Here is a 287,276-nt window from a genome sequence, read left to right on the forward strand (position 1 = left end):
GTTGTGCCCATTCTTACAATAAAACCGACAAACTCCCTTTTTTGAGAAAGACACCACTGCGAAACTTACGACTGAACAAAAGTAAACATCACTTTTGACATAATTTAGAACTGAACATAAAAAACGTGTTTTTAAAAGATCAAAATTTGTCTCCCAAATAATAATTCCTGAACTAATTGCTTTCAGGCCCAGCATGGATCTCAGTATGCTTTCTCTGTGCTACAATTAAATTCAAATAAGACGTTAACAAGCTATGCCTGGAAAGGAAATGTGCAAATGATAAGCAATTCTGATAGATTAGGTACATTACACAAGTGATTGTTAAAGTTTTTGAACAATCTTTTTGTTATTAATTTGTCAATTCAGATATATTAAAATATATTTAAACAAACTTGCATTTCTCTTGAGGATTTGAGTGAATAAGTGCTAGTCATTGGTCAAACACTAGGACGAAGGTGGAGACCTCGTCGACGGCCCGATCCCCGGATGCTTAGGCTGGCTCTAGGGACGTGGAATGTCACCTCGCTGGGGGGGAAGGAGCCTGAGCTGGTGCGGGAGGTCGAGAGATATCGACTAGAAATAGTCGGGCTCGCCTCCACGCACAGCATGGGCTCTGGAACCCATCTCCTCGAGAGGGGCTGGACTCTCTTCTACTCTGGAGTGAAGAGAGGGGCTGAGCTGTCCACTGATCACCACCTGGTGGTGAGTTGGATCCGCTGGAGGAGGAGAAAGCCGGACAGACTTGGCAGGCCCAAGCGCATAGTGAGGGTCTGCAAGGAGCGTCTGGCAGACCCCTTGGCCAGGGATGTATTCAACTCTCACCTCCGGGAGAGATTTGACCAGATTCCGAGGGATGTTGGAGAAATAGAGTCCAAATGGACCATGTTCTCCACATCTATTGTTGATGCTGCTGCCCGTAGCTGCGGCCGTAAGGTCTACGGTGCCTGTCGCGGCGGCAATCCTCGAACCCGGTGGTGGACACCGGCAGTAAGGGACGCTGTCAAGCTGAAGAAGGAGTTCTATCGGCTGTGGTTGGCTAATGGGACTCCAGAGGCGGCTGACGGGTACCGTGGGGCCAAGCGTGCCGCGGCCCGGGCGGTGGCAGAGGCAAAAACTCTGACCTGGGAGGAGTTCGGTGAGGCCATGGAGAAGGACTACCGGTTGGCCCCGAAGCGATTCTGGCAAACCGTCCGGCGCCTCAGGAGGGGGAAGCAGTGCTTCGCCAACACTGTTTATAGTGGGGGTGGGAGGCTGCTGACCTTGACTGGGGACATTATCGGCCGGTGGAAGGAGTACTTCGAGGATCTCCTCAATCCTGCCATCGCGCATTCCCTGGTGGAAACAGAGGATGGGGACTCGGGGTTGGACTCTTTCATCACCCAGGCTGAAGTCACCGAGGTGGTTAAAAAGCTCCGCGGTGGCAAGGCTCCGGGGTTGGATGAGATCCGCCCTGAGTACCTCAAGTCTTTGGATGTTGTGGGGCTGTCATGGTTGACACGCCTCTTCAACATTGCGTGGCAGAGGGGGACAGTGCCTTTGGATTGGCAGACTGGGGTGGTAGTCCCCCTACATAAGAAGGGTGACTGGAGGGTGTGTTCCAACTACAGGGGGATCACACTCCTCAGCCTCCCTGGTAAAGCCTATGCCAGGGTATTGGTGAGGACAGTCCGGCCGATAGTCGAACCCCGGCTTCAGGAGGAGCAGTGTGGTTTTCGTACCGGCCGTGGGACACTGGACCAGCTCTATACCCTCTACAGGGTACTCGAGGGTTTATGTGTTTTGTGGACCTGGAGAAAACATTCAACTGTGTCCCTCGTGATGCCCTGTGGGGGGTGCTCCAGGAGTATGGAATCGGTGGCTCTTTACTAGGGGCCATCCGGTCTCTGTACAAGCGGAGCAGGAGTTTGGTCCGCATTGCCGGCACTAAGTCGGACCTGTTCCCGGTGCATGTTGGACTCCGTCCGGCAGGGCTGCCCTTTGTCACCGATCCTGGTTTTCGGACCAGAGGATTTTGTCTCTTCTTTTTGCAGATGACGTGGTCCTGCTGGCCCCATCTAGCCAATACCTACAGCATGCACTGGGGCGGTTCGCAGCCGAGTGTGAAACGGCTGGGATGAAGATCAGCTCCTCCAAGTCCGAGGCCATGGTTCTCGACCGGGAAAGGTTGGCTTGTCCTCTTCAGGTTGGAGGGGAGTTCCTGCCTCAAGTGGAGGAGTTTAAGTATCTCGGGGTCTTGTTCAGGACTGAGGGAAGAATGGAGCGGGAGATCGACAGACGGATCGGTGCGGCTGCCACAGTAATGGGGGCGCTGTGCCGGTCCGTTGTGGTGAAGAGAGAGCTGAGCCGAAAAGTGAAGCTCTCGATTTACCGGTCGGTCTACGTTCCTACCCTCACCTATGGCCACGAACTTTGGGTCATGACCGAAAGAACGAGATCCCGGATACAAGCAGCTGAGATGAGCTTCCTCCGTAGGGTGGCCGGGCACTCCCTTAGAGATAGGGTGAGGAGCTCGGCCATCCGGGAGGGGCTCGGAGTAGAGCCGCTACTCCTCCACATCAAGAGGAGCCAGTTGAGGTGGCTCGGGCATCTATACCGGATGCCTCCTGGACGCCTTCCGCGGGAGGTGTTCCAGGCACGTCCCACCGGGAGGAGGCCCAGGGGACGACCCAGGACACGCTGGAGGGACTATGTCTCTCGGCTGGCCTGGGAATGCCTTGGGCTCCCCCCGGAGGAGCTGGAAGAGGTGTCTGGGGAGAGGGACGTCTGGGCGTCTCTGCTGAGTCTGCTGCCCCTGCGACCCAGTCCCGGATAAAGCGGAAGACGACGAGTACGAGTACGTTGGTGATGTCTGTCCACCAACCAACTTTCAGTCACCATGGTAACCATATACTGTACTGACCAATAGCTAGATTACACACAGCTTTGTTCTTAGCCCTTGCGCACTGTTCAGTCCTGCTGTTTGGGGAAAGCAGACACTACAGTTTGAATGGGAGTCAGCACAACCTCTGGGTTGTTTCGTATAATAAATAAGCATAAAATAAGAAAACCAATTTGTTCTGTGAGTTCCAGGTGCTTAATCACCATGGTAGACAAGACATCATAACCAATTGGAGCCAAAAACATGCTTAGTTTTTATCAAATGAGGCTGCTGAGAACATCCGTCCATCATTCTCGCAGCCATGTTATGCGTGCTTGTTGAATGTATTTTGGAATGGAAATTTTTTTTTTTTCATTCAAGAAATGGTGCTGTTTTTATGATTGCTGCAGAGCTTTCCTGACTCAACCGTCATCTATGACAATCACAACAGTTTATCAGAACTCTGTGTATTTATAAATTTCCTCCATAGAAAATATTTAATCACCATATGCATTATAAATATTTTAATGTATATTTAGGAAACTTATAAATGAAATATTATCACCAATAAATATTACTTTCTAACCTGTATTAAATTAGAGCAATATTCTGGGATAGTAGATCAGATAACGTCTGGGTTTGATTTTTAACGAGGCCTCCTTGACCTCAGTGGGTGAAAATTAAGGATGCTGGTGATATTCTGAAGTGTCCCAATGTGACACAATTACAAAGCTAAATCCTAAAAAAAAAAAAAAGGCCCAGCAGGTCAAACTACAGAAGAAAAAGATGACTGCATATCACTTCCAACTGATTTAAACTTTCCTGGATCCACATATCCAGATTGATAAAAACCTAAACGTTTGTCACTAACAAGATGTACAATTTCTAGGACATTTTAAAGCGAATCTGTTCATATTTCTGAAGATTTCTCCAAAGAAGTACAAAAAGCATGATTTCTTTTTTCACTTACAGATGTTGACTTAAACAGCCTTCACTTATGAAAGCCTAAAGTTCTTTTTTATCTTCGACACACAAAACTGAATCGTCATTTCTTCCATCAGAGAACACGAAAGAACAGTGTCTTTCAGGTTGCTGTCTCAAGGTTCAAAAGTTACATCGATCCAACTGTGCTTTCTAGTCTTTTTTATTTAATATCTAAAAATCAGTTGCCTCTTCCTCAGACAGCTACATTCGTTGTTCTGCAATATTTTAAATGTAAAAGCTTTTAAAAAGCATACATTGCCTTGCAAATGGATTCATACCGCTTGAACTTTTTTTTGTCATTTTGTTACTTTAGAACCGCAAACCTCAGTATATTTAATGTAACCAACCAACAAAAATAATGCATAATTGTGAAGTGGGAGGAAATTGATTGTTGGTTTAAAAAATTCGTTTCGTAGCTAAAAAATTAAAACGGCTGGCATGCATTTGTATATAAAATCCAGTGCAATCAGTTCCTTTCAAAAGTCACCTAATTACTTAAAATAACCCACCTTGTCCATTAATTTCACTATAAGAAGACCCTAGAGGTTTGTTAGAGAATAGTAGCAAACTAGCAACATCGTGAAGATTAAGGAACACAATGTCATGTGATGAAGATGTGCAGAAGTTTAAAGATAAGTTTAGTAATAAAACAATGCATTGAACATCTGACTGAGCTCTGTCCATCACCCAAAAATAGAAAGAGCATGGCACAACTGGAAAGGGGGGGGAGTACATGATCAATCTGAGATAATTACAACATTACCTAAAACCCCAAATCAATGATATATCAGAAATGTTATCTTATAAGGAAGACTGCTCGAAGCATGCTGTGGGGATACTTTTCTTCAGCAGGGACAAAAAATAGTCAAAATGAGTTGATGGTTGGTGCATGGAACAAAACACAGGACAATTCTGGTAGAAAAACAGTCAGAGGTTGAGAAAGACTTTATACTTGTGCATCCTTGGCAAGACACTGTATTTTGCCTTCTTTTTTTCAACTGATCAATGGCACAAAACAATGAGAAAAGACACATCGTTCTGTGAAAATACAAAGCAGTTTGTTTGTACTGAAATGATTACGTTCTTGCAAACTTTCTGGATGTTACTTTCCTTGAAAACAAGCAGATTGACACATCTGTGCTCAGTGTGTATACTGTATAATAAACATGAAATTATGAGGCTTTTCTCTACGTAATGAAGAAATTTGACTGAGTCACAGCCCAAGGTCTTGCAGTTAGAGAATAATGACAGACAGAAGGAGCAAAACGTCAAATACAGCTGGGTCAGTTTACAATTCATAACTCAGACATGTAATTGTTATCTACATTACTGACTGATCTGTCAGAAAATTTATTTATTAAACAAAAACAAATCACGTTTTTATCTCAGTCAAAGAATAAGGTTTGACGGTTAAAAACATGTTCAAAATGCCATATTAATAAAATGTGAATATTTATGATAGTCTTAGAGTAATTATCAGGCTTTATTGTGGCATAAGAGCACACAGACACACACACACACACATACAGTTTTTTTTACATTATGTCAGAGTAAACAGATGCTGCCTATTCTTTTGAGCAAAATCAATGAACGGACCACAGCCCATGCTATTCAAGAGAATGTCCTTTTTATGCCCATTGAAGAGGGTGAGTGAATGCGTATCCACTCTCACAGAAGATATCACAATCAGCCTGCTTTGTGGCTGCTATGACTCAACATCATGCACTTCCTTTATGGGTAGTGGTTAAATGTGAAAAATGCTTAAAAAGACAATTGTACCTTTTCTCATCCTCTGGTGTCACCTGTTTGTAAGCTGGGATGCAAATATTCTCAGGATCTTCTTGAATTCTTCTATTTAGGTCAATAAATGTAGATCTTTTTTTTTTGTGGTTATTTTATCTTCAGATTTTCCTAAGATCAAGGTTCTCAAATTGAGGTAAGACTGTGCTTGTACTTCAGCTGCTTTTAGTGATACTTTTGGAAATTTTGAAAACAATTATTTGTGAGGTAAAATTGAATAAATGAATGAATTCTGGTGACATACAGTAGGGAGAACAAGTATTTGATACAATGCCAATCTAGAAGTATTTAATTTTTATCATAGGTTCTCTTCAAATGTGAGTGATGGAATCTAAAACAAAAATCCAGAAAATCACAATGTGTGATTTTTAAGTAATTAATTTGCATTTTATTGCATGTCATAAGTATTTGATCACCTAACAACCAGTAAGAATCTCGGCTCTCACAGGCCTGTTAGTTCTTCTTTAAGAAGCCCTCCTGTTCTCCACTCATTACCTGTATTAAATGCACCTGTTTGAACTCGTTATCTGTATAACAGACACCTGTCTACACACTCAATCAAACACACTCCAACCTCTCCACAATGGCCAGGACCAGAGAGTTGTGTAAGGACATCAGGGATAAAACAGTAGACCTGCACAAGGCTGGGATGGACTACAAGAAAATACCCAAGCAGCTTGGTGAGAAGGTAACAACTGTTGGTGAAATTATAAGAAAATGGAAGAAGTTCAAGATGATGGTCAATCTCCTTTGGTCTGGGGCTCCATGCAAGACCTCACCTCGTGGGGCATCAATGATCATGAGGAAGGTGAGGGATCAGCCCAGAACTACACGGCAGTACCTAGTCAATGACCTGTAGAGAGCTGGGACCACTGTCTCAAAGAAGACCATTGGTACCACTATGCCTCAATGGATTAAAATCCTGCAGCGCACACAAGGTACCCTTGTTCAAGCCAGCGCATGTCCAGGCCCATCTGAATTTTACCAACGACCATCTTGATGATCCAGAGGAGGAATGGGAGAAGGTCATGTGGTCTGACAAAACAGAGCTTTCTGGTCTAAACTCCACTCGCAGTGTTTGGAGGAAGAAGGATGAGTACCACCCCAAGAACACCATCCCTACCGTGAAGCATGGAGGTGGAAACATCATTCTTTGGGGATGCTTTTCTGCAAAGGTGACCGAACGACTGCATTGTATTGAGGGGAGGATGGATGGGGCCATGTATCTGGAGATCTTTGCTAACAACCTCTTTCCCTCAGTAAAGGCATTGAAGATGGGTCGTGGCTGGATCTTCCATCATGACAACGACCTGAAGCACACAGCCAGGGCAACTAGGGAGTGGCTCCGTAAGAAGCATCTCAATTCAATTCAAAAATACTTTATTAATTCCAAAGGGAAATTAAATGTTGTTATAGCTCATATTATGAAGGTTTCCACAAAGAGCCGTTGTAGATGCTGATGGCTGTGGGCAGGAAGGATCTCCTGTAGCGCTCCGTCTTACAGCAGATCTGAAGAAGCCTCTGACTGAAGACACTCTGTTGTTGTAGGACAGTCTCATGAAGAGGATGTTCAAGGTTCTCCATAATGTTCTTCATTTTATGAAGAATCTGTTTATGAAGGTCCTGGAGTGGCCCAGCAGGACTCCAGACCTGAACCCAATCGAAAATCTTTGGAGGGAGGTGAAAGTCCAGCGACAGCCCCGAAACTTGAAGGATCTGAAGATTTGTATGGAGCAGTGGTCCAAAATCCCTGCTGCAGTGTGTGTGCAAACCTCATCAATAACTACAGGAAACGTCTATCAGTAATTACAAAGGTTTATGTACCAAATATTTAGGTTTGTTTTTCTTATGTATCAAATATTTCTAAAATGCAAATTAATTATTTAAAAATCACACAATGTGTTTTTTCTAGATTTTTGTTTTAGATTCTGTCACTCAGTTAAAGAGAACCTATGATAAAAATTAAAGACTTCTGCATGGTTTGCAAATGGGAAAACCTGAAAAATTGACAGTGCATCAAATACTTGTTCTCCCCACTGTACAACCAGGAGAAAAAAAGGAAATAGTTTACATCAAAGCATTTTTACTAGACAGAATGATCCAGTCAAGATCTTGATCCAATGTAGAAACGACGAGACTTCAAATGATGTTTACAGAGCTATCAGTACAATCTGACTGATGTTGCGTTATCATGTGTCTCTTTCATTCCCATTCTTAATTGTACACCATGTTATACTGATGTATCACATAAAATGCACTGACGTTTGTGGTTGTACCATGACTAAACATGAAGTTTAAGGGTTATGATTATTTTAGCAAGGCACTGAATTACTGAATGAGTAACTAACTTTGTATATATGGTCACATAGAAATATAACCACACTAATGGTTTTAAAAATATATTTGTACTGACTAAAATGTTTACTTTGAATTGTTTTTTTTTTTTTTATAGCATCAATTCACAGGAACTGATATTTTAGGAAACGCGTCAGGTTTATATAGAATCCACTTCCCTCGATATAATTTATTTATAACAATATAATGAGTCAATGCAATGGTTCAGATTCAAATACATTTGATTCAAATCAGTCCACTCCAGCCCAGTTGTTTACTTTTGAGTCTTCTAAAATTCCCTCTAGACATATTCGTTTATGCTGAAACTTTTGTGTGTTGTAATCTATTTGCAAAATTTATTCACTTTAGACCTGGAAAAAAAGCGTCAAATATTGAACCGGCTCACTGGAGGGCGCTAACACAAAGCTGCAGGTAATTGGCAATAACTTGGGAAAGGAGGAGGCCATTCAATAGCCTGTTTTAGCTACTGTTAGCTAGCCCGGCGGCTAACGAGCAGGCTAAAACATCAGTTTTGGTTTAATGTCGCCTGTCCAGAAGAGTGATGGCAAAAGAAAAGTGTTCACACATCGAGGCGGGTGAGTGCTGAGCGTCCTTTTAATTCACCACGTATAATTTTGAATTTCCACAGTTTGGAGTTGTGCATCAGCTGGTGAGCTTGGCAACCGAGCGAAGCCAGACGCTAGTTAGCTTTAGCACGGCTAGCTAAAAGCTAACATAAATTTATTTCTTTTCAGAACTGTATTACCTCATTGCCAGATTTCTGCAATCAGGGCCTTGTAAAAAGGCAGCACAGGTAACGTGTTACATTAATTTTGTGGTAAGATTGGTTTTAACGAACCGCAGCGCTAGCCTGTCGGGTTAACTGTGTATGTCTGTTGTTAGATTCTGATCGAGGAGCTGGAGGAGTATGAGGTAAGTTCAGCTGCAGCTTTCTGTTTTTCTCCTGTGGGGTCTCCCCAATGTTGCCTATCTAAACGTTCTGTCTCTAAGAAACTAAGTGAATTTTTAGGTCGGTGTTTGATAACGAGCTCGTCCTTTACCGTGTAGAAATTGGTAGCTCCGTGTTGCCTCTAATGGGTTGTTTTTAACTTTAGTTGATTCCGCAACGATGGAGTTGGGACGAGAAGATATTCAAAAGGAGCTTCCAAGATTGGGTGAGTTGCAGTTTTATAGATAATTTTAATTGAAAGTGTAACGTTTTATATATTTTTATTTAATCGACTGGTTTTTGTTTAGCGGATGTCAGTTTTTTTTAAAACAAACTAAACCAGTCAGAATATTCGATGGAAATATGCGTTTATTGTAAAGATAATGTATTAAACGTTGATTTTAATATAGGCCTGTTGATAAATAACTAAATACTGGCTTCGCTATTGTGTGGGCTGGTGGGTTGGTTGTGTCGAGGCAGGCAGATCGTGATAGGCTTAATTAGATACAGAGACCTTCAGCAGCCAATCAAATTGCTGCCGCGTTTTCAAGCCTCGCCCTCATCGTTCCACCCCTATTACCTTTCGGAGAATTTAGTTTGTTTCTATGTTTTTATATATATATATATATATAATCACACACAACCGTGTTTGTGTTTTATTTACATCTGTATTTATACACTGCTCAAAAAATAACGGGAACACTTAAACAACACAATATAACTCCAAGTAAATCAAACTTCTGTGAAATCAAACTGTCCACTTAGGAAGCAACACTGATTGACAATCAATTTCACAGCTGTTGTGTAAATGGAAAAGACAACAGGGGGAAATCTTTAGCGATTAGAAAGACGCACTCAATAAAGGAGTGGTTCTGTAGGTGGGGACCCCAGACCACTTCTCAGTACCTATGATTTCTGGCTGATGTTTTGGTCACTTTGAATGTTGGTGGTGCTTTCACACTCGTGGTAGCATGAGACGGACTCTACAACCCACACAAGTGGCTCAGGTAGTGCAGCTCATCCAGGATCAATGTGAGCTGTGGCAAGAAGGTTTGCTGTGTCTGTCAGCGTAGTGTCCAGAGCCTGGAGGCGCTACCAGGAGACAGGCCTTTACACCAGGAGACGTGGAGGAGGCCGTAGGAGGGCAACAACCCAGCGGCAGGACCGCTACCTCTGCCTTTGTGCAAGGAGGAACAGGAGCAGCACTGCCAGAGCCCTGCAAAATGACCTCCAGCAGACCACAAATGTGCATGTGTCTGCACAAATGGTTAGAAACTGACTCCGTGAGGATGGTATGAGGGCCCGACGTCCACAAATGGGGGTTGTGGTCACAGCCCAACACCTTGCAGGACGCTTGGCATTTGCCAGAGAACACCAGGATTGGCAAATTCGCCACTGGCGCCCTGTGGTCTTCACAGATGAAAGCAGGTTCACACTGAGCACATGTGACAGACGTGACAGAATCTGGAGACACCGTGGAGAGTGATCTGCTTCCTGTAACATCCTTCAGCATGACCGGTTTGGCAGTGGGTCAGTAATGGTGTGGGGTGGCATTTCTTTGGAGGGCAGCATGGCCCGCCATGTGCTCGCCAGAGGTAGCCTGACTGCCATTAGGTACCGAGATGAGATCCTCAGACCCCTTGTGAGACCATATGCTGGTACGGTTGGCCCTGGGTTCCTCCTAATGCAGGACAATGCTAGACCTCATGTGGCTGGAGTGTGTCAGCAGTTCCTGCAAGATGAAGACATTGAAGCTATGGACTGGCCCGCCCGTTCCCCAGACCTGACTCTGATTGAGCACATCTGGGACATCATGTCTCGCTCCATCCACCAACGTCACGTTGCACCACAGACTGTCCAGGAGTTGGTGGATGCTTTAGTCCAGGTCTGGGAGGAGATCCCTCAGGAGACCATCCACCGTCTCATCAGGAGCATGTCCAGGCGTTGTAGGGAGGTCATACAGGCAGGTGGAGGCCACACACAATACTGAGCCTCATTTTGACTTGTTTTAAGGACATTACATCAAAGTTGGATCAGCCTGTAGTGTGTTTTTCCACTTTAATTTTGTGTGTGACTCCAAATCCAGGCCTCTATTGGTTAATAAATTTGATTTCCATTGATTGTTGTGTGATTTTGTTGTCAGCACATTCAACTTTGTACAGAACAAAGTATTCATGAGAATATTTCATTCATTCAGATCTAGGATGTTTTATTTGAGTGTTCCCTTTATTTTTTTTTGAGCAGTGTATATGATTACAAACTGAAATGGCAAAAAAAAAAAAAAAAACGATGTATTACGGATAGGGAAACTGTATGCCAAATAACATTTTTAAGCAATTAATTTTTTTAATGCAAATATTTTAGAAATAATTTAAGTTAAAAATTGCAGAAAATCAAAATTCTATTGCCCTATTTGTTTACCTTGGTTCAGAAATTGGTATTTTATGAACCCATGAAGCAAATCAAACTATGCTCCTTACACCTTTTGTACTTCCTCTGACTTCGTTTTTAAATCATCACCAACTTTGAAATTCATTAACAGCATCTTCTTCCCTCGGTAGCAATTTCCAAACCAAAGAGCGTTGTTTCATGTGCAACATGTTGGCGCTTAGATATGGTGCATTTGCTGAATAGCAAAAAGATAGGCTTTTCAGAATCAGCTCTGTTGCCAAGTTTGTACACACAAACAAGGAATTTGAGTCCGGTACACTTTGCTCTCTCTGAGGATTTTTTATTTATTTTTATTTTATTTTAGTAATAAATGGAAATAAAACTGTTTAGGTTCCAACCTGCTGACAAGGGTCCGTCAAGCATAAAATTAGAGAAACAAAACCATACTTACCACTGCTCAGTCGTGCACAAAGTTAATGCCTTAATTGTCTTTTGAGATAGTTCTTGTAGTACGGAGGGCAACTAATTTCAGTGTTGTATATGTCTTCCAGGTGGCTTTGAACCAGCACATTCCTGCAGACTATTTGCTCCAAGTCTGTCAGCAGATAGGTCCTCTGATAGAAAAGGAGATCCCACCTAGTGTTCCTGGAGTCCAAACACTCCTGGGGCTGGGAAGGCAGTCTCTGCTTCGCACCACCAAAAGTAGGCATGCAGTATAATTTCTTTTATCATCTGTCTTTTTTTGTACTGGGCCTTTGCTATTATTATTGTAGGTTTCTATCATTAAACATCTTGTTTGGAAATATTTGTATCAATTGTTGGTTACACCTAGGTTGTACCCACAAAGTATGCTGTGGCTCAGCCGTTGCTGCACTACACAGAGGACGCCCACCTGAACCTCCAGTAGTTTTTGGGAATGTTCCTAATGTTGGTAAGTAAAACCGTTGCGTTACTTTGCACCTGGGCAGTTGTGGGTTAAAAAACAAAGACAGAATGAATGTTTTATGCATGAATGCATTACAAAAAGTTGTTTCGTCCTCACCATGTCTTCAGTTTAATCCAAAACCTTAGATGAGTATCATCACCTAATGTACATTATTATTACAATTAAGAAGCAGCATGTGAAGAACTAATTCCTCTTCTTCTGCTCACACAGGAATGTATATGTTTATCAACATTATAGCAGTTTTCCTGAAATATGTTTCAAATTGGCACAAAGGTTTATCACATGCTGTGGTTATTACAATAAGGGGGGTGCCAGGAGCAATAAGCAGTCTGTGCCACATAATTTTTCAACATCATTATTATAAAAAGCTATGTTTTCTGTATTTCCTTATATATGTTTTTACCCTAAAGTTTTGTCTTGAGAATGATGCCCTGCATCTAAATGAGAATACCTGTATTATGGAAATATAGAAACTTCAAAATAGAATAACTTCTAGATTTGCAAACCTAATTTATACATTTTTAAGGCAGAGATTGTTGGAAATACTTATAGGATTCTGCTATGTTTTATGAACAAATTTGTAACTGCATATCTTGAGCATTGCTCATAGTGCACCCAGGCTTATGATCATTTTCTGGTGTTTTTAAATGCAGCGATTAATAAAACTAATACATTTGACAACTGCCATTTTATTAAATGAATTCATGGACAAGTCACAGTCTGCAGCACAGTCACTCAAAACACCTAGAATTAAAATGTTTTATGAGTTCAGAGCAGTTGAAACCAGATATAGTTAGGATTACTATAATTATATTTGCTAAATGCCAGAATAGTACCAGATTTTTTTTTTTACTTCACATTCAGAAGTTTACTTACATTCCATAGTCAGTCAGTCATTTTCTACCGCTTATTCCATAGTGGGTCGCGGGGGAGCTGGTGTCTATCTCCAGCAGTCTATGGGCGAGAGGCAGGGTACACCCTGGACAGATTGCCAGTCCATCACAGGGCAACACACAGACAACCAAGCAACTCATTCATACACCTAAGGGCAATTTAGAGTTACCAATTAACCTAACAGGCATGTCTTTGGACTGTGGGAGGAAGCTGGAGTACCCGGTGAGAACCCATGCATGCACGGGGAGAACATGCAAACTCCATGCAGAAAGCCCCCCGGTCGGGAATCGAACCCAGGACCTTCTTGCTGCAAGGCAACAGTGCTACCAACTGCGCCATCATGCAGCTGATACATTCCATAGTATTTAGCCAAATTTTCTTTTAAACTGTATGACTTGGGGTGAATATTTCGGGTATCCTTCAACAAGCTTCTCGCAATTGTTTGCCGTAATTTTTGCCAATTCCTTCTGACAGAACTGATGTTGGTGAGTCAGGTTTGTTGGCGATGTTTGTTATAAAAGTATGTGTTTCATACATTTCTGGTTCGATGTCATAATGATTCTCCTCTGTCTTTGACCCAAAGCGTCCATCATTGGTGCTCGCCAGGCCACGGGTACAGCTCGTTTCAGCCAGGTCCTGCCGTCTTCCTCCTACCAACACATGAAGATACACAAACGGATTCTTGGCCACCTTTCTTCAGTGTACTGTGTGGCGTTTGACCGCACCGGTCGGCGGATATTTACGGTGACTGATATTTTCAGCGACGCAAAGGTTATTGCAACGTTGTTTCATGCATATCCAGTTGGAAATATTGTTTTCGCCTTGCTTTAGGGTTCAGATGACTGCCTGGTGAAAATCTGGGCCACAGACGATGGCCGGCTCCTGTCTACACTCCGCGGCCACTCGGCAGAGATCTGTGACATGGCTGTGAACTATGAAAATAGTCTCATTGCCTCTGCAAGCTGTGACAAGGTCATCAGAGTGTGGTGCCTGCGTACCTGTGCACCCATCGCCATTCTGCTGGCCCACGCTGCTTCTATCACGTCCATACAGGTGATTCCACTGTTGCATTAATCTTTAGGGGTGGGACGCTTCCATATAGAGTTATAAGCTGCACATATTTAAGTTTTGAGTCTTACACCATCTCACTTTTGGTGTTTGTCTCTGGTTTTAGTTTTGTCCTGCAGCCAAAGGGATGAAGCGGTACCTCGCATCAACAGGTGCAGATGGTATGGTGTGTTTCTGGAAGTGGCACTCTCACAGTATGAAGTTTGAGTAAGTATTCATGGATCTCTTCAAACATTTTAACTTTGTTTTTTTATTTATTGAATCATAAAAATCTCTATTGTATTTTTACTCAGTGATCAGCCAGTGAAGTTTGTTGAGCGGTCACGACCAGGAGTCCAAGTCTCCACTTCGTCTTTCAGTAGCGGTGAGTTCATGTACATGCCTCTTAGTTTAAGCACACCTGGACAATGAAATGCTAACTGATCAAAATGAACTGACTGAAACCAGAACAGTGGGTATGCACATCTGATCCAATAAACTGTATTCTAACTGTACTTTCTAGTTCTGAGGGGGTATACTAATGGCAAACAACATGGATACAACCTCCTTTTAGGCCTCCTTTGCAATGACCCCACCACAACACTGGTCCCTGCAGGGTCTTGGTGCTCAACTTTACCTGTAATGAAGTGTGGGATTCCCCTGACTGTTTTGAGTGCCTAAAGAAACATCTGTGAAGAGGTCATAATGCCAGCATATTTGGGTGCTTCATAAAGGAGTATGATGGGTGTGGTTGCCTATCTATGACATGTGGTCTGTGGGAACCTGCAGAAGTTGTTCATTAGATAATTTGAAGGAGGAGTGCAGAAGATGACCCTATGGCAAAGTAGAACCTAACTCCGCTCACACAAGACTGGCAGAGTCCAAGAAGCCTGAGTTATCGTTAACTTTTGGCCCCATGGCTAGTAGGTACCTGTGGTCCTGCAAAAAGAGTCCCATCAACCAGCTGAAACAAACCATCCACACTCTTTGTAACAAAAAAAGAGAAATCTGTGCCAGCTAGTCTATGTGGCACATAGATTATTCCTATTCAGGCTTCCAGATGGGGAGAAGCACACAGCTCCAAATTGCACATGTAGGCTGGTGTCTGAGAGAACAAGGAAACTTTCAAGTTCTTCAGACAGCAGTTTAAATGCCAATGTAATTGTCATGTTGTCAAGGGGCCTTGGGATCACATGTAGCAATACGGAGATGGGAGGAGAAAAAAACACAAGCATCGGCTCATACTTTAGTCGCGGTGAAAATAATAAAAAACGACTCCTGGCTTCAGAGCCTCTTTGTTATCAGTTAAAAAATCAAAGGTTTTAGGTGATTTCTTCTGCATGCACTTACCCAGATTTGCTTTTACAGTGCTTCACCAATTTAAAGTTCTTGCAGAGCTCGGTGATGCACTGAGTTCTGTACAGAAAACCCATCAGTATTCAGTCTAATGGAGATAAGCTATGGAAAATCATGATGGTATTTTTATCTTCTCTTATTAGATATCAAACTAGTCACAAAATTGTTAAATATCAATGAACATTTGCTTTTTTTTATGCAATTGTCTGATGGTTATTTTTTACAAACCATCACCAACCAGCTACAGATTGGGTAACCCTGCGTTCTGCAAACCATAAACTCTTTAATGTAACATTTTAGAAAAAAAAGATGAGGTATGTTTGTAAAATGGATTTAGATGTATTGATTTATATGTTCAGTGTGTTTTTGTCTCTTAAATTTATTGTGTTTCCTGTTACTAGGCGGTATGTTTATGGCCACTGGTGGCACGGATCACATGATCAGAGTCTACTACCTCGGCGCGGAAACTCCGATGAAGGTTTCTGAGCTGGATGCTCACACGGTAAGAACTAAACATGGTTTTCTCATCATTTTTGCTCTCTTCTGTCTCTCAAATTTGATTAATCTTAGTTCTTTTCCTTCCTGTCATTTTAGGATAAAGTCGTGGTTGTCCAGTTTAGCAATAACAGTGACAGGTAAGAACTAAAAAGGTTTTGAGATGGTTTTTATTTGTATTTATGTAGTTTATGAGGATCTGATCGGATCTGATGTGTTTCCAGCCTCAGGTTTGTTAGTGGCAGTCGTGATGGCACTGCAAAGATCTGGCATTACCAGCAACAAGGGTGGAAAAGCATTACTTTAGACATAGCTGCAAGGCTTCCTGGGTGAGAGAGCAGTCTAAAATGTATTAAATGTAACAGATGGTTTGAGCAACAACATTTTTATTCATTTAAGGTTTTGTGTTTCCTTTAGGACTGCTGTTGCTAATGGGGATGATAAAACCAAGCTGGTGGTGACCATGGTTGCCTGGGATCGCACTGACACCACCGTCATCACAGCAGTTTCAAATTATCTGCTCAAAGTGTGGAGCGCCACTGCTGGCCAGCTTCTGCATGTCTTGTCTGTAAGTAGACGCAACATTTTAATGCGTTGAACTCAAGCAAGCAAGTTTTTGTTATATGTGTTCACTGCCTTCTTTAGGGACATGATGATGAAGTATATGTGCTGGAGGCGCACCCCTTCGACCCCCGCATTATGCTGTCTGCAGGCCATGATGGCAACATTTACATCTGGGACCTGAGCAAAGGAGTCAAGATCCGAAATTTCTTTAACATGGTAACTGATCACCCTAGAGATTTGCAGAGCCAGCAGTTATTTGTTTATTAGCATTGGGTTGATGTTGAAATCCTGTTTTCAGATTGAAGGCCAGGGCCATGGAGCCATTTTTGACTGCAAGTTCTCAGCTGATGGACAACACTTTTCCTGCACAGACTCGCATGGACATCTGCTGATTTTTGGCTTCGGCTGCAGCAGACCATATGAAAAGGTATTAGCCTGGCATCTATTGACTCATAATCTGTGACCTCCTCTTCCATAAATAGAAGTACAGGAAAGTTAGGATGCTGGGTTTTCTGTTGATGCTTATTTGGATGATAATCGAGATCTCACCATATGCACATCTGTCAAACTTACAATTCTGACTCTTGTTGAACAATTAATGCACTTTTTAATAAACAAAGAAAATTGATACAGAGATTGCCGCATAGATCAGAAGACTGACTGTATTATTTTATACTCTTCAATATATATATAAATTAAACTGAATTGAACTGAAAAGTATAAAATAATACTTTGAATGGCAGATTTTCTTCCTCTTTGCCCGCAGACAGCTAGAAGCAGACTTTGATCTTTAAAGTTTAGTGGAGTTACCAGAAATCATGAGCTCCAGATGTGCTGCTGAAATGGCATGTAAATAATCTGTTAGCAATCATTCTAGTGTGTAACCTCATACATTTTAGCTCTGATCACCGTGGAGATAATTATTTATGTATTGCCATGCATTCAGGCTCCCTATGCCTGTAATATATTTAGTGGCGAGCTATTTCATGCAGAATTAAAATGTTTTAGAAAGTAAAAAGGTGGAAAGATGGTCAAGTAATGAAGAAACTACAGTTAAGTTGTAGATGAAGATTCTGAATATATTTGTAACGATTATTTATTTATTTAGGGTTCATATTTACTAAAAACACAAGGCAGAAATGCATTTTTATTGGTTTTACCCCTTTTTTAGTCGCACGTCATTTAATTATCAGGTCATTCACCATGATTATCGCATAACGGTTGTTTTTTCCTGATATAGTGCAGCCCCATCATGTCTTCTCTTACTTCCTTAAAGATTCCTGACCAGATGTTCTTCCACACGGACTACCGACCTCTCATTCGGGATTCAAATAACTACGTTCTGGATGAGCAGACGCAGCAGGCCCCCCACCTCATGCCGCCACCCTTCCTGGTGGACGTTGATGGCAATCCTCATCCTTCTCATCACCAGCGGCTGGTCCCTGGAAGGGAAAACTGCAAGGAGGAACAGCTAATACCTCAGCTCGGATACATGGCTAACGGTAAAAAAAATTCATGAATCACTGAAACATTTCCTGATGCATTAACACAGGGTAAATGTAGGAGATCTCCCTTGTTCTTGATTAGGTGACGGAGAGTTGGTTGAGCAGGTGCTTGGACAGCAAACAACAGAAAATGGCGAAAGCCTTTTGGACAATCTCATCAGACGGCTACAGAATGAGCAGGATGAACGGCAGAATGCAGAACAGGCCAATGGAGAAATGGGTTGGTTCTTTATGCACTTATATCCCGTTTGTATGTGTTCAGTGATGCACAAGATGGCAAAAGTCCAGATATCATGTTTTATTGTCAAATATTGTAATGTTTAATTTCCCCTTCTAAGAATTACCTTTTTTTGAAAATACCTCTCCAAATGAATGAATGCTTCAACAGCTGCTGACGCGGAGGTGGTGGCCTCCTCTCCTGGGGTTGAACCTCGCAGAAGCGGCCAGGTGGATGGAGTGTGGCAGATGCAGTATAATTCCCTTCGTAGTCAAGTTGCCACAGAGCGGGACCTGCTAGCCTGGAGCCACAGAGTGGTGGTTAATGAGGTGCCTCATGGTACATTCAGGTGAGCAGAAAAAATGATTTTTTTCACACACGTTGACTCCTAAAAGTATCACACCTCTTAAATTCATTCACAAATTGGCCTTGATGAAACCACAAACTTGGAAGTATTTTAAGGGAATTTTGTGTGACAGACTATCACTAAGGAGCTAATAATGAAGTAAATTTTGAAAATCTTGTATCCCTTACCTTCCTCCTCATAATCCTGCTGCTCTATTGTATAAAATCCTAATTGGAAGTTTTGTGGTTTTAACTTGACATATTTTTGCAGAGTATTATATTTTAAGTAAATCTGTTCATTATGAAGACAATGTTTCCCCTTGTTTTGGTAAAGAGTTCTGGAGCAAAGCAGACAAGCCAAAGGTGACATGGAATGTTCTCTGTACAACGCAGAGAGGAGAAAAAAACCAGCAACCTGCAACCTCAAGGTACGCTTTACTCCAGGCCCATTTTGTTCACAACTCAGAATGAGTATCTATGCAAATCCTTTTATTAACACATTGTTATCCATACTCTAAATTATCTAGAGTGATACCCTAAGTTCTCGTCTGCGTTCCCTGCGGCCGACAAAGAAGAAGCAGCAGCGTCACTCCTATCAGACCCGATCAGCTCAAGTCCGCCGACCAGGAACCAGAAGTCAAAATCCTAGCAACAGACGTAACCCGGAGAGCCAGATGGACTCAGACAGTGGAGAGGTACGCTTCATTATGTCTGAATTGGACATATAGAATTTCTAGTAGCAATGCTATTGAAAATTGAAGCAGAACAAGATGAGTTAATTATGCTAATGTTTATCTTTGCATTTGCAGGAAGCAGAACAGCCTGAGCATTCTGACGCCTCCTCTGAGGATGAAGCCAAGTGGCAGAGTGACAGCAGCTCCAGGTAAATATGCTTAACTGAGCTGTGTTTTCCCTGGTGGCGTTTCTAATCATCCAACTAACATCTTCCATCTTTGATTTGAAGCGACTCGTCTAGTGAATATTCAGATTGGACCGCTGACGCCGGGATCAACCTCCAGCCACCAAAGAGGCCGACCAGGAGGCCCGTGCGGCCCGCGGGTTACAGCAGCTCTGAAGAGGAAGAGGGCGGTGACGAGACCACCAAGGAGGCAAAGAAGAGGGAAAATGAGCAGAAGAAAAAACCCAAAGAGCCCAAACAGGTTAGAGCTAGAGGGATCTGTTCCGATCGCATTTACAGTAAAACCATGCCATTTTATTTTTGAAAAACACATGTGCTTTTCTCTGTCTCCCGCACCCTCCCACATCTGCCCTGCTTCAGCTCTGTCTTGTCTTTCTTTTTGGAGCCTCTTTTTGCATATCTTCCAAAATTCTGAGTTATGGATTTGGTCAGCTGGTCTCTCAATGCAATTAATCAAATTTTATCGACTAGAGGACAGGGTGAAGGGGAACCCTCTTGTCCATACGAGACATTTTTCTCTGGATACACAATGGACTCCTGGCAGAAGTGGAGGATTGTATGTTTGTCAATAATGTCAGTCGAGGATATCGAAGATATGGACACAATTGGGTGTTTGATATCAGGATTTCTGCTTTTTGGAGTTGGCGGTTACCTGGCATATCGAGAAATTCGAAAAACGTCGGCAGCTGTTCTGGCCATTGGAAGGGTGCCTGACATGCATGATGGGATCTTCAGAGCGATCAACACTCAGACTGAGATGTTACGTGAGCTGAATCGCAGACTGGATGTGATCCTTAGGATCGCAGGCAGGTTGCGGTTCCTGGACTCAGGGGTGAAATGGGATAAATCTTGGAGAAAGTTATTCGCTCGGATCTGGCAGAAAGACCAGGAATTTGGCTGTTTGGATTCGCCTTTGAGAAGCACCAGCGAGACTCTGACGGAAAATTAAGAGTCAGCCTAACCCAAATAATTATTGTTTTTCTGAATCTGGCTCCCCTGCACGGCCTTGATGGCTGGCTATCTTCAACTTCTCCTGGAAGTTATATAAACATGACGCTCTGCCCCCTCCCTTCCCTGAGGACATCTGTGGACCTGCCCAGAACTGTGTAGCCAGTTGATGAACATCAAGGACAATGGCCTCTGTGACAATGCTTCACCGGCTTACTTTGCACACACGCACATGCACACACGCACATGCACACACGCACATGCTCAAGATAAACATATGCACCCCTTCACACCGCCTTCACTGGATCCCCCCTGCATGATGTTTTGTAAACTTGTTGCTTCTTTGTGCTGAGGTTTTTTTGACATCTCAAACTGTATCCTGCTAAGGATAAAGTGTGAAATATGATTTTTTTTTTCCCTCTTCTTACCTAATGTGGGCTCTTTTCTCATCTTCCTAAATGTGTGATTTCATTCATTTTCATAGATTTTCAGATTTCTCAGAAGGATTACCAACAAAAGCCAAATATTATTAGTATTTGAAAATTTGGACTAAAGCTGTTTTTACACCAATGACCAGAGAATTTTAGATTTCTTAAAAGGATTGCATTACAACTATATCATATCAGTGACAGCCAAACATTATTAGTATTTAAAAAGTTTGGAATAAAACTGTTTTATACCAGCGACCCAGCTTATTTGAATGATGGGACCACAGCTGCCTCATACCAGCGAGTTCAAGGATTAATATTATCATTTTTCTTCTAGCACCGGATGAATTCCTTACCACAGAGGACTTAATGAGCTAATAGAAAGATTGGATTAGAGCCAGCTCTTACCAGTAAACTCCCAAGGATTATTAGTGTCATTTGTTTTGTTTTTCTGTGTTTGATTTTCTGTGTCATTGTAATGTTTTTCCTCGTGTACAGAGTGCCTTGTTGCTGAAAAGCGCTATATAAATAAACTTGACTTGTTTCTGTGTTTTACCCAGAAACCCACATCTTCGCTGGCCGAACTTAATGAGGAGGAGTGGCTGCCGCCCTCATGGATAATGGAGACCATCCCACGGCGCTCTCCTTTTGTCCCACAAATGGGAGATGAAGTGAGATCCTTTCCCCTGACGTTGAACAAAGCAGCATATTGCACTGTATGCATGTTTAATGATGGTTCACCTTTCCCCACCCAGCTCATCTACTTCAAGCAGGGCCACCAAGCGTACGTGCGGGCCGTACGCAGAGCCAAAGCCTACAGCATCAACATTCAGAAGCAGCCGTGGAACAGGTTCAACCTCAGGGTGAGGAAAGCCAGCTTTATGTCCTCTATTAGAGGGCAAGCTTTTTGGAGACAGCAGATACTTTTTTTTTTTGAAGACTTCTGACCCTAATACACCAGCCTCCTTTGAAATGTGTCCTCTCTGCTTTGTGTTTTTTTTTTTTTTCTTCTGTATTACCTCAAAAAACATGTTGATGATTGGAGTTTTGAATCCAAATTCAAAATGCAGAACATCTAATGATCCGTTTACTGCCAATAACTGGACTTGCTTTCAAGTGAGCAATTAAAATAGATTCACAAATGTTTTTATTTCACTTGTTTAGGACCAGGAATCTGTGAAAGTAGTTGGAATCAAGTACGAAGTTGGACCACCCACCCTCTGTTGCCTGAAGCTGGCGTTTTTGGACACAGTCTCAGGGAAGATGACCAACGAGTCCTTCTCCTTAAAGTGAGCAATGATAGGCAGTATATACAGCACCTTGCAAAAATAGTCATACCCCTTCATGCATTATTGGGAAATAGAAGTAAAATAATAGTGTTCAAAATGTTTTACGAATACAATCTTACATGCATTGTAAATTTTGCCCTCTTTACGCTGACGCCCCTAAATAAAATCCAGAGGGGATATGAATACTAGGCACCGTGCAGCATTAACAACTGATTAAAAGTCACAGTAAATGTAAGAACATGTATTTTACCACATCCCTCCTCCCCATATTTCCAAGGTATCATGATATGCCAGACGTCATAGATTTTCTGGTGCTGCTGCAGTTCTACAACGAGGCTAAAGAGCGCAGTTGGCTGCCAGGTTTGTTTCTCCCCAGCTGCCTTTCCAAAGGATATGTTTACATTTCATTTGTGTGAATCCTCTTTTAAACACACATGTGATCCTCTCTGCAGGGACGAGGTTTCGTAGCATTATTGATGACGCCTGGTGGTTCGGATCTGTGGAGGACCAGGAGCCCCTGCAGCCAGAGTATCCGGATAGCCTGTTTCAGTGCTATGCAGTGAAGTAGGTCGACGTGCACAGCTGCCCGAAGAGTGCTCCACTCTACAGCCATGTTGGTCTTTGCGCAGATAATTTCAACAATTAATACGGAGCTGTGTTTTATTTCATTTAATCAGGTGGGATAATGGTGAGCAGGAGAAAATGAGTCCGTGGGACATGGAGCCCATTCCAGAAGAAGGTCAGAAATTATTTGTGTTTGCAGTTGAAACCAGATATTTATTTATAAAAAAATACATACAACTTATTTTTTGGTCAGTTAGGATTCCCAAAATGATTTCTGTTTGCCTAATGCCAAAATAAGGAAAGTGGATTTTTTTTTTTTTTTTTTTGTATCTTCAAATGCAGGAGTCTACATACACCAGGGTTACTCTTTCTTTAAACAAACCCAGATGGTAATATCATGCCTTTGTAATCTTCTAATAGGTTGATTCAGAACATCTGAGTTAACTGGGGCACACCTTTGGATATATTTTAAGGCAACACCTGAAAAACTGTTTCCTTTTGTGACATTCATCCAAACTGCCTAATAGGGAAGAATATCGTGGACCTCCACAAATCTGGTTGGTCTTCAAGGTGCCACGTTCGTCTGTTCAGACAGATGTATTAAAAACACCACGGGAATGACCAGCCGTTCTGTTCAGAAAAGAGATGGGTTCTGTGTTTCAGAGATGAACGTGTTTTGGTGCAAAATCTGCACATCGACCTCGGAGATTCAGCCAACATCTTTGGTATTTTGTTTTTCTTCTAAGGAGAGTGTAATTATCCAATGTGAAACAAGTCCCATAGGACTGAAAGGCCACTCTGAGAGAGAAAGCTTTTTCTCTGAAAGGAACATAAAAAGCTAGATTGGTTTCAAATGCACTCAGGGATAAAGACCTTAGGTTTTGGAGACATGTCCTGTGGTCTGATGAAACTACAATTGAAGTGTTTGGCTATAATGACGAAGTACTGAGGTGGCAGCATCATGTTGTAGGAGTGTTTTGCTGCAGGGGGACTGGTGCATTTCACAATATAGCATCAAAATGTTTAAATATTGAAACAACATCTCAATAAATCAGACCATTAAAGCTCGGACACTTATTGTTCTTCCAAATGGCCAATGACCCTGAGAATACCACCAAAGTGGCCTAAGGACAACAGAGTAAATTTTTTGGACTATTCATCACAAAGCCCTGATCTCAGCCCCACAGAAGATGTTTGGCCAGAGCTGAAAAGGTGTGTGTGAGTAAGGTGGCTTATAAACCTGACTCGGTTACATCGGTTCTGTCTGGAGGAATGGGTCAAAATCCCAGGAAACCTCTGTCAGAAAGTTGTAGGAGGCAACCACAGTATTTGACCCAATTCATAGAGTTTAAAAGGCAAATCCCATTGCGAATCCTATCTGATCTAACATGGAAAATGTGAAAAATGTTCTTTTTATAAAGTTTATGGAAATATCTGGTTTCAGTTATCTGCACATCTCTCTATCTCTCCTTCCCTAACACTTGTTTTTTTATTATTTAAGTTAGTTACCTTTTAATATTATGTTGAGCTTAATTTGGAAGCAACTTACTACATTTTGTTGATTCTTATTAAGTAAATGTTTTCATTGGTTCCAAATGATGTAAAATTAGTATTAGAAAAACTCTTGACTTTTCTTTCTTTCTTTTCCTAGACATAAAAATGTGTATTTGTTTTCCAGAAGTTGTTTTTTTTTTTTTAAATCTTTTTGTGTGATTTTCTTCAGCTGCTTTGCCAGAAGAAGTTGGGGATGGCGTAGAGGTGTTGGAAGAGGAGCTGCAAGCTCTACTCTACAGGCCTCAGGAAGGAGAATGGGGAGCACACACTCGAGATGAAGACTGTGAGAGGGTCATCGTCGGCATCGATCAGCTACTTCAGCTCGGTAGCCTTCAAGCACTTCGGATTTTGTTATGAAAAATGGTCTGTGCTTGTTTTACATGTAGCTTAATCTGATCTTACACTCGTTTGCCCACAGATGTGGCGAAGGCGTTTGCCTCACCCGTAAACCTCCAGGAGTACCCGCTTTACTGCACCGCGGTGGCTTACCCCACTGACCTCAGCACGATCCGCAAACGGCTGGACAATCGCTTTTACAGGTGAAAAAAAAAACAGAAGTTCACGTGTTTCTTTCCGCTATTCACACAAAGTCCCTCCAAGTCTTTCACTGACGTATTTTTCTGCTGCAGGCGTATCTCGGCATTAATGTGGGAGGTGCGTTATATTGAGCACAATGCTCGCACTTTTAATGAACCCCAAAGCCCAATTGTAGCAGCTGCCAAGGTGGTTACTGATGTTCTTCTCCACTACATTGGGTAAGATGGCACTAAAATAAATATTGTACCTCTCGCATTAATATAGCCTCTTCACTGATGCTGTAACAATGGAATATCTACTTTTCACAAAGATAATCACACCTTGAACAATTTAACATTTTGTCACATGACACAGGGTTTCTGCAGGGTCTAAAAAAGTTCTACACCTAGTAATCTAAATGTCTTAAATTACATCTACTTTGAACAAGCTTAAATATAAATAAGAAAACGAATTAAAACCAGTCTTTTTTTTTTTTTTTTTTTTTTTTTTGCATTCAGTCGTTCCCATGTGATGTAGTTCTCACTGCAGCAATACAGGTCCTTCTCAAAAAATTAGCATATTGTGATAAAGTTCATTATTTTCCATAATGTCATGATGAAAATTTAACATTCATATATTTTAGATTCATTGCACACTAACTGAAATATTTCAGATCTTTTATTGTCTTAATACGGATGATTGTGGCATACAGCTCATGAAAACCCAAAATTCCTATCTCACAAAATTAGCATATTTCATTCGACCAATAAAAGAAAAGTGTTTTTAATACAAACAACGTCAACCTTCAAATAATCATGTACAGTTATGCACTCAATACTTGGTCGGGAATCCTTTTGCAGAAATGACTGCTTCAATGCGGCGTGGCATGGAGGCAATCAGCCTGTGGCACTGCTGAGGTCTTATGGAGGCCCAGGATGCTTCGATAGCGGCCTTTAGCTCATCCAGAGTGTTGGGTCTTGAGTCTCTCAACGTTCTCTTCACAATATCCCACAGATTCTCTATGGGGTTCAGGTCAGGAGAGTTGGCAGGCCAATTGAGCACAGTGATACCATGGTCAGTAAACCATTTACCAGTGGTTTTGGCACTGTGAGCAGGTGCCAGGTCGTGCTGAAAAATGAAATCTTCATCTCCATAAAGCTTTTCAGCAGATGGAAGCATGAAGTGCTCCAAAATCTCCTGATAGCTAGCTGCATTGACCCTGCCCTTGATAAAACACAGTGGACCAACACCAGCAGCTGACACGGCACCCCAGACCATCACTGACTGTGGGTACTTGACACTGGACTTCTGGCATTTTGGCATTTCCTTCTCCCCAGTCTTCCTCCAGACTCTGGCACCTTGATTTCCGAATGACATGCAGAATTTGCTTTCATCCGAAAAAAGTACTTTGGACCACTGAGCAACAGTCCAGTGCTGCTTCTCTGTAGCCCAGGTCAGGCGCTTCTGCCGCTGTTTCTGGTTCAAAAGTGGCTTGACCTGGGGAATGCGGCACCTGTAGCCCATTTCCTGCACACGCCTGTGCACGGTGGCTCTGGATGTTTCTACTCCAGACTCAGTCCACTGCTTCCACAGGTCCCCCAAGGTCTGGAATCGGCCCTTCTCCACAATCTTCCTCAGGGTCCGGTCACCTCTTCTCGTTGTGCAGCGTTTTCTGCCACACTTTTTCCTTCCCACAGACTTCCCACTGAGGTGCCTTGATACAGCACTCTGGGAACAGCCTATTCGTTCTGAAATTTCTTTCTGTGTCTTACCCTCTTGCTTGAGGGTGTCAATAGTGGCCTTCTGGACAGCAGTCAGGTCGGCAGTCTTACCCATGATTGGGGTTTTGAGTGATGAACCAGGCTGGGAGTTTTAAAGGCCTCAGGAATCTTTTGCAGGTGTTTAGAGTTAACTTGTTGATTCAGATGATTAGGTTCATAGCTCGTTTAGAGACCCTTTTAATAATATGCTTATTTTGTGAGATAGGAATTTTGGGTTTTCATGAGCTGTATGCCAAAATCATCCGTATTAAGACAATAAAAGACCTGAAATATTTCAGTTAGTGTGCAATGAATCTAAAATATATGAATGTTAAATTTTCATCATTACGTTATGGAAAATAATGAACTTTATCACAATATGCTAATATTTTGAGAAGGACCTGTATGTGTTATTTTACACTGGGATCAAACTACAAGACCTATAAAGCAAGGCAGCAGAAAGTGCCTTTGGGGCTTCCTGGTGCACCTGAAACAGGTTTGTTTTTGATTGTTTGAGGCTCCAGAATGCATTTCGTGCTAGCTGCTCAGCGGTCTCAGCCCAAAGCTGAAGCCACATTTAATCGATGCGCTGAACAGAACAGAGCTTCTGAAACACACGTTGGCGTTTCTACTGCTGTTTATATTTAACATCTGAACTTCAGCAACTTGTTGCCAAGTTTCCACAGTGAAGCTAGGAGCAAAAATGAAAGTTTGAATGTTTCAGTAATCTCGCTGATGCTGCGCTGGAATGATATGATTAAAATCCTAAACGGACTTTGTAACTTTGTTTGCTGCTCAATTTGTTTCATCTCTAACTGCTCACGAGATGCTAATTTGATCTCTGAGCTTAGGAGCATATATGTGGATATAGATATATTTTATACTTGGTTATTAAAATTTTGTTAGGAATTCTGGAGATGCTCTTTGTTAATATTTCCTCTACCAGCTCTTTCATTATGAGAAAGATTAGATGTATTGAGGTTTGCCAATAAATCAAGGAAGCCTGTTGTTTAATGGGCAATAGGCTGGTTCAGGGTATTTATTTGTAATTTATGTTGGTCTTAAATTTAAACTTTAAAGCCTTAAATTCAACTCTTTTAACCTTGCGGGAACCCCGATTACGGCCACTTTCATTATTAGAACTTCAATGCATTTTGTTGAGATTGTATGTGACCATAAAAAGGTAGTGTACAGCTGTGATGGGGAATGAAGTACATGGTTATAATTTAGGTTGTTTTGTTTTTTGTTTTTATTTTTGTGAAAAAAAAATCTTAAAAGTGTGGCAAGCATATGGCATTTATGCTCCTAAATAAAATCCATTGAAATAAACTGCCTTGACAGAATTTCCATTAGTCTTGCCCTCCGCAAATCTGGCCTTTATTGAACCTTTTGAACTAGCTGTAAAGCCAACACAACACATTACCTTAAACATCAGTCCTACTGCAAGTCCCAGGATTAGATCGTAGGATGTTCATGTGTTTGAACGGCTTAATCAAAGTCCAGATCTAAATCCAGTTAAGAATCTATGGCAAGATGGGAAAACTGATATTGACAGACTCTCCTATAGGAGCTGGTAGAGAGACATACCCCCAAAAAGACTTGCGGCTGCTTCTGCAAAGAACTCACTAAAGTTGGTTGAATACAAACGCGTTCTCCACTGTTCACATTTTTATTCTGTACTTTTTCTTCCACCTAACAATTATGCACTTCTTTGTGTTGGTCTTTTACATACAATTTATATGAAACGCATTGAAGTGGGTTTTTAATGTGACAAAATGTGCAAAAAGTTCAAAGGGTGTAAATACTTTGGAAACACTTATCTGATTCCTTGACCTGCTGTCATCAGAGACCAGAGCTGCACAGACATCTTGGACCTGTATCACAGAATGAGGTCTGAGGTCAGCAGTGGGGGGGAAGCTGAGGTGAGACTCTTGAGATGTTCCAAGCAGCGCACGTTTCCTTTATGTAATAAGTGCTGCTTTTATTTTAGATTATTTTTGTTACTTTGAGTTTGTTCATCTTCCTTCACAGATCGACTTAGACGTGGACTCTGACACCCCAGGGACTTCTACAGGACAGCGGGTAAAAACAAGAGTCTGCTGTTGTTCTTCTAAGTAGATGTTTGGACATTTGAAGCAGAAAAAACAAACGGTAGCTCCAGTATCTCAGTAAACTTCATTTTGTTTCTTCTAGGGAGCCCAGCCAAATTCTAAGAAGCGGGGTTTGGATTTTGATGTAAAAGCATGGCGAGGTCAGTGCAGAGAGCTGCTACGTCGGATGTTGGCCTCCCCCGATTCAGGGCCGTTCAGGCGGCCTGTTGATCTCTTTGAATATCCGGTAAAACCATCTCGAACGACCAGCATTTGAAATTAAACTGTAAGGCTTTTCATGAAAAAAAGCAAACGCTGAAACAAGTTTTGTTTTCTTTTTTCTCAGGACTATCGGGACATCATTGACACCCCTATGGATCTAGGCACAGTGTCAGAGACACTGGTGGCTGGAAACTACGAAAATCCCATGGAGTTCGCCAAAGATGTCCGCCTGATTTTCAGCAACTCTAAAGCTTACACACCTAACAAGAAATCACAGGTAAAGTGAGCCAGCCTGAGGTAAAATTAGCAAGTAAAAGTTAACACATGAAGATCTAAAGTCTAATGCAGTACTAACTAAGTTTGATGATCTTTTCTGTCTAGATCTATGCGATGACTCTCAACTTGTCAGCCTTCTTTGAAAAACACATCATCTCCATCATCTCTGATCACAAGTCTGCCATTCAGAACGAACGGCGCACTCTTCAGAGACTCAGTTATAGGAGCAGGTTGCACAATGGAGGCAACTCCCCACGAAACCGTCTATCCCCCAGGTACTGAGTGTCATTTAATAAAAACTTACAGTCTGACAAATTAGATATTTTATTCCAATGTGGTGACTGGAATAAACTTCAACTTTCTTGCTCTGTAAGCAAAGAAAGTATGAAGTTTTCTTAAAAGTAATTTCTAAGCTAGTGCCAAAACAAATCGGTTTAAGCTTGTGTTTTATTATAATGATTCCTAAATGCTGTGTTTTTACTCTGGTTTTATATTTGCAGCCCTAAAGGGAAGCACAAATCCGGGACGTTGTCAAAGTCCAAAAAATCTTCGTCCTCTACGAAGAGGAGTTCTCAGAGAACCGATCAAGGTATGATGGTGCTGCTGTGCTTTGCTGGGTTCTCTTCCTCTGCTGCTCCTTCATCCTGTGTTTATATTTGCAGTTTTTTGGTTAATGATTAAACACAATAAGGTTTAATCTTCCACAACTTAAGGTGATCATGACATCTCTAACACTAAAATCCAAGGCCACATTTTGCTTGTTTATCAGCTGGTATAAGTTGGGAGAGGAAGATGAAGATGATGTTGGTCTGAGTGAAATGCAGAATAGAGAGTGTGTTGTACTGCGCCTTGCAGAAGTATTTACACCCCATGACTGTTTCTTTTCTCACATTTTGTCATATTAAAATTACAAGCTTCAATCAATTTAATTGGGATTTTATGTGACAGACCAACAAACACAAAATGGTGTATAAAATAAAATAAAAGGAAAGTGATGCATGATTTTCAGAATACAAATATAGATTTAAAAGAGCTACATATTGCTGCAATTACAGAGGCAGGGTTTTTGAGGGTATGACTCTGCTTTGTACATTTTGAGGCTGAAATATTTTCCCATTGCTTCCTGCAAAGTAGCTCAAGCTCAGTCAGCTCAAGCCTCTTGCAGGTTTTTTATTTTATTTTATTTTTTATTGATTTTCATAACTTTATATAAACATCAACAAGAGTAAACAAAAACAACTCATACTCGTCGTCGTACTCGTCGTCTTCCGCTTTATCCGGGACCGGGTCGCGGGGGCAGCACACTCAGCAGAGACGCCCAGACGTCTCTCTCTCCAGACACCACCTCCAGCTCCTCCGGGGGGAGCCCAAGGCGTTCCCAGGCCAGGTGAGAGACATAGTCCCTCCAGCGTGTCCTGGGCCGTGTCCTGGGCCTCCTCCCGGTGGGACGTGCCTGGAACACCTCCCGAGGAAGGCGTCCAGGAGGCATCCGGTATAGATGCCCGAGCCACCTCAACTGGCTCCTCTCAATGTGGAGGAGCAGCGGCTCTACTCCGAGCCCCTCCCAGATGGCCGAGCTCCTCACCCTATCTCTAAGGGAGTGCCCGGCCACCCTACGGAGGAAGCTCATTTCAGCCGCTTGTATCCGGGATCTCGTTCTTTCGGTCATGACCCAAAGTTCATGGCCATAGGTGAGGGTAGGAACGTAGACTGACCGGTAAATCAAGAGCTTTGCTTTTCGGCTCAGCTCTCTCTTCACCACAACGGACCGGCACAGTTCCCCCATTACTGCAGCAGCCGCACCGATCCGTCTGTCGATCTCCTGCTCCATTCTTCCCTCACTCGTGAACAAGACCCTGAGATACTTAAACTCCTCCACTTGAGGCCGGAACTCCCCTCCAACCTGAAGAGGACAAGCCACCCTTTTCCGATCGAGAACCATGGCCTCGGACCTGGAGGAGCTGATCTTCATCCCAGCTGCTTCACACTCGGCTGCGAACCGCCACAGCGCATGCTGTAGGTCTTGGCTAGAAGGGGCCAGCAGGACCACGTCATCTGCAAAAAGAAGAGACGAAATCCACTGGTTCCCAAACCAGACCCCCTCCGGCCCTTGGCTGCGTCTAGAAATCCTGTCCATGAAAGTTATGAACAGGACCGGCGACAAAGGGCAGCCCTGCTGGAGTCCAACGTGCACCGGGAACAGGTCCGACTTAGTGACGGCAATGCGGACCAAACTCCTGCTCCGCTTGTACAGAGACCGGATCGCCCCTAGTAAAGGGCCCCCGATTCCATACTCCTGGAGCACCCCCCACAGGGCATCACGAGGGACACAGTCAAATGCCTTCTCCAGGTCCACAAAACACATGTGAACCGGTTGGGCAAACTCCCATGAACCCTCGAGCACCCTGTAGAGGGTATAGAGCTGGTCCAGTGTTCCACGGCCGGGACGAAAACCACACTGCTCCTCCTGAAGCCGAGGTTCGACTATTGGCCACACTGTCCTCTCCAATACCCTGGCGTAGGCCTTACCAGGGAGGCTGAGGTGTGATCCCCCTGTAGTTGGAACACACCCTCCGGTCCCCCTTCTTATGAAGGGGGACCACCACCCCAGTCTGCCAGTCCAGAGGCACTGTCCCCGACCGCCACGCAATGTTGAAGAGACGTGTCAACCATGACAGCCCTACAACATCCAGAGACTTGAGGTACTCAGGGCGGATCTCATTCACCCCCGAAGCCTTGCCACCGCGGAGCTTTTTAACCACCTCGGTGACTTCAGCCTGGGTGATGAAAGAGTCCAACCCCGAGTCCCCAGCCTCTGTTTCCACCAGGGAATGCGTGATGGCAGGATTGAGGAGATCCTCGAAATACTCCTTCCACCGCCCGATAATGTCCTCAGTTGAGGTCAGCAGCCTCCCACCCCCACTATAAACAGTGTTGGCAAAGCACTGCTTCCCCCTCCTGAGGCGCCGGACGGTCTGCCAGAATCGCTTCGAGGCCAACCGGTAGTCCTTCTCCATGGCCTCACCGAACTCCTCCCAGGCCCGAGTTTTTGCCTGTGCCACAGCCCGGGCCGCAGCACGCTTGGCCTCACGGTACCCGTCAGCCGCCCAAACAAAACAAAAACAACTCGCCCCAAATCGACAAGGAGCATTACAGTGTCCACCTAAACAAAAAAAAACAAAAAAACATACATACAGCCCACGCACACAAAATACAGATATACATTCCCAGGCATGGTTCAAAGTAGTCAGATATTAATCAGTCTCTAAGAAAGATAGCAATGGGTCCCAGATCCTCTGGAATCTGTCCGACTTCTGATGAAGATCACGAGTCAGTTTTTTGACTGGGACAATAGCAGAAATTTGTGATGTCCACATATCAACTGTAGGGGCCTATGGTGCTGACCATCTCAATAGTATACATTTCTTGGCCAGGAATAAGAGAATTACAAGCAAATGTTTAGTATCTGCATTAAGTAGAGTGTCTGAAGCATGATTAAAAAGACAGAAGGATGGAGTTAGTGAGAACCGTTTACCAATGATCTCTTCTATCATCAGATGAACTGCTTTCCAGAAAATCTGAATACAATTGCAAGACCAAAACAAATGAATAAATGTGCCCCTATGTATTTTGCATTTATGACAAAGATCCGAAGCATCAGGAAACATCCTCCGAAGGCGAACAGGTGTATAATAAGTTTGGTAGAAAAATTTAAAGTTCTGCTCATGTATAAAGACCGAGGTGCAGTTGGGGAAGACGCCATTACAGATTTCCTCCCAATCTGCTAGATCAAACGTCATCCCCAGGTCATGCTCCCAAACCAGCTTCACAGCATCAGAACCTGAGGAGTCAGAGCCAGATAATAAACTATATGTACCTTAGATAATTCCTTTAGGAGATTTGGTCATGACAATTACATTCTCTAACTCTGACAATTTTGTGTGCAATTGTCCTGTCCTCCAGAGAGAGCTCACAAAATGACGGATCTGTGGGTATTTATAAAAATCTCTATTAGAAATATTGAAAATGGCTTTAATTTGTTCATAGGATTTAACAGAGTCAGAGTCCAGTATGTCCATAATATTTGACAGTCCCTTTGATGACCACTCAGACAAATCATTGCTTCTAATCTCTGCCGGTAAATCTGGTTTCAAAGTTAGCGATGACCAAGAAGGGAGGGTGGGGGAGATGCTAAGATATTTCCTCACATCTCGCCAGGCCAGCAAAGTATTATAAACGAAGTTGTTTCTGAGATGGGCTATTTGATCTATGCCACTTATAAAGAAAAGAGAATTAAGTTTGCTGGAGAGACGAGATTGGGATTCCAGATCCAACCATACAGAGCTCTCTTGCAAGTGTTTTCATCAAGGATTGTTCTTTGTGGATTCTCAAACCTGAGCTTTCTTCCTTCTGTGCAGCTCCTCCAGAGTAACAGGGGCCACTTCTCTTGATGCTCTGTTGTGGTAGGTTGGTAGGTTTGCAGTTGTCGAATACTTTCCAGTTTTTGATGAAGAGTTGCACTTGTGGTGCTCATATTATTGATGTTCAAAGCTCGGGATGTTATTGTTTAACCTAGCACTGCTTTAAACTGCACCACGACTCCTTGGTCTTCACTGATGTTATCTAACATCTGAGGCCTTCACAGAACAGCTGCGTTTATACTAGCTACGTTTACATGGACATAAGTAATCGGAATAAACGGCCCATTGGACAATTTTCCGCTTCGAATGGCTAGTTGCTCTGGCTGGATGCTAACAAAATATTCTGATCGGCAAGTTTACATGACACATTTTTAGTCTGATCGGCTGTTACTTATGTCCATATAAACGGTACAATCCGATTATTTTTTAGTTTTGTTTTTTATCCGAATACATTTTAATCTGATCGGGAAGTTTTGTGCATGTAAACATAGCTACTTAGATTAAATTACACACAGACGGAGCCTTGATTTGGTTTAGGGATATCAAGAGTAAAGGGTGTTAAATACAAATATTCATCTTCCTTTCACTTCATAACTATGCACTACTTTATGGTCTGTCACATCAAACCTCAGAATACATTAGTTTGTGGTTGTCCTGTGAGAAATCTTTAGCAAGGCATTGTGTTAAGTGCTTTCATGTGTATTCTAATCTAATTAGTTCTGCTTGGTTATCAGTTTGTTTAGCTCAGCACAGCAGCGGTGTAGCAGAAGAAGAGGAATCTTCGCCTTCTTCTCCGAGTTCAGAAGAAAGCTTGGAAAGAATAAATCAGGGGCCCCAACGTTTGACCCGCAGCCAAGCAACTCCTATGAAGAAATCAGGTATCATGTGCAGTACTCTGAGAGCTGTCATTCTTTTCGGTTGCATGTTAAATAGAAATTGCAGCACAGGATTAACCTGTCGCCTTGTGGCTGTGGCTGTAGGGTACCGGCGTAAGCTGCATCTGAGTAACGGCTCCAGACAGCAGCTGCAACACGGTCAGGAAGCACTGCAGTCTGACAATGATGAGGAAGGTTCTGGGTCCAGCAGCTCCTCCTCAGAGTCCTCCCCAACTTCGTCGTCGTCCTCTTCCTCCTCCTCGTCCGACAGTGAGAACAGCTCTGAGTCTGAGGCAGAGAAGTACGTGGAGGGGGGAGATCACGACTACAGCAAAGCCCCCTGCCTGTCTGTGCGCCTCTCTGCAAAGGGAAAGATAGTGGCCTCAGGGAAAAGGAAACTCGTGGAAGGGCAGGACACAGCACAGAGCACTAAACGAGCACGGGTGCAGCTTCCTGAGGAGGATGATGAGGAAGGTGAGGAGGAGGAAGAGCAGCCACAGCAACAGGAGAATGTAAGACATGTAGAGGAAGACGAAGAGGATCCTGAGGAGGAAGAAGAGCCTGAGGAGGAAGAGCCTGAGGAGGAGGAGGAGGAGGAGGAGGAAGGAGAAGAGGAGGAGGAGGAGGAAGGAGAGGAGGAGGAAGAAGGTGAAGTCTCTGAGGTGCAGAGAGTAGCAGCAGCTAGGAGTTCCAGAGGTAGCATGTGTAAACCAGGGCGGGTCAGCACACGTAATCAGGGCCGCAGGACAGTCGTGTACAAGGACGAGTCGGACGATGATGGCCACGGGTCCAAGGACGACCCGCTCAACCTGGGCATGTCCCGCTCAGGACGGGTACGCCGAATGACTGAGAAAGCCCGGGTCAGCCATCTAATGGGCTGGAGTCACTGACACATCACACCTCTTCAGACCTCATTAAAGAAAAACTCTTAAACACAAGGAAAATGTCAGGGAATTTCTTTCTTTTCTTTTTTGTACAGGTGTGTATATAATATATAAATATCTATGATTCTGTTTATCTGAGATTGCTGGTGCTCATTAACTGTTGCCATGGATTTTTGCTCCCTGGACAACAGAGCTACTGTTCAACAGACCCTCCCTCCAGCTGGACTTAACTCACCTTCAGCCTTACTGCTCTCCTCCTCCTCCTCCTCCCCACATTCAGAGCTAAAACACTAGATGAACTCTTCATCCCTCACACCACTTCACCTACTGTTCACCAAAGAACGATGTGAAGATGCCAAAAACATGGTGCTCATGTTGTTGACTTCTGATGTTTGATAAAGAGTAATTCAGCAAGACTCAGCGGTCACTTGTTTGTCCACCAAAGTCGTAAATCACGTAAATAATCCAGGGTTCCTACACATCCGGAAAGGTCTGGGATCTGATTTATGTATTTTTGGAATAGAATGAAAAAACAAAATGGAGGAAGACATGTTTTTTTATTCTATTCCTCAAATGTTGTCCTTGCTTCCCTTGTTTCCTTCTTTCCTTCCTTTCTTCCAGTCAGTGATTTCTGTAGGTTTTTTTAAATCCTCCACAGTGTTGAAATATCAATACCATAAATTCAGTAAGTATTATTTTTATTATATTTATTTTTTAAAAGAGGAATTGAAAAAGTGTGGTATATTTCTTAGGAACCTTGATAATCTCTCCCATTAACTTTTTTTGGTACCTGGTCTACAGTTTTTGGGGCTCAGATAACAGTTTAGATCTGGGCACTAGTAACACCTGGAAAGTAATCGGTAGGAAAAACTTCTTTACATCCCTCATTGAAAAATGGAGATTTTTTTTTTTTTTTTTTTTTTCTTGCTCCCTTTTTACTGAGCACATTTATAGTCTGTTATTAGTGTGAAATAGGGCAAGTTTCAAACTTTTTTTATTTTCTGTTTTGGGTGGATAAACTCCAACTCCATCCTTACCACAGGTTTGCTCTGATGGAGTAAATCTGCATATAGTCAATGCTCCTCCTGTCAAAGCAGATGGGTCCTTGGACAACTCTCCACATAATTTTTTTTTTTTTCCATTTTAGTTTTCTTGTTTAACTCTTATGTTCTTAGTGATAAGGAACAGATATTTGCACATTTATCTACTCCATGTGGCAGCTGAGTAATAGAGTAATTTGACATGAAACCTCATATGTGTTAAACTTCAAACTGTGCCAGCAAACTTTTATTTTTGATTTAAGTTAAATTTAGTAAGACATTAGTAAAATAGTTTTGTAATCTAGGGATGATTGGGGTTGAATTCTGATTTATTTTGAATTTTTGTTTGAGCCAATTGCTGTGGTTTAGATTTCTTTTATAATCTGAAATCACCTCTCTGTTGTTCTTCTTTATTTCTATTTTTTGGTTTATTTTTGCTTTTGATGTTTACATAAAATTGTGCAGTGTCATGCTAACAGCATTTCAAGTCCATTCACAAGAGATGACTGGTTCTTTTTCCAGCACCGGGTGCTTTTAAATCCAGACACACTTCCTCGACCCTCGCCGTGTGGTCGTGAGTGGGAGGGTTTTTGTTCTCGTCAGGTTCTTACAAATAAAACACAAATTGACAATAGGGTGTCTCGCAGCAGCATTAACTCATGTTTTGAGATTATTTTGGTGGGTTCTGAGATCGATTCAGATTTTTGAACCTTATTTTAATGGATGGAGCTTAGTGTTGCCTCTGAGCATCTGATTACAGGATGATGAATACAATATTCTGCTGTAGGTCGGGAAAAGGCTCTCATGACTGTTTTATGTGAACGTTATAAATTGTATGTACTGTTTTGTTTTTTTTAAATAAAATTGTTGAATTTCTTTAAATCGATTTCCGGTGATACTTAATATTCCAGGATTTTATTGTATGGAGCCATAATGTCTGTGTAAACCCAGCTGAAGCTTGAAGGAGCTGTTCAGCACTGACTCATCTGTTCCCTCTACAACTGAACATCCACTGGAGGTTGGGAGAAAAGTCAAAAATACTGGGTGTGTCAGTTTGCGTTGATGAGCACTGATAAACATGAATGTACTCTTTTTGCGGCGGCATAAATGCTCCGAAAGCAGGGGGGTGAGTCAGACGATGAATAAACACGGTTAAGCTATGACGCACTTTGCTCCGCTACACCTCCAAGTAACCGAGCTGGGAGATGATTGGAATCAGCGTGGATTCATAGGTAAAGAAAGGTCGCTTTTGGAGGATAAAGGCCAAAGTCGGTGTAGGCGGCATTTAGGAGGGCAAATGAATAGAAAGGCTGGCCTTTACTGTCAAAAAGAGGGTTTTGTAAATGTTATTTTGTTCAGAAGCGATAAGGGTGATCGTGTGTAATGAAGTGTCCATTTATGGGATTCATTTTTTTTGACAGCTGCAGCAGATGTTGAACATCTGGAAAACAGTTAAGATTACACTCAATTTATTTGGTTTGATCTGAGCAAAGAAGTTTCTGCCGATGTTGACATAGGATTCTTATGCAAAGCTCCAAAGGACAGCAAACACTTTTTTTACTATATTTCTGGTTTTTGTGTGTGTGACTTTAGGTGCAGACAATCCTAATACATTATGACCAGTTGCAGAGCATTGCTGTTACAGTGCAACGTTCTGCTTGGGAAATCCTTTTCCTGGCCCTGTATACACCTGTCATCCAAACTCCACAGATCTGGAGTTCATATCTTGCGTAAAGAAACCGAACAAGTCTGATGCAGTAGGTTTACATTGACTAATTACAGCTACAGACGTGTTACTGAAGTAGGGGTTTGTAGATTTTTATCTGATCCACAGGGCTAAAATGATATATATAGGTTCCCCAATCTAATATGTTTTTTGGGGGCCACCGAGCAGCTGCTGTCATTATTTCGACTGGATTTATGACAGTCGGTTTTGATGTCCGTCTGGGATCATTGTCCTGCTAAGTTTCAACCATCTCACTCAAACTGTCCGTCTCACACTAAAGAAAGTTGGTAATACTGATCATAAACCACCAGGGTTCATGCCAGTCACAAATGTGAAGATGCTAGAACACCAGTGTTGCTATCCACTGGAAAAAAAAAAAAAAAAACACCTGCTCCAAAATCTACACTCTCCACATGGAGAAAATGTTTGCAATGAGATCCGACAAACACTGAGGAGCCAGTGGGAAATGTTTAAACCCAAAAACACTAGCAACTGTCAGGCATGGTGGTGGGAGCATCATGCTAAGGGTCTGTTTTGCTGCCGATGGTAATTGGATGTTGAATGTAGTATTGAAGATGGAACTTTACCTCAGACCAACAGTCAGATTGTTAAAACTTGGACACAATTGGTTGTTCGACAGGACAGTGATCCCAAACACACTGAATCAGGTCCTGGAATGGATAAAGTGGGCTAATATGCTGCTTCCTGAATGGTCCCTGAATGCAACAGATTTCCATGGCTGGAAGCCAACTAATTAAAATGAACTCTACCATTTCTGCCAAGAAGAGTAAGAGCTAGAATTATATCAGAAGCTTGTTGACACAATTCAAACACCCAGTTCTATTTTTTTTTTTTTATCATTGTATAATCATTCCTCCCTGAAAAAAGAACAGTTGAAAGGCATAGATAAAATGCCAAACCTAGTGACTGGAAATGTGTTGGATTTCACATCTCTAACATTTCCTGCATTTCACCAGAACGTTCTGTGAAGTAAGACCTGAGCTTCTCTAAAGCAGACCTATGGGCTGAATGATAAAATTAAGACAATCACCCAAACAACTAACCGGTCAGATTAAGGAAATAAAACAGTCAGCCAAACGCGGAGCGCTGAGGAAAGACACCAGACACAAAACAGCAGTGTTACATTTATTAACACAATAACATAACAATCTGAGATTTCATAACAGGAATATTTAAGTGTCTTTACTGCCAAAACACGACCTTAACGATACACAACAAACCTTGAAGATAAATACAACCATTTTGAAGCTACAAAGGGAACCATCTACACACAGTATCATCATTATCAATAGTTAGCTAGAGGATCACAGGCATGTCAAACACTATCATTACTCAACAATAACTAAGTGCATGTACATTGTGCTTCGGTGTCAGTGTGGGTACCCTATCTGTTCTAATCTGTTAATCTTTTATTGTTCACACATACTAAACATGAGTACTTTCCATATGCAGTGAACACACACATTGAGACATAGTCCAGGAACCACTGGCTGCAAATTTCAGCTTAAATAATCAAAACAATTAGTACTATTTTTGCACAGGACAGCAGGCAGACACCCCAAACAATGTACTGCACATTCACAACTGCTGCGATGTCTCACACCAGGTCGATTCAGTCTGTGGATGACGGAGAAAAGGATTCAGCATGCTCTTTGCAGCTGCAGGAAAGAATTGGCATGATATTTCCTTCCAAACATTATAATGAAAACATGCATTCATACTTTCATAAAGCGCCAAATCCCTGTGATGCATCCCTAAAGTAGGAATGAGATCCAACAGTTTAGAATTTGGCAATGCTGCTCAAAGAAAATGCAACAAAAACGACCAATTAAACCTGGTTTATACCATTATATCTGACTAATTAGGTACGACCAGGAAAAGTTGGTTGTTATGACAATATTACCTCATTTGATATGTAAATAAAACATTTAAGGCCTTAAAACATATTCTATCTGCATTTTCCCAGGCTGGAACTGCTGTTTGTAAATAGAGTAAATGAAATTGATAAACCTGTCTGGTTAAATATCTTTTAGAGAAACAAACAGAAAAATGCTAAATTCTCTATCTCCTCTTTTTGTTGTTTGAATTATAAACAGGTTTTTTCTCCATCTGAGTTTGAATCTTTATTGTTAAATATCAAAAAAGATAAAAGTACTTTTTATGCATCACTCTGAAGTTAGTCCTGTTCATCTTGAATAAGATTTATAAGAAATATATCAGAATTTAACCTAATTTTGTCAGATTTTAAGTACTTTTTTGTCAACCCTCATTCAAACCGGGTCAAACCCAGCTCACAATGAGGCAGACCACAGAAGTTTGAATATAAGACTGTCAGAGTTTGTGTAGCGGAGGACCCCGGAATGCAGAAAAGCAGGGAGCATGACGGTCAGTAAAAGATTTAATTTTAGAAAAACAAAACTCTCTCACTAGAGGAGGCAGGAACAAAACAATGAACAAGCAGGCAAGACAGGCATGGCATAATCCTTAATGTTTCCGCCAGGAATGAACAGAACAGAGATGTATATATGGAGCAAGAACCAGGTGAAACGAGGAGACTGAATGCTAGGTGCAGGTGAACCGAATAAAGTTAATTGACAGACAGGAGAGAACAAAACGTGGCTGGAGCAAAACAGAGACTCTTGAATACAAACTAATAGAAACACAAGTAGTAAACCACAAAACTAAAGCATAACCAGATCCAAAAAACCTAACCTGACAAAACATGAACTGGAAGACAAAAATTAAAGCATGACCAGGAAAACAAACAGAAGCATGATTCAAAACCTATCAAGAATAATAAGAAGAACCCAAAAACACCCACAAATCAATGGAGTTTTGTGTCATTGCCATATCTTAGTCAATGCACATGAAACATGGTGTGTGTTTATCTTGGTAAACTTCTGGTCTCATCTTTTATAAATTGTGTGAAATATTTCAGAAGAAACTGATGTACGTAACAAAATAAATTTACCAGTGACATTCCTGAAACAGGATAAATTACCACTCAACGGATTCCAAATTGAGGACAGATGAGTTTCTTGCCTTCTCTCCACATGTCTTGACTATCTTGGTAGTAAATAGTATTACATTTTATTGAAAAATGTTCTGCAGTTCTGTAACATCGAGCTTTGACATTTTCTTATTTTTGAAGATAAACCATTTATCTATCAGTGTAATAGCATTTTTTCTTGTCTTTCCCATTTTGAAGAGAGGCTTATAAAAATGGGCCTTTCACATTGTTTTAACAGCCCAGAGAAACAAGACATCATGGCAACTCATTTAAAGTTCATCTACACTCTATAACATTAGAAAGTAGAAAAAGCTTCAGGGACATTTTTTTCTTGGGATTGTTAATGATGCAGCAAATTCTGGCTCTGGTGATTTTAGGAAAAATAATTATTCCTTGTCAACATTGTTCCCATATACTTAATACATAAGCTCAAATGAAAATAAGTTTCTCAATTTATTAATTTCTCCAATAAATGATCAAAGTATTTTAAGTCTTTTCATGCATCTTAACTAAGAGTGTCATGAATGTTAAAATGTGCATGAGGGCTCTTTTTGATCAAAATTACCCACAATTGTCAGATAGGTTATATAAAACAAATCTGACAGATGCACTTTTTGATTGGATAATTTGGTCCAAATAAGATCAATTATTAGTTTATAACTTCCATTTTTTTCTTACTGCAGAAACTGTTGTGAATGTTGATGTTTGAGAGCACAAGACATTTACTCAGTTAAGATACCAAGAGGCCTTTTCCAAGTTTAATCAATCAGCTGTTGAGCTTTACTCTGACAATAATAAAGTAACACTCCAGAGGGAAGTACTTTATTATCAGTTTAGAAAAGGAAGCGGCCGTGCTAACAGCTGGAGCGACGAGTCCTGCATAATAACTTTGTGCTGTGATTGTCAGCAAAGGTAACTGACACTAAGACCACATATGGGCTCCCATAATAGGATTCTCCATTGTAAAAATCTGTCCAACACTGACAGCTGCAGACACCACATTTTTTTAAAACACTTTTTTCTTTTGTTTCACAGGACTGTGAATTCAACCATTTTCACAGTTGCTTAATTTGTGAGCAATGTTTCACATGTAGAGAGGTTCACTTACATTTAAAGGATATCTATTGAAATAAATATTTGAAATGAATCACAAATACATATTGTTTTTCATTTCTGAGTTGTTTAAAAATACAAATTGGAGGGCTATTATCACTCTAACAGCAGCAATTTATTCAAATGTATTTATTCTCTAACTGCATTCAGCTATCCTTATTAAATGAGGAGTTCACAATTCACATCCACTAATACATAAATTACCACATTAAGGAAGCACCAATGTCTACTCTATCCCAACAGTGAATGGCATCCTATCTAATGAAAACACAGGTATGTAATCGCCACACGTAGTTCAGATGAATGATTCACAAAACAGTTATAGTGTTTGAACCCCACAGGATTAATCGTCCCTCAGACGTTATCCAAACCAAGATTTCAAGATCCTTGTAGCCAATAAGTGACAGATTATATATAAGAAGTTAAAGAATTGCATCATTTAGGCATAGAGACATATTATGCTGCCTTCAACGCAGGATGGAAATCAGTCCTCCAAAAATGAACCGGGACAGCCAAACAGCAGGTCCCCTCAGCTTTAAAATCCTCTCAACAAGCTCTCTTGTTTCTTTTCTTGGGCTCATCTTAAAAAGGATCCACATTTACCTCCAGGTCCGCTTCAGCTCTGACCACTCAATATCAGTTATAAGCAGGAAGAATTTTAAAACTTCAAAACAACATTGCAACCATTGTTGCCTGTTGTTGCTAAAACTTCCATTTGTGCTTCTGATTGCAGAGCACCATGCTAAAAGCACGCCTTCATGCCAGTGTGCCATCTTGGCTACACAAGACCAGACTGCATGTGGACATGCAGAGGGTAAGGGTGGTAGATGAGTGGGGGCTGGGCCTGAGGGATGTAGTAACTGTTGTAAATTGGCTCAGTAACGTAAGGAGCCGGCTGGTAGAAGCATGTGACGTTTGCCGTGTTGGGAATGGCATTCTGCTCACCCAGAACTCTCAAAGCAAGGACAGTGATCATATTGAGGGTCTGTCTCCTCTCATGTCCCATCAAACACACCGTGCTTTCATCTATCACGCGCCGCAGGGTCATCAGATAGTCATACTTATTCGCTTCCTCGCTGCCAACGAAATGGCACTGCAAGTGGGCCTCGATCTTACGCTGTTGCTCACTTACGTCCGGGAAGTCGATGAAGAAGCGGGAGCACATGTAACGTTCCAAGGACTTGATCTCAGTCTCACTGGCTGGCCTGAAGTTCCTCACCAGCAGATCGCTGTACTTCAGCAGGCCCCCTCCACGAATCTCCTCTGGGTTGTGGGTGGCAATGAGGCGGTGGCGGAGGTGATCCATTGCCTGCTCAAAGTCTCCATACATGCACTCGGCTTCGACAGCAATAACAGGTTCACCTTCTGCACTGACACACGGGCTATTTGGAACATTGTCAACAAGTTCAGGTCCTTGATCATTAATCTGAGGGTTTAGAGCAGTGTTCCTTTGAGTCTTTAAATCAGGAGGCTTCTTGGAGTGTTTTGGCTTTACAGTTTGTTCTGCAGGATCACAAGAACCTGCATCTTCCTGAAGTATACGTTCTGGACTGTATGAGGGAACAGTAGGGGCGTCTTTACCTTTAAAGTGTTCTGACTCAGGACATAAAACATTTGAGCCACACTTTTCTACACTATCCAGTACGGGTGGTTTTGGCTGAAGAGGTTTTACTATCTCTATGGACGGAAAGAGCTGGGCTGTAAGGTCTGACATATCCGTCAGTAAAGACCACTTTTCAGGCTGGCTAATATGCTTCCGCGACATTTTCCTTTGTAGTTTTGGAGAAGGACAGTAGTCTGGTACAATGTCCTTTGATGTGCTGCAAGTTTTCTTAGCAGGGGGAGGAAAGGAGTCTTCACAATGTGAATCTTGTAGAGTTGGGGTGTTTTCAGTCTTGCAGTGTTTGATGTTTACTTCTAATTTTGTACTTGTTTCAAAATTGGCTGTTTCTTGTGAAGTTGACTGTTCAGTGTTTGTTGTAGACACTTCTTCAGTAGTCTGTAGTGTTAAACATGAACCAGCCATCAATGGATCCTTTGCATCAGGGAATAAAGTTTGTGCCAATGCTGCTGAGGGATAATCACCATCGAACAGTCCTTTTTGTTCTGCGCTTTCTTCACAAAGCTCAAACACCTCTGACATGTCTTCCTCTTGATGGATGCCTTCTCTGCCCCCAACATCTTCCTGTTGTAAGCTGTTTCCCTCAGGTCCTTTTGCCTCATGCTTTCCATCTGCACGCTCAGTTTCTTTATCTGGAAGCTCAAATGCAGAAACGGCTTCATCCTGGCTTGGGGGATCTGCATTTGTTGCCATCGCTCCATCTTTTTCAGCATCCTCTTCAACATCTTGAGGACTGTCTGATTGTTCTCGTATCTTGTTATAGTCTTTACTGTCGTCTCCCTTAGAGGAATTCCTGGCATTCAGTGCCAGTTTTCCTTCTTCTCTCCTGTCGTTCTCCCAGTAAGACTCCAGCATACGATCTAGTATTATTTGGAAGGAGTCCACGCTGAATTCAAACTGCCTCCGGAGGGAGCTGACAAATCTGAGCCCCACTGTTTTGGATCTGTTGTTGGAAAGCAAGATCAGGCTCCATCTGTCATGCTCGTTGAAAACTTTCACCATTTTCTGCACATATGCTTCCTTCATGGTGAGGCAGGTGATCTTCCGCCTGTTAACCCCACAGGGGAGGAGGTCACGCAGGCTGCCCAGAACCACCTCCTTTATCACCTGGAAGTCCTCCTGCCTGGGCAGCTCCACCCCAAATATGATGTCCAAGTCTCTGTAGCCCAGGCCGTTATCTCTCACCAGGACGTGACTGGCAGTTGCTCCGTTCAGGCGTATATCTTTAACCTGAATGTCCCTCTCCACCAGTCGATCCTTCACCACACGAATGATGTCTCTGGCTCTCACCTGCAGTGTGGGGAAATTTCCTCGCCCGTGGATCGGGATCACCTCAGTCAGCACTCTGTCGAGAGCCCGGACTTGCTCATGGGTCAGGTTGTGGAACCTCTTTTCAGTTTTTTGCTCCATAGTCCTCACCTGTACAAAGAGAGGTCTATAATTTGTATCACTTTGTCTAATTGATTAAATTTTATGAAGCAAAATTAGATTAGAAAACTAAAATCTTTGCCTTTTGTGGCACCATTTTCAGTTTACACAGAAAGAGATTTTATTTTTCTTTGCATGTCTGTATTATTAGGATGCAATATCGTCTTCACATGCTTATCCTTAGTAATACTGATTTCTCTTTTCTTAATTTTTAGCAATTTAAAATATACAGTGCTGGCCTCATTTATTAGCACCCCTGGTAAAGATATGTAATTGCCCTAAAAGAGGTTATCTTTTATTACAGTAGCATATTGTCACACTAAAAATTGCTGAAAAAAACAGTTTTTAAATTGAGTATACTTAAAGTGTAGTAAAAAAAGTACCCCACTCACAGATTTCTTTAGGTTTCGCTTTTCTTTGTCGCACTTAAATGTTTCTGATCACAAATTTCTTCATCAGACAACGATAATCAAAATGATAATTTGATTTATTATGGAAAAATGCTATCCAAACCAACCTGGCCCAATGTGAAAAGGTAATTGTCCTCTAAACCACAACTGTCTGGACCTGGCATTTGGGGCTAAAGATGAGAAGACAAACTGAAGAGCCAATGAAAATGGCCTAGCAACATAAATCAATTAAACACCTAACTGCATTATCTACCTGTCCCATAAGTCAGACTGTCTTGCAATATTTTAATGTGAAGGTCTTTCACAGACACGTGACGTTGCCCGGTACGGCGGAGCTGGGGTCCCACCCTGGAGCCAGGCCTGGGGTCGGGACTCGTCGGAGAGCGCCTGGTGGCTGGGTTGCTCCTCGCGGGACCCGGCCGGGCCAAGCCCGAACGAGAGACGTGAGACCATCCCCCAGTGGGCCCACCACCTGCAGGGGGAACCATGAGGGACCGGTGTAAAGAGGATTGGGCGGCAGACGAAGGTGGAGACCTTGGCGGCCCGATCCCCGGATGCTTAGGCTGGCTCTAGGGACATGGAATGTCACCTCACTGGGGGGGAAGGAGCTTGAGCTTGTGCGGGAAGTCGAGAGATATCGACTAGAAATAGTCGATATCGTGGGCTCTGGAACCCATCACCTTGAGAAGGGCTGGACTCTCTTCTACTCTGGAGTGGCCCACGGGGAGAGGCGGCGGGCTGGGGTAATAGACCACTCTAAAACCTTCATTTTGTAATTTCTCCTGTAACATTTTTTAAGGTTGGAGCCCCTATGCAAACACACTGGCCCCACCCTGGCCCCCCTGGTAAACTTGGTCTAGAACCACCACTGATCAGTCCTCTTTGCATAGTCTCTCTAGATCCTGGTTGGGCAATCCAAGAGCTTGAGGGCTGGTGTCCTCCATGTTTTAGATGTTTCCCTGCTCTAGTCATATGCGTCATATGAGCTGCTCATGAGCAGGCTTCTTCAGAATTGGTGACGGCGGAGGAGAAGTGTTCAGCCGTTTGATTTACATCTGTTGGGTCAGGGACTCATCTAAAGCAGGACGACTATCAAGGACCAGGGCTGCCCACCTCCAGACAGGGCTTTAGATCATCCAGAGTCCTCTAACTTCTGTTCTGCTATATTTTCTTCTGTGAATGCTACAGTTTTCAATATATTTTTATCATTCTCCTGCTAAAAGATCCAATGACATCCTATTTTCACTTTCCTGGTGGTGTTCATGTTTTATTTAAAATGTTCCGACACCTGCAGTCTAGCAAATCTGGGGTCCTTGCAACAGGCCCACTGTAACAGATCCTCCACCATATTTAACAGTGGCCATGAAGTGCTTTCCACATATTCATCAAATGTTTCACCCCAAATACTGGAGTATTTTTTCCCGAAAAACTATGTCTTGATCTCAACTGATCCAAACACATAGTTCATGAAAAAACCCAATAGTTTAGAAAAAAATCATATTTACATTTGTGATGGTAGGACAGGAAATGCTATTTTCTGGCATCACTTCCAAGCAACTGGTTGGCATCTAGTTAGTGCCTAATATTTCTTATGGAGGTTTGGTGAAACCAAAATGCCAATTTTTCCAGAATTCTTTAACAGTGGACTTTGGAGATGATTTGTTTTACCTTCCTTATAGTCCTGCTGAATGTGGTGCTAGCAAGATAAATATGGATCCTCCTCATTCAACTAGCTGCAAAAATAAAAGCTTTTCTGTGTCATGTCATATTCATAACCCAGGAAAACAGAAAGTTATATATTACTAATCAGAAATAATATTTCTAAAAATGTTTTAGTTACATTTCTTTGAAAGGGATTGTTAAAATACACAAATTGTGAGTCTGGATGGATTCTTCAGTGTGAAAAGAAAGAGGACGACTATATATATTCAGCCCTTCCACACATCTTTACCAGGGGTAGATTTTATTTTAAAAGATCCAACATATCAAATAGCTGCATTAAAAAATAACTGAGCCCTTTCTGCCCAGTCAGTCAGTGTGAGGTCAGTGTCGGTATTTGGTTATCCCACCCGTGCAAACACGGTCAGTGGCAGGTTGCCACCCGGGGCAAACTGACTCGTGGCCCACAGCAGCCTCTAGTGAATCTCGGGGGTTACATCAGCTCGGTCCTGCAGCAGGACTGCTCCTCTGCCACTTGGCTTCTTCATAGTTAAGACTATATGAGTCATACAGCCGCCGAACAAAGCATCACTCATTGGCTCTCCTGGATTCTTTCCCAAAAACAACCCGAAATGCACCACTTGACGTGGCATCAAGCCATAAAATCATCAGCCAGTGAACTTGACATGATAGTTGCTTTTGATCAAATTTTCTTAAAAGCACGTTCTGATGGACGCTGATTTACACATTTTGCACAGCCCACTTTATTTAATGTGTGTGTATGTTGCACCGTTTTTATTCTCTGAATGAAAATTTTTGATATTCTAGTTCAAAATGTCAGCAAAATCTATATTTCTTAATTCATTTATAGTTGCAACACCTAGTAAAATGCCAGGCCATTATTTTTACTCAAACTAGACAAGACACTTAAAGAAAAAAGCGCTAACTGCGTTTGCCACTATGACAGTAACAAATTCAAGAACTCACCTGGTTGGTTGTCAAATTACAGTAAAAAAAAAAGTAATGCCAGGACAAAAGAATATATAGGAAAAAAAATAAATATTAAGGTATCCAACAGGTTTATTCGACCCTGTTGGAAAGGTTGAAGCTGAAGTTAATACGGACAGTTCCCTCTCAGCGCAGCCACACTGTTTCCATGGCAATTAGCCGTCACGAAATTCACGGTGAATCACGACTCCGCGGGTCACTCTAACTACCAAGTGACGAAACACTCAAGTTTCAAACAAAGCCAGTGCCCGTAAGGCGTCGGAAAACGGGGCAGCTTGATACTTTGATAAAGTTTGCCTTGATTTGCTGGAGCACAGCGGACATGTCAGACTGAACCGCCGGCGTGCCACCGCACTGCCGAGCTGTTGCGGGGTGAACCTCACATCAGACGGAGTGAGTCATCCTCCCTCTCCGCCGTGATCCACACAGTAAATCTAATCATCAGACGAGCGCTTTCACCGCCCACCGCAGAGGTCCGTCCACTTTTACCACTTTTATCTGCTCTATGTGTCCAGCCTGTGTTTTCACAAATAAACGGTAAAGGTGTTCTTCTAACGTGTCTTTCATTGTTGTTTTTGTTACATTTATTTATTTATTTTTTTTCATTCACATTTGTGCAAAAGAGGCGGAGGCATCTCGCTCGTGACGTTTGAATGGAATACCGACACCACGTGACGATGACGTAGCTGATATTTTGGTAAGACATCAGGAAGTGCGGAAGAGGGCGAAGCAACTGAAACAAGAGGGGCCCAACTTTCGGCAACTTTTTTGTTTTATTCGACGAGTTTTTTGTGGGGTTTTCAGCCAGAACTTTGTTGTTGGGCCTCCGAAGAACAAATTAAAGATGCCGAGCCTGGAAAGTATCCTTTAACAGCGGTGGAAATTTAAGAGGAGTGTGGTGTAAAGAGAGGGAAGGCAGTGGCTAAAACGGCGAACCAGCACGGTAGATTCTTTATATCATGAGATTCATTTGCTACAGAGATTTGAGACGTCACTGTGTGTTTGTCAAATATTACTAAAAGTTAATAAAACGATTTGTTTAAGTTGGACATTACTGAATTTCTTCAGGCGTCAGTAATCTGACAGAACTGCGTTAAAGGCCTCTTAGCTAATGTCGAAAAACATAGTTGACAGCGTCAATTACAGCTGAATCGTGTGGTTTCTATGATACTTTATTCTGCAACAGTTCCGGTTATAAGGTGATTTACATATAGTATCCTTATATTTTTATATGGGCCGTCATCTTTTCTGGGGAACCAAGTAAAAGTATTTAAATTAGTCGTAAGCTAGCTTTATGACCCTGTGTTTACCAGAACCACGCTATAAGTCAGTACTACAGTTTAAAAAAAAATTAAGTTTTAGGTTTTTGGCACATAATTTAGATATGAACCATATTACCGACCACCCAGGTATTATCCAGTTATTCAGATATTTTTACCCTGGAATATCAGTTTCTGGGGAGAGTTCTAGATTTGTTGGTTTATTCTAATTTGGACATGATCTTAATTTTGATTCCTTTTATTTAATAAGTAGTTCAGCCATAATGTTAAACTAGATATTTTTCCACAGCTGGGAAATCACCTAATCGGTGCTCTCTTGTGGACAAACTACGTAATGGTTGAACAGTATGCAGAGCTGGGAGATGTCATAATAGATGCTATGAAAACATGCAAGGATGTTCTGGTAGAGATTTTTAATCTGAAGCTTATTTTCTAGATTCATTGAAATGTGTATTGTTTAAACAATAATATGGATAGATTAGATTAAAACACATATTTCAACATTGAACATTGATTTTTATTTTTAAAGTAATGAAGCAGTCACTATCTGCATCACTGGGACAATTCATACACATAAAAATGGGCCCTTTTACAAGACTGATGATACCTCAATATCTTTTCTTTGCACATCTCAGAATTTATGAGTGGCATATCACAACATATCATGGTTGCAAAATCAGACTGAAACATGCAGTATGCAATTATATTTATAAGTGTGTTGATATGACTTAAAATAAATAAATATTTTAAAAGTGTTCATGTCTTTCTGCTTTGAGATCATAGCAAACATAGATCTTAGATCAGGAATAGTATGTTTGGCTACTTGGAAAAAGTAAATTATTTCCATCTCTATAAGGTTTTTATTTAAACAAAATTGCTTCTGGCTTTAGTGTGATGTTTAACATGATGACTTTATCAACTTACACCTCTTTTCCTTCTGATAATATTTATGCAGCATTATATGAGTGTCAGTAAATATATGGCAGGCTTAGAAGGCCTAAATGCATTGTACTTAAATAATTAGCTAACATTTATTGCTCTCCGGGCAGATCCTTATATCACTTTTGCGTACAGTTATATTGGACTGACGAAAAGTTTGCAAAATATTTTCTTTTTTTTCCCTTGTTTTTTCTTTATTGAAAACAATAACTCTTCTGTACTGCATAATTAAGAGAAAAAGCTCTAATTTGCTGTTCTGTGTTAGATTGCTACATTATTCATGCGTTTATTGTAACAATGCAGGAGTCTGAAGAAGCCCTTCAGTTGTGATTGACCATTTGTTTACATCATGACAAGAAGGGGAGTGAGTCCTAAGTTACGAATCTGTCTCGATCTGCATCACTGAAAATCCACAAATACAGTAACATCCTGTGTGAGTAAGGAGTATGTTACATAGCTCTGCAGTTTAAACAGGTTTTCAACACTAATTCAAAACAGTGATTAGCGGACTGACTTTTCAAACTGTTTTTAAGCGTCTCTTCTGAAGTCTCCCTCCCTGTAGCAGCTGCCTAAACAAACACCCGACATGCCTCACCAATAAAAGTACAGCTTTCGCAAAATAGGAGATTTTTATATTGCAAAGGCGGATCAGCGCGAGGGGACATGGGGGGATTTTTTTCTTTTGTGTTCTCTCGCAATACTTTGTGGGATAGTTTCCAAACCAGATAATTGCAAAAATGGAACAATCACTACACCCGTTTTTGAGATTTGAGTTTTATTTTGAAATTGGCCTTAAATAAAATGATATTCAATCAGACTTAAACACAGTTATTATCCACACAAGCTGTCAAACTACTGAACTCTGGACAATAATACTGCATGAAACCACATCTGTGACACTTTATTCGCTTATTACTGCTGCATGATGTGTACTTTTTTTGCCCGCCACTTTTGTTTTTATAGTGATTTGAACGGTTCGTCTTATCCTAAGCATTTAATCGCATTGTTGACTGCGTGTTAACCTGAATATGACAAATAAACCATATCAATGACATATCAGTGCTGTTTGTTTTGTGAGCAGTTTGTCAAATGTGCTGCTGTTCCAAAATGCACAGCTTTCTCAAGGCGATTAACAACTTTTGCGAGCGAACGCAAAAGTGTTGGGTTGGGACCCAAAAGAAAGAAAAAAAAATCCCCATGTCCCCTCAGGGGCTCCGTAGTGATCAGAGCCAGACAAGTGTTAAATCGGACAACTATGGTTACCAGCAATTTCTCTATTCGTGTCTAGAACGATGTTTTTGAGCTTTTTTTTTGTTGATAATTTTCTATTTGCCAATTAAATGGCAGGGCACTGCACACAAAGCATAAATAGAAAGGTGTGTTTGTATATTGCTCCATGATATCTCACATAAAACAGGGTAGTAAGTAAAGCTCCGATGTTAGTATTGTGTAAATATCTATTTTAGTCACTCCGACATATTTTCATGCAAGGATGGAGGTCATGTACTAGTGAGTGGCCTGACGTGTTGATATGCGACTGAAAGGTTGAAACAAAGATTTATGTCTACAATAATGGGGGATAATATGCCCTTTTTCTCATATTTATAGATAATTAAAACATCCATAAAAGACAGAAATTTACTGCTGGTGTTTTGTGTTATTCTTTAACTTCATGTCTTAGAAAATCTTTTCAATCTAAAGTTTGCTGCCAAAGAGCTCCAAAGAAATGCAAAGAAATGTGACAAAGAGGAAAAAGTAGAAAAGGCAAAAGTCAAGAAGGTAAGTTGTGTTTCACTCATCATGCCGGCCGTTCATCTCGGCTGTTGAGAATTTCATCGACACTTTTTGTTGACTCCAGGCCATCCAGAAGGGGAACACGGAAGTGGCGAGGATCCACGCTGAGAACGCCATCAGACAGAAAAACCAGTCTGTGAACTTCTTGAGGATGAGCGCTCGAGTCGACGCAGTGGCAGCCAGAGTCCAGACGGCAGTTACAATGAACCAGGTGCGCCATACGCTGCTTCAGTTAGAGGTAAACAACCATGACAGCAGCTTTCTGACTGTTTTTTTTTATCTCACAGGTCACAAAATCTATGGCTGGAGTGGTGAAAGGCATGGATGCCACTTTGAAGAGTATGAATCTCGAAAAGGTACGTCCCCGAGTTGTTGAATATTTATTCATTTTTGTAATAATTATGGGATTTAAACAAACATGCTGGTTTTTGTTTTTTTAGATTTCTGCTCTCATGGACAAATTTGAGCATCAGTTTGAAACTCTGGATGTTCAGACAGCCCAGATGGAAGACACCATGAGCAGCACAACAACTCTCACAACACCACAGGTGACTTTCTCTGCTTAGCTTTTTCTCGTTGTCAGTTTAAGAACTGTTTGCATCAATCTAATAAAATAATGTGTGTTACAGAATCAAGTGGACTCATTGCTGCATGAAATGGCCGATGAAGCAGGGTAACCTTTCTCATTTCAGTCCTAATATTCTTTACAGGGCAAATGAAATCACATGGACCACTGTGCATTCTTTCTATGAAGGCGTATAGATTGAGTTAGATGTCTTGACTCTAACCATGTTTGCTTATGCATATTTAGGGCAGTTTTATGAATGTAATAGTAAACTTTTACTCTCTGTTCAGTTTGGACCTGAACATGGAGCTCCCTCAAGGACAGACAGGATCAGTGGGTACCAGTGTAGCCTCTGCAGAACAGGTATTCTTACATGATTGTTAAATCTAAATAATTGTTTATTTCATGAGAAAAAATAAATGAAAATATGTTGGTCACTTATTAATCTAAAGCTGAATAAAACTGATTCCTGTATTTTTATTTTCTTTTAATCTCTTGCTTGTTCAAAGGATGAACTGTCTCAAAGGCTTGCCAAACTCAGAGATCAGATGTGAAGAACAGCTGCTGTGGAGTAGCACCAGAACGCAGAGTTCTACAACACTGATACACACTACCTGAATATAACTCCTTCTAATTGATGCCATGTCTGGGTTTCCCTCGTTTTTTCATATTCTGTCTGTTGAAAAGCAACTAGAGAATAATTCTTCCCTAAGGTTAATGGTGCCTGTTGGTTTTTGACATCCAATTTCATGTTAACAAAAAACTTTAATTGGAAAGATTCTAATGAAAATAAAAGACATGATGTGTGTGGAAAATATTTATATACACTTACAATATTTACAATAAGAAAATCAATTAGAATTATTACCTTTTATTTATCACTTATTTCAAGAAATACCCTCCAGGTTTTGTATATTAGTTTTGTTTTTTGTTTGTTTGTTTTTCTTTCGGTTTGCATATTTGGGGCAAAATATGCATATTTCATTTCTGGGACTGTTGAAATATATTTCTTCCCCTTGGTGAACTGTCTTTTTGTGTTGATTTATTCAATTTTCTTTGTGATCAATATTTTAAGAAGGTGGAAGGTTACGTTGTCTGCTTCTCTGGTCACCTTAATTTTCACTCATTTTTTGGGAAGCTTTAAAATTAAGAGAATGACCAATAAAGTTGTATAATACCCATATAAAGTATTTTTGCTTTTTATTTTTTAACCAGACCCAATTTGAAAATTAACTGCTTGACAAAATCACCTATAATATTTCTTATAAAGAAAATGCTTTTTTTATTCTTCACACCATAACATGTTAAAGCATTTTTGCCAGACTTTTCTATGAAATCCGTCAAACTCACTTCAGATGTAGAAAGATTTCAGTCACAGGTTTTTCTGACGACATCACAAAATGGGGCTGATCCGACTGCTTTGTAGTACAGCCATTTTATTTATTTTTCCTCTATTCACATGTTTCTAATCAAAGTCCACCTTTAACTGTGTTAAGCGGTGCTTTGGCTCCAGGCAAACATTTGAGCCCTAGATGAGAATCCATTTCACTGAAAATGTTCAGGTAGGCACATAAATACCTCCATTTAGTCCAAACATGGAAGCACCTGCACAGAAACTTGTCTGTTGGAAAAAAAAAAAAAAAATCAAACAGGAATAAAAACTGTTTTGTTCCAGTTGAAGTTCTGAAGACCGCAGTTGTCACAATTCTCTTGAATCAATCTCTGGCTCAAGCACTTAAAACTGAACCACCTGTATTTCAAATGCTTCAGAATGAATCTATGTCGAAACTAAAAAACAAGAGTCCCTCTTTTTTATGTTTACTAATTAGCCCATTCTAGTGCCTCTTGTGATGTCAGACCCAGATACACACAAACAGAATTAGCCCTTTTTTTCTTTAGACTCCTTTTTAAAAACATTGTGCTTAGTAAAATCCTGCAGTTACTGTCCACACTTCATTACCCAGCTGTGTTTTTAGAGTCAATGTACCTTCATTTGTGAAATAAAATACAGCTCTGGATTTTATCTTTAAAAGTCCCACTTGAGGTCATTACTGGAGATACCAACTTCTTCCTGGGATTTAAATTTCAGGTGTCTGAATTTATTTATTTATTTATATCTTTGTATGTTTTCAGATGTAGTTAATAATTGCAATTTTTTGTTTTTTTGGATATTGGGGCCATTTATTAATTGCTGTGGTCTTTTTCTCCAGATTGGTCAAACAACATATTGCTAAGTAGAAGAGGCCATGTCTCTAATTATCATACAGAGGACATTTACAAAGTGCAAAGTCCAAAAGTTTGAGCTTTGGTATATACATTATTTATTTGAAGTCTGATTGTCTCAGTATGTTTCAAATCTTGCTTGTGCTAAACTCATTTAACCTGTTTCCACACTGAAACCCATCTAATTTATTACACATCTGGCACATTGTCTGCCAGATGTGTAATAAATTATTGAATTCAGTGTCAAAATTAAAAATCTTTGTGGATGTTTAAGTCATTAAAGAATCCCTCAAAAAAAAAAGCTTTATTTGGAAGATTCTACCACAGGGGCCAGCCTTTATCATCCAAAGACCCACTTCTGCCTTGTGTTTTACCAAATTAAATTTGTTGGACACACCAATATTTGAATAACCACAAAGTATATGTTCTAAATACATACCATTGTTAATTTATTTTCATTTTTAGATTTTAGAACAAAGAAGAAAAATCACTTTACCAAAATAGAGTAAATGCAGTTTCTTCAATTTTATATTGATGGAAAATAGGAAAAGCTCAGTTTGTGACTTAATAAAAAATTTTAAGTGCACCACCAGATTAGTTCTTTGGTAGAAATACAATGCAGAAATTGCCTAAAACACATAAAAGGCGGTAAAGTTATTTTCATATGTTTTATATTTAAAAACATTTTTCAGTTTGTTATAATTTTGGCCAAAGTGGCCTTTTTAAGAACCACATGCGGCTCCGGAGCCTCAGGTTGCAGACCCTGGCTCTACCCAGAGGTTTAACTGCTTAATCCCTTCACTGCCCTCTAGTGGCACCTCAGCGAAACTCTTTTTCGCAAAGTTTTTTTTCAGTCAGCATTATGATAAATTGTAGACTTAGTATTACGCCTGCCGTACATAATTGAGACTAATAAATTAGAGGAAAAATAAAGAATTCAACAGCAGCTTTGACATTTGTTTCCCCAAACCATATCGATTATATTAACCAGCGTCCCTCCCTGTGGGTCTTATTAGGCGTTCACTCTCAGTCCTCCTCCAGCCCTGAGAATTATTACTCTTAACAGTATTAACATTTGGCTTGAACATTATTTACTTAAACGGATCTATAAAATTAATTAAATCCTTTTGGTAAATGAATCACTGTTTAGAGTAAGAACTGCCTTCAAGACAAAACTCGGGGCATTCACCCAATTGTATAATCATGTGACTTTCGCGTAAACAGGAAGCAGCTGATTTTTTTTACTGAACTCTGCTCTGTAATGTGTAAAGCTGTGTCCTCTAAGACAAAAATAACTCGTTCTCTGAAGCTATCTGGACACCAGTAACTGCTCAGCCCTTTCGGAGTAAGTATAAAATACGACTTAAAACTTTAACTAGGACAGCTTCGCCGCTCAGTTTTGGTAGGCTAACATTGTTAGCGTATTTAGCATTAGCTCAAGTGATTATTCGGAGCAGGACAAATACATTAAACTGCACTTACTAGATGAATTGTATTAATTACTGTGTCGGATAGAATGTGGACTGTCTATATGTGAGTTTGTCCTAATTTTAACAGTGTGACTTTAATAGAGCTCAAATAACAGCTGGGTGAAACTGTTCCGCAGGAGAAGTGCTGCAGAAACAGACCGAAGTCATCTGACCCACATCTCAGAGAAATCCTCACCACCGTGTCTCCTCAAGGGGATGTCAAGCTCAGCGATGAAGAAAAAGGTGATGCGGATCATGTGGTTTTAGGATCTCTACCTAGTTTTTTTTTTTTTACTCATCTTGCAGATGAACATGATTATGATTTAACCTTTTGTTATTAGGTGTTGCTGATGGGGAAGAGTGGGTCTGGAAAGACCAGCATGAGATCAATCATCTTTGCTAACTACATAGCTCGGGACACACGTCGCCTCGGAGCTACAAGTAAGACCAAACAGAACCTTTTTAAAAGTAATTCATTTTTAAAAGATGTTTTTGCAAATTGCAATTTAAAAAAAAATCTACATTTTCTGTTAACTCTAGTTGATGTGGAGCACTCTCATGTTCGGTTTCTGGGTAATCTGGTTCTAAACCTGTGGGACTGCGGAGGGTAAAGCCTATTTTATTACTCTTTGCACCTTTAGACCTATTTTTCTCATGCTATGACTGTAACAGGGATGTTGATATTTTCTTTTTATCCACTAGACAAGACACATTCATGGAGAATTATTTCACGAGCCAGAGGGATAACATTTTCAGAAATGTCGAGGTCCTTATTTATGTGTTTGACGTCGAGAGCCGTGAGCTCGAGAAAGACATGCACTACTACCAGTCATGTCTGGAGGCCATTCTGCAGAACTCCCCAGATGCCAAAGTGTTCTGTCTCGTGCACAAAATGGACCTGGTTCAGGAAGACCAGAGAGATTTGGTGAGCATTAACCACTGCCTACAAGCTTTTGTCATATCATCAGAACTTTCTGTCATACTACAACTGGAGTAAAAGTGATAATATGACCGATATGTCACTTAACACCAAAGTTCTGATATATTTTGTCACGTCAAAACCAGTTTTTTAAATAAAGTCGGGCATTTACACTTTACTGATTGTGCACATTTTATACAGTCAAGTGTAACAGAAAGAGCTCTACAGAGTTTAAAAACAGAAAGACAATGAAATGATCAATTCAATTTAACAGGTTGATAAAACTGTTAATTACTGGATATAAAATGAGCAATTAAAGTGAAAGAAATCAATTAATTTTAGAGAATGAGGAACTGTGGAAATACAATCATGTAGATTAGATTAACAAGGAAACTCTGGAGAGTTACACAACCAGTTGAAAGTTTGTCATTCAATGGCTTTTCTTTATTTTTATGAATTTCTACATTGTAGATACATAGTGATTACATCACATCTATGAAGCAAAGGTAAGAAGAATTATGTAGCACCAAAAAATTGATTTATTGGTCGGTCTACATTCCTACCCTCACCTATGGCCATGAACTTTGGGTCATGACCGAAAGAACGAGATCCCGGATACAAGCGGCTGAAATGAGCTTCCTCCATAGGGTGGCCGGGCACTCCCTTAGAAATAGGGTGATGAGCTCGACCATCCAGGAGGAGCTCGGAGTAGAGCCGCTGCTCCTCCACATCGAGAGGAGCCAGTTGAGGTGGCTCGGGCATCTATACTGGATGCCTCCTGGACGCCTTCCTCAGGAGGTGTTCCAAGCACGTCCCACCGGGAGGAGGCCCAGGGGATGGCGCAGGACACGCTGGAGGGACTATGTCTCTCGCCTGGCCTGGGAACGCCTTGAGCTCCCCCCGGAGGAGCTGGAGGAGGTGTCTGGGGAGAGAGACGTCTGAGCGTCTCTGCTGAGTCTGCTGCCCCCGCGACCCGGTCCCAGATAAAGCGGAAGACGACGAGTACGAGTACAAAAAAATAGTGAAACAAGCCGGGCAAACCTGCAAGATAATTTTTATGTTTAAAATCTACAATGATTTACAGATTCCTTTTCTTCAGAAATCACTACAACTACTTTGCTTGTTTCATTAAAATAAAATGGCTTTTGCCCCCCCCCCAGTACTTTCAACTTGACCTTTATGCCCCCATCAGTGATCTGAACTAATCAGTTTGCAGCTCTGGCTGTATGTTTATGCTGGAAGGAGAACTTCCACCCCTGTCTCAAATCTTTTGCAGCCTCAACAGGTTCTCTTGCAGGATTTACCTGTATTTGACTCCATCAATGTTCCCATCCACTCTGTTTTGCTGTGTAAGCTAAAGAAAACAATTCCCACAGTTTGATGCAGCCACTGCCATGTGTCACCAAGGGGCTGATGTCTTCAGTGTCATGTTCAGTCTCTATCTTTACCCTTGACCTGCCTGCTGTGTTCCTTGTTTTTTTTTTTTTTAAAGATGTAGCTTATTTGCTAATGTTTTCTCACCTTCACAGAAAAGCCGGAGTCATATCAACTTGATGTTGAGCTCACATTAAGCTTCTTTAATAATTCAGTGGCTTCTGTAGGCAATGCAACTTTTTTGCTTTTACAGATCTTTAAGGAGCGTGAAGAAGATCTGAAGAGGCTGTCTAGACCTTTGGCTTGCACATGTTTCAGGACATCAATCTGGGACGAAACCTTGTACAAGGTGAGTAAACCTGATTTTGCTGCTTGTTTAATCAATAGCTGATATAGTTGCCTTTGTAAGAAACTTGTTAAAATGTCTTTGCAGGCCTGGTCCAGCATAGTTTATCAGCTCATCCCAAACGTCCAGCAGCTAGAGACAAACCTGAGAAATTTTGCACAGATCATAGAAGCAGATGAAGTTCTTCTGTTTGAGAGAGCCACCTTCCTGGTGAGAGCTACTTCCTCTGCCTACAGTACTGCCCTAGATTTGGTTCTGGGAATTTAAAAGCATTTTAATGTATGTGTTTGGTTTGCACATGTAGGTGATCTCCCATTATCAGTGCAAAGAGCAGCGTGACGCTCACAGGTTTGAGAAGATCAGTAACATTATCAAACAGTTCAAGCTCAGTTGTAGGTAAGTTCACTTCACACGTGATCTGCTAAATGTTCTCTGATTCTGTTGGTCTTTCTTATATTTAGTTGTTTATGTATCCTGTTATTTCAGTAAACTTGCAGCTTCTTTCCAAAGCATGGAAGTTAGAAACTCCAACTTTGCGGCCTTTATTGACGTCTTCACCTCCAACACTTACGTCATGGTGATCATGTCGGACCCCTCTATTCGTAAGTAGTGCAGATAATAACCTTGTGCCTCCGAGACATACCATACAACCAGAAGCTTTGATATATTTCAAAATTGTGAAGTGAAAGGAAAATGATGTCTGGTTTTAAAAAAACAGAAAGACCAGCATTAATTACAGAAAGAGCCAAGAGGTACATGGTAACATTGGAGGAGTTGCAGCAATCCACAGCTCAGGTGGAAGAATCTGTGAACTGGACAAATAGGTTCACCTTCCAACAGGACAGTAACCGAACCATAGATCAAAGCATATTCATCTTTTAGAATGGCCTAGTTAAAGTCCAAACCTAAATAAAATTAAGAAGCTGTTGGGAGACTTGAAAACTGATGTTCACAGAGCCTCTTCATCCAGTCTGGCCGAACTTGAGCGGTTTGTAATTATTCCACAACTTCCAGATTTAAAGAAAGATTTGATCCCAAATTCAAATAAAGCACATTGAAGTTTGTGGTTGCAACATGGCAAGATGTGATAACTTTTGCAGTTTTCATAATACTTGAAGACACTGTAAAAATGTGATATTTAATAACATTTTTTTTTGTTATTCAGCATCTGCGGCCACTCTCATCAATATCCGTAACGCGAGGAAACACTTTGAGAAGCTGGAGCGTGTGGACGGACCCAAGCACAGCCTGCACATGCGAATGCGTTAGCCCAAACTTATGTTCCAGAGGGATACTCTCAGCCAATCAATGCACAGAGCGCAGATAGCATGCTGCAGCCTCGAAGCTCTGATAGATATAAACAGCCCTGCGTCATTTCTGCTCTGTCTTTACATTCAATCAACAGTCCTTCTGGGAAAATCTTAATTTTTTTGGTCTAATTTCTACAGGGATCAGAAGTATCTTGAACAGTGATACATTCTGATGGAATATTTATGTTTAGTTGACACATTAAGCAGTTAAAATATGTTCACCATGAAGGCTGCCTTTCTTTTCACAATGTGTTGTATCCATTGGATTTATAGGGCAGTGTATCCCAGTGGCACTGTTAGATTTTCAACTGTGGTTTTTAAGCTGTCACAAACAATATAGTTATATTTAGAAACCTATTTTTTGTGTATGTGTTTTTTTTTAAACTCTGTCTTTAAAAACTGGAATATGTGTATTTGTTACTTTATTTACTGTGGTATCCATTCACTAGAGTTCACTAGGCACTCACCACCAGTTGTCGTGTGCATGTGATATATGGTGCACTTGTTGGTTGATAGCAGTGTTTGGGTAGATGCCCTTTAAAGGCACAGAATGCTAAATAAACATTTAATTTAATAAAATTTGTAAAAAAAAAAATATATGCAGACGTTTTGCCCAGGATAACCTTGAAAACACTAGATGAACTTGTTTTTATAACGTATAACTGCCTAAGATATAGATAGATAGATAGATAGATAGATAGATAGATAGATAAGCAGTATTTTAATTAGCCTGTAGCTTTACCATGTTTGAAAAGACTAATAAAAAAAACTAATGTCTTGTGGGTCTATCTGAGCAGCTGCCTGGCTCTCAGAAGTAAACTGATACCCATGCAGGAGAGAACTGTTTGGAGAGCTACGTCTTTTTAGGAAGCTGTTTTTGTGTGTGTGCATGTTAATCATCAACTCACCGTTATCTAGAGCAGTCTGGATGAGACTTTTATGGTACATTGCTTGTAAAAGATGCAATATAATCAGGGTGCATGTGTAAGTTAGAAAGGATCTTACTGGAGGTTCAAAAGCTCTGAAAGGGATATGCTCAATTGCTCCTCCCTTGCTGATGGTAAATCATGTACACAGATTTACCATCAATTCCCTCAGTTTGGTTAAGCAGTGGTTCCTAAACTGGGGTGTAAGTACCGCTGCTGGTACTTTGGCTCCATTTAGGCTTACAAAAAATTTAGGTATAATGATGTGTCGATAAAGCTTCCCTAGGCCTTTGAAGCGTTCTTGGACTGGGCCGACATGCGTCTCAAGTCCTTTTAAACTTAAGCGGCACCTAGTGGTTGTAGGAAATATTGCAACATTCACACCAAGAGCTTTAAACCGTCCCTCTATGCTACAATCCATCCAATTCAGTTTATTTATAGAGCGCCAATTCACAACACATGTCGTCTCAAGGCACTTCAAAAAGGGTTTGGAATGGTGCAGGGTTGTTGGGGAGGTAAGAATAAACTACTGAGTGTAAGAGTGGCCATTTTAGAATGAGCTATGTGTTCATCGCCACCAGTAGAGCCCACTGGTGGCCATTGTTATACTAAAAACCACAAGGATTGGGGGTACCTCTCTCTGTCACTGATTATAACCATTGAAAAAGAGAAGGGGTCGCACAGGTAGCAGAAATGGAGGGTGTGTTTTCACCTCGACCATAACAGCCGGTTTAGGCTGAACCTGACACCTATTTATTCCAATTGGTTAAAACGTTTTTCTATCTAAGGAAACCCAGCAGATTCAGATCCAGTCAGTGACTTGCAGCATTCACTCCTCCTGGATGAGCATGTAGAGACAGTGGACAGTCACTGGCGTTGACTTTGCAGCAATCCCTCATACTGAGCATGCATGTAGTGACAGTGGAGAGGAAAAACTCCCTTTTAACAGGAAGAAACCTCCAGCAGAACCAGGCTCAGTGTGAGCGGCCATCTGCCACGACCGACTGGGGCTTTGAGAGAACAGAGCAGAGACACAAAGAGAACAAAGAAGCACTGATCCAGGAGTACTTTCTATGGGAAGGAAAAGTAAATGTTAATGGATGTAGCTCCTTTAGCCATGTCATCTAGAAAGAAAGAACAGATAAACTCTGAGCCAGTTATCAAGGTTAGAGTCTGAAAGAGAGCACATAGAGTTAGTCACAGTAGAAGCTCAGTCAGTAGCTATGTCTAGGAGAGAGAAAGGGTTAAACACTGAAAGACAGGGTCATGTGGATCATCGGTAGAGGGTGAGCATTAAATTGTTGCCAGCAGAAGCTTGGATGATGCCCCTCTCCAGAAAGGTGTCACAGGTAGACAGAGTCAGGCCAGGTGTAGCTTCTAGGAAGAGAAAAGAGAGAACAAGGTTAAAAGCTGAAATAGCAAAATAATGCAAAATTGGAGAGTAGTGTGAGAATGTAGCAGAGGGGTGAAAGTGGTCATTATGTCCTCCAGCAACCTAAGCCTATAGCAGCATAACTACAGAGATGGCTCAGGATAACCTAAGCCACTCTAACTATAAGCTTTACCAAAAAGGAAAGTTTTAAGCCTAGCCTTAAAAGTAGACAGGGTGTCTGCCTCACGGACCAAAACTGGGAGCTGGTTCCACAGGAGAGGAGCCTGATAACTAAAGGATCTGCCTCCCATTCTACTTTTAGAGACTCTAGGAACCACCAGTAAACCTGCAGTCTGAGAACGAAGTGCTCTGTTAGGAACATATGAAACAATCAGATCTCTGATGTATGATGGAGCTAGATCATTAAGGGCTTTATATGTGAGGAGGATAATTTTAAATTTTATTCTGGATTTAACAGGGAGCCAATGAAGGGAAGCTAAAATAGGAGAAATATGATCTCTCTTTTTAATTTTCATCAGAACTCTTGCTGCAGCATTTTGAATCAGCTGAAGGCTTTTAACTGTATTTTGTGGACATCCTGATAGTAAAGAATTACAATAGTCCAGCCTTGAAGTAACAAATGCATGGACTAGTTTTTCAGCGTCACTCCTAGATAGGATATTTCTAATTTTGGCAATGTTCTGGAGGTGAAAGAAGGAAATCCTAGAAACCTGTTTAATATGGGATTTAAATGACATGTCCTGGTCAAATATAACACCAAGGTTTTTTACTTTATTATCAGAGGTCAATTTAGTGCCATCCAGGTTAAGTGATTGACTAAGCAGTTTCTTTTTTAAAGACTCCGGTCCAAAGACAACAACTTCTGTCTTGTCTGAATTTAGAAGCAAAAAATTTAAAGTCATCCAAGTTTTTATATCTTCAAGGCATGCTTGTAGTCTATCTCAAAGGAGAAGTTAAATTCTCTCAAAAAACCAAAAAAATTAAGTTCTGTGAAACGACCTTGACACAGGAAATGCAGCTGCCTGAAAACAAAGATAAAACGTCTGCACACAGCAGACGCCTGTCTCTGCTGAAGAGGTCTGATGAAGATTGCAACTCTACCCTGCATGTGTCAAAGTCAAGGTCCGCGGGCCAAAACCGGCCCCCAGAGGTTTATGCGATTCTCTAGAATAGAGCCTTTGACATGGTGATTGTGTGCTTGAATGTTATTTTGTTAATCAATAAGCGGTTTTGTCTACATTCTGCCACAATCTGCCTTTTGAAAATGTTTTGAATCTTGCTCTTTATGCATACAAAAAGAAAAATTGGCTAAAGTCTGCAGACACAACATTAACCTGGATTAAAGCTCTAAATAGGCTTATTTAATCTGAGATCCTCTCCAAATGCAACAGTATATGTCAGTCTACATGATATACTAACAACTTCACCTACTGGTATAATAAAATCTGAGTGAGGATCTGAGTGAATATGTGAAACAAACAATGATGAAAGTTTTTCAACAGGTGATGCTCATCCAGGAGGAAGACAGTGTTCCTAGGAAATGCAGCTCATTCATTAACAATCAATTTTTCTCCTATAGGTGGAAGTTTTGCTGACTAATCATAGGCTGGATCTATGAAACATTATGAGCACAGACCAAATGACCAAGGTTCTGACTGACTTATGAACCTCACTAACCTGACAATGATAACATGACACCCAACAGTTTACACCTTTAAGGTGGACCCCACTAAGACCACTTTATTGATTCTTGGTGAATAAAAAAGAATTGAAGCGTTCAAAACAGACCTAGTGGAAACCAGAAGGTATATGAGAAAAGAAAAGTGCATTTTAAGAATAATAAAAGTAAAATTATGCTCAAATTTTTGCAAATGAACTTGCTCTGACAGAGAAATAAGTAAGTAGTGTGTGAATGGGAATGAATGATTTCATTGTAATGCATCTTTGAGGGACCTTAAAAGCGCTAATAAAGGTCTGATGTTCTGACGGTCATTGCCAAACTTATATCTCAATAAGGTTTCCAGAATCTTTTCCAAAATCACATAAAGATACCAAAGGTTTACCTGTATTGAAAATACTGATAAACATAAGAAAGCTCATAGACCTGTCTTCAAATTTTCACAGTTTTTTTACAAATAGGGTATTCAAACTTTTATGTGGCCAATGTCTGTCCATTTTGTCTGTCTGTTTTTGTGAAATAAATGTCTGTTTCATGTTATGTAAAAATTAGGGTATATGTGCACGATAATTAAAGACTACAAGGGCAAGTCTAATCCTCAACAGTACCACAATAATATTAGGTCAGTTCTTTATGGTAAATTAAAAGGATTTTAACAGATGTTTGGACTTTTAGACTCAAATTTAACAGAAGATGAAATGTTCCTTGACAGAATTACTGGACTGGACTGAAATGGAGAACACTTAAGTTTACTGAAACAAACTTTACTTACTTGAAATAAATAAAAAGTGTAATTAAAAGGAAGAACTATAACTGTACGGTGTTTTTATAAAAGTGGGTGAGACAAACTAAGATTATAAGACATAATATGCCTTTCATTTTTGTGTTCATCAATGAGGAGTGAGTTTTTTTAATTCGAATTAATGAAACCTAAATTAAACCAAGCATTATTAAAATAATAGCGACTAAAAAAAATGGTGACCTCATTCTTAAATATAATAAGGACTTACTGCATAAAAAATAAATAAATAAAATATAATAAAAAAGAATAATAATAATAATAGATACATCTACACAAAGCTAGATTAGAATAGAACATTCAGAGCCGTTATAATCTTACTGATGAATACCACAAAAAAATGTTATGGAACTAGATGATTAAAAGAGAGCAGCTTTATCATAGCAAAACAGAAACGTTTGTAGGAAAGATCTAATTTTGTTTTATTTAACATTATCTATCATGACACCATACAGGTCTTATTAACATCTTGAACTCCCATACTATGTATGGAAAGAAATAAAAAGTATAATTGGCAGCACAATAGAAAAATGCAAAGTTATTACTGAAATTATTAGATGCTGTACTGTTACCCGCTAAAATAGCTGAGTGTAAATCTGAAGTGATTACAAATGTGAGCAATGGGCAAAGCCATGTCTCATCAGGAGGGAGTATAAATATTAATATTGCTCAGTGATAATAGATGTTTGAGTAGAAATCTTTCCCTGCAGATCACCTGACCAATAACAGTAGAAAAGCTTTGTGCAAAAATATAATACCAACTTTTGAAATCACAAGAAGAATCTATAGTGATAATGGAACGTGTTTTTGTAAATAAAATAATACAGGCATTAGGAAAATGTTTTAACGTTGATCTGAAAACACATTGCAGTTGTCATGCTCAGAGTGCAGGACTAATGGCACAGTTAAAAATAAATTAAGAAAAACAATGGAAGAAACAAAGAGAAACTGGGTTGAATGCTTGGATATAGTAAAACTTAGTATGAGAATAACTCCATCAGCTCAAGGAGGTTGAAATAATACATGGCAGACCCTATTACATTCCTGATTTGGAGAAGGAATTAAAAGACCCACAACCAGATAGAACGTTGGCAGATTATATGAGAAAAACATTAAAATACAAAGTGCAAATAATCTACTAAATGTTTTTGACACCCCACAGACGACCTCAGATGTGAAGGAAGGAGACTAGTGGTTCTCACAACTCCCACTGCTACTTGGATACATTAAGGTGGGTCAGTCAACACTTTCTCCCGACACTAGGAGGTGACTTTAAGTCTGATTACAAAAGGGTTGTAGCCGTTTAGAGGTGCTTCGTCTCAACGTCAGTGAAGAAACCAACGGTCCCTCCTAGCACTTAGGGGAGGTAAGTGATTGACTGATAACACCTGAATTAAAAAAAAGGTGGTGTGAAAGATGTAATTGAAGCAATTAATCATAACTGTTTTTTCCTACCTTAGCATTATTAATTTTGTTTAGTGAACAAAGCCCCATCAAAAAGGTTAAAAGGTGGATCGATGAAGGATTCCATGACATTTTTTATCAAGATATAGCACATGTATAAGAAACAAATATATGGTATCAATATGTGAAAGTCATTGCTAAATAAAAAAAAAAAGAAATGTTTTGTGTAGTCCTGACTTCCTATTTCTTCCAGCCAACCATAGACTAACCAGTGCCGACACCAGAGGACATGTGTTTTATAAGGCAGAGCCTTGAAGGAAACAGTGAGAATTTTCATTTGGTACTGAGAGTAAACTTTACTAAATTTCACACCTGTAATTTCACCATTTTTACATTTAAGTTAAATGTCACTGCTCCTGTCTCTAACTATGTCGAACTACTAGCAGGTTCTCGGTTCCCTCATTGTGTAGGAGGAAGGGGTTCTGTCCCAGTAGGTGCCCCTCCCTGTCTGTGTATGTAACTTACCATACTTTTATTATCAGCCGAGAATTTTCCACTCCTGATAGAATTAAGAGACAACTCGTTCAAGTCAAACCACATGATAGTATATGGGGAACAGATGTCCCTGACGAGTTTTAACATAGATCAACAGGAAACCATAGATTATAGGTTTGGGTTATTTGTTAAATAATGCCTCTGATAAAGTTTTTACAGGAACGTCTAAGGAAATAACAGCACTCCGCACAGTGGTACTGCAAAACAGGATGGTGTTGGATTTGGTAACGGCCCCGTCTGGGGGAGTTTGCGCTCTTCTGAATTAGACCTGTTGCACCTGCATCCCTGATGAAACCGGAGATGGTCACACTGTGAGTGAAGTGCTAGATAAGCTCAAAGAGATAAGGAAAGGTATGCAGCAGGATGCACACCCGGGACAGGGAGGCCTGTTCTTATGGCTTACTTCTGGACCCTGGTGGCAACTGCTATTGAAAATCATGATTCCTTTTCTCAAATTATTAGTGCTGTTTTTGCCTTTTCACTATGTGTCATTCCTTGCATCAGAGTAATGATTTCCAAGATGGTTGCAGGCATAGTTGGAATACCAGGATTACCAGCTGTTGGAAAGAGATGACCCAGATCCTGATGACGACATGGAAAAAGTTTAGTACTAAATGAAGTGTGTGCATAAAGCCGAAAGGAAGCGTAGACATGGATGACTTTTTTTAAACTGATCAATAATAAACAGGAGGGAATTGTTGGAAGGTTTGTGTATGAATTATCATTGCTTAGTTTAAAAAGGTTCTTTATCCTTATGATTTACCATTAAAAGACATTTTCATTTATTTAGTTGGGTGAACTTTAATAGAAGTGGTTTGAATACTTTTTACAATTATTTTCGAAGTACTTTAATGTACTATTAACAGAATTGTCATCTTGCCTTAGAGTTGCATTTGGGTGGTTGCTATGTAGACTGAGCAGGAATTTGTGTGTGTGCGGAGGAGTTTGGGAAGCAGTCTGTTTGCACCCCATCCAATTTACGTGTCCTTGAATGCCAGATGTGGACAAGTGCTGGGTTAGAATGTAAAACATACGGTAGAATACAAAGCTTTACAAATAATCGTCATGCAGAGTTTACCTAAAAATAAATAAATAATGTAAAAAAGACAGATTTTCAGAAAAACCGTTTTTCATGGCACAAACTTTGTAAATGCAACAGTAAACAGCCAAAACATTTGTTAATCAGCACTGATACAGATTTACATTGCCTTGCAAAAGAAGTCAGAAACCTTTTTTTACAAGTTACATCACAACCACAAACTTAAATGAGTTTGATTTGAATTCTGTGTGATAGACCAGTGGTGCATATCTGTCAAGTGGAAATAAAAAATGTTTTTTAATTTATATGACATATATTCGAATTCAGTGACCCTGAGTTAATATGTTGTAGAACCAGCTTTCTCTACAAGTACAACTGCTTTCCCAGTACAAGAATCTGCTTGGATTTAAACCGTTTCATTGTAGATCCGACTGTACGTTTAGAGTTGTTGTTCTCTGAAACGTGAATCTCCCACCAGTCCAAAGTCTTTTGGTACATACAAGACAGTTTTTCAACCAGTATTCCCATTTCATTTGCTTCATCCACTTTCCAATCTACTGTGACCAATCTCCCTGTTCCTGCTAAAGATGGGCATCCCTACAGCATGATCCTTTTCCTACTATGTTTCACCATGGAAAGGGTTAGTCCACACAACTGGACTCTATTCACTGGTTAGGTGACTTCTGACGGCACTAGATTTTATTTAGGGGTATCAGAGTAAAGGGGGGCTAAATACAAATGCACAATGCTTTTTAGATTTTTCTTTGCAAATATTTTCCTTCCTCTTCACAACCTTTGTTTTGGTCTGTCGAAAAATAAAATCCCTTTAAAAATACATTTTGTGATTGTAACTTGACAAAATGTGTTGAAGGCTGTGAAGTCTTACTTTACCTTAGAAAATGAGAGCACTGGAAACAAATTGTTTGTGTGTGACAACGAGTTACCATGCACAAAATCTCCTTAGACCTTTAGTTCCCTTGAGTAGCAGCAGGAGTTCATTTGAACAGTACTCTCCAGAGCATAATTGATGGGAACTGAGTGTCTCTGTTGATGCAAACAAACACAACATTCCCAGGTGATCCGAAGACGGATCCCAGAGCACCTTGTAATCTAACGTTAGTCTCTTTATTTAAGCCAAGTCCAAACCTTATTTGTGGGTTTTTTGGTTATTGTAGTGTGTTCTTTTCTCTGCATTGATGAAATATATTCTGTAACAATTATTGAGCTTGATCATGGTTGAAACGTAACATCCAGCGTTGCACATTCAGCATGTGGCTGCTGATTTGTATAGTAACTCAAAGTTATCTGTATTTTGTTTCCATGTCTATTGAAATGCACCTTTTCCTTTACACTATAAATTGAAAAAAAACAAAAAAAAAACTGTGACAGTGTAAAGATTTTCCGGCAACTTGGATGTGACATTAACCGGCCACTCTAAATCGCTCTTACGTGTTTACATGCATGGTTGTTTGTCAGATATGTCTCTATGCTGCCCTGTGATGGACAGGTGATCTGCCATTGACCTCTGTAGACTGGTACCAGCCCCCACCTGCGACTCTGTAAAGATTAAGCAGGTACAGTAAATGGATGATCGAATGGCTGAAGCGTGATGTTGAAACTGTCAACATTGTAATGTTCTTCTGTTACTGTCTGGGGTTTGAACATCGCTTTGATGTGGTGACCCAATAGTACCACCATAACGTCTGCTGGCAGTTTGTATGCTGGCATTCGAGTGACCGTTTGCTTCGGCACCGCAGTCAGTTTGGTTGAGCTGCCTTTCCAGCAGAGTGATACGCTGCTTTAGCCGCTGCTGAGTGTCTATGTATTCAGTCAGCAGACGGGAAAAGCGAGTCTGTAGGGTGTCCAGGGAGGACTCCAGTCTCTCCACCTTCTCTTCTGTGTCCTCCTTCTGTAGCCCACCACTCTCTGCATTCTCATCAAGAAGCCCCTCCTTCTTAAGGATCTCCCTACCCCTGTCTACTAGCACTGTCTTAGCATCCGGATACTCGGTCACTGCCTCCATTAAGTCATCCTTAGAAAGGCAGAAGAGGTCAGAGTATCCCAAGCTTCGGATGTTGGCTGTCCGGCGATTCCCCATTTTACTACCTCTTATGTTCAAAATGCTGATCTCACCAAAGCAGCTTCCAGCAGTGAGGAGAGCATACTGTGTGACCCCATCATCAGCCACTACTGCCAGTTTCCCCTCCTTGATGATATACATCTCCTTACCAATGTCTCCTTTCCTGCAGATGTAGTCACCTGGACTAAAAACCTGCGGGCGTAGTTTGAGCACAAGCTCCACAAGCAGTCCGGCCTCACAGTCTTGAAAAATGCGTACTTTCTTCAGGGTCTCAAGGTGTACATTGATAGCAATCTCAGCCCGGAGTTTGTTGGGCAGGTTCTTCAGCACTTCTTGCTCATCTACAGCTTTTTTGTTGGTCCACAGGTAGTCAAACCATTTGATGACGCGCGTCTCCAGTTCTCTGCTGACCTTGCGGAAGTGCATGTAGTGTTTGATAGCATCGATTCGAGCCTGAAACTCGGCCCGGGTGGCATTCATGTTGGCTATCATAGAGCCCACGTTACCCACAATTGTTGCAAAAATCAGCACTCCTACAAGGGAGTTAAAGACCACAAACACATACTCCTCATCTTTCACAGGTGAAGGCATATCTCCAATGGTGGTAAGAGTGAGGGTTGACCAATAGAAACAATAGACATAACGTTCTGTTAAGGAGGAGAACTCAGGAATGGAGATGTTTGGTAACACCCACGTGTCTGAGCCAAACCCCAAAGATTTTGATATAGCGTAGTAGATGCAGGCGTTCCAGTGAATGATGACCAGGATGTAGAGCACCAGGTTGCAGATCCGGAAGATGTTGGGGTAGTTGGAACGTGTTTCTGTCCGGTCAAAGAATTCAAACATGCGGGGAAAGCGCAGCAGGCGATTGAACCGGAGCTGTGGAGTGTGTATGCCAGTATAAATGTACACCAGGTCAGTGGGCAGGATTGACACCACATCCAACTTGAACTGTAATGTTCGGATGTAGCTGTCTCTTAGCCTGGTGTGGTCCTTCATCAGGAGGCCTTCTTCCAGAAAACCTGAAACAACATAAATGGAGAGGAAACTTAGCTAGGCCATTGTCTCAATCTGAACATTAGTTCCAGCTAAGAAATAAGTGGGATCTGTGGTTTGATTGTTTTGTTGATAGGTGTAACAACAAACCCTTGGAGAAACATGTTTACTGCATAAAGCAGCTAGAATCTGTTATCTTTACATTCTCCACCAAGTTCTATTTTAATGCATTTGCTTAGGGATCAGGTCAAATTGACTAATTGAATACTTGGTTTCAGATAAGCCAGTAGCATCAATTATGACAACGTTAGGGACAAGAAAACAACAAAAGAGTTTTTTCTCCACTCAAACAACAGTTTTTAATTCATCAACTATTGAAATGTACTTGTGATGTGATAGTTGTTGATCGCTGTTCACTTCACCCCTTCTCTATTTTGTACGTTTGCACTTTTGTACCAAGATTTTTGTTTACAAAACTGAATTGTCTGCCGTGGGATATTTTGTAGCCGCTTTCTCAATCTATATTTAAAGTTATTTTTTATAATCTAGCCATAGTCATCCGTAAGGAAACGTTTTAAGGAATATTTATTGCCATAATTCATTAACATACTTAACTAAGAATAGGAATGAGCTGATCCACAATTGTTTAGTAGATGGTTGGGAAACAGTTTGGTACCAAATGAAAGTAGGTTGGGACAAAATGGCAACACATGGAAATATAACCGTGGTATAAATTGGCAGACTGGAAACTGACTGGCAGCCAGCATCAACCTACAACAAATTATTTAACCAATATTTAACTACTGTAATTGTATAAAGTGCTTTGCAACTTCTGCCACTTTTTTAGATGATGTCAGAGGACACCTCGCATATAAATTCAGTTAATCTGTTTTAGCATATTTAACTTTGTTTTTCTCTAAAAGCTTGTTTAAAAAAAAACTTTTAAGATGAAAAAAATCAATCAGTGTACAAATTCACTAAATTAGAATATGCAATCCGATGAGGCTTGTTTGTATGATTAAAAGTACCTTTTAAAGAAAGCAATCTTTAAGTGGGTCATAAACCTTTCATTAAGCTCACATTTCTATATTAAAAACGTATTTTTAATGGTCTGATGTAATAGTTTAATCTTAAATGCTGTGTTTTTATTAGCTGTAAGCGGAAAATCATCATAATTAACAAAAATACATGTTTGAAAATATCAGTCTGTGTGTAATTTTTCTATATCATGTGTTTCACTTAGTAAAAATAACATTTTAACAATATTTAGATTTACTGAAAATGAATGTACCTTATTATTTCCTTATGAAATTCTAACCAGCTTTTTATGCAGATGTAAAAAAAAATACAGATTGTTTTGTTTTGAATAGGTTGCTACAAAACTCATTGCATTCAGTTAGAAAGGTAACCAAACAAATAACAGGTATGGCAGACTTTTATTCGCATATATTAACCAGGTTTCTGCATACATCTAAATGTTTGTAGTAGATACAACCACAAATATATTTACCCAAAACGCAGACTTGGGTGCACTCCACCTCCCCCAATGACCATTACAGCAAGCACCTTAGAAAAAAAGAGTGACCCATGTACTGTTCTTGTTGCTGAGCTTAGACTAAAGAATTATTCTAGCCCCCAAAAAAGCAACCAACCCAAAAATTTTGGAAACTGTAATTCTGTCTTATTCCAGTCCTTTTTATGTTTTGGAGTTACAATGATTCACAGGTCCATTATCTGTAAAAATCTGACTATTTGGATCATTCCAGTCAATTCTTGCATGTTTAATTTATTACTAAGATACACATAAAAAGGGCACAAAAAATTTATTTTAAAATGTTTATTTAAAAAAATTGACGCCCAATCACTTTCAACTTGAGGATCTTGTAATATTCATGTAGTAATTGTAAAGTGAGACGTTCTGCAGTTAATGAGTGTGTTTGTGTCTGCATTTCTTTAGTTGTATTTGGTTTGGAAATAAAAAGCTGAGATGGAAGTGGGGAGGAAAGCGCCCAAAACATGCAGTTAAATGTGCATGCTGTTGGTAGTTTTTATTCTGGTTTAAACTCTAAACCAGAATAAAAAGTAAGAAATTTGTAACATTTTTTATACTGTGAGAAGGTGTGTATTTTCATAGGTTACCTGTCCGCAGACGCACAAAACTGTCTAGTATGTAGATAGTATCAGAGAAGTAGTCCAGCACCAGCCACCAGATGTAATAGCTCTCCTGCAGTTGGTCAAAGCATGCCCTGGGAATAGAAAATGGTATGAATAATTTAGTGCTTTAGTCAAAGGGGTGGATTGTACAGATCACTGCATTTTATTATCTAGCTGCAGGGTCACAGATAACCGACTGTGGGAATAAAAATACCTTGCAACAACAAGGAACCAATTGTAGAGCACTGCAATAGCAATAACAAACAGCCAGCGGTAGTACGCATCATCAGATGGCGACACAACGATCAATTCCCACCTCTTCCTGGAAGTATGAGGGGATTGCAAACAGACAAAATAATATTTTAGATAAATTCTGGCTGGTATTTCTAAGGAAATCTTTCATAAAGCTTGCTATATTTAGTCATTTGTTTTTATAATGTAGCTCTGACACAATACCTCAGGTTAAAACCTTACAACAATAGTATAGATAGAACAGGTTGTCATCTGACCTAATTAGACATTTCAGCCCTAACCCAGTCAGGAATACCTTAGGATTCCCTTGGCATTGTTGCCATTGGCATCTTGCTGGGTTGTGCTGTTGCGACTGGGGGCTGTTATCAGCTCAGGGCCACGAAAGCGCTCCAGGAACGAGTCTGGCCGCTCCTCCTCCTCCAGCAGACTCCGGTGTGCCCATTCCCTCAGCCTCACCACCAGTTTCACCAGTCTAAGACGTGCAAAACATAAAACCCCTGTTTAACTTATATCAACTACAAAACGTAAAAATATTACAGAAATTGTCATTTGTGTGTATCCCCATCCCGGAGGAGCACGCACAGAAACAAAAGGCATTTGCAGTGAAGTAATGGATGATCTCTATAGAGGAATGTACAAACTCTTGTGGTTGTTCAGGCTTCATAATCCAGATTATAATAATTTCGCTCATTTGTTTGATGTATGGAAGTAAGTGACTAACAATGCTGTAGATTTTCACATCTGACAGTTCAGAAACTCTGTAAAGGATGCTAACATGTCATGGCTGGAATGTTAATTTCATATTAGTTTCACCTTGAAATGGCCCCATTCCTTTGGAAAGAATTCCTTGAATTGCGTCCATCAGGTTCGAGAGTAGCAACTCTTTGTAGCTCTGAAGATGTGTCATCCCAGACAGATGGCACCCTAGGATAAAAACAACAAATAAAAAATAAAAAACTATATCATTTCTTTCGTGCTTTGCCTTTATAAAACGTGTACCTGAGAAGTTATTTAAAGAAAATTCTCCTTACCTGCTAAGTTTACTTTCAGCCCTCTCAATCTCTTCCTCCAAGGTGGTGTTCACTGACAGGATGTGGGGGGACCGGTCTCTCTCCGGCACCTGGGCTGTCATTCTTGGGTCCTGTCAGTGAGGACAAACAGTAATACAGAGGTCCCATTTGTTGCCATTTAACTCATGCTATCATTGGGAGTGTGCCCTGTGTTTCTCTACAGTGTTGTTCCATGACAGGAAAGTGTTTATGGTACATTGTCAGTTTATAGTTAGGGGATGAGGGCCGACTGGGACTGTCTACAGTCCCTAACCAGCATCCATCAGGTTATGGCTCGGTTGCCGCAGTGAGTGAAGCATATACAAAACAGACACAGCAATTCACAGCCCAATTCTATGTTCAATGTTCTATGTGTAAGAAAAAATACCCCAGCTCAGATATTTTGTTTTAGATTTTTTGCTCTGTATTCTTTTCTTTCTAAACTTCCTGAAAACAGGACACTAGCTCCTTAAAAACATGACTAAAAAGCTTATTTTTGCTGTAGAGCACTTTGAAATACCTCGTATGATGCTGTACACACAAAGCTTACCTCACCTTACCTAGTTTTATACATAAATTGTACTATAAGGTAATACAGTATTACTTAATATTTATTTATTTATATTTATTTAATTAGTTATTAAGTCACTAACTGACTTAGTTTGACATAATTTGACTTTTGCAATATCTGCCTTTTTGTTTTTCCAAACTCGTGGTGATTTTACACAATAATGTCTTATTTGCATACTTAAAGATCAAGAATAAGAAGCTAGAAAACCTTAAAATTACTAGTACTAGTACTAATACTACTACTAATAATAATTATTCATGTTATATTTTAATTGCTTTAGGTTGGATTTAATACAACAATTCTACTGTTAATACTAATAATGATGATGATAACATTTATTTATTTAGTATCTCTTACTTGTTAAAAATAAAAATATGTTTGAAATATTTATTTGCTTCTTTCTTTTAGATGTGTTACCATTTATTTCATTTAACAGTTTCATATTTTCTTTGGAAATGTAAGTTTTATTTATTCCATTAATTAAATTAAATTCATAAATTCTTTCCTTTTGATAGAAACATTTGGCATGTAAAGCAAGGTATGCAAAATGTACTGGTTCACCTACAGGTTTGATGAACAACAGTAGTTGACATAAGTTATAAGAATAAAGCATTTGTGAACTGAAACTTTTGAGGAGTTTAGGCGAAGTTTTCCGAACCTCTGCCAACCATTAACTGACCCCCCCCACCCCCCCACCAGTTACGTGCGTCGCCTGTATCACAGTTCCACCCTGCAGCAAAGACAGATGAGGAGGCGTTTAGACAACTGTTACCACTGTGTGACTAATTGGTGGATCATTAATGAAAACACACACGTGGTCAGCCTGAACCTCTCCAGCTCAACAGCTTTCCCTCAGGGCCTTCATCACTTAGGAGACCAACATGCTGAGTAGGAGCAAACTATGGCACACATGTGTCATTACATCACAGGGGCAGCCAGGTTCAAACAACCAAAATAATAACTCAGCCTTACTCAGCTTAAAAGAACTAATCGTAGTTGTTGTGAAAAAAAAAAATTTCAAAATGGCAATCTTTTTTTCTTTTGTGAAGGTAGACGTGAATATAATTTTAAATTCATTTATTTATTATGTAACACCTTTTTTTTTTTTTTTTTTTACTGGTGACAGAGCTTAATCTTCAAGAAATATAGCTAAGATCATCATACACTGTAAAGTATGGAGAGAAAATCCCTTTACACACATAGTGTCTCTTACCAAGATGTTTTCTTTAGCAGGAGAATCCTAATGGCTCCATCACCCAGAGCAGGGCTCCTCTGACAGATCCATCCTCAATGCTGTCCCCGAATGAAATCAGACTCCTAAAACATGGGCAGAAGTGTTGTTTCGAAGTGTTTTTTGTAAAGGCTTGAAAGGTGTTCCCCTCAGCGGTGTGAGCACATGGCTGCACTCGCCCTCTGATGAGAGTACGCAAGTGGTAGGTAGGTTAGGAGGTAAAGGAGGGGTGGGGCTTTCTTTAATTCAAGGTGGTAACAGAGCCCAGACGTCAGCTCTGGATTTGAGGAGTCTTCAGGGAAATAATCCGGCAGTGTCTTAACTCTGCAGATCTTAACAGAACCTTCAGACCACTTGGCAGGGTATTCAACCTTCTTCACCAATATTCTTTCAATAAATCTGTGTCTGTATCTTTCAAGTTAGTGGAAAAACAAAGAAGAAAGGTAAAGAAAATCAAAGAAATGCTAATATTCCTTTTTTCTTGACCTTACAGAATAATTTGCTTAAGTTCTTTAAATGACATATGCATAAACAATCTTGTGCATGGATAGATTAAAAAGACACAATCTGTCAATTCTGTTGGCAGCATCGTGTTGTGAGGATATTTTTCTTCAGCAGGTACAGGGAAGCTGGTCAGAGTTGGATAGAGCTAAATACTCTAAACATACAGCCAGACCTACAATGGAATGGTTCAGATCAAAGTATCATCATGTGCTACAATGGTCTAGTTCAAGTTCAGAGTTAAACAAAACTGAGAATCAGTGGCAAGACTTGAAAACTGAAATCCAAAAACATTCTCTATCCAAACTGGCGAAGCTCTACCTATTTTGCAAAGAATGGTGGGCAAAGTCTCTGGATAAGGAAAGCTGGTAGACATTCTACAAAAGATGTGCTTTGATAGGTGATTCTACAAAATATTGACATTGTGGCACTGAATACACATGCACAAAAAATTATGCATATATACAACTTTCCTTTCTCTTATTCGCCAGTTTTCATTGGTCTATTACATGAAAGCCTAATAAAATACCCTGAGGTTTGTGGCTGTAACGTGGCAACATGCAAAATTCAGTTGGGATGAATACTTTTGTAAAGTACTGTAAAAACATATTTCTCCTGCATGTAACGGCTATCTTTGAAGAAATATGGACACTCTTTCACCATGAAAATATTAACCTATTTAACCTATGTATGAACTACGGTGATGGCAGTGTCATAGTATGGGCCAATTTTAAGGAATGTTAATTGATTTCACATCATTCAAAAATTTTTGAATTACATCAGTGATTTCTTTGTAACTATAGGTGCATCTTTATGAACTGGGTCAAAATAAATTGTGTAAAGAAACATGATAGTAATTTTACAAACTGTTCCAACAAGTCCAAAGTAAATAAAACCAATCTATAGTTATTGTTTTAAAAGGTGAAAGCATGAGTCCAAAGTCAATACAATAGAAAGCTAATCATTTGGGGAAATGTCAATTTAAGGTTAAGTGGTTTTGAACCAATCATCTAGTGGGCTGTTAGAAGAAATGTTTAAAGGCTGCTCATGATAATGATGTAGGTTTGATTGGGTTTTTCCACATAAAACTTACTGAATACGTTTCCTAAACAAGAAATAAGAATGTAAAAAGCTTTTCTTCAGCAGACAAAAAAAATATAACTTTTACTTCAAATGTTCTTATCTAACGAAAATGAAACATGAAAGCACAGATGATGAAGGCCATTTGAGACAGCCTCCTCATCAAGCAGCCTTGGCAGTAATCAAAGCCTCAAAAGAGTTTACAAGAAGAGAAGCCCAGAGAACTTAACGTATATCTGAGATCCAAGCCAGTGAACAGTGACCTACAGTCTGCCTCATCTATTCCCTTTTGTACTGGGAATGTCAGGAAACCATAAAGAAAACAACATCTGTTTGAAGGCGAGACAAGACAACAGATCAAATACACTATTACTCTTCCTTGCAGTTTGTTTTGTCAGACAGATGACAGGTTTTACAAAAAAAAGTAGGAAGAAGAGCAACATAAACTGAGATAAGAGGAAGGAGAAGTAGTAAAAATCAGGTAAACAGTCTTATCATAAGTTACACTGAAATAGTTCCTGCTGCAATTCCCTAGTATGTTTGATCTGTTTGAGTATCTAAGTTTATTCATTTTCTCCCCAGTCACCAGCCATGACAACATAATCTTAAGGCCCAAGGTTGAATGAGGCCTTGAGCAGCATTTAGCATCAGACCATCAACAAGGTTTGATGATATTTATCTTCATATTCTCCAAAAGAAAAGTCCAGCACCCAAAAATAACACTGCATATTACCAAATAACACCATATTTACAGAAAATATGGCGGCCGCATCATCATGCTGCCTTCTAGGCCAATGACGTGAAGATGATAAGTGACAGGCCCTGCCTGCGCTATATACCCGTCTGTCATCATCGTCATTACTCAGTACTTGCGCTCTTCACCTCGCTGGGAACGCCTCTTGGAGTCAGGCTAGCTAGCTGCTGCTGGTTAGCTCTGTGTTGTGAAAGAATACGTGGAGTTAGCTAAACTTCTTTTTGTTGGAGTTAGCCACTGCTGCCTGCTGGTAAGTGTGCCTGATTACAAGGCGCTAACTTCAAGTATTCCGGTCTGGCAGAAGTCTTCAGTTTATTCCTGTCCTTAGGGGTGCGGCTTCTCACTTTATGACAAGGACCAGCACGAATGTTGCCCTGTCTGTCTGGAGATCATTTATGCTTGGAGAGTGTTGACAGAGCCCGAAGCGTGTGCACTCTGTCGCCAGCTTCGTTGCCCGATCCTGGAGAGGCGGGTTAGGTTCTTAGAGAAAGCGTTGAAAGAGGCGGCTGTCTCTTATGGCAAGGCTCACTACTCTTTGAAGCGGGAAACCTTCAAGTACATGTGAAACTAAAAGGGTTGCTAAATAAGCTATATTCCTTTGTTAGCTAAAACAGCTAACTGGTAATTCTAGTGTCGGAATGGTGTAATATTTATATCCCACTCGTCATCTTGTGAAAGTCCATCTACATTCTGCCATTTCGGTAGTCCATTACACCATGTGATGGCTAGTTAACAACATTAAGATAAATTGTCCAAAAGATTATTAATTTCTAATTTGGCAAATACTGTTTCCTTAAATATTATTTTACTGCAATAATGTAGTGTCAATTGTCCATAAAGGTTATTGATTTCTAATTCGGCAAATCATTCTTTAAAATATTATTTTGATCAAAATAACGTTTTATTTTACCCTCATGAGGACGAAAATATCGAGGCACATGACATCGCCCGGTATGGCGGAGCCAGGGTCCCACCCTGGAGCCAGGCCCGGGGTCGGGACTCGCCGGAGAGCGCCTGGTGGCCGGGTTGCTCCTCGCGGGACCCGGCCAGGCCAAGCCCGAACGAGAGACGCGAGGCCATCCCCCAGTGCGCCCACCACCTGCAGGGGGAACCGTGAGGAACCGGTGCAAAGAGGATTGGTTGGCAGACGAAGGTGGAGACCTCAGCGGCCCGATCCTTGGGGGAGTTCCCAGGAAAGCTCTCAATATACCGGTTGGTCTACCGGTATATTGAGAGCACCTCACCTATGGCCATGAACTTTGGGTCATGACCAAAAGAACGAGATCCCGGATACAAGTGGCTGAAATGAGCTTCCTCCGTAGGGTGGCCGGGCACTCCCTTAGAGATAGGGTGAGGAGCTCGGCCATCCGGGAGGGGCTCGGAGTAGAGCCGCTGCTTCTCCACATCGAGAGGAACTAGTTGAGGTGGCTCGGGCATCTATACCGGATGCCTCCAGGACGCCTTCCTCGGGAGGTGTTCCAGGCACGTCCCACCGGGAGGAGGCCCAGGGGACGGCCCAGGACACGCTGGAGGGACTATGTCTCTCGGCTGGCCTGGGAACGCCTTGGGCTCCACCCGGAGGAGCTGGAGGAGGTGTCTGGGGAGAGGGACGTCTGGGTGTCTCTGCTGAGTGTGCTGCCCCCGCGACCCGGTCCCGGATAAGCGGAAGATGAACGAACGTTTTATTTTGAGCTGAGGAAGAAGCAGACTGGAGCGCTGCGCTGCATTATTCCAAGACGCGACCTGAGACCCAAATCCAGCTCAGGCACTCGTAAACCAGCCGTACTGCCACCTCCACCAAAGAAAGTGCCGTGGAGTTCCCAGCCAGCACAGTCACAGAGCCACAGTGAAGCTCCCCGCCAGATGATTTGGAGCAAAGGCCCCCCGTCCAGGACTTTGGAGGGACTCAACATCCCAGGAGGAAGAAGACACCATCCTCCAGGCTGTGGGACTAAAAACTTAGGGGCCTAAGGAGCAGGGAGACCGGATCATAATTTTTGGTGCCCACCCAATAGGTGTTTTGTTGGTGTTGTTTGGGATCCCCGTCCCAAGAGGCACTGTTCCAAATGTTTAAGTAATTATTCCAAACATTTTAACAAAGTCAAAATCAAAAGTCTACAGGTGACCATTAAATGAGGCTGCACCTCTCGCACACTGAGAGGGGGCAGCACCTTCCGGCCAACAGTCCTGCAGGCTGGTGACCTAGTAACACATCTCCCCCTCTGGCGCGCATGCGCACTTCAACCTTGGGTGGGGAGAACCGTTGCTATGGATTATCGCTTAGAGTTTCGCCGGAGACCACCCCGTTTTATTGGTGTGGTAAACACGGCAGCCATGGCCAAAGTAGGAGAGGTTCTGAATTAGGAAATAAATCAGCTGTTAGCAAAAGTAGCTATAAGTGCGGATGAACAAAAGTTGGTACAACCGTTATTTCAATGTTTTGAAGAAAGGGAGGAGGCTTCGAACGTACACTCAAACATCTTCTGATTGCTATCAGCCCCGGTGATTGGTTCGCTACAATCAACCTGAAAATGCTTACTTTCACGTAGCAATACACACGGAACACAGTTTCTGAGATTCACTTTTGAGGGCATAGTCTACAGGTAACTCATACTGCCTTTGGGTCTGTCTTTAGTGCACCTTTACAAAATGTGCGAGGACAGTGCTAGCACCCCTCAGAGTAACAGGTGTCTGCATTTTAACTTATCTGGGCCTCTGGATTTTAATAGCCAGCTTCCGACAGCAGGCAACAGAACAACTTTCTCAGGTTTTGTCACACATTCCAGGTCTGGGGTTTTCGGTGAACTTCCAGAAAAGTTTGCTGACCCCTTGTAAGCAGTTTTAATTTCTCAGGCTGGAAAAAAAACTCAATTTCCAGGCTATCTTACAAATGATGGGAATGATGGCATCTATGATCACAGTGGTACCACTTGGCCTGCTGAAAATACACACATTTCAGCACTGGACCTAGTCCATACCAGCTGTATACTTCACGTTGCCACCACAGAAAGCTAACGATAACCGCTTCTTGTACGTTGGCTCTACACCTACCAAAGCTTTTAGCAGCATACACATTCGATCAGGGTCTCCAGGGACACGAGTGGGTGGCCCTGAAACTGAGTGCAGATTTGCTCTCCAGAGGCAGACCTCTGGTGAGAGGATGGAGGATTCAACCCCTTTTCTAACCCTGGGGGGTCAGATATGGTCTGTTTGGAAGAGACGACTTTTAAGTAGAAGCATGCAATGGTGATTTCCTCATCTCAAACAATGTATTGAAACAACAGTGGTGGGTAAACTACAACAAGAAAGGTCCTTGTCTTAATTACGTCTCATGTGCCCTTAAGCACCATATACAGCTTGACAATGTCTCGTTCTGTTCAAAAGTAAACAATTTGTCTGCTGAGGAATGGCATCCCACTCTTCTTGAAGGGTGGACCTCAGGTCATTGAGGTTCTGGGATACAGAGTCATGAGCCTCTAGATAGCGACTCAGCTAATCCCATACGTTTTCAGATCTGGAGAAACCAGGCCACCCCATTCAAGGTACCCCAGTCTCCAGCGGCAGTTACCTAATGATGTGACCTCAATGAGCCAGAGCATTGTTGCCTGTAAAGATAACATTAGGCCTGTGTAGTTCATGCAGGGGCACAATGACTGGATTAATGATGTTATTCAGGTAGTATGGGCTTGTCACGGTACCATTCAAGTGCAGGACAATTCTGTATTGACTAGACAAACCTGCCCACACTGTTACACCACCATCACCAAAGCCTTGTCTGGCTGATACATGGAGCTCTCCTTGACATCTCTAACATTGTTGGCGGCCATCATTTCTGCTCAACTTGAATCAACTTTCATCAGAAAACAGCACTGAGGCCCACGGGTCCCTTGTCCAGAGTAAATGCTCCCTGATCCATGCAAGACGTTAATGGCTGTGTCTGGTGGTGTGGTCAGGTACCCTTGCAGGTCGTCGAGCACGCAGACCACGACGATGTAAACGGTTGCGAATGGTCTGACGTGACTCTTAGGTGCCTCTCACCTCCCTTAAGTCTGCCTGGAGTTGAGTGGCATCTACAAGTCCTGCAGGGCACTGTTCACAATGAAACAGTCATCAGAGTGGGATGTGGCCAAAGGGGGTCAATTTCTATGACTCTTTCTGTCTCTCTGCATCTCTGCTGCAACCTGCTGAGGATACTCTGTGACAGTCTAAGCTCAATGGTCACTTCTATCTGAGAACATTTTGTTTTGAAGGTGAATGGTGAGTTGTTAGGTGTCGTCTTGGTCTCATGATGTCAAAATCTCAACAGCATGATGAGGAGGACTGTTTAAATATCAATTCTGATTAAACCAGGAAGGTTATTGGTCAATTCATGGATCAAACACCTGTTGTGAATTTTGCTGTTAAGCTCCTTGTTAGACAGCAAGTTGTGCAAAAAATCCTGAACCAGTGGACATGTGCATTTGAAAATTTTGAGAAAGTCACATTAAGTTCACTTGTAAAAGTTTTAGTGAATTTTAAGTTCATCCTGATATTTCCTCCTGAAAGCCCTAACTTTTATGAGTAGCAGGTGCATCATTAGACCTGGGCTTCCTGGGCTGAAGTACAGGTCTATTAATTTCATGACGGAAGACAATATGTCCATTAAAAACATGCATTAAGCCCCAAAATGCCCTTGGATTTCACATTTTTATCTAAAAACAATCAGATTTGGGTTTTCTTTTGTATTCCATATTCACTGCCTGCTCCATCTAACCTGACAATGAGTTAAAAGAAAAAGACAGAAAATGGTTCTTTGTGCACATGCGGCAACTGCGCAACTATTCAAACAAGCAGAGGTGGACTGGCAATTTGTCCATTTTGGAGAAGTCCATAACGGCTGTTCAGTCCCAGGCTGTTGGCCTGCCTCATTCCTTACCCGAAACATTATACTGAACGCCTCATTTCAGAGCAGCTGCTGAGCCAACCATAGAGTGGGAGCCTGCTGTACGTGTGTGCACAGGAACAGGTGTAAGCAGAGGGGCATAACTCGGGGAGCAATAAAACCTTAATGCTAATGAGCATATTCTGGGTCATGATGAGGGTCAGAGAGCAGGGGGACTTTCACCTGAGCTACAGTTAAAGTTAAATGGCCTGGCCATCATGGAAAACAGTAATAACCCTCCCTGTGAGCTTCTAGCTGGATTTACATCATAATATGAAAATACCTGGTCCATTAGTTCAATCAAAAATAAAGCATTTAATCCTAACATAGCTAAACACATTAAAAGACCCTTGAAATCATCACATTGCACCTTATTGTTGTAGCCAGTCCTATAGTCCAATTCTACATGTAAAGTAGGGAGAACAAGTATTTGATAGACTGCCGGTTTTGCAGGTTTTTCCACTTGAAAAGCATGTAGAAATCTTTAATTTTTATCATAGGTTCTCTTCAAATGTGAGTGACAGAATCTAAAACAAAAGTCCAGAAAATTATAATGTGTGATTTTTAAGTAATTAATTTGCATTTTATTGCATGTCATAAGTATTTGATCACCTAACAACCAGTAAGAATCTCGGCTCTCACAGGCCTGTTAGTTCTTCTTTAAGAAGCCCTCCTGTTCTCCACTCATTACCTGTATTAAATGCACCTGTTTGAACTCGTTATCTGTATAACAGACACCTGTCTACACACTCAATCAAACACACTCCAACCTCTCCACAATGGCCAGGACCAGAGAGTTGTGTAAGGACATCAGGGATAAAACAGTAGACCTGCACAAGGCTGAGATGGGCATGTGGTCTGATGAGACAAAAACAGAGCTTTCTGGTCTAAACTCCACTCGCAGTGTTTGGAGGAAGAAGGATGAGTACCACCCCAAGAACACCATCCCTACCGTGAAGCATGGAGGTGGAAACATCATTCTTTGGGGATGCTTTTCTGCAAAGGAGACAGTACAACTGCACTGTATCAAAGGGAGGATGGATGGGGCCATGTATCTGGAGATCTGAGCCAACAACCTCCTTCTGTCAGTAAGGGCATTGAAGATGGGTCATTATCATGCTGGAAGACCCAGCAATGACCCGAAGCACACAGCCAGGGCAACTAGGTAGTGGCTCCGTCAGAAGCACCTCAAGGTCCTGGAGTGGCCCACCAGGTCTCCAGATCTGAACACAATCGCAAACCTTTGTAGGGAGTGAAACTCCATATTGCCCAGTGACAGCCCAGAAACCTGAAGGATCTGGAGAAGATCTGTATAGAGGAGTGGTCCAAAATCCCTGCTGCAGTGTATGCAAACCTTGTCAAGAACTACAGGAACCATCTGATATCTGTAATTGTAAACAAAGGTTTCTGTATTAAATATTAAGTTTTTTTTTTCTGATGTATCAAATGCATATGCAATAAAATGCAAATTAATTACTTAAAAATCACACAATTTGATTTTCTGGATTTTTGTTTTAGATTCTGTCACTCACAGTTGAAGAGAACCTATGATAAAAATTAAAGACTTCTGCATGGTTTGCAAATGGGAAAACCTGCAAAAACAGCAGTGTATCAAATACTTGTTCTCCCCACTGGAGACAGAAAAAATGGTTGCTCAATAAACTGGGAAAATATAATGTATCTTCTCGTGCCAGTAAGACATAGCAGAAGCCTCCCTCTACTCTTTCCTACCTTCTGTGCTGATTCTGAATGTACAACCCTGGGGAGTTTAACGGAGCAGTATTAATAAGAAATAAATCATATTAGTTATTCACAGGTGTACCATTAACTAATCCAGTTTAATTCTTCTCAATACTATATGTAATATTATAGAAACTATAACTATACATCTAATTAAACAAGGATGCAGTTTTACATACAAGCCAATACATACATACCCTATGTATGCAGTTATTAATAACTGAAATATTAAATGTGATTACAGGACAAAGGATGAAGCTTAATGCTATTTTAGACACCACAAGTTAACACTCTTTTCTCTCAGAAAGTGTTTAATAGTAAAGACTGCAGTAATGGCTTACATTCTCAGTGGAGAACAACAGACTGTGTTGTAAAATGTTTTATTTATTATTTATGGCAGGTCAAATGAAAGAGGTTTCTTCAGAAGTGGAATGAAGGGCTGGAAAGATGGCTGTAAAACAGAACAGGTTAATGAAAGATGGAACAATTTTAAGGAAATGTTTGAAAAGCTCTCAATTAAAATAAAAGTGTGTTTCGGATCTTACCATTTGACTTAAGACTGAATAAAATCAACCATATCCCAGTTTCCTTTTTTAAAATGTAAGAAATTAAGACCATGGAACCTCAGGAGTGAAACACTTAGCGTACATTTTTCACTCTAACAGATTTGTTTCGGTTGAATAACAAAATATCTCACATGAAAGTGTAAAGTTGAAAGAAAATAATTTGGGGCTTAGCTGTATTTAAAGAATTAGAATAGGTTGCCTTTTATTTTTTCCATAAATGCATACACGAGAATACATAAAACTGTCCTTGACAATCTATTAATTGTGCCCAAAGCGGTCTTATTATTCATCCGTTAAATGAATTGACTTGTTGGAGGCCTCAGCATATTGAAAAACTCACCAAACTTTACCCACAATTGTCCCCGTGTGAAATGTTAGTATTCTAACAGAATCAAAAATGGGCATGGCCAAATAGCTCTACAGCGCCCTCTAAAATGAGATAGGCCAACTGGTAAGTCGAATAGATTTAAAACTTGCTAAATGTGTAGATCCTTCCAAATTGTGAAAGAAAATCTCTTGGAGGTATGCCCTAAAGCCAACAGGAAGTCAGCCATTTTGGGTCAAAGGGTCATTTTTGACTTTTCATACATGAACTTTAACAAACTGCTCCTAGGGATTTGGTCAGTATGCACTAAAGGTATGGAGGATTAAAAGTTAAAATTGTGAGTTTTTGAGCATGCTGAAGGGGTCCAAACCCCACAGGAATCGGCCATTTTCTCTCGTTTACAAACTTCGTATCTGAGCAAACTCCTCCTATAGCTTCTGACTTACAGACTTCAAAATGACTCAGTATAGTCTTAAGGCAGCTGGGATTGGCTGTTGCTGCATGAAAGCATATGGGCGCGGCCAAGCCTCAAAACATGGCTGCTCGCCATAAAAAACGAATGTCTAATAACTTCCACACACAAGGTGAGAGCTGCACCAAACTTTCTGTCCTCACAGACCAGCACTCAACACAGTGCTGGTATTATTGGACCTTAGTGCAGCATTTGACACTGCGGATCACTCCATTTTATTAGAGCGCCTGGAAAACTGGGTCGGCCTTTCTGGTACAGCACTCAACTGGTTTAAATTCTACTTGAAGGACAGGGACTTTTTTGTGTCAGTAGGTAACTTTACATCAGAGAGCACAAAAATCACATGTGGCGTCCCCCAAGGGTCCATCTTAGGGCCCCTCCTATTCAATATCTACATGCTCCCCCTAACTCAGATTTTAAGAAACAACAACGTCAGTTATCATAACTATGCCGACGACACACAGCTATACGTTACGATGTCACCAGGTGACCATGAACCCTGGGTAAATACTTAGAAGAAATCAATGCATGGATGGGCCTAAATTTTCTTCAGCTGAATCAAAACAAAACTGAAGTAATAATCTTTGGACCAAAGGAAGAGCGTTTTAAAGTTATCACACAGCTTCAGTTAATACAGCTAGAAACCACCAGTCAGGCTCAAAACCTGGATGTAGTGATGGACTCAGACCTGAACCTTCAGAAGCACATAAAGGTAGTAACTAGGTCGGCCTTCTATCACCTAAAGAACATCTCCAGGATTAAAGGACTAATGTCTCAGCAGGACCTTGAAAAACTAATTCATGCGTTCATCTTTAGTAGAATTGATTACTGCAATGGTGTCTTCACAGGTCTGCCTAAAAAGTCGATCAGACAGCTGCAGTTGATCCAGAACGCTGCTGCCCGCATCCTCACTAAAACTAAGAAAGTGGAGCACATCACCCCGGTTCTAAAGTCCCTACACTGGCTCCCTGTAGCTCAGAGAATAGAGTTTAAAATACTTCTGTTAGTCTATAAATCACTGAATGGCTTAGCACCAAAATACATTACAGACTTGTTGTCAGTGTATCAACCATCCAGACCTCTCAGGTCATCTGGCTCAAATCTACTCTGCATACCCAGAACCAGAACCAAACATGGAGAAGCAGCTTTAAGTTCTTATGCTTCACTAATCTGGAATACACTGCCAGAAAACTGTAAAAGTGCCAAAACCCTAAATTGCTTTAAATCAAGATTAACAACTTATTTGTTTAGAGTGGCCTTTGACTGTGCCATTTAGGCATGATTAGTTGTGTTTTCAGTCCAATTTTCCTTTCATTTTCTTGTCCATCATTCTATTCTATTCTCTTTATTTTACTTTTTTAAATTACCTCTGTTTGATTTTATCATTTGTTTTTATGTGTCTGCATCTGTGTTTATTTGCTTTGTGATTGTATTGTAATTGTATGTACAGCGCTTTGAGTGTCTCATTGCTGAAAAGCGCTATATAAACTTACCTTACCTAACATGGACATTTGCTTACATCACCTCAGCCCCACCCACTTGCAACAGGAAGTCACATGTTTTATTAGTGGAAACCTCCTTCCACACTGACTCATGACTAGCAGTGTTTAGTGACACAAAACAAGGTGATGTTGAATCATACTCTGAATAGCCATTGTTGGCTGGACCCCATGGCACAGCAGCAAATCTCGCCCTTTGCATACATACGGCTCTAAATCACATGCAGGACCTGATTTGCTCCAAGCTGGATTTGAATTAAACAGCTCACGTGGATTATATTGGAATTTGACTCAACTGCATCCCCTAAAATATTTCAAACAGCTATATTTCCCCAACGCATCATCGAATCCGCACAAAATTTTGTGCGCTTCATCGTGGATGACTGGCCAGAAAAATGGTGTAGTAATTTTATAGCATCACTTTAGCAACACCCACTGAGAACAAAGGCACAGGTTTCTGTGTGGAATGGCACCTCAATGAGAATCTAGAATTTTCAGGCATTGTCTACTAATACAATAATTTCAAACGACACTTTCAAAACACTACATGAAGTCTTCATTAATCCTTTGCCACCAAACAGGAAATGACCATAGCTTCCATTAGGAAGGTCAGAATTTGACCTAATTTTAGAACAAAACTCAGCATGATCAAAGGCATTGGGAAGATTTGCTCAAGTTACCACCTAGACTCAAGGTCCTAGAGGCAAAGTGTGGAATTGATTGGTGGGCTCGCAGGTGGCATGAAGCGGGTGATGCGAGGCTCCCGTGGTTGCGACACAGGCCAGGTGGAGCGAAGCTGCGATGGCCACCCAATGCTGCTTGCAGCTTTAATTTGTATTGCAACTTTCACGAGATGTATGACACATGCTTGAGCTTTGCAAATGTTATTTTAACAAGCTGTTTCAGACAACTAAAAAGAGTAAAAATCATTAATACATTTGTTCTGCAAGAAATTAGAAATGACCTTCATGATTTAAGTTTCACTTTTAGAGGAAATGTAAAGGTCTGCCACGAATATGATTTTATCATTACATATTACAACATTTCTTTAAAATGTGTTTGTTTCCCCAGAAATAGCAAAGACCAAAAATGTCAGCTGTTTTTTAAATTTATATTTATTGTTACATGTAAAGCACTTACTTGAGAGAATAGACATGAACACAAGGCCAAATTTAATTTGGCCATTGTCATAGCATAACATTGAACTACCTGGAATGGAGTAACTGTTTGTATTTGGTAATGTTGAATATGAGCAGAAAACAAAAACAGACAACCTCAAGGCACAAATACACATCATCTTTGATAGTTACAGGCACAGCATAAAGCCAGGAGAATCAAGTCAGCCTGCTCATCATCTAACGGGCAAACAGTAATAATAAAAATAAAAAAATCCCAATACAACACAAACCAGACACCCTTAAAGACAGCATTTACAGCATGTTGCATGATAATCCCAAGAAACAAACAGGAATATAAATATCACATCCCACAGGTCATCACCAAAAATTGACCTGATGGCTTCTGTTTTCTGATATGTAGGCATCCGCGAAGCCACCTACCAAGAAATACGCGCACTTCATTGAGCAAGAGGACACGTTTGGGTATGTTTGTTAAAGTGGGCTCCACCCAAACTTTAAACCTCTCTAACTTCCGTTCTTACTTTTGGCCTTCTGACGCATTTATTCAAAGCTATGGTAATCAGGAATGTCTGTTGCTTGGCTGAGGAGATTATTTACTTATTGGTCAGGGTAAAAATATGTAAACAACCTTGCAGCTGTATATTCTGCATACTTGTATTGGAAAACAAAAAGCTCAAAAAAAAAGAGCATTCTTATAAATGAGCGTAACAGGTTGATAAGCGCTGCCTCTGCAGATTTTGCTACTGGAGCTTCACCTTCAATAAACGATCCTTCAGGGAACACCTCTGTTTATGAGGAGAGGCAACGGAAACATGTAATTGTATGACTCAACAAAACCAATAACAAATCTTCATTTCTTCGGTTGAGGGAGCTCTTTCGAAATGCTAATTGTTTTTGGGGAAGTGTAAGTGTCACTGTGATCCAAGCAGCTTGCTTAGGCGCGATTCATCCCTCGTCCCATCAAACAGGCAAAGACCGTCATCACCATTTTGGGCTTGACCTCTACCAGGTCCTCAGGCAGGGCATAGACGCGAGCGCCGATCTTCCTTGCCATCGAGACGGCGTATCTGCGGAGGACACAGGTTTAACTTTGTTAAACTGTTCATATACTTTCAGCAACATAGCTAGGCTGGTATGAGACATTTATGGTATGATTACCTTGAGGAAAATCACCATAATTTCATAATTTAGACAAAAAAGGTAAAAAAAAAAGGCGTAACATGATCTAATTGCTTTAGTCTGTAAAATGTGAGACTTTTTAAGAACCATTTATAGGCATTATAATTTAAATTTAGGCTATGAAAACATGTTTGCCCCCCATACATGTTTCTATTTGCTTTTTTGTCACTTAATGTTTCAGATCAAGATCAACACATTTCAAAATCCGATAAAGATAACCTGCGGAAGCACAAAGTGCAGTTTCCCTATGATAATTTGATTTATTACAATAAAAAAAAAGCCATCCAAATCAACCTGGCTCCAAACAAAAAGTAATTGACACTAAACCTAATAACTGCCATCAACCATTTGTGAGAATTGGCAATCAGTCTTTTAAATCATTGTGGAGGAACTTTGACCTGCTTCCCTTTGCAGAATTGTTTTAATTCATCCACTTGTGTCTCATCAGCCCACAGAATACAGGTCCTTCTCAAAATATTAGCATATTGTGATAAAGTTCATTATTTTCCATAATGTCATGATGAAAATTTAACGTTCATATATTTTAGATTCATTGCACACTAACTGAAATATTTCAGGTCTTTTATTGTCTTAATACGGATGATTTTGGCATACAGCTCATGAAAACCCAAAATTCCTATCTCACAAAATTAGCATATTTCATCCGACCAATAAAAGAAAAGTGTTTTTAATACAAAAAACGTCAACCTTCAAATAATCATGTACAGTTATGCACTCAATACTTGGTCGGGAATCCTTTGGCAGAAATGACTGCTTCAATGCGGCGTGGCATGGAGGCAATCAGCCTGTGGCACTGAGGTCTTATGGAGGCCCAGGATGCTTCGATAGCGGCCTTTAGCTCATCCAGAATGTTGGGTCTTGAGTCTCTCAACGTTCTCTTCACAATATCCCACAGATTCTCTATGGGGTTCAGGTCAGGAGAGTTGGCAGGCCAATTGAGCACAGTGATACCATGGTCAGTAAACCATTTACCAGTGGTTTTGGCACTGTGAGCAGGTGCCAGGTCATGCTGAAAAATGAAATCTTCATCTCCATAAAGCTTTTCAGCAGATGGAAGCATGAAGTGCTCCAAAATCTCCTGATAGCTAGCTGCATTGACCCTGCCCTTGATAAAACACAGTGGACCAACACCAGCAGCTGACACGGCACCCCAGACCATCACTGACTGTGGGTACTTGACACTGGACTTCTGGCATTTTGGCATTTCCTTCTCCCCAGTATTCCTCCAGACTCTGGCACCTTGATTTCCGAATGACATGCAGAATTTGCTTTCATCCGAAAAAAGTACTTTGGACCACTGAGCAACAGTCCAATGCTGCTTCTCTGTAGCCCAGGTCAGGCACTTCTGCCGCTGTTTCTGGTTCAAAAGTGGCTTGACTTGGGGAATGCGGCACCTGTAGCCCATTTACTGCACACACCTGTGCACGGTGGCTCTGGATGTTTCTACTCCAGACTCAGTCCACTGCTTCCGCAGGTCCCCCAAGGTCTGGAATCAGCCCTTCTCCACAATCTTCCTCAGGGTCCGGTCACCTCTTCTCGTTGTGCAGCGTTTTCTGCCACACTTTTTCCTTCCCACAGACTTCCCACTGAGGTGCCTTGATACAGCACTCTGGGAACAGCCTATTCATTCAGAAATTTCTTTCTGTGTCTTACCCTCTTGCTTGAGGGTGTCAATAGTGGCCTTCTGGACAGCAGTCAGGTCGGCAGTCTTACCCATGATTGGGGTTTTGAGTGATGAACCAGGCTGGGAGTTTTAAAGGCCTCAGGAATCTTTTGCAGGTGTTTAGAGTTAACTCGTTGATTCAGATGATTAGGTTCATAGCTCGTTTAGAGACCCTTTTAATGATATGCTAATTTTGTGAGATAGGAATTTTGGGTTTTCATGAGCTGTATGCCAAAATCATCCGTATTAAGACAATAAAAGACCTGAAATATTTCAGTTAGTGTGCAATGAATCTAAAATATATGAATGTTAAATTTTCATCATTACATTATGGAAAACAATTAACTTTATCACAATATGCTAATATTTTGAGAAGGACCTGTATGTTCCCAAAAGTCTTATGGATCATTAAAATGTGTTGAAAAACCTTCCATGTGCTTTTTAGTCAACTTTTGTTTTCATCTTGAAACCTTCCAATAGATGCCTTTTTTGTCCAGTGTCTTTCTTTTTGAATCATAAACATTGACTTTAATTGAGACCTGCAAAAATGTAGCTGTTGTTCTGGGTTATTTTACAACCTCCTGGATCAATCGCTCTTGGAGTAATTTTGGTAGGCTGACTTCTCCTGGGATTGTCTACCACTGCTCCACGTTTTCACCAGGGAGAATTATCTTTTAGCCTACTTCATGTAGTCAGACAGGTTCTGCTTAATTGACTTCTTGAATTAACAGGTCAGGGAGTAATCCAAAGAAAAGACAGTTTACTGGCAAGCCACGAGATTGCCCATTGCCGTTTTCCAGCATGTCTACAAAAAAAAGCACTGCATGGTAGTGGGAGGACTGTGATGTGTGCCTGTGTTTGCTGCCAGACTGGACCTGTCACTGGCAGTACCACCAGGACAAGAAATGTCAAGGGACTGAGTCTACACTTAAAGAGGAGAAAATTGCAGAAAAACGCCTGCACATAATTTTTAATATTGCCCTGTTTTTGCATGCTGAAAGACATATACTCCATTATTTTTCTGTAAATATGTTCCATACTGTTCAAACTTTATATTCAAAATCCAAAATCAATTGTTCATGCATATCTGCAGTGTTTATCTTTCACTAAACTCCTAAAATCAAATTGCATTTGTTTTGTGTTCCACTTAAAAACTGTTAATGCACTCACCATACAGAAAATTGTAAATAACTGCCAAATATTGAAAGTTCCACGTCTTCTAGAAAAAATGGGTGAAACCAATAACTCACGGGACATTTTCTGTCCTTTTTACAGTAAAAAGAGGCAAAAAAGACCAGGTGGGTATTTTAAAGCTTAGGTTTTAAAGGGTTAAACTCAGGTGGAAAAAAACAAGGTTAATCAACCTTAATTCATGATTTAACAAAGCTGGGAAATTGCTTTCTTACATGGGGTCAAGTTAGTTAGGATAGCTTTTTTCTCCTAATATAATGAGATAATTTGAAAGCTGCATTTAATACTTACTCAGGTTATCTTTGATATTTGTTTGATAATCTGAAATTTAGGGAGGCCAAACAAAGTAAAAGCAAAACAAATCTTTAAGGGGTCAAATAGTTTTTCACAGCACTGTAATAATCTTGAATAAGAGTTATGGTATCTCAGTTTTTTAAGCGATTTGAAACAGACTTTTCCAAACCTTGGTGCATCCTGATACGGGTAATCAGCCATACCCTAAACATAACCAAATTCTTACTTGGCATTGTTTAGTTTGTCTTCTTCAGAGAGGCTGCGGGTTTTAACCAGCTCGAAGTTGACGCTCCCAGGCCGAATGGCATCGATCAGCTCCAACACTGCCAGACTGCTGCTTATCTCCTTGTCCTGAACACCACAACAGCACGCAAAGATTGCAACAGACTGACCAACAGTTTTTTCAGATTGCTGAAGTACAAAATTCCAAAAAAGCTAACAAACGAACTTCTTAGCTCATACTATTTAATGAAGAATGGCATAATTGTTTTAGTTAAAAAAAGGCGTAGTCTTAGTTTATACAATTATTTCCACAATAATACAAGAAAACCAGGGCAATTTACCTTAAAACTTGAGATCTTTGTAGATTTTCCAGCCTTTGCCAATGTTTTGTTCACCCAGTTTACAATGATGTCATCATTTACTTTCTCTCCATCACCCAGTTCCTCCAGTACGTTCAATGTGTATCTAAAACCATGAAGCAGCAGCGTATTGGTTATGGCCATGACCAGAAAATTTCAGTCCAAAGGCCAAGATATCACTTAAACAACAAAGCTATAGGGTCTGCTTTAGCTAATAAAAAGAACCCTGAAAATTATGCATTAGTGTTGTCTGATGAATCCCCCCCCCTTTTAAAAAAACAAACAAACATGGATTTGTGAATTTTGGTTGGGAAAGACTAGTTGGTTCATTAATGTGGACACTATTTTGATTTGTACAAATAATTCAAGCTTTGTTATCGATCAGGAGGCAATCTTCTTGATGATATCGGCCTCTTTCTACATGCTTATGTTCACTGGCTTGGACTCAAACTTCCCCGGAGCTTTCGGGATCGAAAATGTTCCACTTCTAACGTTGCTGTGCCTGTGTTTATCCAGGGAATTTTAAATTCAAGGGAGTTTATCTCCAGACAACATTTAGGCTGCTCTACTGGGATTTAGGCAGAGCAGTGTGAACAATTTTCAAAAATGAATGCAAAGGGGTGGATTTGATGTTGAGTATAGTTTGTCAAAAAAAATTGCACACATACAATGTTTTGCAAAAATATTCATACTCCCGAGTTTTCCATATTTACAGAGGGCAAAAATCAGGATGTATCTGTATGTTACTAGAAATTAATTTTTGCCGTAGATCATTTTTGGTCGCGAGAAAGTTAAACTGGTGGTTGCTGCGTCCGTCTTCCTGGTAAAGCTCAGAACCAAAGATTTTCCTGCTGAAAAATGTTGTGCAAGACAGACTGCAGTGTGAACCCATATTTATTTAAGGGTGGATCTGCACCATGTAGTGAATCGCAATAATCATCTTAATATCAGTTTGTGCAATATTGAAATTGCAAAAAGGACTATTTAGCTGCAATGTTCGGTTTGGATTTTATGTTTCACGTGCCAGGAATTCAGGTTCAGCATAAGGATAATTTATTTGATGAGTTGAATGGACTCCAGTGTCCATATCTCACATCAGCTAAAAATGTTAGAATTCTCAGAGAGAGAGAAAATTGAAAACCATGCCTCTACCTCTATGTGTTTTGTGGAAGTCTGTTGCAACATTTCATGAAGATAAGCCTACATTTGTGGTTGCAACTAGGGGCATTGACCATTTCAAATCTATACACAGATGTGAAAGATGCAAGTGCTTTGCTGTAATTAAAGATGAATTATTGGTAATAAAATCTAGATCCATCAGTTTTCAAGGGCTTGCATCGATAAAATTCAATTCACTTATTATTTAAAAGAAATGACGGCAACTAGCTCCACTAAGTACAGCCATAACGAACAAGTTAAAGCTGGTGGAGGGGAGACAAATACACACCCAGGATACTATAAATTGGCCCTACTAACCTTTGTACACACTTTAAAACAGCGATATAGTTTTTTTCCGTCCATTTATCTAAAATGAATTGAGTCACTGGGGATATAATATATATGAATCCCATCAGCAACAGACTAGAGATGCACAACCCTTGTTGTAAAGAGAAAATGTTCTGGGAGTATGAACACATTTGAAACACACTGCTTGAACTTTATTCAGGTCTAAAAGGTGATAATGTCATTGTGATGCATCACCTCCTCATGAGCTGCCACACCAGTGCCAGAGTCAGGGTGGCATTGCCATCATTTAGGTCCTGCCCGCCAATACCAACCAGAGAAAACTTGGCTGATTTACCCAGCTCCACTGCGTAGTTACAATTCTCCAACTGAGGGGGGAGAGAATAAGAGTCAACACAAACGGCAAAAATCAGAAAAAAAAAAAACAACCTGAAAGGACTCCACAAAACTACCTTTTTCATATTGGTTCCCAGTTTTGGATAAGGAGGCTTGTTGACCTTGTTGTTCCAGTCGACCGCCACTTTGATTCTCTCGTAGAGCTGAAGGATGACCATGGCATCCTGCAAATCTCTTCAACATATAGTAGGAGAACGTGCTTGGTGATCATCAAAATTACGAGTAGAGGAGGAGCATCAAACCCACCACTATTTCAGACCATCCTCAGAGGTGGTCTAGGTTATTTTCTGGTGATACTTACACATACAGATGGTTCACAGTAGGGTTCACTCCAAGGGAGTTCATCCAGTTTCTAAATGTCCTCTCTTCTCTCGTCTCACCTGATCAGGTAAGGATTTAGAGGACTTCACAGTGAATGCTGGTCACATATTGGTAATAGTTATGCGTTACATACAATAAAAATTAACAAAGCCAGTGAGGAAATGTTATTTTCTTTGATTCTAGGATTCGGCATCTGGTTTTCTGTGGCAGAAACCTAAAAACTGTTTTCAGATGCCCTTATAAATTCATTCTGAGAGCCTCTTTTCATACACACCTTCCAAGAGCCCCCAGTCGATGTCCTCGCTCTCCGGTTTGGTCAGCGCTGGATATTTGTTGAACAGATTGGCCACAAAGGCGAGGTTGAGTTTGGGGTTTCCACTGACGACATCACCTGGGGTGACAAATTGTCGACAGCCGAGCCTGTTGGCCTGCTGCAGCATAGCTTCTGCCCTCTTCAAGTCATCTCTCTCCTGCACAACACACACACACACACACACACACATGTTCAAGTCAGAAACACGACACAGCTGCTAACCTTGTGGAGGAGAGACTCAGTTGTGAGAGCTCGAAGCGCTTACATTGAAGCCTGCCATGTTGATGTCGATGCAAGGTTGATCCTCCTCTGTGCCTTTAGGGGAGATCTGATTCAGAAGGTGGAAATAGGCCCTTGAGTCCTGGAACAAAAAAAATATAATTTTTACGGTTCTTTATGAAGAATAAAATAAATAGAAAATACTGCAACTATAAGCATAAATTGAATCAAAACAATTGCAAAGTAAAATTTATCTTCTGACCTCTCTTAACCCATACCAAAACAATAAAACCTTACTTTACAAAAGTATTTATACCCTTTGAACATTTTGTTGCATTGCAACACAACTTTCAGAGTATTTTAGTGAGATTTTAAACATCCACAGTTTATAAAAACCTTTTGCGAATAAAAATCTAGAAAGTGTTTGAAACATTTGTATGAAGTCCCTTTAGTCTGAAGCCTATAAATAAATAAAGTCCTTGCCCATCTAAATAAATAAACTCTCCAGTGTGTAATTTAATATCAGTATAAATCCAGCTGTTCTGTGAAGGCCTCTGAGGTTTGTTAGAGAACATTTGTGTACAAACAGCATCATGAAGACCAAGGAACCCACCATTTATTTTATAGGGGGTCATATGCAAAACAAGATGCTGTGGAGACCAAAAGTTTACCTTCTGGCTTACATGCAAAACTATTTGGCAGATAAATACACTGCTCATCACAATGAACACACCATTTCCACTTAGAACCAAGGCAGTGGCAACATTATGCTGTGGGGATGCTTTTCTTCAGCAGGGACAAGAAAGCGGGTTAGAGCTGATATTAAAGCTGGATGGCCCTAAATATGCGCCAATCCTGGAGGAAAACCTGATAGAGGCTACAAAAGACTTGAGTCTGAGTTGGAGCTTCAGCTTCCAGAAGAACAACCACACTAAACATACAGCCAGAGTTACAATGTAATAGGTCAGATCAAAGCATATTACTGTGTCAGAACGGCCCAGTTAAAGTCCAAACTTAAATCCTGTTGAGAATCTTAGGAAAGATTTGAAAGTTGTCGTTTGTTGAAATTAATGTTCCGATCTGATTGAATTTCAACTGATTCGCAAAGAATGAACAATAATTTCAAGTTTAAGGGGTCTAAGGGAATACTTATACGAGCCACTGTATACCAGGATAAAGAGTGTTGCATCAGTTATTGCATGCTTGATTTATAATCTGTAAGAAATACAGCACATAAGATATGGTTAGTAACAAAATGTGTTCAGTGAAAACATGTTGCTAAAGAAACTTATTTTAGAAGCAGCTGAGGTGGATATGGGGGTGAGGCTGGGTAAACAAACATGAGCCATCTTTGCTGGTGTCTGCTGTGTTGGTGGACTTAGTTACAGGTCGTGTGCAGTTTTAATGATGGGTTTAAAAATCCCACATCCTCTCCCACAGAAACTATATTTTTTTGTAATTGTGTTTTTTTTTTTTTACTTATCTTATTTTGACATTGAAACAATCTCACCTTGATGTCCGAGCTAAAGTTGTTGATCTTCTGCCAGCCAGCGTTTTCCAGGTGAAAGTTTGCCCAGCGCAGCAGCAGCTCCTCCGGTGACAGCTTCATCAGGTCCTCCAGGGTTTCGCCATCTCTCAGCAAGGCCGCCAGCGCTATCCAGGAGAGATAATCATCCGTTAAACTACTTGACAACACACCCGTGACAGGGCTCAAAGCATGTGTTGTGCAATTGTAACCTCTCCCAGTACCTTCATTTCTGCTGAGCTCAATGTCAGCAAAGAGGCCAATCTTGATGATCTGCCACAGGAGGCCCAGCACCAGATGGGGCTTCCCTTCTTTTAGGTCAAGAGCACCGATGTTCACCACGTGGCAGCCAATGGCAGACGCAGAGTTAAGAGCAAGATTCAGGTTCTCCTGGAAAGCACGAGTCATCAGATGTTTTAGTGCCTCCAGGAAACTTCAAGGGTCGGAAACACAAAGCCTCCAATAACTAATGCAACTGACCTGTGTTGTAAATGGTGTCAGCTTCTTCTTATTGATGGTTCTCTCATCAATGGTGTCTGGCACTGACATGTTGATCATTTTGCTGTTTGTAAATAAAATTCAGCTTTAATAAATTTGCTGGAATATCCATTTGATAAAACAATCACTGTTTACAAAATACATGGCAATGCAAAGCAATATAAACAAGATTTTTAGGGCTCAACCAAACCCTTATTTTCTTCTGGTTTCTTCATGGTTGTGAACTTGGTGACAACTCAAATTGTAATAACCAACTGTTGTTGTGTCCGTTTGGAACATAGTCAAATTAGTTAGGATTCAGCTTTTTGTGTATACCCGATAGTTTTGATTATATTACCACTGCAGGTAAGAAGCTGACAATTTAGCCTTTTTAGAGCTCCGTACATAAAGCCCAAAAATCGTAAAGTTACGCATATAACTACTGTTCCCTGAAGGAGAGTAACGAAGTACAACACATGAGTATGGGATATCACGCTCCACGTGTCCTGCCTGAAGCCACCTCTAATCACGCCTCCTAGGCAAATGATGTGATGATGACAGGTGACAGGCCCCGCCTGCACTATATACCTGTCCATCATCGGCGTCATTATTCAGTTCGATAGCCGCTATTCACCGAGCCCAGCTGATCAGCGGGGCAGCCATGTGTTGTACTTTATTACTCTCCTTCAGGGAACAGTAGTTATATGCATAACTTTACGTTCCTTTTCAGTTGATTCACTCAGAACAACACGTTTATGGGACATATATAAACTCCTCGGAGAACAGCCATCAAACCTGGATCATGCACTGGATACTAGTGCAGCACTTCAGACCCAGCAGAAAGAACAGAGAGAGCCACAGAAGGTGTTGTCACATCTAGACGATAAAGCTTCACAAATGTGTGCGGCGAAGAGCAGCTGGCTGCAGCACAAATGTCACTCATGGGCACCCCTCTAAATAGTGCCCAGGAGGTCGCTATGCCCCTGGTGGAGTGAGCCCTCATACCACGTGGCATTGGGAGACCCCTGTTGCTGTAAGCCAGAGAAATAGCCTCCACAATCCAGTGGGAGAGTCTTTGTCTGGACTGAGCTTTCCCCCTTGCTGGATTAGCAATACACACAAACAGTTGATCACACAACCTCACAGTCTGAGTATGGTCAATGTAACTGCACAGTGCACGTAAAGGGCACAGGAAGTGTAACCTCCTTTGTTCCTCAGATGCAAAAGGAGGTGGACAAAAACTAGAAAGCTCCATAGTCATGGAGCTGTAGTCCGAAGGTATAACCTTAGGAAGATAAGCTGCATTAGGTCACAAGGTGACCTTGGAACCATCAGGTGAAAAGTGTATGCAGGTAGGATTTACAGACAAAGCATGGAGGTCTCCAACCCGCTTTGCAGTTGTCAGAACAAGAAGCAGAGCAAGCTTATATGAAAGGAACTTCACATCTACTGACTCCAAAGGTTCAAATGGAGGATCATAAAGAGTTTCTAGTACCAATGTGAGAACCCAGGAAGGACAACTGGGTTTAATCACAGGTCTGAGTCTACGAACCCCCTTTAAGAAGCGTACAGCCAGAGGATGAGCACCTGGTGTAACTCCATTAAAACCAATATGGCGGGCGGAAATGTCAGCAAAGTAGACCTTAATTGTGGAAAAGGAAAGACCTTTATCCATCAGTTCCTGCAAAAACGTTAAACCTTCTACCATTGAGCACTGAAATGGAACAACGTGCTTGTCCTCACACCACTGCTCAAAAGCCCGGCATTTATAAGCATATAAGCCTCTAGTGGAGGATGCTCTTGCATTCTGGACTGTTGCCACCACATCAGGGGGGAGGCCTTTGGCTAATAAGCTGGACCTCTCAGCAGGTAGGCATGCAGCTTCCACAGCTCTGGGTGCGGATGAGATATCTCCCCCCCTGCCTGAGTTAGGAGATCCCGGCGAACTAGGAGTTGTCACGGCTCTGCTGCCAGCAGGCTGCTTATCTCAGAATAACATGACTTTGCAGGCCAATGGGGTGCTACCACAATTAGGGACAGACCCTGTTTGCGCACCCTCTCTAGTACAGGTAGTATCAATTCCACTGGAGGGAATGTATACAGGACTACATTGGGCCATGGATGGGCCAGGGCATCCACTCCCAGTGGAGCATCCTGATCTGTTATGGAAAAGAACAGAGGACAGTGGGTGTTGGCTCTGGTGACAAAAAGATCTAGTGCTGCTGTCCCAAACAGACACCATATCTGTGTCACCACGGAAGGGTGAAGCCTCCACTCTCTCACCCGAGGTCCGCCTCTGGAGAGCAAATCTACACCCAGATTCAGTCGTCCCGGGACATGAGTAGCTCTGATAGACAGAAAGCGTATGTTGCACCACTGTAAGAGGGTGTGTGATAGCTTCAGGAGAGGAAGTGAACGAGTCCCTCCCTGTCTGTTTATGTATGAAATCACAGTGGTGTTGTCTGTCCTGACCAGAACATGTTGGTTTAACAGAACCTGGCAGAAATGTTGCAGAGCCAGCAGAACCGCTAAGAGCTCCAGGTAGTTCATGTGGAGTTTGGATTGTACTTGTGTCCAAACCTTCATCATCGCCACGCCATCGCACAAAGCCCCCCACCTCCTCAGGGAGGCATCCGTGGATACCACCTTGCGAAAGGTTACTCTCCTTATTGGCGAACCTCAGCACAACAGTCCTGGTTCCCGCCAAGGGCTGAGAGCCAACATACAGGCAGTGGTTATCGTTGGCTTTCTGCTGCGGTGACGCCATGCACACAACCGGTGAGAGCAGATCCACCGCTGGAATGGCGCATCTTCAGTAGACCAAGTGGTACTACTGCAATCATAGATGCCATATTACCCATCAGTTGTAAGAGTCTGGAAACGCAGTTTGTGTCCCAACTGAAACTGAGCGAGGCAGCGGTAAAACGCGGCCACTCTGTGGTCGGAAAGATGTGCCTTGCTTGTAAGGGAGCATATTTCCAGACCGAGAAATGAAAACGTGCTGACTTGGGATCAGCGAGCTTTTCTGAGAGTTTACCAAAAATCCTGGGGCCTGAATGTGTGACAGAACCCGAGACAGCTGCACTGTCGCCTGCTCTCTGAAACTAGCTATTAAAGCTCAGTCGTCCAGATAAGTTAAAATGTGGACGCCTGTTTCTCTGAGAGGTGCTAGTGCTGCCTCTACACATTTTTTAAAGGTGCGAGGCGCTAGAGACAGACCGAAAGACAGTGGGAGGTACTCGTAAGCCTTGCCCTCGAAGGCGAATCTCAGAAACTGTCTGTGGTCCGGGTGTATCGCTACGTGAAAGTAAGCGTCTGTCAGAAGCGGCTTGAGTGTTAACATTTTGAACTTGTATGTTCGGGGGTATTTGTTCAGAACTCTCAAGTCCAGGATTGGACAAAGCCCGCCCCCTTTTTTCGGAACAACAAAATAACGGCTGTACCAACCTCTGTTCATCTCCGACTTAGGAACCGCATGGATAGCTCCTTTTGCCAACAGCGTATTTATTTCCTCTCTCAGAACCTCTGCTGCTTGGGCCATTACCGCCGTGTTTACCACACCAAGAAACACGTGGTCTCCGGCGAAACTGTAAACGGTAACCCATAGCAACGGTCCTCTCCACCCAAGGTTGGAGTGCGCATGTGCGCCACATATGGAGATGCGCAGCTAGGCGACTGGCCTGCGGCACTGTTGGCAGAACGGTGCTTCCCTCTCCCGACGTGCGAGAGATGTGCAGCCTCATTTGGCTGTCGCCTGCAGCCCTTTTATTTTGACTTTTTTCCATAGAAAAGCTGTCTTTATTGAAACATTTGGAGCATACATACAAACATTTGGAACAACCGTAGTGCTCAGAAACACATTCAACACAGCCAAACTGGGGGCTTTTAGTGCAAATGCATTTGTGGGGAAATTGTGCTTGGAAGACTGTGTGGGGGAAACGCAGCGCCTCTTGGGACTGAGATCCTGAACAACACCAGCAAAACATCTTTTGGGTGGCAGCCGCCAAAAACTGGAAAACATGTCTCCCTGCTCCTGAAACCCCTGGATCTCGAGTCCCACAGCTAGGAGGACTGTGTTTTCTTCTTCCGAGACGTCGAGTCCTTCTGGAGCCCCGGAGGAGGACCCCTGCTCCAGGCCGTCTTTCGGGGAGGTTGGCCGTAGTTCTGTGGCGGATGTAGTCAGTGGTGATTCTCACCTCATTGAAGAGCGGCATAAAAGGGCTCTCCGGCAGTGTTCCGGCTCCAAGCTCCGCTAAGCGCATAGCTTGGCATGTTTGCAGCATGGTAATAGAGCTCAGGGCACGAGCGGTGGTCGCTTGAGCCCTGTAGATTTTTTCCAATTGAGCAGCGGAGAACCTACAGTGCTTAGACGGAAGCGATGTTGGACCACCCACAACATGATTTTGGGACGGGGCCAGATATGCTGCCAAAGATGGTTCCATAGGCAGAATATTCACCAGTCCGGGTTTTTCGGCGCCTTCCAGGTCCAGATACTGTCCATAACTCGGCACCATGACGCGGACATGACGTGGACAGTGGCTTTTTCCACGTAGACGTCAACTCAGAAACAAAGTCCGGGAACATGGGTAGATGGTGCTTAACTGCGGCCGGCTCCGAGGGGAGATAAAACCCGCGAATCGCGATGGGTTTTCCACAGGAGGTGTGGATGGCCATTCCACGTCCAGGATATCAGCTGCACAACGGCAAAGAGAGAAAAAAGACATCCGGGTCTGCTGGCGCAGCAGTGGCAGCCTTATTCAGCAGAGACTCATCCTCATCATTGGACAGACCATGAACATCCAAACCGATGTCCAGTACGTCCTCTTCTCCCTGAAGGGGTTCTAGCTGAAGCTGAGACCGAGCACCTTCATTATCGGCTAACCCATCAACATATGGTCCGCCCAGCTGGAAGCGGGGACTTCGACCGAAAAGCGGTCCTCATCAGAATCGGACGAAACTGGGTTTACCGCCTTGGAGAGCAGTGGGTCTCGCTGTGAGACAGCAGCCCCTCCCAGCATCTTCTCAAGGAATTTAATCCGCCTCTCCAGGATCAAGCGACGAAGCTGGCGACAGAACGCACATGCTTCGGGCTCCGCAAATGCTCTGCGAGTGTGAACGATCCCGAGACAGACGCGATAAGCCTCATGCTGGTCCTTCTCATGAAGCAAGAAGCCGCACCCCTGAGGACGGGGACGAATAGACAACTTCTGCTTCACTTGCGTTAGCTTTGTGCTCATCCCGAACCACGAAAGCAAGACCGAACTGCTTGAAATTAGCACTTCGCAGGCAGACATGCTCACCAGCAGGCAGCAGTGACCAACTCCAACAAAAGCAGTTGAACTAATTCCAAGTAGCCTTTCGAAAAGAGACACAGAACTAACCAGCAGCAACTAGCTAGCTAGCCTGACTCAAAGAGGTGTTCTTAGCGAGGTGAAGAGCGTAAGAACTGAGTAATGACAATGATGACGGACAGGTATATAGTGCAGGCGGGGCCTGTCACCTGTCGTCATCGCATCATTTGCCTAGGAGGCATGATTAGAGGTGGCTTCAGCCAGGACACGCGGGGCGTGATATCCCATACCCATGTGTTGTACTGAGTGAATCGACTGAAAGGGAACAGTACACTTTTATATCTGTGTTCTCAGTTTGGTCTAAATGTTTTAGGCGTTTAAGCCATTCTAAAGTTGGACAAAAAGGTTCAAAATATTTAAAGATATTGATCTCATTATAATAATTCATTGAAATTTCTTGAAAATTCATGCAGCACTACTATAGTTATACCATGGTCTTTTTTTACATATTCATCTACCCAGAATGCAACCATAACGTTAGGTTGCAGCAGGGTGCAGGTGACCTTATGCTGTTATGAGAGAGGCGAGGGGGACTCACCAGAGCACAATGCCGTCTCCCACAGTCATGAACAGGGAGTCTGTGTTGGGATTCATAGGCAGCACATGTTGACAGTCAGGATCCTTTTCCAGAGTGGTGTTGATCCAGTTAACAAAAGCGTATCTCTCCTCCTCTGTAAGAGTGAATTTGGGTAAGATATTTGTTAAACTCAGAATACTTTTCACTCATTCTGTTCTTTTACATCTCAATTTATGCATCATTTGGAATTATTGCTTCCATTAACTTAGTTTTTCCTCTGTTTAACATTCCCATAGAAGGTATGCCTAGAGTAGTGCATCTCTCACATAGAAAGTGCCAAGATGGAGCTTTTGCTGCCATAGAAGGCAATCCAGGCCCAGTAATTCAGTATTTAGTTGCGTGTCTGTCCGGACAGAGTCATTGACAGATCCAGTTCTGTGTTATTCGTTTTTCTTTCCTACAGAAAGTACTTCTCGATTTTGTGCTTAGTTGCACGCACCTCTCCCGAAACCGAGTCGCAGATAAAGCTAATGCTACCATCAACTCAGGGTTCCATCCATGTTTTTGTTCCCATAGAAAGTACTCCAGGCCCAGTTCTTCTGTGTTTAGCTGTGTCTCTTACCTGGAAAGTGCCACTGAAAGTCATTTCTGATATCAACTTGGTGTTCTCTCTGTTTTACATATTTTAGTGCTAACTCCCACCAGCAACACAAGCCGATAATTTCTTTCCACTTTATGCATTCTTAGACAAAAGAAGCATGTGACGTGGAAATTTGACTGCACTGTTTGTGCGCCACTGGTTTAATGAGATATACACTCCCAGAAATGCTAATAAGTTGTTTAAATGGGAACGTCTCTTAATTGTTTGGGTAAATTTATGCAGTCCTAATGTAAACCTGTTCAAAGAAGTAATTCCTTTACGCTGTCGCCACATGTTTGCTAAGAATGAGGGGTTGCTGCAAAAAGTCAACAAATCCTTGCAATCTGCTGGGCTTTGTTACATAATGTTTTATTAACCTACATAAATAAACTAAAGTAAATTCCATTTAATTGCACTTTCACAACATCCCATTGCAGAGGGTAACTTTAGCCATTATAGGTTTGTTCCTCTGGAACTGAAAAGCAGTGGGTTCAAAGTCAACAGCTCACAACAAACATTAGCAGAGTCACACACCAGAGAAGGAGTGTTGGGTGCCTTCGCTTGACAACTCCGACGTCCCTCCAATAGCCAGGATTCCCTCTTTTCTGTTGATGGCCCTGCGAAAGGTTTTTGCAACTTCACTGCCCTTCAGCTCCTTAACAATCTGAAACAATAAGAAGGAATAATCAGAACGAATGCCTCCAAAATTGCACATAAAACAGACATTTTCCCTCTTAATTTGAATGTACAAAAGATAAGTTCCATTCCATTTAAATTTGTATTGGAAGATGGCTGATTATCTGATTAATTTTACAAGGAACAATCAGTGTTCAATCAAAAAACAATGAAACATTAAATTTTAATATTACACACTAAATCAACTGGTTGTTTTAAGTATAGTTAGGTTATTTGATATTAATTACGCAATGAAAACTTAGTACAAAGCCTCACCTTTTCTTTTTACAATTTGGTGCTAATTGACCAATTCCAGAAGATTAATCCATTTTGGACTATGTTCTGTTCATAGCTACTTTGTTGCTGAGCTGAACATACCAACAGTACCAAATGAGAGTCTCTACACACTTGCTCGTTCACCATTTGTACACAACTGTGTCCAAGGTTTATTTGGTGCTGTTTATATTTCTAAAAACTCTTATGAAAAGGTCATTCTGAGTCAACTATATTTTATAATGCTCAAACTGTGCACATCAGGTAGTGAATGGGCTTTCACTACCTGACATATATTAAAATTAATCTGCTGCTTCAACAAATTGTAACATTATATAAATCTAACCTCAGATATAAAGACACAGGTTCCACCATCAATATTCATTCAATAAATGTAGCCAATGTTCTAAATGATAATCTTGATTAATTCATCAGCAAGTGTGATCGCCTCTATAAAAGCAGGAGATTTTGGCCCCTTTTAAAATGATGCTTGCCCCCAGATTTTGGGTGTATAAAATTAAATAAAAAATAAAAATAAAAAGATTTTGGTATTACAAGCAGCTTGCACTAGACATTTACAATAGTAGATTTATAGTGCAAACTATCCAGGGGTACATGCTTCCCTTCACATTACAGTTTCACTAATTAACTGCAGTTAAAGAGTACTGATGTGAAACACAAAATCAGCATTAGATCAATATTATTTAATACCAGTTGGCCTGGATCCTGTTCAAGGTTTAGCTTCTCCCCAGTTTTGAAAAAAAAAAAAACATTACAGACAAACAGACTTTACCTCTGACTCAGCTGAATGCTGAGTGGGTCAGACTTTAACTCTGACCCATTGGGCATTTAGCCACCTCTCAGGGTTAGTAAGTTTTATTACATTTATAATGCTGGGATTTATGTTCGAATCAATAGATACTTTGCTTCCAGAAATCACTGACAATACGCATATAAGAGATGGCCGATATGATATTGTTTATAATATACCAGGAAAATAATTTACTTTGTTAAGAATGATACATCCTGTGCTAATAAACATAAAAACAACTACTGATCATCTTTCAAAATATGATTAAAGCTATCAATATTCTGCAAAATTTAGCTGCTCAGTTTCTCTAACAACTGGTTTAGTGAAGTAGCCAAATGATAATGGGTTTTATTTTAGGATCAATATTCATGTTATCAAGGCTCAAAACATAGCCAGAAAGGTTATAGCCAAAAGACTGTGCTGAATTTTTATAGCTTCTATTCTAAACAGCATTAAATACCAGACAAAACTGGTATAAAACAATGGTAAATCATTCATATTGCACAGCCTTAGTGCACTAGTCATTGTTTCTTAAATGGATAAATCAGATATAATCTTTTAGTGGCTCGGATTTTAATTTCTCAATGATCTTTTATTGTTGGTTCCAGGTAACCTCGCCAAAATCCTGGCAGCTGCCGCGGCAGCAAGGTTTAATCAGACGCACCGGTGCTGCTGGAATTTTTCCTCAATGGTTTGGTAGCTAATCTGCTCCATACAAAGCTGAGATGATCTGGTGACTCACTAACCACAGGTTTAAAGCTGATGGGTTCAGGATAGGCTTTGAATGTATGAGAACAAGGCTACAAATTACAGTATAAACGTTACATCTTTTATCCTGCAAACTTAGACCACATATTAGCCTCAAATGCCTCTCAACACCTCTTAATGAAACTATAAATAATATATTATGTTGTAATGCACATGTGTGGTTTTCAAAACAAGTATTAAATAGTAAAATGAACGATACTTCCTGCAGCTAAGCCTATCAGTCCTTGATCAGTGAGCTCAGCGCCAGAGGCGTTGGTGTGACTACAATGAGCTATTCAGCCTGGCCTGACTCAAAAAAAAGCCACAGCAGTCTTTACCAAAAGCACACAGTGTTGCAGGATGCCAACTTGTGATTCTAATGGACTCCAAGTGACAGAGGTCACCACAACCAGGCAACCTTGACCACATGTTGACGATAAAGTTCCATTCGGTTGTGCAAAATTTGCACGTTTTCTCTCTTAAATGTACGAATTAGCTATAAGCAATCGTCTAGCATGTATTTAACTTGGACTGTGATGGTTAAATAAGGTTTCTGAAGTAGTGTTTTATCAAAGCCTTGTGATTACCTTCCCTCACAGAGAATCACAAATATAGTGCTTGTTTCAACCACAAAGGGTATGTCTCTGCCAGCTTTATACAAATGGAGACTGAAATGTCTGCCCATTTATCTTTGCAAACTCAAGTTCATTCAGATTGGATTCATTGTCAATTAGATTTATGTCTGGCCTCAGACAGAGCCATTCTAACATGACCTAACCCATATTCTTTTTAGTTCTGGCTGCATGTTTGGGGTCATTGTCCTGCTTGAAGGTTAAACTCAATCCCTGTCTTTTGTCATGTTTTTAGTTACATCCATTTTCTCAACTCAAATCAGCTTCCCCACAGCATGATGCTGCCACCACCATGTTCAGGCCTATTTCCAGTGGTAGTTTTCGCTACATAAAACGTTCTGCATGTCGGCCAAAAAGATTAATTTTAGTCACTGTTGAATATTTAGGTGACTTCTGAAGGAAACTGGTTTCACTGGATTTTATTTAGAGTAAAGAAGGTTGGATACAGATGCACCCAAGTCATTCATTTTATTTGTAAAACAAATTAAAAGTAAAATAAAAATAAAACACAGGAAACCTTGAATAATTTTCCTTCCACTACTCAGTTATGGTATGAACTACATTGTGTTGATTTACCTCATAGAATCCCAATAGCATATAATTTATAGTTTGACACAGAAGATTTATTGTCAAAATATTACAAGCTTTGCTTAACTTACCAACAAAAACTCATCAAAGCTGATTCTGCTGTCCTTGTTGCGGTCAAGTTTCTGCAGGATCTCTCGGACCATGTATCCTGGCTGGGCGTGGCCGGCCTCCTTTAGAAGCTCGCCAAGCTCATAATCAGAAATATGTCCATTGCCATCCAGATCTAGAGAAAAACGGAGGCAGAGAATACCAATGACGCCACTGCGGAAGTTGAATTCGAGCTGTCAGTTATCAGATGAACAACTGACCTGGGCTGATCACCAATGTCGAGGTATCCTGACATTTTCAATAGCTTTTAAGTCCCTGATAAAAATCTTTAGCAGTATTATCACATTTTCCTATTGTTAAAAAGTCATTTCTTTAAACAACCAGAAAAAGTGCAAGGATACCGGAGTTTTCTCCAGAAACAGAGAGCTCCACCTCCACTATATGTTTCTGTGCACTGCTGGTCAGCTGGCTGGAGGAAAATTATTACACTTTTCCCTTGTTTACAAAAAAGACCAATGGAGCCGTTTGATTACATTTGTTTTTTTAATAAAGAAAAAAAACAAAACAACCAAAAAGACAGACAGTCATGGCAAGCAAACTAAATGACTGCCACACATCACTAGTATGAAAGCAACTGTTTTTTTTTATCTGCTACCAGTCCCTTAATCACCCAAACACAGGCTGGATCCCCAAGCAGATAGTCCCACAAAGATAAAAAAATAAAACTGAAAAAAGTTACTGAATAACTATAATGAAATATTACATATTAAAAGAATTACAAATTATACATTTTCATACGTTATACATTTTTTATGAAGAACCGAATTGCAAAAATACATTATAAAAGAACATAATTCTAACTACATTCATTAATATGTTGGAGAGAATTGTTAAATTTCAATTTTAAATAAGAGCAATTAGGTCATGCTAAACATTTCTTTTAAATTGTTGCTTTCTGACCCGTGTCTATGAACAGCACACTTCTACAGGACTGTATGACTTTTACTCACCAATTTTATCGAAGGCCTCCCTCATCTCCGCCTCATCCTCTTTCGTTATTTTTCCAGACATTTTTCTGTGATCGACCAGACGTGGTCAGTCAAGAGGATGGTGTGACTGCGGAGAGAACAGAGTCATCAGCAGGGCCTTCATTAGGGCCCATGTTCGTTAGAACCTCAAACACCTCCCACCCCCTGCTGCCTCCAGTGTGTTCACCAAGACAATTCAATATTATCCCCCCCTACTAAGAAAAACCAAAGCTTTTCTTCCCAGGTCTCCCAGCGTAACCCCTCCAACCATCTCTGCTAATTACATCAGCTGCTCCTTTCAGCTCTTTACCAAGCATGTTTGTTTTAGCCAATCAGAGTAATTTCCTGTCCGTTCTATTGTGCAGCAACAAGCCAACACTGCGATAATGCAGCCAGGAGAGTCAACCCAGAGCAGCATTCAGATATTTTTCCAGATAAATCTTTTTTTTCCTGACACATCTAACCATTTGACTTACATTTATTGCTTTTTAAAAATTTCTCACACAAAAAAGTCGGCACTTGTACCAAGCAGCTGTAATTAAAAATGGAGACACTTTTAGTTTTATGTAACAACTTAACATTTAGAATATAAACGTTTAATTCGGGAAAGTTACATGCTTTACATGCAAGGACTCAGGCCACAAAACTGGTTACTTAGCAGAACAAAAACCTCTGTGTTCCCAACCTCCTCGGATGTAAAGTAACCGTCTGAAAATCACAGTGAAAAACAGGGAATGTTTTTTTTTTGGTGGTCGGCGCCTTCTTCCCGGCCTGTAGAAGCGGAGGAATGCTTGAGGCCTGGGCAGATTGGGCTTCACTTCGCTGAGAGGTGCGAGTGTGAGGGAGTATGCCTCCAGGTCTGTGGCCAAACCGGAATGGTGGCATTCCTCCTAAAAAACAAGTGTTGGTTGAACAAGGCGAAGTTTGTGCCCAACTAAACAGGAATCAAAGAGTTTTCCAGAATGAAACGGCTCCAGTAAGCAGCGATCAAACAGAAAATATTTTGCTGTTACAACAAATTAGCAAGCAATCCTTCGCATTGTTAGGCTTAGCTTTTAACAGCACAACATTTTTAAACCCATATTAGGGAACTCTGCAATTCAATCCTAACCAATCAGATTTTGAGGTCATTTTTTGAAAGTATGAAGCAAATTCCTTTGGCTACTGAAGGCAAATCTGGACCAAGCTGACAATGAACAAAGCCCTGCATCCTCCCCTGAAAGGAACTAATAATAGTAGTCAAAAAAAAAGATGATCCAACAACCATGTGGTCTCTGAGATGTGACTCAGTTCTTATGAAAATTTCCTACAGACGAAACAAAGGGATGAACACAAAGTGCAGATTGATTCAGCGCAACATGAGATCAGCAACTTTAATCAGCCACAACATCAGCAGAGGACAACACAAGTGCTTTTTCTTTTCTCAACAAAGCAACTCTAAATCAGGGCAAGTCAAACTCCTGACTAAACTATTAGGAAAAATCGTGATGCCAGCGTTGCTATATTTAACTTTTTTCCCCCCCAAAGGATGTGAAAAGTGTCTGCCGAGGACAGCCTGGCTACAAGCAGAGGCTGACAAAACATTACCTCACTCGCTACCCCTCGTCCTGCACCTACCCTCAGCAGAGACGAGAGTGGAGCAGGGGTTAAGTACATGGAGCAAGGGCACAGATGGCGGTGGACAAATGTGAGCTGTATCGTGGCCCCGCAGAAGAATAGGGGGTCTGTAAATCACTGGGTACAAACTGCAGCATTAATCTTCTGCCACGCAACAAAAGGAATTCAGAGTATCAGGCTCCAAAAGACAGTTGGTCTCTCTTTGACAGCTGGACTGTAAGCGTGAAGAGGACAAAACCCCACATCAACTAAATGCTTTCCTTACCTGCCTAAATAGAAAGGCCTGAAACATGCCAGTTCTTGGCTTTAAGGGCTGGGCTAATTAAAGATTTAACCCCAAATTATTTAACCATGCGTAACATTTTGAGATAGGGATGGGCGATACTGACCCAAAATCTTTTCACAGTCACAGTGTTTTATTGTATTTAGAGTTGCTTAAAAATATTCTATCTTCAAATTTCATACTTTTCCAGACTCTGTTTTTAGAAGAAGAATTTTTATCAGTTTTTACAACATCATAGATTCTGCTGTTGAAAGGTCCATTTTGCTTTTTTTGGCCATCTGGACAAACTAGGATCACTTAAAATCTTTAGAAAATCCAGATAGGATTCAAAAACAGATCCTTTGAATCACTGTTTACAATCAAAATGATCATCAGTTCACAAAATAAATAAATAAAATATGTATCCGTACTAAACCCAGTTTAAGACTGAGAAGTAAAAGGATCTAGAGGCCAACAGACCATTGAAGTAGCCATTTTTCTGATTTTTTAATGAGTGAGCCTTTTTCAGTTTGTAACTCAGAAACTAAAATGATTTTTAAATTAGATGAAAATTAAAGTTTTGATGTGGCAAACTAACAATGTAAAAATATTTTTCTCCAATTAGATTTTTCTGTTTTAGATAATAGAATAAAAAATAAACTCTGTAACTTTAATCTAGTTTTGCATGCTCATTGCTCATACTTATCCAGTCTTGGTAAATGAACAAATCAAATTCCCTACTTTGGAACACTGTGTAGAAAAAATAAGTATTTATGCTGCTAACAATAAAAAAGTAGTTAAAATATTTCTGGCTTTGCAGGTGTTATTGCATAAAAATAGAATACTTCAGTACTTCAATTACATAAAGTAGTACCATTATACCACTAAACTTCAAACTGACTGCAATCATATTTTCTAATATATTGGTATTTATTGATGAAGTTCTCATGCAACCAATAGTAGCAAAAATGGTTCAAAGAACAACTGTACTGACAGTCTTTGGTGTTTACATTATCAGTTGAGCGTATCATCATGATACATCACAATTCCTATTAAGCCAAGTTGTTGCTAAAAATCAGACCTTTTTCTGATCAGCGCCATAAAGAGGCACAGTAGGATCAAGCACTATTTGGTGGGACGAGGTTACTAAGGGACGGAGTTAGCCACTCTGAGTATCAGTGAGGTGTTAAAATTAAGTCAGAGAAAGCATGAGTAAGACGCTACTTAAAAAGGAATTTATTTCATGGACATATCTGGGTTTTATTCAAGCTGTGAAAGATAGAGAGAGAGCAGGACTTTCAGCAATTAACAGGAAGGCTGAACAAAGTAATGCAAAGGGGTGCTGTTCTTCTGAGCTGTCAACCTCTGTGAAGGAACATGCTGGATTTGGAAAGCTGACTGCCTTTTGGAAATCTAGGAGTTAAGGTACCAATATACATCGTCTAGAATATACTCATTACTGTCCAAGTAATGCTAGCTGTGCTAAAGGCTAATGTAAATAATAACCGCTCACAGCACGAAGGAGTAAAAATAAATAAATAAAATTCAGTGTGGATTGTTTTTATTTCACCTCTTTAGAAATCACACTTACAGGTTCTTCTAGTTTCTGGAGCAGCTGTGACTGTCCGGAAGTCATCTATTTAGCTGTTACTCAAAAATACAGACATTTTGGCATGCCGTTTCTGCTGAATTGGTCATCATGTCAGAATGCACATTTTAACTGGGAAGTACTACTTGTAGGCTGTTCTCACTTTGCAATAATAAATAATAAAATACCTTTATGGAATAATTGGACCTATTGCCAGCTAGAAAAGCAATTACAAAAAAAATAGTACTAAAGATTTGTATTAGACTGCTTACTGATTTTTTTTTGTAAATGAAGGAAACATAAAATACATAAAATAAAAAATAATAATTTCACTGAGAATTGAAAAAGGTCAATTTGATCAAAATCTGGAAAAGGTGGACATTATATGTCTGATGTTGTATTTCAAGTGCAAACATTTTTATCTTGTTTAATAACCACTGACTGGTCTGAGCAGATTGTTTTTATATAGAACCTTTGAATTGGATCACAGTTTTATTTTATCCATCTGCTAGGTAAATATTGGAGATTTGGGAATCAAAATCAAGAAAATTACTTAAAACAATTAACAAAACAAGAATAAAGTAGATGAGAGTGATACTGCTGTTTTTGTGCCAAAAAAAAAAAAAAACTAAGCTACAAGGCAAAAGCTCAACAAAAAGTATGTTTGGAGATTTTGTTTTATTTTAAAAGCTAAAACTTAGAAAAATATAATAAATGTTATATTGTTCCTTAGGCGACTTGATTTAAAACCACTGTCAAACATGGGTCCTCTTTTCTTCACTTTACAGTGTATTTTATACTGCCATATTTCAGTCCAAACAGCAGTATTTAATTGTTGAGACAAAAAAAAAGAAAGATGCAGACTGACGTGCTTTACAATCGCCTTTGATTCACTTGCTGAGGCCAATTAAAAAGCGAAGGGCTGCTCCCAGATGGCAGAGTTAGACGGGAAAGGCGACACACCCTGCACCAGTCTGCGTTTCATCTGCATTTACGTGAGAAATGTGAGGCACACAAATAGAGCAGGCACACTTCCCAAGTGTGGTTACGTTCATATGCACACACCCTGCACCGTCTGAAGACACAGACGGCTTTTTTTTTTTTTTTAAATCAGAGTCGCAATCGGCTGCAGATGTGAAACAAACTGACTCATGCTCGGCCACGCCAGCCTCTTATTTCCTTTGTAAGGCTGGGAATGAGATGAGCCCAGGTGAGGAGGGGATGAAGACAGCTAACACTGTGCAGAGGACTTTACACAACTCAGAAACCAAGTACAGCTGCAGAAGTAACACCAGTCGGGGTTTCAGGCTAATGCCATAAAGCAAAGATAAATGATAAAACCTCATGGAAATATTCAAATAAGGCTCTCACTTCACATGCTTTCTCTAACTGTTACCACCACTTTCTCTCTTTAAACACACACACTAATCATTGAGTGAATATGTATTAAATAATGAAACATGTCAAAAAGTATGTTCTGCCAAAGGTGCCAAAACAAAAATCCTTACAGACAGCAATTTGAGAATGGCATTTAGCAGGTTATTAAAAGTGGTTACTGAATGAGTTGGGTTGACCACAGGTAAGCAGCCACACCTACAAATGTTTGGCATCGCTCAACAAAAACGTAAATGCAGTGCAACCAGACAATGGTATGGGTGAGATCAATGAAGTCGTGCGAGCAGTTTGTGGAAGTGTCTTTGAATAAGTAAAGAAGGTTTGACACAAATATACCTTTATCTGTCACTGCTGTATTGATGTGGGTGTTGCTTGTTTTGCATTTTAACAGTTGGCTGTTTTTTTCTTCTTCTAAAGACAAAAAAAAAAAAAAAAGATGATGATAAACAGGATGTTTTTGCACAGATCATGTGTCAATTTGTACCCATGTTGGGGGAAATTTTGTATTCGCGTTAGCAAACAACAATTTAAAGTACTTTTCTATAATCTGTTAATGGTCTACCATAAGGACATTTGATTGTACGAGTCCACCAAATAGTACCAACCAACAGGAGATCACTTAGTAATGTTAGTTTGATCAGGATTTAAAAATCAGTCAACTTTAATTGGTGTCAACTGGCTCAAATAGGGAATAAAACCAAATAAACAGAAAAGGAACATACTATTAATTTGTACATGAGACCTATAGCCCTGTGATGGACTGGCGACCTGTCCAGGGTGTACTCCGCTTCTCGTGCAATAAGATGCATGAAAAAGTGATGGGAGTTTTCACTGCCTGTATGACCTTTTCCTTGCTTACAGGAAACACAGACAGTCATGATATTAAAACTAAAAAAGCCCTGATTAAGGGAACACAGTTGTAAAACTGCATTTGGCAAGCTACAAGCTGAATCTCAACTTATCAAAACAGTTGACAAATTTTTCAATTCTATTTATTTAAAAACAACAACAATTGGAAAATATAACATGATTATAACTTTAACCCTTAGTTATGTTAGCAGTGTAGGGATAACAATTGTTTTCTGTTTCAAGTAAAAACCATGAGATTTCATTTAACATTTTTTTGGTTTTGTATTTTCTGCAAATCTTGTCAAACCATGGTACTTTTTCTGTTAAACAGCTGAAATCACATATAGGCCATCATCTGTTTATTTATAGCTATAGATTTATGGTTTCAGAATAAAACAATATAAATATGTTCCCTGTAAAAGCTGCATATTAAAAACTAAATCAAAAATAAACATATGCAGGTTACGTTATCTTAGTTTTTAATTACAAATACGCCTTTAGAATGTAAGCTGATCACTTTGTGTAAAAAAAAAAAAAGAGTTGAGGACACCTGACTGCGCAGAAAGCAGAGCAACCTGTTCATGCACACACAGGTGTGAGCAACCGTGGAAACAAACCTATAACTACACCCTGCCGCCCTGTCCTGACAGTCTGGTTTTGTCCATACAGCAATAAAGTACTTTTAAAACACAGACAGAACACAGGCTCTGTGATCAACACTGAAACTTACATTGCATTTCAGCCTACTGTGGTGCATTGCACACATACCACAATCATTCATTCACTGGCAGCCTTGACCACATTAGCAAGGTTAGAGACAAGCACAGCTAAAATGAGATTTTTAATATATGTATTGTCTGTACTGCTGACACCATCAAAAGCAAACACCTAAAGAGTGCAGTGACTGCACTGCTGAGGCACTGTTTTCACAACAGACTTCTTGTAAAGTCATAATATTTCTCAAGAGATGTGTTATGTGGGTTTTGTGGATGGGCCTTTAAACTTGTTGTTCAACCTTGTTCCAGCCAGTGATCCACAAGTAGGATCCCAGATGTAAGCGAGCTGTAAGCCCCAGATGGACTTCAGGAAAAGTCTGGTGAATCACTCAGTGCAGTAAACAAGTTCACACAGACCAGTGTAAAATAAAGAAAAAAATACATGTTCCCTGACGGTTCAAATACACAACCTAATACTAAATATAATGTTTTATTTCATTTGACCGATTTCCAACCTTTGTGCAGTAAAAACATGACTTTGCTTATAAAAAGCAGTACTCCAAGGGGAGTGGATTCAACCAACTCAAAAGAAAAATAAGTAGCAAGACAACTTTTGATATCGCGAGAAGACAGAACAAACTTTGTAAAAACTCTCTATTCACCAATACAGCTTCCAGACAGTCAGTCTGTGGCTGAGCCGCCTCCTTTTTCTCCCCAGCTGTGACATTTTTACCACCATAAACGCATATTTCAAATGCCACCAAGAACATTCTTAAAAATGTTAAGACGCCAAGTTGCAGAAACAAATGTCCTCCCATGTACACTCACCAGTCGCTCATTTTGTTGTGCATTTAAGTTGCATCTTCTAAAAAGTTACCAACTCTGAAACAAAGTAAAAGGGAGTTAACACTCCTTAGTTATTTTAGGACTAAATGTGCGCAAGGATGATGAAGGTGATGATGATGAACAAGCTGCGGAGCTAAAGCTAGGCAACTAGCGACGGACATGCAAGTTTTACAGGCAGGAAACAATCCCTGTTTACTCCTGGAAATCCATCCCGTTGAGACAGAGGATGGCGACTGTCTCTGGGAAAATTGACCATGATAAACTCAGCCATGAAAAAGACTAAATAAAGCAGTAAAAAGTTACTGGCCAAGAACAATTTGTCAGAAAATTGGTACTCACGGTGTCGGTGCTCCTGAAATTCCAGACAGCGTCCAGTTTTGAAGTCCTGCCTCTTCCACGTAGAGACAAAAGTAGACAAATGTGTCCCCGCCCTGTTAGTGACCTCACCCCCACAGATGTATGGAAGGCAAATGAGGCCAAAACGTCTGACGCTAACAGATTGTATCTGGTGAAACAATTCAATCAGAGGTTTTCAGCTGTATTTACATTAAACTCAAAGTGATATATTTCCAAAACTAAAACACTGAAACACGACTGCGTTATATTGCTCCTAAGGCAGGGTAAGTTTATTTATATAGCACATTTCAGCAACAAGCCAATTCAAAGTGCTTTATATGATGGAAAAAAAGCACATTGCAGGGACTAAAAAACCCCCGGTAAAAAGGTACATTGCAGTGGTATGATAAAGGAAAGTGAAGTAAAGAAAGGTTTGACTACAGACAAAAATTAATGAATGCACTCGATGCTTTTAAGCTCATATTTTCTTAACATAAAGTCTATGTTCTCATTGGAGAAGAGGCAAGCCCCGTGCAATCTTACCCGCTTAGGATCAGAATGGACAGTGTATCATTAAATCAAATTTGTTTATATAATTGAGATGAATTTTTGTGTATTTCTGTATAATTGGAAATAATTGGACGTTTGTCTTTTAAAATCACGCGAGGTGGTATTTGCTGTGAATGGGTTGTATTAAAATAAAATAAATTAACTGAAGCATTGACTCCAGCCACAGTTTACACTTTTTAAATATCCCCCAAACTTCCTGTTACTTATTTACATGTTTATAACCACATTTTTTATATGAGTTCCAATTGAATTGCTGAACTAAATTAAGTTTTTTCATTATTTTGGGCGATTCTCTCCTTCTGCCAGCCCACATTCGAGCAAACAAGCCCACTCCCTCGACAGGTCCCTTTATATTGTGAAATAAAAAATGTCATTCTGCCACAAGTGGAGGAGTTCAAGTATCTTGGGTTCTTGTTCACGAGTGAGGGAAGACTGGAGTGAGAAATTGACAGACGGATTGGTGCGGGCGCCACCATAATGAGGACGCTGTGCTGGTCTGTTGTGGTGCCTCCCGATTTACCGGTCGGTCTACAGTCTTGCCCTCACTTATGCGCATTAACTTTGGGTCATGACCGAAATAACGAGAGCCTTCGCAGGGTGGCCGGGCACTCCCTTAGAGATAGGGTCAGGAGCTCGGCTATCTGGGAGGAGCTCGGAGTAGAGCCGCTGTTCCTCCACATCGAGAGGAGTCAGTTGAGGTGGCTCGGGCATCTGTATCGGATCTCTCCTGGAAGCCTCCCCTGGGAGGTGTTCAAGCCACGTCCCGCCAGGAGGAGGCCCAGGGGACGAAGATGTCTGTGGAGAGGGACGTCTGCGCATCTTTGCTTAGTTTGCTGCCTCAGCAACCCAGTCCCGAATAAGCAGACGATGACGAGTACGAGTACAAGTATTCTGACAGCCTATAAATTGAGATAAATAGAGAAAAACGATTTTAAAAAGGGCTTACAAATCACGAATTCGGTTTTAAGTCTAATGGGTGTATTTGTCATTCATAATCCATTATCATTAGAAACAATAAATAAAACTAAGGTGGAAAAAAAGGTTTTATGTTTCCTTTTTATGAAATTCTGTACATTTTGAACAAATACATTTTGAGCTTACCTTACAAGCATTTTTATGATACCAAATCTAGACAAAGGGCGAAGCAAAGTCTGTAAGATCATTTTCGTGCATTTTTGTTGAGGCAGGTCAAAGTTTTACAGGTTGTTTAGAGTCCGACGGAGAAGAAAGAAGGCTTGTGAGTGGCAATGGGATCTGAGGAGGCTCTTTGTCAGCTTCTCTGTGGCTTGACGGTAGCTGAGTTTCATTCCGGAAAGTGTGTTGGATAAAAGGAAAAGGCGGTTTGGCATAAACTGCTTTGTGACTGGACTGGAATGGCTACTCAGGTAGAGGACAATGAAGATGATATTGATTTGAATGATTGGTCTCAGGTTGTTAGAGGAAGAGGGAGAGGAAGAGGAACAGGAACAGTCAGGCGAGAAAATGAAAGTTTGTTTGGGACACAAGTCAATAAAAGAAATTTGGAAGAAAACAGTTCAGATGAAGGAATCCCTGTAATCTGAAAGAAGATTGTTAGAGAGGAATTTAAAGTAATTCTTAAATTAAAGAAGAAGATGATAACATTCAGATTGGTCCGATTGCATTATCAAGAGAGCTTATAAAGAAGATTGGAGATATTTCTTTTGCAAAAACACTTAGGGACGGGAGTGTAATGATCATTTATAAAACAGAAGAACAGAAAAACAAAGCTTTGAATATTGAAAGTATTTGTAGAAAGTCTGTGAGAGAAAAAAGGATTTTAGGAGAAAAGAAAGTAATGAGGGGAGTAATAACAGCAATACCTGTGAATGAAGATCTAGAAAAACTTAAAAAGAGCATTCAGGATGTGGAGATGAATCAGATTAAAAGATTGTTGAAAATGATAAATGAGGAAATAGTTGAAAGTCTATCAATAATGACAGAATTTCAAGAAAATGTACTTCCAGAGAGGATTAACATAGGTTTCATAAGCTTTCCAGTTAGACCCTATATCCCTCCCCAACTCAGGTGTTATAAGTGTCAAAGATATGGACACGTTGCAGCAGTGTGTAAAGGAAAACAAAGCTGTCCAAAATGTCGGGGTGATCATAGATATGAGGAATGTGATGAAAATGCTCAAGATAAATGTTGTAATTGTGGGGGACAACATAGAGTGACTTTTGGGGGATGTGAAGTTAGAAAGAAAGCTGTTGAAGTGGAACAAATGAAGACAACCAACAACATCAGCTATGAGAGAAAATACTTTGATTATTTTACAGTGGAACGCTCGAAGTTTAATAGCAAATGGGCAAGAATTTAAAGGATTCATTAAAAACCTTAACAAAAAAACAGATATAATATGTATACAGAAAACTTGGCTCAAACCAAATTTAGATTTTGTTATTAAAGGATATACTGGTGTGCGTAGAGATAGAAATGAGATTCAAGGAGGGGGAAAAACAGGAATTCAATTTAGATTGTTAGCAAAAGGAGTTCAATTAGAATATATAGCTGTAGAAGTTTGGAATAGGAAAGAAAGCATCAAAGTAATATATTTTTATAATCCTTGTAAAAGAATTAAACTTGAATTGATGAATGAAATTTATAATTATTTAAATAGAAAAGTTTTTTGGTGTGGTGATTTTAACGCATATACTTCATTATGGGGTACTAAAAATGACTGCAATGGAATAGTTATTAAAGAATTAATGGAGAATGGGGCGCGGCACTGGTGGTGAAGGGGTTATAGTCCTCGATGTGGCTGTCCCAGGTATGAGTCCCGGACCTGGTGACCTTTGCAGAATGTCTCCTTCTCTTTCCTGTCTACCTACTGTTGAAAAAGCCTCTAGTGCTGCAAAAAAAAAAAAAAAAAAAAAAAAAAAAAAGAATTAATGGAGGTTAAAAATCTTGTTTGTTTAAATAATGTAAGGGGCACAAGAGTTAATATGAGAACAGGTACGGAATCAGTAATTGATCACAATAATTCCAAATTCGCTGGTAGGAGTTAATTAATGGCAAATTAGTAAAGATACAACAATAGGAAGTGACCATTATCCCATAATAACAGAAATAAATTTAGATATTGAAAAGAATAAGATAGGTGGCTTAAAGAAATGGTGTTTCAGTATGACCAATTGGGAAACATTTACTCTTATAAGCGATCAGGAATTGGGAAAAATTATTTGGAATATGGAAGTCGTTCATTTAAATTTCAATGTTTGTTATGCCATTGTACAAGCTTCTAATCAATCAATAAAGAATAAAGGAGGTAGGGTTTATAAGAAGATTGTTCCATGGTGGACAAAGGAATGTGACAAAGCAATTAAAAGTCAAAATAAATCTTTCAAAATGCTGAAAAGGTTCCCAGAATCTTATAAAATACAAGAGATGTCAGGCTCTTATGAGACGAACTATAAAAAGTGCAAAAAAGGATTGTTGGAGAAATGTTTGTAACTCAGTGGGAAGAGAAACAGAGATTAATAAAGTATGGTCAATGATAAGAAGAATGAATGGTATTAAAAGAGAACATGGTTATCCTGTCTTAAGTGATGGTCAAGTTACAGCAGTAAAAGATGAAGAAAAGGTAGATCCGATGGCAAAAACATTTATTAAAATACATAGTTCAGAAAATATTACTTTGGAGAAATTACAATATTAGAAAATAGAGAGATATTGGAACACATAGAAAATGTAAATGATTTATTGAATGTTCCTTTTACAAAATCAGAACTAAATTGAGCTCTGCAGAAATTTAAATTAACAACGCAAGGAAAATATCAAATTTGTTATTTAATGATAAAGCACCTTAGTGAATCATCTAAGGACATTTTATTGGAACTTTATAATAAAGTTTGGGAAAATGGAAAATTACCAAAAAATTGGAAAGAAGCAGTAATAATACCAATACATTAGCCAGGAAAAGATGACACAAAACCTTAAAATTATAGACCGATTGCATTAACATCTAATATTTTTAAAATAATGGAGAAAATGATTAATGAAAGGATGATTTGTAGAATCAAAAGGCTATATATTACAATATCAAAGTGCAAATAAACAAAGAAAGTAATGTTGCAGTTGTTTTTGATATTGAAAAAGCATATTATATGATGTGGAAAGAAGGTTTATTAATTAAAATTAGAAAGATAGGTATTACAGGATGGATGTACAGATGGATAAAAGATTTTCTAACTAGAAGACAAATACAAGTAAGAATAGGAAATCATTATATGAGATATAATATTGTTGAAAATGGTAGTCTACAAAGAAGTATAATAAGTCCTTTATTATTTTCATTAGTGATAATGATGTGTTTCAAAATAAAGATTATGGGATGGGTTTTCTCTTTTTGTTGATGATGGAGCAATGTGGAAGGACGGAAGGAATTTAGAGTTTATTTCTAAAAAGATGCAAGAAGCTATTTTTAAAGTTGTAGAATGGTCATTTAAATGGGGATTTAAATTTTTAGTGGACAAGACTAAAACAATTTTCTTTACAAGGAAAGAAATTATGCTAATATTAAATAAAAGTTACATAACCAAGAAATAGAAAAAGTGAACCAATTTAAATATCTAGGGGTTTGGTTTGATGAAAGAATTACATAGATTATGCACATTCAGAAAGTTTGAGACAATTCAAGAGGGTATTAAATAATATGGGGGGCAGATAGGATAGCACTTAAGGCTAAATATACAGGATTAAGTAGATCAGTACTAGATTATGGAAGCATTGTTTATAATTCAGCAGCAGACACAAATTTACTAAAATTAGATCGTATTCAATACCAAGCATTGAGATTATGTACAGGAGCAATTAAAACTACTCCAACAACATCGTTATTGGTAGAAATGGGAAAACAATACCGCTTAAAATTAGAAGAGTGCAATTAAAATTAAATTATTGGGCTAATTTAAGAGGTCATGGATGGGATCATCCAACCCAAAAAAACAATAAAACCTTACTGGGAAAAAGAGATAAAAGATACCAGACATTTTTGGTTGAATTGTGAATAAGAAAATAACAGAATTCAAAATAGATCAGATTACTATAAGTCAAACAGTTCCATTATCAGTGATACAGCCTTGGATAATTCTAGATGTCTAGATTTTATTTTGTTGAAAAGGAGAAATGAGGATAAGGAATTTATTTTAAATTCACATATATTACAGGATTACATCAATAAATATTATGGTAATGTTCAAATTTATACGGATACTTCTAAAAATACATTAAATAAAGTTGGAGTAGCTTTTATAGTACCAGAGTTCAATGTTAAAATTAGGAAAAGGATAAATGATGGACCTTCAGTACGTACAGGGGAAATGATTGCAATATTATTCGCCATTCAATGGGTTGAGGAAATAAGACCATTAAGATCAGTAATTTGTTCAGATTCTAGTTCATCATTAGTTAGTTTACAGTATAATCATTCAGAAAGCAGACCAGATATTTTAATAGAAATTCAACACATATTATATAGAACAAATATGATGGGTTTAATTATATATTTCTTATGGATAACAGTGCATTATGGTGTTAAAGGAAATTAATTGGTAGATAGAGCAGCAAATGAAGTTGTTAGAAATGTATCAGTAGATTTAGTTATTAATTATAGTAAAACAGAAATAAAAATGTTAAACAGAAAATGAAGGATATATGGCAAAATTAATGGGAGAAAGAAAAGAAAAGATGTTGGTTTTATAAAATTCAAAAGAAGACTGGAGAAATGAGAAGAACAGGAAGGGCAAAGAGGGAAGAAACAATTATTCCTAGTCTCAGATTTGGGCATACTGGGTTAAATAGTACTCTATTTATTTTAGGGAAACATTGTAATGGTAAATGTAAATACAATAGATGAAACAATAGAGCTTGTTATATTGCAATGTAAAAAATATGAGGAAGACAGACAACAATTAATTCAAAATATAAATAGAATTAAAGCTAAATTAGATTTAGTTGATTTATTTAGAAGTAATTCAAAAAGTAACATTTATCAGATAATATTTCGTTATCTAAAAATAACAGCTGTACAATAGAATTTAATTCCTAAGACGTTCTGGGCCACACTACATACCAGCAGGTGGCGGTATTGCACCAATTCTGCTGTTTGCCAACCATTAAAAAGCAAGAAGAAGAAGAAGAAGAAAGTTTTACAGGTTGGGCATCGGGTTATGCTTACTCCTGACGTAAGGTGGCGACATTTCAATCTTGTAAAAACATGTTAGAGCAAGACGTGTTTTTCCCTCTGCTGTTAGCCCTAATTAGCGCCACATTTTTGCCGTAGCATTTTAGTGGACCGGCCCCTCCCCCCCCCTAAAAACAAAACAATGTGAAATTTTTGAACGACTTCTGTTGTTTTGCTGCTTTGCGACATGTCTGCTCTAAGGTAACATCCGAAGTTTGAAATGGGGGCGCCTCTTGGTGCGTTACGGTAAAGTAGCCTAGCTCACCGCTAGCTGAATCAGCTAACAGCTAAGCTAACGATGGGCAGAATTTACATAAAAATAATTTATTCAATCTGTTAGATTCGAGCGTAACTTTAATAGAGAAAAAATGTTGCCACAACCATCTATTTTTACGTTTTGGAGACGTTTTGTGCTATTTTCAGTCTTGCTATATAATATTTTTTTCCTTTAGCTGTGCTGATCTCTATCTAGTTAGATATATAAAATGCTTATGGGTGTTCAGTACTTACAATTTCTAAATTACGTAGTGTACGATAGTTTCTTATATCAGAATGTCAATTGAGTGATTAATTGACTAAAGGCTTTTGCCTTTAATCAGTTAATTGTATAAACCTGACCATTATGAAAGACTTAAACATAGAGAATATATATAGTTTTGATCCTTTCAGATTAATGCTTTACGAATAGCTATTTTTTACAGCAAAGATTGGACCTGCTGATACATTGCTGACCCAAAACAGATTTAATCTTTCATACTTATTGAAATTAAATATTTAACATCTCTTTAGGGGTATAGTGTTATCATGGTTGCTCCTAGTGGATATTAATTAACTACAAGGAAACTGAAGTGAACAGATTTGGGATTTTTGTAACAGATGCACCAATCAATTGGGCAGAAGTGGGACTTCCTTGATTGCTTATTTGCTAGGGCTGCACAATGTAAAGCAAATTCATATTGCACTCATTATGAGTGTCACAAAGAGCTGTGTGGAATGAAATATGTAGTATTGGTGTATCTAGGAAGCTTCATGAGGGTTCTGAGTCTGTGCATTGTGCTCACACGTGTCTAGGCCTCAAACACTTCTAAACTTACGGGGGACCCGGGGGTTACAGGGTAGATAGTGTCATGCTAAATATTAATCAATCATTTATTTAAAAAGCCCTTTACACAGCCAATTAAGTGCTTTACAATTAAAAACAGTAGAAAAAAAACAGATAAATTAGCATAGAACCAAAAGAACAGGCAAAAAAGGTTAAAAATCAGGAATAGAACGTTGCATCGCTATGTGCTATTAAAAGCCAGCCTCAATAAATGAGTTGTGAGATTTGGTTTAAAAAGAGTCCGGATGCTGCCACTGAAAAAGCCTGACCACCCCAGCATTTTGACCTGGTCCTTGGTATATCTAATAAGAACTAATTCGAAGACCATAAAGACCTGCCAGGCACACAAAGGTTTAGTAATTCAAACAAATATGGTGGGACCAGGCCATTAAGGGCTATAAAAACAAACAAAAGTTTAAAATCTACTCTAAAGTGGACAGGAAGCCAATGTGAAGAAGATAGAACATGGGTGATGTGTTCCTCTTTGGAGTTGCCGGTCAGAAGACGGGCAGCTGCATTTTGGACAAGCTTTAGGCACTGGATGACTGAGAGAGGCTGAAATAAAAGACATAGCAAAAATCAATTCTGGAGATGATAAAGACATTAAAGGCCGTCTCCAGTTCAAGACGATTTAGAAAAGGCTTAACTTTGGCCAGAAGACAAATGATAAAAGCTCAATTTTATGACTTTTTTTAATGAATTTTGTGAGTCAGTTCGCTTATGGAATTGGAATGTTTTGTCAAAAAGTGACCCTAACCCCAAATATGTCACATGATTTTAACTTAACAAATCAAGTTCCGACTCCTGGTTCTGTAACACCTTGCTTCAGTTTTTCGAACCCCAAGCTCTGTAGCATCAGTTTTGTCTGGCCCGTATGGTTGGGATTTTATGGTTATTACATTGCAAGTGTAATTAACTTTGCATTCTAATAATATATGAAGCCTTTTGGATGGATTCTCGCTGTGGGAGATGCTCCCCTCTGATCAGACTCATAAGATGTGCCGGAGGTTAAAGAGAGTGGTTGAAGCATCGTAAAAAACAAATGAGAAGTGAGGAAAATATAATTTTAAAGTTACTTGTATTGTCATCACAGTAACTAATAATGCCGTTATTGCACAGGTTACGCATTGCCGTAAATATTATGTTCCAGCTTGAATGCATGGAACCTGAAATATGCATAGTTGGCTAGAAGAGGAAAAAATGTCCTTCAACTTCCTCAGAACGACCCTTTAACAGGGCTGTCGAGTTTCATGCATAATTTGCTCTGTGGTGCTGAAAGATGATACTTAAAAACATGATATGTCAAGATTATAAACTAAAGGGACAAAAAAAAAAAAAAAACATCTAGAATTTGTCTGTAACAGTTAAATTACAACTCATAGTCTTGTAGCCAATAAATCTCTTACAATAAGTATAATATCTCTAACGTTAATGTTTTTTAAACTTTAAGCCAGATGACACATTTTATTACTATAAAAATGCTATTTTCTACTTTACAGAGGGACCTCCAGCAACAAGCTCAATTTATTGGTCGACAAGCTTCATGAATATTTGGCTCATTCCAGCATCGAGGACAGCAATGGCTCACCTACATCAGAGGAATCAAGTGGTACATCTTTTCTTTTTATTTTAATAAAGTGAATCAAAAGCAATGGAAACTTTGGAATCATAATCTTTTAATACATTACTGATCTTCTGTTTACAGGTCAGACAAACAAACGGTTTTCTCTGGAGAACTCAACAGTGGATAATGCTACAGAGGTAAATCATTTTTGAATAGTCAGGGTTAGAGGATACTGTGTTGTGTGCCATGGTAAAAATCAGGATCACATGTGTGCTCTAACTGACACAAACACATAAAGAGACAGGATTTTTATGTGTTAGTTTTATTGACAGCAATATAACTACTGCTTTAATCAATTCAAGAGTATTCAATATAAACACAGAATAATTTAACTGTTACTCCAAAATCACATTAACAAATATTGAAACATTTATCAGTTACCTACAGAGTGTGCAGCTTTTGTTGCTGTAGTTTATCCTTCTGGGCGTCTGGAAGAACATTTCCAGTGCGTCCGTGTATGGAAAATGGGAGACATCTGATCCGTTTATTGAAAGCCGCATGCAGGATTCAAGATGGTCTCCCTGTAGCCTGTTGTGGATGTTTTTCTATTTCTATTGTTATGTTATTTATGTATTTACATAATTAATTACCAAGACCAGTCTGGACCGGCCAGGGGGAGTATTTCCACTCCAACAGCCATGCTGGGTCAACACCTGTCCCCCTGTAATGTGTTGATTTTGTTCTGCTTGTAAAATAAATAAAAAATGAAAGAGGGGCGGGGCCTGAAGCACTTTTTCTATAGTTGGATACAGAGTAGGAGAGTTGTGGCTGCTACTTGCTGGAGAGTGAGTGGTGCTACCCTCACAACTGTGGGGGCGTTTTAAAAAATGCAGATTAGCTTGTTTTGCAAGTGGTTGTGACATCTTTCCAGCGCGGTCTGTCTCTAATGACGGGACTGTTTATTCATCTGTGTGTGCACACAGGTGTCCAGCAGACACTCCACCGCGAGTGATACAGAGATCACAAAACTGCAACAGTATGTCCATGTAGAGGCAAATAACAGAAATACCACGATCATGTGTTTGTTTTATAAAAGGACAATGTGTAGACGTGTTTTATATAGCAAATGTAACCTTCAATGACTTCTGTTGTGATCTGCTTTAGTTAGAAAATACATTTGATATAATTTTAAACTTGATCATCTGGGGTGGCGGAGGGGGGCCTCGAAGGGACGGGCGGCCCTCCAATATAACGACAGGGGAAACACTGATATTTGCGGAGGAAAATGGTATATTTAACGCAATATACGTTTTCTTTTTAGGGGAATATTTTGAATTTTAGAGTTTGTTTTTTATTTTCACATCTGCCTTGCAATAAAAAGCCAGAAAAGATTGTAAATAAATCCTCTATCTTACAGGTCCCTACACCAAATGTGCCATGATGGCTTAGTTAGTACGACCATTTAAAGACAAGCCTGCATGTTGGCTAATAATAGAAGAACTATGATTTTAGGAGAAATCTATTTATTTCTGTATCTTTCGATAATAGCATTTAATGCTTTATTTTGGAAGTATTTTTATTAGCTTAAAAACACACAGCCTGTTTATGACCTAAAGATGAAAACATTTCCTTTAGAGTAATCCAACAATCTGCCTTGTTTTGCAGTCTGGCTTGGACACTAGATACTCAAGGAGGTGAGTTTAATGTTCATTTATACCAGTCCAGTTAAAACAAAAAGGTTCACATTTACCACCCAAACTGAAAATTCTCCTAATACCGAAAATATTTAAATTTCAGCCTCATGGGTTATGTATTTGCTTTTGTTTTTCAGAGCAATTGGTTGCATTTCTGCTGTGTGATAAATGTTAATAAAGTTTTATAATTTGTATTTATTTATATTTCCTGATATTTTAGAAAACCTTCAGTAGTTGTAAAGCACTCTGGACTGGATGAATCTGGAGATTCCAATGCAAGCGAAGACCTGGAGATACCTGTCAGCTCAAATGGTCACCTTGATGTCACTAGATTGCCTAAAGGTACGTGTTACAGTTTTGCACAGACGACCCTCTTCTGCTTTGTTAGGAAAGTTATTTATAGTAAATGCACAAATAAACGGACATTGACGCATATTATGAATGCTACATTGTGTATTAACTTGTTTAAAATGTTTAGGTCCCAAATTCAAGATTTATAATTAAAAGTTTAACAGACATTTAGGAAGAAATATATTGGATTTAATATTTTTTGTTTTAACAGGTACAGTGCTGGTCAGACCCGAGCCAGTGGACAACGGCAAGGATGAATTCAGAGGTCCAGAATTTCGTAGCCGCAAGCCAGGAGTACTTCGCAAAGAGTTTTCAAGGAAACGTGCAGGTCAGCTGCTGGAAGTGTTCAATTCTTCTCATCTTTATGATCATTAGAGGCAACAATCTCAGTAACCAATTTATAAGTTTGGCAGTTGATGAAATTGTGGTTCTCATACAACAATTTCTTTGATTGAAAAGTGATTTATTTTTTAATTTTTTACTTTGCTCTGTGTATAAAAGAACTTATTATTTCGTTTAAGAAAACTCAGCCATACGTTGCTCTAAACATCCAGTGTCTTCAAGTAAATCCATAATCCAACAAATGGTTTATATAACAGCATTGTTGCTAATAATAGGGTTGTTGTTTCCTAGGAGGGCAACATGTGGGAATTGTGTGTTGCACTGCGTGTGGCCGACAGGTTAACCATTTCCGCAGAGATTCCCTTTATCAACATCCGGTTCTGAAAGTACTCATTTGCAAGGTAAGTCTGAGCCCTAGCATCTAAGAACAAGAAACAAAAAGGTTGTGATTAATTGGTTTGTCATATTTGATTCATTATTGTCAATTGATTAGCATCATTGGTAAACATGCATGAGGTAAATAACTTTTTTTTTTTTTTTATACCTTTGACTTTACTAAAGATGATAGTAATTATCAGAATCTTTTATTATTGGAGTGAGTTTAGCATTAAATTGGAAAATTACATAAAATTAATGAATACTGTATAAATATAATATAATTATCTAATAATATAATATAAAGTCATTTTCTGAGAAAGCGTGTTTTGGGTTTTCATTAGCTGAAAATCACAGTCATCAATATTAACTGAAATAAAAGCTTGAAAATTATTGCCGTGTGCATAATGAATCTTTATAATATGTAAATGTGCCTTTTTGTATGAAATTACCAATAAAATGTGCTTTTTGATAATATTATAGTCTACTTGCATGCCCATGTATATGCTGATAAGTTTGCCACACTGCTCCCCTGATATTCGACATGGTTCAATAGAACCATGCAAACCTAAACTGACACCTGAACATTCAAAATGAGCAAAAAGTTGCCACAGTTGCATCAAAAGGAAAAATTTATTCTTGTATTCTTGCAAAGCACTCTGAATTACCCATTTTGCATTGCCCCGCATCATATGAATGGTTCTACACAAATTAACCTGCCTTGACTTTACCAGTTATGTGAACATTTGGATGCACTCCCATAATGTAAATACCTCACAATCTGTGTTGCACTCTCCTCTGCATCAAACTCAGTCCTTGTTCTTTGTTTGGCATGTAGAGGTTGGGCAGAAAGTATATTTTATCTAGCTGTAGATCAAGAGACTGAGGATTTAGATCAGTTCATGCCAGTGAAACCAACAATGGTGAAACCACAAATGTGTTTTTTCCTCCTGGGACAATGTTAAGAAACACTGACATTTTTATAGCCCACAGAACATTAAAATAAAGAAGTCCTAAATGTCTAAGAATGTTTTTTTCTCAGTTTCAAAACAGCTGTTTGGTGTTTTAGTTGTAGAAACATTTTTCATCTTTATTCTATAACTTGCTCAAACTAACAATTTGTTTTGTTTTATTAGTCATGCTACAAATATTACTCAAGTGATGATATCAGCAGGGATGAAGATGGCATGGATGAGCAATGCAGGTGAGTTTTATATAATGATTTTAGCTATTTTAGCTAAAATATCAAGCATATAACACAATAAGCTGCTTGTCCTTTATATTTTCCGTGCAGGTGGTGTGCTGAAGGAGGCAACTTAATCTGTTGTGATTACTGTAGTAATGCTTTCTGCAAGAAATGCATTCTTAGAAATTTGGGAAGAAAGGAGCTCTCTAGCATCTTGGAGAGCAAATGGTACTGCTACGTGTGTAGCCCAGAGCCCCTTTTTGACCTGGTGATGGCATGTGACACTGTCCTGGAGAATGTAGAGCCTCTCTGGTCTCAGCAGCGAAGGAGAAACCGAGCAGAGCCGGAGAAGTCTCAACTGTACCACACGCTGTCACCACGCTCCCCGCAGAACATTTCTTTGGATAAATGGGATCACAGCGGCATGGACGGAAACGTGGTCTTCAACTACAACAATCTGCAAGTTTCCAAGGATGTTACCAAAAAGGCAAAACATCTGGTGGACTCAACAAACGCCTTAAACCAAACATTCATCAATTTTATTGAGACGGTAACATCAAACAAACAAACTCCTAGTGTCCGTGCTGTGTATCTGAATTCCTTTTTAGCTGTGCTTACAGGCCTGCGAAGGTCTCTCACAGCACTAGAGGACAGCCTTAAAGAGGAATTTAGTGACCTGGATGTGATGAGCAATTGGGAAAATATCCTCAGCAATGATTGTAATCGTCTTATGACAAATGCAGTTGAACTGGATATGTCTGATGAAAGATGCTTGAGTAACTTGCAGAAACTGGCAGCTGAGCACTTTGAAGATAATGATTCTGATTCCAAAGGATACATTGACCTGACAAGTGACTGCTCTGGAAAGGAACAGGATTCATGTTCTCAAAACATCGGTCTCAAGCCATCTACGAGTGAGGTTGATATGTCTAAAAAACTAATTGTACAACTTACGCCTGTACCTTTGGAGCAGAAACAATCATCTGATGTCCCAAAGTTGGAAGACAACTTCCCAGAGGAGGAAAATAAATCTAAGGATGTCCGAGAAGATGAGGAAGCAGTCGATGTGAGTCCTAAAGATGAGAGACAGATGAGCATTGACAACGCTAATACACCTCTGTTCCTCAAGGAGAAACAAGGCAACAGGCGATCCCCTCGTTTGAAGACGACTCCTTTGCGGCGACAAAGTGACATGATAATCAAACCATTACTTTCAGGAAGAGACAGTGAGAGTGACTCCGGCCCAGAGGAGACCCCTGACACAGTACCTGCAACAGACAATGATGAACAAAATTTGAGCAGGTCAAGAGATGATTCCGATTCAGATGAAGTGCCCGCCGCCCTTCTTGAGCGGGCAGCGATGAGGCAGAGCTCAGATGAACCTCAGAGCGACGAGGATGGAAGTCAAGTACCACCGGACAAGGTGGCCAAGAAATATCTGTTTTGGCTCACCAAGAACAGTCCGATGTCACCAGAGAAGCTGCGGCGAAAACGCAAGATGCTGGACCGCTCCTCTGAATCTGAATCGGGCAACAGAGTAGTTAAAGCTCAACAGGAAAGTGGCACAGATTCATCAAGTGATGATCAAGACTCTCAGAAGGAAATACAACACTTGAGTACAGTGAGGACCATCGGAAAGCCTCACCTCATTAGACGAGAAGAGGAAGGTGTCATGAGAAAGCAGAAGAGGGTGCAAGCCAGCAAGTCTAAAGGGAAACCTCCACAGGATGTGACTGATTCCTCATCTTCGTTAAGTGATGATGAACAGGAAGACGACTCTGGGAGTGATGCAAGTGATCAGAAGATGAAGCCGATCACAGAAAATGTGGCCTCTCTCGGAGTGGCAGCATTCCAACAATCATCAGGTGAGCCTTTCTAACCAGTTGTTTCTCAATGGGTAATAACTTGTTTCTTATATTACCAATGGAAAACTAATTTCTAATTATTTAAACTATGCTAAAGAAAGTAATTAAACTTAATTGGGCATTTGCAAGTAGGATTTACCTAAATTAGTAAAGTTAGAAATACAGTTTAGGAAATGTTTGAGATAAGGGTCACATCTTTGGTCCACATGATCCCTAGAATCGCAGATTCTGAAGGAGGAAGATACAAATAAACGATGCTTAAAATAGAAATACTGCTTTGCCTCACACAAGTATTCATAGCTCTTGAACCTTTTCACATTATGTCATGTTACAGTGACAAGTGTTGTGTACTTTAATTGAATTTAACAAAACAAAGTAGTGAATAATAATAAACTGTAGGAAAAAAAAAGTTGTCTTTTTCTGCTTTTTTTGCAGCAATTGTGACCTTTTATTTTGTTATTTCTTGAAAGTAGGCAGATGCTAAATGGGGTGGAGAGAGGGGAAACACATGGAGCAAAGGTCTCCAGGATTGGGACTCGAACAGGGGGCCGCCTCGATGGGGACTGAGGCCTGCGTATATGGGTCATGCGTTATACCACTGCCCCGCAGACAGGTCAGGGATAAAGTTGAAGTTTAAAGCAGAACATTTGTCACAGAGCACTGCTCAACCCAAACCTGTAAATGTAAACAGTATTGCACAACTGCAAAAGCACTGTCCATCACCTAAACTGACAGGCCAGGCAGTGAAAGCATGTATCAAAGAAGAAGCTTGTGGGAACTCTTGAGGAGCTGCAGAGATCCTCAGCTCAAGTAGAGGAATTTGATGGCAAGGCAGTCATAGTTGTGGATCCCACAAATGACTGATGTGGAATTGAGGCAAGAAGAAAGCCAGTGTTGAAAGAATGGGATACAAAAATCTAAATGCAGTTTTCCATAAGCCATGTAGGAGACATAGCAAACATGTTGAGGAAGAAGGTACTCTGGTCAGATGAGACTGAAAAACAAATGTCTGACCTACAAGGAAAACGCCATGTTTGGCTGAATGCTAGCACTGCATCCTGCCTTGAAGAACATTGTGGTGGCAGTACCATGCTATGGGGACACTTTGCCCCAGCAGGCATAAAGAGACTGGACATTGTCAGTGGGAAGCTGGATGGAGCTGAAACTGGGTAATCCCCTGTAAACCTGTTAGCGTCCTCAAAAGACTTGAGACTGAGGCAAAGGTTCATCTTCCATCCTAAACACAGCTTACAGACAACTATTCCAAACATCCAGCCAAGGCTACCATAGACCATTAGAATGGACTCATTAAAATCCTAATATAAATTCAATTGGGATAATGTGGTAAAACTTGAAAATTGATGTTCAGAGACTCTCCCTATTCATTCTGACTGAGCTTGAGTTATTTTGCTAAACAAATACACAGACCTTCCAGGCTCTAGGTGTCCAAAGCTGGTAGAAACATACCTCACAAGACTTGCAGCTTAATGTGCTTTGAAAGGTGGTTGTATTTGTATTTTACTCTTCAAATGAACGTAACACGGTGTACAGTATCAGGTTTTGTTGGTATTGAATAACCCCTTTTGGTAAATAAGCTAAATCTTTAAGCAGTATTTTTTTTTTTTTCAAGGAGATGAAGAGCAATCTGGCCCTTCATGGGCAGCAGAAGAAGATGAAGATCCTGAAAATAGGTATGGTTCTAAAAGCCCGGAAGTCAAGTATGTAAAAGAGTCTAGCTGTAAAAAAAAGGATGCAACTTCAAATCCTGGTTTCCGCGCAAAACCTGGCAACGCCCAAGTCATTAGAACTGAGCTGCGGTCTTTTCAGACACGGCCTAAACGTAGCTGCAGAGCTCCAGCAATCAAATACACATTTTAGCAGAACAACTTCACAGTTCTGTCAGATTTAACATAACGTATATACTCTTTGTGACTTATTATAAATGATATACTATTGGATTTTCTTCCCTGTATTCTTGGCTATTTCCAATAGTAAGGAGCATAAACTCAAACAAGTGAAGGGTTTTTCTGCCTTTACCAACTTGTCTGTTTATGCAGCACAGATTTGTTTGTTCACACATTGTAATCAAGTTTAAGTAAAATCTGTATGATTGTATGTTTGTTCAGAATGCACATAGCTGTTATCCACCATTGATCGTACCTAAACCAGATCGAGCTTTATTTACAGTTGAATTATAAAGTTTGAAACCTACTTGCAAAATTGTGATTATTATTTTTTTTTTAATACAAACAGAATACAATTTGACTTTAATATGTTTTAGCTTTTGGAAATGCAGGTTAAGTTTTTTGACAAAATTGGACGACGTCATGCATAGTTGCAGGTCTGTTGAAATGAAAATCTTTATACTTAACCTGGGTCCTGATTGTGTCTTGGTTCTGGTGCAACATCTGAATTGTGTCCTATTTTTAAGAAGGTGATACAATATTCATTTCTAAATTAATATCTGAGTCATTTCTTTCATATTTTCACGTGTTTTGTGTTCTTGAGTTAGATTAGTTTCACCATGTATATTTATTTTACTTTCTCACCCCATATAATCATCAGAATAAGTTATGGTTTTGCCGAGGCTGTAGTTACAGTTGACACTACTCTCTCCTGGTGCATTAATGCTGTGAGAACGCCCGTATTAATAGTAAATGTTGGGAATTTGCTAATGAGGACCTTTTTATCTGAAAGAGAAGCTTGAAAATGTTGAAATCACCCTGACTCTCATTACTTAACTAAAAACAAAATCATCAACTGAGGTAATCATTGTAAGGAACAAAGCATATTACTGTTGTTGGTTTTACTTCCTTATTAATACTCCTGATTTAACTGTCAAATGGTTTCATCATTTAAACCAAAGGCTTATTGTTTCTTGGCCACCATGAATACTAATGCATTTCATTTTGACTTGATAAACACAGTTATTATCAGTATTATGCGGCTTCAAAATCTACTTATAACACTGCGTCTTGAGTTCTGACAATAACAATATAATTCAACAGTGTAACGATACACCCAGTCCCCATGGCGAGACAATACATATTTGGGTTTGTGTGAACAAAACAAGATTTTTGCATTATTTTTCATAAAACAAAGGATCCAGATTTTCACAGTGATCACAAATAAAGTTTAACTAGTCCGTTTTAATACTTGTTTTATCTTAACTCTGTCAACACAACAGGGCAACTCAAGAACTACGTCCTTTCTTACTTCAAAATAAGAAACTCAAGCATTAGCAAGCTTAAAGCAGTCACGTTCACATAATATCATGTTATAATGACAAACAATAGCCACATTTGTTTTCTCATGATAATTAGCTATTTTGGACCTTCTTGGCTTCCATAGCAGGCGGGTCTTTTCGCTCATGTGATTCTATCTCTGAAGTCAGAGAGCTTGGAACTGCAACTAACCAGAGTTAAGAGTGTCCCAACGGCAACTTGCAACGCTGTGGTGTTTGCCATTTATTTTACTGCTAATTACCATCGGGAACTCAAAGCCATGACAAAACATGTCTCACCGTCTTGTGCATTTAAAGTCAAAAGGAACATCCTCACAACTGGATATTTACAGTATTATTTGTGCTACTAGTTTAATGAGATGGGAACTGTCAGAAATGCTAGCAGTAAACAGCAACTTTCACTACATTTAATTAACACAGCGGCCATATTGGCTAAAATATGTTTGGCCCCTTGGTTCCGACTTTGCTAGTTGAAGTTCCCACTTCAGTGGGCCTGCTTGTTGCATTTTTGAATGGGAGCTTGGAAAGAGCAAACATTGAGAACAAATGATGTTACCATCTGATGTTTGGGCAACAGTGAGGATGCTGTTCACTGTACAAACACGCAGCAGTGCTCTAAAGTTTGCCTGTCTTTTCATAGTGTTGCATTTGAAAAACAGATATAGTTGCTCTAAGTGCAGCAGGAACATTGGAACATTTCAGCAATTTATACATCGACATTGATAACATCAATCAGCCACATCTGCCTTGTGTTACTTCTTTCAACGAAAGCTGTGACCAGTCAGGACATAGATAAAATAAGGATCTTCTACAGCAGAGATCTTCAGTGATAGGGGTCGCCAGCCCTAGTGGGTCTGTGGAGGTACTGCAGAGGGACGTGAGATTTTTGGTTAATTAGACTTTTTTAATTAATACTTTTTCTTTTTCTTTTAAAGTTATGTCTTTAAACACACATTAACATGAATCCAACATGTTGTTGCAAATTAAAGAGTGGAGGAATAAGTCAGCTGAACTCCGACCCTCCATGCGCTCTGCACACAAAGAGAAGGACCCACCCTTATCCATACTGGACAGGTCACGCAGCTGCGGTTTTCTGTGTATATACATATTAGGGGGTCCTTGCTCCGTCCCTCCATCAGTTTGGGGGCCCCAGACTGAAAAACGTTAGAAGACCCCTGTTCTAGAGTATCTGGTTGCAGGATCTAAGCAATAGGTAGTTTAGTCTGTGTAGCAAAATCCTGCTTCCCACAGATTTTATTAATTGGTTGTCTTGGGAATTTCGACACCAGTTGAACACCTCAGACTCTGGTTGTTTTTTTTTATCACTTTCCTTTTTTATCAATATTAATATTATAATAGAGAAAATGTGAAATATGACTTTTAAAATATTCTGATGAAACTTATTCTAAATGAATCTAATATTAATTCTTAATGAAGTATCTATGCAATATAAAGTCACATGAATGAAGCAACAAGACTGAAACGAAATCATGAACCATAATTGCTGACTTGTGATTTTCACTGGGTAATAACTCATGTTGTTACCCGGCAGGTTTCTGCTACAATCTGAATGTTTTTGGGTCTGCATAACACCCATTATGTAATGACTAGTCACCCTAAAGCAAAACCTAAAACATGGAGCTACAATGCGATGATGGAACATTGTTTTTTGGTTCTAATTTGGTTTATGACAATTTATCACAGACCAAATAGGAAGTAATCTTATTTTTACCTTTATTGCCAGCAGATGTTTTTGTTGTGCTTTCAATTAAACCTAATGAAGTTCTTTACATGGAGAGAATAGGGTTCCATTTTTCACCACCCATCTTTTCTTTAAAGGCACTTCTTTTGTTCTTCATAATAATCATTTATTCATATTTGATTAATATTTCATTATTTGGTCAACACCTGTCCAACATTTTCCGACTCTTTACTGGACTGGTTCTTTCATGTTTTGCAACCACTTTCTTTACACAGAGTATACATTTCTGCTGACCATTAAATCAGTCACAACCCTTTATCTTTTTTTTATTATTATTATTATTATTAAATGTGTGGAGCTAAATTCTGCTTAACTGAAAAACCAACTTTTACTATAGTTACACAGATAAAGACTTCCAGGTCAGTGCCTTCAGAAATTACCGGCAACTTATATCTGGGAATTGAGAGTGGGCTGTGAAACACGACTTTTATAATGTAAAGCAACCACATTTGCATAATGCCTTTAACGACATCCATGTTTGTTTCTCGTGTTTTTCCAGGTTGGAATTTCTGACAGCACAGCAGTGAAAGCAATGCTGTCAGGAAACAGTCGCTTAATCTGGGATATTAGGCTCCTATCGGCCCGTGTTGGTCCATTTTCCCCCTACCGTAGTCTGTTTTAGTTGTAGTGGTAGTGTTAGTACATGTAGATGAAAATGGTCAGCAGAAATGTAAACTTAATATTGTTAGTGGTTATTTGCTTAAACTTTAAAAGGTTATTCGCAGCATGTGGTTGTCACTGGCAGTCTGTGAGCGATAGTGATATTCATGAGTGTTTGCTGTTCAGATTGTGTCTCTTTTCCTAAGTTAAGTCAAGACTGAAGGTGCTCGTCTTTTACCTCTGCTGTAACTACTGTACTGTAATAAATTTTTTTGTAACCAAATCTAATAATCGTGTTAAATGCTTGTGAAAAGAAATGGGAGTGACCAGCATTAAAACCCCACCTTCAGGATCCGACCTATCTGAGAACGTTCACACGATAAACTGAAGCAAAGTCCATGTCATAAAGTTTGGATTTCTGGTAATCACTGCCAGTAGTCAGTAAAGGAGTTCATGTACATATTTTCTCTAGCTGTGCATACTGTTGATCGTTCCTAACACCGTATAGTATTGAAACCAAACGCTTTTTACATTTGTAAACTGGCCATATTTATTGTGAATCTGTACCCTTTTGGGATCATTTTCGTCTTATTTTACTTTCTATCGGACTTGAACAGAGCTGAGGTAGCATTTTATTGTACGCAAGTTTTTGGAACGAACTTCCCTGTTATGCAGTTTTGTGCCTTTTTTAAAAATACTTTTTTCTTTTTAACTTTGCGAGTTCTATGAAGTTGTCTCCCTGTCTGGGTCCATGCTGAACTTTGCTGATCAGTAATTGGAAAAGGTCAGGAGGTCAGTTGGGGTAAATTTGAAATCTTTGTTACTTTTCACTTGAAAAAACATTGTTACAAGCATGAAAAAAAGACTTGTAATCCTTTGTTTTGCTTAAAAGCACAAAAATACCTATGCCTTTTTTGTTTTTATTTTGTCTGTGAACATTATTTGTTGTAATAAATCTTTACTTTTAAAATGTCTCTGGCTCATGTTTATCTCTTATGTTTCTATTTTGGTTGCTGTTTTATGACTTCATGAAGCTTTAGGTTAGAACCAAATTAATGCATGTGGTCTGCTCAAAACTATTTTAAATTATTTTTATTAAAGCAGAATAAGGAGAAGTGGCACCGGGCCATTATATAGGGATTTTATCCACCCCCACTTTAATTTGTTGTTTTTCTTTAATTATATCCAGTTGCTATTAAATCTGTAAAAATGATGTAAGTAATTATAAAATAAACTACAGGTGCCTTTTCCTTGTGCTCTACTTTTAAAAGAATCGCTAAGAAATTGCTATTGGCCCAAATTAAAGCCAACCTCTCTTCGGATGAGGCCATTTCTTCTGAAGAGGAAACTCAGGAGGGTCGGTCTGCATCAGATGGTGGCAGGGTACCTACTCAAGGCAATGTGGATAACGCAGCAAATAAATACGGTAAGTCATTCAGCTTTTTGTAAGAACAAATCAATCTAGTGTTTACTCAGCACTAAGCATAATGTTTCATTTTGGCACTAGTCCTTTTTCTCAGTTTGGGCTCTGAACCGATAGATATGATGGTAGCATATGTCTCTGCTGCAGGAGAAGACCTGGTTTCAGAATCATCAGACTGCATGTTTGATGAGCCTATGTCCAGGCACCATCTTCTCCGCCACAAACTTGCATTAGATGAGGGAGCTTCAAGTGACAAGGCAGAACCTGAGGGTGAAGTAGGGATGCAGGAGAACAAGAGAAGAACCAGGAGAAAACATCTGTTTTGTAAGCGCACAAATGACACTAATGGGTGCAGGAGGAATGCAAACTCTGCTCTAATGTTTAGTTTTTATCTCCTGTCAAGCTGGTAGTGAAGCGTTTAGTGAAGGTACTGAAGAAATGGAGATGAGCGAGGAGCTGAGTGAGTCGGAGGATGAGGCTACTAAAGACGGGCTCCAGAGGTACATTCACTTTACTGATCTAAAACAAAGGTAGAACTTTTTTTTTAATCATTGTCCTTAGGAGTTCAATGTTCATAAATAAGGAAAAAAAAAAAACATTTGCTGCATTAAGAAGTTTACATACAAGCATCATGGGCGTCATAATATGATTTTAAGGCTTTTAATGACACATCTGAACCATTCATTTTCAGGGTGGAATGGTCATATAACAAGATTTTTCAAGAGCTATAATTAGGTGCATAAATTTGAATTTAATGTGGAATTTCTCTAATCTGCTTAAAGTCACAGGCTCACATGTTTACATACCCTTCTACTAATGCTGTATTTGGGTAAATGTCGCTTAGCATCTTGTAGTGAAACCAAAATACTTTATGATTCTGGCTGGATATTTGACCAGTCTTATCAGAAAAATTAGAACTCAAAATTGGTTGGCCTCTTTGCACCGACTGGGATTTTAAACATAGTCCATTCTACCATTCATTTTCGAAACGGTTGAGGTCAGGGCTGTTTTCCCAAACCTTAATGTCTGCTGCGCTGAAAAGAAAATAGATGATTTGAGAGAGGAGTGATGGAAGCCATTAATATCTAACAAGAGAAACCAGCTCAGAGGTTTGTATATATTTTTGAGTCTCTTTGAGTTTAGGCGCATCAGAGAAAATTCACAATAAAATCAAACTTGTTCACCCAATTGTTCTTAAAAACATTTGAGGTTGTTTAACCTTAATAAGATACTTATGTCCAAGGCAAACACCACAGGGCATACTTTTTAAAGCTAAAAAAAAATGATTCTAAACAAATTGGAGAATAAATGTGCACATTAAAGAGTGAAAAGTGACTAAAGTAATTTTTTACCTATATTTACAGATAACTTGGTATACATACAGAGAATACACCTTTGTTTTCAATTCTTTTGTCTTTTTTGTTTTTTTTGCACCAGATCAGGCAGAAAAGAAAGAGAAGCAACTTCTGGTTTTGAACTGAAGAAGCAAGTGCCTTACATTTTGCTGTCTGACTCCAGCATTGAAAAGGTAGCAGCTCATTTCATGTTTACCCATTTCCTTTTTCTACTCACATAAATGATTCCTTTACCTCCGGCTTTTTTCTTGGGGTCGAGGAAAATAAGGATGATTCCCTGTCATGTCTTTTATTTTACTTTATGGGTTTGTTTGGATTCGAGCAGAGCGACGAAGAGGGTGCACACGAAGAGGACAGCGAAAGTCAAGGCACCCCAAAAGGACGCAAAAAGATCCGCAAAATTATTGACGATGAGAACCTCCGTGCTGAGACTCAGGAAGCCCTCAGAGAGGAGGAGGAGAGATGTAAGCGTTTGGCTGGTAGAGTGCAGATGGAGGACTGGAGAGAGGTACAACCGATTTGCCAATAAACTTTACTTTGGAAGTTAAAAGTGCTATTTGCAGCAGTATGTTATTCACTGTTCTCATACAATGTACACTATACTGCCAAATGTATTGGGTCACAGCACCAAATCAATGAATTGTGGTGTTCCAATCACTTCCATGGCTTCAGGTGTATAACGTTTGGTGTGGAGAAACTTGACTTGCCTGCAAGCTTCTTGAACACCTTTGGGATGAATTAAAGCAGAGGCTGAAATTCTGGTTTTCTCATCCAACTATGAACACACTCCTAAACATGGTGGAAGAAGTTTATAGAATAGTTACAAGTTGTTATTGCTGGCCACAGTGGGTCCGTCAACAAATTGGACCTTATAGATTAAGAATAGGATGTTATCAATGTTCATGTACATATAAAAGTAGACATACGTTTGGCTATATGGTGTAGCTGTTGAAAAATGTAAGGGTTATATATTGGTTTAGCTGCATTTTGTTGTCTGTTTTTCTTAATAGGTCTGCTTATTGTTTGTCATTGTTTGCCAGATAACTGTAATCCCAGATGAGCTGTCTCAAATGGAATGCCCCGTCACAACCAAGCTGGTCCTGGACCAGAATGAAGAGACCAAGCTGCCACTGGTTCAGGTGCACAGGAACCTGGTTACGAGCCTGAAGCCTCACCAGGTGGACGGTGAGTTTGCTCTCATACGTCTGGATTTTACTTGCTTCCACACTCTTTATGACAGCTGATTTTAGCTGCACATGGATCGCAGTAAATTGAAATTCCATTAGAAAGCTATTTTATTTCAGTGTTTCAATTCAAAAAGTAAAATTTATATCGAATCGGTGTAGAGTAAAATATTCCAAGCTTTCAGTTCTATTAATTCTAATGATCACAGCTTACAGCTAATGAAAACCCAAAATTCAGTGTCTCAGAATATTTGAAGAATGCATGATACCAACAAAATAATGAATGATGTGTTATGGGCTACACTATCATAGGGAAATTGTTGTTGCCACAAAAGGTGATTTCATAAAAAAGCTGGCTTAATGGAAAGTTAAGAAGGAAAATGTTTGTTAGAAAAAGGTGTACAAGCAACTGGGGGCTGGTCGCCTCAGCCCTGAGAGGATCGAAAGCCCATTCAAGCGCTTGACATCGAGAGATTCCCAAGGTGCGACTAGATTCGATGCTTTAAGAGCCACCAGACTCAGATGTATGTATATTAGTGAGTTTCTAACTGAATTACTGAAATATAAAAATGTTTTACTTACATTCTTATTCAGGGCTCTCAAACTCTAAAACACATCTAAAAGTTGCAGCACACTGGTCCTCGAGGACTGGAGTTTGACACCTGTGTTCTTATTTATTGAGGTTGCTCCTCTAGATTTCTTTGTAGGAACGTCACAAAACACCAGTGAAAAGTTGCCCCTAACATTCTTGTTGTCCTCTACTAGGTGTCCAGTTTATTTGGGACAGCTGCTGTGAGTCTGTGAAGAAGGCAAACTCTTCTCCCGGGTCAGGATGTATCCTGGCACACTGCATGGGTTTGGGAAAGACTCTACAGGTTAGAAACATGTCTGCCTTCAGGAATTACGTCTTTAGACTCTTCTGTGGTCAAGAGAACCAAAGATGCACACTCCAGCACACCTGAACTCAACATGATTTTCTGCTCAACTTTTATACTTTAATGCTATTCGTCATTCTGTCTTCCAGGTGGTGACGTTCCTTCACACAGTGCTCCTCTCATCAAACTTGAAATTCAGAACAGCCTTGGTGGTTTGTCCACTTAATACTATCCTCAACTGGATCAGTGAGTTCAATAAATGGCAACACAACCTTGGAGAAGATAGAGTCAAGGTCTGAGCAAAAAATTACCAGGGTTAAAAAATATTTTAAAATTCCATATGTTGGGATGATACAAACACAAAAAATATGTCCCAGATTTCAGAGCTGGCTACTCTAAAGGATCATCTGGAACGCCTTAGAGCTCTGCAGAGGTGGCAGAGAGATGGAGGTGTTATGATAATAGGGTATGAGATGTACCGCATCCTGTCTCAAAACTCTAAAGCCATCAACGAGGATTGGAAGAAGGAACTGAAGAGCGCATTAGTAGACCCAGGTTCAGAAAATATAAACTATAGAAGCAGAGCCGTTATATCTGGTTTTATGTGTCATCTATTTATTTATTTATTCATTGTCGCCTTTTTTTTTTAGGTCCAGACATTGTGGTTTGCGACGAGGGTCACATTCTTCGTAATGAAGCGTCAAGGATCTCCAAAGCCATGAACGCCATTAAGACCCAAAGAAGAGTGGTACTAACTGGTACACCGCTTCAGAACAACCTTGTCGAGTGTAGGTTTTAACCACCAAGTGCTAACAGATGCTCCGTCAAACCTGGATTTTATCCAGTTGAGGCCAAACGCTGAGACCAGCAGAGGTTTGCTGCTTCAGTGCTGTTAGATCTAGTCAGTGTTGCTATTGTATACACTACTGTAATTCAGTTTTAAATACTTTTACTGAGGCATACATCTAGATAAGGCAAGGCGTGTCTATATGTACTACATTTCAGTAGCAAGACAATTCAATTCAAAGTGTAGAGACATAATAGGAAAAGTACATTATCATGGCATAAAGGTAACTAAATAATTAATTAACATAAATAATTAAAGAGAATAAAGATGAATAATTAAAATAATAAGTTGATAAAAAAGATAAAAAATGAAAATTTAATTATAAAATGATGGATAAGAAAATGATAGAAAAGTTGGACTAAAAACTTAACCAATAATGTTTAGATAACACAGTCAAAGGCCACTCTAAACAAATAAGTTGTTAATCTTGATTTAAAGCAGCTTAGGGTTTCAGCGCTTTTTCAGTTTTCTTGGAGTTTATTCCAGATTAGTGGAGCATAAGAACTTAAAGCTGCTTCTCCATGTTTGGTTCTGGTTCTGGGTATGCAGAGTAGATTTGAGCCAGAAGACCTGAGAGGTCTGGGTGGTTGATACACTGACAACAAGTCTGTAATGTATTTTGGTGCTAAGCCTTTCAGTGATTTATAGACTAACAGAAGTATTTTAAAATCTATTCTCTGAGCTACAGGGAGCCAGTGTAGGGACTTTAGAACCGGGGTGATGTGCTCCACTTTCTTAGTTCTAGTGAGGACGCAGGCAGCAGCGTTCTGGATCAACTGCAGCTGTCTGATCCACTTTTTAGGCAGACCTGTGAAGACACCGTTGCAGTAATCAATTCTCCTAAAGATGAACGCATTAATTAGTTTTTTAAGGTCCTGCTGAGACATTAATCCTGGAGATGTTTTTTAGGTGATAGAAGGCCGACCTTGTTACTGTCTTTATGTGCCTCTGAAGGTTCAGGTCTGAGTCCATCACTACACCCAAGTTTCGAGCCTGACTGGTGGTTTCTAGCTGTATTAACTGAAGCTGTGTGATAACTTGTAAATGCTCTTCCTTTGGTCCAAAAAAATTACTTCAGTTTTGATTCAACTAAAGAACGTTTTGGCCCATCCATGCATTGATTTATTCTAAGTATTTACCCAAGGTTCATGGTCACCTGGTGACATCGTAACGTATAGCTGTGTGTCGTCTGCATAGTTATTATAACTTATGTTGTTTATTAAAATCTGAGTTAGGGGCAGCATGTAGATATTGAATAGGAGGGGCCCTAAGCTGGATCCTTGGGGAACGCCACATGTGATCTTTGTGGTCTCTGATGTAAAGTTACCTACTGACACAAAAAAGTCCCTGTCCTTCAAGTAGGATTTAAACCAGTTGAGTGCTGTACCAGAAAGGCCGACCCAGTTTTCCAGGCGCTCTAATAAATGGAGTGATCAACAGTGTCGAATGCTGCACTAAGGTCCAATAATACCAGCACTGTGGTTCTTCCACAGTCTGCATTTATACGGATGTCATTGAACACCTTGACAAGAGCAGTTTCTGTACTGTGGTGAGCAGGAAGCCTGACTGGAAGACATCAAAGCGGCTGGTCGTTGTTAGGAAGTTGTTTAATTGTTGAAACGCAGCTTTGTCAATTATCTTACTGATGAAGGGGAGGTTTGATATAGGCCTGTAATTCTGTTGTAGCAGCTTGTCCAAGTTGCTCTTTTTCAATAAAGGTTTGATAATTGCTGTTTTTATGGCCTGGGGGAAAACACCTGACAAAAGGGATTCAGCTTTTCGACACTCAACCTTTTTTCACTTCTGACTGGTGGAGCACTTCTCCATGGAGACGTTTTCTTCCCAGAAATGACCTTCACTTTAATTAGAGCAATTGAATCATTGATCTCTGAGATTTTAGAATGAAAGTTATCTACCAACTCTTCTACAGTGTTACAGGGCAAAGTGGAGGTAGAAGAGTAAATCTGGTTAAAGGTTTCAGCAGCACCGTCCTTAAAGATGCATTTTCTTATCATGTCTCTTTGGCAAACTGAGTCATTGCAGATGATGCTTTCACAAATAACAAAAAAGTGGTCAGATAGAGCAACATCAGTTACAGACACCTTGGAAATATTTAGACCCTTAGTGATGATCAAGTCCAAAATATGTTCCTGTTTGTGTGTTTGCTGTTTAACATGTTGAGTCAAACCAACATTTCTAAGAGTGTCACATAGATCTATTGTACTTCTGTCTTCAGGATTGTCCATGTGAACGTTGAAGTCTCCCACAATAATTAAACAGTCATAATCAACACATATCACAGATAAAAGCTCATTAAAATCACTGAAAAAGTTTGTTTTGCACTTAGGAGGCCTGTAAATATTCAAGAACATGGTTCGGACCGGGCTCTTTACCTGGAGAGCCAAATTTTAAAAATAGTCAAATTTGCCCAGAAATACTTTTTTACAATCTAACAAATCTTTAAACAAAGTGGTCACCCTTCCACCTTTTCTTTGCTGTCTGCTCTCACAAAGATGTAGTTCGGAGGCGTCGCCTCTATCAGAACTGGAGCTTCATTAAATTCATGTAACCATGTTTCTGTTAAAAACATAACATCAAGATCGTGGTCAGTAATGAAGTCATTGATTAAAAATGATTTTCCTGACAGAGATCTAATGTTCAGTAAAGTCAGTTTATATGACTTAGTTGTTGATATTAACTCTGTCTGGTTGTACCTGACAGTTTATGGCTTTTAAGTTTGATTGTTTATTACTGTCTCTTATCCTTTTAGCTTTGTTCTTTCTGTCATTTATAAGCACAGAAATTTTACAACTATCTCAAGTTTTTCTTGGAAATGATCATTTATTTATGGTAGAGTTACCACTGTGGCCCAGACTGTATTACAGAGAGGAGATTTGAAGGTCCTTATTTGAAGGAGATAGATTAGGAGGTGGTGGGGTGCAGCGGCTTTTGGAAGATGTTGGTTTAGTAGCAGGGACTGGGCCATTGGGGGTATTTAATGGGGAAGATGTCAATTGGGTCCCAGTCTTAAAAACTTCTTTCATGTTGTCAGTGAAATCCAGTAAAATATAAGTAAAAATATCGGTCTCAGTGGAGGGTAAGTAGAGTTCTGTGCGGTCGGGGTCTGGGTCTGGGGTGAGGTGGGCTCAACGCGGGGGTCGGTATGGGTCGGGGTTTTGGGGGTTTAATGGGAGGCCCCACTTCTCCTGTGGAATTCGGTGGGGAGACCTTTTGTGATGAACTCTCTCTCTCAGCCAACTGCTTGGTTATCTCTATCTCTGCTGGAGCTGTTGGTGGCAGCATTATCATTGTTGTTGATACTCCATGTTCTCTGCTGAAGGTCGAACCTGCTGGCGGATTATTCACTGAATAGAAGAGATTAGATGTGAGATGTCTGGCTCCCAGCTTGTTCAAGCAGAAACCATCTTGCTTGAAAAGGTGTCATTTTTGTAAAAAACAATATTGAAGTTGTCGATGAAGTTCATCCATGGTGTATGAGACTTTGTATATAAGGTTTTGTGGTAAAGTTAATTTAAATAGATTTTACTAAGAAATTAAAGCAAAGAAAAACAAGATTCCTGAAAGTCTCGATACTTCTGCCTATGACTGCAGATCATATTGTAGATCAAATCAAAATTTTGTGAGCAACATTTAGTGTGTTTCTGTTGTGACACTTGTATTAGCAAGGTGTGTTTTATTCCTGCAGACCACTGCATGGTGAATTTCATCAAGAAGAATCTTCTGGGCTCCCTGAGTGAGTTCAGGAACCGCTTCATCAACCCAATTCAGAACGGCCAGTGTGCCGACTCCACCCTGATGGACGTCCGGATCATGAAGAAGCGCGCCCATGTTCTTCATGCAGTTTTGGCTGGATGTGTGCAGGTAAAAAGAAGATCAACGGCCAGCTGGATGGTAGCTGTACTCTAAGGTTATACTTTCTGATTGAGTTCATCTTCTGTTTCACAGAGAAGAGATTACTCAGAGCTAACTAAGTTTCTGCCTCCAAAACACGAGTATGTGCTGTCGGTGAGGATCTCCCCACTTCAGTATAAGATGTATCGATACTACCTCGACCATGTCGCAAGTAAGGACACGTCTACCTGTAAACAAACACTAGTTAATACATACGCACAAAGTTTTTAGTCATCTTAACCCGACCTGGAAGATTTACTTCTAATTTCCCGAATTCATGTGAAGATGATTGCAGTTCTGTAGTTTATTTGTTAGATTTTTTTCAGATGTTTTACCAGAATCACAATGATATTAACATGCCTGTTTACTTTCAGGTGAGGGCTCCAAGACCAAAACAGGTGCGCACCTCTTCAAGGATTTTCAGGTCCTCAGCCAAATTTGGAGTCATCCCTGGTGTCTTCACCTCAGCAACGAACACAGGAAGGTGGACAAATCACATTGAATGCACATTAACACCTCACTAGTTTGAACTGTTATCTTGATTAACTCATCTTTTTTATTTAATCACAGAAAAATGTTTATAAGAAGAATCAGTTTCAGAAAACAGCACAGCTGATAAATGTAGAGACAATTGTGGCTGAGAGGTAAATTATTATACTTTCATTTGTTTTCTTTGCATTTTTAGCTTATTACAGTATGCTGAAAAAAAGCTTTTCATTACCCTGTAATCTGTTTTTATGTATTTATCAGTCTTTATTTTTTGCTGGTACAGTGGGCTGAAAGAGAATGAAGGAAAAGAACTGAATGACAATGGAAACAGCACCATGTCTACTGATGTACCCCAAATTGTGCTGGAAGGTATTATACGTAGAAGCATATGTCACAATACCCCAATCCTAAAGCCTAGAAAAATATAGAGCTGGAGTTTCTCGTTTCCTATGTTCTCTGTAGGAGCGAAAGCAGCCTGCAGGCCGAGGTCTCAGAGTCCCAATCAGGCCTGGTACAAGCATCTGTTGACTGAACGTGACGTCAGAATCATGGAGCATTCGGGGAAAATGTTGCTTTTGTTTGAAATCCTCCGAATGGCCGAAGACCTGGATGATAAAGTGTATGTTTTTTTTTTATCACACCATGGCATTTAAAAATCTTGAACCACTCCGCATTTTGTTATATACCAGACTAGCATTTTAATGTGATTGAGATTTTATTCGTTAGATCAAAACAATGTAGTTAATTATGGTGAAGTAGAGGGAAAATTATGCATTGCTTTCAGTTTTTGTTTCATTAATAAAAATCTGAAAAGTGTCAGTACTCAAATACGTGGCCCTTTGTGCTGGTTTGTCCGAAGGGGCATGAATACTTTTAACGACACTGAATGTGAAGGAACTGTAAGTTAAATCTGCAGTGCTGCTTTTCTGCCAGACTCACATCCAACCAAACCTGTTTTTGCATTCATAGGCTGGTGTTCAGTCAGTCCTTGATCTCACTGAACCTAATTGAGGAATTCCTCGCAGCTTCTCACGAGGCCAGAGACCCATTATCATCTCTCAAAAGTAAAAAAGAAATGCTTATCCAGATGTCTTTCCCAGTGGATGTCTAGTTTTCATTTTTGTGCTTTCCTTAATAATCAGATGGCAGCTGGATTAAAAACGTGGATTACTATCGACTTGATGGCTCTACCAGTGCTTCATTAAGGAAGAAATGGGCGGATGTGTTTAATAACACCAGTAACTTCCGGTAATCTGTGTTCCAAGTTGTACGTTAATAAGGCTCGGGCCAAAGGTTTGACGAAGTCTGTTATTTTAATGTTGAATGGTTTCAGTGGCAGATTGTTTCTGATTTCAACGAGAGCTGGTTCACTTGGGATCAACCTTGTGGCTGCTAACAGGGTCGTTATCTTTGACGCATCGTGGAATCCTTCATATGACATACAGAGCATATACAGAGTGTATCGCTTCGGTCAGCTGAAACAAGTGTTTGTGTACCGCTTGTTGGCTCAGGTAAACCAATGATTTGAATAAAAATGGTTAAAATAAATGTTTTAACAAGTCTGTTTGGTGAAATAATTGAAATAAAAAATAGTCTGTGGTTCTGAACAGGGAACCATGGAAGAGAAGATCTACGATCGTCAAGTGACCAAGCAGTCTCTCTCCTTTAGAGTTGTAGATCATCAACAGATTAAGAGACACTTCACTCATTTTGAACTGACAGAACTCTACACATTCGAACCAGACATGCTTGATGATCCAAACTCTAGAAAAAGCAAGAGGCCGACACCTATTCTGCCAAAGGTGACTTCGCCATCTTTAAATGATCACAAATAGGGCAAAATGTTTTACACCACTTGTTAACTGTATGTGTTTATTTCTCAGGACAGCATCCTAGCACAGCTATTACAAATCCATAAAGACTGGATAGTGTCTTACCATGAGCATGAATCCCTGCTGGACCACAAGCAAGAGGAAGAGCTCAGTGAAGCAGAGCGCAAAGCTGCGTGGGCTGAGTATGAAGCCGAGGTAATGCATTAACATCCTAAAAGATCCCTTATAAAGACAAGTTAATTTATAGTGTTTTTACTTTCTGTAGTTAAATGTTTAGCTTGTTTTTCATCAGTCGAACCCAGCCAAACTCCCAGACAATTCAAGCCAGGACACATTGCAGAAGAAGACCAATGAGGAGCTACTGGTATTAAAAAAGAAACTTCAAAATTATCTTAGAATTGATGCTGCTTATATTTGGATTCTACGAGAATGTTAATACTTCTTTCTTTGTAGGAGCTACTTAACAAGAGCAGAACAAATGTATCAGTGAATTTCCTGAACCTGCAGAAGATGAGGGCTCACACTATTGAGGACTACATCTTACGACTGGTGAGTGAACTCAAGCAGGATGTCTTTTTTGACTAGCTTACATGGTTTGCTGAGGTCCTCAGCAGCAGTTAATACATTAATTAAGCCCCTCTTGAATTTTCCCCATTGAGCGAAGCTAAAGGAGAAGATGTTATATAATAACTTACACTTTACCCAGCGTGGGTGCTGTGTGATTGACAGAAAACACACCCTAATTTCCCTGTTTTCAACAGCCAGCAGGAGTTGCCACCTTTCCATAAAAGCAATAAAAATGTATTCAGGTGCAGCTGACTGATAAATGGTTTCTATTTTTGATATTTATGTGCCACCCTTTCTAATGCCACCCTGGGCAATCACCCATAGCAAAGGTTGCCTTATGGTAAGAGTTTGTTAAACTTGGGCTGCCTGACATCGGGATCCAGTACTCTAGTTGAAGGTCTGTCTGATACACCCAGCAAAATCCACATAATTCCTCTTGGTTTACATACATTGGCCCTAAAAGTCAGTTTATTTTCAGAGTCCCTACTCGTTTTTTTCATCAAAAAGAAGTTATTTTCCAGACTCACATTTCCAGAGTCATTTTAGGCCCATTTTAAAAGTGTAAATACATTATTTTACTGTAGAACTCTCTGAAGAAGTCAGGCTTTAAAATGGAGCCTACAAAAAACGAAGATGGATGGATGAATGGTGGAATAAATAGATTTAAGACAGCAATGAAGTAAAAAGAAGAGAGAAAGGTGGGCAAATGAATGGCTGGATAGATGGAATTAAAACGGATGGATGGATGGATGGATGGATGGATGGATGGATGGATGGATGGATGGATGGATGGATGGATGGATGGAAAATGAGTGGTGGCAAACATGTGGATGAACAGAGGGATGGAACATGTAAACAGTGGAATGGAAAACTACAAAATACTATTTCATATTTATCCAGATCTGAAAAATACTCTATAGTTTTCTGTTTTAGGTTGCTAATATTAGGAACTGCTCCTTATTTGGGTAAAATACACGAGATGCAACAGCAAACCTTGTTCTGGGGAAGAAAAATGGCAACTGATAAGTATCTAATAAGATTTTCTGGTAATAATAAAAAATATAAAAGTGTTGGTTAAGTAGTATTAGTTTTTTTTTTTCAATATGTGGAACTACAATATATTTATCTGCCTAAAGGAAGTTGCTGTTAAATGCGTAGCATTAAAATCGACTGAAAATCAAAATGATTCACTATAAAGGGCTTATATGCATATATGAGCATAGACAGCCCCAGGGGATAGGCTTATAGTTGGTTTCAGGCATGTTCCTTTTAAAGTAGTAAGTCACATTATCCCCTGCCAAATTGTGTTTATTAAAGAAATGACGACCAAGAATCTGTATTCCAGCTCTTACCCACTCAATCACATAACTCTGAACTGAAGAAAGCAGGTACAAGCAGTTCTTTCATCAACTTGTTTTTCTCCCACAGCACCAACAGTACCCCCTCTTGCCTCAAGCAGAGCTGCAGATCAAAGCCCAGCTTTGGAAACAGTCTGATGATAACAGACGGGAACTCGCACAGACCCTTTATCGAGCCTCTCTCGCGAAGCAGCAAACTGTAAGTCACTAATACGTGACCGAATATGCTTCTCAGTACAGATTTGTACAAATGGCCACTCTGACATTTCAGTTCTTCTTTCCATAGCTCACGCTCCAAATTCAGGCCATATTCAACAGTCGACGCACCGTGACGCCCGCTAATCCGAGTACTTCAAACCAGCCTGGGGAGGTGTGAGCGAGGAATCCAAGCCTCACGAGGAAGACGCTAATGTCTGCTACTTTAGTCACTTTGCTTTATCTCTTCTTCTCTTAACAACTGAATGTAAACTGTAATGCTAAACACTTCCATTGTTTTAATGCTGCATTAGTATAACTGTGCACTTTAATAGAAAATTGTTCACAAATATACCTTTTAATTATTCTGTGTAGAAATCAAGTGATTCTGCATCTTAAAAAAATTAGAGAAGTTTTATTGTGAGATAAACATTTTTTCTTATAAATTAAACTGTTATATTTTGCACTGATATCTCTGAATCCAGTATAGGTATCTAAGAGTAAACTGGTTTCATGGTGCAGCTCTCCTAATGTTCCCATTAAAACAGCCTTTCTTCAGTTAAACTGTATTCTTCATTTATTCATTACTGAAACAAAGCACTTAAAAAACCACAAGCATTTTTACACAAAGGTTATATTTCTTATTTTTAGAAGGTACAAAAAGGCAGACAGGAAAAAATAACAGTAACAGTCAGTTTGCATACAATTTCAAAGACGTTTTTGGCCATTTTGTAGGTTGTAAAAGTAAACAGATTTAAGTCAGCACAAATATTTATTTTTCCACACAGGGTTTGAGCTCATCTAAAAGGGACTGATACAATGAAAACGTCATTAATAATGCACATGTGGATCAGTTGTAATGGTAAAATGCACTGGGAACCTTCCAATTCAAACTGGAAAAATAAACCAAAACAATATACTTTCGGCAGAATCACATTTTTAACAAGTATGCTTTTGGCAACATGCAAATCTACTTGGTTAGTGTCCTTGGAGTCTATCCCAGCATGCATTCGGGACCATGTTCAACATGTGGATTTTCTATTATTCTATCATGAGGATAAAACAAATACATGAGTGCAAATCATAGATTTTGTTGGGTTTACCACCAGAGAAAATCAGCAAAGATTTATATAACCGCACCATGTCATGAAATATAAATGATCTATTGTCTTCCCCAAGCTGTATTAAGCATTAATGAAGAATTGTAGACATGAAAGGACATCAACACTGCACTTTCAATATAAGAGTTAAAACAATTTAAACAAAATAAATATCAACCAAAGTACAGACCACTTCTGCAAACATGCACAAGTTTGGCCAACTTCTAAATGACCTATAATTTCCACACAGAATTGGTCATATTTAAATAATTTAAGAATTTAGGACGTAAAAAAAATTACAGTCCACACACACACACACACACACACACAAAACAGTCCAGTGACCTTCACAGTGATGGTTGTAGATTCCTGCAGTCATTTAGTTTAAACACATAATAAAAAAAGCTGCTGTTTGATTCAGGACGTTTTCCTCAGTTACCCGGAGCTTCAGGCCAGGCTGTCTGGTTCACACGGGGGCTTCAGCAGCAGTTTAGTGTCCTGTGTCCAGGTCCCTCATGTATTCCTGAAGGGCCTGCAGCCTTGCATCAATCTCTGACAGCTCAGCCCCTGTGTCTATGGAGCCCTCTGTGGTTTGGACATTAAATGATGATTAGCTTTATAAACAGTGTCAACTAGGACTTTATTTTAAATCATTGAGTTACCGGTGTCTTTTCTTCTGTGTGTTGGGGTACTACATAATGGCTTTTTGGTTAAAAGGCCTCGAGACTGAAAAAGATAAAGTACTTATTTAGGCAAAAGTAATAAGCACCATTTATTTTACATACAGAGGGGAAAAAAGGCACCCATTGATTAACCATAGGTGCTGTAGTTACCACATAAGATGTTTCTGTAACTTCAAAGATCAGAATACATCATTTAATTCAGATTTTGTTTTTTCACTTTGACCCAAAACAAAATAAAGCAGAACCCTACAGAAACATATAGATGGTACTTTTACACATTCAATATAAAGTTAGATTACTCACCGTACTAGGTCCATTGTATGTCTGTTTTCTTCCCCTGTAAAAATAATTAATGATTCAAATAATTTACATACTTTTCTGAAAAATGGTTTCTACTGTAATCACAGTACCTGAGAAGAGTTTTGGTCATTTCATCCATATCTGCTAATGAGCTCCCAGAGGAGTTCCTGCTGCCTCTACGCTCCATCGACAGACTCCTGTCTCTGCTGCCAGCCCGGACCACCTGAGGATAGGCCTCTCTGGATCGGGAGCGGCCCCTCTCAGGGAGGACGGGTGAAGGAAATATGTCCCTTCGCACCTTCCGCTGTCTGGAAAAACAAAAAAAGGTGTTCATGAATTCAACTGCTGCATAAAACAGAGGAGTGCAATTAAAATAGGAACTGACCTTTTGAGTTCTGCTTCTTTCTGCCTGCGCTGCCTGTCCTGGATGTAGGCAGTTGGGTCAAAGCGAGGAACCCGAGAACCTGCAAGATACAAGATGTCAGTACAACAGTTTCAATGTGTATTCATTGGGGTTCATTGGTCTGCCTGATAAAAAAAACATTTCCATTTATACATTTGTGGAAAAAGGATTTGATTCCGAGCTCAAAAGATGAATATGGTGCAAAAAATAAACGGGTTCATGTTATGGATTCTGGTTAAGTGTTTTGGGCTATGTTCTTGTTTTTTTTTTTTTTTAGAGAACATTCAATTGCTACACCTGTAGATGGGCAATAACAATGCATATAAATATAAACTTTAAACCACACAACCCACACTAAACTGACAATCAAGTAAAAGTTGCATGGTTTATGAATGGCCCAAAAACCCTCCTGCATCTATTGCATTATCAAAAGAACATTACCTATATTATTAATGTGAGATAGCCACAGGAAAAATATTTATAGTAGGTAAGGCCGTTTAGTGTCTATAGATCCATAGGGGAAAGAGCTGCGGCACACATTTCTAAAGTAGTACATTAGTTTCACTTTGCTCTCATCCTGCTGTTCGTTATCTGTTCCTCAGATGATGAATTTCTGGACATTAAAAGTTCTGTCATTTAGGCTAGAGATGCACCGATCACAGAGTAGAGGTAGATTTCCCATCTACAGGTTTTATAAAGCTCTGACCTGACAAAACTGAACTATAATCAAACAGCGGTCAAAGTTTTTCTTCCACAACTTGCAACTATGAGCGGTCATTAATAATTTACACTACGGGTCAAAAGTTTTAGATAGATTTTCTCACGTAATGGGTCTCTTTTTTTTCATGACTGTTTACATTGTAGATTCTCACCAAGATCTAAACACTTATCAAAGGGCGGCTACTTTAAGGAAGTTAAAATATAACACGTATTTAAAGATATTTTACAATCTTTTGTTTGCTACATAATACCATATGTGTTCATTCACAGTTTTGATGCCTTCAATGAGAATCTATGTACAATGTTAATAGTCATGAATATAAAAAAAAACAATGAATGTGAAAGTGTCTAAAACATTTGACCGGTAGTGTCCATTAGGAGCAAAGGCATCTTTCCTTTACTGACAATACCTCAGTATGAAAGTCTACACTAAGAAGCGTTGTGGTTAGCACAACATGGTGGTACTTACATGTGATGCGTTCACTGGAAGGAAATTAGATTTTTGACACACCTGTGGGTGAGGGTGATGGCCTTGGTATGTGAGGACGCGGTCCTGATGAATCGGCCCTTCTTCCCCTCTCGCCTGACCTCAGTCTCCTGTCCTCCATCCGTTCTCTGGACCCAGAACGAGCCATGACACCTCCATAGCCAGACCTCCTCTCACGTGAAAGAGAACGATAGACCTCCCCGTCAATTCGAGTGCCGATGTGACCCGACACCGGAGACACTCTGCTGTAGAGGCACCAAGAACATGTACGCTGAGTGAGTGGAATCTCCAGACGCTGAATGTTAATCCACAATATAAGTGAATGACTGAATGAAAGAGAGAAAGTAAAGATATAGTACACGCTTAGATTGTCTAACCCTCTCCGTAGTAACGTCAGTTCATTGGTGAGACTCTTGACCCGAACACGGAGAGCACACTCCGATGCTCTCAGATCCTCCAACTAGAAAGGAAGGAGGAAGGTTAAAACCAGCAGAGAATCAAAGTGAGCATCAGTGATCTTATTCAGTGAACTTTCACCTGCTCCATTAGGAGTCGCTGTTCTTGGCACCTTTTGCTAGTTGAGCGTTGACTTTTGGCCCTCTCCTTGACAAGCTGCTCTTCTAGCGTCCGCACCACATCTCTGATCCTCCAGTCCTCTCTACCCAGGGCAGAACCACTCCCACTCATTTGCAGCCTCTCCAGAGCCTTGGCCATGGCTTCCTTTTCTTCTTTCACTGCAGCAAGCCTTCAGAACAAACTTTGGTTTAAAAAAAACAAAATAGCCTAAGGTATCTTTGGATATCTGCCAGTGACCGAGTGATTAAGGCAACCTACTCTTGTCGTAGCCGATGCATTTCTAGATCTGTAGTTTTATTTCCTCCATGGGAGGTGAGAGCACTTATCTCAGCTCTGAGGGCTCGGATCTCCTTCTGCAGGGTAGCTGGGTCAGGCTTACCAACATAGGGCAGTGGTAATGGGTAGTGGATCCTACCAATACAACAGAAATATATGCCACATTTTAAATCTAGGCTCACGAGAGACTAGAACAACAACATTTAGCTGTAAACTTTGCCATAAAGTGATCCAAACCTGTCAAACTCCACAGTGTAAATGAGGATGAGATATCTTTTGGCAGTCAGGGCTGACTGCTGCTGATGGCCACGAGGACGACTGACCACTCCGGCTTTCCTGTTACGCAGCAGCTCCAGGTCAGCATAAGTCAGGAGGTCAAGGGTGACGGAATCACTCGTCTGAAGGGAGAAACTGTAGTTAGATGAAGGATGGGGATTTAAAATGGGTCTGAAATTATCCGCAGCCCTTTCGGTTTCTGATCTGATAAACACGTCATTTAATGAAGGTTTGATCGGATCCAGCAGGGACTAAACACGAGCCGTAGTGTAACAAGTTTGCTGTCAGACCTTTTCTATGGTTTAAAGTCCATTTAATGAAATGCCAGAGAAAGTAGCAAAGTTCCCAGAGTTTTTTCTGGTTGTCTGGAACACAGTTATATGCTGCTTATCCCCCACATATTGCTACGTACTGCCAGTCAGCAGGCTGAAAAAAACCCCCACTACACTGTTCCATCATTTATAATTACAAGGAAGACAAATTTGGCCAAAAGAAACTGCAGTAATGGTGTGGAAACTAAAGGAGCATCACCATTCACTCCTATTAAGGCAACGTTCAAAGCATTAACCAGCAAAACCAAAAAAAAACTGCTGTTTTTGTTTTGGTACAGGTTCCAAATTATGTAGAAATTGTTCTTTGAATATACCAGACACAACAGATATAAATGTTGGGATTTAGTACGCAGATTAGCTAAATAGGTATAACTTTGATCACTAGATAGCAGCAAAGTGCTTCCAATATGTCCCTTTGTGGTGAATAGCATTAGTCTTTTAAATACTCCACCTTGGCTGTATGGTTGTTTGAGGTGAATTTGTAACAATAGTTTACAAGGGGTTTATATTAAAAACCAGTTGAAAACTTTTTTGTTTCGTCAAGCTTTTAAGTCTTTATTTTGTTGGTAATTTTTGTAAATTTTTTGTTTTATACGATTAGTCATTTAAATTGGATTTGTGCCTGAACCATCCGAACCTCATACCTATATCTCTGCCTCTGTTTTTGGTATTACGAAAAATGTCTAATTTTACAAAAAAACAGAAATAGAAATGATATTAACTGGTTAATCTAATAAAAGAACAGATTTAGTCAAATACATAAATTAAACTTATGCATTTGACCCTAAAACGCTGAAGCTTTAGAAATGAACTTGGCTTCAATGCGACAAAAATATTTACTTTATAAAAATGTACTTATGTTCATTTTGCTGGCATCTGATGTTGCTGTAAAATGTAAAGGATCACTCTGATAGCTGTTATACGAATGTGTGACCGACGTGGAATTTAATATATAGTGTTACCAACAGAAATTCAGTGTATTAATGCTGAAAACATTTTATTCTACAACAGAAAGAGGGATCTGAGATTTTTAAGTTCGCTTTGCTTTTCAGTGTCAGGATGGTCGCATGTTGATAACAGGCGTCTCAAAATGTAACCTTTTTTATTTCAGGGGACATTCATTTGTTAGTGTTCAAATTATAGTTTTAATACTCTGAAGTGTCAGAAAGGTAATACTGATCACTGAGATTTAATATCCAGTATGATCCTTGTTTCTGAAAACAGATATCAGAATAGGAATGAATATTTCAGTTGGACAGACTCAACAGCGTTCCCTGAAATTACAACATCTAATGATCACAGAATTTGATTTAACACTCTTTGGCTCGCAACACAGGGGGAGGAATATTTCAGGCGTGCCCCTCTGCAGTCATAGATTCTGATGGTCACAGATTTTGTTGTTGGCCCCAGCTGTAGCAACAAGTAACCATTTTAGCTCAAACTGACACGTGCTCAAGTTTATACATTCTAGCCTGCCCACGCTATTTCCTGATGTACTGGTCTATTTCTTTCCGCGTTGCTGAAAAGAAAAGGAGGAGGATCCTGTAATCCCAGCATGCACTTTGCCCACCAAGCTGTGAAATAGGACGAAACAGCTCTGCAGATGGCAGGGCTTTGGTTATTTTTCAGCATGAGGGATGTCATTTGTGGCGTGTGTCTCACGCTCGTTGCGAGCTCTGGTCATACGTTTCTGAGACAGCTAACACCGACGTTTGAAAGTGAATCTGACATGTAGAATCTCCGTCTGAATGCATTCCAGGCCCTGTGAATTAGCAGGCCTCACATTTCTTGCTCAAACTCCAGTAAATGAGCCTTCTCATCAGGTAGTACTGCCCCAAGCAAATCTGTTTGTTTCCATCTTTCCACTGTTACTATTCAAACTCTAAATCTTTGGAAAACTTAAGAAAATACTATAAGAAATACAAAAAAAACGACACCTTCCTCACAGCAGATTCCAGCATACTACAGAAAATGGGAAACTGCTTGAAGTTGCCAGTTTTGCGAGTGAGATCTTCAATATCTGAGGGACGAAAAAAAAAAAAAAAAAACTTATTTAAACATTAACACTTCCACAATATAGATCTTAGATGATATTTATTGTTTATATATGCCACTTACATGCAGGATCAAATTCCCCCCTCCACTGATCTGCTGTCACTGAGTCAGAGATTTCCACTATCAGCAAATTCTTATCCAACTCCATCTTCACAGAAAACTCCACTCCTCGAAACACAACGTCCTCCATCAACTCAGAGCCGTCTTCCATCTCTGGCACTGCATCGGAGAGAATAATTCAAAAATATCAATCAATAAACACATATAATTTATACATTACAGAAATTAGAAGTGACTAGTAAAATTGAACTGGATTAGTTTAGCTTCAATGCTTCATTAGAGCTTATCTGGCATAATAGTACACACAAAATGAGCCTTTTTAGATCAAAACTGCTTTAGACTGAGCGTACTTAAAGTCTTAGATTAACTGTATTTGGTAAAAGTTGGTAAATTGAACAAACTGTGTCATTCTGATCAGAAATGCTCTGCTGTAGGTTTCTATCAGGGCTAAGTTTTTAGATATGGTAAAATCATGATTATTTTACTGTAAAAGAAATGTGACATATGGAGTTTTGCCACATTGTCCTTCCCTAAATTTTATATTACCTATAATTTATGAGTGGCAGCTGAAATGTCAGAGGCATGTGTGCATTAGATACAGATGAAAAAAATTGTATCTTTACTAAATTCAAAATTTGCTTTGATAAACAGTGCTGTGGAAGAAGTATTTTTGATAAAAAGTGAAGTCACGGACAGTGACTATCACTATAAGTCTGGAAAGTTTTGCAATGTCATTATCTACACTGAAAAAAGCCTACCCAAAATAACCCAAAGAGCATCAACTAATCAATGAAGGAAGTCACCAAAGAAACCAAGAAAATTGAAACCAACGAAGGCCTCACTTAAGGGTAGTGAAGCTGAATTTTGGTATGACATTAACCCACTTTTTCATGATTCTTTCCCTTGTTCCTATATCACTATGTTCCTACATATATTCATGAGCTTTAGCATCTCTGTCATTAATAATGTACATTAATTGTAGCCTTCAAGTCACTGAACCTCCATTAAAAAGGTCTGATTGGCATGCAGAATTTCTATGCATGGCATTTGAAATATAATATCCCACCATTGCATCCAAGTAGTCTTTGCAAGTGCAATATTGCACACTTTGATATTGTGATAATGATTGTGGATTCATTTATAGTATATATCTATAGAGTTAAGAATTCCCTTTATCTTTAAATCCATTTCTCTTGGCTATTTTAAGTGTTTTTCTTTTTGCTCTATTCAAAATCACCACACGGGGCAGTAGTGAGCAGAACGGAATTTTAGACTTGCCATTTATGTTTGAAAAATAAAAAAAAATGTGTATGTATTTATAAAATGTAAGACACTCAAACTTTACAGTCACGATCTGACGCAGCAAGTCATTAACTGAATGATAGTTAATACAAGATACAGTTAAGGTTTTTACGCTTCACCTCACTTTCTCTCTTCAGTGCGTCTGTAAACATCATCTTCTACTGCAGCATTAATCCATGAGAACTTTAAAAAGTATAAAGCTTAATGAAGACAATAACTTTGTTTTCGCACAGGCTTTGTGAGCCTGATACGATTTTGACATGTACATGTTTTCATCTTCCACCTCTGACCAGCGGTCATATTAACTGACCAACGTTAGCTAAGCTTAGCTAGCATGGGCATCATTAAATAGTTAGCGCTAATTATTTTTATTCGCCACACATTTAGCTTGAAAAGCGGCGCCACTGGATCACGTAACTGCGCTCAGTTTTAAAACCCGGCAAACAAACAATCGTACAATGTTACTTTGAGCTGCAGTGATTATCCTGAAGGTGTCGAGCTGTCAAAGCATTGTTGGAACACCGTCGAGAGGAGCTCGTCCACAGCGCTCCATGAAACCTCAAACCAACAAACTGGGGGGTGATCTCAGGTCCCAAACAAGTTGCAATCCATCGGTCAACCATCGGCGGAGACTAGAGCGGTTCAACAACCGGGAACCGTTAAACTCTTCTTCTTCAGGCAGTTGGTCCTCCTCTTCCTCACTCTAACCGAGGCTCGTCTGACCCCAACAGGCCCGGAGGTGACATTGCCCTCCCCAGACCGGTGGATCATTCTTCTGCTGCGGGAAGATCTCTGTACACACAAATGGGACAGACATCTTATAGAACATTCCAGTTCAAGTTTTACCTGCCCAGGAATTTTAGATTTTAACTATAACCTTGACTTGTGAGACAGTCGTAGTGCTCTTGGGGCCCATGAGAAGCAGCTGGGGCCCTTTGCCTTGGGCCGGCTCTGTATAGTGTCTTAAATAATCACTCTTCAGAGAAGCCAAGGAAGCTGAGTTAACCTAAACTACTACAACTTGTTAAACATCTGCTTTACCTAGAAATAATAAATACACAGAGGCATTATGCCAAGTTTCTCCCATACTTGTGTTTTACAGTCTTCTATATGTTATTGATCAGATTTCAGAAAACATCAACAAGATGAACAGACCTAATTTTTCTATTAATATTACTTGATATGTAAAATGGATAATGTGTCTTTAGCATGGCTTTTAATATATGATATCTCAATTTGCAGATTGTAAGCAGTCCTTCCCTGTTCGTTTACTTTCATCTCACATTTAGCATTTGTAGGTAATTATGGACTGGACTAAATTGTGAAAAATGCATTTCTTATTAGAAGGGTAATGTACTTAAAGTAAAAAAGTTTGTTTGTCATAATCGATCCTTCTCAAACCTACTGTACAGTGAAACTGAACCAAACACAGTTTGCAGCCTCTGCAGCAGATGTCTGCTTGATATCCAAGTATATAATTTTGATCCTTTTGCTAAATATTGCAATGATAATGTCGATTTCAATTACGTCAGTTTTTCCTTCTCTTCCTTCATCACAATAATCCCACCATTTTTTTAGATTTAGCATAACAGCTTATATAAATATACATCTACTGTGGGTTTTAAAGGCTGTCGAGGCCCTTCCTATAAGCCAAATATACAAGTACAAAAATTAGAATATTGCGTAAAAGTGCAATATTTTTTGCCAGTCAGTGCTTCAAAGTGAGTGAAACTCATAGAGAATCATTACACATAGAGTGAAATATTTAAAGCCTTTATTCCTTATAATATTGATTTGATTATGGCTTACAAGTAAATAAAACCCAAAATCAGTGTATCAGAAAATTAGAATATCACATTAGACCAATTAAAAAAGAATGTTTTAAGCACATACAGTATGTCAGGCTTCTGAAGCATGAAGGGCTCTAGAATATCCTGGTAGATGGCTGCATTGACTGTGGACTTCAGAAAACACAGTGGACCAACACCAGCAGATGACATTGCATCCCAAACCATGACTTCAAGAAACATGGATTCTGTGCCTTTCCATTCTTCCTCCAGACTCTGACACCTTGATTTCCAAATAAGAATTTGCTTTCATCTGAAAACCGGACTTTGGACCATTGAGCAACAGTCCAATTCCTTTTCTTCTTAGCCCTTGTAAGACCCTTCTAATGTTATCTCTGGTTCAGGAGTGGCTTGACATGAGTAATGCAACATTTGTAGCCCATGTCTTGCATAGGTCTGTGTGTAGGGGCTCCTGATTCACCAACTACAGCTTCAGTCCACTCCTTGTGAAGCACCCCCAAATTCTTGAATGGATTTGGCTTGAAAATCCTCTCAAGGCTGCGGTTCTACCTGTTGCTGGTGCACTTTTTCCTACCACATTTCTTCCTTCAACTCAATTTTCTGTCAATATGCTTGGATACAGAACTCTGTGAATAACCAGCTTCTTCAGCAATGACCTTTTGTGGCTTAACTTCCTTGTGAATGGTGTCAGTGACTGTCCAGTCATTGAGATCCAGTCAGCAGTCTTTCTTTGAATTTTGATTGCGTAACCCCTGACCCAGATTTAGAGACCATTTAAAGGCTCAGGAAACCTTTGCAGGTGTTTTGAGTTAATTAGCTGATTAGGGTGTGACACCATGAGTGTCCAAAAATGAACTTTTTCACAGTATTCTAATTATCTGAGACTGGATTTTGGGTTTTCTTTACCTGTAAGCCACAATCATCAGACTACAAGAAAAAAAGGCTTGGAATACATCACTCTGTGTGCAATAATTCTATATAATATATGAGTTTCTGAGAGGAATAGCAAAACATATTGCAATTTTATGCAATATTCTATTTTTTAGATGTACCTGTATTAGTGGCATTCAGCATTTGCTTTCATGGCAATGTTACAAAAATGTATATTGTGATGATGATTGAGATTCGATATACTGTGCAGTTCAAGTTACAACCACAAACTTTAATTTTTGTATTTGAAATTTTATGTGACAGATCAACACAAAGTAGTGCATAATTTTGCAAAGAAAGGAACAATTTTTCGAAATGTATGCATTTAATAGCCTTTTAGGGCATCTCTCCACCAGCTTTTTACATCTACTGACTGAGGTGTTTGCTTATTCTCTTTTTCAGAACAGCTCAAGCTCATTCAGATTGTATCTGTGAACTGTTTTCTTCTTAGATGTTTCAATTAAAGAAAGTGGAGTGCACAAATAATAGTGCTATCAACTGAAGTGTGTTGATCCTTCACATAAAACTGCAATAAACTACATTGCATGTTAAGGTATAATAGCAGTATGTGACCCAGACAGAAATGTTTTTAAAACCGCTGCTGGATGAGTGCAAAGACCTGCATGTTGCTTTGCTGATTCACTCAATTAAACATCCCCACAAAGGAAAGGCTAATTGCATCCATGCCTTTTGCTGTTTAACTGTTTGAAAAACAATATTAAGCAGAGGGCAATCATTTTCTTCATAATAAGGCAGATGGGCAGCGTGTCTTCCACACCTGCCCAATGCTGTCATCAGTCAGCAGGCAGGGAGGGGAACCCATGCCCTTACCTGCTGCACCAGACAAGATTAAAGGGATGAACTGACAGAAAAACTGATACTCATGCTCGATATATCCTCCCACACAGTCTGGGGAACAACAAAAAGCCACTTAGTGGGTCTGCAAGCTGCATCAATGTTTTTAAAAACAAAGGTAAAAAATAATGATTCCACACCCAGATGTTATTTAGCTGCCAAAATTGTGTTAGCACAATGCTTTTGGTTTTAATAGTTTTAATTATTCCTGCTTAACTAGAAGAAATGCATTTCCCTGTGCATGGTAGACACAATCAAATGATTTAATTAGCAATTATTTAAGTGAAGTTGTTAGTCAGATGTGGTCATTCTGGGATGTGGTAAATGTGTAAAATCAAAGTAAGTGCTTCAGCAACAAAGAGTGGATCATATGAATCAGGGCAGGGTCAGAAAAGGAGGAGGTTTATAGGAGATGATGATGTCACTAAGTCACAGATGAAACATCAGACAGACTCTCAGTTCACACACACACACACACATGAAACTCAAGAGGATTCTCGTCATTGTTCAGCATACACATGGAAGAATTGCACATTAACCAAGCGGCGCTCTGGGAGCGGACTCTCAGCATCCAGGTAACATAAAATTAGGTTTTATACTTTATTGATTTAACAATCTTTGGCTTACATATAAAAGACAGTGACTTAGTAAACAGTTTTTTATCCAAGTTGACTTGCCAGACTTGTAATCCCTAAGAGGTTTTAATTTAGTCAAAGTTTGACATGTTTTCAATTGAATTTCTTTGGCTTGTGCAAAAATTAAGCAAAATAAGCTAAGAGTTTTTTATTTTTAACGGCTACTGACTGGTTTGTATCTATTTTGTTATGTTACAGATATTCACAATAAAATAGACGAAAAAGCCGTCAGTGCATTCATCCAAGGAATCTTTTCAGATTCAGGAGCCCAACGTCTCACCGGCTGTTTTAACAAAAATGCAAGTAAATTGTGCCTGATTTGGGAGCACTGGCAGGAGTGGAGGTGCATGCTTCTGCAGTGGCATCTTGGTGCGTGTGCTGTACTCATGGCTCAGAGGAGGGCTGCAGGTGGCTGCTGCTGTTGCTCCCGAGCTCCCCTGAATGAAGACAATGCTCGTTTCTGCTTGCTGGCTGGCCTCATCCTTCTCTACTTGCTGTGTGGAGCGGCCATCTTCTCGGCTCTGGAGCACCCCTTCGAACTCCGTGCCAGGCTCCTCTGGAAACAGCAGCTGGAGAACTTCACCAGGCGGTACAGGGTCAACCTGGGTGCCCTGCACACCTTGCTGCGGCAGTATGAACAGGCAAACGGAGCAGGGATCAGAGTGGACATACTGAGGCCACGCTGGGACTTTTCTGGAGCCTTTTACTTTGTGGGGACTGTGGTCTCTACTATTGGTAAGGACTCACTCTTTTAAACTTTAAAATTCTTACATTCTCAGTAATTGATGCAGTACCAGTCTTGTAAAGGTACTGTCACCGCTGACCATTTTACCCTTTTCCAGGTTTCGGCATGACCACACCAGCAACCATAGCTGGAAAGATATTCCTTATCTTCTATGGCCTCATTGGCTGTGCAGCCACTATCCTCTTCTTTAACCTCTTCCTCGAAAGGATCATCACCATGTTGGCATACATCATGCGTTGGTGTCATGAGCGACGATTAAGGTGTGGAGGAGCGGGTGTGATGTCGAGCAGAGAGGAGTCATCTGGTGAGGAGGACAGCCTGGAAGGCTGGAAACCATCAGTCTATTATGTCATGCTGATTCTGGGACTGGCATCTGTTGTGATTGCCTGCAGTGCCTCTACTCTGTACAGCTCCATGGAGAACTGGAGTTATGTGGACTCTCTCTACTTCTGCTTTGTGGCATTCAGCACCATCGGCTTTGGGGACCTGGTGAGCAGTCAGAGAGAACACTATGAATCTCAAGGGGCCTACCGGCTTGGAAACTGCCTTTTCATCCTAATGGGAGTATGTTGTATCTACTCGCTTTTCAATGTCATTTCTATCATCATCAAGCAAACTCTCAACTGGATCCTGGGTAAGCTAGTCTGTTCTGGGCAACACAAGCTCTGTTCCTTCCCCTGCCTTCGAACCAAAACCCAAAACCAAAGGCGTCCGGCTGCACGCCTCAGACTTAATCGCATGAAACGCAATGCTGTGCAACCCGTCTCCACCCAGTGCCCCATAGGCAGGCAACGCTACACAGATGGCTCTGTGGAAACTGTGTGCGATAGTGAGACAGATGCTGGTGCAGGGGCTGAAGTACACCTGGGCCGTCGTCTGTCAGGAGAGATGATCTCTGTCAATGAGTTCATGGTGTCTAATAAGGTGTCTCTGGCACTGCTGCAGAAGCAGCTTAGTGAAACTGCTCACCAAGGGCCACGACAGAGCTATGGGCACCAAAACGGTTTTTCTGGTGGGGTGGGGGCCTTGGGGATTATGAACAATCGCCTACAGGAAACCAGTGTGGATAGATAGCATCAATGCTTTAGGCTTTTTAGAAAATCTTTAGATTGCTCTATCTGTATAGCAAAACCAAATTATGTAAATACTGACTGTTTTTGTTTGAAGTGCAGTAGATTAAGTGATCATTTTATTGGCCAAGGTGAGAAAAACAAAATAGCTAAAAAATCAGCTGAAAAAAACTTGTGAGGAGGGGTCTGATGTCCTTAAGCAACTGACTCATACCCATGCAATCAGGCGAAAGAAGCAGTGAAGGACCACTTAAAGGAGGCTGCTGATTTGAAGAATGCCGCACATGTTGCTGGACCTCATAAAACAGATAGGGTCGTATCAGGCTGTAGCAGTTATTAATCAATGTACAAACATGACATCTCCCATCGCTTTGTTAGCCAGTGGATTATGTAAAATAATTCAAATGTGTTAAAAACATCTCCTGCAAAACTATAGAAAAGCTAACAAGCATGAAGAAAGAAACATTTTACCTTATTGATTGCTTACAGAGCACCCATCCTAGAAGTAATTTAAATTCATAGTTATCTTGAAGGAGATCCAGGGCTTTCAGCAGAGAGCATCTAATCAAATGTGGCTTGTAAAGGACACTCCTATCTCAATAAGTGCTGCACAAGTAGTCACGTCATCATATAAACATAGAGAAAAAGGCTTTAGGCAATCCACGGCTAACTCTTAAGAAATTCTTTACTATGCAAGAAGAAAAGTATCCATTTATGGCATGTGGCATTACTCTGGTTTCAACATCCATTTTAATTTAACAGTTAAAAGTCTTTTGTCTTAGATTTATTTCAAGAAAGAAACTTAGACTTTTGGCAGAAGTTAACTACTTTAGAAAGTTTAGGAGTTGTAGTTTCATTTTATTGTTGTGAAACAGAAGATGGACTTATTTGTGTGTCAATGATTAATCGAGGAAGTGATAAATTTCCAAAAAAGCTGATTTTAGTACTAGTTGGAAAATTATTAATTTGGTAAGTGTTGCAGGGAGACGTTTCTTGCTGCTGGTCATTGACTCTGCATACATCTCAGGAGGGATTTGGGCCCCCTGTTTTTTATAGTAACTCTAAATCCTTTAGGTTGCTTGGCTGCTGCTTGGCAACGTTAAAGCTTTGGCTCTGTGGCACTCTATGACCTTATCGTGTTTCTTCTTTATCCGCTTCTTTGCAGTCTTGGTAATATATTCTTAATTATTGTCCTGTTAGAATTCATATTGAGGTCTATTTTCACTATTCTGGCTCAATAAAGAAGGGACCTTTCTAGGATTTTATTGTTCAGTGGCCCCTCAATGTAGTTAATAGAAAAACAACCCCAATGCATAATGTTCCCACCTCTGTGCTTGGCTGTTAGGATGGAGTTATTCTGGTCATACTCAGCATTACTAGTCTCCAAACTAAGCACATTCACTTTATTCCAAAGAGTTTGATTTCTGTTGCATCTGACTTTAGCACTTTCTACTAAGCCTTCTCTTAATCCTTTAGATGTAGACTGGCAAATGTAATTTGGACCTGCAAATGCACTTTCTATTGTAGCAGGATGGAATATTCCAATCTATTGCAGCGTAGTTTTATTATTACACCAGTAGTGTTCTTTGTGGCTGTGGTCCCAACTCCCTCCAGATAATTAACAAGCTTCTTGTCTAGCTGATGGCTGAAGATCCACCTTTTTCATGCCTATCCTCATTCTATCAATTAGGATCTTGCATAGAGCTCCTTACTGGGAAACATAAATGGTCACTTTAAATGTCAGCCCTCTCCAGATATACTGACCCTGATGTCCTTTGACAGCTTTTGTTGTTTTTTCCAAAGGTAATGGAGAGGTTGGAATAGAAGGAACATGAAGTTGAAGTCAGAAATATCTGTAATTGATTTATCTGTATGCCAAAGAGGCATATTAATAAATTGTGGAAGCCAGAATTTTGGTATTGAATTTTTGTTTCTTTTGAATTTTTATCTTCATGTTTATCTTTCATGATAACTTTATGATATTCTGTCTCACATAAGTGAAACTAGCTTGTCAGTTAGAGATTAAGGCTGGGCCATATGTAACATTTTTCCAACCGATATTTGTCAGTCAAATATATGACAATGGGCGATATATTTGCGCAAGTGATGTTTGGACTTTTTTTGTGGGCGGAGTAATGTAAACAGCCACAGACTGATTTGCCATTTTAGAACACAAATGTCCAAAAATGGAGAGAAAAAAATACCAAGTCGCCTATTTGGAGATTAATTTGGCTTTAAACCGGATGAAAGAGGTAAACCACGTGATGTAACTAAAGCGGTGTACGCTTGTGCAGACGTATAGAGCCAGCAATGGCCTCAAACATGACGAACTTGCATGAACATTCCCGCCGAGCAGTTTGTTGTGTTACACCGCGTCTATTGCAAGCCAACTGTGCCACAAAACGGCACTTTTACCACGCGTCTGGTTAAAAGGTTACGCAAAAAAATGACGTTCGGTGTTCTGCAGTTGTTCTTAAAACGCCGCATTAAACAGCATTTTGATGGGATTTTGGCCGTATTTTACGGCGTGCTGACTGATAAAATGGCGTTTTGTGCGTGACATTTTAACCAGACGCATGATAAAAGTGGCGTTTTGTGGCACAGTTGGCTTGCCATAGATTACGCCCGACTATGTTTTGCCCTCGACCCGAAGAGCAAAAAAAAAAAACTGTTGAAGGGTTCAGCCTGTTGTCGATGGTCCCTTATTAGAGATTGTTTTGTTTTTTTCTCTTTATTGAACAAATGCACAAAATCAAAAGGCAAACAAGAAGTTAGTCATATGTTTTTTATTCAGATTAAAATCTTTATTCTTTAATGTTTAAACACAGGAAATGACTAAAATAACAGGACAACATAGTATGATGTGGATAAAAGAACCAATGCAAAAACTGACCCCTTCTGTTTTTTGCTGCTGTTTTTTATCTACCATAGAAAAGAAGAACAAGACAGCACAGTACATGATTAGTTCACCAAAAAACGACCTTTCATAGACAATTTTGGAATGCTTGGAAAGGTGGTAAATGTGTGGACACGACCATGTTGAAATTTGATTCGTCAGTAAAAGTATAGATTTAGGCCATTTTTGTATATGTTCTGGTCACACTTCCTGATAAGCAGCTCTTTTCCTTCAGGAATAATAGAAATACAATACAGCCACCATTTAGAAAAAATATGTTTTTTCTGGATTGTGAAATGTGTTTTTTCCCTTTATGTATGTATAATAAAATATTTGTAATTATTTGTTTATCATCAGCAATAAGAAACATAATGGGTTCCCTGACTTTGATTCACTGTTAGTATTTCTTGCAGGGAACTAATGTCCATCTACATGTTTGCTTATGGTTAGCTGTGACAATGAAATTTAAAGGCATATTTTAATTCTAAAAATTCTTCCTTTAATCTTTTTTTCAAATTTTCATTTTTCAAATATAACCTTCTTTGTATCAGACAATTCTGGTTTTTAGACAATGAAATTGTACAGTGTCATGGTTGTTTTTCATCAACTTGTACTGATCTGTCCTTTGAATTTATTAGCTGTGCTGTGTGGTCACTAAATTAGAGTGAGGGGTTCACTGCTTGTTTTACAAAATATCAATCTCATATAAATATAAAGTTTCAGGCTTTATTAGATTTCTTTTTGCATTGTATTTGTTTTAATAAGATGCTGCTTGCTAGCATCATGCAAATGAACACCTTTGCCAGGTCATGTGATTTCCCTTATTGTAAAATTGAACACATGAGGAAAACATTTTAATAGTCACATTAATTATAGTCCCCTCTGTGATTTAGAGCCAGTCTCCACTTCAGGGTCTCATGAACTTCCCAGTTCCTGTTAAGACAAGCAATGTTAAAAACAAAGGTACGCTTTCTTATTTTGCATATTAAAAAATATGAACTGCAGTGCTTTCAATTAAAAAGAAATGTGTACTGCGGACTCACATTTGGTACTGTAGGCCTGTGTGCCTCTCTTTGATGATAGTAAGCAGAGATAATACAGTTCCTTCTATAACACACAAAAGTAGCATTGTGTTTTTTGTAATCTGTAACAAAGACTGTGGCTTTGGTTTACGCATATACACATTAAGTTACATGTTTGTTGTCTTACTTGCTCTGTATCCCTCCACCTGGAGGCAATCCAGGAATGATGGTGGATGCCAGGACTGTGAGGACAGACAGGAGGTCAGGCTCCTCCCCAGAGGCAGATAACTCATCATATATTTCTGTCAGGTATCAGGAGACAGACACACTCACATGAGCACTTTTATAAAGTATCTCCATACGTCTTTGTGCAGGTCTAACTTTTGCAGTAAACTGCTTTGTTCTGCAGTAGTCATAAATTTAAACAATGAGTTTTATTTTCAAAATGATTAAATAACAGGTTTAAAACAACTATTTACTGGAGCTGTAAACTGCGTGGCTTTATTTTTATTTTTGTATATTTAAGGAACTAACCACATGGGACCCCGCCTCCAGCTTCCCCGCGACCCGCTATGGAAGGAGCGGTATAGAAAATGACTGACTGACTGACCACATGGGATGAGATTTCATTGCTCTATGAGTGCTCTCAAGTGGTCAGCCAAAAAGTAGGTCGGGCTGTCACCAGTTGGAGCCACTCTAACTGACAGATGGTTTGCATTGTATGGTATGAGATTGTTAGGTTATTGTATGGGGTCATCGCTGCAACACACAAATTGCACTTGTGTTGATTCCTTAGCAGTGATCCCATATGCAAATGCAGCTTTTGTTAGGAAAAACCGATATTTTTAAAAACTGTTTCCAAAGTGGAGATTTTTTTTTAAACTCTGTAGTTTGATCCTGTGGATTATCATGAGAAATTTAAAAACAATGATTTAGAGATCTACCTATTTCCACAAAAAAATTTGACTTTATTCTTTTTCCCGAAATCTCTTTCAGTCTGACTTTGTTTTCACAATCAATAATCAAACTAACAAAACGAATATACAATGCAGGCACTCTTGTACATGATGTTTGGCTCCACACACACCTGCCACTTTGGATTCCAGCAGGTCCTCCAGCTCAGCCTCTTGGTGTAATGCCTCTGCTGACAGCTGGGGGGCACCTGGGAAGCAGAGCAAGATGATGCTGATGTTGTCCAAGCTGCCCTGTGGAGCAGAGCAAAGCAGAGTCAGCGTGGGTGAGTAATGATGGATGACCTCACAAATGTCAACACAAAGAACACTTTCTCAATCCTGTGTAAATTGTTTTAGAAATGGGTCAGTTTCATCTCACAGTTTGCACACCTCTGTCACATGAATGAAGTGGAGCAAAAAAAAAAAAAACTAAACTGAGCATGACATTTTGAGGTGGTTCTGCACATCCAAACTGAAGCACTGTTACATAATTGAGACATGATGTCCAGACAGGGTGCAGCGTGGAAGTAAAAATGTGGAGAAATAGGATGTTTATAAGAGTACCTTTCTCCAAAGAAGTAAAATTCAGGGAAATCATTTGTCTTGTTACATGCCTAAATAATTTGTAGGTGAAATCACTGAGAGTTTCTGAAATGGATCCATCCATCTAGGGATCTAGAAAAAATCAATGTAATATGTTTTGACACCCCTGCAGTATATTTAGATGCACTGAGTTGACTATTGTACCATGAAGAACAGCCGCAGTGTAAATGAAATGGAAGCTCTTAGTTAGTATAATGCGTTTTAGAACCAGGGATTCTCAGTAGTTTTCATAAAATTGCAACAATACAAACATGTGCTTACAAATATCAAGATTTTACTATGTACTTGCAATGTGTGAATAAATAAAGCAAACCTAAAAAAACCCCGAACACAATCGTGGTATGAAATCATCAATATTAACTAATCTACTTGAGCATCTGGAAAAAATATTGGAGATTCACAGAGAAATTGACTAGTGGCTGGAGTTGGCCAATTATTTGGCATGATCAGCCCCAACTGGTTGCATCTGACTTTTCTGATCAGAGAACGCATGTATAAGTGCTGCCAAGTTGCACACACAGCAACACTCTTCAGTGTGGATGCTGTCACTCAGTGAAGAAGTGTTGGTAAGATAGCTATTTTCAGCGTCACTGTTTAAAAGGAAGTAAGAGGAAGTACAGAGATGTAGGAAGCTATACAAAAGGAAACTATTATTTGCCACATAATGTTAGAACATGCCTGCGGTTCACTCAATCTGCAAGAGAATGGGGGAAAGAGCAAGATTTTAGGTAAATAATAGGATGGATGAACACAGCAAAGTTAAAGGCCCATCACAGAGCAACAGAGAGACACAAAGAGCAAACAACCATACAAACACACACACACATACACACACACATACACACACACACACACACACACACACACACACACACACATACTTACTCGCCTATTAACCTAACAGTCATGCTTATGAACTGTGGGAGGACGCTGGAGTACCTGGAGAGAACCCATACATGCACAGGGAGAACATGCAAATTCTATTCAGGAAGACCCCAGGCAAGGATTTCAACCCAGCATTTTCTTGCTGCAAGGCAGTGACATCAACTGTGTAGCCCTAACATACGATGCTGAGGACAATTCAAAATGTCAACTCCAAAATCATTTTGTCTTGTTTTAAAATGTTGTTTAAATCTGGTTTTACATCAAACATTCTCTCTCTAACACACATGATGTGACATCGCCTTTGCTTCTAATCATAGTAATTAATGACTACGGACGACAGTAAGGACAGAAAAAATAATTTTAAATGTCATTGCTCTATCTTTGAATATTATAAACCCTGAAGACAAAATTGCCCAAAACGCTATCGGCAGTTAAAAATTTTAGAAAGCTTGGAAATTGGTCACAATATTCGAATCCATGCATCATGTGTGTATAACAGCTGTCCTCTTTTAATTGGTTTTCTTTATTCAATTTGCAAGGCTATTTATAAATGTTCATATGTTTTTGATCATTTCTCAAAATGACATTTTTAAAGGCCCACTGCATGGTGACCTTTTGGTTTAGTTTTATTTCAGGGGGGACTCAAATCCACTAACTGTTTAAGTTTCCACTTAAAGAGCCATCTAGCCTGTTAGATAAAATTAAACTGTTAAACAATTATTCAATCTTTTAAACATAACCTTGTGTTTGAAGATTGCTTGACAATGTTACTCTAAACTGTGCCTATCGGGGGATAAAATCCGCAGTCCATTAAGAATTATGTAGCTTAGTGTGAACCTCATGTTTCGTTTTGTGCTAAAAGTATATGACTTTGTTGTTCTCATCACAGTACGACTGTGCTTTGACCAAAAAGGCTTAAACAGGAAGGATGAACAAACTGGTTTCCCTCTGACCTTGTACAGACAGAGATCGATGACTTGAGTGCAGACATCCCTCAGGTCAGTACAGACTTGCAGACGATTATGGATGAAAGCACATAGCTCCTCATTGCTGATGGTGTCCCATACCCCGTCGCAGGCCAGCACCAGGAACTCGTCGGTGGGTGAGCGCTCCACCACGCACACCTCTGGCTCTGGTGAGACCATCTGCTGGCTGGGGGTCCGGTTTTCTGCTCCTTTATAGCTGAAGTCCCCTAAAGCGCGAGACACAGCCAGGGAGCCATTGATCCTCTGAAGGGACACCGACCCACCTGCACTTTCAATGCGTTCTTTCTCCAGAGGGCTGTAAGGTTTGTGGTCCTCAGTGGAGAAGCACACCTGTCCTGACCGGCAAAGCATGGCCCTGGAGTCACCACAGTTGGCGAAGTAGATGTAGTACGGGGAAATAAGGGTGGACACCACTGTAGTGCCACCTCTCTCCCAGCCTTCTCGCCGGGCCACAGAGTGCAGGTGTTTGTCTGTTTGCATGAAGCCCTCTGTGATGGCCCCTTTAACCTTTTCAGGGTTGTCCTCAGGTCCAATCCCAGCTGTGTGCACAAAGAGGTCTAAACTGAGACAAAAGGAAAACAGCACATTTTTTCTCTTTATCGTATGTTTAGTATGAAATATTTTACCTGTGGCCAGAATGTGTCCCAGAAGATGCTGAGAGCAGTACTGTGCCACTGTGCTGCCAGCGTGGCCATCAAACACAGCGAAAAAGCTCCATTCAGCAAGCTCTCCACCCAGCTGTGGCACACAGTTATGGAAGTCCTCCATGTTGGCCCTCCAGCCCTGCATGCTTCCCAGGGCGTACGTGAGGCCCCAGCGGGCGCAGCCCTCCTCTGTCAACTTGTCCAGCACTGGCCGGTCCAGATACGGGCTGGGAATGACCTCCTCCTTCTCCCCCTCCCCAGGCTGCTCCCCGTCTGATGCTCCTCCACGCCCCCCTTTGAAGAAAGAGCTGACCCTCTTTTCTGTTTCTTTGACCAGCTGCCGCACAAACGCAGGCATCTCCACACTGCCCTTCCTGGCTGTCCTCATGTTCCTTATGCGCAGCTGCTGAGGGTGGAATCCTCTTTTGTGCTGGCTCTGGTGGTTGTGGATGGGACAGAGAGCCGAGCTTTGGGCCTGACGCTGGGCCTGTGCACTGCCTGTGTAGCCCTGCTGCTCCAGGGCTCAGAGCATGGCTGCCTCAGCTGATGGATGTTCTCTCTGCTGGCTGTTCACCCTCCCTCTTGCTACTCATCTCCTTTGTCTTCCTCTCTGGAGACCTTACTGATCAGCACTCACTCCTCCACTCATCCTTCTCTTATGCTCTTTCTTTGGTGTCTTCTTTGTGCGGCTGTGATTTCACCTTCTCCCTCGCTTTTTCTTAGCTCTACCCTCTTTCTCCAGCTCTCCCCTGGCCTTGTTATTTTCCCTGCCTTCGTTGTGATTGGCTGGCTATTTGTGTGCACCAATCATGCCTGAGCTCTCCCTCTGTCACTGTCCTCCTATCTGCAGCTCTGGCCCTCCCAGACTGATGGTAATCTCAACCTTTAATCGGTTGGGAGTATAGGCCTGTGGATTAAAGGCTGTCAGCCATTTAGTAAGCATGTGATTTGATGGTGGGACTCTAGTGTAGATAATCTCTTTAAAGTGATATTACACTTTATTTCTTTTCCTTTTTTTTTTACATTTGACATGATGATAGATGATTCACCTAAAATAAAACCCGCAATTTATGATGCAGCCTTTGTATAATTAGGCTTAAGGATGAGCTCAAGACTCTTTGACTGGAATTTAATCATTATTGTTTTGTGGACTTTTTTCATTATAGCTTTTTGTGCCTCTGTCTGAGCTTCTTGTAGCTTCCTCTTTTGTCTGTCTGTTAACAAACATGAAAGCTGTGGACCTAAACCCTTGAGCCTTTTCATATTTTGCCATGTTTTATATCCACAGAATTCAATGCATTTAATCAAGATTTTATTTGCTAGACCAATAGAAGGTAGCGGATAACTGTGTAGTGATGCATGATTTTCAACTTCTTTACAAGTAAAAATAAGAAAATAAAATGCTCTTCCTGCTTGTTCTAAACCAGCCCAGTGTAGTTCTGTCTTAATGTTTCAGACCTTTGTCTTGCTGGAAGGTGAACCTTCACCCCACTCTCACATCTTTCGTAGACTCAAACAGGTTTTTATCCAGGATTGTTCTGTAATTAGCTTTTAACCAACTAAATGACCTGCTGAAGAAAACCATCCAACATGATGCTGCCACCACCACCTTTTCACCATGGGGAAGGTGAGCTTATTGCTAGTTTTTGTCCCACACTTAATCAAAAACTTCTGGTCTCATCAGACCACGGCCCCTTACATTACTTTTGACAAACTACAATCTTCTGAAAAGGTCAAATTTGTGGAGTGCACAACTGGTAGTTGTACTGCTGATAGATTCTCCAACCTGAGCTGTGTTTCTGTAGCTTCTCCTTAGTTACCACATGCTTCCTGGTGGTTTCTCCAAATAACACCCCTCTTGTCCAGCCTGTCAATTCAGGCTGATGATCAGGTTTGCAGCTGTGCCATAAGCTTACATTTTTTCAAATGATGGATTGTACAGTGCTCTGTAAGATGTTCAAAGCTTTGGATCTTGTTTTATAACCGATTCCTGCTTTGAACATCTTCTCACCTTTATCACTGACCTGTCTGCTGTGTTGGTCTTCATGATGCTGTTTGTTCACCAAAGTTCACCAAACAAAACTAGGTGCCTTCACAGGATTGCTGTATTAATATATTAGCTGCATAATACGTAAAAACTCAATTGTCATCGCTGTGTTAATGTGAGCATATTCGCAATAACAAAGGCCCCTCTTGAATGCAACATTTGGTTACTTATTTTATTTTAAGAGGCAGACATTAAAACTCTGCAAGCATATGATGAACTTGATGCACAGACTTGATTTAGATTTCAGTCAACAATATGATAAAGCTCACAGAAAGTGGTTGTGAAATTGTAATATTGGAAAATGAAGAGGAGAGAGAAACGTGTTAATCACAGTTAATACTGCCATGGCAGTTATTAACAACATTATTATTCTTGCAATTACTGGATTTCCTAACATTTTTTAACATAACATGCTTGTCCAAGGCTTCTGACTTAGGCTTCTGAATACCAGCTTTACTGGCAGCCCATTAATTCCAGATTTCACTTTAAGATTCCAGTTCAGATTTTTAAGGCTTATATAAGGATATAAGGATTTTTAAATCCTTATATCCCCAGTAGATCACTGAGGTCCAGTAAGCAAAGACTGGTTGTGACATTTGTTCTGTGAAAAAAAAACTAAATTTACTTACTTATTGTGCAGCCCTAGTTTATACTGAGATTCAATTAAACACAGATGGACTCTGTTTGCTAATTAGGTGACGTCTCAAGGCAGTTTTGTTTATTTGTGCTGGATTTTATTTAGGGTTGTCAGAGTAAAGGAGGTGAACACAAATATCTGCCACAATGTTCTGTCCCTCTTGAAACCGTTTTCCATTCACTTCCTTCCACAGTACATAGTTGTGCATTACTTTGTGTACAAAAAGGGACAATAATATTCACTAAAGTTTAAAGTTGTAATGTTGCAAATTGTGTAAAGTTCAGAGGGTTTGTTGGCATCAGTTGGCTCTGACTACATGGTCACAGATCAGTTTTCTATTGATGAAAAAGTGAAAAAACTAATAATACTAAAAGCTGTAATGGTTTAAGCTGTTGTAACCTTTGGACTAAATATTGTCTCAGTGTTTAATCTAAATGAACAGATTTTGTTTTTCCGTGATTATGCACAATGCTCTGACTGACATCTTAGTTATTTTCCCTTTAACTTTTCTGTTAGAGATTTGATGCTGTGTTTGGGATAATTGTCCTGTTGATGACCAAGTTTCTGCCCAACTTTAGTTGATGGACAAATGGCTTTAAATTTGATTCTAGCTGTTTGTGGTCTAATCAGTGGCTGCACATCAAGTCCAGATCATCATTCTTCCACCCCTATGCTTGGCAGTTGGTATGAAATCTTTGTATTGATATACTGGCTTGGAGTTTACAAAACAGGGTGCAGTGCAGTATGAACAGAAATTGCTTTTGCCTCATCTTTTTATTGGACACTGATGCAGAAGTCTACATTCTGGTATGACTTTGCAAATATGCCATGATGGTATTGTTTTAAAGAGAGAAACCTTTTTTTGCTTCTTTTTTTAGGCCAATTGTCTCAGAAACTAGACATTTTTGATTTGGGAAGTCTGGCTCACCATTCAGTGCAGCATGGTCAGGGGGGCGCAATTGCTTCAACCACTTAATAGCTACAGCAACAAAAGGATTCAGTCATTCTGTCATTGGTGCCCCCCTGTATTGTGCAAAGTGTCAGAACTATAATAAAACGGGGCCTTACACCACGGCTGGCTAATGATGCTGAAAGTGGCATCTGATTCTGGTTCGATTTTGGCCTTGGCTCAGTGTGAGATAAAGTGGCATTGGCTACAACACAGTTTGTTTAGAAATGGCCTTATAACCCTTTCCTAACAGATAGACAGCAAGTATGGGTTCTCGAAGATTTTTTCTGATGTCTTTCCACCTTCCTGTACGTTCCAAACGAGCAAAGACCCATTCTTTTATAAAGGTGGTCACCCCTGATGAGAATCGTTTAATAAAGTAAGTTTGATTGGCTTGACCTGGATGCTAAGTTCCCTTTAAAATCCCATGGAGGCAGCAAGGTGTACTTAGTTTTCCACTCACAACTTTTTTTATTTTGTTTTCCCTTTAAATTAAATAATGGGAGTCTAAATGAAACTAGATATTTTTTTTACACTTGAGGTTAGATATAAAAAATTGTTGACCTGATCATTTTAGTATGTCCTAATACATAAAACCCTGAAAGTTCTTTTCACCATGATTATATCTATATTCCCTTAAGGTCCAATAGTTTTAGTCAACCACATACACAAGGAAAATTAATGAAAAGGAGTTTGATCAAATCAGCTTTAAATGTTGAAATAAAAAGAAGTGTTTGGCTCAAAGAGACACAATTTCCATCATGAACTAAAAAGTGACCCAGTTTACATTAAAACAGTGAACTCTTATGTAAGGTGATGAGAATATGCTGTTTCTCCCTACAGTATGAGTCAGTCTTAAACTGAAATTAATCAGTTTGTCATCAGTGTTGCAGTATCAACGCTGATTCAGCGAGCAGCCTACAGACCTGGGATGTTTCCTCATGAATCCTGATCAGTGATGAATTTAACATCAGACGTTGCTCCTCGTTGGTGTGGCCAATCGCACAGGTCTCTGTGTGTGGGTCTGTCACACACTGATTGAGAAGGCATGAGGGTCTCAGAAAGCTAAGGAGACATGTCTCAGGTTCCCAATTTCAGTGTGTGTGTGGGTGTGTGTGAATCCTCACAGGGTGTATCCAGTATGGGTTAAAATTAGGCCAGGCCAGCCTTATACTGCTGACAGAGCTGGGGAGGCCAAAAAAAGCCTGGGGTGCAAGCCAACAGTGGGAGCTCAAGGAAGACTGGGGAGCAAGAAGGATCACCGCTGAAATGGCCTCCAAACGTAAGGAAATAATGAGAGCCAGCTAAAATCTTGAGAATCTGAAGAGTCCAGCTGTCAGGTGGAGGAACATGACAGGTTCTTCTTTACTCCTTCAGGCAGATTTGAGACAGAGTTCCCAGTTAAACTCTGAGTCCAGCATGTCTCTTTTTTGGTGGTCGGAATGGGACTCATCTAAATAAGATCCTGCTGTTGATTAAATGTTGTTATATTTTTGGTTCATTTTTAAGAAGACAAGATTAACAACTATTTTCGATTTGCTGCTTGTATGTGTAACATCTGTTTTTAGGATTAATGTACAGTTAGAGTTAAGTTATGTGTTTGCCATGCTGAGCGAAATCACTTAATTGGTGCAACAGATAAAGTGAGAGTGGATCAGCCTAATCCTGGAGATGAATCCTGGAGATGAAAAAGCAACATTTTACCATGTTTAAACATATCTTTCTGAACCTTTATGATGAAAACGTTGTTTTGATGTTTGAGTTTTAGTTGTTGAGATGTTAATCTGTGAAATTTCCAACTGTTTATATAGGACAGATAATTAGATTTAGATTTGCATAAGCGGTAGATACTCACCAAATGTTTGGGAGGCTGTATATTTCATATAGGATCTGATATAATATTTCACATCTTTATTCAGAACATTTCATCACACATTAGTAATAGTTTCACATATACAGCATCTTACAAAAATGAGTACACTCCTCACATTTTTGTAAATATTATATCTTTCCAAAGGACAACACTGAAGATTTTACACTTTGAAACAATGTAAAGTAGTCAGCGTACAGCTTGTACAATTGTATAAATTTGCTGTCCCCTCAAAATAACTCAACTCACAGCTATTAATGTCTAAACCACTGGCAACAAAGGTAAATACAGGCCTAAATGTCCAAACTGTCCTAATTGGCTATTTTTGCTCCCCGGTGTCGTGTGACCCGTTAGTGTTACAAGGTCTCAGGTGTGAATAGGGAGCGGGTGTGTTCAATTTGGTGTTATTGCTCTCACACAGGGTGGCTTGTCCTCTTCAGGTTGGAGGGGAGTTCCTGCCTCAAGTGAAGAAGTTTAAGTATCTCGGGGTCTTGTTCACGAGTGAGGGAAGAATGGAGCGGGAGATTGACAGACGGATCGGTGTGGCTGCCACAGTAATGGGGGCGCTGTGCTGGTCCGTTGTGGTGAAGAGAGAGCTGAGCCAAAAGGCGAAGCTCTCGATTTACCGGTTGGTCTACGTTCCTACTCTCACCTATGGCCATGAACTTTGGGTCATGACCGAAAGAACGAGATCACGGATACAAGCGGCTGAAATGAGCTTCCTCTGTAGGGTGGCCGGGCACTCCCTTAGAGATAGGGTGAGGAGCTCGGCCATCCGGGAGGGGCTCGGAGTAGAGCTGCTGCTCCTCCACATCGAGAGGAGCCAGTTGAGGTGGCTCGGGCATCTATACTGGATGCCAACTGGACGCCTTCCTCAGGAGGTGTTCCAAGCACGTCCCACTGGGAGGAGGCCAAGGGGAAGGCCCAGGACACGCTGGAGGGACTATGTCTCTCGGCTGGCCTGGGAACGCCTTGGGCTCCCCCCGGAGGAGCTGGAGGAGGTGTCTGGGGAGAGGGACGTCTGGGTGTCTCTGCTGAGTCTGAGGATAAAGCGGAAGACGATGAGTACGAGTACGAGTGCTCTCACACACTCTCATTTTGGTCATTGGAAGTTTAACATGGCCCCTCATGGCAAATAGCTCTCTATGGATCTGAAAAAACAAACAATTGTTGTTCTACATGAAGATAACTTAGGCTATTAGAAAATGGCCAACACCCTGAAATTGAGCAGCTGCATGGTGGCCAAGACCATGTAGAGGTTAAACAGGACAGGTTCAACTTAGAATAGGGCTCACCATGGTCGGCCAAAGAAGTTACGCCACAGGCTTATCCACGTCAAATCCAGAGTTTGTCTTTTGAAAATGGATGTTTGAGTGCAGCCAGCATTGTTGCAGAGATTGAAGGTGTTTCAGTGCTCAAGCCATGTGTCACACACCTAATCAAATTGGTCATCATGGTTGTCCCAGAAGGTAGCCTCTTCTGAAGATGATGCACAAGAAAGCCTGCAAACACTTTGCGGAAGACAAGCAACTACAGTTGAGAGAACCATGAATACCAACATGTACTGGGACACACTGAAGCAGAGCATAATCCCCTACCTTCAGAAACTGGGTTGCAGGGCTGTATTCCAGCATGATAATGACCCCAAACACACCTTCAAGACAACCACTGCCTTGCTAAAGAAACTGAGGAACTGAGTGGAAGAGCATACCAGTGGCAACATGTGAGGCTCCAGTGAACTCCAAGCCCGACAAGATTATGCCAGAGCTGGAAAATATTGGTGGCCACACAAAATATTGATACTTTGGGCACAATTTGGACATTTTCACTTGGGGGTTTACTCACTTTTGTTGCTAGTGGTTTAGAAATTAATGGCAATGTGTTGAGTTATTTTGAGAGGACAGCAAATTTACACTGTTATACAAGCTGCACACTGACTACTTTACATTGCATCAAAGTGTCATATCTTCAGTGTTGTTCCATTAAAAGATATCATAAAATATTTTCAAAATGTCATGGGTGTACTCACTTTTTTTGAGATACTGTAACGTTTATTTGGTTCTTCGAAATCTTTTCTTATATTTCTGGGTGATTTAAATACTGAAGATATTTTTCATGCCTCATCATGCCTGTTAAATACTTATTGGTTTTCCTTTGATGAAACTAGCACAGCAACTTTGTTCAACAGTCTGGCATGTGTCACATTGGGTTCATAATGCAGAAGAACCTGATTTGATCTGGGAAAGGCTGAAGAGGGCGGTATCACTTGTAGACAGAGTTACACAAAACTTTTGAATTATGCGAAACAAAGCGGCTCTTTTAAAAGGGATAATTCAAATTTCCAAGTGGAGTTCTGTTGAAGGGTTATGAGAAGTAAACATCTTACCAACAGTAAATACAGTTGAAACCAGATATTTACATACGATGTTTAAAAAGATACATAATCCGTTTTCTCACTGAATGATATAAAATGAGACTAAACTTTTCCTGTTTTAGGTTGCTTAGGATTTCCAGAATTATTCCTATTTTCTAAATACCACAAAAACGAGAGATGATTTCATTTGAGATTCTTATTATTTTCTACCATTTTGGAAGTTTTGACACATTTTAGTATTTAGAAGAATTGCCTTTTAAACTGTACAACCTGTCAAATGTTTTGGGTATCCCCATACAATCTTCTCACAATAGCTTGCAGGAATCTTGGCCAATGTTTCCTGACAGAACTGCTGTAACTGAGTCAGGTTTGGGGGTCACATTGCTCTCACACACCTTTTCTGATCTGCCCACAGATTTACTTTGGATCAGAACTTTGTGATGACCACTCCAAAACACAGACTTTGTTGGTCTTAAGCTACTTTGTAACCTTCCTGGCTGATGCCTTGAGATGTTGCATCAGTATTTCCACATAAGCCACCAATTGCAACCCTGAAAAGAAATCCACACAGGATTTTTTGAAAGATAAAACAAAATTTTTTTATGAAGTAAGAAAAACACCACAGGCTGCTCCTTATTTTATAGCCTTTTGCGCTGGGCCCATCAACCAACACGGCACCCATTAATTTTTAGCAGCAAGGGGCATCCCTAACATCACTCTCTGTAGAAATGCTGACAGCACTCATGTCCATTATGTCTCTAGCCTTGCAATTGAGAAGAAATCGGTTTGTAGAATTTTGTTTCTGCCAGTGTGTCAAAAATTTCAGTGAAATTGCAATAAAATTTTCATTGTACAAAGTTATGCTGCACACATTGCTCTTTTTCCTATGCTGCATACATCTTTTTGATGGTTCCAGAAGAGAGCATCTCGACATCACTGGTGGCTTCTTTGCTGACACTGTAGTAGGCCTAGGAAATGCAAGTGGGGCATCCTGGCCAAACAAAGCCTGGCAAATTAGGCACACAGTGAGCTGGTTCATGTGCTTGAAACAGAAACCTTGGGAATTCATGTGTGGAAGAAAAATCATGTTCAGGATATTTATGCATATTTATGCAGGAAAAAATTGGCATTTGTTATGTTGTTAAATAAAGGTGTTAAACATGGGAAAGTCATTGTTGCAGAGCATGGACTACTACTTTTAAATTACTTCCTGGCCCAGCTCGGACTAGGTGCTACCTCTCAAACTTATCTTTGTTTCATGTGGAGATGCCACTGTTTGTAAGGTACTGACTCCTCATAACTTCTCAACAGAACACCAAAAAATACAAACTCTCTCTTTACAGTTCTGCCACAAAATGCAAAAAGTCAAGTGTGTGTTTGACAAAATAGAAAACACACATTTTAGCTGTTTAAGCTGTCATGGATGCTCTGTTTGAGTTCTGTTTAGAATGACGCACAATAACATTCAGGGAGAATATACATGCGGCATGTCCATCGTTTAATAACAAAACATTTTAAAACTCTCTTTTTGTCGTTGTGTCGTGTAATTCCAAAGGATTAAAACCAAAAGAAATGAGTCAGATACAAGTCAGATTTGTATTTCAATCACAGATATCTCAGAAATACTATGCCTCTTTCATCCCTCAATTCGTATCGGTAATGCTGTGAAAAAAGTATATATCTCTTTACAGATTTCTGTTTATGTTTTTTGTCACTTAAATGATTTGAAATGTAAAGGGCTTAAAAACCCTACTTGTGGCTGAAACAAAACAATGCTGCAAAAAAGTGGATCACATTGTCAGTTATGATCACAAACCAGTCATCAGGTAGAGGGGGAAATTGCTTTTCAGATAGAGTTCGATCAGAATTGTTTGATAGCTTTTCCCTTAATAAATGAAATCAACATATAAAAAACTGCATTTTGCTTTTACTCTGGTTATCTTTGTCTGACATTAAATTGGTACGATGGTCTGAAACATTTAAGTGTGACAAAAATAACCAAAATCAGAAAGAATCTGTAAATGCCTTTTCACAGCACTGTGTAGGTCATTGTAGGTAACTGTGTTTTTCAGTCATGGATCTGGTGTATTGGAGGAACATGAGGTGGACGGGTGTGGTATTTACGGGGCTGGTGATGGGCCTGGCCAGCCTCTTCCAGCTGAGTGCCATCACTGTGCTTTCTCATGTTTGCTTGGGTATCATGTGCCTCACCGCTGCTTTCCGTCTTTACTATAAACTTCTGGAAGTGCTGCGCTGGAACCCTGGTGTCCACCCCTTTCAGTGAGTTTGTCTACATACATTTTTGCATCTTCATTGGATCTCAGATTGCAGAGATGTACACATTTCTTTAGATTTTATGTCAGTGTGATGGATGCACTCCTTAAGTTCTGTGTTTGTGACTCTGCGCCCAGGTCATATCTGGATTACGACAGCTCACTGACTGATAAGGAGACTGTGATGCTGGTTGAAGAGGTGGTGCTGTTGATTGCATTTGCCGTCACAGAGATGAAACGGCTTCTCTTCATCGAGAACATGATCGACACTATTAAGGTCTGACTGTGGTAATAATGAAAGATGTGATAACTTGCTGTATATATAGAGCCTTGGAAAAGTGAACTTGCTCACATTTTATTACATTAAAACCTCTAACTTTTATATATTTTGTTGGGGTTTTATTAGTGGTTATAAAACGGTATTACAGAGATCTACAACTTAGGTGGACGAATCTGTTGACAGGAAACCAATTAATTATGCACACCAGAAATTGTGCTTTTGTGGAGAGTGGTAACAATGTAAAAGAAAACTAAGGGAAGTCCTGTTCAAACTTTTCCTTCAGCCATGTAGGGGACACAGCATGTTGAGGGCAATGCTCTGGTCATAGGAGTCCAAAATCTACCTTTCTAGCCTACACGCCAATCGCAATGTGTGGTAGAAAACCAAACATTGCACAACATCACCTTGATCACACTCTATCCACACAATTAAACATGATAATAGTCGCATCATGCGGTGGGGATGCATTTCTTCAGCAGAGACAGGGAAGTGAGTTGATGGGAAGATGGATGAAGCTAAATGCAGCAGAACCTTAATGGAAGTAAACCTGTTAGAGGCGGTAAGAGGAAGACTTGAGACTGGGGGTGGAGGTTCACCTTCCAGCAGCTAAACATACAACCAGAGCTACAATGGAATGGTTTATTTCAATGGTTCAGTTTCCAACAAAACAAGTCTAACTTAGGATCTAACTTAAATATTTCTATTCACATGTTTTTCATCTAATCTGACTGGGTTTTGGTCATTTTGTGAAGAAGAATGGGAAAAATTTCAGTCTCAAAGCTGGACTGGGACATACCACAAAGGTCATGAAGCTGTAATGGTAGCTCTACAAGGCACTGACTTGTAGGGTCGCTGAATTTAAATACTCTCCACATTTTTCAGATTTTTTAAAATAAAATAAAAATTGATAACCACTTATCATTTACTTATGTGCTACTCTGTGTTGGTTTACTACATATAATCAAAAAGGTTGTGGTTCTCATGTGAAAAGAACTGAAAAAGAACAAGAGGTGTGAATCCTTTTAAGAAGACAGTGATTCATGATCAAACTGCTTGATTTGAAAATGTTTGGCACCATCTGGTGGTAGAAAAAAATAAACATTGTTTTTAGTCTACATTTTATTGTCAGAGCATGATCTCTCTCTCAGACAGACACAAGAAAAATCAAACGAGCTGTTTCCCTAGGCATAAATATGATCTAACAAAGAGGTTCAATTCGCTTAGTTAGTTTTCATAATGGGAAAGACTAGAAAAAATGGTATTAAAGTATGAAAAATGTATGTTGATCTCAATAAGTCAGGAAGTGGCTGCAACAAAACTACCCGCATAAGCTTGTCAATATCTGCAGATCAGTAACTGAAATGTTTCAAACAACTGCAACAACACTGGACTGAAGTATATTTGATCACTCTGCACTGTAAAGAGGATGGTAAGGAAATCTGGAAAAAAAAAAAAATCTCTAAAGCTCCGTGGTAGAGGACTGCAGCAAAAAGTGGCATCTTGGGGTTACCACATCTCCATAACAACCATTTATCTTTAGGCCCTCGTACACATCGTTACCTGGAGTGCTAATGATGGTATTAGGTGCTGTATGACCTTTACTTAAATTTGGTAGCATAGTTAGAAAGGAGACCGATAGAACATAAATGCAAAGACATTCTTCATTAAGAAATGCAGGAAAAAAAGAGCAAAATGTCCCACAATAAGGTAACCTGAATGCTTAGCTCCTGCAGTTTTAAAGAGTTAGACAGTTTTTCCTCAATCAGCTCCGACTGGTGAAAGGCAGGTCCAATACAGAAAAATTCAAACCCCACAATTCCTTAAATGTGAGCAAATCTAGGAAGCCCCGTGATTTTTTATCCATCAACAGACCCACTAACAGCATGTACTTGAGGCACAAGTAGCTCCCTACCAATCAGCTCAATGGTAGGGATATCTACTTTGGTGGATAAATGGGGATGATGTTCTGACTCCTTTTTTGAGGGATTCAAATCTACTACCTATAATCAAAGAACCTGCAGCACATTTTTGTCTTACCTGTTACAACCCTGAATTGATCAAAATCTGAATCGGTAGGTCAGAAACTGCAAACCGGCGTTGGCCAGAAACAGCCTGGTTTTGAAATTAACGTTTTGTTTGTGTTGAAACATCACCTGCTGCTTATCTGCGGGATCAACTCCTTTAGTTTCAGGATGGATGACATGTTCTCAAAGTAATATACTCAGATGAACTCATCCTCTGTGCCTCAGTTTGTATTGCTCCTCTATCTGCTGACGTATGTGGGCATCGCCACCAACGGGCTGACTCTGATTATAGCTGGTGAGTGACATAAGCCACCTAAATAGACCAACTTATAACTACTGCTGCACACTTCTGACATATGTTCAGATCTTCTAACTAAAGATTTATTCATATTGGACTTTTATAACATTTTGATTTAGATAACAAATTCCTTTTGTTTTTCTTCCAGCTGTCATTGCGGTTTTCTCCCTTCCTCTGCTATACAAAAAACAACAGGTATATACTTTATTTTTTAACAGAATAGTAGATCTTTGATACCCAACAAAAGCTAGATTTGCTTTGGGGATACTGAGCTCTCATTTTGATGGCAGGTCCGGATAAGGAAGGTGGTCAGAGCTTTCAGAGCATTTGTAAAGAAAATCAGAAATCTGTAAGTAACCTACTCCATAAAATACATTGTTTCTGTGATAATAATAAAAACAATAAATTATTGGTATCTCTTTAACTGTGCATCGTCTAATTGCAGGTTTGACCGTCTGTATGCGTTGGTGAGACCCTCTTCTCCCCCTGCCTCCAAACCTGCAGCCCCAGCTACTCCTGTCATCAAACAGAAATCCAAGTCAAAGTAACATTGTCGTTGCACACCGAAGGAATTTGGGATTTAGAAAATGTTGGAAGGGTTCATCCTCTGTGGGGCCGTCGGTGGGGCTCATTTCCATCCCTCCACCGTGATTGTTTATGGGAGCAAGATTTAATTGAAGCTGACAGCAGAAACAAAGCTGCCATTCACACAGAGAAGACGGAGGAGCTGAGGATGAAGTAGGAAATTTTATTTACTGAGATACTCTCTGTGGGCAACTTTAATGTTACTAGTTGGCACGGTCATTTTTCTACATGCGATGAGAACATATACGTGTCCTGTAAATCTTTTTGTTCAAGTGTTTTTTTACGTTATCAATAAACACCAGGTTCACACTGAACTGCAGTACATAACAAAACAGCTAATTATCACTGCTTCTGTGTTTAGAGCCTTTAATGCCTGCCAAGTACAATAAAAATAACATTATTACTTGCTATTTGTCTTTCAGCTCTTAGTTTATAAAACCTCGAAATGCATTTAATTAGGCAACAAATGTTGTGTTGCTGTCATGGTGGTTTATTTTAAGGCCCAATGTAAGACAGTGATTCTCAGTTAATACAATTAAATCCGAGTAAGTAGATTAATACATTTTGTGGATAAAAGTCAACTTTATCGCTGCTGCTAGTGTGGTTAACATGTAGTTCTCTTTTTGACCACCAGAGGGCAGTGCTGATAAACTGGAAACAATGCTGACATGAGCTTTGGCAGCTACTTCCAATCCCAACATTTTGAGTGAGATTGGCATCGTTTTAAAGGTGCTTCTTTTTCTTTTTATGGTTCTATTCAATATAAAAACAGCCAGTTTTACAGCCCCTTAATGCTATGCTGTGGTAGTTACTTCAACATTTTCCTATCTGTTAGAATACACTAAAACCATACTAATAAGATAAAAAACAATGAGTAACAAACTCAAGTTTCATATAGAAGCTTGACAAAATGTTTCTTCTTTAAGAGAGGCATTTTGGTCCTTGCTGTGTCTTCTGTTTTTGCTCCTCCATCTTTTTCTGGTTAAATGTTCAACTCTAATTTATTGGATAATTATGTGAGCTACAAAAGAAAAACTGCCTACTGAGGACATCTCAGTAAAAACACCAGCCAAACTTTCCAAATAGGTCAAAACTGGTGAGTTTCTCATTGAACTTTCTAAGACTTCCAAAAGTCCAGTAGAATAGTCACAACAGGTGGCCAAATACATCCACTTACACAAGACATTACATTTTAAACAATTCCTGCTCAAGCGCAAGATAATTTCATGTGATCATTTTATTTCATGTGAGAATATTTTGTTTACTAATATGGTTGTTTCCATGAATAACCTACAGAAACCTTCCATAAGAAGGGGTATAATTGTTCAGGGTTAATCTTTTTAATGTTTAGACATTATGAACCAACACTGCTGCTTCAAGAACACCTTGTTAGTGCTGTATCTGTGGCGCTTCAATTGAACGCCATTAATACAGATGCATACCAGCCTGGATCCCGACAAACACCGGTCTTGAACTTTCACATTTTGGCACGTCACAACCTCAAATGTCAATGTATTTTATTGAGATTTTGTGTGACAGAGGCTGTTAGAGGCTGCAAAAAACTTTAACCAGTGGCAAAGGTTCAAATCAAAGAATATCCATGTGCTAAAATGGCCCAGTTAAAGTCCAGACTAAAACCCGGTTGAGAATCTTTGGTAAGACTTGAAAACTGGTGGTCACAGATGCTCCTTGTCCAGTCTGGCTGAAGTTGCATATATTTCAGTCCCTCTGTTGATCTAGGGAGCTAAACAGAAATTCCAGCAACATTTCTTAGATTTCTATTTGTCAACTATTTTTAAAAATAACACACTACTTTCTGTTGATCTTTAACATACTGTACAACACACTGAAGCTTGTGACCTGAAATCTTTTGACCGTCTAAGGGGTAAGACAACTTTTGCAGTGAATATGGTGGCCTCTTTATTGTGACATCTAGCTGCCAACACTGAGCCAGTGAACTGCGTATGGATATTTCAGTGGATTTTCCTTACCAGCAACCTGCTTTAAGCATGCCAGATCAATGTGAAAACCAAGCTGCACTCAAACTATCATGTCTTAATTAGCTTAAATTACACACAGTGTGCAGTTTTTATATATATATCTACAGGGGTTGGACAATGAAACTGAAACACCTGTCATTTTAGTGTGGGAGGTTTCATGGCTAAATTGGACCAGCCTGGTAGCCAGTCTTCATTGATTGCACATTGCACCAGTAAGAGCAGAGTGTGAAGGTTCAATTAGCAGGGTAAGAGCACAGTTTTGCTCAAAATATTGAAATGCACACAACATTATGGGTGACATACCAGAGTTCAAAAGAAGACAAATTGTTGGTGCACGTCTTGCTGGTGCATCTGTGACCAAGACAGCAAGTCTTTGTGATGTATCAAGAGCCACGGTATCCAGGGTAATGTCAGCATACCACCAAGAAGGATGAACCACATCCAACACGATTAACTGTGGACGCAAGAGGAAGCTGTCTGAAAGGGATATTCTGGTGCTAACCCGGATTGTATCCAAAAAACATAAAACCACGGCTGCCAAAATCACGGCAGAATTAAATGTGCACCTCAACTCTCCTGTTTCCACCAGAACTGTCCGTCGGGAGCTCCACAGGGTCAATATACACAGCCTGGCTGCTATAGCCAAACCTTTGGTCACTCATGCCTTTGCCAAACGTCGGTTTCAATGGTGCAAGGAGCACAAATCTTGGGCTGTGGACAATGTGAAACAAGTATTGTTCTCTGATGAGTCCACCTTTACTGTTTTCCCCACATCCGGGAGAGTTACGGTGTGGAGAAGACCCAAAGAAGCGTACCACCCAGACTGTTGCATGCCCAGAGTGAAGCATGGGGGTGGATCAGTGATGGTTTGGGCTACCATATCATGGCATTCCCTTGGCCCAATACTTGTGCTAGATGGGCGCGTCACTGCCAAGGACTACCGAACCATTCTTGAGGACCATGTGCATCCAATGGTTCAAACATTGTATCCTGAAGGTGGTGCCGTGTATCAGGATGACAATGCACCAATACACACAGCAAGACTGGTGAAAGATTGGTTTGATGCACATGAAAGTGAAGTTGAACATCTCCCATGGCCTGCACAGTCACCAGATCTAAATATTATTGAGCCACTTTGGGGTGTTTTGGAGGAGCGAGTCAGGAAACGTTTTCCTCCACCAGTATCACGTAGTAACCTGGCCACTATCCTGCAAGAAGAATGGCTTAAAATCCCTCTGACCACTGTGCAGGACTTGTATATGTCATTCCCAAGACGAATTGACGCTGTATTGGCCGCAAAAGGAGGCCCTACACCATACTAATAAATTATTGTGGTCTAAAACCAGGTGTTTCAGTTTCATTGTCCAACCCCTGTAGGTCTGCAGACAGCTTGGCTCCATGTTTTCATGTTTTGTTTTTCATCCGTGCTTTTAACTCAAGTTCTAAAATGTACATTTTCTGTACTTTTGCTGCCATGGAATAAATAGAAAGTCCTGAACGTTTGTCAATGTAAAATTGGTCTAAGTGATCTTTGGTTCCAATAAATGTACAATTATATAAAACTATACTTCAGGATTGAATAATTCAACAGCCTTAAGCTCCTGCAGATATTATCAATGGTGTAACTTTATCTTTTGTTTTTGGTTTACAATATTTTTATGGGTACTTACTATTTTTGTTGTTTCCTGTTGGAATATTGCTCCTTAATAAAAACGTATTTGCTCTAAATGTGTGCCCTGTGAAGTTCATATAGTGTATATTTAGCTCCAGTTATAGCTGTACTGGCACATTTAAACACTAGGTGTCAGTCTTGGAAAGATGCTGCTGGGCCGAGCTCTGAGTGATCTAAGCCAAGACAGGATTCATGTCAAAACACTTTCAGCATGATTTCAGTGCAACATCAAGCTCACCTCCACCACGTGTCCTTTTTAAAAGGTTCCCGGTATAAAAAAAAAAAAAAAGAAACTTCCCTCTGTTCTGGGAAAAACAGTAACATGTTGAAAAGTGTTGGTGACCTTGAGATCTTTTTTAATGGAGGGAAAAAGAAAAACCAGCATCAATTCACACTCTCTCATATCTTCAAGGGCAGCTTCTCTTATTGCCTTAAATCGTGACTCAGAGCTTCCATTTGTCAGTGTTTACTTAAAAACCTCACTGAACATGCTCATGTGGAGCTGTTTGACATTACACAGAAGCTCAAAATCAATTCCTTTTCTGCCTCTTTTCTCTTTTTACGTGCGGTGTTTATGATTTTCATGCATCACACTGAGACCCAACTGGGAAAATTGTGCAATTTAATACATGTAAATAGGTCACACAGGAAGATAGCTTGTATTTAGCTCATCACACTGGAGTATGTCATTGTTACAGTGGTCCTCAGAGGTCAATAAACCCCCAAATGGCACTTAGACAGGTTAGTTGATTCTAAACGTCACATTAAGACTCTGTGATTCACTTTACCTATATATTTCTACACAACTGTAGCCACACCTATAGTGTTTGATAAGTAAAGAGCTATAATTACAGTGCCTTGCAAAAGTTGCACATTTTGTCACATACATTTCAGTGGATATTAATGGGATTCTATGTAAAAGACAAACACATAGTCATTCATAATTATTACGTAGACGGAAAGTATTGCATGGTTTTCTTAATTTTTTACAAATCAAAATCTGACAGTTATCATCCTGATTGGCAAGTAGAAAGCCCTTGTTGAAAGAGAGCCATAAGAAGTCCTGTGTGTAGTTTGCCACAAGCCAGGTTTGGGACACAGCAAACATGTGAAAGATAAGATCAAACTTTTTTTTTTGCCCTACCAGCAGAGCATGAAGCAGAAACCACAACACAGCACATCAACCTGAATTGACTGTAACTCAGGGTGACCCATGGTGGGGGCAGTATCATGCTGTAGGGATCCTTTTTTCACCAGGGACAGGGTAGCTGGTTAGTCTTGGTGGAAAGATGGAGCTAAATACAGAGCAATTCAAAATGAAAACATGTTAGAAGCTGCAAAAGACTTGAGATTGGGATGAAGACTCAGTTTCCAACAAGACAAGCACCTTGAATACGCAGCAAGGTTGTCTATGGAACAGTTTAGATCAAAGCATATTTATGTTATAGAATGGCCTAGTTCAAGTCCAGATCTTAACGCAATTTGGAATCTCAGGGCAAGATTTGTTGTTCATGAATGCTTTGACCCAGTCTGATCAAGGTACATTTATTTAAAAAAGAAAAATTACTAAAAATGTCCTAGATGTGCAAAGCTGGTAGAGACATAACCTAAATGACTTGCAACTGTATTTGTGGTAAAAGGTTGTTCTACAAATTATTATCAGAAAGTTTTTTTTCTAGTAGAAAACTTTAAATACCATGTATGTCACTTCACAATAATGAACTACTTTGTGCTGGTCTATCAAATAAAATCTCACTGAAATATACTTAAGTTTGTGGCTGTGATCTGACAATATGTGATTAAATTTCAAAGGGTATGAATACTTTCTCATTGCACTCGAAAAAGTTAAATTTACCCAAAGCCTACAGTTACATAATAACATCTTCTAATGTCAAACACACATTAAGTTCATAGATGAAATTTCACTGGATCTTTGAAGTTTGGTCTGTTTAGAAGTCTGAGTATGAACAAAACGCCACAGATTTTCATTCTGAAAACTAAACAATTATCCGTTCTATTGCATAATAAGGCAAAGAGTTTTTCCAAAATAACAATTGAAAACTGAATGTCTGATACAGCCTAGCCAAAGAAAGTTTGATATTTAGGGAATAGTACTGGCTGTTCCCCTGTTTCCAGTTTGGTTCTGAGCTAACTGTGCCTGTTTACAGCTATAAATTTACTGTGTAGCTTATTTCAGAGAGTGCCTGGAAACAGCTCAAATCAAGAACAGGCTGTTCCCTCAAAATGCTTAACTTTTTTCTTTTTTGTTTGAGTAAAATGTGATAAAAGCTGCCTCCACAGTGAGACATTTTCCTTTGTCGCTGCCACCTGTCCTCTCCTCTCCTGTGGATTGATGGCTCGGTGAATCAGGTGAAGCCCATATGCTGGATGCCGCTCAGGCAGAGTGACTGGCAGGTGATTGGTGGACTGTGTTCAGGAGATCTGTCACACGTAGTGCTCACGGTGGTTGATGTACACCTGGTCCGTGCCGCTTTGATGACACACCCACTCCAGGCGGGAGCGCTGCTGATCTGATGGTGGTACGGGCCTCGCCGCTGTGGGTGGGTGCTGCTCGAACCTGTGCTCTGCACTTCGAGCCTGCAAGTAAGAACAGAACATGTTTGAGAAACAATACTCCAGGCTTTGAACATTAAGTATTAATCTATCCATTATCGGAAAATGGAAAGAGTAAGGCACAGCTGCAAGCCTACTCTAGGTTGCTGTGCATCTAAACTGGCCTGGCAGGAAGAGCATTTATCAGGACAGCAGCTAAGGGGCCCAAGTTAACTCTGGAGGAGCTGAAGAGATCCACTGCTCATGTAGGAGAATCTATTGACCAGCAACTATAAGTCATACACTACACAAATCTGGCCTTTAAGGACCTTTATGGTTAAAAGAAGGCCGTTTAAAATTTCCTGTGTAAAGTTTGCAAGAAGCCATGTAGGCTAGGGGTCCCTAACCCTGGTCTTCAGGGCCCGCTCTCCTGCATGTTAAGGTGTTTCCCTGCTGAAAGACACCTGACCTAAATGAATAGGTGATCAATAGGCTTCTGCCACCTTTGTTAGCATCCTGAGGAGGTAATACAACTGTTTCAGTCAGTTGTACCTGAGCACAGACACATCTAAAACATGCAAGACATTCTGAACAGTGGTTCCTAGGGACCCTGGTTGGGGATCAGAAATGAGGGGGTACACTGCAAACATGTGGAAGAAGGTGCTCTGGTAGGAAGAGACAAACTATTTTTCTGGTCTACATGCAAAGTACTATATGAGATAGCACACTAAAACCCTGAATACAGTGAAACATGGTGGTAGCAGCATCATTCTGTGTGGACACTTTCATTCATTCACCAGGGACAGATTTGATAGGAAGATGGATGGTGCTCAACAAAGGGTAATCCTGTAAGAACAGCACAGCATATCTAAGCAAGTTGAGTGATTCACATGCAAAAACAAGTTCACATGTGAGTCTAAAAAAACAACATGCTAAGAACACAAATTAAAATTTCCTCACGCTACATATGAAATGAGCAGAGCCATTAGGTCTCAGCACTTAATAATCTCAGATAATGACATAACCCACTTATTTTTTTTATTCTAACTATCTGCTTTGACTCATCATGAAATAAGAAAGTGGTTTCTTTTCTTTAGAGACATCCTCACGCACGCCTCTGAATCGGCTGCAGCGAGGTGGCGGGGTTTACCTGACACAGCCAGGCCACTTGTGATGCGTGGACTCCCAGAGGAACAGCCGGTGCTCTCTCTGAATACGGAGGGGGCGGCTTGTGAGTCGGAGGAAGGTCAATCCTTGGCAGAGGAGGAGGGAAAAAAAAGACATGGCAGAGAGGAAAAGATCTTAGTTTTTAATCTGAATGAAATAGAGCAGTGACTGTTTATAAGGGAAAGAAAATTAATTTCTGGATCAAATTTTCAGGATGGCTGCTTATAAGAATAACTTTTTAATCAAACTGATGTTATTACGGTTACAAATTAATAACTGAGAGCTGACTAAATTTATTGGATGTGTGAAACATGAGCATTTCCAGGCAAGGCTGGATGTGTTTTGGGACATATAACAGTCAGAATTTCTGCAGCTTGAACAAACCTACTGAGTAAGAAGTAATTTTGTCTGATATCAGTTACCAGAGCCTGTTTTAAGTCAATAAAATTGCTGAGGTATCCCTGTCAGTGGGATAGTGGTCTCCTTAGAGATAAAGGTGATGGACTCCTGCACACAGCAGTAAATTGGAAGATTTCCGACAGCTGTTCCTCTGAACTCCCACATGACGTGGACGTTAAAGTCATTGTGTTATTTTCTGAAATATCCATCCTCTGCTAAACTGAAACCTAGAAACTGACCTTGGCAATTCATAAAAAAATGTCATGACAGGCATCAATTTTTCCACCACTATGTGTCGCCTAATGCTGCTCTTTCCTCTCGTATACAGATTACAGTCAGTGCTCTCTGTGACCTGCTGTCCTACACTCACGGCTGGGCATGATGAAGGAGAGGGACGAGGTGTGCGTCCAATCACCCTGCCCCCCCCTCCACCTCATTCCACTGGGACTTCCAACCACGGTCACACTTAAGATGCTAAGTATGTCGTGGAATTGACCACCCCAGCACATGGCTGGACCGAGCGTTCTGTAGAGTCAGCTCAGCGATGCAGGGCCCACACCCCAGCATGGATGTTAAGCTGTACGTCATGCTGTTTGCTGCCAGTCGTCAGGAGTCTGTAGCATGAACTGGAAACGTCTTTTAAATCTGTCTGAAAACAGAGTTGTCACTGACATAATGTAGACATGAACAGAGGACAGTCAGATGAAATGGGGAGTGGGTGGGTGGATTGGCTGTTGCAGTTTATATTTAATCATTGTCAGTCCCATTTCTACACCCTCCTAAAAGTTTCTGGGATGACATGAAATTATATGCACTCATAATTAGCAGGAATGTCATTTTATTTTGGGCTTTTAATGATGCGTAACAACTTTGTTTTCTCTTTGTGAAGAGGAAGAAGCCATCTGAACCAATCTGGGCTTTTGAGAAAAATCACCCTTTTACATGAATTAACTATGATCACAGACATTCTTTAGTTTATTTTCACTAGCCACACCCAGGCCCAATCACTGTACAGTGCCTTGCGAAAGTATTCGGCCCCCTTGAACTGGTCAACCTCTTGCCACATTTCAGGCTTCAAATATAAAGATATAAAATTCTAATTTTTTGTGAAGAATCAACAACAAGTGGGACACAATCGTGAAGCGGAATGAAATTTATTGGATGTGTCAAACGTTTTTAACAAATAAAAACTGAAAAGTGGGGCGTGCAATATTATTCGGCCCCCTTGCGTTAATACTTTGTAGCGCCACCCTTTGCTGCAATTACAGCTGCAAGTCGCTTGGGGTATGTCGCTAAGGGGGCCGAGTACTTTCGCAAGGCACTGTACAATCAAGAAATTGCTTAAATAGGAACTGTATGTCAATATGAAGTAGGCTAAGAGATTTCAAAAAGGAACATATCGTGCAATGATCTAAAGAAATTCAAAAACTGATAAGAAACAGAGTTATTTACATCTATCCACCTGGGATTACAAAGGATTACAAAGAGTTTTTAGTGATTTTGGACTCAAAGCACCAAAACGAGAATCATTCACCATGGGGGAAAGTTAAAACTTTTTATCAGTGGCTGGCTGACCAAAATTATTTCAAGGGTGCATTAAAAAAGAAAAAAGGAGCCCCAAAAAGACAGGTAACACAGAGCGGGTCAATGCATGCTGAGGCTCACAATGGCTAAAACTGGGAAATCTCTACAGAGTCACTAGCTACAGACCAACCAACTTTATAGCTGTCAGATTAGCTCAAGAACAGTTCAGAAACAGCTTCATGGAATGGGTTTCCATGGCTGAGCAGCTGCATCCAAGCCTTACATTTCCGAGGGCAATGCAGAGTGCCGGATAATGGGGCGTAAATTCAAATTCCAAATTTCAAAAAGCCTACCGCTACTGGAGTGGAGACATGTTATCTGGACTACAAAATCCTCATCCAACAGCAATGCCTGACTTCACATATGCTCTCCAAGAAGAGGGGCCTGCAACCACTGGGGTTATGCATTCTGGAAAAACAATTCAGATCCCCAGCTGGATCACTATATAAAGGTGAATTTATTTATATGAAGTGAAAATAAAATGAAACACGGTTTCTAAAACGTTTTCCAGCAAATTTGTGTAAAGTGTTTAGCTCGTTTATTTTTGGCCCCTTTATGCTGGTACCTCTAAATAAAATTGACTTAAGAGAGCGTGGCAAGAAGTTAGCCATTGTTGTAGACAGGACCAACCACATGTCGCCATGAACACATCATCATTACCAGGAAACATGATGGTGGGAGCATCATGCTGTAGGGATGCTTTGTCAGGAGGGACAGGGAAGCTGGTCAGACTGGATGGGAAGATGGACAGAGCTAAACACAGGGCTAGTATGGAAAAAAAATCTGTTAGAAGCTGCAAAAGATGCGAGACTGGAATGAAGGTTCACCTTCCATCCTAACTTAAGGACAACATTCCTAACCATACAGTCAGAGTTGCAAGGGAATGGTCATATTGATACGTTACGAATAGTCTTTTCTTGAGGTGTGAATATTTTTGCAACACACTGTACAAGCCCTTGACCAAAGCCTAATAGTCTTTATTTTGTTCATTACAACACAGGTTCTTCCCTTCAATTTGACCGTCTATCAGACTAAACATGGCACAAATTCACATAGTGTTTCATGTCAGTCACAGGACTCTGAGACAGGGCTTAAATTATTTAACCTTAAAGTTCCTCTTTGCTGTTACATCAAATGTGGCAGCTGGTGGACTGTAGGCACATTTGGAGCAAAAGAAGACAAAGGCTTACTGCCAAGAAAAAAACAATCTTCCACCCTTCAACCTTATCCCGCAGTCTTTCCTGCTCCGGGGCATGAACCACTGAGGAGCTCTCCACAGGAGCAAGAAGTAAACCACATCTACCAGTGGGATTCAGTCACCTCTAGATGTACCATGTCATTATTTAACTAGCCAAGCATATTCTTCAGCATGAATTATTTGTTAGACTTACACTTTGTCAGTGTAGGCAGTCGGAGGGGCTTTCCGAGCAGTGAGAATCACAATGATGAAGACGGCGATGAGGAAGAGAGCTAGGACTGCACCCATCACAGCTCCGGCCACGGTGATAGAGTTGGTCCTCTCAGCCTGAGACTGGTCTGAAACAGAGCACAGACAGGATTCCAGTAATTTAGAAAGAATTAGATAGACATACAGCCTCTTTCAGTTGCACACTTTCACATCAGCTGTGTCCTCAGTGAGAACCGGTAAAAGTTGCTGTCGATTAGATTTGGTATTTTTGTACACAAGCAGTGCACTTTTTAAACATTTTTAAAGCATTTCCAGGAATATTTTGTGCACTGATCAAAAGCTTCTCTGAGGTATCATTTACTCTGGCAACACCATCATGTCCATGATGTTGCACAAAGGACCAAGGGATCTTCACAAACATATAGAAGTGCAAGAAAAAGGTGAGTGACCCAAACAGACCACAATGCAGAAGTTAGAACTTGAATAACTGCATTGAGAGTATAACTTCCAGCAGAGTCCATTTCATTTATCATGACTCTTGGTAAAGATGTTCAAAAAGTCTTAAAATAAAATGTTTTAGTTTTTAATCTCATGCTGAAAACGTTACAAAATTCCAACATTTGATGTGAATACTAAGAATTTAGTGGCGATGTCCTTACAGCATTTTGTAAATTTATACTTTACCTTTTAAAGTTGATCACAGATTTTAAGAACTTCTAATTAGGAATCCATGACTTTATTTCCCAAGGGTATATGTATGAATTAAACAGATTTATGGGAGCTGGATGGGGACTGATATTTATCATGCCACCAGGATGGTTAAACAAAGCAAAAAAAAACAAAAGCTCACTGTTAGAGAACTTCAACAAAGAGGCAGCTTGGGTTAAACAACTCGTCATATCAACCATTAGATGCCATCTACTTGCCAACCATTTGTTGGTAGTGGTGCCATAGGAAAAAAATAGGCCCTTTCTGTCCTGACAACACAACAAATATGGTGTTTTAAACTCTACATGCACTTTAACTGGAACCATGTACTTTAGTTAGTGAGAGTAAGATTGAGTTTTTCCGCAGCAAACACTTCAGGAGGGTTTGGTGGGAAACAAATTATGAAAATGTGGACAAATACCTTATGCCCATTGTATGGTGGAGGATCTAGGATGCTGTGGGAAGGCTTTTCTTTCAAAGGTACTAGGAACCTTGTTAGAGTGCATGGCATCATGGACTATTTGAAATACCAGGATATTTTAAATAACCTTCTGGCTTCTGCCAAGGAACTGAAAACTGATAATCAGTTGATCTTTCTGGACAACAATGATACAAATCAAACAGCTACATAAACACAAAATCAATCTTCTTCCATGTCCATCTCAGTTCCTAGACCTAAATCCAACAGAAAACCATTTGGTGAGCTGAAGTGAACAGGACATAAGGACCCAGGATGATCCAGGGAGATTTTGGGAATTGTCAAATATCTCTCTCTGTAATTTCCACACTGAGAAATGTTGTTGGAAAAAATTAGGGACCATCTGAGTGGGAAAAGGGGCTTGTACAAAACGGATCACCGCTGATTTTGTTAATAACTAATATTTCATAATATGGGATTTTCCCTACTGAACAAAACTATTCAAAAGGCTGGATTTGTCAATATTGTTAGATGAGATCCTATAAAATAAAAGATGAATTTTTGATTTTTTGCATCTTTACCACGGATGCCAATAAATGCATACTGTCAGTTTTAAAGCCTACTCACCTAATTGGACAAAATAATACCCCTGTCTTCTGAAATTGAAAGCATGGCTCAGTTACAGCAGCTAAAGACAAACCCCCAAAACAGTACTTTCATATCTTTTCAACACAATTTTCAGGTAAAAACCTGTTACTTAGCATTTAAGATGCTGAGAGGTAGATTTTAATACTTTTGGTCAAAACTAAACAGCTTAAACTATTCCATTGCATTCACCATATTTTCTTCTTTCCTTTGGGCGAAGCAGGCTCTGCTGCTTATACTTAAATCACAAAAGATCTGGGAAATGCATTTTTCTACACAGATTTTATGCAAAGTTCATACAGTTCAGGATCACACTTTGTATGAGTTCCATCCATCCCAAACAAAATCATTCCACCTATAAATGACCCCTCACATGTGCTACTCCTAAGTCAGATTTAGACATTTACAAACCTCCATTAATTTGATAATCATTACCACTCTATCCAACTTACTTCTACACTCTGGCCCCGTTGGCCTTTTGAGTGTGTTTCTTTTGTGGGATGAATTAGCAATGTTAGACCATATGTCTGCATATTGTAGACTGAGGGGATTAGGATTAATTGTGATTAGGATGTATTAAATCAGACACAACAGCAAGCGTTGCCCAAATAAAATGTGATTGGCCAAAGCTTGTGAATGTAGGCCACTGAAAGAAGTGGAGGACAAAGAAGGCAAAAGGTGGAATGGTCAATTCCACTTAGTGTGGTTGTTGAAGGTGGGGGCGAAATCAATAATGTGCAGGATGGGAATTTTAAATAACAGTACAATTACCATGCAGATTGAATAGTTGCACTGAAAGTCACTTTTTCCTCCTTTGCTCCCTCTTTCCATGCGGTCCTGTAACAGTTAATAAGCTATTCATTACCGTTGATTTCTGCTGAACTACAAAAAGGGCCTCTTGAGTTAATCGAATTGCCTTTAAAAATGTAGCTCCTCAAGGTGTCTGCTTTATTGCCTGTCCACAGGCATTAACACTAATTTTTAAAGATAGACAAAGGACACAACAACTGGGTTAAAGTCACCCTGCATAAAAAGAAAAAAAAAAGAAATGGGCTCAATAAATTAGAACATCTAAATATTAACATGACAAATGGAGCGATGCATTTTAAGTGTTTATTTCTGCTAAAAACCCAAAATTCTGTTTCTGAGAAAATAAAGTGGTTTTAAGCAGAAATTTTATGGTGAGGACACAGTTATGGGAAGGCTGACAAAGAATTACTGTAACATTTAGTGGTAAAAAGGTAATAGGAAAAGACGGATAAGCAACACATAACAGCCTTGAGAGGATTATGAAGCAAAGTCCATTCAGTCAGCACCACTGCACACGCTGTGCTTTAAAAAATATTTGCTCCCCAACAGATTTTAATATCAGACAAAGCTGATAGGAATGAATACAAACGTCCTTTTCAAATAATTTTATTTATGTGGAAATAATCAAACCAAACCAAGCTGGCCTTATATAAAATAATCACCTTTCTTGTTAAATTATGAATTCATCACATTTGTTTGAAAAGAATAGTTTAATTTTACTAGCCACAGTCAGGCCTGATAACCCCCAGATCGTAGAACTCAAGAAATAGCCTAGACAACAACCCTCTAGCACCACCAAGTAGGCTAAAACTTCTCAAAAAACAAAACATTATGCTGACTCGAGAACTTATACTGCACCAAACATGAGTATACCTTTCATTAGACCTACATTTCTCTATTTGATATACTGTTTTACTGGTCTTATGAAATATTCAGATTTCTTAAGACCGAACTGAAATTAAGCGTGCCAATGATGGCTACAAGCCAATAATAACCAAAGCAAATAAATGCTTGAAATATACTGTAATAATTAAGCATTATATACTTAAAAATAATATATTTCAAATACACTGCTCAAAAAAATAAAGGGAACACTCAAATAACACATCCTAGATCTGAATGAATGAAATATTCTCATTGAATACTTTGTTCTGTACAAAGTTGAATGTGCTGACAACAAAATCACACAAAAATCATCAATGGAAATCAAATTTATTAACCAATGGAGGCCTGGATTTGGAGTCACACAAAAAATTAAAGTGGAAAAACAGACTACAGGCTGATCCAACATTGATGTAATGTCCTTAAAACAAGTCAAATGAGGCTCAGTATTGTGTGTGGTCTTCACGAGCCTGTATGACCTCCCTACAACGCCTGGTCATGCTCCTGATGAGACGGTGGATGGTCTCCTGAGGGATCTCCTCCCAGACCTGGACTAAAGCATCCACCAACTCCTGGACAGTCTGTGGTGCAATGTGACATTGGTGGATGGAGCGAGACATGATGTCCCAGATGTGCTCAATTGGATTCAGGTCTGGGGAACAGGCGGGCCAGTCCATAGCTTCAATGTCTTCATCTTGCAGGAACTGCTGACACACTCCAGCCACATGAGGTCTAGCATTGTCCTGCATTAGGAGGAACCCAGGGCCAACCGCACCAGCATATGGTCTCACAAGGGGTCTGAGGATCTCATCTCGGTACCTTGCGGCCCTCCAAAGAAATGCCACCCCACACCATTACTGACCCACTGCCAAACCGGTCATGCTGAAGGATGTTGCAGGCAGCAGATCACTCTCCACGGTGTCTCCAGATTCTGTCAAGTCTGTCACATGTGCTCAGTATGAACCTGCTTTCATCTGTGAAGAGCACAGGGCGCCAGTGGCGAATTTGCCAATCCTGGTGTTCTCTGGCAAATGCCAAGCATCCTGCACAGTGTTGGGCTGTGACCACAACCCCCATTTGTGGACATCGGGCCCTCATACCATCCTCATGGAGTCGGTTTCTAACCATTTGTGCAGACACATGCACATTTGTGGTCTGCTGGAGGTCATTTTGCAGGGCTCTGGCAGTGCTGCTCCTGTTCCTCCTTGCACAAAGGCGGAGGTAACGGTCCTGCTGCTGGGTTGTTGGCCTCCTTCACATCTCCTGGTGTACTGGTCTGTCTCCTGGTAGCACCTCCAGGCTCTGGACACTACGCTGACAGACACAGCAAACCTTCTTGCCACAGCTCACATTGATCCTGGATGAGCTGCACTACCTGAGCCACTTGTGTGGGTTGTAGAGTCCGTCTCATGCTACCGCGAGTGTGAAAGCACCACCAACATTCAAAGTGACCAAAACATCAGCCAGAAAGCATAGGTACTGAGAAGTGGTCTGTGGTCCCCACCTACAGAACCACTCCTTTATTGAGTGTCTTGCTAATCACCAAAGATTTCCCCCTGTTATCTATTCCATTTGCACAACAGCTGTGAAATTGATTGTCAATCAGTGTTGCTTCCTAAGTGGACAGTTTGATTTCACAGAAGTTTGATTTACTTGGAGTTATATTGTGTTGTTTAAGTGTTCCCTTTATTTTTTTGAGCAGTGTATATTATGCCTGAAATATATTGTAATAATGTGCATGTCTAATAATTTAGATGTGTCTGTTCCTCTCACATACACATCTAATCTATCCTGAAAAGATAATCTGTTTAGTTTATGCAAGCTTTGTTTTAAAGTCACGATAGTTAAAAGTTTTTTTAAAGCCATTTTGTTTTAAACCCCATCCACCCAAAGAAGGGCTGGGATTACTGGTGGATCAACTGTCCCCACATTGGGATTTGGCTCCCTTCTGTGCTTTGGAGGCCTCTCCCGCTCCGATACTTTGGCGCAAAAAATAAATAAATAAAAGCTGCCTCACAGTGAGGCCAGCAGAAGTGCAGTGTTGCTTGGGGAGGTTGGAGAAGCAGACTGATGAATTAAACAAAGCACACTGAGGCCTGAGCAGGAGTAAACACCCCAAGGGTCATGTTTTTACCTACAGTGAGCAGGCCTGACCTGGTGGGGCCAAAGGTTGGTGATAGGGATGGAGAGCTTTAATAATGGGTTAGTATTTGCTCCCACCTCTTCCAGGGGGAGATGATATCAAAGCCTCTCCTTCACACACACGCTCTTGTCAGAGCTGCATCCCTCTGTGCCAGCTGAGACGTTTGCTTAGTCCCTTTGTGTGCCATGAAAAGTATCCTTGGAAACTGTTGTGTCGCAGGCGAAAAGCAAATCTGCTGATCTTCAACACAAGTGTCTCAAACAAACTCGAGCATCGCCGGCTGACATCACTACAGCTACGGAGCTGCTCCGGCATTTTATTTTCAGACTGAGACAGAGTCTGCCCTACTTTAAGGTCAGAGTGACAACCGCTGCGGCCGGGATGGAAATCTCCTGCAGACGGACAGGTCAACTGAAATAAAGACTTTTAAAGTGTGACCTTAGAGTCAAGGTGACATTGGTGTGGTTATACCCTCTCAGCAGCAAGGTATAAATGGACCATTTTCACTTCAAGCAGCTAATTCTCTCCAATTTCCACCCCCCACCCATTTAACCTCTCATCTCCACGGCAGGTCCCTGCACTCCTCTCCCTCTTTCTGCGGCCAGGTACGGACAACAGCCTCCATCAGCAGCTCCAGATGAGCTTGTTGCCATGGGGACAGTCAATGGGCTGGAGAGTGGGGACTTTGGGCCAGTCAGAAACACTCATCGTTTAATTTTACCAGCTGGCAGACATTGGGAGAAAGACAGCAGGGTGGATGAGAGGAGCGAAGGCCCCCCTGTCCTTAAATAAAGCGAGCTGGGACCTATTAAAGGGGAGGGTGGACACTAAGCATCGTAGGGTCTCTGCTCTGACCACAAAAATACCATTGGACACCAACAACTCAGCAGCACAGGAAAAACTATAAATCCTCTGCCTAAATAGAAACAAAGATGAGATGAAGTAGATGAAGTGAGGAAGGAAAAAAAGAAAAAAAAAGGCTTTCGAATTACATCATGTGGAGCGTCCCAAATACACACGCTGGAATTTTCTTTTTTTTGGAGGGGATGGGGAGTTATGCAGCAGTGTGCGTTGGGGAGCTTGAGATGATGTCATTTATAGATGAACAAAGAGGCTGAGTCTGAGTAATGCCAAGCTGAAAACGCTCCACAGAGAAGAAACTCACAGGTGCTAAGGTGCTTTATTGAACAATAGTATCTCAAAAAGATTGACAAAATAATGCTCCACTGCTGTCACTGACATTTCTTTTTCTTCCACAAACTTACATTTTCTGCTATATATACAAAAAAGATGAAAAAGTTTTTCTTTAAATTAACAATGTGACACTGAAGGTAATCATTCTGGTTTTTTTTCCAAACAGTGACATTACAGAAACCAACCCCCATTACAGATCTCTCATTTCATGTGGAAATTCATTTAAAGCTTTCACTGAGTGTTTTTAATGCCTCTAGGTTTGCAAATACACACCAACATCCTCTGTCTGGCTGAATATGGCACTAAGATTTCCTCCTGGCACTAAGTGAAAACAAATTAAATACACTTCAGAGAAAAAAACAAAACACCCATAAACAAAAAACAAAAAAAAACATTTCTTCTAAGTATCTAAGGCACTAGTTATATTTCTCAACTTAGACATTTCGAGGTGAGGTTACTGATAATCTCGATACAAAGCTTCAGTAAAAAAGAACTTCATTAATCCAGACGTAGAGCCCGAAATTGAGGAGGCAAGCTGAAAAGGACATATTGATTGAGGGAATTTCCTTCTTAGTGCATAGGAGCAGGCACAAGTAGGGTTCAGAGTGCTGTGCTTCCTGTCGTTTTCCACATTTATGCAATACTAACCAAATAGGCAAAAGGAATAGCGGTTTAACCAGGGAGCCTTAATTATCTGTACAGCAAAAATAGATTTCTCTTTCACTTGGACATTCATAAAGGATATGGATTGGTTTCTCAAAGACCAAAAACTTGGTTGGAATATTTGCAGTAACTTTGAAATGGATTACCAACATAGCAGCAGAAATCCTAATGGGAATTCTTACCTCAATATATTCAAAGTAAAGAGATCCAGTTTTCTTGTATTGTAAACCACGGGTATGTGAAAGTGTGCACCTTATTCCTATAAATCTTAATACTACTACTTTGCTGACAACAGTAAGTGGTCCTTTTCTCTGCTGCTCCTCAGCACATCTCATAGGAACATTAGCAGCCTAATCACTGCACAAAATTACACAACCAGACAAATAATACAATTTCCCATTTTAACAACTGTTACTCTTATAATAAAGCATCTCTTCTATTTTAGGCTAGCCTGTACACAACAGTGATATATTCGTTATCTATATACGCTGATGATACTGTTGATAATACTTATGTTAGACAATGTTTTCCTACTTCTAAATACAAGTTCCATAGAGTTGGCATCTGGCAGTACGTATCGTAAAAGTGGTGTCCATACTACTAAAGTAGGCATTTATTCACAATTAGTGTACTTGAAAGAAATAGTTGGCTCTCCTCTATGTGGTCAAGTAAATGGGTGCAAGTGCCAGAATACCTTTTTTATTTTTTTTTGGTGTATAAAAACTTTACATCACATTATTCTGTGAATGTTTGAGACCTGAACTACTGGAGCTCTGCAGCCCAATAACACTGACAAGTACAAAAATGAATAAAAATAAGTCACAGTACTTGGTACATCCTGTTATGTTCAAGAGTATAAACTGGCAAGTACTTTTACAAAAAAAAAAAAAGAAAATTCTATTTTCAAGCTTTACATTTTTTTTTTTTTTATAGTTTTAGCTTTATGAGTGTAACTGAATAGTTTCTGTCTCTGTGCAGTAATAGAGAAAAAGTGCTGATAACCACAGGTGAGCACAATAAATTCAACACAATAGACCGGATGCATCTAGGTAGTTTAGGTCTTTCTGTTGTGCTTTGAATGAATGTTAGAGAATGGCAACTAGCTATTAATGCTTCGGCTTGTAACTGCACACACATGATGTAAATTGCTCAGACATGAAAAAAAAAAACGTTTAATAGTTTAGTGTGGAAAAGTGTTCTGACAAAAAAAAAAAAAAAAACGACCTAAAAATTAATTATGTAGGAAAACATTTTTTGATGAGGAGACCAGTGTGTGGTGGCTGCCTTGCAGTAGCCTGCTTCAAACAATACCCTGCTGATAACGCTCTTTTGGTGCCAGCAACCAAACTCTTAAATAGAGCCATCATTATATAAAAAGGCGGCAGAATACTGCGAACATACTTGGCTGGTGAGGATAACTAACCTGGAACTCTTCCCAGAAAAAAAAAAAAAGCTAAAAATATAACAGAAGTATTTTCCCTGCTATTTCATCTTATTTTTATAGAATTTAAGGATTGAACTGGTATATTTCACCCATGAAACCAAAGTTGTCATGTAACAATGCGGGATAAATGCTCTTAAAGTTCACATACTGTCAGGAACCGCAGTGGTTTAGTCTTCACGCCCCAAATTCTTATCTCATGATTTGCATAAGGGCAGAGATTTTGATGAAAACAAATTAGTCTAATGAGTCTGTCATTCATCAGGTTTTGCAGGAAAGGCATTGCAAAACATTTCATTGATGTTAAAGTTCAAAAGCCATTAGATCTGTTATGGAGACAACTTTAGTATATAATAACCTTGCTGTGCGGGTCTTGGGAAATTATTTGTTTAAATCCTACAGGTTTACAGACAGTTTTTAAAACACCAGAATAACAAAAAATGTTAGAAGTTTTGATAACAGGTGCAAACAAGAAAACTATGAAACACAAATCATGCTCACATCTGGTCAACCTACCAGTTCAGGTCATATCATAAAGGTATCACTTTTAAATGGTAGTTACGCCATGCAAAATTCTGAATCTCCTCCATAAATACTTATAAAGAATTTACACAATTCTTTACACAACATACATGCCAACCTAATTGAGTTAAATATTCATCATTATTAATTTGATCACTATAAAAGTGTTTAACAATGTTTAGTTATCGACAATTTAACACGTTTTTTAATCTTAATCCAATACTTTGGGAAAAATGCACAAATGACATCAAAATTAACATATTTACAAAAGAGCTACAGAACTTTGCAAGTAATTTATTTTCTTTAGATAATTTTACGAACCAAATTATTTTAAATCAAGAGGGTTTGGTAGGTTGATCAGTTAGCAAGTTTGAAACTAGAATAACAAAGAATTTGACTATTGTTACAGCCACAATCTGAAGCCACCAGGGCTTCAACGGAAAGACATTAGTAATGCTGAATTAACTGTGGGAGTCCATGTAGTAAGGCAGCAACAGCATACACTTCAGTTTCTCTTCATTTCTATACAGATAAAGTACTAAGATGCCTTGTTTTGATGGCTGTCAATATGACTGAAGAGTTCCCAGTGTATCCACATCCAAAACAGAAGCATCCAATCACAAAGAGTTGAAAACAAGCCAAACTAGCTACAAAGAACTACAACTGAGGCGTGTGTACATCTACAATAAGGTGTTTTTCTTCATAAACAAAACTTTAATTGCATTTCTGCTCCTGCAGAACAATGTAGCTTATCAAACATACCACTCTCTACGTGAGATGACTGAGCCGTCTGTGTGAGACACATAATCACCATCGGCCCCGTTATCGTAGCGGTCATCCGAAAGGTAGGGGTAGCCATTTCCCTGTGGTTTTGATGGGTGAGGGTATCTGGTGCACCTGGCCCGCTGTGGACTAGAAAACTGTACATTTTCCTGATGGTGAGTCTGTTGATGGTTGAAACGGCCACTCTCCCGCATAGCCCTTGTGTAGCCGTTAATGGGATACTTTTCTCCGTTGTACTCATTATGGCGATGTTCATGTTTGAGCTCGCGGTCACCCCACTCCTCCCGGTCATGATCCCGATTGTAGGCGCTGTTGCTGGCCTTGGTGGGCCGCAGTTCGTGTTGCCCAGGGGCCCTCTGCAGATCAGCAGGACCGTGGTTCTGCTTGGTGTAGTAGCTGCCGTGAAAGGTCTGCGGTTTCCGCAGGTAACACACGCCAACCAGAGACAACACCAGAAGCAGGGACAAGGCCCCGCCCACAGCCCCACCCACTATGGAACCAAAATTACTTTCAGGCAGGGCTTCGAGTGTAGGGGAGCTCAGGAGGACGTGGCCCTTATCGACCACAAAGGTGGAGGAGGAAGAGCTGGTTAGGACAGGAGCGGTAATGGTGGAAGGCATGGTGGGAGGATCTAATGGAGGGATGGAGGGTGAGAGGGGAGAGATGAACAGACAGAAGCAGAAAATGTCAATGGCATCTACATCAGCATTTCACTAAAAAGGGACAGACAATCAACTAAAGTAAGACATACAGGTCCTTCTCAAAATATTAGCATATTGTGATAAAGTTCATTATTTTCCATAATGTCATGATGAAAATTTAACATTCATATATTGTAGATTCATTCCACACTAACTGAAATATTTCAGGTCTTTTATTGTCTTAATACGGATGATTGTGGCATACAGCTCATAAAATCCCAAAATTCCTATCTCACAAAATTAGCATATTTCATCCGACCAATAAAATAAAAGTGTTTTTAATACAAAAAACGTCAACCTTCAAATAATCATGTATAGTTATGCACTCAATACTTGGTCGGGAATCCTTTGGCAGAAATGACTGCTTCAATGCGGCATGGCATGGAGGCAATCAGCCTGTGGCACTGCTGAGGTCTTATGGAGGCCCAGGATGCTTCGATAGCGGCCTTTAGCTCATCCAGAGTGTTGGGTCTTGAGTCTCTCAACGTTCTCTTCACAATATCCCACAGATTCTCTATGGGGTTCAGGTCAGGAGAGTTGGCAGGCCAATTGAGCACAGTGATACCATGGTCAGTAAACCATTTACCAGTGGTTTTGGCACTGTGAGCAGGTGCCAGGTCGTGCTGAAAAATGAAATCTTCATCTCCATAAAGCTTTTCAGCAGATGGAAGCATGAAGTGCTCCAAAATCTCCTGATAGCTAGCTGCATTGACCCTGCCCTTGATAAAACACAGTGGACCAACACCAGCAGCTGACACGGCAACCCAGACCATCACTGACTGTGTGTACTTGACACTGGACTTCTGGCATTTCCTTCTCCCCAGTCTTCCTCCAGACTCTGGCACCTTGATTTCCGAATGACATGCAGAATTTGATTTAATCCGAAAAAAGTACTTTGGACCACTGAGCAACAGTCCAGTGCTGCTTCTCTGTAGCCCAGGTCAGGCGCTTCTGCCGCTGTTTCTGGTTCAAAAGTGGCTTGACCCGGGGAATGCGGCACCTGTAGCCCATTTCCTGCACACGTCTGTGCACGGTGGCTCTGGATGTTTCTACTCCAGACTCAGTCCACTGCTTCCGCAGGTCCCCCAAGGTCTGGAATCGGCCCTTCTCCACAATCTTCCTCAGGGTCCGGTCACCTCTTCTCGTTGTGCAGCGTTTTCTGCCACACTTTTTCCTTCCCACAGACTTCCCACTGAGGTGCCTTGATACAGCACTCTGGGAACAGCCTATTCGTTCAGAAATTTCTTTCTGTGTCTTACCCTCTTGCTTGAGGGTGTCAATAGTGGCCTTCTGGACAGCAGTCAGGTCGGCAGTCTTACCCATGATTGGGGTTTTGAGTGATGAACCAGGCTGGGAGTTTTAAAGGCCTCAGGAATCTTTTGCAGGTGTTTAGAGTTAACTCGTTGATTCAGATGATTAGGTTCATAGCTCGTTTAGAGACCCTTTTAATGATATGTTAATTTTGTGAGATAGGAATTTTGGGTTTTCATGAGCTGTATGCCAAAATCATCCGTATTAAGACAATAAAAGACCTGAAATATTTCAGTTAGTGTGCAATGAATCTAAAATATATGAATGTTAAATTTCATCATGACATTATGGAAAATAATGAACTTTATCACAATATGCTAATATTTTGAGAAGGACCTGTATAAGCTAAAAGTGTCCTCAGGTTTAAAAAGCCCTAAGAAAGTTCAGAATAAAATTTAGAATTTGGGAGCCATGACACCTCATACTACAGCGGCTATCCAAAACCTGTACTTCTGCCTTAAGCAATGGTTTTTGAGCTATGGTTGAATTTAGTTTTTGTGTTTTTGAGGGGATGAAAGAAATTTAGCAGGTGACAAGAACTGTCCAATTTTCTGTTTGACTGGCTTTGATAGATTTTTTTTTTCCCAATCAATGAACCCACCATGCGCAACTACTATCAGGTGGCAGTTAACAACTCTCTTCAGTGTGGAAGTTGCTACTTTGGGGAGAAGATTCAAAGCTAGGTTATTTCATTATCAGTGCTTTTTTTTTTTAAGAAGTCAGAAAAGAACAGAAAATGTTATAGAAAAGGAACATTTCATGTTCAATAGAGAGCTAATGTAGAGCAGGTGCTGGTCATTTGTCTCCTCCATTTCGTACTTTTGCAGTTTTGGTCGTTTTATACCAGAACAGTAGCTGTCTGCCACAGGATGTCGATCTGTATCCTGCATTTGGGCGTTTTGGTGAAGAAGCTCATAGCCTGAGCAGAGTTCAGCACATAACAGGAAGGCTGAACTGAGGACAGCAAAGTTGAGCTTTATATTCTGCATCATTTGCAGTGTTGCTATACCTGCACAAAAAATACTAAAAAAATAATGGAACTGACAGTCAGATAAACTACACTTTTGTCACATAATCTTTGTCATTGGTTCATTTGTATAACATAATTTTATCTGTATATATTAAAGCGGCAGTAGGTAGCTCTGAGAAAACTGAACGTAACCTGAATGTTTGAACAAGCACACCTTACAAGTCCCTCCCCTTTGCTCTCAGCTGTGCAACAGCCTCCCTCCACAGCGGAGCCTGCAGGAACATGCAGGCTAACAGGGCCACCGATAACGGCGGATAAACAGCTATGGCACATTCACTGGTAGGGATGAAACATCAACAAATGCTTTACATCGACTATGGCCTGTCCATACTTTGAATAAAAACGTGGTCCTCAAACAGTGCCATTAGCACAGCTGCAGCACACCAGCATTCTTGAGCAACGGTATGTGCTGTGCAAGGGAGGGGTGTAAGCAGCATATACATGAGCATGATTGACACTGCTAAGACATTTGTCCTGGCTCTGATCAGTTGTTTCTGACCGGGGAGGGGGTGTATTTCTATAAATGGTAGTAGGACCACTGGGAAAAGCCAGAGGAGCTTGATTTTTTTCACAGATAATCCATCTCATATTACACTGTCAGAATGTAGTGACACTTTTAATAAATATGTAAAAAAAAAATTATATTTACAAACGTTACCTGCTGTACCTTTAAAGGTGGAAAAGTTCATAAAATCCACTGTTCAGTTTGGTGTTACAGGTTTTATCTTCCATCAATTAGTTTTCTTTAAATTCAATCTTTAGAACATTTTATGTAGTCGTGTAAAAACTAAAAGAATGAGGCAGCTTGGCTTTAATTTTGGTACAATAAATGGGCCCAGTACTGCAATTTAGTGAGTATGTAAGTGTAACCGCCATCTTTAGGACCATTAATTTATTTTAAAGCTTGTTTTGTTGTGTCTGGCAGTCTCTGGCAAAAGATGTTACTGAAATGTCAGCAAGAGGGTTGTTTACATTGTGGCTCAAGCACTTTTACCATATAAATCCTGCATCCTCTACAACAATAGTCTGAGCCATAAAATAGCCCATTGCTTTGATTTCAGGCCCTTCACAGTCAGACTTTTCACTAAAAGCCATTAAAAAGCTGCAGAGGAAAGAAATTATTCTCTGCTACCACACACATCCTTACTTATGCTGTTAAACAAAAACTCCTGGGATCTCTATAGATATGACAAGGTTTTGAAGATATTGCTGCTAGCACTGCATTTGCAGCACGTCGCAGTTAACGTTTGACAACAGCATTTAACCATGAATCTTGAAAGTTTCAGTAGAAGTTGCCATGACAACCACCTATTCACATAAGAGACACTGCTTCCATCCTTCGTTTATAACCAATAATCTTTGCAGGGTCGTGCCTAACTCCAGCGGCCATAGGGCAAGAGGGGGGGACAGGTTGCCAGTCCATCACAGGGCAACACAGAGACACACAGGACAGACAACCATAGAAACATGCATCCAAATATAATATAGAGACCAATTAACCTAACAGTCATTTTTTGGACTGTGGGCGGAAGCTGGAGTACCTGGAGAAAACCCGCAGGCAGAACATGCAAACTTAATGCAGAAAGAGCCCATGCCGGGAGCCGAACCTAGGACCTTCTCACTGCAAGGCAACAGTGCTAACCTTTGTGGCACCGTGCAGTTGACAAATTATTTCTCAAATTATATAGATCAGCGCAGAAATGATGTTGCTGCCAGTTTTAGCCTGTTATATTAGAAATTTGCACATTTAGCGTAAGCAGCATTGCCATTTGTAAACAAGCATTCCCTTTGTATATAATTAGACCATTACATTACCTAATATTTCGAAAATGCTGGTAACATTTCTCAACCCAGCATGTCCCATAACGCTCAAAATAATAAAACAGAGTAACATTGATGTAATATATACTGCCTTCCTGATATCCCCTGTAGTCAACTCTGGCTCAGGATGCTTTTTCGCCAATTCAACAAAACATCCCCTAGGCAAGTATGAATCTATGTCCTATGGTAGACTGCTCCTTTATGGGTACAAAACTGCTAAAACGGCAAAAGTACGAAACGATGAAGGAGCGAAATGACCAGCCCTCGCAGAAGTTTAGCTGAGTTGTAGCAGCCTGAATAAAAAAGCAGACTCGCCACTGTAGAAAATGCTGTCCAGTTTTAATTAGCTTCTTACTAGAGCTGCATAATGTATTGAATTGCAATGTTCTTGATAATATTGAAACATATTGAAATATCAATATTGTTGCACATATTGATATTTCAATATGTGCAACAATCACAAAAGACTGCTTGCATGCAGTGTTTGGTGGGATATTATATTCCAAGTGCCACGCAAATTATGCATACTACTAATATATTTCAGCCTTTTGGATAACTTTTTACTGCCCTCAACTCCTACATTTGATGTACATTTTTAGCTTCCAAGATGCTAAAGGTTAAAAAGAGTGGTAGGGGGCATTGCGATAAAGAAAAATAAAAAAAGGATCAAGAAATAATTTGGGTTAATTGTCATATCTTCGCAATATTCTGCAATAATATCCCAAAAATATTTTCAGCCGTACTTCCTACATTCTTCTATGCCTTCTCGAACTAGTTTTAAGCTTCTTAGCAATCCTAAACTAATGACATTCACACTGAAAAGTGTTAATGTTAAGTATGTTGTGTGCACTCAGAAAAGATTGGATTTTTAAGTTTTCAACTGGTTGATCGCCAGTCAGGTCTAGTCAAGCTAGAAAACAGTCAACCCTGGTCTTCAGCCGATTTCTAGGTATGTCTCTAGAGAAAAGCAAACCAAGCTGTTCTTATCTTTTTTTTTAACATTTTATTCAAAAAGCATATCCTATGTAACTTAACGCTGCAGTCACTTTAGCACTACTAGCAGCAGGTTAGAGGTACCATGAGACAAAGGATCATAAACTAAAGGCTCTAGAGATTTACAGACTACTTAGCACACGAGTAATTAAATAAATATTAGACAAAACAAAATAAATTTCACTTTGAGTAATTAATTCTATAACATAAGTTTTTAAGGCAGTCTCTTGCACCTGGATATCTAATCATATGCGCACACATAATTATTTTCAAGCCCTTATTTTGTGTGTATATTTTAACCACACCGGAGAAAACCATCCTTCTGGAAAGTGGGTTAGTGGTTATACCCACAGACAGGCAACTCAAAGGCTATAATCGCTAGCAGCTAGAGTAATGGAAAAAAAAAAAAAAAAAAAAATCACTTTGATACTGTAACTTCAGTGCAGGCCAAATGTGAGGCAAAGATTCCCAGCTCAGAGACCTGAAACATGAACCCAGAGGTTTGTTGACTTCAAGAGCATAAACTGTACAACTCCATGCAGAAGGTGAACTGACTTGAGTAAACCCACAACACATACAGTAAAGGGAACACCAGCACGTGCTAGCTCGTGCACACACAAACACGCATACAGGTCCTCTCAAAGGAAAATGAAATATGGATGATAAATAATAAATAGGAGTTGAAAAGGACTAGTTAATGTTTTATGAATCTGGGACATCATCTCACAGTGAGGCTGCAGGCTTTCACCTCTTACTGCATGACACATGCAGAAATAAAAGAAACAAGAAGGAGGAAAGGAACATAAAAAGGAAAAACACCATAACAATCACAGATTCAAGATTCAGTCAAGACGAAAGTTTCCACAGGCTAGAGAGACTGTGAGACCAGAGGAGCATGCTCACAATGCACATCAGAGATATGACATACTTTAGCATTAGGTCAGCAGGACAGAGCAGAGAGGCAGTGCACTGTGGTCTTTAGGAAGAATTAAGTAGTGGCAGCTGTTTGACCCAGGAACTCCCTGTTTGAACATCTGGAAGCCCTATGTTAATCAGGGCTAATCAGCATGCAGTTAAGACCAAATCCAAGATCATTCCCAGCACACTGTATCATGGACGATTGCTTCATACACTCAGTTTGTACACAATGCCTTAGAGTGGCACAGTGTCACATTTCAGCCCGAAGGGCAATGTCACGGTCATGCCCCTTACGACGAACATGCATGCACAGTGCTTCCTGAGAGTCAGCCGTGTTCCTGTCTATAAACTATGCTCACCTTGTATGAGGATGCGCACATCTCGACTGCGGAGGTTAACGTCATTGGCAACCTCGCACCTGTAAACGCCGGAGTCATTCCGATGAAGGGGACGCAGGAAAAGCAAAGTGCTGTTTCTCATTTCCACCCCCTCTGGCATTTCATTGTCTAATCTAGGATGCACAAGAAAGGGAGGATATTAGAGACATACCTAATATAAATTAATTACCAGTTGAAAAACAAAAATCAAATGTTATGTGTATGAGGCAGTCTTACTCTGAAGATGCATTTTCTAGGTTTCTATAGCTTGTAAAAACTTTATTTTAAAGTTACTTTGCTTTGAGGCAGTGCCAGTCTTGATATGGGCCATATGGGCAGTTGACCAGGGCGGCACAAAAAGAGGAAGCACGCAAGGACCATATTCAGTTTTGAGTCGGGAGCCATGCATGCTGCCAAGAACAGAGAGACCAGGCTATGTTTGCTGTCAGACGCAGTGACCTCATATTGAGTGAGGCGCAAGTTACCTTGTGTCTAAGCACTAGCTTTAGCTACGCTCAACCAGAAAAATTATATGACAAATCCCTGTTTCACAGTTCAAGCACTGCACGGCTCCGCTCGACATTTCTCTACATAGTAAAAAACCTGTTTTGTTTCCACTGACGACTGGAGCTATAGCTTGATGTGTGATTTGCTTCATAACGGTGTGACCAAAATTTGTTTCATCTTTCCGAGACACCACCGAGCTGCTGCTGAGTTTTGCAGTCTCCTGTGGTGCAAAGAAAAGCCTGCACCCAAACACTTTTGTTCATTCTTCTCTGAATGTTGATTTTTCTAGTCTTGCCACAGATTTCCAGCAGGATTTAGATCTGGGCTTTGACTGGGCCATTCTAAAGCATGAATATACTTTGCTCTAAATCAATTCATTGTAGCTCTTGACGTCTCTTTAGGGTCCTGCCCTGTCAAGACATTCTACCAATTGAGCTGTGGACCTGTGTGCTTGTAGAAACATAATTTTAAAAACATTCAATGGGTATGAATAGGTTTGCAAGATGCTAAAACTGAGCTGGCTTTCACAGTCCACACGCTAAACGGATAGGTACAATATTTTAATTGTGATTTTGTGGCGTAGTCAGCAGTTGGTATCTGATATACAGAATGGAGAAATTGTTTAGATACATTTTAGTCTAAACAGAAATAAGCTTGGATCACCACCAAAGCTTACTCCTTTAGAATGAACATTAGGATCAGTAAGTTTACTCTGACTGTTAGCACAACTGTGTGGTTGGATTTTGCTCTTTATTCCCCAGGAGTTTTCTACTGCAGGTAAGATAATGACAGCTTATGACCTCACAACAGACCCTTCAAAAAATCCAAACTATCCCTTCACAAACATAAAAAATACTCAGTATTTAAATTAGCACCTTCTCTAAAGCCTTGAAATTTGTTGCTATGTAAGAATTGATGTGATGGCTCATATTCTCCTTCTGTAAGCGAATGGGCTTCTGTGTTAGACGGCAATTTGAACCAACTACTTTACCTCTACTGTCCTCTTACTGCAGAGGCAACATCTTGCAAACCCTCAAGGTTAAGTCTATAAAACATATAGGACTAAAATAGGAGCATAGGGGTATAATGTCAGTAAAGTTGAGTGTATTTGCAGAAATATCACATTTGCCTTTAAAGTGACATTAAATCATGTGCAACAAGATTGAGAGATTTAGAAGTTTTGATGTAAAGAACTCTTCTGCCCAGTAGGACTCTAACATATCCTGAGCACAACTTGTAACCTAAAGTGTTTATTTAGATCACAGCTGAGGATAACTAAAGACTGTACTAGACAAAGGCACAGAAACACACACCTGATCCATCTGAAGTGATGAGCTGGTGGGTTGGCGTTGGCTTTGCATGTCATCTGAACGTTCTCTCGGCCTACATACCAGTCTCCATCATACCCCACAACTGATATGTCAGGAGCAACTACATTGAGAGGAAATAATGTTAAAAACACAATAGTGTTCAAGCATTTCTGTAGTGTTGGAGAAAATCATTTGTATGGTTTCAATATAAATTCTGAGACGTGAGAATCATTTCTGTTATACTGCAGTGATAATTTTGGAGCCGACTCTCGGCTTTCCATTCAAAATCAGCGCAAACTCCTCATTTGTGGGCTCTATTTTATACAGTAGAGGTTAGTCTAAACTTAGTGTGGAGGTTGTGGTCTAAATTTCAAATATTTCAAAATATCTAGAAAATATCTGTGAAACTTCAAGTAGTTTATCATGGATTTAGGTCATTTTTTTAAAACAAGTTTGTTCTGTGCTTAAAAAAAGAGAAAAAGTTATTTTTCTTTTCTAAAAAGGGCCAAAGTGAACAGAGTAATTCTCATTGCCGGAACAACTGCCGACATTTTGACTTTCAGGCAACCAATAATAATAAAAAAATGAACACACACAAGATCCTCCTCAAATAAAAAGCAACATTAATGTCCTCTTTCCTGTCAGTTCAGTGGAGTTTGGAAGGGAAAAAAAACTCCACATAAATAAAGTATGTTGAAACAAGTAACTTCAATAGAAATAATAGTAATAATTGTAGAACTGTAGCTCCACATACCAATAATATACTTTTAAATTTATGTTGGTTGATTTCTTAAACCACACGGTCATGTAAGAAACCTACACTGCACGTTGAGCTGGTAGGGGATCCTGAAGTCGCTTTGCAGAGCAGGGTGACGGACCACACAGGTAAGCGCGTGGCCCTGGACGTGGCGCGTGGGCTGCCAGATGTAGCGCACCTGTGTGCTGGTTGTGCCGTTGACATCGTCGAACAGTTGCACCTCTGACTGGCCGAAAAGGTTGGACTCCCAAGACACCTCAGCAGGTGGCCGAGCTCTCTCAGCGATACAGGTGGCAACCACGGTGTCATTGCCACCGTCAATCAGGGCAGCGGAGCCGGCAGAAACGTAGACCTTTGGCTCCACTGTTTAACAGATGGAGATGAGGTCAAACAAAAGCAAAATCAAACAAATTCCAAAATAAGAACTCCCCATTACATTTGTTATTACTGAAATATTAGATACATTTCCATAATTTATTAATTCTTCCACAGCTAAGAACAACTTTAATGTCTCCATCCCCACCTCTGACGTGTTTGATAAAAACATACTGGGTAGATGCACACGCAGCATCTCTGTGCAGTGACAACTTCTGACCTAAATGAAAAATGGGAAATCCCCTCAGCAAAATTGAAAACACAGCCCTTGAACTTGTTATTGCTCACAAACTGAACAAATTATTCTACATTTACAGGGATCGGTAGAAGACCCTGACTAAACTGGTGCTTCTATTTCTGCAGGATTTGTGGTTCATCCGTTTGCTCTTAATGTTTTCATTTAGCAGCAGTGACTGTGAGGTTTTGCAGGTAAATGACTAATTCTAAAGAGGTCCTACTAGGTTTACTCTGCATGGAGTAGTCTTGAGATGTCTTAGACCAAGCTTTGCATTTCAGATCATGCAGACACTGTTTTTACTCGCCATAACCCTGTTAGATAGTTCAATAAATTTTGCACAGACCAACTTAATTGTTGTGATTTTTTTATATATTATTTCCTGTATAGAAGAAAAAGAAAACCTATCTACAACACTCTTGAGAACTGCAATAATTACACAACCTGAGCGGAATAAAGAAAGATGTCCTTTCTCCTGTTACCCTTTTGTCAACACTCAGAGGTGTTTTGTGTGCTTTAAACTGTGTGTGAGCAGAGGGATATTGTCCACTTATTTTTTCTTCTATAAAGCAACTGAGAAAAAATCTGAAAAGTTTTAGTTAAATCTATCCAGCCGTCCAAACATTCAGAAATATTTGGAGACCCATAATGAATAAAGGGTGTTCTCACATTGGATAATTCCCCTATGATTCAAACTGAGTTTCTTTATTTTGCTCCATCGTATACACTTACTGTATAGCTTTGGCTAAATACTGCACTGTGACCTCTATCTGCATCAATGTGAACTTGACATCAGCAACATTTAAACGAATAAATGTTTTTTTTAAACCAATAGAAGTCATACGGATTATCCATTTACAAATTAGCCTTTACACAAAAAACAAAAAATACAAATCAGAGGTGGAGGTTGTGACGCACTTAAACTAACTTGCGACATGCAATATTTTTTGTTTTGTCCGCTGACCCGATAATCTAAAGCCCAGTTTACACGACAACAATCCATTGAAAATTGGACTTTTATTCCGTTTCTGTTAACACATCTAGATGACAATGTTTTAATTACAATCTCCGTGCACCTGGCACCAGTAGAAACATGAAATCATTATAAACAAAAGAGTTAGCAGCACAGGTAAGTACTCTGCTACCCGCCATTTTTACTATTGATATCTTCATCTTCTGTGGGTTTTAAACTGGTCGGCAGCTGTTATGCTGCACGGGTGCGCATTAATTTCTACTTATTTCAGTCATACTGCGCATTAGACAGGGCGTCCCCATACAGTGAGATTACGTTTTTCCTCTCAACATGACAGCAGGACTGGGACGTTTTCAAACTATTACAATTTGGAATCCGTTCTCAAATTGTGCCATTTTCAGAAAAATGGCACAATGTTGTGTAAAGGAACAGTAAAAACACAGTAAAACGTTCCTGTTCTTACCAGAAAATGCCATGTAAACAGGGCTCAAGTTGCTTACAATTAAAACCAGATTTTTACAGACTGTCTGGAATGACACTGTTCCCCCAAAATGTAAACTATTTGTGTTTCAGCTGCCAAGATCGTTACAGGGATTGCTGTGTAAGGAGATCTGACAACTGCCCACAGAAACAGGTGAGATGAAACAAGCCAGAAGTTGCAGCAGCCAATACAATCACTCTCTCATTGTGAACATCATTGTCAATGGGGAAAAACTAATTGCTATGGGAAACCTAGATCCGTTAGATCAATTCAGTTTATTTATACACATCAAATTCACAACACAACACCACTCAATGCACTTTACAAAACAAGATACAACTTATTCTAAGTTGATCACATAGTTTCCAATTCAACCCAACCAATTGCATCAAGTCACTGTCTCTAGGAATTGGCAAATGTTTGGAACTCAGCCTAGGATACAGTTTTGGAAGCTGTGCAAAAAATAAAATGGTTGTGTTTTTTCAAACCAGTGACTGCAGGGCTCCCTGAGGGTGCAGCAGGCATAAATGTAGGGACTGTCCAGCAACTACAGATATGGGGAGTAGAGCTTTGTCAGGGAATCCAATACCAATTAATCGAAAATACTTTGATTGGGACTCTAATCAGATTTTTGGGATCGGACGGAGACATCCACAGCCCTAACCAAACTGAATTAAAATGGAAATCTTAAAGTCAAGAATTAACAGTAAAGCGATCTTTCCAAAACTATTAATATTTATACAATCAAATCTTCAAAGCATGTGAACAACCATGACATTAATTAATACAGTGCCAACCACGTGTGATAGAAACCATATAAAAAATAATAATACATTACGAAACATTACGATACTTACCAAGAACACTAACGGTAGTAGAGACTTGGGTGTTTCCCAGAGGAAATGTAGCTACCTTACAGGTGTAGATCCCCACGTCTGAAAAGCCCACGTTTTCTAGTACGATAGTTGCATCGTGAGTGGAGGGCGACCGGAAATACAAGCGGTTGATGTATTCTGGAGGGATGAAGGTGCCAAGCTCTGGGTTATACACCGCCACTGTGACGGAGCCCGAAGGTAGGCGGCGCTCCCAGGAACTCTGAGTCAGAGTGAGGTTTGTGCCAACCTGCACACGGCAGTCTAAAGTCACATTCTTTCCCAGCACGGCATTCACTCTCTCAGGCACCACCACCTGACTGCACACAGCACCTGCCAAAAGACACAAAACAATTATTTGCAACCTGGCTTCCATAAAGTCTATGATTCAAAGTTTGGAAACTTTAAAAAACATTATACTTCAAGGATATGCACTTTTTAAGATGTGAGGGAATTTTGTAGTTTTACGTGTAAAGTGTTTTTACATTCTTAATCCAAATTAAGGCCCACGGTTTGGTTAAACAACTACAAGACATTTGTTTAAGATTCCTAGAAATCACCTTCCCTCTAGATATATAAATTTTTGGGGCCTTTTCCCATAGTTTAAATTAGGACTAAAACAGGCCTTAACCAAAGGCTAGAGTTAACCAAAATGGTTAAATCTAGCATAAACAATAACTCTCAAAACATGAACTACACCAGGATTACTAAATCCTGGACAATGAAGTCTCAAACTACTTTAAGTTAAACTGGCAAAATTTCACCAACCTAGAGAAAGAATGGCAGCAGAAAATAGTGCAATAACCTTTTTTCTTTGACTGAGGAGACAATTTAAAAGCAACAGTCATAACAAACCTCAGCCATTGAAAATAAGCACCCACCTGCTGGGGTATAAAAGAAAAGGACTGGTGAAAATCCATTCAGGACTAAATCTGAATAATTAATTCTGGAGCCTAAAGACAGACTTTAAAGAATGGAGGAGTCTCTATGAACAAGGCCCCACACAAATTTCCAGCAGTCTCACTTCATTGTACAGAGTAATGGGTATCAGGCACAGGATTACCTGGTGGGATAGGACTATCTCCAGGTCATGGATGTTTTTAACGGTCATAAAAACAAGTCCAACAGGGGAAAATCCACAAACACGAGGAGAAAAATGCTAATTCCACACCACAGGATTCCTGTTGCTGTGAGGCCGAATTGCTCACAAGAAGCTGTAGTAAAAAGAAATCTACTGCCCAAATTTAGATGATTTTATCTTGACCATCCCAGATTGTTAAACTGTTATAATTAATAATATTTACAACTTATGCCATAGTACAAAATTTAATATCTTTAGAAAAACGTATGCAGAGAGACAGCTCTGGAGGTTTAGGCTGATTTCCAGAAAAATCTTCCATGGAAATGTTTTCCTAAGACATCTCCATTTGTTATTTATCCAGAAAGCAGATAGAAAGTATTGTGTTTTCATTAATAGTTTAGCATTTGGAATCAGCTAAAACTTGGAATTGGTAGAGCAGATATTTACAAAATAAAAATGCTGATTGGGGGATCCCTAATCCTGAGATGTTAACCATGGATCATAGTGATGATTTGACCCCTCTTCTTTTAAAGAAAAAAAAAATCTTCGTAGATTATAACTTAATTTGCCACTGTGTGTTGACTTATGCATGTGTGTGGTCCTGTCGATAAAAAAACCAACAAAAAAAAGCACGACTGATAAAATAAAAAGATAAAATAACAGGACGTCCAAATAAAAAAAAATAAAAAAGTTGGGAACCACTGGCAAAGCACATGTATACGTTATTCTGCTTAATTAATGGATGTTATAATAAGGTAATCAAGCACTAACTGATCCATAGGCACTGTAATACATGTAATACATGAACTACTGAAAAAAAGTAACAAATATCAGGACTGCTTCAGTGAGAGAATGTTAATATTCTGACGTTACTATTCATTTCTAAACCATCTGACATATGGCATCAGTATAAAAATGTCATAATTAAAGCAGGAAATAGAACAAATAACACACAGCTTACAGGGAGGCTAAGTGCTTTCAATCATGAAAAAAAAAATACAGTCCATCCTACTGACCTGAATTTTGGAATTATAATGAGACTGTGTCTTTTGTCCAAATATAACCAACCCATGCACTCTGTCACCTGCACTAGGCAGAAACCCTGCATGTACGAGCTCAATGCTATACTAAGGAGAGTCCAAGTAATAAGAGGAGAACAGACTGCATCTGGTAGGAAAGAAGGGAAAGGAAAGGAAGTGTTATGCTAACACGATGACATCATTATAAGAGAAGAAAAAAAGGCTGAGGGAGAGGAGAGGCAGGGACCCGTCAGAAACACATCGAGGACAAACGTCTTCAGATACAAAGATGACACAGGAATTACAATATCAAATTAAAAACAACAGTTACAACTAACACACTTAAAGTCTTGCATTAAATCCATAATTGCAACAAGCCGTCAGGAGAAAAACATCACCGCAAATCAAAATTGGCTGCACTCGGCTGGGGACTGACTCCAAATATTCTTTTGTTGTTTTGCCAAAACAGTTTAGCCAATGATCAATCTCAACCTACAAAAAGGACAGGTCTTCAAAAACTGGCACCATGGGTGGAAATTTTACTGAAACCAAAGCAAAAAGTACAAGAGTCCGTATTTTGCTACAGTAATTCCAATGTAATACAAACTATGCATCTATTGTTTTGTACACTGTTGGTTGCTTGGGTTTGCAAATGCATGAAATGTTAGCATTGTGTGGGTTTTCTAAAATCAGTTGAGATGATTTGCTTAAGAATTCTTTATAAATTTCAGCAAAGCTCAGCTAAACTGCAGAATAGAGATAAGCTCGTGTGGAGGAGGAAAGTGTGACTTTATTAAACCATGGATTTATTTATCCCTTTAATGCAGATCTCATTTCTGATTTAAACTGACCCTGACATTTCACCTACTTGAGAACAGTATGAGTAATACCCACAGGAACCCTAGGACCCAAGAGTTTCCAGCAACACACTACACTGTGATCACTGAAGATCATTGTCGTTATCTATGCAACCCATTCCTGGCTTCAATAATCTGGCGTCCCAGTGCCCTTACACAGAGGCTCGGAAGCACATAAACCAACCCTCTAACGTGAGTATTTTATGGTTGATTTTGTGGGGGTATGATGAACCCAAGAATGTCACTGGAACCTATTAGATTTTATACCAGATATTGTGGTGTTAGGGTTTTTATGACTTTTTGTATTGTTTATCACTCATCTAAGTGCTTTTCCCTCCTTACATGTTACAGGAAGGGAGATGGTGACAAGAATGAGTTATGCTTTTATTCTTTTATTATTTTACTAGCAGCATCTGGGGGCTATACACCAGGTGCCCACTTCCCACTTCCTCAAGACAAATGAACCCTAACCTTTCTGACCCCCCCACACACACACACCCTGAATGTTTGTCGAACTGTGTGTGACCAAGCATGTATAAATAAAGAGAGAGTGGTGCCAACACTTTGTAGTTTTGCACTACAGAGTGTGACCTACCCTTGCCGCAAGTATAACTGACTGTCGTTTCCTTACCTCTGAGTTGACTAAATAATACCTATCAGTGGTTTTAGAAAATATTCTGATTATTGCAAAACTGGTAAAAGGAAAATGTGTTAATTCTATGTTCACATATTACTGGCAGTTTATGAAAGCAGTTAAGAGCTTTCCGAATAAAGGTTCTGTGAACTTTAAATTGCATCCCCGTATTTAAGTAATCATAATTACTTAAAAAACACAATGTGATTTTCTGGATTTTTGTTTTAGATTTCGTCAATCAGTTGAAGAGAACCTATGATAAAAGTTACAGACTTCTGCATCTTTTGCAAGTGGGAAAACCTGCAAAATCAGCAGTATATCAAATACTTGTTCTCCCCACTGTATTTATGTACAACAGATTTACTTGCTTCAAGGAAATTTGGTGCAACTTTAAACACATTTTTAGGATCTAACCTGCTTATTTCAATGTTGGTCATTTCTGTATAAATTGGCATTCATTTGACAATTAAATGTATTAAACACTGACCATTAAAAATGTGCAACATGTTCCTTGAAGGAAGCATTTAATTGAAAAATAATGTAAAAAATTATTCTAATTTCTGCATCAAAGAAAGTGTCCCTAACCTTGATCAGTCTTTTATTTTTAAACTCCAAAGTGTATAAAAAACAAGCCGTTTGTCCATTTATAAATTTTCAAAATGGGAGATGTCTGTTTTGAACGAGAAGAAAATAATCAGATTTTTCAGGATTTGACCTTCCCTGAGCTGATCAAAAATAAATTGGCTGATTTCGATCAACATCCATTTAATTGGTAAATCTTCAAATCTGACTTACGCTTGATGTGACATGAGTCGTATACGTTTCAGAAAACGTATTTCAGAGTTCTTGGTCTGGGAAGAACCCTGTAGACCTCTCAGATCATTAGAAACCTTCTCACAGTAAGAACAAGTACTAAAGACGAGGATTCAGCATTTTTGTTAATCTTGTCCCAGCCCCTCTTATGAATGAATAGCGCTGGGTAAATAAACATGCCTTGCCTTAAATGCTTTTCTCTCAATGCCAGTGAAATCATGAAGCATTCCAAATTAGGGCTGAAATAATTGATTGGATTAATCATGATAAATCGATTATTGAAATAATTGTCTAATTTAGTGATCGAATAATCGTTAACTGGTGTAAACAATCTAAAACATGAAATTTGCTGCAAAAACAACCAACTCAGAACAGTAAGTAGGCCAAAATTGTACAAAACAATATATGCATGTTACATTTAAGATGAAAAACCTTTGTAAATACGCTCTATCCAGAACTCCTCCAGTGGCATAGTTTTAGCATCACCTGGTTCAAATTCTGTAAAAAAATCTTCTATTAGGCACCTTTTGCAGCCCAAATATTAATCAACTAATCAATAAAATAGTCAGAGTCGATTAGCAAAATAATTGTTGGTTGCAGCCCTAATCCAAATGTATCAACTTTTCCTTTGAAACTTTTATTCCTTCATTCATTAACAGTTGTCCTCTTCTTCTAATGCATTCTTGGCATGTGGCTAATCTCTGGTTGTAGCCATCATTAGTAGTTCCAGCTATCAGCTTCTGATCTGGTTTCTTGATATCTTTATACAGTGGCTGAATTTTAACAATTAAAAATAACTGTATTAGGGGATATTAAATGCCTCATCTTGTCTCAAAGGAAACTATTTCACCATTAAAACCTACTGCTGCCATTTCTATTCAATAGTGGGCTTGTGCAAATTTTCATTTCCTCTATCTAGCATACACACATTAAACGTGTCCCCCCACCTAAAAAAAAAAAATAAAAGTGTAAAATGCCAGTGTGGGGGACTGTAAAGCGATCTAATCCCTCTTGTCCCTTGCCGAGTAGGTTAAGCCAAAGACCTCGATGACACTAATAGAATAACATTTGTTGAGCTAATGAATGCACAGAAATGCCGAACCTAAATCCAGCTCGATACAACATAACAACACAGAGCAAGTGATCCACTTCCTTCTGTAAAGAGCCAATTATGTGCCTTACTAAATAGTGGAAGTAGAGGGCCAGAATACCATCATAGCAGGGGGACAGCATTACCACTGCACTGAATATGGGATGGAAGAGGTATACCAACTCAATTAAATTTTTATTGGAGGCAAGATGACAAGCTTACATAACCGTGCCCTTGTTTTCTTCAGCTCAGTAAGAAGAGTGATGATGATAAGAGCATCATCTACCTGTTCCAATGTGCTTCCTATCTTGACACAGCAAATGTGATTCCTACCTTCTATCCCCTAGAGACTAAGAGAGGAGTTCTTATTATAACCTAAAGAAAGAAACCTCTAGACATGTTCAGTTTGGTTAGCAAATTCAACAATGCGTCTCACTGACACAGAGTAGAAAACAAATTATACTTATTACAGTCCTGGCATCAAGGACAAATTGCTCCTTGGGGACACTCTGCTTGATCTCACTTTAGTCAATATTACCTTCACGTGCGGCACTTATGTGGCAGTAAGTGTATTAGTATGTGTATCTTGCTAAAGGGCAGCTTGTCTTGGTGACACTGGAGATTCCAGGATGAGTGGTTATAGTGTTGGGGTGGAAGTGACAGAGTCTGTTGCGAATGATGAGAAAGACAGCAAAGGAATATTGGATCCCATGTCACCAGCTGATCAGTTTTATAATGTCAAATGCATTCATCAGCTTGGCTGGTTCTGTTTGACTATTACAAATGAAGCAAGTAAGAACTTTATATAATCAACTTTTAAATTAGGTGCAGGTTTGTTGTGAAAGGCACTTTTTAGTCTGCATTTGTTTTACAACCTAAATGTTGTCAAGTGTCAAGACCCATGTTATGAATGGCTGTAATAAACAGAACAGGGTGGCTAATTGGAAGCAAATCCCTTAGGAGAAACAAGACTTGGCCGGCAGAAATATGTTTCAGTTTCAGATCTGCACTGTGTCTGGATAGAAAATGACTCTAGAGCAACACCCTGAGCAGAAAAGTAAAGCAACACAACACAACTAAGGACACTTCAACTGTTGACCAGCTGGGTTGTAGAACACACTTGCTTAGAATAGGAGCAAATGTGCACATTCACTAAATGTGAAAATTAGGCAATGCTAAAGCTATTTTAAAGCATAATACAATTTTAAATCAATATGAGGTGAAAAATGTAGATTTTAACAGATTTTGGAGGCTAATGCCCATATTATATTTTTAATTTCTAGAGAGTTGGAGGTGCCACTGACAAAGACAAATAGCTGATTTAATTTTCCTTACAAAAGGCTTTAAATGTGAAATTACCAAAAAGTATCTGAGAACCAATTAGATCAGCTGTTCAAATTTATCTAATTTTAATTTTTGTTCTTTAGTGCATCAGTTCGCAAAGGAAAAGCCTGCCCAACCTTAATGAAAACAAATAATGCTGCATTGTATTTGAATTTAAAAGCCAGACTTTTAGTTGAGTACCCATGTCTAACTTTTATGAGTTGCGCTTAAGCTGTAACAAAATGACTTGACTTAACCTCCAGCTACAAGAACCTAGTCTCATTAACATTGTTTATCTAAAGTATTCAACGATTAAAGTTGATAAATACTGATAAGTAAATGATACATTTTGTCCCCTTTGAGTTACCTTATAAATGTCTGGCTGTCACAAAGCACAGTACATCTAGGTTCTCTGTAACGTAATTGTATGTAAAATATGTACATTAAGTACTCTACGCCACATTTATTTTACATTTAAACAGTGTGTTTGACCCCTTGACGTTTGAGGGTCTATTAATTGTTCATGACCTGTTCATGTTTGTTGAGGCATCATAATAAAGACACTGATAACTCAAACTCAACTCTATCAAATTACTATTGACCATTTCAGAAGAAAATAAACATAACTTACTGTCAGCATCTTGTTCTTCTGCTGTTAAGATGCAGCATAAAGTTACAGCACTGTTTGTTTTTTTCATTTAAAATTATGACAAATGCCTATTTTCTTTCAACAAATACTATGCAGTTGGTAACATTTTTTTTTTTGCTGACAGGACACTTGTAACCTGTAACTCTATGCGTTACATTAACGCTCAGCTTGGACTCCTGCTTTACTTGCACTGCCATACTTGTACAATAATCACCTGCACTGTTGTATTGCTCTTGCATCTTATACTGCTCTATATTTACTCTCACTCACTTAAAACTGTGCACATATATTTATATTATATTGTAGATATGTTTATACTGTTTAATTTGTATTGTATTGCACCGACTACGCCAAAACAAATTCCTTGTATGTCCAAAAACGTACTTGGCAATAAAGCTTTTCTGATTCTGATTCTGAACAAAGGTTTTTTTTACACCTTGAATATGATGTTCTGCAAAAAACAAAGATAACAATGCTAAAGATTCATTTACCTATAGTAATTTGTATTTTAGCCAAATTGGGTGGCATACATCCAATGTTCATTCATGAGAGACTTTGAGGAAAGACTTGAAACATAACTTGTGCTTTGTCATTTAAAGCGGTAGGACCTAGTTTAGGACTTGAAAAATGGAAAACATCTCTGCTATAATGTTCTTCAACTTAGAAATCCAGTTTGTGAAGCCGGGTACCTCCCCCCTTAAGACCTCTAAAAATCCTAAATGGCTTTTTTAAGTTAATTTAACTAAGGTCTTAGTACTGTCCGACCTCTACAAGTGAACATGTTGTTAAATTGTATAAATTCCAGCAAAAAGCGTTATATTTCACGATCAATGTGCAAGTTTTTTTTTTTTAACCACTCAAGATAAAAGGAAAGCTATATAACATTTTTTTTAATCTCATGATTCTTTGCATCTATAATGAAAATGTTCTAATCTAAGATTCTAAATGTACTTTTTCTTGCTGACCAATTTCTTTTCACACTTTTCCTGAGACACAATAAATTTCGCAGACTCTGTTGTCTTTTTGCTTGGTCTTCACTTTTAAAAACCGTGCTGAAACTAAAAACAGCCATCTTTCCAGTGCAACAACTTCCACACTGAAGAGTGTTGCTGCGACCCAGCAGGGCTTAGGAATGGTGCCTTTACTGAAGCTTAGATTGTTGACTTTCTAACCCTCGGATTCATGAACTGCTGTGAAAAAAAATGATGGCTCATGTTATGGACCGACAATACATTATTAATATGACAAAGAATATATGGTTGACTTTTCCCAAGTCCCGTGTGAAGGAGAAAATATCTTCACCAAGCTTTATCAAAGCACTGCACACAAAGGCCTCCTGCCACGCCACACTGTACTGTTGCTTAATTGAAGGGGAAGCTTTCCACAACAGTAAAGTGGAAGATCCTGTGGAGCACAAACAGAAACTGTGAAACACAGAAGATACCCACCTCTTACTTGCTTGGCAATAGAACCATGTAGAGGAACTATGTTGCAATTTTTCTATGCGTGCGATATGGCTCACCACCCAGGACGCTACAGCCACGGTGTGGCACAAGCAATCTGTTAGATGGGCGTTGGAACTGTTTTGCTTATTTGCTTGTGTTTTCAATAAGTATTGGATGCCGGCTATGTGGTGCACATTGTAAACACAGTAGAAGGTATTGCTGTACACAATGGCTGGTTAGTCATGCTAAAGTTTTTATTCAGATTCGCAGCTTCAGATTGTGTACAAAATTAAAAGGACTATGTGTGTTTTTTAAGGAATCTGGATTGCATCTCATCTCTACTTCAAAATCTGAAATACTCAAATTGGTTAAACCTCCACTGATCTGTCGAGAGACTCTTCTGAGATTTCTTTGTGTTTTATATTATTGGTTCTTAATTGTAGTTGTGTTTTAAAGTTTGTATAATATTCTATGTCTTTATGTGCCCAAAAGCCCGACTAGAGACAGACTCTGCAAATTAGTTTAGGCTAAAAATGTAAAGTGGAGGGATTTCTTTTCTACTAAAAACGTCTCCCTACAAAAACAAACCAATAAAAGAAAATGATTAATCCAGGTCACATTTATCTATCTCAACGGTCATACACCAGTACACAGATCAATCATTTTACCATAAGGCAGGGGGAAGCTGGAATTAAACTCGCAAACAACATGCCACAACAAATACCCAATAAATCAGCGACAAAGTACAGGTCCTTCTCAAAATATTAGCATATTGTGATAAAGTTCATTATTTTCCATAATTTAATGATGCAAATGTAACATTTGTATATTTTAGATTCATTGCACACTAACTGAAATATTTCAGGTCTTTTATTGTCTTAATACGGATGATTTTGGCATACAGCTCATGAAAACCCAAAATTCCTATCTCACAAAATTAGCATATCATTAAAAGGGTCTCTAAACGAGCTATGAACCTAATCATCTGAATCAACGAGTTAACTCTAAACACCTGCAAAAGATTCCTGAGGCCTTTAAAACTCCCAGCCTGGTTCATTACTCAAAACCCCAATCATGGGTAAGACTGCCGACCTGACTGCTGTCCAGAAGGCCACTATTGACACCCTCAAGCAAGAGGGTAAGACACAGACAGAAATTTCTGAATGAATAGGCTGTTCCCAGAGTGCTGTATCAAGGCACCTCAGTGGGAAGTCTGTGGGAAGGAAAAAGTGTGGCAGAAAACGCTGCACAACGAGAAGAGGTGACCGGACCCTGAGGAAGATTGTGGAGAAGGGCCGATTCCAGACCTTGGGGGACCTGCGGAAGCAGTGGACTGAGTCTGGAGTAGAAACATCCAGAGCCACCGTGCACAGGCGTGTGCAGGAAATGGGCTACAGGTGCCGCGTTCCCCAGGTCAAGCCGCTTTTGAACCAGAAACAGCGGCAGAAGCGCCTTACCTGGGCTACAGAGAAGCAGCACTGGACTGTTGCTCAGTGGTCCAAACTACTTTTTTCGGATGAAAGCAAATTCTGCATGTCATTCGGAAATCAAGGTGCCAGAGTCTGGAGGAAGACTGGGGAGAAGGAAATGCCAAAATGCCAGAAGTCCAGTGCCAAGTACCCACAGTCAGTGATGGTCTGGGGTGCCGTGTCAGCTGCTGGTGTTGGTCCACTGTGTTTTATCAAGGGCAGGGTCAATGCAGCTAGCTATCAAGAGATTTTGGAGCACTTCATGCTTCCATCTGCTGAAAAGCTTTATGGAGATGAAGATTTCATTTTTCAGCACGACCAGGCACCTGCTCACAGTGCCAAAACCACTGGTAAATGGTTTACTGACCATGGTATCACTGTGCTCAATTGGCCTGCCAACTCTCCTGACCAGAACCCCATAGAGAATCTGTGGGATATTGTGAAGAGAACGTTGAGAGACTCAAGACCCAACATTCTGGATGAGCTAAAGGCCGCTATCGAAGCATCCTGGGCCTCCATAAGACCTCAGCAGTGCCACAGGCTGATTGGCTCCATGCCACGCCGCATTGAAGCAGTCATTTCTGCAAAAGGATTCCCGACCAAGTATTGAGTGCATAACTGTACATGATTATTTGAAGGTTAACGTTTTATGTATTAAAAACACTTATTTTATTGGTCGGATGAAATATGCTAATTTTGTGAGATAGGAATTTTGGGTTTTCATGAGCTGTATGCCAAAATCATCCGTATTAAGACAATAAAAGACCTGAAATATTTCAGTTAGTGTGCAATGAATCTAAAATATATGAATGTTAAATTTTCATCATGACATTATGGAAAATAATAAACTTTATCACAATATGCTAATATTTTGAGAAGGACCTGTATACTGAAGCTGCTTGCTGTTCAGTATATTATACCTTTTTGCTCTGCATCATAGAATGCGCCAAACAAGCTAGTGGCTAATGAATTAGTCAGGCTATCTGCTCTAGTAGCCAGCCTGCAGTCTGTTTAACAGACATACCATTCATAGCAGGTAAACTGTAGTTTTAAAGGTGCATCTTCTTCTACTGTTTATGGACCATGACAAATGGGCATTCTTCATACTGATTGTTATCAGAGGAAACAATTGGATTATTTTTTCTTTTTTATATATTGGAGTAACAATAAAACTAATTTGATTGCCAACTCCAAAAACTGAATATGACTGGAATGTTAATGTTGCTGTAAACTACTTATTTTCACATTGCTTCCATAAAAGTATCAATAAATATCAATAAATACTAACAGGTTCAAACAGCAATAGAAATAATCTCAACCACATTGTCAAATTTTGAGAGTTTATGATCGTTATTAGTTAAAGCTGATTATCATAATGAATCACAACACAAATGGTAATTTCTTCCCCTGACAAACATAAACAATACAGTCTACAGATAATGCAGATGCCTTCTTTCAGCCAACTGATGGGTAGTGTTCAGCAACACGTCGGGGAGGGGCAGCACTGCCTTCTCTATGCTCCATACAGCAGTTAAAGTTGTGAACATGATCAAAAAAAACATAAATCCACAAAGTGGTTTGCCAGATCATATTCATTGTTTGTTTTAAATTCATGATGTGCTGAATTGAGAGCAGATAAAAGCTGAGCTTTAAGTCTGAGTTGGACCCAAACCCCAGAGCTCCTGCTTTTTTGGTTGATCGTGCTGAAGCAGAATCAGTGGGCACAAAGTTGCGTGTTTCTGGGTGGAGTTTGGAAACTGCCCACTCTTTGATTAAACCATAATGAGCTCAGGCTGCACCATAGGCACATGGTGGCTGACCCTCATCCCGGTGTGTGTGTGAGTGTGTGTGTGTGTGTGTGAGTGGGGGCGGGGGGCTGTATTATCAGCACGGTCCTCTCTGGTGACTCACATCTAAGTTGGTTAACTCTTGTTAAAGCAGGTGGCATCACAGCATCGTGCCACATTAATATAATTTCATGACGCTAATATGGCTGCTTCTCAATGAGCAGTGACCTCTTCGTCAGCTAATTGATGGTTTAAATCACTCAATGCTCCCCCCCCCCCCCCCCCCCCCCTGCTCGCACCGTCAACCGTGGAGGGGTCAGCCCGGCTAACGGCTCATCCGAAGCGAACTTGGTGCCAAGTTTCAGCCTCTAAATGACACCGGCTGAACTCACTGAAGACAGAAACTTCGTCCCAAAGCACGCCGCGGCGTTCAGCTGTCGATGCCAGCTAGTTCGCTCAGGTTTCTGTGATGCTTCTTCACAAAACTTCTGTCTGTACGCCGGTGGACCAGATACCATAAAATAAATCAGGACTCACCTGAAATAACGCACAAAACGTAGCATAGCGCGCTCTTGCGCTGCGGTCCGAGATATCTCCGCTCAGAAAAGAGTAGCATGTTGTGAGAAGAAGTGCAGTCCCCTGCTGCTTGGCCGGAGCGTAGGATGCATGCCAGTTTGAGGAGCGCTGAAGAGTGGAACCTCCTCGGCAACAACTCCGAACTACATGTGGACTGTACCATCTGCGCCGGCAGGAGCGGGGAGACCGTGGGCACACCTGCCATTCGGAGCGGGCCCCTGCTCACAGATTCACGGCATCCTCCCCCTCAAGGAAGGATCCATTAGTATCCACATTACGTCATCTTTGTTGATAACTCCACAGATATTGATTTATCAGATCACCTTTTTTCTTTGCTGGCATCGCCTTTTTCTAAATGGAAATAATGGTAAACACTTTGCATTTGCCAGTACATGAATATGATCGTTCTTTGTTTTATTTCAATTTTATAAATATGAAAAAGTGTCTCAATAATTAAGAAGAATCTATTAGACTGATGCGGCCTCAGCGTTAATTTCTACCATCGATTCTGGTCTTATTACTAGGTCTTAATATTGGTATACTTGTCAAGACGTACATGATGTTTAGAAAATAAAAAGAGAAGTGTAGCATGTATTTCTATTCAGCCCCTTTAGTCAATGCTTTGTAGAGCCAATTTTCACTGAGATTACAGCTGAAAGAGTTTTTGGGCTATGTCACTTCCAGCTTCACACATCTAGAGACTGAAATTTCTGCGCAGTCCTCTTTGCAAAACAACTAGCCACAATGGATGCATAGCATATGTGAACATGAAATGTCAAGTGTTTGCACAAATCCTCAATTGGATTTATATTAATCCTGTGCTTAGCTTCACTCATCTACCCATCAGCACAGATTAGCTTCCCCGACCCTGGTGAAGAAAATCTACCCCAAAATCATGATATTTATGGTTGAGGATGTGCGGTGATGTGCAATATTAGTTTTCCACCACACATGGCATTTTGCATATATGTCAAAAAGTTCAGTTTTGGTCTCCCAGAACGCATGTGTGCTGAGCCCCCTACATGGCTTGTAGGCTAACTGCAAACAGAACTTCTTATAGCTTCCTTAGACACCTAATTTTCTTTATAGAAAATGCGGTTATTCTCCCATCTGAGAAGTGGATCTGTGGAGTTCCTCCAGAGTTAGAAAGGGTCTCATGGCTTTTTACAGCCTGTCTGTTTAGGTAGATGACCATGTCTTGGTAGGTTAGTAGTTGTGCCACACTTATTTTTATTTTCCGATTATGGACTGAACAGATTCAGATATGTATCTTATTTGACTTTGTGTTTGTCTACCATGTATAAACCGAATGGAATACACTGAAGTTTGTAATAGAAATATGACATAATGTGAAAAATCAAGGGGTTAAAATATGTTTTCAAGGCACAGTATGTTCTCACTTGCCACAAAAATAGTTTCTAAGCATTTATCATCTGTGTCAGTACTTATACACTGTTGGTAGTAGTCTAGAAGGAGCTTCTTTCTTTCATCTAGACGTTTCTTTCACTTGTATATTATCACTCTCACAATTAGCACACAGTAAAATATTTCCCAGACCTCCAAAAGCTTTTAAATGTTATTTCAGAGGTTTTAGGTCAGGACTAATTGCTGTCTAGTTAAAAAAAAAGGGCATCTTTTCCCTTCCAAACATAGTTTTTGCACTGGTTGATGTGTATTTCCAATAACAATCTGCTTAGATCTTATTTTTCTTTATATGGTGATGGTTTTAAGCACAGTAATGTAACTCCACAGACTGAAGCTCTACCATCTCTGACAGCAAGAAGCTTGCTGTCAGAGATGTTGCCCTCCCACCCACAGCCTCCAACAACCCCATCCATTTTTATTTTTTTGTACTTTGCCTCTTGACAACACAGATGGTTTTGCTTTAATGTGCATTGTTTACTGGCTAAAACGACCTCTTACTATATTGTTTAGCATCCATATATGAATTCGAGTCAAATCCATATAAACATTGCATGGGTTGAAGGCTTAAGAAAGATCTGCTGCATACAGCGGCAATAAAACATATGCCCTCACCCACGCATTCATACATGTATGTCTTGAATTATTATGATATTTAATCAGTGGCTGGTTGTTTGATAAGGATCAAGCTTTAAATTAGTAGGCTCATAAAAGTCTAAAACATCTATTTAATAATATTATTATCTTTATGAATCAAGCAGATATATACATTTTTAAGTAGAACAGTCCGACCCCTATTCATACCGATAAAGTCATTGATAAAAAACAAACAAATGATTTCAAATCCAAACATCTGCACAGTGTGAATCAATGTGTTTCTTCAATATTGAAGAATTGAAGGTAATGATATTCAAATTCTGCAGAGGTATTTAATCATCTTAGAGCTTGGAAAATTCTAAAATGTTTGATTTCTTTCAAAATTATCTCATTGACGATAACATGAAATTAGTTTAATTAATGTTTTTCTCTGGCTGCTTCATGATGGAAACATCTGGGTATTGAACACAGAGAAAACATTTATGTAGCTTAAATTGCTGCTGTTTGCCATCAAGATAATCATTTGGCATGTATTGTGAGTGACACCAGAAGGGGGACAGCAGCCCCCCTATAAGGGGCACAGGCAGCTAACCAGGTCAGCTTTCCACTCTGAACTATATGGATAGAGTTTCTTCCCAAGCCTCCCATTCATTCACAACTCTACAGTACAAACATTTGCCCACAATTGCGTGTGTGCATAGCTGTATTTTCAGTAGAGAAAATGTACAGATTGTTATATAAATTTACTTACTACAGTACCTTGCATAAATATTTAAACTACATTAACCTTTTCATGTTTTGTCACATTACAACCACAAAAATCAATGTAGTTAATTGGAACTTTATGCCGTAGGCTATTAAATGTATGACGTAGTATAAAATGGAAGAGAAATGATACACGGTTTAAAAAAATGTTTGTACAAATAAAAATCTGAAGTATGATGTTCATTTGTATTCAGCTCCCTTGATTAAATACGGAGTAGAACCTCCTTTCACCTCAACTGCAGCTGTAAGTCTTTTGGGATTTGTCTCTAACAGCTTTGTACATCTACAGGCTGCAGCTTTTGTCTATTCTTATTTACAAAATAGTTCAAGCACATACCCTGTTTTGTAATTTGATGCAGGTCTGGACTTTGATTGGAGCATTTTAACACATCAACATGCTTTGTTGTACACTGTTCTATTGTATCTCTGCCTCTATGGTTTTGTGGTATTTGCCCTGCTGGAAGGGGAGCTCCCTCCCTAGTCTCAGGTCTATTCCAGCCTCTCATTGGTTTTCTTCCTGTATTTAGCTCCATTCATCCATCCTCCAGTCAGCCATGACTCGCTTTCTTGCTTCTGCTGAAGAAAACCTTTCCCACAGCATGATGCTGTCACCACTATGTTTTATGGCACAGATAGTGTGTTCAGGGTGATGTGCACTTATAATTTTCCTCCACATATAGTGTTTTACATGTTGGCAGATCTGACAACATACATATTTTCTGTCCAATCCATGGCTGTTAGCGAACGCATGACTTTGTTTAAACGATGGCTTTCTTTTTGCCACTCTCTGGCCTGGATTCTATGTAGGGGTATCAGAGTAGGGGGCTGAACACAACTACCCACCACAATTTTTGGATTATTATTTGTAAAACGTTTTCAAAACCATTCAGTTCACAATCACACACCTCTTTGTGTTGATCTGTCACAACAAATTCCCAGAAAATACAGGGCTATGAATAGTTTTGCAAGCATGCATTTAGAGGAGATGTTTTCTAATGAGCTTTAAAAATCTGATTAGATTTCTTTCTGAATTTGAATTTTCACAGCACTGTACATCTTCCTGTAGTTCTCTCATAATGGAGCAGAGGACATACTCATCCATCACTGTACTGTTACACAGAATGCCCTTTTTCTCCCTTTTGTTGTTGTGTTTTCTCTCACATGAGCAGCTACCCCACTTCCTCTCATTCTGCTACAGAGAAGTTTAGAAACTGCAAAATCAGCAGACATAGACAAATGTTGTGCCAGCACCTGGGTTTCCGTAAGAAGACTTTGGATGGAGGTTGGAGATCCATCACGAGGTGTGCATTTCTCCTTAAAGACGTATAGGCAATAAGCCACAACATACAACCAATGTGAGATCCAGGACTCCTCCTTTGTGCTTTTTTGTCTATTTTTCTGGGTGCACACCCTGTTTATACAACACAGCAAATGAAAAGGCCACCCTGCAACCTTCACAATCACACGTGAAACCCTGGCTGCAGAGAAGCTTACTATAGTTAAACCAAACCTGCAGAATCAACTGTCTTGTTAAAGATCTGAAAGGTTTTAATTATCATCATAACAGCCTTTTCCCTCTTGCTCTTGTATCTCAAACTAAAGCACATCTCGGTCACCAGGTAGTTTTTCACTCTGGAATGTTTTTCAACCCTTTGAGAGCTCTTTTACAGGGGACTGGTGAGGTATTGAGTGGGCTGGTGGATTGTGGCGGGGTAAAGATCGCTTAAATTAGTCCACCTCCTGCTCAGATGCTTCCTTTATTCTGCTGGTCAGCCCCTCCCTCCCTGTTTACCCTCTTAAATTGTTCTACACTCTTTGCAGCCAGGCTCAGCCCTTATTCCTGCACAACCATCCATCTTCACTGTGAGAAAGAAAGAAGAGGGATATTTTTCATTAATAATATCATATGTTACTGGATGCCCTGCATTATGCACATTGACAAATCACATACTTATAGAATAAGACAACAGTAATTGGCTTTTGTTGGAGATGCACTTTGAGAGACTGTTTCCCAGCCAATGGTGGCATCTGCTGGTAGAAGTGCTGAACTAAGACTCCTATTAACATATCAGTGGGAGTTTACCCTAATACAGGAATGAGTCAGATGTTTCATAGTGAGCCCTTATTTTCAGGACCTCAAAAGGTCTATTTTAACTACATAAATTTCCCGCGTTCACACAAACTCACCAAAAATATCACATAGCATAGATGATGTTACATCATCTTTACATAACAGCAAGAAAATAAAGACAATGGACTTCCGAAAGCCCATTTATTTCAGTTGTATATCTTAAAATTGGTTTTTAAACTTATTTTTGGTGTTAGTTTTTAGATCGCTTCTATACCTGTTTTACAATTTTGTCATATATATTTTTTTTGTTTAGGTAATATACATTATTCACAAAAGATTAGGGATATTCCACTTTCTGATGAAATTTCGAGGATGAACCTAAAATGCACCATAACCTTCCTAAGTGAACTGAATGTGACCTTCTCTAAACCTTCAAATGCACATGTCCAACTGTTCAGCGTTTCAGTACTTTTGGCAGAACTTGTTCTCTAACAAGGAGCTTAAAGGCAAAATTCTCAACAGGTGTTTGAGCCACGAATCGACCAATAAACTTCCTGGTTCAATCGGAATTGGTATTCAAACAGTCCTCCTCATCATGCTGTTAACATTTTGACATCAAGAGACCAAGACGACACCTAAAAATTGATAAACAATACCTTAACATTGTGAGGCTTCAAACAGGATGTTCTCAGCCTGGAGTGGCTGCTGAGCTTAGAGTGTCACAGAGTGTCATCAGCAGGACTGGAAGAGTCACAGAAAGTCATAGGAGTGGACGTTCTTTGGCCACATCCTACACAGATGACCCCTTCATTGTGAACAGTGCCTCGCGGAACCATATGATGAATGCCACTCAACTCCAGACACATTTAATGTAGGTTAGAGGGACCCAAGTATCACGCCAAACCATTTGATACTGTTTACATCAGCGTGGTCTATGGGCTAGACGGCCTGTCAGGGTACCTGACCACACCACCAGGCACAGGCATCATCATCTTGCATTAGCCAGGGAGCATTTACTCTGGATGAGGGAGGAGTGAGCCTCAGTGCTGTTCTCTGATGAAAGAAGATTCAGGTTGAGCAGAAATGATGGCTGCCAGTGATGATGGAGACGTCAAGGAGAGCTCTATGCATCAGCCTCTGTCGTCTCCATGCGAGCCTTTGGAGGTGGTGCTACAGTGTGGGCAGGTGTGTCCAGCTAATAAAGAACTCCTCCACACTTTGTAAATGGTACAGTGACAAGCCTACACTACCTGGACAACATCATTAATCCAGTCATTGTATCACTGCATGAACAACACAGGCCTAATGTTAACTTAATGGATGACAATGCTCCAGCTCATCAAGGTTGCATCATTAGGGAACGGCTGCTGGAGAATGGAATACCTCGAATAGAGTGGCCTGTACTTTTGTTGTGGTATACCCACCACTGTTGTTGGCTTGTTTCGATAAATTGTTTGAGAAGAGGAAATCACCATTGCATGCTTCTACTTAAATGCCCTATTTCCATGACATAATATTACTGTAGCATAAAAGTTTAACCTTTTCCATACATTTTTACCCAAAAGCCAAATACCCCTAACAATTTGTGAGTAGAATATGATTCTAGGTTCTATTTCCCTTTGTTCTACAGCACTTTGGTCTTTGGATAGTTTTAAATGTGCCTCATAAATATATTGACATTGACATAAAGAGGTTTATTTTCTCTTTATAAACAAAGGGGCTCCCTTTTACTGATCAAAAACATACAAGGAATTAGAATAGAGAGTTTACTTGTGGCTACGTTGGCTTCCATTTAAAATATTTAGTTAAATTGTTCTCCTTTTTTAACTTAAATGTTTAAAAATATCATCCTCAATAAATAATTACGGTAAATATTCTAAATCAGTTTTCACAGATATTTCAAGCATCAGCCCCTAGAGATTTTACGTGATACTATAGCTGAAGATTTCTGCATAAAAGTTGAATTTCACCACATTTAATATAGAATTACACACCTTTTTATAGTTACATTTTTGTTTTGTTTATTTATAACATATAAATGTAGATAACGTTATCTTTTTAACACATTACATGAAGCAAAAACATATTTAAAGACAACATATGAACACACACAGCTGAAACCAAATGTTTACATACTCTGTATTAATCCACCACCCCTCTTCCAGCATGGGCTGAAAAATCTCGCTGAGGGGAAGGAGCCATTATTCCATAAGCATCATAAAAAGCTAGATTATTGATTACAATTGCACCCAGAGATGAACACCTTAAGTTTTTTAGACATGTGGTCCTCTAGTCTCATGAAACAAAAATTTAGGTATTTGGCTAAAATGACTATCATTAGATTTGGAAGCAAAGTGGTGAAAGTTACCCGAGAACACCATCCTAACTGTGAAGGATGAGGGTGGCAACATCATGTTGTGTGAGTAGTGTGCTGCAAGGGAGAATGGTGAACTTCACAAAATGATAGAATCATGGGGAAGAAACTTTCTGTGAAAATGTTGAAAGAGCCATGAAGTTAAAGCTTGGGAACAAATGACACTTTCAAATTGACAATGACAGTAAGCATTACCCCAAATTACTTCTAAAGTTTCTTGAGATCAACAAAGTCAATATTTTGGAGTGCCCATCACAAAGCCCTGATCTCAGTCCAATAGAAAATTTGTGGATAGAGCTGAAAAGGTGTGTGTGAACAACGCTGCCTTTAGACAGACCCAGTTCTGTCAGCAGGAATGGGCCAAAGGTCCAGCAAATAATTGTGAGAAGCTTTAGGAAGGAAACCTGAAGAGTTTGATCCAAGTTAAAAAGTTTTAAAAGGCAATTACATCAAATGATAAGGAAATGAATGTACTGCAAACAACTGAATTTGAAGAAAACAGTAATAAAAATCTTTTGTTATTCTCATTTTCAAAATTCTTTTTGTAAAATGTATGTATGTGGTTTCAACTCTTTTGTAGTGTTTTTTTTTTACTTTAGTCCAACTCTTTTTTTGCTTGTTTGTATTTAAGGTTTGCTTTAAATAATTTGACTGACTGAATGTCCAATTCAAAAAAAAAAAAGATTAAATTTGCGTTTCATATAGTATTATCAATCTAAAACAAAAGGTTCAAAGCTCCTTTTCACTTAACATACACTTGACATTTCCTTTGCAAGAATAAATTAAGTTTGCACATTTAAAACACGATATATTCCAACAATCAAGGGTTGGTATATGGCTCTACTGAAGATTTGTAACCAAAGGTAAAAGAGTATTTGAAGACTTGTCTCAGTGTCTGATCTCTAAGACCATATATGAGTGGGCTCAAAAATTTGGGGAAAATTATTAGACCTAAAAAGAGCACTTGCTTGATATAAAGAGCAAAAGCTGGATCTGAGTTAAATAGTTCACTGGAGTTTATTGTGTAAAAAAAAGTGGAGATGAGATACAGAAACAGCTGAAGCGCATGTAGGAGCACAGTTTTTTGAGCTATTTTGGCCCTGTGAGTACAAGAAGAGCTGTACTTCACAGCGATCATGATTGCAACATATGTGTAAATGATAATGACTGTAACCAGGACAAAATTTACAACTGTGAAAACCCGGTTTAAAATCACATAAACAGGCAGCTGAAATATGCTTCTTTTCTTGCAGATCTGTTGAGCGGCAAGGCTTCTGTTACTGAAACTGAAAAACAGAAAAAGATGGGCAAAAGAGTCTACAGAGGCCACAGTCCACATGACAGCGATGGCTACACTCATCGCCTTGGAGGTTGCAATGGTGGCATGCCTCAGAGGGAAACAAATGGCAACATATCTCTCCAAAGACATGAGAGCCAGGTTAATGGGGGACATCTTCACAGTGATAGCTGCAAGCTGGGTGACAATAACGCAAATGCATGTGATAATTCTGACCATCGTCAAAGCAAATATGTACAGCAGCGTCGTCAGTAGAAGCTGGAGGGAGTCAGATAAAAGCAAATGTCCGAACAGGATGTAACGAGGTGACTCCAGAAACAGGGGCTTTTTTACCAAGGCAAACAGCATGATGCTGTTAATGGACAAGAAAATGAGGCTTGGCAGCACAGTCAGCAGAACTCTGATAGATAAATGGACCTGGACCATGCTGGGAACCTCTGTATCATTCATTCCTATGGCTCAGTGCAGTGTCTGTAAATGCAGGACAAACACAAACACATCTAACTAATCATCCATCCATAATCTGCACAGTCCTGAGCAGTAAACACAGCACAAAATACCATTTAAACATGTATTTTGACCTGAAACAAAGTCAGAACTTATGCAAGTTAAAATACTACAAACAAACATTTCAATGGACAGTGCACCAACAGAATCCAAGCAATTTATGCATAGTTAAATGTCTTGTAACCAAACTGTGTATGCTTTAGAAATATTACTTACACCTCGCTGGTTTAGCATCACTTCTTCTAAGAGTGATATTTTGGAGGACAAATATGACAAGAAAACAAGACTTCTTTTTTAAATAAGTGATCAAGTTCCTGACATCATCACACCTTTGGATTTGCCAGCCAATAAAATTCTCTGTATTAGCTGTTGTTGCTTTTCTTTTTTTGTATGTACAGTTTCAGTACTTTGAGTTTTGATATACATTGCTGTGATAAAACATTTGCCCCATACAAATTATTTTAGTTTTTGCTTTTTTATCACACTTTTATTTTAGATGATCAAACATCAGACATTATTAACCTGAGTAAACATACAATACTGTTTAAAAATCTGTGACTCAGTAGGAAGAGTAGTTGTCTTGCAATCAGAAGGTTGTGGGTTTGATTCCAGCTTCCTCCTGCCATATGTCAATGTGCCCCTGGACAAGGCACTTAACCTCAAGTTGCCTACCGATCTGTGTATCGGTGTATGAATGTGTGAGCGTTAGTGAGTGCGATTGGGTGAATGTGGCTCTAGTGTAAAAGCACTTTGAGCGGTCTGTATGACTGGAAAAGCGCTATATAAGTTCAGTCCATTTACCATTTAAAAATCATGATTTTGATTATTAATAGGAAAAGAACTTCCACATAAACCTGTTCTTATGCAAAAAAAAATTTTTCTGAGTACCTGCCCACAGTGAGAGATATTACAGTGCCTTGCGAAAGTACTGAGCCCCCTTGAACTTTTCAACCTCTTGCCACATTTCAGGCTTCAAACATAAAGATATAAAATTCTAATTTTTTGTGAAGAATCAACAACAAGTGGGACACAATCATGAAGTGCAATGAAATTTATTGGATGTGTCAAACTTTTTTACCAAATAAAAATTTAAAAGTGGGGCATGCAATATTATTCAGCCCCCTTGTGTTAATACTTTGTAGCTCCACCCTTTGCTGCAATTACAGCTGCAAGTCGCTTGGGGTTTGTTTCTATCAGTTTTGCTCATCAAGAGACTGAAATTCTTCCTTGCAAAACAGCTCGAGCTCAGTGAGGTTGGATGGAGAGCGTTCGTGAACAGCAGTCTTCAGCTCTTTCCACAGATCCTCGATTGGATTCAGGTCTGGACTTTGACTAGGCCATTCCAACACCTGGATACGTTTATTTGTGAACTATTCCATTGTAGATTTGGCTTTATGTTTTGGATCATTGTCTTGTTGGAAGATAAATCTCCGTCCCAGTCTCAGGTCTCTTGCAGACTGCAACAGGTTTTCTTCCAGAATGGTCCTGTATTTGGCCCCATCCATCTTCCCATCAATTTTGACCATCTTCCCTGTCCCTGCTGATGAAAAGCAGGCTCAAACCATGATGCTGCCACCACCATGTTTGACAGTGGAGATGGTATGTTCAGGGTGATGAGCTGTGTTGCTTTTATGCCAAACATATCATTTTGCATTGTGGTCAAACAGTTCGATTTTGGTTTCATCTGACCAGAGCATCTTCTTCCACATGTTTGGTGTGTATCCCAGGTGGCTTGTGGCAAACTTTAAACAAGACTTTTTATGGATATCTTTGAGAAATGGCTTTCTTCTTGCCACTCTTCCATAAATACCAGATTTGTGCAGTGTACGACTGATTGTTGTCCTATGGACAGACTCTCCCACCTCAGCTGTAGATCTCTGCAGTTCATCCAGAGTGATCATGGGCCTCTTGGCTGCATCTCTGATCAGTCTTCTCCTTGTTCGAGATGAAAGTTTAGAGGGATGGCTGGGTCTTGGTAGATTTGCAGTGGTCTGATACTCCTTCCATTTCAATATGATTGCTTGCACAGTGCTCCTTGGGATGTTTAAAGCTTGGAAAATCTTTTTGTATCCAAATCCAGCTTTAAACTTCTCCACAACAGTATCTCGGACCTGCCTGGTGTGTTCCTTGGTCTTCATGATGCTCTCTGCGCTTTGAACAGAACCCTGAGACTATCACAGAGCAGGTGCATTTATACGGAGACTTGATTACACACAGGTGGATTCTATTTATCATCATCAGTCATTTGGGACAACATTGGATCATTCAGAGATCCTCACTGCACTTCTGGAGTGAGTTTGCTGCACTGAAAGTAAAGGGGCCGAATAATATTGCACGCCCCTCTTTCCAGTTTTTTATTTGTTAAAAACGTTTGACACATCCAATAAATTTCATTCCACTTCATGATTGTGTCCCACTTGTTGTTGATTCTTCACAAAAAATTAGAATTTTATATCTTTATGTTTGAAGCCTGAAATGTGGCAAGAGGTTGAAAAGTTCAAGGGGGCCGAATACTTTCGCAAGGCACTGTATTTACAACAAGAAAACCTGGAACAGTGGTGAAGTTTCCCAAAAGAGGTCGACCTTCCAAATTACTCCAACGGCACATCAACAACTCATCCAGGGGGTCACAAATTAATCCAGAATATTTAAAGAACTTGCCAGCACGACTGGTCCAAGGTTGTATGGGGCCTTTAAGCAGGATTTGATTTGGTGCCCTTCTTCCTGTTAAGAACATCAGCACCAGAAGCAGCTTTTCAGTACAGATTTGGTGAAATGCAGGAGCGGGGGGTACGTTTAATTGGCTGAGCTTAATATCGAATAATTGGTTATGATTGTTAATGATTATTCTTTGCACTTTTGCAAAGTAAACTTGCTGATTCCTTTAAAATCTTTTATTTTTCTATGCTGAAACCTTAAAATCAAATTTAATAGTATTCTTATTCTTAATAAACAAATGGTATGTATTAAAATTCAAGCATTTATAGGAACCCCTGATGGTTTTGGGGCCCTAAGCTTATCCTTAGTTCGATTATGCCTTGGACTGGCTCTGCTTATTAGGTTGATGTTACTAACCAGTGGTGTAAAACCACTTCAACATTTCAGATTATAAATATAATAGGCCCTGGAATGGCGAAGCGTTCTTTTAAAAGGTGCCAGCTATCACAATATCACCCCTCAGGATAGGTCCATGCAGTCCCAGCAAGCTTGGAAATGCATTAGGGTTTCCATGTTTTAGGTGGATGAAGTAGCTGAGATAAAGGAGGTCTGAGGGTCTGTTTAAACGTATTTCCCACATGAAACCAAAACTAGACTGATGAGACATTTCAAACTTGACGATGAGCTACTGTTGTTTGGACACACTTTGACATTCAATAGTTTGCCTTTATTTTTATTACTACCTCTGGAAACTGACAATTTTTGGACGTTTTCTGACCCACATGCAGAAAGACTCAGGAGACCATTAAAGTTTTTACAATGTATTAATAGGATCTTTCTGGGTTTTATCTTCGGTCGTTCGGGATGGACACACCACTAAGGAAGGAGGAGGGAGTGCCCCTTCTATTTTACTTTTTTTAAATAGACAATATTAGTAAGTATGAAAAAAAAGGAAAAAAACAGTTCTTATGTCAGCAGAAGTTCAACAACAAGCGAGAAGACAATTTATTTTATTTTAATTTTATTTAGTTTAATAAGAAAATATTACATCTGACAACTTACATTAAGACCCCCCAGTTTACCATTATGCTACCGGTTCGTGTATCATTATATAGTCTAAATGGTTGTTCTTATAACATCGTTGTTGAAATTATTTTGTGATATAATAATATCCTATACATGCATATATGGTATAATTTGATATTACTCGGACTATATTTGATCTCAGTTCAATGACGTGCGGTGAGGTCCATGACTGGTGAAGCCCTGAATCCTCTCGAGTGAAGTGTATAAAAATATGAACGCAGCAGTTGATATTTAATTGTTTTTACCTCAATTGAAACATGTAATTGTTTTAAAAGCTTTTAATGATGCCTTGAAGTCTATACTGTTCAACAACACGACAGCATGGGGTGGGATGAGGTGCAGGAGGAACAGGGACCCGATCCAGAGGCGGAGGATTTAGCGGAACTGTAGGAAAACCACAAAGGAGCGTCTCCGGCAATGGACTGTGAGGGAAGTCATCCACTCCTAACAGCGGATCCTCCTGTGGGCTCAGGGAGAACCACAGTTGGCCTGGCACTGCGCGTTTCCCGTGTAGCGACCAGATCCCCTCTGCTCTGGCCGCTTGGAACACGACGAGTTGGGGCGCTGCGTCATTATGAATAAACCAGCTGCTGACGTTTTTCCTTTGGTTATTTTCTGCTCCGGCTCTTCTGGACTGTTACAGTTTGTTAACTTGTGTCGTCACTGTTCACAGCAGCCGGTTTGTCATCTCAGTGTCAGGTACGGTGTAACGGAGGACCCCGGAATGCAGGCGAGCAGGCAGCATGATGGTAAGTGAAATGGTTTAATAAATGAAACTTACTTCGGAAGGTGGTGGCAAATACAGGCATGGATAGGCTTGGCATGAACAGCATGAACTGGCTGATCTTGACATGATCCAAAATGTTTCCGCCAGGAAATAAACAGAACGGAGGTGTATATATGGAGCAAGAACAAGGTGAAACGAGGAGACTGATTTGCTTAGTGTAGGTGAACCGAATAAAGTTAATTGACAAACAGGACAGAACACAACGTGAATGGAGCAAAACAGAAATTCAAGGATTCAAACTCATAGAAACATAACTAGAAAAACATGAAACTAAAGCATAACCAGATCCAAAAACCTAACTTGACAAAACGTGAACTAGAAGACAAAAACTAAAGCATGACCAGGAAAATAATAAACAGAAGCATGATTCAAAACCTTAACTGTGAGAAACATATGAGGAAAAACCCGCAACCAAAAACCAAACAACCCCAAATCATAAGACTCAGCCTCCGCCCTCCCTGTTCATGTGCGCCGGGCGCATCTGAGTGCGTATTTACGCATGCCGACGGCCGAGTTTGACGTTGTTTTGCAAGCAAATACTTTATGTTTGTGGTCCGGATGGACCCAGTGAGGCAAAGACAACACTGTGCTTCACCTTTAACCCACCAGCGATAGCCTTAAAGGGTTAGAAATGTTTCGTTACAGACTGTAACCCCAGATTCTATGAGAATATGCACAGCCCTTAAGGTCTGGGCTTCATTGGTTCCTAAAGGCTGAAGAAAAAACGCTATTTGGGAACCGTTTCTCAACATCATTCGTACTCAGTGAGACCTGGGTGAGCCCCACTCAGCAGGTAGCAGGAGGAATAAACATAGTGTTCAAAATAAATAGAGACTGTAAAGGGCACCTTTAGAGGGAACAAGAGGAAGGAGGGTTCTGGGCTAAAGCCCTCACTGTTTCAAGACCCTAAAAACGCAACTCAATTTAAGTATGCACCAACATTACCCTGTGACAAAACTGAGTATGTGCGCCTGAATTACAGTACAAGGCGACTGCTTCATAGTTTTGATGTCTTCACTATGTATCTACAACATAGAAAGTAAAAATAAGGAAAAGCCATTGAATGACATAGGTGTGTCCAAACCTTTGACTGTAAGTGTAAGTCAATAAATTACAGAGACTGTATGAAGAATCAAAAACAGAAAAATCCAGGTTAAGGCCCAAATTGGCCTTCGGTTAAGAGGACGAGAAGAAGGTTAAGAACATGTCACAAAAGACCATGGGACTAAAAATGTAACCCTGCTCTGTACTTGATCTTCTAAGGCCACCTACACCATTTGTAGTAATTAAGAATCTAGCTAGATTAATGTTGTTTTTATACCCATTAAGGTCTGTTCAGTTATTCTGTCTGTGCCAAAATCTGTCTTCTGTTCTTGAATATGCCTTCTTAAATCTGTTTAACTCAACTTTGGCTGTTGTGAGGAATTATTTGAAGTAGAAATACTACCAAAATGTCAAAGAAGAGTGGCTGAACCTGTTAGTCAGCACAGTTTAACCTAATGGACACTGTACTGATATGGGTTGATGTTAATGAAAGTTAGGTCTAGCGTTCACCACCAAAACATCTGATGCTGATGGGCATTGTTCTAGTAAAAGAATAGTAGATGAAAGTGAAGTTTTACTGTGAAGTGAGAGAAACCCATCACACTGTATCTTTCAGTTGACCTGTAGGTCACTGCACAATAAAAAATACTCTAAAAAGCTTTCATGCTCTCAAAACAGATTTTGACATCACCAAAAAACTTGAGGCCAAGTAAGTAACCGAAAATGTTTGCAGTCTCAAATGATAAAATATTCTCTGGGGCAACAGCTCCTTTAGAGGCTTGTTATTATGATGCATTAATTATTCACATGTTTTTAATTAGTCATATGTTTGTCAATGTGCTAGTCTGTGGAGGGGCAATTAAAACTTGCTTTTGGTCCCTAAAGTTTGTCAATAATACAAATAATCTGTAATTTGTACAAAAGTTTACAAAAAAATATATTAAGCAAAAATGGGGTGTTTCTATTTTTCTACTACCATGATATATCCTTGTGTGTTTTGTGATACTACAAAAGACTAATCTATCATTTGGACCTTTTTGTTTTAAATCACTGGGTAAACAGGAGTCTGTCTAAAGGAGCCTGAATGAAACAACTCCACTACAGGTACATCATAAATAATTAGAATATTGAGAAAAAGTATTTTTTGTCACTCATTTCATTAAGTGAAACTCATATAGGTTTATTACACGAAGTGAAATATCTCAATAATTATATAATAATTCATTAATGTTAATAATAATAATTGAATAATATTATCTCATAATTTTGATGGTTATTTCTACAGATAATAAAAATTCAGTATCTCAGAAATTTAGAATAGTGTAAAATGTTAAATATTGGCCACACGGCGCTGTTAAATATTTGAAAGTCACACCCTAATCAGCTAATTAACTCAAAAGAGATGCAAAGATTTCCTGATCCTCCAAATGGTTTTTCAGTCTGGGTCAGTAGGCTACACAGTCATGGGGAAGACTGCTGACTGGACAGATGTCCAGATGACTTGTTGATTGACATCCTCCACATGGAGGGTAAGGCACAAAAAGTCATTGCTGAAGAAGCTGGTTGTTTACTGAATGCTGTATCCAAGTATATTCATAGAAGGTCGAGTGGAAGGAAAAAGTGGAGTAGGAAAAGGTGCATCAGCATCAGGGATAACAACAGCCTCGAGAGGATAGTCAAGCAAAATCAATTCAGGCTGAGGTTGAAGTCAGTGCATCAAGAGCCACTACTCACAGAATAATCCTACAGATGGGCTACAAGCGTCTTACCTGGCAAAGGAGAAAAAGAGCTGGACTGTCGGTCAGTGGTCCAAAGTCTTCTTTTCAGATGAAAGTAACTTTTTATTTCATTTGGAAAACAGTCCCAGAATCTGTACAAAGAGGGAAGAGGGACATAATTCATATTGCTTGAAGTTCAGTGTGAAAGTTTTCATAGCGGGGTCAGAGGGGTGTCATGTCATCTGCTGGTGTTGGTCCACTAGGTTTTCTGAGGTCCACAGTCAATGCAGCCATCTACAGTACCTGACAATCTAGAGCGCTTCATGCTTCCCTTCGCTGACAAGCTGTATGGAGATGCTGATTTCATTTTCCAGCAGGAGTTGGTAACAGCCTACACTGCCAAAGGTTCCAGAAGCTGGTTCAGTGACCATGGTGTTAGTGTGCTTGTTTGGCCAGCAAACTAGAAGATGAGTGACACCAGAACCAACAATGTAGAGGACCTGAAAGCAGCTATCAAAGCAAACTGGGCTTCCATTACACCTCAGCAGAACCACAGGCTGATCGCCTCCATGCCATGCTGCATTGATGCAATATTTCATGCAAAAAGAGGCCCAACCATGTGTTAAGAGCTTAGAAATATAAGCCTTTTTTATTGATCTTATGTAATATTCAAAGGCACTGAATTTTGGGTATTTTATTATGAGTAAGCAATAACTATCAAAGACATAAAGGAATAAAACATTTCCCTTTGTGTAATGAATCTATATATGTATAATATATGTATTTCAATTTCTGAAATGACAAAAAAATGTTGAACCTTTTCACGATATTTTAATTTTTTGTTATTTACTTGTATCTGTAGATCCCCTCACCTCAGTTCACCAAACGTGGCTTTAAACTCTCAGTGGTTTGTTATGTGGGTCCAACTTCAATTCTGATTTATCAGTCTCAAGCTTTAATGATTTGCAGTTTTGTTTTTACAACAGTTGTGTTTTAAGTACGTTGTACCTATGGACATTATATAAAAGTGGTTTAGTGGATCCGATTAAAAGGACCCAAGGTTTGCTGGGAGGCAGTTGATGGTTTTAAGCTGAATCTCATTTAATAGGATTTCCCCTACCTGTCCTTTGACCCCATCACTTGGGTAGTGGTTAAAATATGCCAGAGAAATGAGGCACTTCTTCAGGATGATGATACATCAATTTACAAAGATTCCTACAACATAAACACACCTATGTAATCTAATATTTACCATATGCTATCAATCTGGCAGAAGAAATGGTCTTTTATGCTTATCAAGAACAGAAATATCAGACCAAACATAACCTTGTGAAAAATAGACTATACTGTACTTAAAATGCTAGATTTGTTGATTATATATTTCTGATATACTAATAAAAGATTTAGAGTGGCAAGACTTTCAGTATACTAATCTAATTGGAGTTAAATTAATATATCAAAATTGCAGTATACTTAGAACATTTATTCTTCTGTAGGATAAACAGAATACATCAAACTGCACATATAAGTGTTTTTTCTCCTCAAACAAAACTGATCAATGTATCGCAGGGCTTGGATCCGACAGCAAACTGATCTGACCTAAACCTCAAAGAGAATCTAGAGTATTGTCAAGAGGAAGGTGAAACACCACGCTCAACAATGCAGACTATTATTAAAACCTACAACTGAAGAACTGTTCAAAACAATTAAATATTACATCAAAGTTTGGTTCTTTGAAAACAAAAGCAAATTAAGAGTTGGTTTTACAATTTTGCACCCATTTTATTTTTATTAAGCACATGAAACCAAGTGTTGAACATATTTTTTATTGCGTCCATTTTGAATTGTTGCCATTATAGTTTGAACTGATACATCGGAGACACACGTCAACAATGATGCAATCACTAAAAATAAAACAGAGAATAAAAAATATGGAGTATAAAGAAAAAAACAAAACAATCGAATGTGTTTTAAAATAAAACAACGCAAAGCTTAAAGGCAAAATATCTACAAAACCAAAGCAGCAAAACAACAATCATAATAATTATTTTCTTTAAATAGCTTTCCAAGTTGCACAATGAACCTTGGAATATTTCTTCTATGCCTGCTGGCTTCATCTGGACAGGAAGTTAGCTGTAAAAAGAAAAAAAGACAATGAGATTAAAAAAAAGAGCTTATACACACTTATTCACAGCAATGCTTAATTGCTGTGAAATCTATACTATTTCTGTATTTCTGAGTTTAAAACAATAAGATCTATCTATCTAGAGGGATCTTTCTACACACAGGTCCTTCTCAAAATATTAGCATATTGTGATAAAGTTAATTATTTTCCATAATGTCATGATTAAAATTTAACATTCATATATTTTAGATTCATTGCACACTAACTGAAATATTTCAGGTCTTTTATTGTCTTAATACGGATGATTTTGGCATACAGCTCATGAAAACCCAAAATTCCTATCTCACAAAATTAGCATATCATTAAAAGGGTCTCTAAACGAGCTATGAACCTAATCATCTGAATCAACGAGTTAACTCTAAACACCTGCAAAAGATTCCTGAGGCCTTTAAAACTCCCAGCCTGGTTCATCACTCAAAACGCCAATCATGGGTAAGACTGCCGACCTGACTGCTGTCCAGAAGGCCACTATTGACACCCTCAAGCAAGAGGGTAAGACACAGAAATAAATTTCTGAACGAATAGGCTGTTCCCAGAGTGCTGTATCAAGGCACCTCAGTGGGAAGGAAAAAGTGTGGCAGAAAACGCTGCACAACGAGAAGAGGTGACCGGACCCTGAGGAAGATTGTGGAGAAGGGCCGATTCCAGACCTTGGGGGACCTGCGGAAGCAGTGAACTGAGTCTGGAGTAGAAACATCCAGAGCCACCGTGCACAGGCGTGTGCAGGAAATGGGCTACAGGTGCCGCATTCCCCAGGTCAAGCCACTTTTGAACCAGAAACAGCGTCAGAAGCGCCTGACCTGGGCTACAGAGAAGCAGCACTGGACTGTTGCTCAGTGGTCCAAAGTACTTTTTTCGGATGAAAGCAAATTCTGCATGTCATTCGGAAATCAAGGTGCCAGAGTCTGGAGGAAGACTGGGGAGAAGGAAATGCCAAAATGCCAGAAGTCCAGTGTCAAGTATCCACAGTCAGTGATGGTCTGGGGTGCCGTGTCAGCTGCTGGTGTTGGTCCACTGTGTTTTATCAAGGGCAGGGTCAATGCAGCTAGCTATCAGGAAATTTTGGAGCACTTCATGCTTCCATCTGCTGAAAAGCTTTATGGAGATGAAGATTTCATTTTTCAGCACGACCTGGCACCTGCTCACAGTGCCAAAACCACTGGTAAATGGTTTACTGACCATGGTATCACTGTGCTCAATTGGCCTGCCAACTCTCCTGACCTGAACCCCATAGAGAATCTGTGGGATATTGTGAAGAGAACGTTGAGAGACTCAAGACCCAACACTCTGGATGAGCTAAAGGCCGCTATCGAAGCATCCTGGGCCTCCATAAGACCTCAGCAGTGCCACAGGCTGATTGCCTCCATGCCACGCCGCATTGAAGCAGTCATTTCTGCAAAAGGATTCCCAACCAAGTATTGAGTGCATAACTGTACATGATTATTTGAAGGTTGACGTTTTTTGTATTAAAAACACTTTTCTTTTAATGGTCGGATGAAATATGCTAATTTTGTGAGATAGGAATTTTGAGTTTTCATGAACTGTATGCCACAATCATCTGTATTAAGACAATAAAAGACCTGAAATATTTCAGTTAGTGTGCAATGAATCTAAAATATATGAATGTAAAATTTTCATCATTACATTATGGAAAATAATTAACTTTATCACAATATGCTAATATTTAAAGAAGGACCTGTAGATCATTGTGTCTAGACACATTTAGATATATCTTTCTGTATAGATATAGATCTACTTAGATAGCTCTGTCTAGATAAATCTATCCATTCATCCATCCATGGTTTAGTAGTAATGTAGAATTGTCAAAAAACTTTAATAATTTATTAGGTCCCCCAGCATAATTTTGTTCTTTTTCCTCCATGGTCCTCTAGACTCTGCGGCATGACTGATGATGTGTAAGATGCAGCATGTAGAAGATCAGAAGATCCAAGGAGAACCAGCATGTAAACGAGTAGGACTTCTGTGATTCGTCAAAGACATCAATCATGCTGACTACAATAATCTTTCAGAATTATTTTTTGCCAACATTTTTAATCTTTCATGATTACATCTTTTCCTCAAATTGCTGTGAGTCCAATCCCTGCAGTCTGCAGCTGAATGAGTCTTTAAATCTGTGCTAGTGTTTCAAAACAAATATGATGCCAAATATGGTCAGACTCTCTAAAAAGCCAGGTTTACAAACGTTTTTCAAAGCTATCAAAAGTTGAAGAGGTCTAAAGGATGAGAACGGATGTTTGGGCGCTCGGCTATGACATGAAGAAGAACAGCACACAGGGGAAGCTTCAGAGATAGAACCAGGAGCTGCTGCTAATGATCTAGGAAAGAAGTTGTTTTTAAGGCTGCTGAATGTTTAGTGAGATCAGAAAAGTTGTCTGCTATGTTTTACAGGTTTTCCAGCATGTCTCATAGATTAGCTGCCTGCCTGTGTTCATTTAAAGAAGCCCAGTTAAATGTGACTTAATCGTTTTTAATCAAATTCAGTTGTGCAGACAATATATCCACATGAATCAAATTTGAACAGGTAACAGAGTTAAATAATAAATTTTTTTAAGATACAAGTCTATTATTACATTTTGAGTAAAGGGTTTAATAGAACCAAAATCAATTTCCTTTGGAGTAACACTGACTGAATTAAGCTCTATCTTTGTTTATTTCCACCCCAATCATGTCACATTTTACATTCTGAATACGCAGGCTCTTTTATTTGTAACCACATACATTATTTCATTTTACTTACTTATTTACATCATGCTGGAGGCGGCATGTTAAACATACAATTCAAGCTGTCTACATTTCAATTTGTGGGATAAAAAAGTTTTTCTCGTAAAAAAAATATCGTTTAGAATAATGGATTAATCCAAACATTTGTTGACCAATTCATTGAGAAAAATAAAATAAACTCAGTAGCAGCCTGACAAAAATAAAGGGGTTTGCTTTAAAATAAACGTGTTCTATAGTATTTTACACAAATCTATGCAACATTCACTTACCACAGAAATCCTTCCTTAAACTCAGTGAATTTGTGTCGGACCATAAATGTTGCTAGAGCATCTGCTACCTGGCAAATATGAACATACAAAGTGAAAAACTGGATTATACAGGTCCAGCTGGTTGAACAAAACTAAGTATATTAACAGACAAATAAGCCTGGTTTATTTTAGGAATTATTAAACTGATAAACTCTTACTTTCTCAGGTACGTCCTCATGAACTGCATGACCACACTGAGGGAGGACCTGCATCTGAAACTTCCCTGTGGAAAGTCATTTTTTTATTTGCTGCAACTCAACCAAAAGTGGAGGAAACACCTTAATAACTCCCCGTTTGTCTCACACATCTGTTTTTACCTTGCATCTGCCCAATGGTGAGGTCTTTATCAAGCCGGTCCACTCCTGTAAAGAGACAAGTCAGAGGTAAAGCCCTGCCATCGATGAAAACATTTCTTAAAACATTAAATGTTTTAAAGAAAGCAAGCTACTCTGAAACTAAATGATATAAGCTAATGAATGTGGTAGATGGAGAACAAACCTGCGAGCAGAAGCAGTTTTGGCACATGACAGCTGAGAAAAAGGGCTGACAGACCTCTGAACCAGCCATCCCAATATTTTTCTGTCTTTGACAGCTCCACTCGCCAGGTGTAGAAGCTTTCCTTTTTGACCTGGTGGGAAGAAATTAGCTTTTCTTTTTTTTTAGCTTTCCAACAAAACAAAGGTTGCATGAGAGAAGCACCAAAAGAGGCTGAACCTCTTGATCTTCTTCCTTCATTCGCTTTTTGCTCGATTCTTCTGCTCCTTGTTCTTCCTCCTCTTCCTCTATAATGCCCTCACCGCTGCTATTAGAGACACTTGGATTGCTGGCGGACTCCTCACACCTGTACGAGTGACAACAGAGGGAGGTCAAATACACTTTGTAAAAATTGACGGAGTATTGAAATGGTGAGAAAAAAACAAAAACCAGTTCAACACATACTTTTTCACTTGTCCTCCCATGGAAACACGAGCAGATTCTATGTTTCTAATCTGGCCACTCTTCACACTGAAAACACAAGTGAAGAACAACTTTAGGGCAGTTGTCTAAAGAGGTCTTATTTAGGAGAGAACATTAAAGCAGTGGCTGCCATCACCTTTTCCACTAACAAAAACACCCCCTCCAGCCATAGAGCTCACATACACACTGAAACACTGGTGCATGAACATACCTACATTCAGGAGAAATACCTAAGAGAGCACCCTTAAATATTCAGTTCTTTCTAAAAAACAATTCTGCATATCCATGTCAACACTTTGTTTTTATGTATCTCTAAATAAGGAACACATTTAAGAAAATGTGTTTTCTGACTCAAGAAAAGGAGTTTTGGACACCTAACCCCTGGGTGGCAAAATCCAGACCTCTAATACTGCCCTGCAACATCTAGATGCTTCCTTCTCCTCGCACCTTAATCAAATGAATGAGTTGTTACCAGGCCTCTGCAGAACTGAATGACTGAATGCTGATCAGGGAAGTTTTGTTTCACCTTTCACTTTTACTTTTGAGATGTTTGAGGGTTTTCTTACTTTAAAGCCCCTGCAAAAGCATCTCCATGAGGCCAAGATTTCATAATTCTCAGTGGGTCCTTACTAGTATTTTTTGGGTCTTAGTCATGCTGCAGAATCCAGCTTTGCTTCAGCCTTAATTTCCCAGCTTTATATTTTCACAGTTTGCATAAAGCTGCATTCCTGGAATGCTGTATTTGGGTTATGCCCAACATGTCCTCCGTTTAGGTGTCCAAAAAATACAATTTTATCTCAACTGTCCTTTCTAACATTATTCCAGAAGCCCTGGTATTTGTTTATGTTCTCTCTGGTAAAACCATAATCTGGCCTTAAAGCAACAGTTCTAACACACCTCCCTACCTTGATGCAGCCCATAATTACCTACAACTGAAAACAAACAAAAACAAAAACCACAGAGGAGACTAAAGCCAAATGCTCACGGCTTACCTCCACTCAATGGCATTCTCCAGAGACTTAAACGTCTTTGGGCGACTTCTAAGGAAATTCTGCATACTGTTCAAAGCATCCATTGCTGTCCCTATATGAAATCAAGAATATTGTGTTTTACTTATAACGCCACCATATCAACTAATTACTAGGAGCATTTAAACTGACACATTAAATCAGGAAAATACTTAAATCATTAGAAGATAAATAATTAGATATTTAAAATGTTCTCTGCTAAACTAAGAGGTGATTAAAACCAATAGTTTACCTTCTACGACGTCGATGACACAGAGACCCAGCAGGGATGGCACATGATTAGCGCTGGCGGTATGAACTGCGATGGCTCCACCCATACTGTGTCCGATTATCATGATTGGAGGGGGGTTCTCCCCATACAGTGCCTCTATTACTTTACCAACATCCCTTTAAGGAAAAGAAATAATGACTAAAAATTATAACTATTCAAGGAACCAGAGGTGTAGTAGTAAATGATTAAATAAGAATAAAATATGGGATGAAATCAAACAGGCAAAAAAAAACACTTACTTTGCCATGGTGTCTGCAGAGAGATCCTCAGGATTTCTAACTTTGGTGTCTCCTGCAAAGAGGGACAGAAACAATAAATCAAAATGCAGACTTTATTAAAAAAACTGCACCACAAAAACAAGAAAAGAATGCTTAGCGTAAAGTTAATTTCACTGAGAATGAAGCTACCAAGTGCCCTAAAACATGCACAGAATGTTTTGTTCTCTCTTGTTTTCCACTTATCTGCAGGAGAGAAAAACCGCTTCAGTTTCCAGATTTTTCAAATGTCAAGAAAAACATAATTGAACTCCCTAATAAGAAACAGTCTGCATTGATATGCAACTTTAGCAACGCAGACACTAATACTGAGGAGGTATTTCAGGTTAAGTTATTGTAGAAGTTAATGTGATCAAGACCAAAAAAAAAAAAAAAAAATCTGATGTCATATAAAGTTTTACCTAAAGTACTTTCCTGATCATAAGGACAGCATTGTCTAAGAGCCACAAAAATATTCCGTCCTGCAGCTATATTCCAAATAACAAACAGTTCTTCACACAGGAAATTCAAATTCAAAAATACTTTATTAATCCCAAAGGGAAATTAAATGTTGTTGTAGCTCATATTATGAAGGTTTCCTCAAAGAGCCGTTGTAGATGCTGATGGCTGTGGGCAGGAAGGATCTCCTGTAGTGCTCCGTCTTACAGCAGATCTGAAGAAGCCTCTGACTGAAGACACTCTGTTGTTGTAGGACAGTCTCATGAAGAGGATGCTCAGAGTTCTCCGTAATGTTCTTCATTTTATGAAGAATCCTTCTTTCCACAATGATCTCCAGAGGTTCCAGAGGAGTCCCCAGAACAGAGCCACCCTTTTTTATCAGCTTGTTGAGCTTTTTTAAGTCCCTGGCTCTGATGCTGCTTCCCCAGCAGATGATGGAAGAAGAGATCACACTCTCCACAACAGACTTATAGAAGATATGCAGCATCTTGCTGCAAACACCAAAGGACCTAAGCTTCCTCAAGAAGTACAGTCTGCTCTGTCCCTTCTTGTAGATGGCTTCACAGTTGCATCTCCACTCTAGTCTGTTGTCTAGGTGAACACCGAGGTATTTATACTCCTCCACCACCTCCACTTCTTCTCCCATGATAGAAATAGTTTTTGACTTTTTCCTGTTTCTCTTAAAATCTACAATCATCTCCTTTGTTTTAGTCACGTTCAAAATGAGATGATTGTTTCCACACCATGCCACAAAGCTGTCCACCACCATCATGTAAGCTTCTTGTCCATCTCTGATCCACCCCACAACTGCAGAATCATCCGAGTGTTTCTGCAGATGACAGGAGTCTGTCTTGTACTGGAAGTCTGAGGTGTACAGAGTGAAAAGGAATGGTGAGAGTACAGTCCCCTGTGGTGCTCCTGTGCTGCTGACTACCTGGTTAGACTCACAACCCTTCAGTCTCACAAACTGTGGTCTGTTTGTCAGGTAGTCTTTGATCCAGGAGGTCGTTGAGTCTTCTGGAGTTTCTGACAAAGCAAATCAGGTTGGATTGTATTAAATGCACTGGAGAAATCAAAGAACATAATCCTCACAGTGCTGCTGGCTTTGTCCAGATGACAGTGGGTTGTTGAAGCAGGTGTATGATGGCATCTTCAACTCCAACTCCACAGCGATAAGCAAACTGAAGGGGGTCCTGATGGTTTACTGTTTGGTTAGTCAGGTGGGCCAACAGGACTCTCTCTAGGACCTTCATGATGTGAGATGTCAGGGCAACAGGTCAATAGTCATTGAGGACTGATGGGTGAGTTTTCTTTGGTACTGGAACAAGACAGGAGGTCTTCCACAACACTGGAACCTTCTTCTGTGCCCAAAGAAGGTTTTTCTGGGCCCTTTCCACTGCACAGGACTTCCGGTTCAGTCTTTTCAGTTGTCTTTTCATCCGACATCTTGAGACACAGGTCGAAGGTGGAGGCAAAGGGAGCATCAGCATCTTCTGATTTGGTTGAAGGCAATCATGTAGAAGCAGAAGGGTCCATGGCTGAGGTAAAAGATAAAATATCTGAGGTGTGACAGGTAAGCTGTGGGTCAAAGGAGGCTGGGATGTCTGGCTGTGAGCTGGAGAGGAGGATGCTGAGCTTGTTTCTGAACTGAAATGTGTGGCTGTTTAGATTTAGTTCACTGTTAGTCAAGAATTAAAGATGGAAAATGACAAGCTAAAAATATAGCTAAATATTTTCGATATTTGACCCTGATTATTAACAAATGTTTCTAATAATCAGTGGTCCAAACTACAGTGAGTTGTAACTACCATGAGCTCGAAGGTCCATGGCCACCACCCTGCAGTTGATCCTGCTGCATATGACAGCCTGTAAAGACACATGTAACAATTAAATCAAGAAAATCAACAGAACACATGTTGGTTTTTACTCCCCTGCTGGTCTGTATTTAAACAGTGGTATTTTCTGTCTATAATGGCAACAGTGATAATCAGACTCACAGTAAACACGGCCCAGGACAGCGCAGAGTGGCCCCCTCCGTGGAGCAGCAACAGCACAGGACCACTGGAGCCGCTGCAGTAAAGTCTGAAAATGTTCTGGAAGGTCAAGGAACTTAAAACAAGATATGCAAAAGATAACAATGAAACATTTTTAAAACACTAGGTTAGCATAGAACCAGATAAAAGAAAACAAAATTGATTTTCTCAGGGACAATTGGTGATAAAGAAAGAATTATAAAAATATTAAGAATTCGGTTCTCAACTACAGGGGTTGGACAATGAAACTGAAACACCTGTCATTTTAGTGTGGGAGGTTTCATGGCTAAATTGGACCAGCCTGGTAGCCAGTCTTCATTGATTGCACATTGCACCAGTAAGAGCAGAGTGTGAAGGTTCAATTAGCAGGGTAAGAGCACAGTTTTGCTCAAAATATTGAAATGCACACAACATTATGGGTGACATACCAGAGTTCAAAAGAGGACAAATTGCTGGTGCACGTCTTGCTGGCGCATCTGTGACCAAGACAGCAAGTCTTTGTGATGTATCAAGAGCCACGGTATCCAGGGTAATGTCAGCATACCACCAAGAAGGACGAACCACATCCAACAAGATTAACTGTGGACGCAAGAGGAAGCTGTCTGAAAGGGATGTTCTGGTTCTAACCCGCATTCTATCCAAAAAACATAAAACCACGGCTGCCAAAATCACGGCAGAATTAAATGTGCACCTCAACTCTCCTGTTTCCACCAGAACTGTCCGTCGGGAGCTCCACAGGGTCAATATACACGGCCGGGCTGCTATAGCCAAACCTTTGGTCACTCATGCCTTTGCCAAACGTCGGTTTCAATGGTGCAAGGAGCACAAATCTTGGGCTGTAGACAATGTGAAACATGTATTGTTCTCTGAGTCCACCTTTACTGTTTTCCCCACATCCAGGAGAGTTACGGTGTGGAGAAGCCCCAAAGAAGCGTACCACCCAGACTGTTGCATGCCCAGAGTGAAGCATGGGGGTGGATCAGTGATGGTTTGGGCTGCCATATCATGGCATTCCCTTGGCCCAATACTTGTGCTAGATGGGCGCGTCACTGCCAAGGACTACCGAACCATTCTTGAGGACCATGTGCATCCAATGGTTCAAACATTGTATCCTGAAGGTGGTGTCGTGTATCAGGATGACAATGCACCAATACACACAGCAAGACTGGTGAAAGATTGGTTTGATGAACATGAAAGTGAAGTTGAACATCTCCCATGGCCTGCACAGTCACCAGATCTAAATATTATTGAGCCACTTTGGGGTGTTTTGGAGGAGCGAGTCAGGAAACGTTTTCCTCCACCAGTATCACGTAGTGACCTGGCCACTATCCTGCAAGAAGAATGGCTTAAAATCCCTCTGACCACTGTGCAGGACTTGTATATGTCATTCCCAAGACGAATTGACGCTGTATTGGCCGCAAAAGGAGGCCCTACACCATACTAATAAATTATTGTGGTCTAAAACCAGGTGTTTCAGTTTCATTGTCCAACCCCTGTATGTATTCTGCTGTGACCTGTATAAATATCTGCAGACATAAATGGAAATACAGACTAAAGTTTATTAATTACAAACTTGGAAGTGCATAACCGATATAACCCACTTTATTTTTTAACACAACCTCAAACTTTGACCAACTTTTTTCCTCATTCTTTTCATCAGGAATAATTCTCCAGGCTTCTTGAAGACATTTGGCAGCTCTTGTAGGAAGCTGGTAGATTTTGATATGCTCTGTCTGCAGATCCTAACGATTTAATTTACATGTCCGGGCTCTGATATTTTTCTGCTTTGTCTTTCTATCTAGGTATACTTTTACTGCTATGTCAGAGTACCTACGTCGTTTATTAAAATAATCAAAAATAAAGTAATTCCCAATCATTTCTTTGTATACAAGTACAGCTGCAAAAATTATAATATTGTGAAAAAGTCCATATTTTTTGTTCCTCCTTTGATAAAACTTAAATACAGGAAAGTCATTGTGTCACACTCTGATCATTAATTAACTCAAAACACCTGCAAAGGTTTTCTGAGCTTCTAAATGGTTTCTCAGTCTGGGTCAGTAGGCTACACATGGAGAAGACAGCTGACTGGACAGATGTCCAGAAGACAGTTTTTGAGACCCTCTACAAGAGGTCATTGCTGAAGAAGCTGGTTGTTCCCTGAGTCCTGTATCCAAGCATATTCATGGAAGGTTGAGTGGAAGGAAAAAGAGTGGTAGGAAAAGGTGCACAAGCAACAGAGATAACCACAGCCTTCAGAGGATTGTCAAGCAAAATCCATTCAGGCTGAGGTTCAAGTCATCGCATCAAAAGCCACTACTCACAGAATTCTACATATGGGCTACAGATGTACCGTTCCTCAAGTAAAGCCACTCCTGACCCAGAGACAACGCCAGCAAGTGTCTTACCTGGGCTAAGGAGAAAAAGAACTGGACTGTTTCTCAGAGGTCCAAAGTGCTCTTTTCAGACGAAAGTAAAATTAGCATTTCATTTAGAAATTAAGGTCCCAGAGTCTGCAGGAGGAGTGGAGAGGAAAATAATCCATGTTGCTTTAAGTCCAGTGTGAAGTTTCAACAATCAGTGATGATTCGAGGTGCCATGTCATCTGCTGGTGTTGGTCCACTACGTTTTCTGAGGTCCACAGTCAACACAGTCATCTACCTGAGGATTTCATGCTTCCTTTGCTGAGAAGTTTTATGGAGATGTTGATTTCATTTTCCAGCTGGACTTGGTACCTGCCCACACTGCCAAAAGTACCAGAAGCTGGTTCAGTGACCATGGTGTTACTGTTCTTCTTTGGCCAGCGAACTGGCCTGACCGGAACCCCATAGAGAATCTGTGGATGATTGTCAAGAGGAAGATGAGTGGCACCAGAACCAACAATGTAGGTGACCTGAAGGCTGCTATCAAAGCAACCCAGGCCACCATTACACCTCAGCAGAACCACAGGATGATCCCCTCCATGTCACTGATGCATTAATTCATGCAAAAGGAGGCCCAACCAAGTCCCGAGTACATAGAAATGAACAGACCTCTCAGACAAATTATCAAGTGTGGCTGCTGCTGTGACTAATGTGCCATTACTGTCCTATCAAAGCTATTAACATTTCCACAACTGTCTCCTTGTTCTACCTTCTTCTCCTTTTTTTTTTTTTTTTGAGCTTTTACAAACACAAAGTGCAATGCAAAGCGGCACATGCAGTAGGTGCCACCAGCACTGGACTCTAAATCAGTAGAGACAAATCATGTTTCTTGGCTTGGCAATCTGATGAATGAATCTGGGTTTACGTAAGGATATATCTTTGCCGTTTTCATTCTCCACCTCAACATCTTCTATGGTTTCAAAGTACTGACTCCAGAGCAAGGGGGTGAAATCCCTCTTCCGACCCGGTCTGTGTAAAACAGAAAGCAAAAACAGTTTTTAAGGAACCTGCATTTGGCATTCTCTTATAGTGCAGCCAAACTAATGGAGCATTAAAATAGGAAACAAAACACCAGCAAGATAAAAAAGAAATCCACATAATGCTTTACATAAGATAGGATGGGAGGCAACACTCTGCTGTCTATGTGAGTACCCTGCATCCTCTGACTGCACTCTCCGGGGCTCATTTAGTTTTTGGTAACTGTCAACTTAACTATTTCTTAAAAAAATAGGCAAAGACAGATGCATGTTGGAGGGATCTACAAAAAAATATATTAATAGTAAGAATGATGGATAAATGGACAAACAATGTGATGAACAAACATAACTGAATGATAAACAGATTATGAACAAATGCATGAATAAATGAATGGATAATCGGCAAACAGATGCATAAAGAATGAGAAAGAATGAGGCAAATGGATAGATGGATAACACTTGTTGGGGAAAGAAAAGCCTGGAAATACAAATATGTTTTCTATAATCGATTTTCTTTTTCCATATGTATCTGGAAAGAAATCCAATCAAGTAAATCAAATTTCCAACTTTTTCAGACAGGCTAAAACCAAAAGGTGTTTAACTGTCCTTTTTGACAGGGTCATAAAACCAAACTGGTGCAATGTGCATGTACAGGTCCTTCTCAAAATATTAGCATATTGTGATAAAGTTCATTATTTTCCATAATGTCATGATGAAAATTTAACATTCATATATTTTAGATTCATTGCACACTAACTGAAATATTTCAGGTCTTTTATTGTCTTAATACGGATGATTTTGGCATACAGCTCATGAAAACCCAAAATTCCTATCTCACAAAATTAGCATATCATTAAAAAGGTCTCTAAACGAGCTATGAACCTAATCATCTGAATCAACGAGTTAACTCTAAACACCTGCAAAAGATTCCTGAGGCCTTTAAAACTCCCAGCCTGGTTCATCACTCAAAACCCCAATCATGGGTAAGACTGCCGACCTGACTGCTGTCCAGAAGGCCACTATTGACACCCTCAAGCAAGAGGGTAAGACACAGAAAGAAATTTCTGAACGAATAGGCTGTTCCCAGAGTGCTGTATCAAGGCACCTCAGTGGGAAGTCTGTGGGAAGGAAAAAGTGTGGCAGAAAACGCTGCACAACGAGAAGAGGTGACCGGACCCTGATGAAGATTGTGGAGAAGGGCCGATTCCAGACCTTGGGGGACCTGCGGAAGCAGTGGACTGAGTCTGGAGTAGAAACATCTAGAGCCGCCGTGCACAGGTGTGTGCAGGAAATGGGCTACAGGTGCCGCATTCCCCAGGTCAAGCCACTTTTGAACCAGAAACAGCAGCAGAAGCGCCTGACCTGGGCTACAGAGAAGCAGCACTGGACTGTTGCTCAGTGGTCCAAAGTACTTTTTTCGGATGAAAGCAAATTCTGCATGTCATTCGGAAATCAAGGTGCCAGAGTCTGGAGGAAGACTGGGGAGAAGGAAATGCCAAAATGCCAGAAGTCCAGTGTCAAGTACCCACAGTCAGTGATGGTCTGGGGTGCCGTGTCAGCTGCTGGTGTTGGTCCACTGTGTTTTATCAAGGGCAGGGTCAATGCAGCTAGCTATCAGGAGATTTTGGAGCACTTCATGCTTCCATCTGCTGAAAAGCTTTATGGAGATGAAGATTTCATTTTTCAGCATGACCTGGCACCTGCTCACAGTGCCAAAACCACTGGTAAATGGTTTACTGACCATGGTATCACTGTGCTCAATTGGCCTGCCAACTCTCCTGACCTGAACCCCATAGAGAATCTGTGGGATATTGTGAAGAGAACGTTGAGAGACTCAAGACCCAACACTCTGGATGAACTAAAGGCCGCTATCGAAGCATCCTGGGATTCCATAAGACCTCAGCAGTGCCACAGGCTGATTGCCTCCATGCCACGCCGCATTGAAGCAGTCATTTCTGCCAAAGGATTCCCGACCAAGTATTGAGTGCATAACTGTACATGATTATTTGAAGGTTGACGTTTTTTGTATTAAAAACACTTTTCTTTTATTGGTCGGATGAAATATGCTAATTTTGTGAGATAGGAATTTTGGGTTTTCATGAGCTGTATGCCACAATCATCCGTATTAAGACAATAAAAGACCTGAAATATTTCAGTTAGTGTGCAATGAATCTAAAATATATGAATGTTAAATTTTCATCATGAACTTTATCACAATATGCTAATATTTTGAGAAGGACCTGTAGGCTGAGGGAGATGCAACATTATAGCTGGACTGGCATGAAGGCAGTGAAGTGCCACCTATCAACACATCGATATAAACGTTAACACAGGGCTTTAAACACCCTGTCTACAACGTTTCTGTCTTGGTTTACTGTCTCAACAAAAGATGCTATCAGATATAATAGACTTATGAATACAAAAACACACCATCAATGAGCAGCACGAATCGTGTTTTACAACAAACAGGAGCAGTAGCTAACTCAGCTAACCTTCTAACGCTATAAACTGGGTCCAACATTCGGCTTTAGAGACAGAACCAAGTTGCTTCAATGGTAGGTAAATTTAAAGGGGACATAAAAACAGCCCGAAATTCAGTAGAAGAAGCCAGCTGACTCACCCCATTTTCATTTTGGAGCCGCCGGACTGAAAACCACCTGCCATAGGGGGTCTGGATGCTAGCAGGTTCAAATGCAACTGCTTCTCCATGCTGTCAGGAAAGAGTTGGTCTCTGTCAGGAAATGCTGGAGATGACCTTCTCTTTCTTTAGCCGCATATGATTTTTCTCAGACAGCAGCACCGACTTCAATGACACATTACACAAGTTGCGTTGTTTAATTAGCTAACAGTCAGCTTTCTTCTCAGTGCGTTTCTGTGACTTCTTTGTTTCCTTTCCTCTCTCATAAGGCAGCAGGCATGTGTTAGCATTACTGCCCCCTACCGATTGTAAAATAAAATAAGATAAAATAAAACAAAATAACACCATCAGTTTCATTCGTTCCTGCAGTATACCAAAGTCACAAGAAAATTAAACTGTTAACAAAAGATTAAAACAAGTGTAAAACAGAACTATAAATAACACAGACTTCACAGATCAGAACTTTATCCCACCAGGAGAAACTCACTAATGAAAAATATGCATAAAAGAAAGTACAAACAAAAAGAACATTACAAATCTGCAGATAGAGTTTAATACTGGGCAATTCGAGAAAAAAAGCTTTTTAGCGTTGCAAAGGACTTGAGACTGAGGTTAACCTTCTAGCAGCACAGCAAACCAAAACGCGCAGCCAGAGCTACAATTAAGTGGTTTAGCTAAAAGCATAGTCGTTAGTTAGAATGGTCCAGTCAAAGTCCAAACCTAAATCCACTCGAGAATTTGTATTTGTGGTTCTAACGTGAAAAATGTGGAGGAGCTCAAGAGGTATGGTATGAATACTGTACAGGTCCTTCTCAAAAAATTAGCATATTGTGATAAAGTTCATTATTTTCTATAATGTAATGATGAAAATTTAATATTCATATATTTTAGATTCATTGCACATTAACTGAAATATTTCAGGTCCTTTATTGTCTTAATACGGATGATTGTGGCATATAGCTCATGAAAACCCAAAATTACTGTCTCACAAAATTAGCATATTTCATCCGACCAATAAAAGAAAAGTGTTTTTAATACAAAAAACGTCAACCTTCAAATAATCATGTACAGTTATGCACTCAATACTTGGTCGGGAATCCTTTTGCAGAAATGACTGCTTCAATGCGGCGTGGCATGGAGGCAATCAGCCTGTGGCACTGCTGAGGTCTTATGGAGGCCCAGGATGCTTCGATAGCGGCCTTTAGCTCATCCGGAGTGTTGGGTCTTGAGTCTCTCAATGTCTTCTTCACAATATCCCACAGATTCTCTATGGGGTTCAGGTCAGGAGAGTTGGCAGGCCAATTGAGCCCAGTGATACCATGGTCAGTAAACCATTTACCAGTGGTTTTGGCACTGTGAGCAGGTGCCAGGTCGTGCTGAAAAATGAAATCTTCATCTCCATAAAGCTTTTCAGCAGATGGAAGCATGAAGTGCTCCAAAATCTCCTGATAGCTAGCTGCATTGACCCTGCCCTTGATAAAACACAGTGGACCAACACCAGCAGCTGACACGTCACCCCAGACCATCACTGACTGTGGGTACTTGACACTGGATTTCTGGCATTTTGGCATTTCCTTCTCCCCAGTCTTCCTCCAGACTCTGGCACCTTGATTTCCGAATGACATGCAGAATTTGCTTTCATCCGAAAAAAGTACTTTGGACCACTGAGCAACAGTCCAGTGCTGCTTCTCTGTAGCCCAGGTCTGGGGAATGCGGCACCTGTAGCCCATTTCCTGCACACGCCTGTGCACGGTGGCTCTGGATGTTTCTACTCCAGACTCAGTCCACTGCTTCCGCAGGTCCCCCAAGGTCTGGAATCGGCCCTTCTCCACAATCTTCCTCAGGGTCCGGTCACCTCTTCTCGTTGTGCAGCGTTTTCTGCCACACTTTTTCCTTCCCACAGACTTCCCACTGAGGTGCCTTGATACAGCACTCTGGGAACAGCCTATTTGTTCAGAAATTTCTTTCTGTGTCTTACCCTCTTGCTTGAGGGTGTCAATAGTGGCCTTCTGGACAGCAGTCAGGTCGGCAGTCTTACCCATGATTGGGGTTTTGAGTGATGAACCAGGCTGGGAGTTTTAAAGGCCTCAGGAATCTTTTGCAGGTGTTTAGAGTTAACTCGTTGATTCAGATGATTAGGTTCATAGCTCGTTTAGAGACCCTTTTAATGATATGCTAATTTTGTGAGATAGGAATTTTGGGTTTTCATGAGCTGTATGCCAAAATCATCCGTATTAAGACAATAAAAGACCTGAAATATTTCAGTTAGTGTGCAATGAATCTAAAATATATGAATGTTAAATTTTCATCATGACATTATGGAAAATAATGAACTTTATCACAATATGCTAATTTTTTGAGAAGGACCTGTATATTTGGGAGAATCATTCGACTTATTCTTCCGACGTTGAACACAAGGTGGCGGTATAAAATTCCCGCTTCACTCTTCACTGAAACTATCTTCAGCTGTATTTATACAAAATATTTTGTTTTCACAATGGTTCCTGTTTCGACCTGTGAAATTTTTTTTTTTCAATGTCTTTCATGGCTCAGATAGATATTTACAGCATTTAAGAACAAAATTACTTCTTCAATTTCACTGAAACCTTATTTGAGCCATTCCACAATTTGATTTGAGGCTTCAGATGGTATTGGCTCACAAACATATATTAAAAATGCATGGCTTATTATTCCGTTGAATATGCAACATTTTACGACATTATTTTAGGAAAAATAGTGATATATTAATAAAACTGTTTTAAAAGTGCAGTAATCGTGAGATTATGAAGGCAAACTGATACTGCACAAAACGGAAGAGAGTCAGTGTTGTTGAACAGGAAACATGACAAACATATTTATACAGTTAGATAAAAAATATGGTGATACTGGAGGTTCTGTCAAGAGAGGGCAGATATGCAGCTCATAACTTACTTAAACTTGTTCAGACTGTATGTAAATGACAGACCTCAAAATTATACTGTAAGTCACAAAGTTACCAACATAAAGAAAAAGTCTTACAAATCAGATTTTTCTTTTTAACTGTTTTATTTCTTTTCTAAGGCTGCAAGATTATATTGTTTTAAAATTATTTTCTAAAATAACACTGTATGGATGAACACATTAGTAGTGCACCATAAAAACCTAACGTCAGTGTCCAGTTAAAATATCGGGTAACCTCTACATTCAGAGATATTTCTGCTCCCAAGCAGATACACTTAAACTTTGTTTTCAGTTCGAAATACACACTATGAAAATGCATTATTTCTGCGGGAATTCAGTTTCAAACACAGTTTTGCTGTAAACATTAACGTAGGTGTGGGTGCACATGCAACATACTGTAATAACTTACTTTGAATGTACAGGTCCTTCTCAAGATATTAGCATATTGTAATAAAGTTCATTATTTTCCATAATGTCATGATGAAAATTTAACATTCATATATTTTAGATTCATTGCACACTAACTGAAATATTTCAGGTCTTTTATTGTCTTAATACGGATGATTTTGGCATACAGCTCATGAAAACCCAAAATTCCTATCTCACAAAATTAGCATATTTCATCCGACCAAAAAAAGAAAAGTGTTTTTAATACAAAAAATGTCAACCTTCAAATAATCATGTACAGTTATGCACTCAATACTTGGTGGGGAATCCTTTTGCAGAAATGACTGCTTCAATGCGGCGTGGCATGGAGACAATCAGTCTGTGGCACTGCTGAGGTCTTATGGAGGCCCAGGATGCTTTGATAGCGGCCTTTAGCTCATCCAGAGTGTTGGGTCTTGAGTCTCTCAACGTTCTCTTCACAATATCCCACAGATTCTCTATGGGGTTCAGGTCAGGAGAGTTGGCAGGCCAATTGAGCACAGTGATACCATGGTCAGTAAACCATTTACCAGTGGTTTTGGCACTGTGAGCAGGTGCCAGGTCGTGCTGAAAAATGAAATCTTCATCTCCATAAAGCTTTTCAGCAGATGGAAGCATGAAGTGCTCCAAAATCTCCTGATAGCTAGCTGCATTGACCCTGCCCTTGATAAAACACAGTGGACCAACACCAGCAGCTGACACAGCACCCCAGACCATCACTGACTGTGGGTACTTGACACTGGACTTCTGGCATTTTGGCATTTCCTCCTCCCCAGTCTTCCTCCAGACTCTGGCACCTTGATTTCCGAATGACGTGCAGAATTTGCTTTCATCCAACAAAAGTACTTTGGACCACTGAGCAACAGTCCAGTGCTGCTTCTCTGTAGCCCAGGTCAGGCGCTTCTGCCGCTGTTTCTGGTTCAAAGGTGGCTTGACCTGGGGAATGCGGCACCTGTAGCCCATTTCCTGTACACGCCTGTGCACGGTGGCTCTGGATGTTTCTACTCCAGACTCAGTCCACTGCTTCCGCAAGTCCCCCAAGGTCTGGAATTGGCCCTTCTCCACAATCTTCCTGAGGTTCCGGTCACTTCTTCTCGTTGTGCAGCGTTTTCTGCCACACTTTTTCCTTCCCACAGACTTCCCACTGAGGAGCCTTGATACAGCACTCTGGAAACAGCCTATTCGTTCAGAAATTTCTTTCTGTGTCTTACCCTCTTGCTTGAAGGTGTCAATAGTGGCCTTCTGGACAGCAGTCAGGTTGGCAGTCTTACCCATGATTGGGGTTTTGAGTGATGAACCAGGCTGGGAGTTTTAAAGGCCTCAGGAATCTTTTGCAGGTGTTTAGAGTTAACTCGTTGATTCAGATGATTAGGTTCATAGCTCGTTTAGAGACCCTTTTAATGATATGCTAATTTTGTGAGATAGGAATTTTGGGTTTTCATGAGCTGTATGCCAAAATAATCCGTATTAAGACAATAAAAGACCTGAAATATTTCAGTTAGTGTGCAATGAATCTAAAATATATGAATGTTAAATTTTCATCATTACATTATGGAAAATAATGAACTTTATCACAATATGCTAATATTTTGAGAAGGACCTGTATTATGTTACGTTATGCAGAGCAAACAATTCAAGCGAGTAAAATCAGAACCAGTAAAATAACAGGAAAGCTAACCTTAAAAATGTGTTTCCAACAAATGCTGTTGCACTGTGATTTTTCCTATTTTCTCCAATATAAGGCAGGTAGAAATTACAGATGTAATGATCTGAAAGTACAGGCAGTAACCCTAGGTTTTGACTAGCAGCTTACATATCTGACAATTTAAGGTATCAGGCTATTATCTCTGTGAGTTGGAAAGAAACACTTTTATTTTTTCAAGAACCTACAATCTAGTTGGGATTTGGATTGAAAAATAAGTCAGTGATATTACAGAGGCTCTTTAAATTATAACCAACCCCTGTTAACTTAGTGATGTTAAAAAATGAGACCAGGATAAAATGTTAATAATGCTTTTGAGCCATATCAACAGGAAATGAAACATATTTAATAATTCTGTAAGTAATCAAACACACCACAAGAAATGAATCAGTTATTGTAGTACTGGGATAGATATTTGCAGACATAAAGATCTATGAGTTGAAAGTCTTCACTTTTAAATTCAGTTAAAATCATGGTCTTTGTTTTTCCCTAGAAAAACCCAGTTTCCCTTTATTTAAAAGGTTAAAACAGATCACACCAGAAGAAATTTACACCAGAAGAATTCCCATATAGGCAGGTAGTACTTACAGTATTACCCTCAACCTTCAGCGTGAAACTTCTCAGCAGGAGGATGCTTAGCTTTTTGGATTGGATACATTTTCTCAGTATCATGCCACAGGCATCCTAGTTTAAACTCCTCATGCTTATTGTTGACTTAAACTAATAGATCTTAAATCATCGACCTCAACTTTCACCCCTTTAGACCCAGAAATAGTAAATCTTTCAGTAAATTAATATATTAGAGTTATGAACCATTTATATGAACGCTTTAGAGCATTGGTGGTATAGCACACGTAACATGCAACACCCTGTCTGGAAGGTCAATAACAAATGTCAATTCTGAAACAAATGAAGCTAGCTGCTACATTTGTGCTCATCAGCTTAATTTGCAGAACATCTCTTAATGTTTTCTTGGAATTTGGGGAGATTTCTTTTCATCTTAGGCTGATAAAATTTGAAGTTCTTGTACTCGTCGTCTTCCGCTTATCCGGGACTAGGTCGCGGGGGCAGCAGACTCAGCAGAGACGCCCAGACGTCCCTCTCCTCAGACATCTCCTCCAGCTCCTCCAGGGGAAGCCCAAGGCGTTCCCAGGCCAGCCGAGAGACATAATCCCTCCAGCGTGTCCTGGGCCGTCCCCTGGGCCTCCTCCCAGTGGGACGTGCCTGGAACACCTCCCGAGGAAGGCGTCCTGGAGGCATCCGGTATAGATGCCCGAGCCACCTCAACTGGCTCCTCTCTATGTGGAGGAGCAGCGGCTCTACTCCAAGCCCCTCCCGGATGGCCTAGCTCCTCACCCTATCTCTAAGGGAGAGCCCGGCCACCATACGGAGGAAGCTCATTTCAGCCGCTTGTATCCGGGATCTCGTTTTTTCGGTCACAACCCAAAGTTCAAGGCCATAGGTGAGGGTAGGAACGTAGACCGACTGATAAATTGAGAGCTTTGCTTTTCGGCTTCTTCACCACAACGGACCGGCACAGTGCCCCCTTTACTGCGGCAGCCGCACTGATCCGTCTGTCGATCTCCCGCTCCATTTTTCCCCCACTCGTGAACAAGACCCCGAGATACTTAAACTCCTCCACTTGAGGCAGGAACTCCCCTCCAACCTGAAGAGGACAAGCCACCCTTTTCTGGTCGAGTACCATGGCCTCGGACTTGGAGGAGCTGATCTTCATCCCAACCTCTTCACACTCGGCTGCGAACCGCCACAGCGCATGCTGTAGGTCTTGGCTAGATGGGGCCAGCAGGACCACGTCATCTGCAAATAGAAGAGACGAAATCCACTGGTCCCCAAACCAGACCCCCTCCGGCCCTTGGCTGCATCTAGAAATCCTGTCCATAAAAGTTATGAACAGGACCGGTGACAAAGGGCAGCCCTGCCAGAGTCCAACATGCATCGGGAACAGGTCCGACTTAGTGCCGGCAATGCGGACCAAATTCCTGCTCCGCTCGTACAGGGACCAGATGGCCCCTAATAAAGGGCCCCCGATTCCATAACCCTGGAGCACCCCCACAGGGCATCACGAGTTCAACACCCTCCTTGAACCTCCACCTTAACATGCTGGAGGGGTTTGAGTGCTCAAATGATCCTAGAGGCTATGTTGTATGGGGCCTAAATGCCCCATACATCTATCTCCCATGGCAAACAGGCTCTAGGTGATGGGTCAGACAAAGAGCGGTTCAAGAATCCCTCATGAGGACGAAAATATCGAGGCACGTGACGTCGCCCGGTACGGCGGAGCCGGGGTCCCACCCTGGAGCCATGCCTGGGGTCGGGACTCGCCGGAGAGCGCCTGGTGGCCGGGTTGCTCCTCGCGGGACCCGGCCGGGCCAAGCCCGACCGAGAGACGCGAGGCCATCCCCCAGTGGGCCCACCACCTGCAGGGGGAACTGTGAGGGACCGGTGCAAAGAGGATTGGGTGGCGGACGAAAGTCGAGACCTCAGCGGCCCGATCCCCGGATGCTTAGGCTGGCTCTAGGGACGTGGAATGTCACCTCGCTTGGGGGGAAGGATCCTGAGCTGGTGCGGGAGGTCGAGAGATATCGACTAGAAATAGTCGGGCTCGCCTCCACGCACAGCGTGGGCTCTGGAACCCATCTCCTTGAGAGGGATTGGACTCTCTTCTACTCTGGAGTGGCCCACGGGGAGAGGCGGCGGGCTGGTGTGGGTTTGCTTGTTGCCCCCCAGCTCAGCCGTTTCGTGTTGGGGTTTACCCCAGTGGATGAGAGGGTCGTATCCCTGCGCCTTCGGGTTGGGGAGAGGTCTCTGACTATCATTTCAGCCTACGGGCCGAGTGGTAGTGCAGAGTACCCGGCCTTCTTGGCGTCCCTGTCGGGGGTGCTGGATAGTGCCCCTCCCGGGGACTCCATTATTCTACTGGGGGACTTCAACGCCCACGTGGGAAACGACAGTGACTCCTCAATCTCCTCAATCCTGCCATCATGCATTCCGTGGTGGAAACAGAGGCTGGGGACTCGGGGTTGGACTCTTTCATCACACAGGCTGAAGTCACCGAGGTGGTTAAAAAGCTCCGTGGTGGCAAGGCTTCGGGGGTGGATGAGATCCGCCCTGAGTACCTCAAATCTCTGGATGTTGTAGGGCTGTCATGGTTGACACGCCTCTTCAACATTGCGTGGCGGTCGGGGACAGTGCCTCTGGACTGGCAGAATGGGGTGGTGGTCCCCCTTTCATAAGAAGGGGGACCGGAGGGTGTGTTCCAACTACAGGGGGATCACACTCCTCAGCCTCCCTGGTAAGGCCTACGCCAAGGTATTGGAGAGGAGAGTCCGGCCGATAGTCGAACCTCGGCTTCAGGAGGAGCAGTGTGGTTTTTGTTCAGGCTGTGGAACCCTGGACCAGCTCTATACCCTCTACAGGGTACTTGAGGGTTCATGGGAGTTTGCCCAACCGGTCCACATGTGTTTTGTGGACTTGGAGAAGGCATTGGACTGAAATTATGGATGTAAAACCATTACAAGGCTGTAATTCAGGTTGGAAACCACACAAACGGCTTTACTATGGATTAAACTAAAGTTTGCATCTGTGAAACACTTATAACTTGTTACAATTACATATTTGAGTTGAATTTAAAAGTTCAGAGTCAACACACCATGAAAGAATGTATTTATCATAGTTTTATTGCTGAGAATCAGAGGTATTGATTTTCACAAAGGAAGCCTTTTTTTCCTCTGTCTCGGATGAACAACAACACATCACAGGCCAGGGAAGATTGAAGGTTTAGAGTAATTAACTTCTGTAGGAGAAGGTTCAGGGTTGCATAATGGAAACAAGCTTTTAGTTAACATGTTTTTAGACCAGATGCTCTCAACAATATCACTGAAAGGAGAAGCAAAGTGACACACAATAATTCATTTGTTTCCAGACTGTTGCAATGTTTAGCCAGTTCCCTGAAAATGTTCCAGTACATCCAGAATTGTGTGGCAAAGTTCTGACAGAAACCATCAAGAGAGATCCCTTTTCTCCTGGTGTGGCATGTCCTCAGTGGCTCCCTGTGAAGCTTGGAATGGAATTCAAAGGCCTGCTCATTAGATACTAAGCCCCCAGTGAACTCGCCCCCTCTTATTTAAAAGAGCTTAGCTTTCAAGACCTAGAAGGAAAAACCTTTAGTTTTCAGATATGCAAACAGCATGCTGTTTCTATCTATCTATCTATCTATCTATCTATCTATCTATCTATCTATCTATCTATCTATCTATCTATCTATCTATCTATCTATCTATCTATCTATCTATCTATCTATCTATCTATCTATCTATGTATGTATGTATGTATGTATGTATGTATGTATGTATGTATGTATGTATGTATGTATGTATGTATGTATGTATGTATGTATGTATGTATGTATGTATGTATGTATGTATGTATGTATGTATGTATGTATGTATGTATGTATGTATGTATGTATGTATGTATGTATGTATGTATGTATGTATGTATGTATGTATGTATGTATGTATCTATCTATCTATCTATCTATCTATCTATCTATCTATCTATCTATCTATCTATCTATCTATCTATCTATCTATCTATCTATCTATCTATCTATCTATCTATCTATCTATCTATCTATCTATCTATCTATCTATCTATCTATCTATCTATCTATCTATCTATCTATCTATCTATCTATCTATCTATCTATCTATCTATCTATCTATCTATCTATCTATCTATCTATCTATCTATCTATCTATCTATCTATCTATCTATCTATCTAAATTACATTGACAAAAGATCTGCATTGTGTTTAGTATCTTCTTGTCTTGACATCCTGTGTTTTGCAATTTTTTGTCACAAATTTCATGATTTAACTTTGCTCTTTGATATGTTTACTGTACTCTTGCTCTTCCTTAAAGTAACTTGATATTGGAGAATATTTTGCCAACTTAGCAGCTCAGATATGCTTTTTCTGTTTCTCTACTGAGAATGGTGTGAAGCAAAAGCTACCAACTAAAGCCAAGCAAGAACAATGATCAAACTGCTGAGTCATTCCTGGTATGCAGGTCCATCTGCAGTTTCAGTAAAACAGCTCTTTATGTATGATGTGAAATGCTGTACATAAAAAAAAAACCTTTGCATGAGACTACATTGAAAAGTTTTAATTTGAAGTACAAATTGTTTAAATGTTTAATGATCAGAAAAATGGTACTATTTATTTTTATGCAAACTCTCTCATATAACAAAAAATAGGACAAGGGTCAGATTCAAATGGGTGTTTGGATGAAAAACAAAAGTTGTTCCTGCCAAAGCCCTGTGCCCCAGTAATCTTTAAGTGACACAGTTATTCTATTAGAGGAGCACTGTTATGATCTTTATTTATAGAGCAATGGAGACGATCTCTTTCCCAGCACCGAATCAGGTTCGTGGGATTCAAAGTACTAGAAGAGCATAGCAATGACTCAATGGAAACTGGTTGAAGCCAGACCAGTGAGGTGTTTACTGGCCAGACTGTGCTCAAAGGTTACCCAAACTGTGTTCTCAAGAAAGTCTGAGCAAGGAAAGCAGATGTTGGTTCCTCCTCTACATTTCGTCTGAAAGGATATCAAATGAACTGGAACATTACAATGCTGTCTGATTTTTTTAGCCCTGAAAACCTATGCATTGTATGCAGATAACATTTCAATTAATCGTATGCATTATTAAGTAACTAACCTTTATGGTTTAAAAACTGTAAATATGAAATTGTTCTATGATGCACTGTAAATAATAGAAAAGGGATGTCCTTGTCAACAGACTTGTTTACAACACAAACCTGAAGCTCGTCTCATGGTATATTAAGTCATCCTGTCTGGCAAACAAATAAACAGCTATAGTCTCTTCAAAAAAACTCAAACCTCTTGAACATTTGACAAATTACTGCCACAGACGTAATCAGAATCAGAATCAGAAAAAACTTTATTGCCAAGTAATGTTTCACATGTACGTGGAATTTGCTTTGGTTGTAAGGTGCTACACATAGACAAACATACAGCTGACTTAAATAAATTTGGAAATGTGTAGTTAAAAACAAAAACAAGTTGTGTTATGAGAAAAATAGAGCACCGTGGCAATTATTAAAAACATACAATAACAACAATATAGAACTAAATGAAATAGTATTTACATGGGTGGAGATATTCGTACTATTTGCAAGGGCAAAGTGTCAGTGGGGTACCAGGGCCTTGTTAATGAGGCTAGCTGCAGACGGGAAGAAGCTGGTTTTTGAGGCAAGAGGTTTTGGTCCTGTTTAAATGTGTTTTATTGGCAGTTCACGTGATAGACCAAAACAAAGCAGAGCATCATTTAGGAAGTGGAAGCAATATGGCACATTATTTTCAAAAACATTTTACAAACAAAAATCCAAATAGTTGATTTAAGCCTGGACTTTGACTGGACCATTCAAACATGAACATGCTGTGAGGTAGACCAATCTATTGTACCTCTGACTGTATGTTAAGGGGTCATTGTCCAGCCTAAAGGTGAACCTCTGTCCCAGTCTCGAGTATTTTGTTGGTTTGGGTGGATGGCCATGTGCTGGTTGGTTTGAAGTTGTGCTATTTTAATGTCCAGATGATAAAATGATCAACCAAAATATCAGTGAGATATTCAAAGCCTGTGGGATTACTTTTGAACCTAACCATACTTTAAGCTTCTCTACAGCTTAATACCTGACCTTTCTCCTGTTGGTTCACCAATCTTCTCTAACAAAGCTTTAAAGCCTTCAGAGAACATCTGTATATTTACTGAGGTTAACTTACACACAGATGGACTCTGAATTTTGAAGCCAGCTCCTTGCAATGAATAGATTTTTAGTTGTAAGCATTTGAAAACTCCTCCTCTGTACGAGCGGAGCAGGAGTTTGGTCCGCATTGCCGGCACAAAGTAGGACCTGTTCCCGGTGCATGTTGGACTCCGGCAGGGCTGCCCTTTGTCACCGGTCCTGTTCATAACTTTTGTGGACAGGATTTCTAGGCGCAGCCAAGGGCCGGAGGGGGTCTGGTTTGGGGACCAGAGGATTTCGCCTCTTCTTTTTGCAGATGACGAGGTCCTGCTGGCCCCATCTAGCCAAGACCTACAGCATGCGCTGGGGCGGTTCGCAGCCAAGTGTGAAGCAGCTGGGATGAAGATCAGCTCCTCCAAGTCCGAGGCCATGGTACTCGACCAGAAAAGGGTGGCTTGTCCTCTTCAGGTTGGAGGGGAGTTCCTGCCTCAAGTGGAGGCGTTCAAGTATCTCGGGGTCTTGTTCACGAGTGAGGGAAGAATGGAGCGGGAGATCGACAGACGGATCAGTGCGGCTGCCACGGTAATGGGGGTGCTGTGCCGGTCCATTGTGGTGAAGAGAGAGCTGAGCCGAAAAGCGAAGCTCTCGATTTACCAGTCGGTCTACGTTCCTACCCTCACCTATGGCCTTGAACTTTGGGTTGTGACCGAAAGAACGAGATCCCGGATACAAGCGGCTGAAATGAGCTTCCTCTGTAGGGTGGCCGTGCACTCCCTTAGAGATGGGGTGAGGAGCTCGGCCATCCGGGAGGGGCTTGGAGTAGAGCCGTTGCTCCTCCACATAGAGAGGAGCCAGTTGAGGTGGCTCAGGCATCTATACCGGATGCCTCCTGGACGCCTTCCTAGGGAGGTGTTCCAGGCACGTCCCACCGGGAGGAGGCCCAGGGGACGGCCCAAGACACGGTGGAGGGACTATGTCTCTCGGCTGGCCTGGGAACGCCTTGGGCTCCCCCCGGAGGAGGTGGAGGAGGTGTCTAGGGAGAGGGACGTCTGGGTGTCTCTGAGTCTGCTGCCCCCGCAACCCAGTCCTGGATAAAGCGGAAGACGACGAGTACGAGTTTGAAAACCATGTGTAATTTTCATACCACTTCACAATTATACCCTACTTGGTCTGTCCCATAGATCCCAAAAAACAACTCTTGAGTCATCAGATATTTGTAGGAGAAGGTTTTGCATAGTCTATTGTCTGCTTTTACATAAGATTATCAAGGCCCTGACATGCAGCTGCTGTGGAAAGTCACAAACATACAAACCATTCTAACCCTCTACTTTCCAAGTATCTCCCCTCCCTAACACTTTCCATTCGGCATCTTGGTTTTCCGTTGACTGCTATGAACTTCTCTGAATGGGAAGGCGGACTGATTGCACTCAGATGCTGCATCCACCTACCCCGGTCCGTTTTCAGGATTGGCTAAGTCAAAAGCAGGGCTGCTCATTACCCTCAGAAAGTTTCGTAACTGTGTTTTTAGGGAGGTGGGATGAGGGAATTCCAAGATCTCCTAAAAAGGATCAGAATCTTCTTGTTCGGCACTAACATCATCACACAGACGCATGTGCCCCATTAAAACATTTAGACAACACGCCTCTCAGCTTGATAGGCTGTGCAAATTAACCAATAAAAAAACAGGGTACACTCTGTGACGTCTGTCAAGTAATACGAGCTGTCATGTTTACAATTGAAGTGAGAATTTACAATAAACACCCAGCCCTGGAGATATAGTTTCAATTATATACAAACATTATATTATTAAAACTTTAATAAATTATAAATCACATGAAAATGGTCTAATTGTTTTGTAAGTGCTCATCAGTGCCAGTCCTCTATAAAGACACGTGTGGAATCAGATCATCAAGTGCTCAGATATCCTGCTGTGTCACACACTGGTACACATGACAGTCACAAAGCAGGTGTGTACAACTTGGAGTGCTCATAGGTCATGTGTGAAAGGTGCCTATAAATTCAGGGACCATCTCCATCCTCAGAGAAACAGCAAGCACCTAGAATGAAGTAAGGAAACTAAATGGACTATCGACTCTGAGGAACTTATATTGTTTTCCTTTTAACTGGATTAAAACCTTCTTGGAAAACTATTAAGGTAAATGTCGTCTTTATCTTTAAGTTTTAATTAGTTTAACTGAATGTTAAATTAGCTTGAAGTGACATATTGGTGTGATTCTGAATTTGAAAATTGCTTCACTTTTTTTAGTGAGCATTGGTATGCTGGCTGGCTTCCTTCTGAAAAAGTTTATGGCCAAAGGCTATTCAGTGACAGAAACCCTCCCAAAGACCTGTCTTATTCTAGAGAAAACTTGAAACCTATCTGCATCATTTTCTTAAGGTATGCACAACCTGTTAACATAAAGGTTTAATTGAAGGAACACAATATTAAGAGCAAATGTGTCCATTTGTTTACCAATCCCAGAAATAAAAATGGTTGTAGTGAAACCGACCGATGTGGTGCCCTCCGCCAGTATTAAGTTCTTCGGAGCAGGCACGGCAGCTTGCATTGCTGACCTCATCACCTTTCCACTGGATACGGCTAAAGTCAGGCTGCAGGTTGGATAGTCTTGATATGTCATTATTCTAGAAGTTGCTTTTTTAATTAAAAGTGCTGCTAAATATTCATGAATGCCATCATGTACCCAGATCCAGGGCGAGTCTCAGAAAGTTAAAGGATCCAGTGCAGTGAAGTACCGGGGTGTGTTCGGCACAATCAACACCATGGTGCGCACAGAAGGAGCCAGGAGTCTATACAATGGGCTGGTAGCAGGTCTCCAGAGGCAGATGAGTTTTGCGTCTGTTCGAATCGGCCTTTATGACTCCATGAAGCAATTCTACACTCGAGGCACTGAGAGTGAGTTTTATGTATTTGTCAAAAATGAATGAAAAATGTAGATTGCATCCTATTAGTAGATCCTAACATCCATGCTGTTTAGGTGCTGGGATTGTTACCCAACTCATGGCAGGCTGCACCACAGGAGCCATGGCTGTGGCTTTTGCACAACCAACAGATGTAGTGAAGGTGCGTTTCCAAGCCCAGGTGCGGTTGGCTGATAGCGAGAGGAGATACAACAGTACCCTGGATGCTTATAAGACGATTGCCAGAAACGAGGGAGTTCGGGGGCTCTGGAAAGGTATTGCATTTTCACTAAAGATGTTATGTCAACTCAAGAAAAACATCAGAGATTTTGAACAATATTCTTTCTTTCAGGCTGCATGCCAAACATCACCCGGAATGCTATTGTAAACTGTGCAGAACTGGTCACCTATGACATGATCAAAGAACTCATTCTGAAGTATGACCTAATGACAGGTGAGCTGAAGAATCAAAAAACCCTAAAGCATAAATCCCTGTCTCAGGAAATAACTCTCTTTCTGTTCTCCCAAAGACAACATGCCATGCCACTTCACAGCTGCCTTTGGTGCTGGCTTTTGCACAACTGTAGTAGCGTCTCCTGTGGATGTGGTTAAAACACGGTTTATGAACTCAGGAAATGGTCAGTACACCAGCGCCATCAACTGCGCTCTGACGATGTTGAGAAATGAAGGACCTGCAGCTTTCTATAAAGGGTAAAAACTAAAATGAAAATTAAAGCTACATTCTAAGAACTGCTGGGTTAAAAACAACCTGATCAAGAGTAATTTGCTGTCATTGTCAAATAAATGTGATCTGCTTGTATTGTTGATGAAAGTTAAATCCTTCTCAGACAATTTGAAGCACTAACAGCTAGTCAGCACTACCTTGCACAAACTACTGAGCAATAAAAAGACTGATTTAATATAAGTGAACCAAGTTGTTCTCTCCTCTAACTCAGGAGAGTGTGAACTTTTCACACCCAGTTTGTTCAAAAAGTTGTGAAAATTTGAACTTGTTCTGTTCCAACAGCTCAAACCAAGGCTTTGGGTTAAAGACAGAACCCCGCAGTTTTTGGAGTGCAAAAATGACACAAGTCTTTTCTGCGGTTTCGCTTGCTTAATTTCCCCTTCTTCGCATTTTCCAGATTCATGCCTTCTTTCCTGCGACTGGGATCTTGGAACATTGTTATGTTTGTGACATATGAACAAATTAAAAGGGGTATGACCCAAGCACAACGGTACTGGGAGTCACCATTTTGATTGCAGCTTATCAGGCACTTTCATGGCAAGAATGCAGACATGCAAAAGGTCTGACATGCAGCGTGATGCAACAGGAAAAACTGTAAGGCTGAAAGTGAAGAGGTGTGGGAGGAGGCCCAATTGAGGAGTTACATGGTGATCAGGCCTGAGGCCAAAGGCCATACTTCATGACCCACCAGTAAGATTTGGTGCGTGAAGAATCAGGAACATTCCTGCAAAATGGGAGGATACCCGGATCACAGTACATGGGTTCATTTTGTGGATTGATCTGATCAGTGCTTACATATCAATATAGCTGAATTTTGCTCCACATTGATATTAGATTTCTATGTTTACAAGGATGAACTTTGCAATTACATCAATAGCTTTGTTGCATAAGGATGATTGATATTCAGTAAAATTTCTCCACAAGAACAATGACCATTTCGCCTGTATGTTACCTCCTTTATCAGTATTGCCAAAATGTTTACACTGTTTATCTTTGCTTTGGTTGTAGGAGTGGTTTGTTGAATGTTAAGTGACTGCTTCATATTGTTTAGTTGTAGGATTTATTGCTGGTCAATGGGTCAGGAAGTTATTGTGCAAAATCAAACTAAAAAATGTCAAGTAAAACATGCAATTATGTCTGTAGCAGAACTTTATTTCAGCTTTGTTAGTTGTGTACTTTGTGGTTAAAATAGAGAAGGATTCCATCGCTAAATAAAAGGCTTTATGATAAACTCTCTGTGCATCTACTGTTAATAGTAACTATCAGACCAAGTGGTGCATGAAAAATCTAAAGTTTCCATTGTTGCTAATGATTCAACAGTTTCCAGCCTCCAGAAAAAAAAAAAGATGACTGTGCATAAAAAAAGCATTAAATCTGGTCAAGAACTTGTGTGGTTTTAGTTACTTTGAAGAAACACTTGCTCCATGATCTATTTCCACAGCTGGTTGAGCCAGATACATAAAGGGACAGCGCCATCATACAGTGACACATATAGGACAACGTGTACCCGAGCATCGGGTAATAACACTGCGCTTTACAATCCTCAAATATCACATGTCTGCTTTTTCTATATTTGTCAAATGGCAGCGAATGGCGCAGGAGCCTGTCTGGAGAACAGCAAAGGAGACTGAACTGTTAAAACAGTAGATCACAACAGTAGATTCACATTAATACCCCTTGAACATTATTACATGTTTTATGGCAACAAATTATCTCAATGTAATTTATTTACCTTCTTGGCGAAAAAACAGGTAGTGTAATTGTGAAGAAAAGGAAAAAACCTGTGACATGCGTTCTGTAGGGACAGCACAGCTCATTAAAGCTGATGGGAATGTGGATGGGGAATGCTGGAACAAAACCTGTAAGAAGCTGCAAAAGACTTAAAACTGGGGCAAAGGTTCCCCTTCTTGCAGCACATCAATCTTTATGGATACATATAGCCAGAACTGCAATGGATTGCAGTTCACAGACTCTCCATCCAATCTCACAGAGATTTGACTATTTGACAAAAACGACTGGTCAAAACTTTTTGCCCCTAATGCTCAAAACTAGAAGAGACATACCACAAACAGGCAGTTGTAGTTTCAATGAAATTTGTTTTTACAAAGTGTTGAAACTTTGTGGGCAAATACATATGCACACAACACTTTGATATTATTTTTATTTGTTGAAGAATTTCAAACCATAAATCATTTTCCTTATACTTTACAGTATGCACTAGTTTTTGATTATCTGCTACATAAAATCCTAGTAAAGACCATTGAAGATTGTGGTTGTAAAGTGGCAAAATATGGAACTTTCCAAAGATATATATAACGATTGTAGAATAATTATGATTAATAACAGACTGGTAGTTAATCATTGGACAAAGCAGAATGAAAAAGACTTGGAACAGGTTTCAACTGGAACCGGCAGTTAGATGATTGCCAGTCTAAACATATGGCTCCAATCTGCTGCAGTCTGTGTTCTTGTATGTTCAGTATGACTCAGCGTTTACCTAATAATACACAACACTCCCATAACCAAATGGCTGACTTAAACAAATTATGAAAAAAATAGAAAAATACAGTTTTTTCTCATTTTATTTTAAAATAAAATGAAAAGCTGTGTTTGAGTGTTCCTAAAAATGTTAAGACTTGATGTAAAAATGAAATGAAGAGAAGGAGAGAAGCCTGCTTTAAATTCTACATTCCTATTGTACAAACAGATGCAGACAGCACTGATCACCCTGTCCTACCTGATTGATCAGCAAACATTGTTCCTATGAGATGCCACAGAAACTCATGCTGCACCATTATGTAACAGCATCCCAGCAGTATTTAAAGAGACCCTCTCTCTTCTTCTCCCCACACTACCGCACTTTTCCCCATTCATTGCTTGAGATGCAGCGATCCATCTGGACAGTGTCACCTAAAGACACATTTTAATCTTAACAGATCACATATAAAATCAAAACCACACTTTTGTTTAAAATAATTGGGGTTTTTTTGGTATCTTTTGTTTAAATGTTGCACTGCTCACTGATCTATGCTCCCTTTGTCAGGATTTGGTGTATGATTTTAATTGTCATAATTTCTGCAAGATCTTCTATGGAAAAACAAAGAAACCAGTTTATAGGAGGAACAAAGTTCAGCCAAAGGGACACCTTCAGAGAATCCTGATCTCCTGTGTTTCTGTCTCACTGATTGTTTCAGAAAAGGTAGGAATTTATCCATCTCATTTCATACATGAATAGACAAATTTAACATGTATTTGAAGCCCATGTCAGGGCATGATTTAAGCTTTTATTTAAGGAGGTTACATATGTTCAAAAGTTTACACATTAACTTATGATTTGTGTCAGAAAGATGCATCATTGATTACTAGATAATTAAAGATCAAGCAGGGTACATAAAATGTTATTCTGCTTGGCAGTGTGGATCAGATTTACAGCTTTACATAAATCATTAAAAAGTCTGTTTTATTTCAGATTTTTGGATGAGATCATTGTTCAGTCCATATCAAAAAGCTGCTCTTGGATCTTAGTTTTAATCAAAAGAAATTGGGGAAAATGGTTGG

At 40.0% G+C, this 287,276-nt stretch overlaps 15 protein-coding genes across 25 annotated transcripts in view; 7 read left to right on the forward strand and 8 right to left on the reverse strand.

The window, feature by feature from the left end:
• The first annotated feature begins 8,259 nt into the window (after positions 1-8,259).
• On the forward strand, positions 8,260-37,352 carry brwd3 (bromodomain and WD repeat domain containing 3). Of its 2 annotated transcripts, XR_007040361.1 has the most exons (41): positions 8,260-8,571; positions 8,731-8,789; positions 8,879-8,908; positions 9,091-9,150; positions 11,867-12,017; positions 12,148-12,246; positions 13,739-13,899; positions 13,987-14,208; positions 14,330-14,430; positions 14,517-14,587; positions 15,960-16,060; positions 16,153-16,193; positions 16,278-16,382; positions 16,471-16,621; positions 16,699-16,833; positions 16,916-17,044; positions 17,894-18,119; positions 18,205-18,342; positions 18,511-18,688; positions 19,019-19,112; positions 19,212-19,379; positions 19,494-19,567; positions 19,649-19,844; positions 21,540-21,650; positions 21,735-21,842; positions 22,144-22,268; positions 22,546-22,628; positions 22,721-22,832; positions 22,946-23,007; positions 24,556-24,711; positions 24,805-24,925; positions 25,016-25,141; positions 28,509-28,584; positions 28,694-28,744; positions 28,856-28,999; positions 29,099-29,251; positions 29,356-29,525; positions 29,751-29,839; positions 34,406-34,549; positions 34,652-35,525; positions 35,622-37,352. XR_007040361.1 is itself a non-coding variant. In XM_047379737.1 (40 exons), exons 1-40 carry the CDS (start codon positions 8,538-8,540, stop codon positions 35,434-35,436), a joined length of 5,340 nt encoding a protein of 1,779 aa, XP_047235693.1. In that variant the 5' UTR covers positions 8,260-8,537; the 3' UTR covers positions 35,437-37,352. The 2 variants fall into 2 exon arrangements, 1 of the variants encoding a protein (XP_047235693.1); XM_047379737.1 differs by having other exon boundaries at positions 34,652-37,352.
• Positions 37,353-39,329: 1,977 nt separating this feature from the next.
• LOC124876709 lies at positions 39,330-48,988 on the reverse strand. 3 transcript variants are annotated; one of them, XM_047379685.1, is made up of 3 exons: positions 48,446-48,988; positions 43,473-45,380; positions 39,330-39,834 (listed from the first exon to the last, which is right to left on the reverse strand). In XM_047379685.1, exons 2-3 carry the CDS (start codon positions 45,369-45,371, stop codon positions 39,796-39,798), a joined length of 1,938 nt encoding a protein of 645 aa, XP_047235641.1. In that variant the 5' UTR covers positions 45,372-45,380; positions 48,446-48,988; the 3' UTR covers positions 39,330-39,795. The 3 variants fall into 3 exon arrangements, with proteins under 3 accessions (XP_047235641.1, XP_047235642.1, XP_047235640.1); XM_047379686.1 differs by having other exon boundaries at positions 39,330-39,875; XM_047379684.1 differs by lacking the exon at positions 39,330-39,834 and having other exon boundaries at positions 40,931-45,380.
• A 166-nt stretch (positions 48,989-49,154) lies between these two features.
• On the forward strand, positions 49,155-54,227 carry chmp1b (charged multivesicular body protein 1B). Its single transcript, XM_047379688.1, has 8 exons — positions 49,155-49,326; positions 52,367-52,464; positions 52,544-52,690; positions 52,767-52,835; positions 52,920-53,027; positions 53,109-53,152; positions 53,335-53,407; positions 53,554-54,227. Exons 1-8 carry the CDS (start codon positions 49,311-49,313, stop codon positions 53,596-53,598), a joined length of 600 nt encoding a protein of 199 aa, XP_047235644.1. The 5' UTR covers positions 49,155-49,310; the 3' UTR covers positions 53,599-54,227.
• A 2,184-nt stretch (positions 54,228-56,411) lies between these two features.
• Positions 56,412-61,042, forward strand: rraga (Ras-related GTP binding A). 2 transcript variants are annotated; one of them, XM_047378417.1, is made up of 10 exons: positions 56,453-56,612; positions 56,874-56,979; positions 57,078-57,177; positions 57,277-57,343; positions 57,439-57,661; positions 59,283-59,378; positions 59,463-59,585; positions 59,680-59,771; positions 59,862-59,977; positions 60,541-61,042. In XM_047378417.1, exons 2-10 carry the CDS (start codon positions 56,953-56,955, stop codon positions 60,642-60,644), a joined length of 948 nt encoding a protein of 315 aa, XP_047234373.1. In that variant the 5' UTR covers positions 56,453-56,612; positions 56,874-56,952; the 3' UTR covers positions 60,645-61,042. The 2 variants fall into 2 exon arrangements, with proteins under 2 accessions (XP_047234372.1, XP_047234373.1); XM_047378416.1 differs by having other exon boundaries at positions 56,412-56,612; positions 57,078-57,343.
• A 7,509-nt stretch (positions 61,043-68,551) lies between these two features.
• Positions 68,552-77,197, reverse strand: LOC124876690 (cyclic nucleotide-gated cation channel-like). The gene is made up of 7 exons (XM_047379657.1): positions 76,795-77,197; positions 74,993-75,102; positions 74,775-74,885; positions 74,257-74,433; positions 73,924-74,031; positions 73,695-73,801; positions 68,552-71,581 (listed from the first exon to the last, which is right to left on the reverse strand). The coding sequence occupies exons 2-7, from the start codon at positions 75,091-75,093 to the stop codon at positions 70,101-70,103; spliced, it is 2,085 nt and encodes a 694-aa protein (XP_047235613.1). The 5' UTR covers positions 75,094-75,102; positions 76,795-77,197; the 3' UTR covers positions 68,552-70,100.
• Positions 77,198-89,767: 12,570 nt separating this feature from the next.
• LOC124876755 (plastin-3-like) lies at positions 89,768-118,520 on the reverse strand. Of its 2 annotated transcripts, none has more exons than XM_047379747.1 (16): positions 118,376-118,520; positions 110,746-110,851; positions 109,759-109,910; positions 106,496-106,625; positions 105,343-105,475; positions 99,457-99,538; positions 99,201-99,366; positions 98,962-99,104; positions 97,498-97,593; positions 97,194-97,389; positions 96,900-96,978; positions 96,655-96,772; positions 96,440-96,570; positions 94,721-94,844; positions 94,384-94,508; positions 89,768-90,876 (listed from the first exon to the last, which is right to left on the reverse strand). In XM_047379747.1, exons 2-16 carry the CDS (start codon positions 110,804-110,806, stop codon positions 90,744-90,746), a joined length of 1,869 nt encoding a protein of 622 aa, XP_047235703.1. In that variant the 5' UTR covers positions 110,807-110,851; positions 118,376-118,520; the 3' UTR covers positions 89,768-90,743. The 2 variants fall into 2 exon arrangements, with proteins under 2 accessions (XP_047235703.1, XP_047235704.1); XM_047379748.1 differs by lacking the exon at positions 118,376-118,520 and adding an exon at positions 115,962-115,980.
• A 6,661-nt stretch (positions 118,521-125,181) lies between these two features.
• Positions 125,182-153,830, forward strand: LOC124876898 (transcriptional regulator ATRX-like). Its single transcript, XM_047379940.1, has 35 exons — positions 125,182-125,345; positions 127,746-127,855; positions 127,952-128,007; positions 129,476-129,504; positions 129,725-129,846; positions 130,067-130,183; positions 130,489-130,598; positions 131,709-131,776; positions 131,867-133,623; positions 135,254-135,314; positions 140,501-140,655; positions 140,800-140,976; positions 141,056-141,152; positions 142,090-142,180; positions 142,333-142,515; positions 143,048-143,192; positions 143,957-144,066; positions 144,216-144,359; positions 144,444-144,621; positions 144,717-144,854; positions 148,620-148,795; positions 148,880-148,997; positions 149,200-149,309; positions 149,396-149,469; positions 149,598-149,683; positions 149,777-149,933; positions 150,284-150,378; positions 150,457-150,562; positions 150,648-150,825; positions 150,925-151,116; positions 151,198-151,341; positions 151,439-151,510; positions 151,600-151,695; positions 153,142-153,270; positions 153,358-153,830. Exons 1-35 carry the CDS (start codon positions 125,332-125,334, stop codon positions 153,445-153,447), a joined length of 5,685 nt encoding a protein of 1,894 aa, XP_047235896.1. The 5' UTR covers positions 125,182-125,331; the 3' UTR covers positions 153,448-153,830.
• ccdc61 (coiled-coil domain containing 61) lies at positions 153,826-162,656 on the reverse strand. Of its 5 annotated transcripts, none has more exons than XM_047379944.1 (13): positions 162,302-162,656; positions 160,538-160,693; positions 160,357-160,439; positions 158,049-158,209; positions 157,794-157,946; positions 157,497-157,704; positions 157,319-157,419; positions 156,984-157,201; positions 155,735-155,813; positions 155,460-155,657; positions 155,353-155,386; positions 155,029-155,092; positions 153,826-154,951 (listed from the first exon to the last, which is right to left on the reverse strand). In XM_047379944.1, coding segments are annotated over exons 1-13 (1,551 nt in total). In that variant the 5' UTR covers positions 162,303-162,656; the 3' UTR covers positions 153,826-154,856. The 5 variants fall into 5 exon arrangements, with proteins under 5 accessions (XP_047235900.1, XP_047235903.1, XP_047235899.1 ...); XM_047379947.1 differs by having other exon boundaries at positions 157,337-157,419; positions 162,302-162,655; XM_047379943.1 differs by having other exon boundaries at positions 156,984-157,204; positions 162,302-162,655.
• A 3,755-nt stretch (positions 162,657-166,411) lies between these two features.
• On the forward strand, positions 166,412-167,883 carry kcnk12l (potassium channel, subfamily K, member 12 like). Its single transcript, XM_047380078.1, has 2 exons — positions 166,412-166,799; positions 166,907-167,883. Exons 1-2 carry the CDS (start codon positions 166,412-166,414, stop codon positions 167,881-167,883), a joined length of 1,365 nt encoding a protein of 454 aa, XP_047236034.1.
• Positions 167,884-170,650: 2,767 nt separating this feature from the next.
• On the reverse strand, positions 170,651-176,633 carry ppm1nb (protein phosphatase, Mg2+/Mn2+ dependent, 1Nb (putative)). The gene is made up of 6 exons (XM_047378358.1): positions 175,851-176,633; positions 175,192-175,763; positions 172,885-173,002; positions 171,985-172,099; positions 171,819-171,882; positions 170,651-171,708 (listed from the first exon to the last, which is right to left on the reverse strand). The coding sequence occupies exons 1-6, from the start codon at positions 176,254-176,256 to the stop codon at positions 171,691-171,693; spliced, it is 1,293 nt and encodes a 430-aa protein (XP_047234314.1). The 5' UTR covers positions 176,257-176,633; the 3' UTR covers positions 170,651-171,690.
• Positions 176,634-180,668: 4,035 nt separating this feature from the next.
• On the forward strand, positions 180,669-189,613 carry rtn2b (reticulon 2b). Its single transcript, XM_047378526.1, has 7 exons — positions 180,669-180,783; positions 185,818-186,025; positions 186,157-186,295; positions 188,548-188,617; positions 188,769-188,815; positions 188,911-188,969; positions 189,066-189,613. Exons 1-7 carry the CDS (start codon positions 180,771-180,773, stop codon positions 189,166-189,168), a joined length of 639 nt encoding a protein of 212 aa, XP_047234482.1. The 5' UTR covers positions 180,669-180,770; the 3' UTR covers positions 189,169-189,613.
• A 3,869-nt stretch (positions 189,614-193,482) lies between these two features.
• nectin3b (nectin cell adhesion molecule 3b) lies at positions 193,483-235,823 on the reverse strand. Of its 2 annotated transcripts, XM_047379228.1 has the most exons (8): positions 235,563-235,821; positions 222,844-223,191; positions 219,986-220,285; positions 219,169-219,286; positions 217,331-217,482; positions 199,972-200,116; positions 196,581-196,683; positions 193,483-195,475 (listed from the first exon to the last, which is right to left on the reverse strand). In XM_047379228.1, exons 1-8 carry the CDS (start codon positions 235,804-235,806, stop codon positions 195,323-195,325), a joined length of 1,563 nt encoding a protein of 520 aa, XP_047235184.1. In that variant the 5' UTR covers positions 235,807-235,821; the 3' UTR covers positions 193,483-195,322. The 2 variants fall into 2 exon arrangements, with proteins under 2 accessions (XP_047235184.1, XP_047235183.1); XM_047379227.1 differs by lacking the exons at positions 193,483-195,475; positions 196,581-196,683; positions 199,972-200,116 and adding an exon at positions 206,756-210,828 and having other exon boundaries at positions 235,563-235,823.
• A 7,827-nt stretch (positions 235,824-243,650) lies between these two features.
• On the reverse strand, positions 243,651-244,577 carry LOC124876843 (odorant receptor 131-2-like). Its single transcript, XM_047379862.1, has one exon. The coding sequence runs from the start codon at positions 244,575-244,577 to the stop codon at positions 243,651-243,653; it is 927 nt and encodes a 308-aa protein (XP_047235818.1).
• A 9,160-nt stretch (positions 244,578-253,737) lies between these two features.
• ppme1 (protein phosphatase methylesterase 1) lies at positions 253,738-268,469 on the reverse strand. Its single transcript, XM_047378261.1, has 14 exons — positions 268,182-268,469; positions 265,460-265,553; positions 262,129-262,221; positions 261,940-261,997; positions 259,658-259,709; positions 259,380-259,534; positions 259,112-259,202; positions 258,102-258,167; positions 257,877-258,003; positions 257,661-257,790; positions 257,480-257,524; positions 257,321-257,385; positions 257,124-257,191; positions 253,738-254,060 (listed from the first exon to the last, which is right to left on the reverse strand). The coding sequence occupies exons 1-14, from the start codon at positions 268,268-268,270 to the stop codon at positions 254,057-254,059; spliced, it is 1,137 nt and encodes a 378-aa protein (XP_047234217.1). The 5' UTR covers positions 268,271-268,469; the 3' UTR covers positions 253,738-254,056.
• A 13,454-nt stretch (positions 268,470-281,923) lies between these two features.
• Positions 281,924-287,276, forward strand: part of LOC124876844 — a 7,074-nt gene continuing 1,721 nt past the window's right edge. Inside the window, exons 1-9 of the mRNA XM_047379863.1 lie at positions 281,924-282,209; positions 282,321-282,452; positions 282,537-282,670; positions 282,761-282,968; positions 283,051-283,248; positions 283,326-283,427; positions 283,504-283,684; positions 284,116-284,222; positions 287,201-287,276. The exon at positions 287,201-287,276 is cut by the window's right edge and continues 118 nt beyond it. Of these exons, the coding sequence (XP_047235819.1) occupies positions 282,545-282,670; positions 282,761-282,968; positions 283,051-283,248; positions 283,326-283,427; positions 283,504-283,684; positions 284,116-284,222; positions 287,201-287,276 (998 nt within the window). The 5' untranslated portion in view covers positions 281,924-282,209; positions 282,321-282,452; positions 282,537-282,544. The remainder of the gene's footprint in view (positions 282,210-282,320; positions 282,453-282,536; positions 282,671-282,760; positions 282,969-283,050; positions 283,249-283,325; positions 283,428-283,503; positions 283,685-284,115; positions 284,223-287,200) is intronic.

This window comes from Girardinichthys multiradiatus, chromosome 11 (assembly GCF_021462225.1).
Source record: "Girardinichthys multiradiatus isolate DD_20200921_A chromosome 11, DD_fGirMul_XY1, whole genome shotgun sequence".
Taxonomy (NCBI): domain Eukaryota; kingdom Metazoa; phylum Chordata; class Actinopteri; order Cyprinodontiformes; family Goodeidae; genus Girardinichthys; species Girardinichthys multiradiatus.

What these genes read in the sequence shown, in the direction of transcription:
- LOC124876898 (XM_047379940.1), top strand. An exon ending in GACACTAGATACTCAAGGAG is followed by an intron (nt 129,505 to 129,724) that starts GTGAGTTTAATG and finishes CTGATATTTTAG; the next exon opens with AAAACCTTCAGTAGTTGTAA. An exon ending in TTGGAGAAGATAGAGTCAAG is followed by an intron (nt 144,360 to 144,443) that starts GTCTGAGCAAAA and finishes AATATGTCCCAG; the next exon opens with ATTTCAGAGCTGGCTACTCT.
- kcnk12l (XM_047380078.1), top strand. Translation starts at nt 166,412, where the DNA reads ATGCTTCTGCAGTGGCATCTTGGTGCGTGTGCTGTACTCATGGCTCAG. An exon ending in GACTGTGGTCTCTACTATTG is followed by an intron (nt 166,800 to 166,906) that starts GTAAGGACTCAC and finishes ACCCTTTTCCAG; the next exon opens with GTTTCGGCATGACCACACCA.
- brwd3 (XM_047379737.1), top strand. Translation starts at nt 8,538, where the DNA reads ATGGCAAAAGAAAAGTGTTCACACATCGAGGCGG. An exon ending in TTTAGCAATAACAGTGACAG is followed by an intron (nt 16,194 to 16,277) that starts GTAAGAACTAAA and finishes ATGTGTTTCCAG; the next exon opens with CCTCAGGTTTGTTAGTGGCA. An exon ending in CACCTAACAAGAAATCACAG is followed by an intron (nt 29,252 to 29,355) that starts GTAAAGTGAGCC and finishes TTTTCTGTCTAG; the next exon opens with ATCTATGCGATGACTCTCAA.
- ccdc61 (XM_047379943.1), bottom strand. An exon ending in AGCGACTCCTAATGGAGCAG is followed by an intron (nt 157,420 to 157,496) that starts GTGAAAGTTCAC and finishes CTTCCTTTCTAG; the next exon opens with TTGGAGGATCTGAGAGCATC. An exon ending in ACACAGAAGAAAAGACACCG is followed by an intron (nt 154,952 to 155,028) that starts GTAACTCAATGA and finishes TCCAAACCACAG; the next exon opens with AGGGCTCCATAGACACAGGG.
- ppm1nb (XM_047378358.1), bottom strand. Translation starts at nt 176,256, where the DNA reads ATGAGGACAGCCAGGAAGGGCAGTGTGGAGATGCCTGCGTTTGTGCGG. An exon ending in TCGATCTCTGTCTGTACAAG is followed by an intron (nt 173,003 to 175,191) that starts GTCAGAGGGAAA and finishes TCTGCTCCACAG; the next exon opens with GGCAGCTTGGACAACATCAG. An exon ending in GCTGGAATCCAAAGTGGCAG is followed by an intron (nt 172,100 to 172,884) that starts GTGTGTGTGGAG and finishes GATACCTGACAG; the next exon opens with AAATATATGATGAGTTATCT.
- rtn2b (XM_047378526.1), top strand. An exon ending in ACATGATCGACACTATTAAG is followed by an intron (nt 186,296 to 188,547) that starts GTCTGACTGTGG and finishes TCTGTGCCTCAG; the next exon opens with TTTGTATTGCTCCTCTATCT. An exon ending in GCTGACTCTGATTATAGCTG is followed by an intron (nt 188,618 to 188,768) that starts GTGAGTGACATA and finishes TTTTTCTTCCAG; the next exon opens with CTGTCATTGCGGTTTTCTCC.
- chmp1b (XM_047379688.1), top strand. An exon ending in GAAATGGCCGATGAAGCAGG is followed by an intron (nt 53,153 to 53,334) that starts GTAACCTTTCTC and finishes CTCTCTGTTCAG; the next exon opens with TTTGGACCTGAACATGGAGC. An exon ending in GTGTAGCCTCTGCAGAACAG is followed by an intron (nt 53,408 to 53,553) that starts GTATTCTTACAT and finishes GCTTGTTCAAAG; the next exon opens with GATGAACTGTCTCAAAGGCT.
- ppme1 (XM_047378261.1), bottom strand. Translation starts at nt 268,270, where the DNA reads ATGGAGAAGCAGTTGCATTTGAACCTGCTAGCATCCAGACCCCCTATG. An exon ending in GGCTCCAAAATGAAAATGGG is followed by an intron (nt 265,554 to 268,181) that starts GTGAGTCAGCTG and finishes TGTTTTACACAG; the next exon opens with ACCGGGTCGGAAGAGGGATT. An exon ending in CATGGACCTTCGAGCTCATG is followed by an intron (nt 259,710 to 261,939) that starts GTAGTTACAACT and finishes CCCTCTTTGCAG; the next exon opens with GAGACACCAAAGTTAGAAAT.
- rraga (XM_047378416.1), top strand. Translation starts at nt 56,953, where the DNA reads ATGTCAAGCTCAGCGATGAAGAAAAAG. An exon ending in GCTCAGCGATGAAGAAAAAG is followed by an intron (nt 56,980 to 57,077) that starts GTGATGCGGATC and finishes TTTTGTTATTAG; the next exon opens with GTGTTGCTGATGGGGAAGAG. An exon ending in CAGTTCAAGCTCAGTTGTAG is followed by an intron (nt 59,772 to 59,861) that starts GTAAGTTCACTT and finishes CTGTTATTTCAG; the next exon opens with TAAACTTGCAGCTTCTTTCC.
- nectin3b (XM_047379227.1), bottom strand. Translation starts at nt 235,806, where the DNA reads ATGGCAGGTGTGCCCACGGTCTCCCCGCTCCTGCCGGCGCAGATGGTA. An exon ending in CGTTTTGTGCGTTATTTCAG is followed by an intron (nt 223,192 to 235,562) that starts GTGAGTCCTGAT and finishes GTCTTTTGGCAG; the next exon opens with GTGCTGTGTGCAGTCAGGTG. An exon ending in TACTACCGTTAGTGTTCTTG is followed by an intron (nt 220,286 to 222,843) that starts GTAAGTATCGTA and finishes TCTGTTAAACAG; the next exon opens with TGGAGCCAAAGGTCTACGTT.
- LOC124876690 (XM_047379657.1), bottom strand. Translation starts at nt 75,093, where the DNA reads ATGACAGCCCAGGTGCCGGAGAGAGACCGGTCCCCCCACATCCTGTCA. An exon ending in GCTGAAAGTAAACTTAGCAG is followed by an intron (nt 74,886 to 74,992) that starts GTAAGGAGAATT and finishes TTTTTATCCTAG; the next exon opens with GGTGCCATCTGTCTGGGATG. An exon ending in TGGTTCCTTGTTGTTGCAAG is followed by an intron (nt 73,802 to 73,923) that starts GTATTTTTATTC and finishes TTCTATTCCCAG; the next exon opens with GGCATGCTTTGACCAACTGC.
- LOC124876843 (XM_047379862.1), bottom strand. Translation starts at nt 244,577, where the DNA reads ATGAATGATACAGAGGTTCCCAGCATGGTCCAGGTCCATTTATCTATC.
- LOC124876755 (XM_047379747.1), bottom strand. Translation starts at nt 110,806, where the DNA reads ATGTCTGGAAAAATAACGAAAGAGGATGAGGCGGAGATGAGGGAGGCC. An exon ending in GGAGGCCTTCGATAAAATTG is followed by an intron (nt 109,911 to 110,745) that starts GTGAGTAAAAGT and finishes GTTTTTCTCTAG; the next exon opens with ATCTGGATGGCAATGGACAT. An exon ending in GACAAACTAAACAATGCCAA is followed by an intron (nt 90,877 to 94,383) that starts GTAAGAATTTGG and finishes TGTCCTCCGCAG; the next exon opens with ATACGCCGTCTCGATGGCAA.
- LOC124876709 (XM_047379684.1), bottom strand. Translation starts at nt 45,371, where the DNA reads ATGGAGCAAAAAACTGAAAAGAGGTTCCACAACCTGACCCATGAGCAA.